Source organism: Hyla sarda, chromosome 5 (assembly GCF_029499605.1).
Source record: "Hyla sarda isolate aHylSar1 chromosome 5, aHylSar1.hap1, whole genome shotgun sequence".
Taxonomy (NCBI): domain Eukaryota; kingdom Metazoa; phylum Chordata; class Amphibia; order Anura; family Hylidae; genus Hyla; species Hyla sarda.
Window position 1 is genome coordinate 208,048,970 of NC_079193.1, and position 267,926 is coordinate 208,316,895.

At 42.4% G+C, this 267,926-nt stretch overlaps 1 protein-coding gene and 1 long non-coding RNA gene across 4 annotated transcripts; one reads left to right on the forward strand and one right to left on the reverse strand.

Moving 5' to 3' along the window:
- Positions 1-16,233: 16,233 nt before the first annotated feature.
- On the reverse strand, positions 16,234-229,832 carry BCL2 (BCL2 apoptosis regulator). 3 transcript variants are annotated; one of them, XM_056521002.1, is made up of 3 exons: positions 229,714-229,832; positions 228,008-229,013; positions 16,234-18,338 (listed from the first exon to the last, which is right to left on the reverse strand). In XM_056521002.1, the coding sequence occupies exons 2-3, from the start codon at positions 228,749-228,751 to the stop codon at positions 18,204-18,206; spliced, it is 879 nt and encodes a 292-aa protein (XP_056376977.1). In that variant the 5' UTR covers positions 228,752-229,013; positions 229,714-229,832; the 3' UTR covers positions 16,234-18,203. The 3 variants fall into 3 exon arrangements, with proteins under 3 accessions (XP_056376977.1, XP_056376976.1, XP_056376974.1); XM_056521001.1 differs by having other exon boundaries at positions 229,451-229,803; XM_056520999.1 differs by having other exon boundaries at positions 228,008-229,064; positions 229,451-229,803.
- Positions 23,387-34,780, forward strand: LOC130273735 (uncharacterized). Its single transcript, XR_008844107.1, has 3 exons — positions 23,387-23,458; positions 28,781-28,870; positions 34,549-34,780. It is a non-coding gene; the product is annotated as an uncharacterized LOC130273735 (long non-coding RNA).
- Positions 229,833-267,926: the final 38,094 nt, after the last annotated feature.

The following is a 267,926-nucleotide window of genomic DNA, read 5'->3' on the forward strand; positions in this document are numbered from 1 at the left end:
TAACGTGTCGTATAACACTGAATTTAGCACAGAGACAGAGTAACAGGTGAAAAATGGTAAAAAGGCACTAAAGTCCACACTAATATGACTTATTTCTGAACAGCAGCAGGACCCAACAGTGCAGCACCACCAAAAAAAAAATCCAGGGATTAAACCCTAAATTGCACTCTGTCACACAATTCTGAGCAGCAGAAGATTTGTGGAGAAAAAAAAACTCAATTGGGCTGAAAAATGAGGAGATAAGATGCTTCAGAAAGTTCAGGCAGCTTGGAGATCTGTATGAGGCAGCTGGCAGCTATCTGCCCCTCTCTGCTGCAATGCTCAACAACGTGAATAGGAGGTTTAGCAATCAATGATCCTTCTCAGTATAACAGCACAGCACTCTGCACTCCTGTCTTTCCCTAATGCTGATGTGACTAGCAGTTGCAGTGTAACGCTGTGGTATGAGCTATTCATTCACATACACACAGTCCCGTCCTCTCTATCTGAGTGCATAGATGAAATGAAGAGAGGCAAGATGGCCGCCGATTATATAGGGGCTGTGACATCACAGGGGTCAGTGAACACTGATAGGCTGCATCTCACATGTGGTTCTGGGTCAGCCCGCCTACCTTCATTCCCGCCGCTGTTTCCCGCCCTCCCATAATCCCCTGCCCCATGTACTCACATGTGGATCCGCCATCTTAGCTCTACAATAGCCTGGAGCGCTGTAAAATGGAGTTTAATGAAGCGATTCGTGCAATAGAATTGCGGCGATATTCGTATTCGTTGCAAATCAAATTTTTCATGAAATTCGTAACGAAGTCGGGTTCGTCAAGTTCGATTCGCTCATCTCTAATCATAATCAGTTAATTTGGTGTTCTGCTAGAACAGCCCGCCTGAGGCAAATTGTATTAGTAGAGTCTAGTGGTTGCAGTTTTTTTTTTTTTGTGGACATTTTTTGGAAAACTGCCACTGCAGTTTTTGAACCAAAGGCAGAAGTGTTCAAAGGAATGGGAAATGTAAAGGAAGGCCTTATCCTTCTCCTTCCTACTCTTTTGACTTTGGCTCAAAAACTGCAGTGGCAGTTTTCCCAAAAATCCCTGAAAAAAAACCTGTGTGGAAACCTAGCCTCTAAATGGCAGGCATGATGGCCTTCAAAAAGCATCCAGCTCTATGGTTACAGATTGTTAACCCGTGATTGCGTAGAAAGAGTAAGGAATGAGAACCTGAAAGGTACGGCAAGCTTCCCCTCCATTCTGCTGTGGTGCCACGGGGGTGCTAGGAATACTTTATTACTTGGTGACGTCAGGGCAATATTAGCCTATACGCAGTCCGAGGTTGGAGGCAGCTTCTCCTGGGCCAGACATGGGGAGCAAAGAAACACACCAACGTCAGGTTACAGATAAATGCCTTTTACTGAGCAGGGTGCAGATGGTAATACACACCAACAGTATCGTGCAGAGTAGAGATGGTGCAGTGTAATCCTTTGAGAGCCCTGTTGCCTTGCTGGGACTTATGGTGTTTTTCACCCAATTGATTAATACTGACTTGATACGAGACTGAAGATTCTTCTAGGTCGCTAGGGTTCTGAACAGGTCCTGTGAATTTCTCCGGCAGGGCTAACATTTTCTCTGTATAGGGGATCCCTTGAAGAATGGCTGGATGGGATTTGAGATTAGATTTTTCTGGACTTCCCTCAGAGCTTCTTCACACACAACTCACTCCTTTATCACACTTTACTCAGCTCTACACTATAAAAATACAAAAAGAACAAAAGGTAGTTTTAGCAAACCAGTATATTAAAAAGTATAAGGTTTATTGATATACATTAAAAACCACATGTATGTAAAGAGGAAACAAACATCAAAAAAGCGGCATCACCGGATATGATAAAAAGAGATCTTAGTATAGCAAATGGAGAGGTAGGTATATATATGAGGTAGAGAAATTGACACTTTTATAGCTAAAAGCACTTGTAAACAGTAAATACTGTGCAAAATTGCATACAATATAAAGTGCTATATGCTGTATGTCATAAGGGTACAAAAGACATTACAAATACAAGATAGGGGTTGCAAAAAACAAGATACCTACACACTACACAAGTGGTATAAATCCGGGATGACGCCACTCCAACGCGCGTTTTGGTTCGTGACCTTCTTCCGGGACGAAGGTCCCGTGCCTATCAAGTCCGCAGCCCACAGGACAGCTCTTGGTGCTGGGATACCACACAGCAATCTCTATTGATTGCTGCATGTGGAGGGTTAAACTGCCAGCATTAGACTAAAGTTGCAGGCTGTCAGATACAGCTGGTACCCATTGCAAAGTTCAATGATGCTGTAAAAAGGTGTATCAATAGTCAGTAATAGGTTAAAGCTCTAATTGATGCTACATCTATTCTACTGTATATGTATTACTTTGTATGCATTATATTGTGATTATATGCATAGGCCTGTTGCTTGTGTATTTGAAATGTCCCATATTAACACCTTATAACAGACATTTATGTTATTTAAAATATATCTTTATGTGTAACTCAAGTAATGCCCCAGATTTATCAGCCCAAAAGCCAAGCTGTCTGGTTTTGCTCATAACAGCCAATCACAGTTCGCCTAAAAACTGTACCTATCAAGAGGATCCACCCTGGTAGAATCCATGAAGCCTAATTCAATAATAGTGCTGTTTATAGCGATAACTAAGAATAGATATTGCTACAATAGTAATAGCTGTGCCAACCCTAGCTCATCGCCTACAAGGGTTGGACCATGTAATAGAGCCATAAATGACCATTTGGCATTTGCTTTCCTTATATCAAAAATGACTTAATTCTGTCTATTAGACTGTAGAAAGCATTTGTTTGTCTGTCTCCTGCATGGTTTCAATTGGTTGAACTTACTGTGTGGTCTTTTGTACTCCTCTTTGTCAGCCATGAATCAGAGTTTTATTTTTCATCTACTTTACGACTCCAGTCCTTATGTTTTCCCAATTTGTTTTTGCCTAGCATCTAATGAATATAAATAATAATTGTTGAGCACTATTAGCCTTACAGTATTTCTAAAACATAAGAATGTATTCACATCACTAAATAATCATCTTGCATTATCAGCCACATCAATTAATCATCCTTGGCATGAGCAGTACTAATCCTAAACAGTCTGTGAGGATGATCCATTGAGGTCCATTAGTGGTTACACAGCGTGTCCCATTAATTTGAATGGGAGTTATGGCTGAAGCAGCCACATTGACATTAATGGACCTTGATGAATCACATCCACGTTTCGCAAGCTTGAAACTTCCATCCATTCAACATAATGCTAAAAAGTCTCTGCCGAGCTAATGAACATTAACTTGCAAAAACAGTAAATATTACAGTTCCAAATATAGAAAAAAAAAGCATTTGCCCTTGAAATGCAGAGAATTGTGGAGTAATTTAAGGCTCGTGACGGCATGTGTTTGATGAGTTGGAGCCCAGGGACTCCTTTTCTTATTTAATTGGACCATTCAGTACAGAGTAAGCACAAACTTATCATGCTGGGCAGCTGTCTTTGCAGTCATAATGATGAGCTTCCTATAGTCACTACTGAATACCCATAAGCCCTCGCTTAGCCTTCCTCCTCTCTACAAGTCCAAACCTTGTCAAGTGATGATTTCATCTTCTGCATTTGTGAGGTAGAGAAAAAAATTGTCATTCGACAATGATTTGACATTTCCTCATGTACTTACTTTAATAAAGTGGAAAAGCTAAACAGCGACGTTGCAGTGATTGGTGTTAATGGAATGGCAATGCATTGAAAGCTTAATAAAAGCTTAAATAAAATGATCCTGACAGTTCATGTCAATACAAACCAACAAAACATTTTTTTTAAATCAACTGGTGCCAGAAAGTTAAACAGATTTGTAAATTACTTCTATTAAAAAAATCTTTATCCTTCCAGTACTTTTTAGCAGCTGTATGCTACAGAGGAAATTCTTTTCTTTTTGAATTTCTTTTTTGTCTTGTCCACAGTGCTCTCTGCTGACACCTGATGCTCGTATCAGGAACTGTCCAGAGCAGGAGAAAATCCTCATAGCAAACCTATGCTGCCCTGGACAGTTCCTGACACGGACAGAGGTGTCATCAGAGAGAACTGCGGACAAGATAAAAAAGAAATTCAAAAAGCAAATAATTTCCTCTGTAGCATACAAATGCTAATAAATACTGGAAGGATAAAGATTTTTAATAGAAGTAATTAACAAATCTGGTTAACTTTCTGGCACCAGTTCATTTAAAAAAAAAAAGAAAAAAGTTTTCCACCGGAGTACTCCTTTAAGTGTGAATATCAGTCATCTCTCTGAAGAATACATTACCATTAATCAAAGGACAGACTTCTGAAAGCAGATAGAAAGATTTCAACTCATTACTATTCATATAAAAAAAGAGAAAAACAGGCGTCCTGCACTCACCGTCCAAATGCTGATAATACGGCTCCCATCTCGGGCTGCTCAATCCGGCATGGTAGGCAAAGGTGGCGTGGCCTACCATGCCGGATTAAGCAGCCCGAGATGGGAGCCGTATTATCAGCATTTGGACAATGAGTGCAGGACGCCTGTTTTTCTCCTTTTTTATATACTTGTACTTACTGGGTTTCCCATTGTCCTAGCACCTCCGTCAGCTGAGTTGATCTGGTTAGTTGCCCGAGTGTCCGTATTATCCATCTGGAGGAGCTGTGTAGACAGATACCGGTGCCACTTTTTTATTCTCTTATTGTGTGTTTCATTACTATTTATATAAACCCTCATAGGTCGGGTCCCAAAAACAGGTACAGTGGGGGAGGAGGACGAATTTACCAATAATGTCAGATTAGCTGCTTGTGGTGTTTCAGACACACAACACTTAATTTAAAAATTTTTTATGTTAGTTCATGACCTTTAGTTAATTAGTCCCACCTGGTCGTACACCAAAATCTGTCCATACCAAGAACACATGCAATAAAAGGAGAGAAAAGGCGCTCCAATGTGGGTAACACAGGGTCCTGTCTGCAGCCTTCCAAAGGAACACAATAGATGTATACAGGGAACTCCAAGCACAGGTGGGAAGCTAGTGGCGCTGACCAGGACAATCAGTTCAGAGGAGCCAAAGTAAAATACAATTTGTTTCTTAGGACCAAGATGCAACGCATTTCGCTGCGCATGCGCAGCGAAATGCGTTGCATCTTGGTCCTAATAAACAAATTGTATTTTTACTTTGGCTGCTCTAAACTGCAACAAAAAACGTGGTCTCAAATGTCTGGAGGTGCTCAACCCCCAATGCGGTTGTGCATTTCTACTGGGGGAGCAGATCCTGCCCTTGTAGTCCATTGTTAGGGGCGATCCCCAGCATAAAAAATGCATACAATGGAGGATGCCTGCAGTGGACTACAAGTGCCACAATAGAATCCTACACCAGATGAAAGTTGTGGAAATGTGTAACAATTAGAATAATACAATACAGGAATTTAGGTGCACTACTGTGGTAGATGTATACAGTGTCATTGGCTATCCCTCAACACTGATGTTAAAATTGCGACATTCGCCAGTATATCTTTATATGAAGGACACACCAGAGCCCGCACACCAACGCCAAGGTTTCTCAAATGGCTCATCTAAACTGACTGTCCTGGTCAGCGCCACTAGATTCCCACCTGTGCTTGGAGTTACCCGTACACACCCGTTTACACATACCAAGAACAAGCAAACATTAAAAAGATGCTAATTTTTTACACAACTCCTTTATTAATGTACAGTGTGCTATAAAATACCATACAATTTTGGTTCTTTGTTGACTTAATACATGTGCCTGAAACTAGAACACATAGGTGGAAATGGCCACTTTTTGGGACTTGAAAATGGATTTAAAATGGCAATTCTAAAAAGTAGATTTTGATGTCTACAGCAAAACTGTGTGCATGAAAAGGAACCTGTCAGAAAAGTTATACCTCCACCAACCTGCAACAGTACCTGAATGATACACTGCCACTGTTCCCAAAGTTGTCCACAAATAAGTGTGTCACTTTGTTAAAAAAAAATGTATTCCCTGCTCGTGAGTCGTGACATATGCCCTATAAATGGGGAAGATGCTGGTGATAGAAGCCAAGATGTCTAAACCTTAATTCCCACAAGGTTTTTGCAAATAACTGGTACACTTTAAATCCTTTTTTGAGGGCTTTTCACCAGCACTAACAGTGTAGAGGAAAGACTTACAGTGTGTAATGCCGCTGGTTGAAAATCCCAATTCTCTCCTGCTGCTTCAGCCTTTGCTGCAGTTTCCGCTTTGTCCACTAGGGCCACTTGCGAGCACTGTCTGGAACTTAAAGGCCAATGTGCACTCCCTAGTAATTCCCTCTCCTATACCTACCAAGAACTCCCTATATAAAAGAAGCTCCACCTGTTCCCTTAAGCCTTAGCATTGTGTAGTTTACTGCACAGCTTAGGTCTCTGAAGTTTCTGCTGATGAAGTGTTCCTGACCATTGTCTACTGGACTATGCCCCTGCCTCATCCCATGGATCCTGTCTTAGTAACATAGTTCATAAGGTTGAAAAAAGACCAGAGTCCATCAAGTTCAACCTATAACCCTAATGAGTCCCTACTGAGTTGATCCAGAGGAAGGCAATAAACCCTCATACTAGAGGTAAAAATTCCTTCCCGACTCCAAATATGGCAGTCAGAATAAATTCCTGGATGAACGTTCTGTTCCTATAAATCTAGTGTACATAACCAGTGATGTTATTATTCTCCAAAAATGCACCCAGACGCCTTTTGAACTCTTTTACAGAGTTCACCATGACCAATTCCTCAGGCAGAGAATTCCACAGTCTCACTGCTCTTACAGTAAAGAACCCCTGTCTGTGCTGGTGTAGAAATCTTCTTTCCTCTAAACGTACAGGATGCCCCCTTGTTATAGATACAGTCCTAGGTATAAATAGATCATGGGAGGAATCTCTATACTGCCCCCTGGTATATTTATACATAGTTATTAGGTCGCCCCTAAGCCTTCTTTTTTCTAAACTAAATAACCCTAATTCTGCTAATCTCTCTGGGTACTGTAGTCCTCCCATTCCCCGTATTACTCTGGTTGCACGTCTTTGAATCCTCTCCAGCTTCACTATATCTTTCTTGTACACTGGTGCCCAGTACTGTACACAGTATTCCATGTGTGGTCTGACTAGTGATTTGTACAGTGGTAGAATTATTTCCTTGTCATGGGCATCTATGCCCCTATTGATGCACCCCATGATTTTATTTGCCTTGGCAGCAGCTGCCCGACACTGATCGCTACAGCTAAATTTACTATTAACTAAGACTCCTAAATCCTTTTCCATGTCAGTCGTCCCAAGTGTGCTCCCATTTAATACATAATCCCAGCCCGGATTTTTCTTCCCCATGTGCATTATCTTACTTTTATCAGTGTTGAACCTCATCTGCCACTTCCCAGCCCAAACCTCCAACCTATCCAGATCCATTTGTAACAGTGCGCTGTCCTCTATAGTGTTTACCGCTTTACAGAGTTTAGTATCATCTGCAAAGATTGCTACTTTACTATTCAACCCCTCTACAAGGTCATTAATAAATATATTAAATAGAACAGGACCCAAGACGGACCCCTTTGGTACCCCACTAGTAACAGTCACCCAATCAGAATAAGTACTATTAATAACCACCCTCTGTTTCCTATCATTGAGCCAGTTACTTACCCACTTGCACACATTCTCCCCCAGCCCCATCCTTCTTATGTTATGCACCAACCTTTTATGTGTCCCTGGTCCAGTCTGGAGCTCACCTCCTCATAAAAGCTGATCAGGTTAGTTTGACAGGACCGATCCCTCATGAAGCCATGCTGATCTGGGGTCATGCATTTATTTTTATTAAGATATTCCAGAATAGCATCTCTTAGAAAACCCTCAAACAATTTACATACAGCAGAGGTTAAACTAACAGATCTATAATTCCCGAAGTCACCTTTTGATCTCTTTTTAAATATTGGTACAACATTTGCCATGCGCCAGTCCTGGGGAACAGTCCCTGTTACTATAGAGTCCCTGAATATTAAATAGGGGTCTGTCTATCACATTACTTAATTCCTTTAGAACACGGGGGTGAATGTACCTTGTGATTTGTCTATTGTGATTTTTTGTAGGCGGCACTGTACTTCTTCCTGGGTTAGACAGGTGACCTGTACTGCAGAGTTTACCTTATCACACTGTATTTCACCTGGCATTTCACTTTCCTCAGTGAATACAGTGGAGAAGAATTTGTTTAATACAGTATATTTGCTTTTTCCTGATCCCCGTTTATAATTTCTTCCTCACAATTTTTTAAAGAAAGGGACCACACTTTCATTTTTGATCGTTTTGCTATTTATATAGTTAAAGAACATTTTGGGGTTAGTTTTACTCTCTTTGGCAATGAGTCTTTCTGTCTCTATTTTTGCGATTTTTATCTGTTTTTTTACATATTTTACTTTCTTCTCTATAGCTTTTTAATGCTTCCTCACTGCCGTCCTGTTTTAGTAGTTTAAATGCTTTATTTTTGTCATTTATTGTCCCCTTAACATTTTTATTCATCCATATTGGTTTTCTTTTATTTCTGACCCTTTCATTCCCATAAGGGAATCATACAGTGAGAATTTAAGATATTTTTAGAAGTCTCCCATTTAGTGTCAGTATTCTTGTTTTTGTGGACACTATCCCATTTTATATTGTCTTGTCTCTCCTGTGCTTTATATTGGACTGTCAACTACACCTCAGTCTCCCAGCAAGCTTGTCCCACCTAGTTGCACGTGTAGCCATCTTGTCTAGCTGTTCTCACAACTTCTGTTATTTCATTTGTTAAAAGGGTACTCCACTGCAAACATCTTATCCCCTATCTGAAGGATGAGGGATAAGATGTTAGATCGCGGGGGTCCCGCCGCTGGTGACCCCCGCAATCTCCGGCTCGGCACCCCATCATTCGGCACACAAAGCGAACTCCGCCCCATGATTGGCGATGCAGCCGTCACGCCCCCTCCATTCACTTCTATAGGAGGAGGCATGACGGTTACGTCAGAGCCATCATGGCTCCTCCCATTGACATGAATGGAGGGAGCATGGCAAGCTGCAAGTTTCCGCGTTCTTGACACTGCCGCTGACGGTGCGGAGGGGTCCTGCCTTTGGATAGGGGATAAGATGTTTGCGGCAGAGTACCCCTTTAAGTTCTGCTGTGTCTGAAGCCTTCTTTGTCTGTTTTCCCCATTCTACCTGGCTGATCAGCTGCCACTTGTGGCACAGTGGGTCCACACCCGTAGGGCATTACACAGTATTAACAAAACTTTCCTTAGGCTTTCATGCGATCTGCTGAAATAAAAATAAAAAAAGAAAGAAATGGCGCACTCAGAAATGTGATCAAACACAATTTTAATGAAATATTTCTCAATTGAAAACTGACAGTGTACTCAAAACAAAATCTACATATTGCTAACTTAAAGGTCGCAAAGCTTATAATGTCATACATTTTCATACAGCAAAATCTGGCTTTACAGTTAGGATGCAAACAAAAGCTACATTACACATACATTACAAAAATATATAAATATGTACACACACAAATAGAGATACAAGTGTTAATACAATGTTACAGTATGTTAAGTGACAACAATACATTATCCAATGACTACAGATCTGGTTACTTGAACCTGCATATTCCTTCCCCTGTAAAGTCTGACAGTTTTATTCCTTTCTTTAAGACTGTTCATGTAAGGCACACAACCTGATAAAGGCACTGGCTTCCAAAGGGGAGTGGGTTATTTATTTAGTTATTTCTCCACCTGCTCTTTAGTTTGCATTGCAAATGTTATCCTTTAATTGACTTACTAGAATCAGCATGGTTAAAATTAAATGTGATCTTGTTTCCCCCCCTGCAAACATACAGCCAGTTCTGGTGTCATGAACATATTAAACATGGGTACTGAATAACATAGGAGACAATGAAGCAGAAATGCAACTGGTGCAAGTGATGTTCCTGTGGAACAATGGTCTTGGCTATGTACACATGCTTACAAGGTAACTAAGATTTCTTCTGCACAGGCTCAAACATGTACAAGCTCTGGAGGGAAATCATCTGGTGTCATCCTGGCTCAGACATCATAATAATAATAATAATACTAATAGTAATATCATAGACGCATCAGAAAGATGAAATGTGAACAATAGGCAGCACTCAAATACTAGTTACACAGTCCAAGCTGTGTGATGAGTAAATGAAGTAAACAAATGCATCAACTCTTAAAATGCATATTAGCAAGATAAGTCCTAATCTTAAATTATAATATAGATATTTGAAGTACTGACCATTTTGTGTCCAGTATTCATATTCATATCATGCCAATGGTTATGCTGTAAATATGTAGTCAATAGGCATCCAATCTTTGGAAACCCCACCAATCCTTAAAGCAAGGGGCCTAGTCTACATACTGATGTAGCAGAGTTAACAGTCAGAGTCATTGGCCCAGATTTTTATGAAACTGTGTGAGAGAAAAATTCAAGTGATTTTACCACAGCAACCAATCACAGCTCAGCAAACAAGCTCTGGTAAAGTGAAAGCCGAGCTGTGATTGGTTGTTGTGGGAAAATTGTGGGAAAATCTCTTACACAGTTTGATAAACTGTGTTAACCACCAAATCTAATTGTTGAAGGAAGTCCAGCTAAATATTTTAAAATCTTGTCATGGAGGTGGTAAGTACAAAAAAAACTCTCTTTTTCTCGCTCCCGAGCCACTGCCGGTAGAACCGAGCTCTAGTCCCTGCTTTCCAACACTTCCGGATTTAGTGAAGAGATATCATACACCCGCACATCCAATCAGCAGTCACAGTGATGTTCTGCCTTACCTGCTGAATATGACATCACATTCCCGAACCAAGAGGTGGAGTGGATTTTTGTTATACTGGCATCGGCAGGAGCGCGAGGAAGGTAATATAGTGTTCTTTATTACCAGACTACCCATATAACTCAGCTACATCTGTACTTTGAGGAGCATGTCTTCACCAAAATGAATGGGAGACATAACAGCTTAGTGTGTTTACTTTATCTTTACTTTACCTTTATTTGCTTCAATGGCCAGTAAGTGTGTGCATGGCCACCCCTCTCTAAATATATCGCTCAACTGTAAGGGCTTAGTGGAGCTTCCAGCAGTTGAACCCCTGCCAAGGCTGACATGTTTATTGACATGCCTCAAAGTGTCCCTGTCAGTATATATAAAAAAAATTATTCAATGCTGATGAATGGACAGATGTCTGTCTTTAGCTTGTTGGTAGGTCATAAACTCAATGATGAACTTTTTTTTATTAACAACAGTGAAGGTTCACCTGGTGGGTTTCAGTCTATACTCTAAAGATTTATTTTCTAATATCTGGTCACAATTTACTGTATCTTGGAAAGTGTACTTGCTTATTTATTTCTGCTTCATTGTCTACAAAACAAAAAACATTCACACAATTTTACCATCTCCCAGATTGAGAGTCAATGTTGGATGTCTAGCCTATAGTAAGATTGGCAAGAGGTATAATGGCGATACATCGATGCCATGTTAGGCTACTGTACCTTTGTCAGTTTTAAAATAAAATTCACCATTATGTCTACTTGAAAGAATAGTTCAGACAGCAGGTAGTCTATGATGTACCAATGAAGCTGGACACTATGGCCCATTACACACTGTCATAATTCAAAGCTAGGAAAAGCAAGAGAATATTAAAACCAGTAAGTATGGATATAAGAAGTAAAATAAACCTTAAAATTATTGTATAATACATATATGAGAAATTACAAATCACCTACATTATTTTAAGAAATGCAACCTTCCCATGTGGCAAGGCTTATGACTGCACAGAAAACATTGTTCAGGCTTAACAGCACACCTAGATATCATTATCTCATTGTATAGTAAGGATGCTGAGAGTGTACGATCAGAGAATGTGCTTGTTGATTGATGGTAGATGTAGAGCGCCTGGCACTATTTTATGACACTTTGATCTTATTCAGTGTCAGACAGTTGCAAGAATCCACTTTCCTCATAAAAATTATAAAATGTTACTAGGGCAGCTTCTATATACTCAACATCTAACAGATGGATGTGTGCTCACTTATGCCCATCGTAGACTGAGTTTACTTGCATTAATTTATTCCAAAGTATGTGCATCTGCTCTATGTATGAACCATATATAAGCTGCCAGAAGCCCTTTTGTAATACTGCCTCTATGTTAATGATTATTTCAGAAGGTATTTTAAGGCAGCTGGCAAGATATTAAAATTGTAAGCAATAAGCATTGAGAATCTATTGGAGAATGACTCAATCGCTAGTCAGTCCTTTGACCGACTTTCACAGTGGACTCAACATTATAAGCAAATATTTCTAAATGTGCTTTATATTTTTGCATGTCTTCTGCATAAATGGCTTCAAATGAATTGCATGATGTTTTATTACATAAATATCTGCACATAATTTCACTAGCCCTTGTTGTCAGTATTTAGACCAAAAAACCCCATCTCTAGTGCCTTTTAGGGCATTTGAATCTAATACAAGTCGATCTCAGCTTTCGAGGTCCATTGAAATCCAATGATTTCAATAGGTGATGTGTAATGCTTAAATTGTTTCTTTAGCAGGTCATTCATAAACATGAGCCTTTCTATTGTAATTCCACTAGGTATATCATCAAATGTGTGTAAGGGGAACCTATGTGATCAGATGTTTACAGGAAGACCTGCTTTTGCAGAAGATGCTCACTGAGAAGCATTAACATTTACAATGTAATGACAGAAAATGAAGGTTTACAATGTATGTGTAGATATTGAGATAATGACCAGGATAATTCCTGAACAAGATGGCTACTGTGCATGTGTGACAACAAAGTCATATACTTCATATTAACCAATGTGAACAGCTTTACTGAGCTGCCCTCCAAAAATATACATCAATATAAATTCAAATTATATTGGCAGTTTAGCAGCACAGTTTAATAATTTTTAGCTACAGTATATAAAAATGTAACAAAATAAAGAATACTCTGATACTGAAACCACTGAAAGATAAATAACTCTCTTAAGTTAACAGACACTGATGTGAGCATGCCGCCAAGATTTCGGTCCCTCAAGAATGTCGTAAACAGGGGCTGTAGCCTCAGACAGGGAGTGCCAGCCAAGTGAGAGACGGTTTAAATTGTGTTCATGGTAAGGGTACACTGTAGCATCGGTAGAAGGAGAGAGAACTGAATTTTTCTGCACTAGTTGTTTATTGAAATTGCAACTTAAACTGGAGCTATATTTCAGAAGGACGACTATGCCACTTAATGTTGCTACATATACAAAAACAGGCCATTATGTGTGTATTTCTGCACAGTTCACCTTCACAAAATATGGAAATTTAAGTGTCTTATAATCCCCCCAAACCTAATTGAAAAAAATCTCCAACCTGAGATCTGGTAAGGGATAGTTAGTCTTATCTGTGCAAGTATGTAACAGACACGGGATAGTTGTTGGGTGAACAAACATTTGGTGAACAAACATTTGGTGAACAAACATGTTATCTGCAATACTACCTCCCATCTTCCCTCAATAATACCTAATCAATGTCAATAGACAGCTAGAAGAGGCAGTCCATAAATAAACTTTTTGTAGCCCTACGCCTTGCTAAAAGGGATGGAAAACTGTATTGTTTAATAAAATTGGGTTTAGATTGATGCTGACTTTAAAAGGAACCTTTCGTAAGTTTCTGCTGCCTGAAGCTCAGGTCATCAGGGCTGTCCCGTTGGCTTCTCCCTACCTTGTCAGTCTTGACTAAAAGATCTCTCCTTATACCCAAACATCTATCAAGAGTGGTGGGAGGGCAAATGCTTCCTGGGAGTGCCCCATGAATGTGAGACAGGTTTTCAAATTGCTTAAAAAATACTTAAAATGTCTTTTTATGGCACCTTGATGGGTTATGCAGCCAGCTTACCATGGAGCACAGCCTAGGTATACCTCAAAAGCATAACCTTCATCTAATCTAGGGAAGTGGAAGGAGACAAACTATAACAAAACAGCAAATAAAATAATATCCATGGTGGCACAATTGGGGGTAAGCACCAGTATGTGGGTTGTGGTTACATTTCAGGTACAAAGTCAGTTCCCTCAATATGTAAGTCCTGTAAATAACTACAATCAAAATGATTATTAACATTCCCTATCTTTTCTGTCTTCCTCTTAGCAGTAAAACTAAAATACATTGATCTGGACCAAAAGTATTTACACTTAATTTTCATACCTTCTTGACACACCATGTTCATTACAATATAGAAAATAAAATAACAAAAATTACAATAAAAACAAATGTAATACACTTAATGAACTGTCGGAACAATCAAAAGCAACATAAACGCTGAGATGTACACGGGTAGGAAGCAGCATTTCTTCTACACAGCTAAAACAAGGTCCATTACATTTCTAGTTTGCTATACTTACAATGCCAACACCATCACAACATTAGTACATGCTTGTTAGGGGCTGTGTGGTACATATAGTTATAGTGCTCTCTTCACTACTGCATGCCAACGTTTCCTGTCACTTAGAACCTTGGGAACATTGCATCTTTTGGCTACTACATAGTACAGAGATAGCATGCACAAACATTGAATCAACAGCCCCATTTTTACCTGTGGTTATTGTTAGTATAACATAAAGATACAACAAGGAAACTGTAAGTGGTGTTTGGTCATGCACATGTAAATCTGTGTTGACCTATTTTTTACATAACAGATCACGCCAATAGATCACACAAAATTTTCTTAGAATGAACCATTGGTGGCTAACATGTTCTCCATAGTACACATAAAAGAATACAATATAGGTAACCAGTACACACTCTCATAATCTGCTGGTTTACCCAGTATTAAGAGTAACATTACGGTAAATGAAATGTACACGGTCAACTAATCCAAGTACATGTTTCAGTTATTCATCCTTATTGCTTTGTTTTAATTTTTGGTTAATTCTCTCTTGCATGTGAATACATTCTATTCGTATAAGAGATGGAGTTAGGCTTAAAATATAGTAGTATCGTTCTTGTGAGTGCTAACATCATCTTGTTTGACTTCAGGATTCCATAAATGAAAGCTATTTAGACCCTACTACTAAGAAGGTCCTAGAACTAAAGACTTATAACAAAAATATGTTTCTTTTCTTAAAAAAATATATATGTTTACTAGTTTTGGAAATAAAAAATAGTATGCTTCAGAGTAAAATAAGTAAGGGCTTCTATTAGGACAAGACTCTAAAAAGGACATGATATTAGACTCAATTGTTGTCTCTAACTTTTAAGTGTCACCTCATAGAGACAACTATTGTCTGCATATCTGGTTTGTCCCATTGCACAATTGTTTCTCTACATGTTACAAATATGAGAACAGAAGAAAACACAGTACAGCAAATTTAACAACATTACATTTGGGTACAAAGTTTGCAGCAAACCAGAACAACCAATCAGCAGTAGCATTGACCTGTCTAGTGCAAGCCCGGCAAAAAACCCCACCAGGACTGTATTTGATTGATCGATATGGTGTCGTTTCACTTCTACATACAATGCTGTTAAATGAGCTATATTATTTTTTCATTAACATTTATTTCAGGCTTTGTTACGATCCAGTTCACTTTAATCCTTAGAAACCACATGAATACATACAGTCTGCTTTCAAGACTTGTACACCGTATGTGTACTGTGGAGCATAGAATTAAGTTATTTCAAGAAAACTAATCTTCAAGGCTTGCATGCACTGAGGTCTATTTGCAAATTGCAGAATACAAGCCTTTAAACCTACTGTACCGTAGTTTATAGGTAACATACAAATTGCACTATTAGACGTCTCATTTAAAGGGGCACTATCATGGCTACACCTTTCAAGATGAGGCTATCTTGTATGAGTAAGGTGTTGTCTATCTAGCTAATAAATGAGGGTTCTGAATGAATGTCCAGAGCCACACAGGCTTCTATGAAGGGACAAGAAACCTAGAAATAGTTAAGGAAAAATAAATTTACTAAGTAAAGTGGAAGGGATTGGTCAAAGTAGTGGAACTTGGTTGACTTGTGCCTTAAAGCCATCAAACGATTTTATCATTGGTTTGTGAGGGGACAAAATGCCTCATGTAAAACTTAACAAGCACTAGGAATAGACCAAGAATACGACTAACGTGTTGTCACTTTCATGCTGCCTAAACCACAAGTCATCAGGGTGCCTCACTAGAATTGATTAAAAGCTCTCTCCCTATATCAAAACAGGGAGAGATCTACCAAGGCTGGTGGGAAAGGGAAAACCTGCCAGGATTCATCTGATAACCTTGTTTCAGGCAGCATGAAAGTGTTGACAGGTTCCCTTTAGGAAAGAGGATTAGTAAAGTAATGATAAGTGATACATTTTTGGTTTATTTATTCAGTTACCCTTTATTGAAAGCACGGACATAACTGGTTCTAAAATGTGTCAAGCAAAGCAGCTGCATCTCACTTTCCTATATCTTTTGCCTCATATTTTCATTTTTCATCTAATGAATTTACATGTAAATATATGGAGATCTTTTGGTGCACTGTTTTATCGCTAATCCATTAGAAGTGAGATACTAAATAGTCCCATATAAGATGTTGAAGATGCATCTTGACAGTTAAATCACTATTTGTGCATTGATAATCAGTATAAAATTAGTAAGTGCTATAGTTTCTCATGAAAACCTCCTATACTAAGATCAGTCATTTAGATTGCTTTATGATAGTGCCCCTTTAATGCATAAGGTGCCATTACTGTATGTATAGCTAGCTAGCTAGTCTTAGACAGAACCATTACACCTGGATCTGCATTAGAAAGTATTGCATTTCAGTTGCAACATTCGGTTATTTAGCAACTTAGAACTTAAAGTAACAGCAGTTCTAAACAAGCAATTATAAAGTGGAAATTAGTCACTTTTATAGCATAATATGAGCTGACATGACATTTTTTACATGATAGTGAGTGAGCTAGGAAACCTTATCATTGTTTGGTTGCTAGATCAGATTTGCTTAGTCAAAATATAAGCTGGTCCCACATGCAGCATAGCATTCCTCACCCTTTCCCTTGAAGATGCATAATCTGTAACAGGGTCTCCAACACAATGTTTCTTTTATAGTACTGGCCTCCTAATATAGAAAAGAGAAACCAAATAGGCTCCCTCAGGCTCCAGAGCCGGGAGTAGCTGCACCCTCTACTATCCCTATAGCCCCTGCTGAGAGACAAGCAATAAGGTCATTGTCTATTTTTGCCACAAGCACAGGTAACCCGCAGGGTAGGAAGCATCTGTCAGGTGCTCAGCAGGAGGTGAGCTTTCACTCCTCCAGAAGACTGCGTCGACTACCAATTTATAATCATAAGCATATTGAGGACTATATCAAACCAACTGTGCCATATTTCTTACATGTGCTCAGCAAGACAATTGCATGCATGTACACTGAATAGTACATCTTTACCAAATTTAGGTTGTTGAATAAACCCAGTGACCTACAAAGTAATATTAATGTACTGTCTGTGCCCTGGATGATGCCAAATTTCTATTTACTCAATTATGATTCTTGAAGGAATGTTATTAAAAAATTGTGATTAACTAGGCACGTGGTGCTAAGAGATGACTAAGATGGCAGCATATTCTTTCTAGCGAACCAACCCAATACCAGAGAATACTAAATGACTTTAAAGACATGTCATTTCTTATTCACTCATCTCATCCATGACTGCCTTATTTTTTTTACTACTGAAAAAAATATAAATATAAAGAAGCTTGGAAGCCAAAATAAACATATATAGCTGAATAAAAATACTGGGAAGATCTTTAAAATAAGTTAAATATTCTAGTACAAGACACAATATAGTAATTTTAATGGTGGTAGATCAACCAATATTTAGGCAACCAAACAATACATGGAGGTGACAATGGGATCTTAGATGAGACAAAAAAAAAAAAAGCAAAGAAACATTCTAAGCGCTACATATCATGGTCAGGATGGTGAGGCATAGCTTGAAAACCCAAAGAACTTTAATAAATAAATCTTCTCTAGAAAGGAAACAACTTTAGAATAAAGAAATAAACCTCCTTTGGCAGTTAAAGCTGATATGACAGTTGGTCCATTAGCCATACAGATCAGTCCCTTTTTGTGGTGATCATATTCGATGAAATGCCTTCAAAGATGATCACTTGTTTCCCAGGTAGGCTCCTAAAGTGATGCAGGCTCCAATAACAGCAATACTTAGGATAGTTTTGATGGAGGGCCACATTGGGTCAAATGGAGGTCGAACACTGTTGCCGTATAGTTCAACAAAAGCCTCCTAAAAAATAAGCATACAGCAAAGAATTAATACAAAGAACCATATAAACTTATTCACAATCTGCATATATAATCAGCACATAAAAAGCAACAGAAGTGCTCAGCTGAACGGTGCGCCCCTTCGGTTGTGATATCTCTATGAATTTCTATGGGCCTATAAACAACTAACCGTGTCTACCAAAGAAAAACCAAACAATGAAAGTCACATCCGAGAGGGCCCAGCAATCAATTGCGCACTTTGTCCCTTCTTTCAGGGGCTGATAGGTTCTCCATACTGAGACCCCATTAATAAATCTTTTGGTCATAGGTATTTCAGAAAGTTCGATAAAAAGATCTTATTTCTGACATGAATGGCTTATCTATACCCTGTATTTTGTTGTACATTTTTTTGGATACCCCTGCATAATTGGTACCCTTCACCCTGCATATTTTGTACCTTTCACCCTGCATATTTTGTTCTCTTCAGAGCTAAAATCTTATGGTATTCTTTGATGGCCTAGTGTCTGCCTTCTGATATATGAAGCCTTTTAACCAGGCAGTTGTTGTACTGAATTATAGAAACTCACTGTAACTACCGTATATACTCGAGTATAAGCCGAGTTTTTCAGCACGATTTTTCGTGCTGAAAACACCCCCCTCAGCTTATACTCGAGTGAACTCTCCGCCATTCAATCCCTTCTCAGTGGTCTTCAACCTGCGGACCTCCAGATGTTGCAAAACTACAACTTCCAGCATGGCATGCTGGGAGTTGTAGTTTTGAAACATCTGGAGGTCCGCAGGTTGAAGACCACTGCGGCCTTCGTCATCATCTAGACCCCCCCCCCCCTTTAGTTTTCTACTCGACTCCGCTCGGTGAAAAGGAAGGGTGAGCTGGTCCGGGCCATCTATGCTGCTGGGACCGTCCGGTGGGGAGGGTTAGTCATTCCGGGCTGTTCATCTTTACCGGGGGGCCTCTTCTCTGCTCCGGGCCCAGCCCCGGACTAGTGATGTTGCCTTGAAGACGACGCGCAAGAAGGTCCCTGTGCGTCGTGGTCAAGGCAACGTCACTAGTCCGGGCCCGGAGCGGAAAAGAGGGCCCTCCCCGGGGAAGATGGACAGCCCGGAATGACTAACCCTCCCCACCGAACAGTCCCTGCAGCATAGATGGCCCGGACCAGCTCACCATTCCTTCCCACCGAGGGGAGGTGAGTAGAAAACTAAAGCGGGGGGGGGTTGTCTGGATGATGATGAAGGCCGCAGTGGTCCACACCCTGTGGGCCTCCAGATGTTTCAAAACTACAACTCCCAGCATGCTGGGAGTTGTAGTTTTGCAACATCTGGAGGTCCACAGGTTGAGGACCACTGGATTGACAGGCGGTGATGATGACGGGGGGGATGATGACAGAGGGATGATGACAGGCGGTGATGATGAAGGGGGGGTGTGGGATGATGACAGGGGGATGATGACAAGCGGTGATGATGAAGGGGGGGGATGATGACAGGCGGTGATGATGAAGGGGGGGATGATGACAGAGTAATGATGAAGGGGGGATGATGACAGGCAGTGATGATGAAGGGGGGATGATGAAGGGGGTCTGGATGATGACAGGGGGGGACGATGACATGAGGGGCTTATAGTCGAGGCTTATAGTCGAGTCAATAACTTTTCCTGGATTTTTGGGGTGAAATTATGGGCCTCGGCTTATATTCGGGTCAGCTTATACTCGAGTATATATGGTATTACAATAGATGATACCAATGAAAACCAGTAGAATTATAAATGCAGCTCTGGGCTAAAAAAAAAAAAAAAAATAAGTTAGTTTAGAAGAGATGGAAAAAAAAGGTCACAAGACACATTTTGCCATAAATAAGCAACAAATCCATAAAAGATATACATGTAACAATTCTACAGAAAGCACTCAAAAATATGAAACAATTGTGACCAGAGTTTTCACAACGTCATTCACACATACAGTGCTGTGCTGTACATTGTTGCAGATTTTTGGTGCAGATTACATTTTTTATGTAGAGAAATAAAATGTATACTTCATCTATCTGGGTACAAACAGTAGCTTGACATATCAAAGTGTCTCAAATGAAATTTTAATTTTTTATTTTTCACAGCAATCTCATTTAGTACAATCAATATAAAATCAATCAAACTGATTTAGTAGACTGCAAAGCAATCATCAATACGTATGTGTGGAGGAGTGATACTAAAGTCATCCTGGTCTAGTAGAACAATAAAACCCTGCATTTACTGCAGATTATTCAGATTTGTAGGTATGATCCAGCAATTGCACCTATAAATATTTTTACTGTTCAGTGCTCCCTCACACTTTAAGCCTTATGAGTTGCAAAAATGTAAGCTCTAAAAATGTTTCGGTTATCAAAACAAAGATGCTCAAAATATTACCACAAGTTTTAGATAACTCAACAATAAAGTCATAAGACTACCCTGGAAAATAAAATTAGCGTAAAACAAGGCAAGGTTGTCCCCTCACTAAAATGTACAACATATTTTTCCATATGATTTCATTTTATACAGTGGAAATTTTACTGACATATTTTAAATAAACCATTGCCACTATATATTAAGTACTTTAGGGTTCTGCCTCATCAGCCTGCAGTAAATCCTAACATATACCAGTAGGGGGCAGAATAAAACGGTCTCAGCTTCAAGGCAATGGTAAAAAGGCAACAAGTATGCTATATTTGTATACATAGTCAAAAATGTCAAAAACATAAATATTTATCATTCTAAAACTTTCTGTACTATCTTATATGAAATTATGTGGCACTTTACGTTTATTTTAATGGAATTTATTTAGTCAAACTGAATAAATCATCTTTTTTTCATGTTTTTCTCACCTCTCATTAAATGTAAAACAGAATACTAGATAGCATATAGGTATGAATGGATGCTATCCACCATCAAGGACACATGCTCCCTTTGTGACTTGAACACTGACAAAGTATGGAAATATATATATATATATATATATATATATATATATATATATATATATTACAGTCAATACTATAATTTACATCTTCTGTACCGTGTCTCAAAATGTCTACCAGAATGATTACAAATAACTTTCATACTTTTTGTGTAACCCATTATTTTAGGCAATAGTCTATATGTATTTCATTACAGACTCTACCTGATCATCCTTAAATAGTCACTTCTCTTTAAACACCACAGTTCTCAATTGGTTAATATTCAAAGATGGAATAATTTACAATAAATACAGGGGTGGGCAAGTCTTACTTAGGCTACATATGAAGAGCTGTACTTGACTTGTAGCACAATGCTCTAGGAGTCTGCTTTGATTCAGAACAAATAACTTGCTATATTTTATTCTATATACAGAAATGATAATTAACATGCATAAATATTAATCACTATAACATAAGGTCATATTAATATTATATATGTTGCTTAGGGAAACTAATTCAAAAGAAGAAGAAAACTCTTCTATAGTAATTAAGTGACTGAAGATCTATGATGACTATAGCCTGCAGCAGATTTCACACATATATATGTTAATAAATGCACTAATGCTACACAAAAATACATTACATTCTGTGTTAAAGGGGGTTGTATCATAGTGTGGTACAGGGACAATCAGCAGCAAACTGTTGCTTTTTCTGGGCCACAGTTTGCCAGCTATTTCACTTGCAGTGGCTATAGGGAGGTAACATGGCAGCTATTCAGATGGCAGCCATTCATCTGAATTGCTGTCTATGTAAAACAAAGACGTTTTATGTCCACAAAATATATGTGAAGCACAAAATATAAGTGAAACATAAAATATTTGCCATCATCAGAGTATCTTTCACTTGTCCCTCAAGTTATACAGCTCAACTATTCATAGTGGGTTGTATATGAAGAGTTGTGTTGTACCTATTATGGGAGAGCTGAAGATAACCGAATGGCTCTCTCCCATAGAGATATATGGAGGGGGCGTGGTGGCTCCCGCTTCGGGCGAGGGGTCGTGATGTGGGAAAGCTGGGGCTCCTTACAGACAATCGAGGGGGTGGGGGGGTGGATGACGGGGGTTTGAGCGCCCGGACCTCCCACAATCTTAAACTTTTCCCCTATTTTGCGGATGTTTTTCTGTACTGATCGGGAATGAGACTTCTCCTTAAAGGACTATTTGAGGCCCAAACCAGGACAAAGGGACACTCAGGAGGTACAGTGTTATACCTTTATTTGAACAGGGCTGAGCTGCAGTTTCAGATATAGTTCAAGAACAAAAGCTGTGCTTCTTCCAAACTCCCTTCTCTAATATTATATAGACCCTTTAGTTACTTGTTCTATTTGTAATCATTTTGTCTATAAAAGAAATAAGCAAATAGCAGTAGTAGGAAAGAGTTAGCACAGAATAGTTTACCTGATACTAAATAAGCTTAAAGGGGTATTCCAGGAAAAAACTTTTTTATATATATCAACTGGCTCCAGAAAGTTAAACAGATTTGTAAATTACTTCAATTAAAAAATCTTAATCCTTTCTGTACTTATGAGCTTCTGAAGTTAAGATTGTTCTTTTCTGTCTAAATCCACTCTGATGACACCTGTCTCGGGAAACGCCCGGTTTAGAAGAGGTTTGCTATGGGGATTTGCTTCTAAACTGGGCGTTTCCCGAGACAGAGAGGATTTAGACAGAAAAGAACAACCTTAAATTCAGAAGCTCATAAGTACTGAAAGGATTAAGATTTTTTAATAGAAGTAATTTACAAATCTGTTTAACTTTCTGGAGCCAGTTGATATATATATATATATATATATATATATATATATATATATATATATATATATAAGTTTTTTCCTGGAATACCCCTTTAAGTGGAGAGATGGTAAAAATGGGTGAAAAAAGGTCAAATGGAAAAATTAGGGAAAGACATGTTGCATAGATTTTGTAGGATGAATTAGTGCTAGAAATAAAATTTTAAGGGCTCAGGCTGGTTACAAACTAAAAAATAAGCAATACTTTCCGATCCCACACCACTTGACTGTGACAGTGACCTGCCTCAACTGGCTGAGTGGGCATTTCCTGTTTACATAGATGAAAGCAGCAAGAGCTGATTAGAAGGGATCTGGCACCAACAGGACAGTAGCAACAGGGAAGTAGGCAGGTTAGTATCACTCATTTTATTTCTTAACCAATCCTTCAGCTTTTTTTTTAACTTTTTTTTTTAGCATAACAGACAACCCTTTTAGGCTCTAAAAGGAAAGGTTTACTTTAGCTTGAATATGCCACATTTCATTTCAAATATTGATAGATGCTACTTTGCAACAGGGATATTGGCAAAGTCTCAGTTTTTTACCTGTTGCTGTGGATTAACTAAAATTATTTTAAATGTCGGGTCAGACATGTCAATAAAGAATTGTTTTATTTTTTTTTTTTTTTTTTAGAGGCAACCTGTCATTACTTTCAAGCTGCCTGAATCATGAGTCATTGGAGCAGTCCCCAGTGGCTTCTCGCTTCCCACCAGCCTTGATTGATAGATCTTGCTCTGTTTAGGTATAGAGAGAGATCTGTCAGTCAAGGTATTTTGTGCAGAATTAGTAATAAGGGTAACAAGTAAATAGGGACACTGCAGACTTTTGGCGTAGGTTTTACCCTTTGAGGTGCAAAGAGCGAAATCTGCTGCCAATCCACATGTAACACATGCAGAATCTGTATTCTCAATCTGATCATACCCTTATATTGGGCCTGAGCTTGGAACATATGAAACATTCCATCTTTCTAATATGCAGTTATGATTGAATTTGAGATGTAAAAACTAACAGTCATTCTTGCTTCGTCAATTATCAAATTGGTCTCTGAACACCTGGTTATTTTAATATACACATGAGAATTCTAAAATGTTGTTAAGAAGACTGAAATGGTACACAGGTTTTATATTTTACAAGGTGAACAAGGACTTTTCAAGGAAAGAACAGGAACTCCTATAAGAAACAGACCTTGCCTTTTAAAAGTTGTAGATATTGAAGAACCATTGTGCACACAGATGACTTAATCTATACAGTGTGCTCAACATATGGATTTCATTTAACATACCAACAAAGAGGAAAGGGCATACTAGAATGAGAAAATGTAACCGAAGGAAGAACTGCTGAAAGCCCAGAGTCTGCGAGAAGCAAGACACGAAATTTCAAGAAATTGTAACCACATCTATCATACCGACTCGTCTTCTTTCTCATTATTTTACCTTTACTGGAATTTCCAGATGATTCTAGAGCACTGCCAGTACACATTATTTTAACAATTCATTTAATTATATAAAAAATTCCTCATTTTCAGATTTTCTAATTTTCAAAGAACAAACATTGCTGAGCATGACATATAGTTTTTTTTTTTTTTTTTTTTTTAAAGATATATATTATTTAAAGGAAGAAATGGCAGATGTAAAATTGGATCCTTAGTCAGGCGCAGCGCAGTAGAAGAAGAGTCCGTAATGCAGGGGTTAACTTCATATGGTTAATGCAAAACACAATTGCAACGCGTTTCTTGCCCGTACAGGGCACTTCCTCAGGCATTGCCTGAGGAAGTGCCCTGGACGGGCAAGAAACGCGTTGCAATTGTGTTTTGAATAAACCATATGAAGTTAACCCCTGTATTACGGACTCTTCTTCTACTGCATTGCGCCGGTAATGGCATCAGTGCACATGACTGTGCAAAGTCCCTTTCCATACAAGTAACAGGCTTGGACTGCAGCCTACAGTGCCAGACTAGTCATGGGGATAAGTAGGCAATGGACATGCTTTTTCAGGGCTCACTTTTTGGGGTGCTATACTATTATTCCTACAACAAGGAAGCATTATTTGCAAGTTTTGCTAAATAATTTTTTTTATTCTAATCTAAAACCCTGTGTAGTAAGTACAGTGATCCCTCGACCTACGATGGCCCCGACATACGATAATTTCAACATGCGATGACCTCTCAGAGGCCATCTCATGTTGAAGGCAGCATCAACATACAATGCTTTTTTATGTCGGGGCCATCGCATAAACGGCTATCCGGCAGCGCAGACTGCTTCAGCTGCCGCCGGATAGTCGTTTACGGTGCCCCGTGAGCTCCGGTGATGGTCACTTACCTGTCCCCGGGGCTCCGGCGCGTCCTCTTCGGGATCCTCTGCATCGTCGGCGCTCTCCATCAACGTCATCACGTCGCTGCACACGCCGTCCCGTCATCCAATAGGAGCGGCGTGCGTAGCGATGTGATGGCGCGACGGAGAGCACGGTTGCTGTGGAAGAAGAGGCCTTGCCGGAGCATCGGGGACACCTCGGGGACGCGGCGACAGCGATGGACAGCGACATCCCGGGCAGCCGGTGACAGTCCGGAGCGGCGGGGACAGGTGAGTACAACTTTCTCTAACAGTTGTCTACAACCTGCTGACCATCAGATGTTGCAAAACTACAACACCCATGCTTGGTGTTGTAGTTTTGCAACATCTGGAGGTCCGCAGGTTGTAGACCACTGTCCTATACTTTCCATTGCACGGATCCCTCAACATACGATGGCTTCAACAAACGATGGTCTGGAACGGATTACCATCGTATGTTGAGGGACCACTGTATATCAGTGAACCCTCAGTCTAAGAGTCTGTATTATTCAAATACTTTCTTTTTTCTTTATGTTCCCACACTTTCTCGATGACACTTTAGAAATCTTATATAACACAAACAACAAAAGACTTTTTAATGCACTGATATGAGCAGCCATTCGATATGATCTGGTAGACCATTACTCTAAGAACACATTGTCAATGTGGCTATTAAGAAGAGTAGACTCTACTGTGTCTGACATCACATAGCAAAGCAATTTTAGGTCAAGTTTTTCTCCGAGTCATCAGTTTTGCAGCGGAGCTCTAACAGTGACCATTACTGACACATGAGATAAGTATGTGTCTGTGTTGAGGTTAGTGAGCAGATATGCAGTGAGGAATTCCCATTCAGTATGCAGAGACCTAGCAATGCTTCAGTCAGCACATTCATACCCATGAGGAAATCCTGTCCAGTGACAGAGGGGGAAGTAATGACTCTTCCTACCAGCTGTACTTCTCAGGTATTGAAAGGAAGTCCTAACTTCCTCATCGGAGCCCTGCCTTAACACCCACACAACTTTCACATGTGCAGGAAGACACATTTCCCCTTTTTTTTCTAATCAATGAAGCCCATTCTTCTCACTCGTTCTACACAAACTTTAACCACATCTACATGAGGTCGCCTAAGCTGAAAGCAATGTTGTGTGCATGCGGATGTAAACATACCTGCTTCTAAAGTCTAGTTTTAGTTTTACTCATTGGCGGTTGTGAAACTTTGCAAGAAAGTTGTATTAATATTTAGATTTACTACATGATGTTTCTATCATTGCAGGCACCTGTCAGGCTATTGTCACACTGTGTCAATCTGTGGTGCAGTATATGTTACCAAACTTATATAGTATAATATAACATTTTTTTTACTGTATTTTGCTTTATGAAATAGCGCTATTAAAGGGGTTATCCTTTAATAGCACTATTTGTGCTTGTCTTGGGGCTAAATGGCTATGTTGTGAGATTACAGTAAAGCTCAGGTTATCTTTTTGTGAACTGGCTATTTCCTGTTGGAGTTTGTTCCCTTAAACGACAAATCCTATTATTCTTTGTTTGTAAGTGTGAGGTCCCTTTTCTCCCTCCCACACATCAGCCATCCCACCCATTTGAAATTTATCACTAATGCCATAGACCGGTGTTTTCTGACCAGGGTGCCTGGAGCTGTTGCAAAACTACAATTCTTGCAGAATAATCTCCCTCCCTCCCAGTGGTCGCTCCACCCATTGAAACAAACACAAGCTCCCTAAACCTCTGACTAGTGATATAATGTCTTGGCTGCACTGCAACCTGGGAAAACATGAGACAACAGTAATATTGTATGCTGTTAAAAATTAACATTGGAGCAAAAGTCACAGAAGAATTGCGAGACCACCATGAAACACAGGTAGAGACACTATATTATGAACTACACTAACTTTACAGCCCTGTAGCATAGTCAAATAAAAAAAAATATCCCTTTAAGGGCAGCAAATTCATGTTTGTAGTGTTTACATATGTTAAAGTGTATCTGTCATCAACAAAAACTTTTTATATAATGTAGACAATACCATTATATGTATATTTGTAATATGCATTGGTTAAAAATTGTGTATATTTTTGGGTAAAAAAGTGCTGCCTCTGCAGCTATTGCCTGTGTGTCTCTATGATTAGTCCAAATACAGGAAGTGAGGGCAGGACAAGCAGGGATCTGTGCAGGCTTCTGGCTTGCCAATCATCCTCATGTGTGAGCCCATAGCATGTCCCAGAGCCTCACTGCACAGATCCCTGCTTGTCTTCACTGAACAGAGCCCTCCTTGTCCTCAGTGTACAGAGCCCTGCTTGTCCTCAGTGTACAGGTACACTTTAACCCCTTACCTTGGCATGCCTTCTGGTTTTTAAGGGGTACTCAAGGATTTTTTTTTTTTATTTGACTGTGCTACAGAGGTTGTAGCTTTTTTGACAAAAAGTAATCAGCAGCATTATAGTGGACTCACAACATAGCCATTAACCCCAAGAGGAGCATGGATCCTTCCTAAGCATGTCCATTACTGTCTGGCAGGTAAGTGCTAAAGTCTCCTTATGGTGAATAACCCCTGGCCAATCAATTTTTTTTTTCATTCTTCCATCGTCACCTACCAAGTGCCATCAAGTGAAATGGCGATTTGTTGTAGCAGGACATGTCATACTTTTTAGTGCCACTATTTTGGGGTTCATATACCTTTTTTCTGCAGGGGAAATGGAAAAATATGATTTTGCCAATCATTTTTGGCATATAAATTGAAAACTCACTATACGGTAAAAATAATATTAGAGTTTTATTCTGTGGGTCAGTGGAATAACAAAATACAGTGATTTAAAAAAAAATACATTTTATTTTCATGCCATTTTTAATTTTCTAAACTTAGTAGTTTCACAGGGTGACTTTGACCATCAGATCGCTGGTAAAGTACACTGCACTACTACTGTAATACAGTGTATTCTGCCTGACAGTATAAGGCCATGTGCTCTTTACAAGACCCCGGGCGGCCATGGAAACAGCATCAGCAATCAAGTCCCTGGGAAGTCAATGGGGTAAACAGTAGACAAAGCCTTTTAAAGAAACAGTCATAATTTGACAGCAGTGTATGAGGGGTTAATCTACCAGAAACAGAGGTTTCTCCACTCTTGGTAGTTACAGCGGGAGCATAATTATCATGCTGACAGCCGAACTCCCAAGAGCCATGTTTGGAAGACCCGTGTTGCCTTATTCTAGCCCTACCTTAAAAATGGGCTAGAATAAGTATCCTGAATGACCACTAAAAGGTGTATTGGTGGTTAGTAAGAGGTTAAAGAACAAGTTAACATAGGAATTGATCTCTGAATATTATATTTTTGTAGGTACAGTTGAAGCATGAACATAGGAACTACTCACTTAACTTTATCTGATCATCAGTGACAGTATGATAAGGGAAGAACAGGTGGCAGAAGGTCAAATAATGTTATATGTACATGGAACAATAAAGTACAAATAAGGACAATTTTTTTCTTTTTATGATTGATGCTGAAAAATCCAGACTCTGTCGACAAGTATTAACCTGGATAAAACTGACATTCTGAGACATTATTCCTGACTGCGAGGTCTAAGCTTCACTTTGGTGACATAATTTATGTTAGTCATTGTTCTTCTCAATATGCCAAACTATGGCAACTGTATCGTGAGAAGATGACTCAACCTCACCAAGATTGACTGCAAGGCTTTCACAAAAGACAATTAGATTTTGAAACGTGAAATGATCCTGTTCTAGACAACAGGTTACACAAACAGATACGCTAAGATTATCCTAGATACAATAGAAAGCCCCATAGCGATATTTGCCATAAATTCATCACTTAACGCTAGACAAAGAAAAGAAAAACTATAGGGTTGTAGCAGATTTTACAGATCGACATTCCTTATAAAACTTAGAATTATTTTCATGAGAGAAGCTGGGAGAATTAGTATTTTACAGTCATTACTATATGTGATCATTCTAAGGACTCTATTACACTGGACGATTATTATAATATGGCACTGGTATACTTTGGAAGTGCTGTGTTCAGGAACTGTATCTGGTGCTTTACAAAACAAGTCTCAATACCACCTGATTTCCCTATAAACATGTATACTTGTAAAGTTATAACATTTCAGTCCTTGACCGCCTCACCTCAGGTAACCCCATGGTAAAATGAAGGGAATGCAGAATTGGTTTTGCGTCACCTTTCCTTCTAAGTTTTTCGCTTCAGATGCAATCCTGGCTATGCTGCAAACCACAGCACACATGAGTGCCACGGTGTGAGAAACTAAGAAGGATTGGTTGGTGCTTCATCCTCTACATTCTAAGGATATCTTACAATTTACCATCAATTCATAAGATACAAAAAGTCATGTAGGACTAAAATGTTGGCGCTTACAAATATATATATATATATATATATATATATATATATATATATAGCTCCTTCTGCAACTTTGCCTAGTACTTTCTAGATGTCTCCCTGTCACTTACAAGGCATTAATTGACATAATTGCCTAACTGACATACCATAATTTACACTTAAATATACACAAACATCCAAACTGCCGACATTTTAATCAGCGGGGTCAGATGGATTGGGGGACAGGGCCATTTTGTCCCTGACCATACCCCCATAGCACTGGCATACTACAGATTTACTATTGATTAACACATTTATTGGATTTATAAAACTACAAAAAATGTATACATATATTTTATTTTTTCTCCACTGAAATCTTGCTCATAAACTGAAACCATACACAATCCAAACTCCATTACAGTCAATGACCCGCCAGGACCCATTGGTGTCTGTTGTGCAAGGAACCATCTGGCTCAGTGATTTCTGTCAAAAACTGTGAAAGAGCTTTGGGACGAAGCTTCAACCCAGATGTGAACCTAGCCTTAGTAGTGTGGTCAATCACACACAGCACTTGCTCCTTATTCCCATGCTATGACATAGTGAAAGTGCAATGGACTGAACAGACTGCACTGTGATGTGGGATGATTTACCGTACACAACTATAGATGGCATGGGGAAGGGGAAACAGCTTTGCAAAGGCTTAGGCTACTGCTATGTAAGCAGAAATGGAAGAAACAAAAGTAGTATCACAGCAAGGAAGGGGTTACTCTAAGCAACGAGTTGCTGATGATGATGATAAGAAGGATTATGGCAAGCCAAAGGGGGTGGGAGAGAGAAAATTACATTCAGGAGGCAGCACTTTGCCCTTGTTTTCCCTACTAAGGTATGTACAGTTTCCCAGAACATTATGGGTGGTCAGAGATAAGAGGGATGCCGTGATTTACCAATTTTGAAAAAAAAAAAAAAACTTGATGGATCATCTGTAAGATGAAGACAGGTTTAGAGATTGTATATGAACAGCCCAGGCTTACTCTCCCATGCTCTCGTACATAGCAGTATCTAAGCACTGCTGCCATTTCCTGTGTTCTGTCTTAGAAACAGACTGAGCCTAACTGGCAATGAACTGCTAAGAAGTAAGACACCTAATGGTCAAGATTTTGGAGATATTTTGGTTAATAAAGTGATTTATAAATATGTTAAAAATCACCCAAGCAATTTAATAAAGGGAACTTGTATTGAATGACTGTGCTTATTAAACAGTAACATAGTTTGTGTTACGATTCGGCTAGCTGGATGTGGATTCTCTGTGTCAGCGAGGGATTGGCGTGAACCGTGTCGGTGGACCGGTTCTAGGGTTGCTACTGGTTTTCACCAGAGACCGCCGCAAAGCGAGATGGTCTTGCTGCGGCGGTAGCAACCAGGTCGTATCCACCGGCAACGGCTCAACCTCACTGACTGCTGAGAAGGCGTGGGACAGAAGGACTAGGCAGAGGCAAGGTCAGACGTAGCAGAAGGTCGGGGCAGGCGGCAAGGTTCGTAGTCAATGATTATAGCAGGAGATCTGGAACACAGGCTTTGGACAACACTAAACGCTTTCACTGGCACAAGGCAACAAGGAAGTGCAGGGGAAGTGCAGGGGAAGTGAGGTAATATGGACAGGGAGCAGGTGGAAGCTAATTAGGCTTGATTGGGCCAGGCACCAATCATTGGTGCACTGGCCCTTTAAATCTTAGAGAGCTGGCGCGCGCGCGCCCTAAGGAGCGGAGCCACGCGCGCCAGGACATGACAGCCGGGGGCCGGGACAGGTGAGTGACTTGGTATGCGATTCGCGAGCGGGCGCGTCCCGCTATGCGAATCGCATCCCCGCCGGCAGTGTCAGTGCAGCGCTCCCGGTCAGCGGGTCTGACCGGGGCGCTGCAGAGAGAGGAACGCCGTGAGCGCTCCGGGGAGGAGCAGAGACCCGGAGCGCTCGGTGTAACAGTTTGTAAGGTCAAAAAAAGACAAGAGTACATCAAGTTCAACCTAAACCCCACTGCGTTGATCCAGAGAAAGGCGAAAAAAAAACACAAGTCCGATGCCAATTGCCCTGTGACACAGGAAAAACTCCTTCCCGATCCCAATATGGCAACCAGAATAAATCCCTGGATCAACATTCTATCCACATAAACCTTGAACTTGTTTATTGAGTCAGACATCACAGCATCATGTTGCAGAGAGTTCCATAGTTTCACTGCTCTTACAGTAAAGAATCTCTGTCTGTGATGATGGTGAAACCTTCTTTCTTCTAGATGTAGAGGATGCCCCCTTGTCATGGTTACCGGCCTAGATATAAGAAGATCACTAGAAAGATCTCTATACTGTCCATATCTCTGTACATTGTAAGCAGATTACCCCCAGACGACTTCTCTAAACTAAATAACCCCAAGCTTGATATCCTGTGTACTGTAATCCTCCCATACCAAATTACATAATTATCCTTGTCACCCTCCTCTGCATCCTCTCCAGTTCAGCCATGTCCTTTTTTATATACAGGTGACCAGAATTGGACGCAATACTCCATATGTGGTCAGACTAATGATTTATACAGAGGCAAAACTATGTCCTTATCATGAGCCTCTATCCCTCTCTTGATACACCCCATGACTTTGTTGACCTTGGCGGACGCTGCCTGGCACTGATTGCTAAAGTCGAGTTTACTGTCCACCAGTACCCTCAAGTCTTTTTTGGTAGAAGTTTGACCTAATGTCTTATTATTTAGCACATAATTGTACATTTTGTTTTTATGGCCCAAGTGCATAACCTTACATTTATCCACATTAAACTTAATTTGCCATGTCTGTGCCCAAGCCTCCAGCTTCCCCAGATCCCTCTGTAATATTATGTTATCATCCTCTGTGGTAATCACCCTACCCAGTTTGGTGTCATCTGCAAATATAGAAATTCTACTTTGTTCTACAAGTTCATTAATAAACATATTGAAAAGAAGTGGACCCAGTACTGACCCCTGTGGTACCCCACTTGTAACTGTCACCCAACCAGAGTAAGTTCTATTGATCCCTGTCCCCCCCCCCCCCCCCATACCCAACATCCTAATTTTATGTACTAGCCTTTTTTGTGGAACAGTATAAAACACCTTAGAAAAGTCCAGATATATGACATCCACATCCAGTACATAGTAACTAATCATTTAAAATAAGTCAGGTGACAGGTTCACTTATAAAAACTTTATTTAACATTTACAATCCAGTCATGATATACAAATTCAGGGAAACATAGAACATAGCATCATTTTAATATTGTGCCAGGCAGATGGTGACACAGTAGGGGATAAACGGCAGATCTTAAGTCATTTTCAGCACAATCCTTTTCTGTCAGAAAGGTTGATGCAACTACAACACATCATACAAGTGATGTATATTAATTTCTAGTTGTTTTGCATTATCAAATATTAAAGACATATTATTGTGTTACAAAAAATAAATGTAAATGGAAGTTGTCAATGAGTTCCTTATACAATATGTAGCCCCCTCTGCAGAAGTTTAATAAACAATTATTTTGGGGGTGTGATCTTTTCCTGCTTCTGTGGTCCAACATGTAATACTGCCACCCAGCTAATCACTGGTCGCAACAATGTCCCACCTCGGCATGTGATAGGCTACTCGGCTGTTTGGTGTATAGAACCCTGGCCTTCTTCCTGGTGCCCGGGCCTGATACATCACACTACAGCTCATCCTATCACTTGCCGAGACAGGACATCACTGCAGCTAGCGATTATATGAGTGACAATGTGACATGTTGGGACCCAGAAGAAGGCACTGGAGGACGGGAGAGCGATACCAGTCGCATTAGGGGAGTGGTGGGAGGCAAGTCAGGGTTTATTTCTGTAATTGTACCAGCTCGGGCATAATGGGAGCATAAGAAATTTTACTAGAGTACCCCTTTAACATTGGGGTACTAGTGCACTATTCTTGCTGTTAGATAGACATCATGACATAAATCTTGAAAACCCTGTTGTAAGTCAATGGGGTCGGTCAGGTGTCATTGGTATGTGTTGCATGATCGATGCAGCAGAACATTGTGGTTTCCTTTAACAATAAAAGACACACCGCTGATGTGAACATAGCCACAAATGCAATATTATCATTTAAGGCTCCAAAGTATGGCTGGTGTATGTGGCCCAATGGAGGACTTCTAAAGATCAGCAGCTCATTATATTACCAGAGAGGAGCTAAAACTATTTATGTTTTTTTCCCTTTTTTCATAGTGATCAGTTAAACTTCATCTGTGTTGTAATTTAGAGACCAGGAAAATGTGTCACCCACGAGACCAACCACTGATCTCATGACTATCAGTTGAAATGACCATTAAACCATCACTGGCTAGCAGTGGACAAATATAGATTTGGCATTGAAGGTATCCAGCTTTATCAAGAAAAGTGACACATAATAAATGAGACAATAATGGGCTGGGCCATATTTTTAGGATTACTGTTTGTAAAGGAAACACCGCCTAGATTTCACTGTAATTGGCTTCCTGTGCCTTAAGCCATGCTGCCTTGCCTGGAAAGTATTGCTTTTTAGTGCGGTTCTGCCCTACGGACACTAAAAAAAAAAATCATTGGGTGGTGTCCTTTATATAAATAGAAAATAGTAGCTGAAGACGACTAAACACATAAATCATATATGCAAACTATCAATGCAAAATGATCATAAGTAATAAGATGAATAATTATTTCTTGTTTTATATTAAAGAACTTGGGGATATGATAATCCAGACAGAAAACAGAGATGAATCCAGAAATAGATAAATGTTTATATGGCTGTCAGAAAATATTGTCCGCTGATCGTAACAATGACACATTACTAATGTGCTCTGTGTCATGAGGATTCTGAATGACAAAGAAAGTGAATACAAACCATGCAACACTACAGCTTGTTAAACAAAAGGAAAAAGCAAACAAGAAATCAAAATGCCTAAAGCAAAACCCAGACAAAAGAAGATCAAAGCTGCAAATGCATTGCTATAATCTGACCTTAATCTTTGCGTTATTTATATAAAATGAGGATAATTCTAATGAATTTCAGTTAAGAGCACAAATCCTGGCAAATCATTTATTTTAGAGCAAAAACCATTTAACTTTTTGTTTCTCGGGCACCAAGACAATGATGTATCATAGAGATTGTTTCCCCAGGTGCAAAACTCTTAGAGGCGCAACATTTTGTGTCCCGAAGAATAGAAAAAGAGTGGTCATACATACAATGTACACATTGCCACTCACTATTGTATAGAAGCAGGGAGTCTGACAGTAAACAGGAGACCCTGCTCCTATATGTACATTCCCTGAAGCACTATGTCAATACAGTGTGTTATGCACTGTAAGTACAGGAACAACTTATGCTGCAGGCCAGGCATGGTGACAGCATTTCATCACACATGGTGACAGCATTTTATCGTGCTCTGGATAAAGCAAAGAGCAGAGGAGGAAGGCCTGGCCTCAGTGCAGGAGCAGAGATAAGGTGACTGGCATTTTTAACATTTTTGGTGGGAGAAAAACTCTCTACCTATACCTGGGGGGGATTATCTCCCTACTAGGGGTTTCTACTTAATCGGAGGAATTTTCTAACCAAGGGGGGGAATCTGGGAACCTACCTACCTGCCCCCACCTCCACATCAGTCCACTTACCTACTCACTTATACTATGCAGGGAACTAAGGGAGGCCTTAAGGGGGTATTCCGGGCAAAAACATATTATCCCCTATTCAAATTTTGACTGATCATGAGGGGCCCACTGCTAAGACCCCCCCCCCCCCCCCCGCGATCTCCCTGCAGCACCCGCATTCTATGCGGGGACTGCGTCTCTATTTTCGTAAACCTACGGGTTTCCGGGACTGGGGACGTGATGTCACACCACGCACCCTCCATTCATGTCTATGGGAGGGGTGTGACTGCCGTCACACCCCCTCCAATAGACATGAATGGAGGGGGCGTGACGTCACGTCCCCAGTCCCGGAAACCTGGAGGTTTACGAAACTGGAGATTCAGGTGCTGCAGGGAGATCGCGGGGGGTCTCAGCAGCGGGCCCCTCGTGATCAGACATCTTATCCCCTATCCTTTGGATAGGGGATAAAATATTTTTGCCCGGAATACCCCTTTAATTGGGGCACTGAGGGTAAGGAAATGTAGGGATTGTGCTGGAAAAATGTGGAGTCTAAGATGTTTGTATGGAAGATTCTTTGGTCATGATGCAATTATTTTTTCCTTGTAAAGTGGCATTATTGGTGGCATTGGTCTGGGTATTGGTAGTGGTTTTTATTTCATAACAGTATGATTGTATTATGTAGTCACTGCAGTAGTAATATGTCAATCTGATGTGGAGGTATTATTTTATTTTGTTAACTCCCAACCCTTAAGAAAATCTTGCATCCGCTCCTGGTGAGCGACATTGCCGCTCTCTTACATTCACAGGCTGGTTTTAGGGGTCGGGGGGTGCGCACAATACTTAGCAGCCTTGCCATAGGTGCTGCTAACCCTCACTACGCCTCTGCACCAAGATGATGGAAATGCAGATACAAATTTTATTTCATTTTACAAGACAAGCAGCTAAACATTAATTTGGAAATGTTGAAACCAGACATTCGTGATATATAGAACACAAGCTGAAAGTCACAGAGAAGTCACTTCCAAATGAAACCTGCTGAAGGTGGCCTGGTAGCAAAACAAAGTGAGTATGTGTAGCTTGATCCGGTCAGCTGAGAAGCACAAGGTTTCAGTCATGCTCTGTCTGGCTTCATGAAACGTGTGACTGGCCTATTTTTGCTTTATAGTTAGTTTTTTTTTAACACTGGCATTATTATTTCTTATATCACAAGGTGCATTTATCCTTATTACTTGTGTTATTTTATTCTTAAATGAACAATTTCACTTGAAATTCTACCTCAGGCAAAGTTCAAGATCAAGTCATCTGTAGGATTTCCCAAGATCCTTTACTTAATAGGAATTTGTACATGCTGTATAACTGGACTGTGAATAACAAAAAAGTACAGATGCAGTGTCGTAGCTACGGTAATAGCAGCCGCAGCAGGGTGGCTTTATGCATATCTTCAGGAAACGGACACAGTGGAAAACTATGGTGAAGCAGGGAACGGACAGAAAGTAGTATTGACTCATCATAGTAATGAGGTTAGGTAGGTGTACATTTGTAAAAAAATTTATTTGTTTGTTTTTTATTTTTTTAGAGAAAAGAAAAAGGAGAACAATTTGAAGTGGGCACAAGGTGGTGGTGGTGGTGGGGGGGGGAGTTGTTACTGCATACAGGACATCATTACTTAGTATAGACATAAAGGGGGCATTATAAATGAGTGAGGACATAAAGGGGCACTAGTACTGTGTGGGACACAGTGGCTGAATGTATTGAAGTGGTCCACAAACAGAATCAATGTAGAATCCAATATAATGTAGCCAATTATGGCCACTTCAACACTTGGTGAGTGCAGCCAACTAAAAATGTTTGGTGCCCTTCCATCTATCCCTAAACACATGATGTCAGGGGAGAGAAGGGTCAGGAAGGTTGGACATTACCTGCTGCTCTGGCAGCGGCTTATCCCTCTTTTATCCATGGACAGCACATGAACGTCCAGCCTTCCAATCATTCAGCTGACAACTATTGAAGGCGTATGGCCACCTTATGTGCCGTATGAGCAATTTAGTAGCAGGTGGGGAGATGTTATCAGATCCTATCTGTAGGTAAAACTCATCCAATACTTCCCGAGAGACTGCTGTTTGTAGAGATAATTCCCCTCTGACTTGTCCCTTGCTTTATCTGGGTTGTTAGTCAACCACTGTTGTATTTGATCCATGATAACTGCTTTATGATATAACTAAGGATTGGGGATATACTTCCCACTTTCCAACAGTTCTTTGTTATATTCTATTAGCTACCAACATTTTTCTAGTAAATAACTGGATGCTTCATGTAATTCTTTCCATCAGTTCTAACTATACGACAGATAAAGAATCTCTAGACACAACTCAAAAGTGCCTTCATTTCTGGACATATAGCAATCCTGATCACAATCTTCTTATGCCTTGAACTTGTAAATCCTGTGCTTACTACAGTGATTTATTTATTTTTTTTACTTTTATTTTTACTGTACACCTGTTCTTAAGGTTTTATTGCTGGTTTTCTTGTTTCTTATTTTAACTTCTTCCTGACCAGGCACATTTCACATGTGCATAGACAATACTGGAAAGCTAGGACATTTATAGCCTATGAGCAGTCAACAAGTTGATAAGTGTATGGACAATCTAGTAACATTGAAGGTGCTCCATTGGGACACATTTTATGTTACTAGACTGTATATACACTTAACCACTTGCTGACTGCCCATAGGCTCTGCATCATAAGATCAGTGCAGATTGTTGGACTATTGCTGAACTACTCTTCATGTAAGTTTCAAAATCTATATATATATAAAACTCAATGTGTATGTATGTATGTATCTATGTATGTGTGTATGTTCCAGCATCACGTCCAAACCGCTAAAGATATTAACATGAAACTTGGCACACATGTTACTTATATGTGAACAACAAACATAGGATAGGTGATTTAACCCTTACTGACCCCCATTTGCCAGGGGCAGGGTTTTTGTTTAAACTCCCATACAAGTCTATGGGAAATATATGTTACTGCATAACTTCCAAACCCCTGGAGATATTTCGATAATACTTGGTTACATGTTACTCATATGTCCACTTAAAATATAGGATAGTTAATTTAACACTTAACTTCCCCCCATTTGTGAGGGTCGGGGTTTTTGTTTACAGTCCCATGCAAATCAATGGGAAATGTATGTTCCCACATAACTTCCGTACGGCTGGACATATTTCAATACCTGGTACACATATTACGGGTCGGGATAGGAGGTCGGGATAGGAGGTCAGCACAGGAGGTCGAGATAGGAGGTCGAGATAGGAGGACAGGATATGAGGACGGGAAAGGAGGACGGATAGGAGGTCGAGAGAGGAGGTCAGGATAGGAGGTCAGTATAGGAGGTCTGGAAAGGAGGTCGGGATATGAGGACAAGATAGGAGGACAGGATAGGAGATCGAGATAGGAGGTTGGGATAGGAGGTTGGGATAGGAGGTCGGGATAGGAGGTCGAGATAGGAGGATGGAATAGGAGGACGGGGATAAAAGGTCGGAATAGAAGGTCGAGATAGAAGGTCAGAATAGAAGGTCGAGATAGGAGGTCAAGATAGGAGGACAGGATAGGAGGTCGGGATAGGAGGTCGGGATAGGAGGTCGGGATAGGAGGTCGGGATAGGAGGTCGGGATAAGAGGTCGGGATAAGAGGTCGGGATAGGAGATCAGGATAGGAGGTCAGGATAGGAGGTCTAGATAGGAGGTCAAAATAGAAGGTCGAGATAGGAGGACGGGATATGAGGAAGGGATAGGAGGTCAGGATAGGAGGTCGGGATAGGAGTTCGGCATAGAAGGTCGGGATAGGAGGTCGAGATCGGAGGACGGGATATGAGGACGGGATAGGAGGACTGGATAGGCGGTCAGTATAGGAGGTAGAGATAGGAGGACGTGATACGAGGTCAAGATAGGAGGTCAGGATAGGAGGACGGGATAGGAGGTCGAGATAGGAGGTCGACATAGGAGGACGGGATAGGAGGTTGAGATAGGAGGTCTAGATAGAAGGTCGAGATAGGAGGGTGGGATAGGAATACAGGATAGGAGGAAGAGATAGGAGGATGGGATATGCGGACGGGATAGGAGGTCGGGATAGGAGGTTGGGGATAGGAGGACGGGATAGGAGGACAGGGATAGGAGGACGGGGATAGGAGGTCGGGATAGGAGGTCGGGATAGGAGGTCGGGATAGGAGGTCTAGATAGAAGGTCGAGATAGAAGGTCGAGATAGGAGGACGGGATAGGAATACGGGATAGGAGGACAAGATAGGAGGATGGGATATGAGGACGGGATATGAGGTCGGGATAGGAGGTTGGGGATAGGAGGTTGGGGATAGGAGGACGGGATAGGAGGACGGGGATAGGAGGTCGAGAGAGGAGATCGGGATAGGAGGTCGGGATAGGAGGTCGGGATATGGGGTTGGGATATGACAACAATATATGAGGACGGGATATGAAGTCAAAAGCTTCCTCCTTTGTTGATTTTCCTCCCCAACAAGGATTAGGAAGGAAAAACCAAACAACGCCGGGTACTCAGCTAGTACTTATTAAAAACCATTGAAATCTAAGTCATCTTTATGCGAAATACCCTACAATTTTGCTTCTGTAGAGTTTTTGTAACATTTTTACCTAACTGGTGGTGCTGCTTGCTGTGTTGGCTCTTTCTACTTTATGTCTTCCTTCTCTTAGATTAAACACAATGCAAAGCACCCATGACAATCTCTGCATGGAGTTAATCATACAAATCTTCAGGATCAATGTCTGTCTGCCCAAGGGAGAAGAGATCCCTAATGGGCTGTAGGAGAAATGAATGCAGAAATAAAGCTGTACTGTTAAATAAAAGTTAGTGAAGTCTGCTGCACACTGGGTACATAGATCTCACAACCTGCACAACAGAAAGGACTGTAAATAGGAGCAAATTGAAAACTGCATACAGTATAATGGGTCTGGTAATGAATGGAGGAATAAAGACTGCAGCCTAATATGTGACACTTTCTTTCAAGGTAGGCGTAAAGATCCTTTATTCATATCAAAGTTTTCCATAGCCATTACGACTGCCATTCATCATTCACCGTTACACTGTACTCTCTATCTTGAACTCACTTGTGCAATGACTGGTATAACAGAACAACTCCATATGTTATCCTTTACAAAGGAAACAGCTTGCAAAATTCATGTACTAACAATGACTATAAAGTACTTCTCATTCAGGGTAAGATTAGAAAATTCATTGATAAGTCCAGTTTACTTCCTAGAAACATCCAACTAATTCATCACATTTCTGGCAGGAACATTTAAGTCAGACAGTCAGAGAGTCTGAAGGTTAAGTAATAATTTTCTTGGTTAACCACCATGCATCCTGCATGATTTTTTTTTACACATGGAAATATGATACCCATAAAACACTTTACAACCTTATACGGAGTGAGTTCTAAGATTTTAAAGTACTGTGGAGTCAGGTGGGAAATTCGCTCTGTTAGTCCACTGCGTTGTCTCAAAAGTACACACAAAAATGCCCAGGCCACTGATTTTTGGCACCAGGGATAACAACAGTCACATACCTATTTGAGTACTTAAGAATGCATTGAATTACATGTATAAGCAACCTTTATGAATTTTTATGCAACTTTTCAAACCCAGTCTAAAGAAAAAAGATAGTAGGGGTAGGTATGCAAAAAAAAATAAAAAATAAAAATTAAAAGAAGTCATGCTTAAATCTGACAGTTACTCCTTAAAGGGGTACTCCGGCCCTGAGACATCTTATCTCCTATCCAAAGGATAGGGGATAAGATGTCTCACCGCGGGGGTCCCGCTGCTGGGGACCCCCGTAATCTTGTATTCGCCACCTACCTGTTTGAGCTGCACGCCGTGGTGCCAACTCACAAACAGCCAGGTGGCGACCACGGGGCCAGAGTATCATAATGTCATGAGATGTCTCAGGGCCGGAGTACCCCTTTAAGGTGTAACTTATGCAGCTGTCATGTGATAAAAATCTGTGTGTACCCCAGGTACATAAGAGGTGAAGGTAGGAGGTGAAGATGTAGCAGTTTCAAGGAGGCCCTGGTGCCTAAGGGGGCCCCAAGGCACATCTGCCCCATAAGAGACCAGTACTATAAATGGCCCATGGGGTCATGTTACTGATTTTGCATCAGGGCCCAGAAGCTACAAGTTATGTCTCTGCTGTCGCCCATATATACACCATACAGCAAGCAGCGAGGATCGTTCTAAGCAAAACACACACTGACAAATGTCTCAAGGGCACTGACCCTTGGCAAGACTGTGTTCTGCCAACATATCTGTGCATTACACAGAGAACCTATTGATTTCAATGAGGTATGAGTTTATTTTATTGTGAACTTTCTGTGGTGGGGGTCTTACCAGCGAGATACACATATTTTCAACATGGACAAATCTTTTAATTAGCTTGGGCTGTAAAAAAAATGCCTCTCTTGAGAAGATCTGAAGTTCTTAAGATGTGCTATACCCCTAATATACAGTAGTTGCTTATATCGGACTCTTGGCAGTCATTTTATTATCACTCCCGATGCTAAAGCTAACTGGTAATGCTGATGGCATTGCATAACTATTGTACAACATTAATCATTACTAATGTGAATACGGTTTATACTAGCATTCTGTTATATATTAACTCTTAATGTTGCATATAAATCTAAAGTCCCATCAATCTGCTATCGACAAACAATTCCCCATTTCTTTTAATGACTATAGTCACTATTAGGTGTAGCAGATTATAGATCAAAGACACTTCTGCATTGCTGTCACCTGACAGGAGGTGATCCAAGATAAGTTTTTGGCAATGAAATAGTGGTGCAATGTTCTCTCCATCCTTGTATGGTAGTGACATAATGTCCCGATGAGAATTTACTGACATGAATGTTTGTTTTCCTCTGCTAAGTTGTATTTGTTTTGTCTGCTATAAGAGAATTACATAATGATCTGGCTTGGTAAGAAAATACTTGTAGCTAAAGTGATCATATTTACTAAGATTCTGCCAGTTTATTTTAAAGAGACATAGGGGAGATTTATCAAAACCAGAGCAGAGGAAAAGTTGACCAATTGCCCCTAGAAACCAATCAGATCGCTTTAAAAATAAAAAAAGCCTCTGAGAAAAAAAAGAAGTGATCTGATTGGTTGATATGGGCAACTGATCAACTGTTCTTCAGGTTTTGATAAATGGCCTCCAGAGTCTTTAACAGGGTGGTCTGCATCTTTTAATGTTATAAAATAAAAAAGTAAAACGGTTAATTGTGCTGTTTCTTTTTTGTTAAATAAAGTTGTTTACACATGCAAAGCACAGAAATGAGAGTCCTGATGCTAGGATTCTGTAAAATTACTTGTAAACTTTTCTTAACTCCTTTTGCACACAGTTTCTTGAATACAACTTTAGATAATACAGCTTCAGTAGAATGTAGATTTGGTCACTGTCCCTTAAAATATTACTCTTAGCGTGTCACAATCATGTGTATATGAAAATGTCTTCTAAACATATATGCAGGAATTTAAGGTTCTGTAGCTCTTATGTTCTCAAGATTTTGGCAAAGACCAGGTCCTAACTATTTTGGACCGTGTTAAGGTCCACCCCTTATCCTGGGAGAGGAAAGTAAGACCAGGGACTTTCTCCTGCAATCTCTGACTAGGAGACAACATTGGCCTAAATAATCATTCAGCTGTACAATGAAATGCTATATTAACCCTCTGCACTGTGATTAAATTTAGTGGTAAGCAAGAAAATACTTTTACACGCTTATCCAGTACCTGAAATACACATTACATATCTAGCAAACCTTTAGCCACCCAACAGCTTTCTATTGAGTAGCATCTGGAACTGCTGCACTGGGGTACTACACATCCACTTGACCACTTCAGTAAATCACTGGAATCATTGTTTGAATGTCATACATGCTAGCATCACCGCTGAGAAGATTGGCTGTAACAGTCTGTGCATTTCACCAGGAAATAAACAAAGACTGCTGATGAGCATTGGACAACCAGCAGTGCATCTGTAAGGGTTTAACGTAAATGTGTCACCTGGATTTTATTTTACTGTATACTGATGGACGCATGGACTGCAGAGCATGCACATGCTGCATACTTAGCTCATGCTGCAGCTAACAAACATGGAATAAGAGTCTTTGTCACTAATTTTTGGCATCCTCAATCACTTTAAGTGCACAACCACTCTAATACAAAGCATAAACCTGGTATAAAGCATTGTTCAGTTAAAGGGGTACTCCGCCCCTAGACATATTATCCCCTATCCAAAGGATAGGGAATAAGATGTCTGATCACGGGGGTCTGGCTGCTGGAGACCCCCGCAATCTCGTCTGCAGCACCCCAGACATCCGGGGCACGGAGCGAAGTTCTCTCCATGCCGGATGACTGGCGATGCAGGGCGGAGGCTTGTGACGTCACAGTCACGCCCCCTCCCATAGACTTGCATTGAGGGGGAGTGGCCATCACGATCGGGCATGACTGTGACCTCCGGCACTGCACCCTGATGGTCTAAATGAACGCCGGGTGCAGCACAGAGATCGTGGGGGTCCCGAGCGGTGGGACGCCTGCAATCAGACATCTCATCCCCTCATCCTTTGTGAAGGGTATTACATCTCAGCCCCATTCACTTCAATGGTGCTGAGCTACAATACCACAGACAAATTGAGGACAAAAGTGGCGCTGTTCCTGGAAGAAATAAGATATGTTTTTCTAATCCGGGACAGCCCCTTTAATGTTTCTGCTCAAGTCAGTCTTCCTTGGAAAGCCACACAAAAATAAAGTCGGAAAAATATTATATACACATATACACATTTCTACTGAGGAAGGGGTCGGAGGTCCTTGTTTCCCAGTACCCCGAAACGCGTTTAGAAATCTGGCACTGTTCACACAGTTACCACCAGTGTCCATCTGCAAACATCTTGGCAACAGAGGAGTTAAATCTGTCCTACTCCGCCCTGCCTGGCTGCAACTTTACCATCTACTGCATCGCATAGCCTCATCTCTTGCTTCCACGTGGGACGCCAATCCCGGATCTTCCATTGCTCCCGGCGTACCACCATCGCCAGACCCGTTGTCGCATCCGAGCCGGCTGACACTCCTGCCGGAGTGCCAGACTAGTGCCATCTGTGCTAAGTCGGCCAGCGAACGAGGTCCCCAGCGCTGAAATTGCTGCATGCTTCTCCGCTATCGGGCTATCGGAGCTCACGGTACGCAACATCTATTTGCGCCCCCCTGCCAACGGGGCTGCTAAGGGAGACATACCAACTTGTGCCCCCCTCCATCTATTGGGGCACACTAGGAACACAAGGCTGCGACTCATCCATCACAATCCATCAAGCCAGAAGCAGTGGTGAGAGATACTCTGTATCATCCATTCATGAACTTTTTTTTTTTTTATGGACTTTATGTTACAATTATTTTGCCATAAACCCAAAAATCTATCCACACCTTTTGTGGATTTATTTTATTTTTGTTTTTTATCTGCAGATTTATGGACTTATTAGAATATTAATTTATTCACATATCTTTTTTATATTTTGGATATCTCACTAGGGCCCAGTGAGATTTTCATCAGATAGTGCCAGTGTAATGTGATATTTTGTTACTGTTTTACTTATTTATATATATTTTATATTCTGAATTAAAAAACTATTTCTGAGCAAATGCTGTTATATCTATCTTTGCCCACACCATTATGCACCATTGGTGAGGTCCTAGAGGCATAAGCTATAGGTTTCCATTATGGAACAATATTAGTCAGAAGACACCATGCTAAAAAATTCAAGAAAACCCAATAAAGTCAATGGTTTTTATCAGGCACCCTTTGTCTCTAGCATGTGAAGAATCTGCCAGAGCAACCATAAACCCAATGCAGGTGTAAACGCAGCCTAATAGTTTCCAGGCATTTATTTTGCTGTGTAGAATAATAATGAACTGGGGGAAAAAAGGGGAAAACATTGCATAATTGATAAGATAGGCCTTTATAAGAAAAGGGTAAATAAATAGAAATGGAAATTTGAAGCTGATAAAGAAACTAAAGAAGAGCACTAATGAGTAATGACTAAAAAAGATTATGATAATCCAACATTTCAATTTAATCTTCAACTGTCTTCAAAGTCATAGTATGATTAATTCCATTCAGTGCCTGTGCTGAACATCATTAGCAATAGGACCATGAGCAGCATGTAGGTCATGCTAAATACTCATTGTCGCCATAATAGATTTTCAAACAAAATATTTAACACAGGGCTATGAAGAAAAGAAGCTTTCAATTAAAAGAGGCCGGCTAGAATGAATATTAATCTGCTAGACATAACACTTAAAGGGGTCCAGGATTTTGTAATGGTTATTGCTTGATGCTCCCCACTATGAGCAGAGAGCAGCTGAAAAAAAAATTCTAGATATAGCAGACTTCAAGGGGTACTCCGCTACTCAGCGTTTAGAATAAACTGTTCCAAACGGCTGTCACGCCCCCTCCCATAGACTTGCATTGAGATGACACCATGAGGGGGTGGGGCAATGACATCACGAGCTCCCGATGCTAGGTCCAGCATTCCGAACAGTTTGTTCCAAACGCTGAGCAGTGGAGTACCCCTTTAATGCAAACATGGCCATCCATTCATTTTGAAGGCCAATCTGTAAAACAACATTTCCATAAAACAGGATGATCACTTGGTTGACACTATGTAGAAGATTATATAGATTAAAATAGAATCCCTCCTGACGCTTCTGTCATAGGGAAGAATGGGATCTGTTGGGATTGTGTGAACTACCTTCTGTGCACCTGGTACAATGAAGAGTTGTATCTTTTGAGGAGATACAATATTCGAAGCACTGTGACAATTATAAAGACATAAAGTGATATTAATCTTCAACAAGCAGGTGAATGTTTTAACAAAAGAACATGTTAACAAAAGTTAATGTGGTGAACAGATCAATACGAGTACTAATTGTTAAAAGGAGATGATCCTGCCCTCACCACAATCCACTGTTCACTGTGAAGGAAGCCGTCATAGAGGTATGGGAATTGCATGGGAACTCAGCGGCTACAACCGGTGGTTTCGCACAGTAATTGCACTTCTTCTGGCCTTTGGAGGCCGGAAGAAGTGCAATTACTGCACGAAACCACCGGTTGTAGCCTCTGAGCCCCCGTGCATTTCCCATACCTCCATGACGGCTTCCTTCACAGTGAACAGTGGATTGTGGTGAGTGCAGGATCATCTCGTTTTTACAATTTGTATCCAGTCTTGGATGTCTTGTGCATTTTTTCATTCCTAGCACCATCCTACCACTACTATTGTTATGGGATTTTGATTTTTTCTGGACTGTTATCTTACATGGTAGTCAATTTATATTAGGTGTATACTCCTTTTGTGGTGTCTCCAGCCTTTCTTTGCTTCCACTTAGATCAATGTGAGTGGATACTTCCATTGAATAATAAAAAAAATTAATGTTTTAATATATAGTTGCCAGTAATCTTTTTAGTAAATATATGAAGTATAATGGGGGCATTCTCTACATCTAAGAAGAGTCAAGTTAGTGATTCCAATATAGGGGGTGCAGAGATTGATCTGGAATCTTAGGGGGTCCAAATTTCCCATTGAGGAGACTAGTTATATGAAAGGTGTGTCATAGCTGGCGGTATGATTCATTGGGGTCTAGGAACTTCGAGTTACCCACACAATACATGAAAACTCTGTGACTTTTATTGTAAGGGTTTAGGTATTTTTTATTTTTTTTGTAAGAAAATACTAGTTAAAGCAGTTCTTAAAGAGTACCTGTCATCAAACCATATTTTCTAAACTAACTCAAATTATATTCCATAACACCCCTCCTGCCCTTAAAATTTTCTTTTCGAACTTTAAAAATCTCTGTATCATACCTTTCCCCTTGCCCACACTGTGTGAGCTCCCGGCAGGAGAAAGTGGGCGTTCCCCAGCAGGCACAATGTCATTGAAGCCTGTGAGCGCTGCGCCTCGCCATGCCCTGAACACACTTCCTGAGTTTGGTCTCCTGCCAGCTCGGGAGGAGACCAAACTAACTGTTTGACTTGTGGAAGGGAACAGAACAGAGCCAACTAATGGCCGATTATTTAATCACATTAAAAACAAATAAAGGTTGAGAATTTTTAACAGCAAGTAAATAGCAAAGTGTCTTATAATTACATAAGGAACAATATATTAAAAGTTTAGTTTGGTGACAGGTACTCTTTAACCAAAACTGCATTTTAATATAGATGCATGATTATTATGATAAAAGAAGCCCAATGAAAAGCAGCAAGTATGGACATCCTACTTATAATGAGAAAACAATAGGTTAGATGTGAATATCTTCCTGCAATGAGCGGATGCATAATGGTAATTATAGAGAATGGTAATAAGATGTGTTATAAGACTTCCTGACCAGAAGAGTACAGTGCTCTGAAGAATAAGCCTACAGGAGCTCCAGCACATGACTGTTCACTGTATTTTTATTTCTACGATTTTAGTCAAATTTTCTCTGTCACTCAGCATTCTGGAAATAGAACTTACTGGAGATATTATTACATAAACTGTACTTAGCATGTCATTACATTAAAGGCCATATTAGCTCAAGATAATAGGGATCAGTTGTAGCTTTGCATTGACTATTATTGAGTAATTGCTACAATTACCTCTAAAGAATGTATAGTAAAACACAGCTTTGTTTGGATTTCTTACTCTAGAATATAAGTGATTTATCATGATTTTCTGAAGATTGCCAGTTAGGAAAATTAGAGATAACCGAGGCAGATTACTAGGATAACATATCTTACCAGGAAAATAATGGCCGGTGCTACAGAAGAATTCACTGTAATGTTATCGTATCATCATTACCAAGATTGAAATGTAGTAGATGAAATGAGACACATTATCAGATGACTCACTTTCCCCAGCCATCATACTGAAGTCTATATAGGTTTGTTATGCATATCGACAAGCTGCTGCTTTCCTCTAACAGTAGTTTTCAATAGAATATAACACTTATCTCTCCTGAATCTGGGATTCCCAGAATCCTAGCAAGCGTCATCTGGCACCTGGGATTATTTGACGTACACTGAAGATCAATCACGTGCCCGTGTATTATGAATGCATTGTCACGCTTCCAGATATAAAAAATCGAAATGAGCTGTCCCCAAGCGAGAGGTCAGATAACTAGAAAACATTTCTGTGCGCACAGGAGAATTCAACGCATATAGACATCCTTATTATATAAATGCTACAGTCTAACTCTTTCTAGCCACAGAAAATTTTAGTTTTTTGCTAAGTTTACAGTACAGTGAACTACAACTACTACATCATAGCCTAACTTTTATTATTAATTTTTCCATCCCTAAAGCTATGTAAGGGTTCTTTTTACCCTTTTCAAATTTTTTAGAGAGAGGGACAGACAGCAGTGTGTTGCACAGAAAAGTTTTTTTACAGCAACGATTCACTTCCCAGTCACATCAACGTTCTATGGCAGAGAGGGACAGAGAGCAGTGTGTGTTGCACAGAAAAGCTTTTTTACAGCAGCGATTCACCACAAGCACAAATTCAACCTAGAAGCACTGATAGGGTAGGGAGTGAGATTGAGAGAGAAAGTGCAATTTTGGGTGTAGTACACAGCGACTGGGTGCTGCAGCACTAGTGTGTACAACAACTGAAAAGCTAATAGTAGCCAGCCAGTTTGGGTGAGCAGAGCACTAAAAGCATATTGTCATCTATTAAGTGTAACCTGTGCATACATCTAAGTCGTGTACCATTTTGTTCCTGTTAAAGTCTTAAGGGCCTAGTTACTGTAAAAGGCCAGCCAAAAGTATACACCTGCTGGTGTTTTAGACAAATACTGTTTTAAGCATACTGGAGCGCATTGTGCTCCCCTCATAAGTGCATACCACATATGTACATCTAAGTGGTGTACTATTTTGTTCCTGTTAAAGTCTTAAGGGCCTAGATACTGTGAAACGCCAGCCAAAAGTACACACCTGCTGGTGTTGTAGACATATACTGTTTTAAGTTTAGTGGAGCGTATTGTTCTCCCCTAATATACGCACTAAGTATGTCAGGCAGATAAGTGCCAAAATGTGCACAGAGGAGTGACAGAGGCCTAAATACATCAGGCAGAGGTCGCAGCAGACTAGGGACGAGTGGCAGCAGGAGTCGCAGTGAGAGGCCTGAGCTCCCGGTATCAGCTAGCGGTCATGTCTCGACCAGCAACCCATCTGCCATCATTAATTGGTTAACTCAATCATCCACTTCATTCCAAGTGACATCTGACACCCCCAGTCAACAGTCAGTGGGTTGTATAGCAATTATTTGTTTAAATTATATTAAATATTATTTAAAAATGTACAAGTCACATGCAGATTCCAGGCGTCGCTATTAGAATCACTGCTGCTGAGCGTCTGGATGTGACAGCAAGGTCAGGAGACCATATGGCATCACGATTAAAGAAATGAAAGATATTTTTTAATTCAATTTTAATTTCATTTAATTTTAATTTATTTAAAAAAAAAAAAAAAGAATTTTAATTTGAGGACCCATTGGAGGCAAGTCTGGTGCCAGCAGCCGCGTTTATTCCAGCTCCAAGTAGTGGAAGATTTTTAAGTAGAAGAAAATTACAAGTCTGGAAAAAAAAATTGGAAACCATCTGGTGGCAAAACATTAATCTCAGAGTTCCCCTCTCTTAGGTTTATGGAACTGACTGTTGCAAAAATATTACTACCTCTTTTTTGATAGCACTATTATCACAGATTTTAGTGTTTTTTGAAGTTAGCATTTTTTGCACTTTTTTGCACTGTTCTGTAATCAGGGCTTTAGCTCCTATGAGGCAAGTGAAGCGATTGCCTCAGGTGCGCTGTTGCAAGGGGGCACAAGGGGGGTCCAGCACACATTACACTGAGGCATTGATTCCCAACCAGGGTGCCAGGACATTCTGGTGGGAAATATGGTGCTAACATTTTAGATTTTTCTGAGTCACAGGTGTGCAGGCCAGTCGGGAGGACAGTCTGTGTGCAGTGCCGGGACAGGTGATGCTGCAGCTCCAATACACGTGTATCCTTCCTTTCCTGTGGAGCAGCTTAGGACTATGGATTTTCCCTAGTTCCTCAGTAGAATGATGTGGATGGAGGGAAGGAGCAGGGGCAGCGCTGTCAGGGGCCTACTCAGCTTAAGGTAGTGCACCACCACACTTATTTCACTCCTCTACACCTCTGTCACCCCTCGTAACCTCTCTGTAACCTCTGTTATCCCGTACACCCCTCTGTCATCCCTCTACACCCTTCTGTCACCCCTCTACACCCCTCTATCACCCCTGTACACTCCACGGCTACCCCCAAGGGGTTCCCCGAGCCAAAGGGGGGGGGGCACAATTTTCTATTCTCGCCTCAGGAGCAAAAAGAGCTAGCTACAGCTCTGTCTGTAATGCACATCATGTAACAATGTTTAGCACTTATCTGATCGCTGTTATAAGAGCCTTGTAGTAGCTTGGATATGAAGAGTACTGTAGAAGTGACACTAATATGAAGAAATATAAAGTGCTGATTTGACTCTATGTAAGGTTTGTGTTTATAATGTGAAAGTGTCCAAAAATTTTATCATGTTTCGTTCAGGCTTCAGTTTTTGATAACTTTTATAGTTTGTAGACTTTGTTATAAGATGTTTTATAATTTAGGAAAAGTGACTTGTACATTTAAATAATATTTAATATAATTTAAATAAATAATTGCTATACATAAAAGCCAGGTAAGAATTCCAGAATGGACTACATTCTCAAGGCATGAAGGACATTTCCAAAAGAATCTGCATGTCATACTGAATAACAGTATTATTTCACTAGCCCAGCACACTGTAACGACAAGGCAAAGTGTTCTACACCCATGTCGATCATCTGTACTTGATACCAATAATGAAATGACATATGGTGCCTGGCTTCAGGTTAAGTGTTTGATGCCAAGCTGTAGTGTGATAACCCTAGATCCAACTTCCCCTGATGTAACATTTCCTTTTTTCTCTCTCTGTTGACAAAGTAGTTATAGGAATAATTCAAGCTGGCCATACAGCAATGATGCAAGAAACCGTGAAATTCAGTTCATTTTTTTTCATTGCTATTAGCTAGCCATGTTTTCTTTTGCAAACAGATAAAAAAAATGTATATTCTTTTGGCTTTTGGAAATTATTGCATGTGATTTATACACTGAATAAAATAGCCATGTTGACCCTTTTATGTATTATGTTGTAGTCTGCCATAATTTCATCTTAAGTGAGCACACAAATAAGTGTCAAGACTTGCCCCAGATATTCAGGGCACCGCATTTTTCAGAATACCATAAGAATGAATTTACTTGTGGCAGATTAGTTGCAGAAATTCCTGCAACTGTCCTATTCATCAAAAATATTCCCATTCAGAAAATTGGAAATGTTTTTGAGTTGAGGTTTCTGCAACAAGTTTGCTTAGTGTGAACGCACCCTTATACAGTCAAACAGCCAGAAGATGCTGTATTCTTTGCCTGTCTGCTCCTCTGTGTGGATGACATCACTCAGGAGGTTGGGATAAAGCTCAGAGATAAGATCCAGCCAAGCCTCCTGAGGCAACAGAGGATCAGGGGTGGACATATCACCTGTGCAGCCGGTTCACAGCTGCACAGGGGCCCAGCGTGTGAGCAGACATGTGAGCAGCGGTGCTGTGCCTCCACTGCTCACTGTTCTAAAGTGGCCTCCGACACTTTAGACAGTAAATCTGCAGCCGGCCAAACCAGGTCTGACGAGGGACGTAGTGCAAGTGACGTACCTCCACAGAACCACGCAGGAGCCCGTCAGTGATATTACTCGTCAGAGAGGAGAGGAGAAGTGCTGCACAAGCCAGGTAAGTGTGTCGATGTGTGTGTCTCTGTGTGTGTATGTGTGTGTCAGTGTGTTGGGGGGGATGGGGCTATGTTACCTAATGTGAGGAAACTGCTACTTAATGTAGGGAATCTATGCTACCTAATGTGGGGAATCTACGCTACCTAATGTAGGGAAACTATGCTACCTAATGTGTGGAAACTATGCCATCTAATGTGGGGAATCTATGCTACCTAATGTGGGGAAACTATGCTACCTAATGTGGGGAAACTATGCTACCTAATGTGGGGAATCTATGCTACCTAATGTGGGGAATCTATGCTACCTAATGTGGGGAATATATGCTACCTAATGTGGGGAAACTATGCTACCTAATGTGGGGAATCTATGCTACCTAATGTGGGGAAACGGCTACCTAATGTGGGGAATATATGCTACCTAATGTGGGCAAACTATGCTATCTAATGTGAGGAAAATATGCTACCTAATGTAGGGAAACTATGCTACCTAATGTGGGTAAGCTATGCTACCTAATGTGGGTAAACTATGCTACCTAATGTGGGGATATTATGCTATCTAATGTGAGGAAACTTCTAGCTAATGTAGGGAATCTATGCTACCTAATGTGGGCAAACTATGCTATCTAATGTGGGGATACTATGCTACCTAATGTGGGGATACTATGCTATCTTATATGGGGAAACTGCTACCTAATGTAGGGAATCTATGCTACCTAATGTGGGGACACTGCAACCTAATGTGGGGAATCTATGCTAACTAATGTGGAAAAGCTATGCTACATAGTGTGGGGAAACTGCTACCTAATGTGGGGGAAACTATGCTACCTAATGTGGGGAAACTATGCTACCTAATGTGGGGAAACTATGCTACCTAATGTGGGGAAACTATGCTACCTAATGTGGGGGGAAACTATACTACCTAATGTGGGGAAACTATGCTACTTAATGTGGGGAATATATGCTACCTAATGTAGGGAAACTGCTGCCTAATGTGGGGAAACTATGCTACCTAATGTGGGGGAATCTATGCTACCTAATGTGGGGAAATTTCTACCTAATGTAGGGAATCTATGCTACCTTATGTGGGGACACTGCTACCTAATGTGGGGAATCTATGCTACCTAATGTGGGGAAATTGCTACCTAATGTGGGAAATCTATGCTACCTAATGTGGCCAAACTATGCTACCTAATGTGGGGAAACCTCTACCTAATGTGGGGAATCTATGCTACCTAATGTGGGGAAACTGCTACCTAATGTGGGGAATCTATGCTACCTAATGTGGGGAAACTTCTACCTAATGTGGGGAAACTATGCTTCCTAAGGTGGGCAAACTATGCTACCTAATATGGGGGGCCTGAATGAGCTACAGCATATGGGGGGCCTTAATTAATAATTAACAACTGATATTGGGGGGTCCTCCTGAGCAACTGATATGGGTGGGGGCCCCCCTGAGCAAGTGACATATGGGGGTCAACCTGAGTAAGTGACATATGAAGGGGGGTTCCTGAACAATTGACGTATGAGGGGGGCAGGCACATTCTTTGGCTGTCTGTGTCCACCCCTCATTTTCAAGAGAGAGAGAGAGAAAGAAAGAAAAAGGAAGGAAGGAGCCAGGAGCTGCTGAGACAATACCACACAATGCCATATTTCCCATCAGATGTTATTCAAGCAAAAAATGTTGAAGCCAGTACAATTTGTGATAACACTATATTAGTAACTTATATCTCTTGGGGTGATAGTTTTATTTAGATATCATTTTCTGATCTCAGAATACCCCTTTAACTTCTGGGATATGCGCATACTGGTGTAGAAGTACATATCGTGTAAGAAATGAACCTTCCAATCTGGTTTGTTGTCATGAGATTTGTAAGGTACTGGTACTATATCAAAACTGCATAGACATGAAACTGAAACTATAAGATGACACTGAAGTTTGAATCCAGTCAAATGTGCTTTCAACATATTGCTCAGTCGAGAGATTATCTCCTGTCAGAGCACTTACAGACCACAGTAATCTTTAATGTTTTTAATGGCCAGTGTTTTCAACCACTTTGGGATCATCAATATATTTTGTGAGCGGAAATGTTTAGACTTAAAGAGCATCTACATCCTTGGACACAGAGAATAATTTATAAGAGGAAATCTTTTGGCCTGTCTACAATGTATACAAACTTTACTTTTACAATGAAGGTCAAACAATCAATAAATGATTTTAATGTTGCATATGTTGCTACTCACACCCTTTCCACTGTTTACCTTATTTACACATACATTACAGTTTATTATTTCATACAAACAATGCTAACTGCATGTGACCACATTTATTGTTAAACATCATCAGTTGAAAATCTCCTCAGAGTTAAAGGGGTATTCTGGAGAACAAAAAATTCTAATAAACTAGTGCTGAAAGATTGTGCAGATTTGTAAATAACTTCAATAAAAAAAAATGTAAATCAACTGTTCTAGTACTTATCATCTGCTGTTGCTCCAGAAATCATGTAGTTCTTTTCTAAACAGTCAAGGTGCTCTCTGTTGCCACCTCTGTCCAAGTTGGGAACTGTCCAGAGTAGGAGTAAATTCTGAAAATAATATTTTCCTGCTCTGGACTGTTCCTGACATGGACAAAGGTGGAAGCAATCCATGTCAGATTGGAAAAAAAAATACATGATTTCCTTCAGGGCATACACCAATTGAAGAATTGGAAGACTTGATTTTTTTATGTTTTTTTTTTAAATAGAAAAATTTTCAAAAATGTATAACCAGTCGATATATATTCATTTAGGTACAGAGGAGCCTTGCTTTTTTGGTTATCATGAGCTTTCTAAATTGATAGACAGAGACGTATTTACTAATTTTGGCGTACATTGCCTCTACTGAACTGCGACAAAGTTTCAACTGTCAACACATTATGAATCTTGTAAAGTCAAAAACAGAAATGTGCAATTAATACTCACAAAATAATTGAATATATAATTATACCCCATGTAATGTCCATGATTATACTGGGAAATTACAATTACACTGGCAATTCATTTATAGAAATTATATACTGCAGAAACAGTTTTCTTTATTGCTTCTTTGTTAAAGGGGTATTCCAGGCCAAAACTTTTTTTTATATATCAACTGGCACCGGAAAGTTAAACAGATTTGTAAATTACTTCTATTAAAGGACAGCTGCAGCTTAATATACACTTATCCCCTATCTACAAGATAGGGGATAAGTGTTTGATCACGGGGGGTCAGACGGCTGGGACCCCCCACGATCTCCTGTACGGGGCCGCGGCTGTGCCATGGCTCTCCCGTGCAGGGGGCGTGCCTGCCGCAGCATGACGTTGCGGCCGGCACGCCTCCTCCATGCATCTCTATGGGAGAGGCGGGGAGGCAGCGTTCGTGCCTCCCCGGCTCCCCCATAGAACTGTATGGGAACGGGGAGGATACGGGACGTCACCGTCGCCTCTAGGTCGACGCTACGCGCCTTAGCGCTCACTATGAGCGCTAATGGCGGTGCCCCGTTAGGGAGATCTCGGGGGGTCCCAGCGGTCGGACGCCCTGCGACCCCCCCCCCCCCCCCCCCGCGATCATCTTGTAGATAGGGGATAAGTGTATATTGCGCTGCAGTTGTCCCTTAAAAAAATCTTATTCCTTCCAATAGTTATTAGCTTCTGAAGTTGAGTTGTTGTTTTCTGTCTAACTGCTCTCTGATGACTCACGTCCCAGGAGCTGTGCAGTTCCTATGGGGATATTCTCCCATCATGCACAGCTCCCGGGATGTGACATCATCATTGAGCAGTTAGACAAAACTTCAGAAGCTCATAACTATTGGAAGGATTAAGATTTTTTAATAGAAGTATTTTACAAATCTGTTTATCTTTCCGGAGCCAGTTGATATATAAAAAAAAAAAGGTTTTGCCTGGAATACCCCTTTAAACACTAGAATCACTCTATTAAATTACAGTATATGAAACAACGCAATAGATATAACCCGAACAGTCTTATGCCTCTTCTTCAGATAGGACAATATACTTGTGTGATAAATAGGTAAGGAGTACCCTAGATACCTTGCTTCTTTATGGATACATTTTGTAACTTACAAGTAAATAGCAGTAGTAAAACGTTGTAAAAAAAAGTATTTTTTTAACTTCCATAAATATATACACAAACAGAATCCAGTAGCTATTAAAGAAATTCTAAAAGATGAGGGACTTTCCAGTCAAACTCAACAAGTATTTTTTTAACTCTTTCTAGTTTCAAGATGACACCATAAAAAAAGCTGATTTACGAGAGAGAAAAAAATACAAAACAAATGAACAAAATGAATACACATCTAAAAGTCGGGGAATTTCTGCCACTAACTGATACAAAAGTTTGCATGTTAAGATATACTGTCAGCATTAGTGTAATTGTTAAACTGTAGCTAAATCTACTGTAGTTTAAAGTGATTATATGAATTTTTAAAGGGGTTGGCCACTTTTAAAACTTTTAATATGCTGTGAGTATGATGTATTTCTTACACATGCAGTGTCGTTCTGTCAAAAAGTCCGTCTACGCTCCCACCCGCACTTCTATCTCTGCCTGCAGCCAAATGCTTATTGTCCATACACGGCTGCCTATGGAGGAGCATGTGATGATTCATGTCACTCTGCCACCTCAACTGCGCCAAAGCTGCTTGCACGAGTGCACTGTTCTGCTATGAAGGAGGCCCAGTGACTTGTATCGTCAAATGCTCCTCCATAGGCAGCCATGTATGGACGATAAGCGTTTAGCTGCAGATAGGGACAACAGGCTAGGCGGGAGGAGAGCCATGCGATGTGACAGGACAGGCCGCATAGAAGCCTCGGAGTATATGTGAGTAATACATCATACTCACAGCAGGGTTATAGTAAAAGTATTACCTTTAACACTGTTTTTTTGTTTGTTTTTTTAGAAATTTTGCGACACAAACACCCAATTTTGCCGGAAACTGTGGATTGGTGTCATTACCAGTGTTCACAAATACATAAATACATCCAGATATGTGACATAATGTTTTAAATAATGATACTTATAAGTAAAAGGGAGTTGTATGGTCAAGGCAAGTTGAGCTCTAACTTTTATCACCTGATTTTACTGCAGAAAATAAATGCAATCCCTTCAGATTTCTGCCTTGGCTTTCCGACTGCCATGCCACATACTTGACCTGTGATCAGCGCCATTTATACTAAGCACAGCTTCTCTGTCACTTTCATTGTTTTACGGCACAGGTTACAAATCCATGTTTTGAATATATCCACACTAAATCTGTTTAAAAATCTGTCATGTGAACATGGACTAACAAGAATAAAGATAATAATACTAAATAAAAAAAAAGGCTGCCTGCTTTCTGGTAGTATCAGATTTAAAACCTTACATGTTGCAAACATGATTATGTGATTCCACGGAATGTCATTTCTATTTCCCTCTAAAAGTTAAAGATTAAAAAGATGTGAAGTGAAAAACAACATTCTGTGCCTTATTTAAAGGGGTACTCCGTCGCTAAGACATCTTATACCCTATCCAAAGGATAGGGGATAAGATGCCTGAGGCGAGGGTCCCACCACTGGGGACCCCCGTGATCTTGTACGCAGCACCCTGTTAGAATCAGTCCCCAGAGTGTGTTCACTCCGGGTCCGATTACTGGCGATCATGGGGATCGAGCAGTGTGATGTCATGGCTCCACTCCCGTGTGATGTCATGCTCCACCCCTCAATGCAAGCATATAGGAGGGGGTGTGACAGCTCCGGGGACTGATTCTAAAGGGGTGCTGCGTGCAAGATAACGGGGGTCCCCAGCAGCAGGACCCCCACGATCAGGCATCTTATCCCCTATCCTTTGGAGAGGGGATAAGATGTCTTAGCGACGGAGTACCCCTTTAAATAATTTAAATGTGACAAAACTTTTCTAAAGGGATTCTAAGAAACTAAGAGCTAATACAGATGGCAATTCTATATGACCAGACCCTGTAGAGTGACACACAGAGTGGTTACAGATCTTAAAAAAATGTAAATTGTGTGTTCCATTTATGGTGTTTGGTAGTTTGCGACACAAATTAAGAAAAATGCATCCGGACCAGGGATTTTAGTTTATTTATTAGTATTAATTGAGCACTCTCATTAAAACTGTTTGCTATTGCACTCCTTATGGTAAATAAAGAAAATCTTTCTAATAGACTTTGTTTAAAAAAAATTTAGTTTTCCATGTTTTATTTGCAGCTAAAAAAAGCTGCCACTAGGTGTCACCCTACTTGTCCAGAGCACATTTGCCCCCATCTCTTGCACAGACTTTGGACTACTGCTGGCCTGGCAGAAGTCCAAAAGCAGGAAATGCAGTCTGGAGTGCTGAGGGGGGGGGGGGGGGGTGTACAGCCTTAGCCAATCATAGCTCTTCTCACACGGAACTGCTCTGGGCTGTGCGTAGCAGAGTGAGGGAGGAAGTTCTCCCCTGTATGTCTTCAGATGATGTCACGCCTGCTGGGGAACGCCCCTTCCTGGTCTCTGAATCTGACTGAGCAGAAAATTCATTGAAATATCAAGGTAGAAAACAAAAAAAATAATAAAATAATAAAAAATGGTTGAGTGACCTGGGAGGATTAGAAAATTTAACAAAATCATGACAGGTACTCTTTAAGGTTATAATTATTATGGTTATTGTTATTTTTATTGTTTTTGTTATTATGAATATGGTTATTATTATTTTATTATGATAAAATAGTGTTTAGTTTACATGTGTGGGGTTGTTATTGAAGTGGTGTGTTTGGTGAGAGTGAGGCTGGACCAGGAAATACTTTGATGGACATTTATGGACTCATTTTTGTATATATTGTACAGGTGTATGTTGTTTGTATTATTATGGTGTTATTTATTATTATTGTAACGTTTTATATTTTAAATAAAAGAACTAAAGGTCAGTATTATGGACCGTTAGGATTTTTATGTGTTTTTTGGTGGTGCCCAGTGCTTACATAAAGGATGCTGGCCATACCTTCATTTATGTATAGTGTAGCTTTGGTTCAAACTTTTAACAACCTTTATTGCGGCCCTGAGTGTGAAATTGGACCACTCAGACCACAGCCCTTCTTTGCCTCTAGCGATTAAACACGGTATATACCAGTGCCATATTCCACTTCATTTACTCCGCAATCGGCAATGATGGCGTATGCACAGGATTTGAGCAATGGAAGCTTAGCTCTGTGTATCTGGGGCTGGGGGTGGGGCTTTAGAGCAGAGGCATTGCAGCCCAGGCCTGGCCATGCCTCTTTGACACTTAAAGGGGTACTCCTGTGCCCCAGCGTTTTGAACATTTTGTTCAGAACGCTTGTAAAGGACGGCCGGAATCGTGTTGTCACTGCCACAGCCCTCATGACATCACATCCCCTCCATTCATGTCTATGGGAGGGGCGTGTTGGCCATCACACCCTTCCCATAGACATGAATGGAGAGGGTGTGGTGTGACGTTACGAGGGGCGTGGGCATGTCGTCATGACCACTGCTGCTGGAACCCAGCATTTGTTTAGAACGCTGGGTGCTGCAAGAGGTCGCGGGTGACCTCAGCGACAGGCCCCCCGCGATGAGACATCTTATCCCTTATCCATTGGATAGGGGATTATATGTCTAGCAGCGGAGCGCCCCTTTAAGGGCTGCCATAAAATTAGTTTTATGTCAGATTAAAGCTACACTATCCATAAGTGAAGATATGACTTATTTCCTTTATCTAAGCACTGTAGGACAGTGTAGGCCATTTAGTGGCGGACTGACAGAGGCATTTTAAGGAATAAGTTTATGGCATCAACAGTGTTAATGCTGTATACAGTAGCTAATAAAAAAGATCCCAAACAATGACTCCTGTGTTACAATCGCTGTGTTACTGTCCAAGGAAACAAACAATTGTTACCACATTTGGAATTAAATTTAGCAACACTTGAGTGAAGCCATTCTATATTTAACTTTTAATTGGTAATGAATAAGGTGGTTTTATAAGGTCCTCTTTAACAGGGCGAAGAGGTCAACAAGAACAATCTTCTCCCCCTCCCCTCATCAAAACACAGAAAGTACAGAGGATATTTTGAGTCATATAACATTCATTTGCATGTGGTGAAATCCCTGCAAGAGTCCACATTTAGTCATCGAAAACTGGTCCCTTACTAATATGTGACATTCTGCTCAGCCGCAACAGCTTGCTTCTATAGGAAGCATCGTACGTGTGACCGTTATTCATCTTACCAATACATAATATTTAGTTTCTGGTATATGAGACATATTCAGAGTGAGCTGGCATATATGAAGCAGAATGTTTCCTTATAGCACATGACATCTGATATTCCATATCACTTTTTAGTACATGCATGATGTGTAATCCTGCCTGACCCTTTACATATGATGAGGAAATTCAGACTTCTTCATTGTAAATATTCATGAAGGAGAGTTTCGATTATATTATTTCTCTTTATTTGTTGATAAGGGTTAGGCTACATGAAATTATGTATGGAGCATTCCCTGGGAAAAGTGCTGCATTTAGCCTGTGTCCTAAGCCTTCTATTCCTGAGCAGAACCCCAATTTAAAAGAGTTCCCCTTATATTTAAGGGGCTGTTGTTATGGGACAGAGGGCAATTTATACATATACATAAACAGGCTTCTGTTAATTCATCCCATATTTATGACACAAATGTGTAAAAACTCAACAAATACTGCCAATATGGTCTCCAAACTCAGCATTTGGGGCAATTTTAATGCAGACTTAAAGGGGTACAAAGGACAAAGGATAGGGGATAAGATGTCTGACCACGGGGACCCCCGTGATCTCCCTGCTGCACCCGACATTTGTTTAGAGCATTGGGTGCATCGCCAGAGGCTTTTGACATCACGTCGTCCATGTCCCGCCACACCCCCTCAATGCAAGTCTATGGGAGGAGGTGTGACGTTACAAGCGGGGTGTGGACGTGACATCACAAGCCTCTGCGAAGTTTGCTCCGTGCACTAGATGTCTGGGGTGCCACAGCCGAGGGATCCCGCGGTCAGACATCTTATCCCCTATTCTTTGGATAGGGAATAAGATGTCTAAGGACGGAATACCCCTTTAAGAGGGAAACTGAGAAAGAACTGACACCTATTTATTCCAGCTGTATGTTTGATCTCCTTTTTAAACACCCCCAGGGTTATTTATTCCTCGTTTTCCGCGATTGTTATCATAAATGTGTCATACAGAAATACTGATCCAATCCATCCTTGTCCACATTATCTATTAATGTAATTTCTTATGCTCTTATTTCATACAATAAAATGTGTTTCCTTACTTCTCTAGCTCTTAAACTAAGCAGACATCTGAATGAGTGGCCTTTACTGGGTTACCTTCTGTCCTTGAATGGCCAGGCTGCTAAGTCTACTGTAATCTAATTGTTGGTGGATCAGATGTCATTAGATTGATGAAGGTTGAAGTAAAAATCTTATTTTCTTATAATTAACTTATCTGCATACAAAACCATGTGTATTGGATTTCAAAACAATGGCATACAATGTGCAATAATATATATGAATATTCAGAAACTTCTGTCACTGCCATTAAAAGTAACATGGGGATATCGCCGTCCTTTGCTATCAATGTTCTAATCCACACACAATGTATAATCACATTAGCCAAAATGCAGACATTTCTGAATGCTAAATAGGCAGCATCTAATACAAAATCTGCATGATCTTGGCTAAATTTGTTATAAAATATCATCACGTAAAGTTTTAAACAATGTGCCAACTATGCTTTTGTTAACCAAATGAATCATAAAAATTATGTATTGTGTGTGGGCCAAATATTAATAGTAGTTGCTTGCTTAAAGTTGACTTGCATGATCCTTCTGCCTTTACGCAGGCTCAATTACTTATACTGTAGGCAGCAGTTAACAGTTATACATTAGGGATGCATCATTCCCTCCCTCCGCCTCTCCCCCACCTCCCTGCTCTGTTAACGCTTCTACGGCACATGTACCGCTTCCTGGGTACACTCTCAAAGATGGCCACCGCTGTACTAAGGCCGTTTCCAGGTGTACCCAGGAAGTGGCGCAGTAGAAGCACTTACAGAGCGGGAAGGCGGGGAAGAGGCAGAGGGATCGAACAAATACTCATTAGCCAAGCCCTGAATGAACAGCGCTGACATCACAGTGCCTGAGGCTCAGCTCCTAACTCCACCCCTGCCATTTGTGTCTCATTAGTATACTTAGAAAAAAAGAAGATAAAGGCTGAACACAGGGATGGATCCGGGCATGGTAGGCATAATTTTAATCAGCGTCACCAGCACTACCAGCCAGTACCACTGGTAAGTGCAGGTGACTTTGAGTTTCCCTTTAACTTGCAGAGTTTTGGTTTGCACTTATATTATCTCAGTAAATTGATCTATAGTATTCAGCATGAGGGAACGGAGCCTATGGCTGGGACATTAAAGCTGGCCATACATTTCAGGTAGCTATTGGTTGGACGCTTGCTCGACTGACATCAAGGATATGTTCACACAGCAGAATTTCTGTGCAGAGTTCCACAAAAAAATTCCAATGGAATTCCATCAGGGAAAAGGGGCGTGTCTAAAAAAAACAACAACTACATTTTCTGAGGAAATCTACAAATGTACTTATGTTTCCCAAAAAACCCTACCGCTCAGCGCATGTGTAAAAAGAGCAAAATGTAAAGAAAATCACCAAATACAATAGTAAATACCATGGAAAAATACCTGTGAGAAACAAAAACCCACAAAAAAAAACAAAAAAAAACTGCACTCGACTCTTAGTAAAAGAGGCCTTCTCTTTAAATTTAGCAGAATTGTGGACAGAATCCAATTGAACTCAAAGGGGCTTTGAATTTCAACAGAATTCTGTGTTTTGAGCACATAAAAATTCCACCAAAATTCAGCCTTAATTCCGCCGGAATCTGCAATTCTGCAATTCCGGTCAGCTGGTGCAAACAGAGCCTTAACACCTTAACGACCACGGACGTAAATGTACGTCCTGGTGCGGCGGTAAGAATGCCTCTGTTTGTCTCCTGGCGTCTCCTGCTCTGGTCTCAGATCAAGCAGACCAGAGCAGAAGATCACTGATAATACTGATCAGTGCTATGCCCTTTGCATAGTACTGAACAGTATTAGAAATCAAATGATTTCTATAGATAGTCCCCTATGGGGACATAAAAAGTGTAAAAAAAAAAAAAAAAAAAAAGTTGAAAAATTTAAAAATAAAAAGGAAAAAAATAAGTGAAAAATCCCCGGAATTGACATCATGCTACAGGTAATGCCTCTTTATATAGACTACTCATATAAATGTGATAATAGATAAAATCATGTATAATGTATTTCAAACTGAAAATGTTTTTAATAACGATAAGAGAAGACTTATAGACTATACTTTTCGATATATAGACTATATAAAAACTATAAAAGGCCGAACCTGAAACTTCATAGAAAGGCTGAAAACTCGTTTCTTTCATTTAGACCTAATGCACCTGTGGCATCAAGCTCCGCTATCCAAAGTTCTATGTCTGTCTCCTCTTTCATTTATTTCAACCTTTTCTAGACCTGCAAATTTCATGCATTTAAAATCTCCTTCATGGGCCTCTTTTATATGTGTTATCAATCTGGGTACCCCTTTACCGGTTATAATCGATCGTACATGTTCTCGTATTCTTTCGAAAAGCCTTCGCTTATCGTTATTAAAAACATTTTCAGTTTGAAATACATTATCTAATAGAAGTCTATAGTAAAGAAGAATTCCCCAATTTACTCTACCTGCAATTGTGATCCACCCCAATGCTTCACACTGTAAGCTCTACCTGTCCTGATTGGTTGTCTATACCATCTATGTTTGAAAAGCAAAAAAAGAAGGATTCAAACTAATAAAAAACTAAAACAAATAAAAACAACAACCCATACCTAAAACAGCATATATATAAATGACTGTGAGGATGATAAGTCTCAGACTGCTTTAAAACATTTCTCTAATGATCATCTTTTCACCAGCGCTGTAGCCAGTAAGTGACTATATTGTTGCAGAATGTATCTGCGCACAAAGTGGAAAGCTTGGCTGATCATAACAAAGTATATGAACCGTTGTCTCATTATGGGATACATCATTATGTGAATATCTAGCCTGAATATGTCCATAGTTCAAAGGGATAGTGAGTATTTGAAGAGCTGAAATGCCACTTTTGGTCTTTGCTGTACATAGTAGCCCACCGCTGAGTCACTGAATGTCTCCGCAATATCTGTGGTTAGGGAGAATAATGTCCAGCTGCCGATATACACAGATAATTATTTGTCCATCATTACATTCAGTGGAGCAGCATGAGCGACTTTGAGAAGATGATCAACACAAAAAGTCAAGATTTACAACTCATGTAGGACTGTCTAAAGCAGAATAGCCCTATTATCACTTCAAGCACCATCAAAGCTTTGGCCTTAACATTATCTTAACATGGTAACATCAAAAATTCAGCCTGACATGTCTAATAATTATTGTCATACAATAAGACTGGGTGCAGTCACAAATACAGTATTATATATGGTGTGTGAGATAATGTTTTAAATATAATACATATATTCATTTTTAGTTCTTTTTTGTGCAGTCATTTCCAGTATATGTTTGGGAAGAACCTACAATGTTCATCCTGATCTTTGGGGTTCATAAATAAAATGATGGAAGGAAACATATAATGGATAGTGTTGGGCGCGAATATTCGCATTTCAAATTTTTATCGTGAATATCGCAAATTCACAAATTCGAAATTGCGAATATTTGATTGTATGGAAATATTTGTATATTCCTTCTTTTCACTTGTTGGCCAATTAGAATGATGCAAATATACTTTCAGAGGTTATCAACAACATCCCTAGCAACCAATAGTAAAGTTGCCCACCCCCTCACTGTTTTCTTCCTCCAATATGCAAATATTCACATATGCAAATATGCGAATATAACGAATACGCGAAATTCGCGAATATAGGATGAATGTTCCTCTATATATTCGTGAAATATCGTGAATTTGAATATGGGAAATGCCACTCATCACTAATAATGGAAAGACAAATATTTTTCCTTTCTGCTGTATCCATCTTTGTCTTTGCTTTAAAATACTGTATCAAAAACTGCATTGTCTGACTATGTGAAACCAGTGTCACGGCTGTGATTAGTAGCTGCTGCTTTAGGAAATACATTTGTTGGATTGAGAAAACAAAGCAAAGGCTAAACAAAACTTCCCATGTACTTCCTTTATATAAGGGAAAACATTGTTTATAAAATGTTGCCCCAATATCATTAAAGCACTGCATTGTGATAAATAATGTATTCTATATGTAGTATAGCCCTATAATGTATATATTAATCCTGTATTTTCAAAAGACTCTCTGAATCCTACCGTGCCTGTTTGGACCAGAAGAAAACAGAAAACTGTGATATAGATATCTGTTTGCCAGTGCCTATATACTGGAGAACTGGTGGTCAGTCAGTTTCTTAAAAAAAAACAAAAAAAAACCTGGGGCTCGTAATATTAATGGGACACAGAAACACACAGAGATGCTGCAGGTTGTCTCATCCAAGTGCTGTATTTACAGCGACCCTGTTTTTTTTACTGTTTTATACTATCCTCTATGCTGCTGCCAATACTGAGGGTTTGCTCTAAAGATATAGAGGAGCAGGATACTCTCTTCTGTGTGTGTTTAGTATATGAGAGACATCATAGCAGCTAGTCTGCATCAACTCTGGAGTTGAGCTCAGGAGAAAATAGAGCAAGCAGATAGAAAAACTATTCATAAATGCATAATACAAGCCATATAATAATGGGGATAGTGTTATTTCCCATATACAAAAACATGATCCCCTGAAACCAACACTATAGCACTTTCAGTGCTAACTCCCCGGCCAAAGCGGGCCGTGGCACAGCTGTGGCTGGTCTTGTATTGGCTTTGCCAGATGCAGGTAAAGCCACACACATACACAGTTGCCACACAATGTTGCCACAATATTGGCAATATCTTGTCCCCATTGGTTACCTCAGGCAAACGTGATCCACATGTGGCGATTCAAACATAGTCTCATTCCCAGCGGCACAGCCTGTTTCTTGCATGCAGCGAAGGAAGTGACAGCTGTGTCATCACACTCCCCAGAAGGGAGCTACCAGGAAAATATTAGGAAAAGTTTTGTTTTTACGGGACCCCTTTAAAGAGTCTAAATTGAGTGAAAGCTGCTATTTCGTCACTAAGGAAGAGAAAATCACTCTTCAATGTGAGAACACTGCCAAATAACTCCCCACACCCCAGCTTTCTAAGCTATAAACAAACATACTAATATATTATTTTAAACACTGGTTGTTACTCTTTACACCTCAATTATAGGTACAATAATAGTGTAATATTTATTTCGCAGAGACCGCAAATGACATTAACAGTATACTATATAACCCTTGGAAAAGAAATCTGCAAGCCCTTATTAGAAGTAGAAATCTTACCATTTCCACTAAGGGTTAGCAACAAAGCTTTCCGATCTCCAGAGTCTAATAGAGTCTCTAATACAAGACAAACATAAAATCCATGCTTAGTTATATCTTACCGCCACATTAATAGCCATGCAAATAAACAACTCCCCTAAACCAATTAAAAAAGTTAAACATAAAGTCTCGAAAGATTTAATTTTCAGGGGCCAAAAATACATTTTCGCACAATATTCTTGTTATGAATCCTGTTAGGAAGGTTGTACATGGCAGACAATTCAATTAACAACTGAAAATGAGATTTGTTTCTCGACAAGATGAAATTACAAAATTTATTTTAAGTTCCCAATGCTCTACCTAGCTATCTAGCTACCATCCATCTTTCTATCTATTATCTATCTATCTAAGTGGAAATAATCCTGGCAGCACTCCCATACGGTGCAAAAGAATAGGTTTTATTTACCCATGTGGAAACAACAACGTTTCAGCGGCATCACGCCACGGCGTGATGCCGCTGAAACGTTGTTGTTTCCACATGGGTAAATAAGACCCCTTCTTTGGCCCCTTATGGGAGTGCTGCCAGGATTATTTCCACTTGGATCTACTTTCACGGCCTGTGATTGGGACTGTGCTCTTTGCCTGCTTGCACCCTTGCTGTACTTTGGACTACGTTTGGTTGTGCTGTCTCTGCCTTCTCTATTTCTATCTATCTATCATTTAACTGTCATAGTTAAAGGGGTACTCTCGTGGTAAACTTTTTATTTTTTTTTTTTTTTTTATTAAACAGATTTGTAAATCACTTCTATTAAAAAATCTTAATCCTTCCAGTACTTTTTAGGGGCTGTATACTAAAGAGAAATCCAAAAAAAGAAATGCATTTCCTCTGATGTCATGACTACAGTGCTCTCTGCTGACCTCTGCTGTCCATTTTAGCAACTGTCCAGAGCAGCATATGTTTGCTATGGGGATTTTCTCCAGCTCTGGACAGTTCCTAAAATGGACAGCAGAGGTCAGCAGAGAGCACTGTGGTCAGGAAATCAGAGGAAATGCATTTCTTTTTTGGATTTCTCTTTAGTATACAGCCCCTAAAAAATACTGGAAGGATTGAGATTTTTTTTTTATAAAAGTGATTTACAAATCTGTTTAACTTTCTGTCCCCAGTTGATTTAAAAAAAAAATATTAAAAAAAAAAAAAAGGTTTCCACGGGAGTACCCCTTTAACACTATTCACACTTATCTCATTTAATAAAGATAACCTCTTTTTAGATAGAAATTATATTCTGATTTTTGGTGGTAAAAAGTCTAACATTTTTGCATGGGTAAAAAAGCCACAAATACAGTATGTTTGCAATATATTTTAATCTAGCATGGCATGGTTAGCGTTTTGCAGTGGTCAGGAATTTATCAACTTCGATGCAATTTTTTTGGCGCAACCTCATAACAGTGCAGGCCACATTAAGAGACTTGAGTTGCAAATAGGGGTTAAATGAACTTAATTTAAACAGAAAATTATAATTTCCACCCACAGTGTCAAATGGCCGGCAAATGGGTGGGCTTCTCAACCCCAATCTCTTTTAAGAGTGGTACAGTAAAGGTAACAGTCAGGACACAGGATGGCGCGCAACTACAACTTAGCTATACTCAGAGGATGTACTGTATGTGTTTTATCATTGGTAGTAATTACGGTATATAACTTTAGATTTATGTTTATACAGTGACACGATTCTTTTGTTTTCATTATATAGTGTTTTCAATATATACTGTACTTGGTGTTTACACATTGGAGGCATAAAAGCTTGGCAGTTGCAGAATTCAACATTTTCAACAAATGAAGGCAATGTTATGGCTCTGGGTACCATCACTCTGTGTAGAATCTCCATAGTGACAGCATTGTACTGCTATGTGCCACATTTAATCTTGTACCTAGTGAGCTCTACATTTGTATATTTGTCTAACCCTCTCTCCCATATAACTAACATTTAATATGACTTTTCTTCAAGCTGCTATACATTACTCCAGGATTCCCAAGCCACCTTTAAAGGGGGTACTCCGCCCCTAGACATCTTATCCCCTATCCAAAGGATAGGGGATAAGATGTCAGATCGCCCCGGGATCCCTGCTGCGGCACCGCGCTCTCATTACAGCACAGAGCGAGTTCGCTCTGCACGTAATGACGGGCAATACAGGGGCTGGAGCATCGTTACATCACTGCTCCGCCCCTCGTGACGTCGCGGCCCACCCCTTTCAATATAAGTCTATGGGAGGGAGCGTGGTGGTCGTCACGCCCCCTCCCATAGACTTGCATTAAGGGGACGGGCCGTGATGTCACGAGGGGCGGAGCCATGACGTCACGCTGCTCCATCCCCCATATCGCCCGAACTCGCTTTGTGCTGTAATGAGAGTGCGGTGCCGCAGCAGCGCTCCCCAGGGTCCACAGCAGCGGGACCGCGGCGATCTGACATCTTATCCCCTATCCTTTGGATTGGGGATAAGATGACTAGGGGCGGAGTACCCCTTTAAGGGTACATTCACACAGGCGGATTACCTGCAGAATTTCCGCAGCGGAAAATCCACAGCAGATTTTGCTAGCATTGACTTCAATGGGTCAGAAGGAAAATCTGCAAATCTGCCGCTATTTCAGATTTTCTGGTGACCCATTGAAGTCAATGATAGCAAAATCCACTGCAGATTTTACGCAGCAAATACACTGCAGAAATTCTGCAGGTAATCCACCAGTGTGAACGTACCCTTAAACATGGTGTGGGCTCACTGAATATCATACTGGGAAGGTTAAACTCTGTGATTTGGTTTTATGCCTTAAATGAGTAAAACATCCTTATTTTTACCCCTTACCTTTTCTACCCCCATTTTGTATTATTTTTCCTTGAACTTTATATTCTTTGCATAGCAACTGGTGCGCATTTGCAAATATTTTTTTTTAAGATTACTTAGCCACCTAAGCGTTAGCAACCTCTTTTTTTTTCTTTTGTCTAATGGGAATTAAAGTTTCACTATTATGGTCATTTCTATTCTTAAATGTATGACATTTAAAGGGGACCTGTGGCCTCTCCAAACCATTTTAGGAAATATTTTGAAATAACAAATTTGTATGAACTATTCTTATAGCTTTGTGTTGTGCCATTCCTCTGTCATTCGTATTTAATGTATGACTAAACATCCAACTGGGTGTTACTAGTTTGGGAGAGGTGGGGCCCTGAATTGTTTTTCCAATTGAAATAAACATATTTACTACAGAGAGCTCAGGATATAATGCATATATACATATCAATGCACAATAAAATGATAAAATGCACATGTATATATTAAAGTAATGGTCATGCTTTGTAACTTGATTACATATATATATATATATATATATATATATATATATATATATATATAATTTTATTTTAAATTTAAAATTAATTTAAATTTTTTTGACAGGGAACTCCACTTTCAATACTCCCATAGCATATTGTGAATACTAGCACCCTGAGTAGTAAAGTAGTAAAGTAATATCTAGAGATGAGCGAACTTACAGTAAATTCGATTCGTCACGAACTTCTCGGCTCGGCAGTTGATGACTTTTCCTGCATAAATTAGTTCAGCTTTCAGGTGCTCCGGTGGGCTGGAGAAGGTGGATACAGTCCTAGGAGACTCTTTCCTAGGAATGTATCCACTTTTTCCAGCCCACGGGAGAACCTGAAAGCTGAACTAATTTCAGGTTTAAATTAAGGATAAATCATCAACTGCCGAGCCGAGAAGTTCTTGACGAATCGAATTTACTGTAAGTTCGCTCATCTTTAGTAATATCACATGATGTCCATAGTTTAAACACCAGTGCATTTGTTTGTACCGTAGATTTTTTTTTTGCAGAAGTCATTGATTTTTCCGCATCTTTTGTAAAAAGTTGCTATTTTTCACACAATAGACCACATTTATGCACTAAGACACACCCAGTCTGACCACATACCGTATATACTCGAGTATAAGCCAAGTTTTTCAGCACGATTTTTTGTGCTGAAAACGCCCCGCTCGGCTTATACTCGAGTGAACTCTCCGCCTGTCAATCCCTTCTCAGTGGTCTTCAACCTGCGGACCTCCAGATGTTGCAAAACTACAACTCCCAGCATGCCTGGACAGCCATCGGCTGTGAATGAACGTCCCTGTGTGTCGTCGTCAAGGCAACGTCACTAGTCCGGGGCAGGCCCAGAGCGCGGAGAAGAGGGCCCACCGTTTAAAATAGACAGCCCGGAACGACTAACCCTCCCCACCGAACAGTCCCTGCAGCATAGATGGCCCGGACCAGCTCACCCTAACTTCCCACCCAGGGGAGGTGAGTAGAAAACTAAAGGGGGGGGGGGGGGGGGGTCTGGATGATGACGAAGGCCGCAGTGGTCTTCAACCTGCGGACCTCCAGAGGTTTCAAAGCTACAACTCCCAGCATGCCCGGACAGCCGATGGGCATGCTGGGAGTTATAGTTTTGCAACATCTGGAGGTCCGCAGGTTGAAGACCACTGATGAAGGAATTGACAGGCGGTGATGATGAAGGGGGGGATGATGATGGGGGTCTGGATGATTACATGGGGGGGGGGGGATGATGTATTTCCCACCCTAGGCTTATAGTCGAGTCAATAACTTTTCCTGGGTTTTTTAAGTGAAATTAGGGGCCTCGGCTTATATTCAGGTCGGCTTATACTCGAGTATATACGGTAATAAAAAGGGTGTACACCTTGCAATATCTCCAGTCATTACTATTACTGATGCTTCTGCCTACAATTCATGAAAGGCCGTGTGACCTTTTGATATATTAATCCCAGCCATGTGAAATACACCACAAGGAAAACGGGGTACAAAACATGTATATCACACACCATGATAAATGATCCCTTTTTATCATAAACACATTGGATAGAAATATCTCTGCAAATACAATATGAGGAAATAAAGCTTTACTTCTGTATTCAAGGCTTAACTATAAAGTACTTCTTTCCTCATTTCAGCAAACATTACTTGGAAAGAAAACAACACAATAGCTCTGAGGTAAATTTGAGAATATTAAATCAATATTTTCTTTAATAAAATTGCAGAATTCCAGTGATGTCAAGATGTGATGCTTCAGCTTAGCTATTATGAAATGAGGTACTGCTTCTTAGCAACCAGGCAATGAGCTTTTATTACTGTACCTACTGTATACATGGGGATGTAAAGATTACAGCAAACCTGCTATAGTCAATATGAGTCGACTTAGATCTCTTGTAACTTATGTGGCGTTACGTCACGTTTCCAGTCCCAAAAACGTCCGGAGACGCAGCTCTGCACATAATGCGGGTGCTGCAGGGAGATCGCGGGGGGCGGGGGGGGGTTCTCCAGTGGCCCCCCCCCCCCCCCGCCCCCGCGATCAGACATCTTATCACCTGTCCTTTGGATAGGGGATAGAATGTCTAAAGCCGGAATACCCCTTTAAGTTTGACAGAAGGTCTGGAGCCATGTTTAAGTCAAAAAGAGTAGACATGTGCAGAACCAAAAATGTTGTTTTTTTTCATTTTGTTCTTTTTCGTTTTTTTTTTAAATTTTGGGTTCTGTGAATATTCGGAATGCTGTGCATTCGTCATATTCGGTTTTCGGATGCATCCGCAAATTTTTTTTTCGTTTTCGGATGCATTCGTTAATAACATTGAATGCATTCGTTAATTCGGATCTTTCGTTATATCTGTAAAATTCGTTAAATTTAGCATTCATTACTCAACGAAATGCACATTAGTTTCACTTGCTGATCCTCTTTTGTAATAAATAGCAGGTGTTACCTTAGGATTCTGGTTGTTTTCACCTTTTTTTGCAGTTTTCTCTGTGTAGGAAGGCAAGTTTTCTTCAGGTAAACCCAATGAAAAAAATCTAATTCATTCCTTACATTCGGTTTACTGATAACGAATGCATTCGTTATTCGTTAACATGTATTATTCGTTATGCGTTACTTAACGAATGCATTTGTTAACTGTATATTCCTATTCGTATTCTTTTTCGGAAATATTCGTTTGTTTTTTTCCGTGCATTCGGATTGTAACGAACACCGAAAACAGGAAAATTCGTTAAGTTTAGTATTCGTTCCGAAACGAATTGCACATGTCTAAAAAAGAGAGGAGACAAAGATTGACTGTAAAGAAAGAAGAAATAATGGAATTTTTGACGCTGGTTTCTTCTACCATATTAGTTTTGGGCTAGGGATATGATACATCTGCAGTGTTGCTAATGTTAGTGCTACATTAGGCTAGGTGCATAAAGTCATAACATAGGGCTTGAATGGAAAATCTCTGGTTAGACGATTTATTCTTACCTAACTTCAGCAGACAGGCACAAAATATTAGTAGAATAGACCAATAACACCAGGTTTAACAAACTTTCCTTTAAGGGTATTTTAGAGTATCTTGCGTACTGCTTGTTGTTTTGGCTACAGACCACCTCTCCATACACTAAGGCTAAGTTTCTACTTGTTTTTTTGTCCTGCGTTTTTTGGTTTTAAAAAAATGCAAGAAAAAATGCCTGAAAAAAACGGCAGTGCAATTTCCTGCGTCTGGCGTTTTTTCTGGCGTTTTTTTATTTGTGTGGAAATTGCACCTTGGCAGTTATTTTTGGTACCCAAAATTTGTTGGGTACCAAAAAAAAAGGATTGAAGTAGTGATTGAAACATTTTTATTTAACGAAATTTACATATTTTATAACAACATTTTAATACATTTTTTATAAAGTGTGTGTTTCACTTTTTTCTCTATTTTTACATTTTTGTAGGTAGTACCAATACTCCCAGCATGGAAGAGACTGTTCCATGATGGGAGTAGTAGCACCTGTACTAATAGACATTTCGCCCCGGGTCTCAGTCCTGACACCCGATGCGATTGTCCATAATATAGCAGAGATGCAGAGCGGCTCTATACAGCACACTATACTCCGGCCAGTGATGTGAATAGAACATCACTCATTCATATTTTCCACCCAGAGTGGGGATTGGTCGGATGGTTGCAGCCAATCACAGCTCTGAGGGAAATATGAATAGGTGTATATATACGTCAAAGCAGGGGACCATAGAAGGGTGGCCGCCCGCATCTATACATTATACAGGAGGATCGCAACAGGCGATCTGTCAATTAGTACATGTACTACTACTCCCATCATGGAACAGTGTGTTCCATGCTGGGAGTAGTAGTACTACCTTAAAAAAATAAAGAAAAAAGTAAAAAACATACACACACCACATAAATTGATCCCTGCTTTAAAAATTAATAAAAATTTTGATATAAAAAATATACATTTTGGTAGATACCATTTTTTCCTTCACTACTGTATCTTTTTTTATTTATTTTTTAATGGTACCCTATGAAATTTTATTTAAAAAAGGTATCTCCATCACTTTTTTGGATCGCTAAAGTCCAAAAAAGAATAAAAACTGCAAAAACCCCAAGATAAAACCCACAGATGGTTTTTCTTGGTGTTTTTTCACTCCCATAGACTTCTATGGAAGAAAAACGCCCCGATTTTGACTAAAAAATCACAAGTGGCTCAACATGCTGCGATTTTGGCAAACCACCAAGGAGCTGAAAAACGCCAACTAAGAGTAAAAAAAAAAAAGCCAAAAGGATTAAAAAAAAAAATGCCGAAGTGAAAAACGCCAAGTGGAATAATATTTTTGCGATTTCTCATTGATTTACAGCTAAAATCTGGCCACAGCAGTTTTTGGCCGAAAAACCTCCATGCATCAGAATTGCCGTTTTTCTTGGCGTTTTCCCCTCCCAAAAAAAAAAAAACAAGTAGAAACTTAGCCTAAAGCAGTGGATGGGCTGCTGCTGACCTTTTGCACTCTCTCTGCACGAGTGGGAGAGGGAAGTTTTCTGCAGGGAACCTTTTGTAAACATTGTCACTGACACTTTAGCTCTTCCACTTGTGTGCAAGCTGTACTCTGTCAGTGAGTCATGCAAAGTGCTAGTAGCTTAGATGCAACCAGAAAATCTGAAGTGTCCCCTTCAGGGCAAGAAAGCCCTCTCTGAGAGAGAGGAGTCTGAGAAAAGCAGATGAGAAAATCCCTTTAAATAAGTTATGACCTGATGCAGCGATCAGGCCGGGATAGCTGCTGTTATCTAACAGAGACCCAACCCCCCTTTTTGGCAATCGTTGTGATTCGCCGGACAATTCTGACCAGCAAATCACGGCATTTCTGGCCCATAAGGTCTCTGGTGACCCAATGGCCAAGAAAATTAGGGTGATTGGTGCTGTCCGACACAGCACCAATCTCCCTTATGCAGCAGGAGTGAGGTGGCACTGGTGCCACCTCACGATCACTGAGATTGGTTGGCCCGGGACCGGCAAACCATTCACAACTCCTGCTGGAAGGCACCCATCCTGCCCCCGGAGCGGAGGGCAGAGCGGGTGCACGTCAGGATCGAGGGCACCTGTTGCAGAGGTGGCGGCTGCGGCCTCCAAGTCAGCGGCGGCGATAAGATCAGCGGTGGAGGCGGCCACACAATCAGTAGAGGAGGCGTGATCCTGGCTGGCGGTGGCAGCAGCAGGAGGTGAGGGCTATGTGCCTCCTGCTGTTGCATAACTACAACTCCCTGCATGCGTGGACAGCTGAAGGGAATGCTGGGAGTTATAGTTGTGTGCCTCCAGCTGTTGCATAACTACAACCCCCAGCATGCCCTTTGGCTGTCAGGGCATGCTGGGAGTTGTAGTTACACAACAGCTAAAACACATGGCGGTTTTACGGTAAGTTTCCTGCAGAGTTTGAGTTGCAGAAAATCTGCTGTGTGTACATACTGTAAAAACACAAAACACCACACTACACCTACACAAAATAAAAAAGTAAAAAAATTACATATAGACACACCCTTACACAGTCACTCCTCCCCCCCCCCCCCCCCAAAAATAAAAATGTCATGCACACACTGTTTCCTAAATGGAGCCTCCAGCTGTTGCAAAACCCAGCATCCACGGACAGCCATTGACTGTCCAGGCATGCTGGTAGTTGTAGTTTTGCAACAGCTGGAGGCACCCTTTTTAGGAAACACTGCTGTTGGGTATGCAATTCCCTCATTTGCCTCAAATGCACATGGAGCTCTCTCACTCCGGAGCCCTGTCGTATTTCAAGGCAACAGTTTAGTGTCACATAAGGGGTATTTCCGTATTAGGGAGAAATTGCATTACAAATTTTGGGGGGATTTTTCTTCTTTTACCATCCATGAAAAAGAAAAGTTGGGGGCTACACCAGCATGTTAGTGTAAAAAAAATTACATTTTCTACACTAACATTTTCTACACTAATTTTCACAAGAGGTAAAAGGAGAAAAAGACCCCCATAATTTGTAACCAAATTTCTTCCGAGTAAAGAAATACCCCATATGTGGACGTAAAGTGCTCTGCGGGTGCACAACAGAGTGCTCAAGAGTGAGAGCTCACCATGTACATTTGAGGCTCAAATTGGTGATTTGCACAGGGATGTCTGATAGTTGCAGCAGTTCTCACATAAACGCAAAAAAAAACACCCACGTGACTCTTATTTTGGAAATTACACCGCTCAAGGAATGTAACAAGGGGTGTCTTAACACACCACAGATGTCTGACAGATTTTTGGAACAGTTGTCCATGAAAATGAAAAATAAAATTGTTCATTTGCATAGCCCACTGTTCCAAAAATCTGTCAAATGCCAGTGGAGTTTAAATGCTCACTGCACCCCGTGTTACATTCCTTGAGGGGTGTCGTTTCCAAAATGGAGTCACATGTGGGGGGGGGGGTCCACTGTTCTGGCACCATGGGGGCTTTGTAAACGCACAAGGAAATTGTAAATGCCCAACCTCAATTCCAGCCAAATTCTCTCTCTAAAAGCCCAATATCGCACCTTCTCTTCTGAGCCCTGTAGTGTGCCCGCAGAGCACTTTACGTCCACGTCTATGTGGTATTTCTCTATTCCGAAAAAATAGGGTTGCACATTTTGGGGGCCTTTTCTCCTATTACCCATTGTGAAAATAAAAACATTTGGTGTAACATTAACATTTTAGTGAAAAAAATCTATTTTTTCATTTTCACGTTTAACTTTAACGTAAATTCATCAATCGCAACACACAATACCCCTTGATACGTTCCTTGAGGGGTGTAGTTTCCCAAATAGTGTGCAATGTAGGGGGTTTTATGCTGTTCTGGCACCATGGGGGCTTGAAAATTTTTTGCTCTTCTGAGCCCTGTAGTGACCTCACAGAGCACTTTACATCCACATATGGGGTATTTTTATACTCAGAAGAAATGGGGTTACATATTTTGGGGTGCTTTTTCTCCTATTATGCCTTCTGAAAATAAAAAAAAATTAGGGGTAACACCAGCATTTTAGTGAAAATTTTTTTTTTAATTTTAACGTCCAACTTAAAAAAAAAATTAAAATTTTGGGGTAGCACTAGCATTTTAGTGAAAAAAAAATCAAATTTTCATTTTTATGTCCAAATGTAACAAAACGTCGTCAAACACCTCTGGGGTGTTAAGGCTCACTGTACCCCTTGTTACGTTCATTGAGGAGTGTAGTTTTTCAAATAATGTGCTGTTCTGGCACCATGTGGGCTTCCTAAATGCAACAGGCCCCAAAAACTATTTCAGAAAAATTCTCTCTCCAAAAGCCTATTGTCGTGCCCTTCTGAGGCCTCTAGTGCGCTTGCAGAGCACTTTACGTCCACATATGAGGTATCGCCATACTCTAAAGAAATTGGGTTACATATTTTGGGGGTCCTTTTCTCCTTTTACTCCTTGTAAAAATGGAAAAAATGGGGCTACAAGAACATGTTGGTGTAAAAAAAAATTGAAATTTCGAGTTTTTTCCTCCATTTTGCTGATATTCCTGTGAAACACTTAAAGGGTTAACAAACTTTCTGAATGTCATTTTTAACACTTTGAGGGGTGCAGTTTCTATGATGGGGTCATTTATGGGGGACTTATTTTTTTTTTTACAGAAAGGCCCCTCAAATCCACTTCAAACTGAACTGTTTCCTGAAAAATTCAGATTTAAAATTTTTCGGGAAAACTATACTTTGGAGCCCTCAAATGCCTTCAAAAAGTAAAAACATGTACATTTTATGATGCAAACATAAAGTAGACATATTGTGTATGTGAATCAATATATTATTTATTTGACACAGTTCGTAGATAGCCAGCACGGCACTGCTTCCCTATTTGAGTGTAGAACAATGATGAAATGGCAGACTTGGACTAGGAATGCTGGAGGTGGTGCTCTGATTGACAATAGTACATGAAAACGTTTCAAAGAAGCAGGAAAATAATCGGCAACTCACCGCAACCAGCTGAATAAATCTTCTTTTATTTCATACTCACAAATATTTTACATGGGAAGAGGGTAGTGGGGGGACACAGGATGGCGACCAAGCTCCGATCGAGGAAGCACGATCACCGTGCGAAACGGAGCTTGGTCGCCATCCTGTGTCCTCCCACTACGTATGAAATAAAAGAAGATTTATTCAGCTGGTTGCGGTGAGTTGCCGATTATTTTCCTGCTTCTTTGAAACATATTATTTATTTGGCATGTCTATTTTCCTTACAAGTAGAGAGTTTCAAAGTAAAAAAAAAGGCAAAATTTTCCCCATATTTTTTTATTTTTCACTATCTTTAAGTAGAATATGTCACGAAAAAAACTGTCTAAGAATCAGAATGTTGAGTAAAAGCATTCTGGTGGAGAAATGATGGCATATGCTGGAAATAGAATTCTGATCCATGAAATACCCACTTCCCAACTTCCAGTATCTGATCTAATGTTGGTGGTTATACAGCCTGGTTGGTATACAGGTTTAGTACAGCTAGTATAACTTGTTTAGGCTGCATCTCTTTTTGGTGCACTTAAAAGTGAAAAAATGAAAGTAAATACATAAAATTTCCTCTAATGAAGACAAAGTTTGTATTCAAGTTCTTTACAGGAAGCTTGATAGAGAGTGATGACTTTAATCATTTTCAGCTTCAAATTTCTTAGAAAGTGGATATATATATGTGTATACCACAACCGGTATTCTCAGAGGCTGCACACAGGTTTACCAAACACAGTCAAAACACTCTCTTATCTTCACTATAAACCCTTAAATTCAATGGATTTTCTGAAACCCTACAACAAAATTAACTATCTTTATTTAAGGCACTAGAAATAGAAGCTTTGAGTGCAACTGTCAAATTTTAAAGTTATAGGCCCCCAAAAAATAATCTTTAAAAAATAAAAATCCCAATGTTGTTTTTGCACTTGCAGGCAACAAAACATTATGATTGTGATTCACGAAATCTGTATAATACCGAGACTATGTATTGCAGTTTATATGTGGTGTCCCAGCACCAAAGGCTGTCCTGGGACTTCAGACTGCTTCGGGCAGACCTGCAGCACCCGTGTTGGGTCCACTGAGGGACTTCTTATTGAATTAATTATGTTTCAGCACTTTACTAAAAGTTGATATATTTTTATAATTATTTTGTCATAATATTCTTATGTATGTTATCTGTGTTACTGTGCCTTTAAGCACAGAGAGAGCAGTGTAAACCCCATGTGACCCGGTCTGCCAATGGAAACCCCTAAATTCTAGCCCATATAGCAGTGTTTCTCAACCAGGGTGCCTCCAGATGTTGCAAAACTACAACTCCCAGCATGCCTGGATAGCCTTTGGCAGCCTTTTGCTGTCCAGGCATGCTGGAAGATGTAGTTTTGTAACATCTGGAGGCATCCTGGTTGGGAAACACTGCCATATAGTGTAGTGGGGGAGGAGTTGCCCCAGTCTAAAAACAGTAGTTCCTGAGCTCAAGTGTGGTAAAGGTGTGAGGTGTGTTGTGTGCTCTAAGGGAAGGCCCAGAACAAATCTAATGATAAGAATAAGAATAAAAGAACGGAGCACTGACTGGTTACTTGAAGTTAAGCATTCGTTATTTCTGCGGGTACATCATGCGCGGTGGAGCGGACAGCCAGGAGCATCTATGGGCAACGGTCTGTATCACGCGTTAGCGCTTCCTCAGGCCCTACGTCAGCACGTCCGTGAGTGTGCTTTAAAACCAGGGATATGTTGTCATGGAAACCAGACAACAAAAATGGGAAAACATACAGACAGGTAAGTGAAGGATTATGTGAACATTGGGATAGGGTATACATAAGGGAACAAAACAATACACGGTAGGTATTAAAAGCATAACCACGAGTGTGATCCAAGGAGAACAGTATCTATGTAAAATAGATTTAATAAAGACGCTCATTTCATTGTGGTCATTCAGACCCAATGGACCAGTAGCGTCTATACGTAAGATCCATCGTGACTCTTTCATTAAAAGAGATTTATGTCTGTCACTTATATTTGTTGAGGTTTCTACCCGTTCCAATACTGAAAATTTCATGGCTTTCAGGTCTCCATTGTGGGTATCAATCATGTGGGAAATAAATCTAGGTGAATTTCGCATCGTTTTCAATGACTGTAAGTGTTCACGTATCTGGTGAAACATAGGGCGTAAGGTTTTCCTCAGGCTGTCGCGGAATTCCTCGAGAGTACCGATCGATCCATTATGTTCTGTCAGTTCGTAACCAACTCTATTAAATTAGTTCTTACTAACAACATTTTTCAATACAACACGCAACAGTACAGGCAAGTAAATGGCACAACGTTGGGGACTCCCATCTCATGTGCATATGCAAATATTTTTTTAGCAATATTTGAATGCAACTACATGTTCACTACAACAAACCCCTTTGTCCGAAATATCAAACTCCTACTTAGATTTGTTGACGACATTTTAGTTGTCTAGAGTGGCACAAATAATGAGTTCCTGTCTTTTGTACGGTACCTTAATGACATCAACACAGTTAACATGTTATTCACCTCCCAGTTTGGAGGAAATTCCCTAGAGTTCTTGGATGTCAAGATAAAACTACATAACAACACAATTATTACCACAGGATTTAGAAAGTCCATTTCTAAGAATGCCCTCCTACAATACGAATCGTCACACCCCACACGTTTGAAACTAAGTATTCCATATAGTCAGATGGTCAGATTCAAGCATATTAATAATGATCCATCCATCCTACATGAACAGCTTGAAGAACTCAGTAATAGATTTTTGGATAGGGGGTTACCCCAAAAGAATAATAGAAGCAGCGTGCAAACACATTGACAAAGTACCAAGACACAAATTGTTGAGAAAAAAAAAATCAAAAACAAATTGACAGGTGCATTTTTACATTTAATAATACACCTATGAATCAACACATAAAAAGAGCCATACATAATAACTGGTACATGGTTCAGAGAGATGAATGAAGATCTGAAAATGATAGCTGACAAAAATACCTATTATCATATAAAAAAAAAAAAACTGGTACAACTGGATTACAGCCAGTAGACCAAAGGGGAATTATGTATGCGGAAAGTGTTCTTTCTGCACTTATAATTCCCAGGCGAAAGAATTGAACCTAGGGGGGGCTACAAAGTTCATGTAAAACTATTTATTACATGTAAGTCCAATTTTGTGGTGTACTGTCTAATGTGCAATTGTGGCCATTATTATGTGGGTAAAACCTTACGCCCTATGTTTCTCCGGATATGTGAACACTTACAGTCATTGAAAACCATGCGAGGTTCACCTAGATTTATTTCCCACATGACTAATGTCCACAATGGAGACACGAAAGGCATGACATTTTCAGCATTGGAACGGGTAGAACCCTCAACAAATATAAGTGACAGACATTAAATGTCTTTTAATGAAAGAGTCACGATGGATCTTACGTACAGACGCTACAGGTCCATTGGGTCTGAATGACAACAATGAAATGAGCATCTTTATTAAATCTATTTTACATAGATACTGTTCTCATTGGATCACACTCTTGGTTATGCTTTTAATACCTAACGTGTATTGTTTTGGTCGCTTATGTATACTGTGGCAGTGTGGCAAGGAAAGGGTGTATTTCCTTGGCTCACCCTGCAGAAGCTCTCACCTGCTTCTTAAGTAATGAAGCAGGAAGGAAGGGAGGTGTGTATATGAGATGGAGACTCAGTGTAATGGAGGCTCTTCCTAGGAGACAGCATGTGGGCTGTAGGGAAGAGATAGAGCCTGCTGAGGAGTACACAGCCCGAGCTATGAGGGGCTCAAAGAGAGTGACATTGTGAGTAGAAGGTTGCAGGGGACATATGTTTAACCGGCTGAGGGAAGCTCAGCGGTTGTTAGTCAGGACAAACTGATCTGTTTAGTCAGTGACCAGACGGTCTAGGATTTTGTTTTGTTCCTGCTTTTTGTTTGTTTCTTTCCCTGCAACCTGTCTAATAAAACTGGCAAGGTGCCAGATTTGCATGATAAGCGTTTGTTTGCTGGTTTATTGAGAAGAAACGCATCCTGTAGCGTGGTCCAGGACGATCCCAGAGCTAATCCCCAAGATGGATCGTCACAATACCCTATCTCAATGTTCACATAATCCTTCACTTACCTGTCTGAACGTTTTCACCTTTCTGTTGTCTGGTTTGTATGACAATATATCCCTTGTTTTAAAGCACACCCACGGATGTGCTGACGTAGGGCCTGAGGAAGCGCTAACGCGTGATACAGTACAGTCTGTTGCCTGAAGCTGCTCCTAGCAGTTCACTCCCCCGCACATGAAATAAAGAATGCTTCACTTTAAGTAATGGGTCAGTGTTCCATTCTTTTATTCTTCTTCATATCATTTGATGACTACTAGTTTACAGGTAGCACCACTTGTACCAACTACTACCTGGGTTTTCGGCACATAGGTACTCCATCTGCTGTATGTACTCCATCTGCTGTATAACAGAAAGGTGTAAAGTAACTGAATAGAGAGGTACTGGGACCCCTCTTTTTCTATGAGTGTCATGTACCAGATCAACTCTATTTTATCGGATCATTTTGCAAGAATTACCCGCACGGTGGAAGTTCATGCCCTGGTGGAGGAAGCTACAAGATCTTGACAGAACCCTAGCTACCAGGATCAATCTTCAATTCTCACAAGTCAGTATCAATTTATTGGGTGAAAGCACCACAAGTTCCAACAAGGCAACAGGGCTCCCAAGGGGTTACGCTGCATCCTCTCACTCTGCACCATACTGTCCGTGAAATACCATCTGCACCCTGGTCAGTAAAGACAATTATCCGTACCTTGATGTTGGTGTGTTCCTTTACTCCCCACGTCTGGCCCAGGAGAAGCTGTCTCCAACCTCGGACTGTGTATAGGATAATGGTGCCCTGGCGTCACGAAGTGATAAGGTATTTCCCAACACCACCCGTGGTACCACATATAGACATCTATCTTTAAAGGGAGACTGTCATCACTTTTATGTTGCTTGAATCATAAGTTATTATTGAGACAAATGATTACATGATTGTTGGAAGTTTGTGAGTCTGACACTTTAGTAGAACAAAGGGGCCATGGCGCTTTACTAAGCAGCGTGACCCCTCATGTATAGTGGAGATCTGCATATGTCCTGTTGATTTAAATGGATACAGAAATCTGCAATTTATAGGAAAGATGCAAAGTGCTCAATATACATAATGGGGCAGTTTTACAATGTGAAATGTGGCAGAATTATGGCACACCTTACACATTTTTTATGCTTAAGATACTTTTTTCCACTTGCTTGACAAGGGAGCATAGGTTATCAGGAATGTGACATTGTGTGCCAAAATTTTACATAAAGGAAGCTCATAGGTGGGATATATTTAAACAACAGTGTCTAAAGCTGAAGCAGATTTATTAAAGAGACTAGACAGTCTAAGAATGCTCTACATTTATCCCAGTGGCTCATGCTAAGTTTATATTGTCTATGTATTAGACAGGATTAGTAAATCTGCCCCAATGTTTACCACATATTCATTTTCTTTAATGCTGTGAAATAATACTGTGCAGAATTAAGTGCGTTTGCTCATTGTCTGCAGCTCACACGATAATCTTGATAACCCTGGCGAGTAAAACCCTGGTGTTTTTATTTTATTGTTGGCACAGTATGCCAGCATTGAAGTTGCTACCTGTACAACTTATGTAGCTAAATGTCTATACAATTTTCCACCTAACATAAAAAATTAATGATTTAATGAGTGATATTCCTTTGCAGAGAAGTGAAAGAACCTCACCGGCAATTTGCAGTTTGCCAAGATTTCCTATAGTCTTTTTGTACTTAGTTTACCTTTAAAGGAAAACTGTCAGATATTTTCTCCCGCATTATCCACAGTACTGGTGGATAGTGCGGGAGACGCTGATTAAAATGAGCCCTACCTTGCCCGGATCCACCTGGCTGTTCGCCTGCAATTGTAGTTTTAGTCTATGTGTATATCTTGCTGTAACTGGCACGGGCAGGGCTTCTGCAGGTTAACTGGCACTGACGTCAGCACCGCTTATGAATATTCATCCCCCCTCCCTCCAGTTAGGAGCGGCGAAGAGAGGGAGAGCTGGAGGGAGGGGGGATGAATATTCATAAGCGGCACTGCCGTCAGTGCAGAAGCCCCGCCCGTGCCAGTTACAGCAAGATATACACATAGACTAAAACTACAATTGCGGGTGAACGGCCGGGCAGATTCGGGCAAGGTAGGGCTCGTTTTAATCAGCGTCTCCCGCACTATCCACCAGTACTGTGGATAGTGCCTGAGAAAATATCTGACAGTTTTCCTTTAAACCCACTTCTACTACCTTCAAACCAGAGAAACCCTTTAAACCTCCTGTGGTAAACAAATGTTTTCAAAGCAACTGGTGGCAGAAAGTTAAACAGATTTGCAAATTACCACAGTGCTCTCTGCTGCCACCCTTTTCTGTGTCAGGAACTGTCCAGAGCAAGAGAGGCTTGCTATGGGGATTTGCTTCTATTCTGGACAGAGAGCACTGTGGTCAAACTGGAAAGAACTACACAACTTCCTCTGGAGCATACAGCAGCTGATAAGTACTAGAAGGATTAAGATTTTTAAATAGAAATAAATTACAAATCTAGTTACCTTTCTGGCACCAGTTGATTTGAAAACATTTGCTTTCCATCGGAGTCCCCCTTTAATTTTGCAGATCCTTACTTTTAAGATATGCAATTGGTAGATTGGTAAAGACAGATTACGTGTGGGGAAACTCTTGACATGTTTTGCATCATTTATTAAGATTTTGCAAGGTTTCAAATCTTGTGAAAACCTCATTATAAAATAAAGTCTCTGTTGGGTGAAGATTTGCATCCTGCATCCCAGTTTTCATAAATGTATCTTACATGTTCTGTGTGATTAAAGGGGAAATGTTAACTCTTCTGATATATCTGTATTTGTAAATACTTGCATTTCCCAAAAGCTAACAATTCTGGAACATCTTGTGCTTTTCCTCTATAATTCCACATGGAAATATCTGAATTCACCAGCAAATAGATGTTGGCACTACCCTGTTAGCACTTGGCTTGCTCTGTTTGGCTCGTGTTTTCAAGTGGTTGTGGCAATAAGTGTGGAGTTAAAAAGAGAAGTTGGTTTGTGCTAAGAGTGAATCTGTGGGCTTAGAGTTATTGCATTTACTGTATTTTTCGCCCTATAGGATGCATAAGACGCGCCTATTTTAAAGGTGCAAAATCTAGAGAAAAAAAAATTCTGCACCCAACAGTGATCTTCAACCTGCGGACCTCCAGATGTTGCAAAACTACAACTCCCAGCATGCCCGGACAGCCAACGGCTGTCCGGGCATGCTGGGAGTTGTAGTTTTGCAACATCTGGAGGTCCACAGGTTGAAGACCACTGGATAGGAGGTAGTACTCACCTGTCCCCACCGCTCCGCACCCGTCACCGGTGCCCTGGATGTCGCTCCATCGCTGTCGCCGCGTCCCCGTGGTGTCCCCGACGCTCCGGACGTCTTCTTCCCCGGGATCCACGCCCTCCGTCGCCGTCATCACGTCGCTACGCACGCCGCTCCTATTGGATGACGGGGCGGCGTGCGCGACGACGTGATGACGTCGAAGGAGAGCGCCGGCCATGCAGGGGATCCCGACACGGAGCAGACACCGAGGAGGCAGGTAAGGTCCCTCCCGGTGTTCTGTAAGTTGTTTGGGACGCCACGATTTCACTGCGGCTGTCCCGAACAGCCCGACTGAACAGCCGGGTTAGTGTTATTTTCGCTTCAGACGCGGCGGTCAGCTTTGATCGCCGGGTATGAAGGGTTAATACAGGGCATCACCGCGATCGGTGATGTCCTGTATTAGCCGCGGGTCCCAGGCGTTAATGGCCGCAGGTATTCGCCGTATAAGACGCACCAACTTCCCCCCCCCCCCAGTTTTGGGGAAGAAAAAGTGCGTCTTATATGGCGAAAAACACAGTAGTTTAAAATAACATTGGGTATGTGCAGTGTGCAATAACAGATAGCGCTACTTCTGACACAGGTCAAACATGTTTGGAGAGCTCATAAGGGACTAAATACAGGAATACTTAGGGGGTAATAGTATAAAAAGTGATAGCCAGCATGGGTTTACTAAACATAAAAGTTGTCAAACCAACCTTATTTGTTTTTATGAAGATGCCAGTAGAAGCCTTGACAGAGGGATGGCTGTGGATAAAGTGTTTTTTGAATTTTGCTAAATCGTTTGACACTGTCCCTCATAGATGTCAGATAGATTAATTAAGGTCTTTAGGTTTAGTCATTTTAATTTGCAAAAGAATTAAAAACTGGCTTAAAAGGGGCACTCCAGTGGAGAACAGGTGGAAAAGAAATGTTTTTAAATTAACTGGTTCCAGAAAGTTAAAAAGATTTGCAAATTATTTATATTAAAGAATCTTAATCCTTCCAGTACTTATCAGCTGCTGTATACTACAGAGAAAGTTGTTTAGTTCTTTCCAGTCTGACCACAGTGCTCTCTGCTGACACCTCTGTCCGTGTCAGGAACTTTCCAGAGTTGAAGCAAATCCCCATAGCAAACCTCTTCTGCTCTGGACAGTTCCTGACATGGACAGAAGTGTCAGCAGAGAGCACTGTGGTCAGACTAGAAAGAACTACATAACTTCCTCTGGAGCATACAGCATTTATTTATTTATTTATTTATTTATTTATAAAGTGCCTACAGATTCCGCAGCGCTTACAATTATGGGGTACAAATAAAGACAAGTATCAGACATAAAATTACAGAATAACTATTCAAACAAGAGGTGTGGGGATATATTGAGGATATGTTGAGGATATGTTGAGGATATGTTGAGGCCAATTAGAGACTGTTGTAGGCCTGTCTGAAGAGATGTGTTTTTAGGCCACATTTGAAACTATGGATGTTGTTGTTGAGTCTGCGGGATTGAGGGATAGCATTCCAGAGAACCGGTGCAGCACGAGTGAAGTCTTGGAGACAGGAGTGAGAAGTTCGGATTATAGAAGGTGTTAGTGTGAGGTCATTAGCAGATCGGAGAGAACGTGTAGGATGGTAGACGGAGATGAGAGAGGAGATGTAGGGAGGTGCAGCATTGTGGAGAGCTTTGTGTGTGAGACTGAGGATTTTGTACTGTATTCTGGACTGAATTGGTAACCAGTGTAGTGACTGGCACAGGAAGGAGGCGTCGGTGTAGCGGCTGGAGAGGAAGATGAATCTGGCTGCGGCATTAAGGATGGACTGGAGAGGAGAGAGTTTGGAGAAAGGAAGGCCTATTAGTAAAGAGTTACAGTAGTTGAGGCGGGAGTGAATCATAGCAATAATGAGAGTTTTAGCAGTTTCAGTAGTGAGAAACGGGCAGATTCTGGAAATGTTTTTGAGATGCAGGTGACAAGAACGTGAAAGAGACTGAATATGGGGAGTGAAAGACAGATCAGAGTCAAGTATAACTCCAAGACAGCGAGCCTGCTGCCCGGGAGTTATGGTAGTACCACATACCGAGATGGAAATGTCAGGGTTAGGTACAGTATCAGTTGATGGAGAAAAGACAAGAAGTTCTGTTTTAGAAAGATTTAGTTTCAGATAAGGGACATAAAGAGGACATGATGTCTGAGACGGCAGAGAGACAGTCACTGGTATTCTGTAGGAGTGCAGGGGTGATGTTGGCGGAGGAGGTATAGAGTTGGGTGTCATCAGCGTAGAGGTGGTACTGGAAACCAAATCTACTGATTGTTTTTCCAAAGGGGGATGTGTAGAGTGAAAAGAGTAGAGGACCCAGGACCGATCCCTGGGGAACCCCGACAGCAAGGGGAAGAGGAGAAGAAGTAGAGCCAGAAAATGAGACGCTAAAGAAGCGGCCAGAGAGATAGGAGGAAAACCAGGTGAGAGCAAAGTCCTTGAGACCGATGGAGCGGAGACTACAGAGGAGGAGTTGGTGATTCACAGTGTCAAAAGCCGCAGAGAGGTCCAAGAGAAATTGCCATTTGATTTGGCCGTCAGAAGATCGTTAGTGACTTTGGTTAGGGCCATTTCTGTGGAGTGAAGGGAGCGGAAACCAGACTGTAAGGGGTCAAGGAGAGAGTTCTCTGAGAGATAGCGGATAAGGCGGGAGAAGACCAAGCGTTCCAGGAGTTTAGAGATAAAGGGTAGATTTGAGACGGGTTGATAATTGGCTGCACAGGACGGGTCCAGAGATGGTTTTTTCAATAGTGGGGTTATAATAGAGTGTTTGAAGGAGGAGGGAAAGACCCCAGAAGAGAGGAAGAGGTTAAAGATTTTAGTTAGGTGACAGCTGATAGCAGGAGAGAGAGACTGGATGCGGTGTGAAGGCATGGGGTCACTAGAGCAGGTAGTGGGGCAGGCGGAGGAGAGGAGCCTGGAAACCTCATCCTCCGTTACAGGCTCAAAAACTGAGAGTGATGAAGAGGAGACGTGGCTGGGAATTGGATCAGAACTTTTAGGGGACTGGGAGAGGATTTCATCACGAATGTCATCGATTTTAGTTTTGAAGTATTTGGCCAGGTCTTCAGCACAGAGATCAGTGATTGGGGTCTGTACTTTAGGCCGAAGGAGAGAGTTGAACATGTCAAAAAGGCGTTTTGGGTTGTTAGACAGAGAGGAGATGAGAGAGGTAAAATATGTTTGTTTGGGGAGATGAAGAGCGGAGTAATAGGATTTAAGCGTGAATTTATAGTGCAGATAGTCTGAAGAAGTCTTAGTTTTCCTCCACAGACGTTCAGCACACCTAGAGCATCGCCTGAGAAAGCGGGTTGTTAGCGTGTGCCAGGGTTGCTGCCGTCTGTGTCGGGAGGTTCGTGTTTTAGAGGGTGCCATTTGATCCAGGGTAGACTTTAGGGTGTCATGGTAATGTTTGGCTGCTAGATTAGGGCAGGAGAGAGAAGAGATTGGTGATAGTGAAGATTGTAGAATGTCTATAAATTAACTAGTGTTTATGGCACAGCAGCTGATAAGTACTCGGATGATTAAGATTCTTTATTAGAAGTAATTTAAAAATCTGAAGAGGACAAAAAATGGTAGCAGTCCTGCTAGGCTAAGGATGTTTAAAATGACAGAAATAGAAAAAAGAAGATGCAAGAGAAAATGTCCAGTATTAAAATAACATTTATTAAAAATTAGAATTGTAATGTGAGGTCTTTAGCAGGGCCCTTGCTTCAGACAGGTCACAAAGTATAATAAAGCGTGCTAAAATTAATGGAAATATAGAATGAATGCTTATAAAACACATACACATTATTATATATATACATATAATAAAGATATTGAGCACCACTTGTGGTAATTCCCCTGTGGTAAAATAGGTTGGGACACAGAGTATTAAAGTCTGTGCACCGTAACTGGCGCAGTGTGCTGGTAGGTAATACACAGATATCCTGCCCGCAAATGAATATAAGGAGAGAATGAGTTTTTTGCATCAATGTCTTACTGGCACGGATTGCACCGTGCCGATGGAGTAGGTTAAATGCTGAACAATAAGTTCAGTAGCAGTGCCCGGTAGTGCTGGAAGCCCCCTATTTTCAGCATACTCTACCCTGTCGGCACAGGGCTGCTGTATTAGTGGTTTTGAGTGGGGGGGGGGGGGGGTAAAAAGTGGAGGACTCCAGTGCTGTAGTGCGCACCTGAATGACAATCAGTCTTACCACCCACCCCACTCAAAACCCCTCATACAGCAGGGTAGAGTGGGCTGAAAATAGGGGGCTTCCAGTGCTACTGGGTACTGCTACTGAACTTATTATAGTTCCGCATTTAACCTACTCCATCGGCATGGCACTGCCCGTCCCAGTAATATGCAATGCTAAGACATTGATGGAAAAAACTCATTATCTCCTATTATTCATTGCGGGCAGGCTATCTGTGTATTACCTACCATCACACTGCGCCACTTACGGTGCAGAAACTTTAATACTCCGTGTTCCAATCTATTTTCCCACAGGGGAATTGCCACAAGTGGTGGTCAATATCTTTATTATATATTTTATATGCATTTATTCTATATTATTTCCATTAATGTTAGAACGCTTTATTATACTTTGTGACCCGTCTGAAGCAAGGGCCCTGCTAAAGACCTCACAATGCAATTCTAATTGTTTAATAAATGTTATTTTAATACTGGACATTTCCTCTTGCATCTTCTTTTCTTCTATCTCATCTATTCTATCTATATCTATTCTAGCTATGTCATTTTAACCATCCTTAGCCTAGCAGGACTGCTACCATTTTTTGTCCACTTTAGCATTTGGCACATTGGATTATGTGCAATGCAGTATCCTCTGCTTAGGTATTTCTGTTTTATGTAGAGCTCCCACACTTTTTATAATTTAATTTAAATTTATTTTTACCTTTCTAGAACCAGTTGATCTGAGAACAGTTTTTTTTCCACCGGAGTACCCCTTTAAGAACTGTACCCAAAGAGTGATGGTCAATGATTTGTACTCTGGTCCCTATATGGGTGTACCCCAAGGCTTAGTACTGGCCGCACTTTTGTTTAACTTATTTATAAATAATTTAGAAGATGGGATTAACAGCGCTGTTTTTATTTTTGTAGATGACTCCAAGCTTTGTAGTACAGTCCAGTCTAAAGAGGATGCTCATAAGTTACAAAATGACTTGGATAGACTAAGTGCTTGGGCATCAAGTTGGCAAACGAGACTCAATTGGACAGATATAAATTTATGCATCGGGGTACAAAAATCATGTATGCAATACTAAATACTGTATCTCTTCGGCTAGGTTTCCGCAAAGGTTTTTTTCTGGCGTTTTTTAGAAAACTGCCACTGCAACTTTTGAGCCAAAGTCAGAAGTGGATCTATAAGGGAGGAGAAGTGTAAGTCCTTCCTTTATATTTCGCATGCCTCTTGAATATACTTTTCAAAAACTGCAGTGGCAGTTATCCAAAAAAAAAAAAAAAACACCTGAAAAAAAACTTGTAGATCATAGACTAGAGAACAGCATGTAATGTTAAGCAGCTGCTTCTAAGGCCAGCAGGATATTGTCATGTATCAGAAAAGGCATTGACTCGGGACAGGGACATATTACTACCACTTTATAAAGCACTGGTACAGGAATACGCTGTTCAGTTTTGGGCACCCGTTCGTAAAAGGGATGGCTTGTCTACCGGTTGTCATCTATGTGTATTTGGCCTGATCAAATCATATCTGTCTTTACATGAAAAAGTTTCAATGAGTAATGGTCCACTTTGGATACCCTCTGTGCATCAGACACCAAGCAAAAATCAACATCAAGAGTACAGTTCTGACGAGCCCTTAACATCCTCGCCGAAGATTTTTGATTATGTGAGATGGGTGATGTGAAGACGCATGAAGTGTAGAGTTTGCAGACTTTTTTTTTTACGATATTTGGTGGAAAGACCCCTTCCTAATCTGGATTCCCACCTAGGCTTTAGTATAGAAAGTTAAAGAGGTAGTTCAGAATTAAAATAAGTATCTCCTATCCGCAGGATGAGGGATAAGTTTCAGATTGCGGGGGGTTCGACCGCTGGGACCCCTGTGATCTCCTGCTCGGCACCTCGGCTCTCTGCATGAATGAAGTGTGTCGACCATGTGATCAACAAGCCCCCTTCATGCATCTCTATGGCCCCAGCTTCGTTACGTGGTCGACCCTCTTCATTCATAAGGAGAGCCGGGGTTCCAAGCGGGAGATCATGGGGGTCCCATCGGTCGGACCCCCACAATCTGACACTTAACCCCTATCCTTTTACAATTATACAATCAATAAGACTACTTTCCTGCACCTGGATCGTCGTTCTTACAAGTCATCTACAGGGTGCTCCTGTGACATGGAGCAGAGATATTAAAGGGTGAGCTACTTGATGCATTATACCAAGGATATAAGATGAATAAGCTGCATTTGTACTGTAGAGTACTTAAAAATCATATGATCGAAAAACAAGACGTTATTCAAGCTGTAACATTGATAACCACAAAACACGATTATCAGATCACACATGGAACATGTGTGGGCATTAATTATTACATTATCGGAATAGAACAAAAACTCCAAATGCCTACAGAAAAAAAAGAGTATTCTCACAAGTTTTTTCACTACATTAACGTTATAAAGTCCCACTACGAAAACCAGATAAAAACATTGGCTCATAGCCCGCAATAGTTTAAAAGGAATATAGATTCTTAGAAAAATTCAAGCTAGTGATTCTTAGCAAACCACAGATCATCTGTGTGAATTGGTTTCCTGGTACTTGTCTTCTACTGTATCTTATTTACATGGGGTATAGAAGAAAGTGTGTAGGATGTAACATTCAGTTTAACGGAGGTTTATGTTAAAATCCATTTGTTTTACAGGAAGAATAATAAAACACCCACATTATCACAAGAAACCAACTAAATTGGATCTTAGCTGAAATTAAAGAGAATGTATCACCTAGATTTCTGCAACTGATTAGAGCCAGATACTTAAACATGTTCTTTTTTTTCTAATCCATTACTATTTTTTATTTTATTTTTTTGTATACTATTATCCTACCTCAGATGTTGAAACAGAATTTAGAGATATGCTTTACAGCAGGCTTTAGGATATGGGCAACAATGGACAGGAGCTGTTCCATTCAGATAAATGGGGACTGGACGTGCTCGGTAAACTTTTCAGTGATTATTCTAAAGGAAAGGGGAGGCTGAGCTGTGAGCAATAGCTATTGTGTGTACCTCTGTTATCTATCTACCAGTGTTACCTTTCACTGTACTCTTATCTATGATGATAAAGATGGCACTGCTGGGAAATTATTTGTACAGAACACAAAGTCTCTGTTTAGTTTTAGGCCTAGTGGCCAAAATGGAAACTGCAAGAAGATTGGCATTTCCCCCTAAGGGTGCATTCCCACCTGGCGTATATGTAGCGTATTTCACACTGTGCAAAATTTGCGGCAGCAGCGGGTAATACGCTGCGTATTCCTCGCTCACTATACACACAGGGCTTTCCGGCGGCAGCCCTGTGTATGCAGTGAGTTTTGGAGGCGGAGCCGTGCTTCACAGTCATGCTGGCACACGGCCCGCCTCCAAATCTCACTACACGCATAGGGCTACTGCCGGAAAGCCCTGTGTGAATAGTGAGCGAGGAATACGCAGCGTATTTCCCACTGCTGCCGCAAATTTTGCACAGTGTGAAATACGCTGTGTATACACCAGGTGTGAACACGCCCTTAAACAAAAACTTACCACCAAGTCCTTGAAGTCATCACATTATCTATGTGCAACTGATATTGTAGTATATTTAGGCATGTATTGCCATCCTCTGTAAAAGTTGTAATGGTACCCATATTTTGTATAGAATTACATACAACTTAATAGAAACCCTAATGGCTTTGAGACCTCATTTTTTTTGCTTGATGATGCAGTCTCATCTGGCATGATATTGCATAGGACAAAAGATTAAATTGCAATTGAATGAGTTATCGCAGAGCATAAAACACATAGTATATGATAAATTCAGCTCTGTTACTCCTCTGTTCTGTTTGGGAAATGCACTTAAGCTGGAATCATACCTCCAGTTCTTGTTGCAGTTTTCAGAGCCTGAGACTGGGTTCACACACAGTATTTTAAGTCTATTTGAGTATCAAGTATCCATAATCAAGAGTGAAACTACACAGAAAAAACTATAATAAAAAGATTGGTCCCTTTTTCTGTGTTCTGGACCCACTCTTGGTTTGACTACAAATACTTACCAATAAACTATGGTGGGAAATTTACTAAGATCGTCATTTTATACACTGGTCTTAAAGTTTATTTGTCATTTAAGGTGACTTTTTAGGATAAGCTGCCCTGTGTGAGTACATGAATAGCAGCACTATTTTTGGCCATTATATTACTTCTATATGGTATTTTTCAGCAGATTTCTGTGCAGGCTTTATCTATAATTTGTAGTTCTCCCAGAGCTAGTGAGCGGAAGGCTCCCCCCCCTCCATAGACTTATATTGGCTTGTCTTGCAGACACAGGATAACGCTGGGTTGATTTTCAGTATAAAATACAGGGGAGAGGTAAGAAGTTTGATAACAGTAGGTAGAAGCATGTTTGTCTAATACAGTGTTTCTCAAGCGCGGTCCTCAGGACCCCAAAACAGGTCATGTTTTCTGGATTTCCTTAGCCTTTCACATGTGATATAATTATGATCAGTGCATCAGGCATCATCAATGTTATATCACCTGTGAAAGACTAAGGAAATCCCACCTGTTGGGGTGGGTTTTGAGGATCAAGCTTAAAGGGGTACTCCGCCCCTAGACATCTTATCCCCTATCCAAAGGATAGGAGATAAGATGTCTGATCACAGGGGGCCTGCCACTGGGGACCCCCACGATCTCTCCCACAGCACCCCCCACTCTTCAGCTGCACGGAGCGAGGATCGCTCTGTGGCAGATGACGGGCGATACAGGGGCGCCCCCTCCCATAGACTTCCATTAAGGGGGCATTGCATGACGTCACGATGGGGCGGAGCTGTGACATCACGATACTCTGTCCCCGGTATTGCCGTCATCAGACACGAAACGATCCTCGCTCCATGCAGCTGAAGAGCGGGGGTGCTGCAGGAGAGATCGCAGGGGTCCCCAGCAGCAGGCCCCCCCCCCCCCCCGCGATCAGATATCTTATCCCCTATCCTTTGGATAGTAGATAAGATGTCTAGGGGATAAGATGTCTAGGGGCGGAGTACCCGTTTAAGAAACACTGGTCTAATAAGATATATTACAACATTTCTTATATTTACTTGTACTGTTGATCTTTTGCAAAGTTTGTGAAATGACAGTGCCTATTTAAGTAAAATCCTACTGGCTTCTGCTCTGCATGAATTATTGAGATGTGCACTCCGGCACCGGAGCTACCGCCCTGTTCACCTACACGAGCTCTGAGCTGGCGTAGATTTCAACTGCAATTTACACTAGATTTCTAGCATAAATTGTAACCAATTTGGTGTCACATGAGGCCACGCCTCTTTCTCAGGTCCACTTTACAATATAATAAGCTCCACCCACTTGGTGACCATAGTGTAAAGTTGAAAAACTAAAAAACTAAACTACATGTGTGGTTTTAGCCTTTGGGTATGTTATGGGTCTAGTATTATAACAAAAGTAGTGGCCAGAAAAATTCTGGCAGTGTAGAAATATAATATGATTTGCTAGTTGTTTCAAAATCAAAATTTGATCCCATTGTTCCCCAGGGTTCTATGAGACCAGTAATAAGAAATACCATGGGGCGCATGTGATAAGTATGACACCGTGCTTCGCTTCCAGTTTTATTCATAACTTTATCTCAGTTTGAAACAATATGAGAACTGAGCCATAACCCAGTAAATTCTCTACATTCCCTCACGTATCACAATTCTTATTAAGAAAAGGACTGCTGTTCTGTAAATACTCCTTCAGCTTTATTCTGTACTGGGTGACACTGGTTTAGCAACAATAACACATGGAAACTGCATAACTGGCAACTACCTAACCTGATATTGTTTGCATAGATCAGTTTGCTCTAATCTCTGTTCTTGTATCACAACAATCGTTTCTTTGTAACAACACCCACAATTGACCTGAAAAGTGGTACAGGAAACATGATGTGGTAAAGTTAGTATACCACATCCAGTTTCACTTTAACAGCAATTCACAGGTTAACAGACAATGATGGTGCCTACACCCATACTAATTTGGAAACTTAAAGGAGCTATCCTGAGATTCCTACAGGGAAGGTAATTTGTGTTTGATTGTTGGGGGGTCCAACTGCTGCAACCCCCACCAATCATGACAATGGGGTCCTCTGAGTGAATACAATGGTGGATGTTTGGCCACAGCTCCATTCACTATTACGGGACTACTGAAGGCTTTGGAAGTCCCAAAGAGGCTAAATGGAATCAGCATGGAAAAAAAAAAAAAAAAAAAGGATATCCGGCTCCCAGTAAGATTAGATCCAAGGTTTATTAAATCATTTAAAATTCATAAGAAATGAACAAAAATAGAAGGAGTAAAATCAAACGAATGAAATGCACCAACGCGTTTCGACTTGTTCACAAGTCTTAGTCATGACTAAAACTTGTGAACAAGTCAAAATACGTTGGTGCATTTAATTCATTTGATTTTACTCCTATTTTTGTTCATTTCATATGGATTTTAGATTATTTAATAAACCTTGGATTTTATCCTACTGGGAGCCGGATATCCTCCCCCCCCCATGCTGATTGACCCACCTGTAGACACGGATCCAGAGTCTGTCCGCTTGCACCCAGGAGGAAGGTTGTGCTGGTGTCCGCTGGAAGCTAGAAGAAGTGGTGAGCTGATCTCTATGTTTTTTCCTTTCTGTTGTACTAAATGAAATGGCAGTGGCTCCATTCACCTGGAAGACAAGGGACCCCCCGCGATCTCCAGGCCGGCACTACGGTGTTACGATCATAGAAGCCTGGGGCTTCCATGATCGTGACCTCAAGCCACGCTCCCTCCATTCATGTCTATGGGATGGGGGCTTGAAGGCTAATGCGCAGACTTTTTTTTGGGGATATCTGCCACTGCAGTTTTTGAGCCAAAGTCCGAAGTGGATTCATAAGGGAGGAGAAGTATAAGTCCTTCCTTTATATGTCCTATTCCTTTAGAATATGTGGTGTCCTGGTACTGTATTTCATACTGTACCTTGTGTGCTGGGTCCCCAAAGTCAGAGTTCCTTGGTACCGTTGGGGTCCGCTTGCTGAGATAACCCCTAGTCACCTCTTTGTTCTTTAATTTTATGTGTTACATGTATATAATTAGTATAATGTATCCATTTATATAGTGTCTGCAGGACCTTGGGTCACATGACTAATGTTTCTACTGTAATAGTGTCTAAAGGATCTTCCAGGTCATGTGGATAGTCACATTCTACCATAATCCTTTGTGTAAAGGACTGAAAGCTGGGATGAACCAATCAGCTCAAGGCCAGCCCCTGCCCATATAAGGGAGCTGCCAGCCAATCCTCACTCTCTTGGGTTCCGGACTAGCAGAGAGAGGAGATCCGTGCGACTTACAAGACAAAACCAGGCCTGAAGCCTAATAATCTCCCAACTTACTAATCGTGAGTTACTAAATCAAATTCCCGATAAAGCTAGAGTGACTGCTGGACCTAAAACCAATCCCCTAAATGCAGCGGAACAGCATAAACCAATCTCCAGAGCTTAGACTCACAAGGTCCCAACCAACTGTCAGGATCCTCATAGACTGTACATATGTAAAGACTGTTCCTGTTTTACCTCTGCATAAAATCTGCAGTAAAGTTTCCTACAGTTTTCTGAATCTCCGGTTGTGGACAATCATTTATTCCTCCCTGTCGTTCTTGGGACGGGTGGCGATAGGACAAGTATGTATTGAGGAGCCCTCACCCTGGCGTCACGACAGTGAAGGGTTAAACCAGCACCCTTTCATCACTGCACAGCTACACCCCATATACCCTATACCCCCAAAAGCTTACCCCAAATACATTTCTGACTTTGGCTCAAATCTGCAGTGGCAGTATTCCAAAAACTGCCAGAAATAAAACCAAGTGGAAACCTAGCATTAGGTGTATGTTGTTATGTAGGGGTAAGCACATGGAAATGGGAAAGTCACAGAAATTCCTGCAACAAAATCTGCTGCATGTGAATCCACCTTTACAGAAACTGCCAAGCAGTTCCACAAGATAGGTGATATATGATAATGGTAGGAATATCCTTCAAGTAATACCCACTATTGGCAAGTAACAGGTTTACTCTGTCATAATAAATCCTATTAATACTGTATCTTCAGGATCTGCTTCATATCCTCACTATAAGTCACAGACAGTAGCTGTGCATGGGAATCTGACCTTACATGCCAGAGGTTTCCCTACACCACATATTTTTAATGTCACTCATCGGTCATAAGCAATGAGCAATGAAAGGGGATCTGTGAGCAGCCAGGTGTATCTGTTGTAATAATGAAGACAGGCATTGATCTACCTGTAATGCTTCCGAGAAACACCACTGTGCATAATTTATATTTTATATAAAAAAAAACAAAAAAAACACTGTTACTGTTTGCATTAATACTGTAATACCGAAAAATTCTCAATTCTAATGATTTCCCACATATGAATGTACATATAAAATTCACATGTTGAATGAAGGTTTTAAGAAAAAACAAGCTCAATGTCACGCAGCAGAAAATTTACGGCAGCAGCGGGAAATACGCTGCGTATTCCTTGCTAACTATACACACAGGGCTTTCCGGCGGCAGCCCTATGTGTGTAGTGACTGTGAGGCGCGGCTCCACCTCCAAAACTCACTGCACACATAGAGCTGCTGCCGGAAAGCCCTGTGTGTATAGTGAGCAAGGAATACGCAGCGTATTTCCTGCTGCTGCCATAAATTTTGCGCAGCGTGAAATACACTGCATATACGCCTGGTGGGAACGCACCCTTACTCCTCTGTTAACATGGTCTGGAGCATAGGATTATTTAAATGGGTACTATCAAATTCAAAAACTTTTATATGTTGTACATTTTAGCAAAACATTAACAATTCCAATATACTTCATAATAAAATGTTACCTTTTTTTTTTTTTTATAGAAATCATGGCAAAAGACCACCAGGGGTCCTTATATCATCCAGGACATAATCCTGATTAGCTGCAGCATCATCTTTCTCCCAATTTAAGCATAGGCTAGGACAAAATCCAGTAAGTGAGGGTGGGACTTGCACTCCTCTGTGCTCACTCCTGTCCTATCAGACTGCAGCATGAAAACAGAGAGAAGGGGGTTACACAGCAGCCTACAGTGATTGGTTGAAGAGACCCGGCACAGTAGACTCAGGGAGGAAGTAAATGCATGGTGAGTGAGGGCAAGCTCAGTGGTTGCCTCAAACATGCCCCTCTCTGAGCAGTGGATGTCAGAATGAGAGAGCAGCAGAACAGAGGGATTTGTGATCCAAATACAGAAGATAGTCACATAAAAGAGACATGTAAAGCATCTGCATGACCTAGTGAGTAACATACATAAGCAATATTTTTTCTGTGAAACGACAGGTAAGTTTAAGATACCGTGTAGGATGGGATGGCATGTGGGCCCATTGCCTAACAACCCATTTGGGTGAATGGGGACCAGAAGCATACCACCGGAAATGTTCTTAATTCTCACAGAGCCAACCAAAGATGACCACAGGCAAACACTATTTTGTAAAACTACCATATGGTACGATACATGTCATAAAAGCGCACCCTATGAAAGAAGACAGTTGCAAAAGATTAAAAAAAACAAAAACAAATGAAAAGATTTCTGCTGGCTATATTAACACATTTTAGGAAGTATTTCAATTTTAGGAAGAGTTTCAAATAGCACCAAAAATTGTAGAATTTGCAGAATATCAAATATACTATTTTTATTTATTTTATATTTATTTATAATTATTTTATTTACCTTTTAATTAATTTATTTATTTACTTATGTACATAATGGCCCTGATTTACTAAGAGTGTTGTGTAGGTTTTTTTGTGGGTTTTAATTCCCTACAATTTATTTTTCATGGTATTTACTATGGTTTCCCTACATTTTCTACTTTCCCTACATTTTGCTTTTTTTACACATGCTCTGATCTGTCTGGTTTTCCTCAGCTCAAATCCACCACATTTTATGCGGAAACCTTAGTAAATATGTTTTTTTTTTAGAAAATGTCGGGCACACGCCCCTGGTCTGTGGCCAAGCTCCCTTTTCTTGATGGCCACGCCCCTTTTTTGGGTTTTCTCAGTAAAGAGTTAGTCGGGGAGATTTATCAAAACCTGTCCAGAGGAAAAGTTGCTGAGTTGCCCATAGCAACCAATCAGATCGCTTCTTTCATTTCTCTGAGGCTTTGAAAAAAAATGAAAGAAGCAATCCGATTGGTTGCTATGGGCAACCCAGCAACTTTTTCTCTGGACAAGTTTTGATAAATCTCTCCCAATTTTTTATGAATCTCCCAAAATAGGTTCAGTATTGTTTAATTACTCAGTTTTTATTGTTAACTTCTGCTCATAAGTAAAGTTCTCCTGTCAGGGTATGTTCACATGTGCATAAGGGGAGCAAAATCTGCAGCAAAATCTGCACATGTGAACATACACTAAAAGGGTTTCCTAGAATCAAAACATATGTCTGCTTTCTTACGAAAAGTGTATTGCACCTGTCCATGGACTAGGTCCAGTATTGCAGCTTAGCTTTATTGAAGTAAATTAACCCAAGCTGCAATTCCACACTCAACCTGGGGAACACTGTGGTGCTGTTTTTGGAAGAAAAAAAGAATGTTTAAATGTGCCCAGCTTTATTATCATTTCCCTGTGTATATTAGGCCTTTACATATGATAATAATGTTTAATGTAGGAGAGGAGAATTATGTTACGACAGGTGATGGTCAGGTGTGGTATTTATATGCAAATACCCCAAAGTAAGAGATTTTACTACATTTATAAGGAGCAGGATGGGGCATGACCACTGGCAAATAATCCACATCACAAAAGATGTACAAACAATGCAGACAAAAGAAGGAACTTTCAGCAAACTGAATGGAATGGCTTCACAGAAAACAATAAAGACATGTGTTTTTTTTCCCTGGATGTATAAACCACTATGAAAAACCATTATGATTGCTTCAGGCCCTTTTAAAAGTGGTCTTTTTCTTTCTCTCTCTAATTTTTTTCCAACTTCTTCCCTGGCCCAATTCCTGAATGGCAGAGCTCCGAGTCTGAACAAACAGTGTGGGTGGTGACTGCTCTGTGGGGCCCCGGTAAAGGCTGCGATCACTTTCAGACTGTGTACATCTCTAGATCATTAGACGAGAAACTACATCTTGTATCGTACAAGTCACCGGGATGGGATATGCATCTGGGGATTTGGCCTTGTTTATGTGTTTCTAAAGAAACTTTCATTGCATCTCTTTGAGAAAGGCCTTCCTGTGAGATGTAGGGTGCGCTGGCCTCACAGACCGCTGTCAAATGATTAGAGGGAGGCCTGCAGCAAGAATGTCTGGAATGTAGTGGTGTAGGAATCAACAGTGTCACAAAGTGCAAGGATTACAACTAAACCAGCACACATCCAAAACAAAAACCAACCGCTAGTTCAGCCAGAATGTTTCCGCCGTCTAGCCATGGAGGGGTTAACCCCACCTCAATGAAAGGTGATCATTACAACCCACACACACTTCCCTTGAAAAATTCCAAAACACTTCTGGGAGCTTGCATGTGATTGTATGAGGTAACTATGTTTAAGGCTTATTTTGCAGCCGAATAGAGACATTTATTTTTAGGCACTTACATTTATTTTCTTCAGGTTAACCTTGTGGTGACTGGCAGCTGCCGTCAACATGCCTGCTTTTCAAGGTGATCATCAAGTCATACATGGTTTGCCCCTGGGCAGAAGGATGTTGATGCCGCGCCGCTGGTCATTCTTTGTAATATACTGTTATTTCTGTTTTTCTCAACCAACATTTATAGGAGAACTCCAACGAAAATTAACGTATCCACAGGATAGGAGATAAGTAGCTGATTGCAGTGGGTCCGACTGCTGGGACCCCCGCGATCTCCGGGTGGGTCCGACCGCTGGAACCCCCCAAGATCTCTGGGACGGGACCCCGGCTCTCTCAATGAGGAGCATGTGTCGTCTACCGGTAGACGGTTCGTGCTCCATTCATTTCTATGGGAGCGCCGATGATGCTGTACTCGGGTCTTTTCGATGCTCCCATTGAAATGAATGGAGCTCGTGCCGGCTGCAGCTTGCACACCTCACTGAGCGCCTGGTCCCGTCCCAGAGATCGTGGGGGGTCCCAGAGGTCGGATGCCCCCGTGATCAGCTAAGGTATAAGTTAAGGGGATAAGTTAATTTTCATCGGAGATCTCCTTTAAGACTGAGAACCATTACTACTTTCAATAATATGCTCAAACGCTTTTAAATTGAGAACATTCATCAAACAAGAAGTTGGCTTAAGAAATCAAAGCGCTTTTCCTTTTCTATATGTTCATGCATTTTATGTAGCGAACTGTAAAGTGATTAAAAAGATGTAGGGCTTGATATAGACCATTAATGTGTGCGTCACCGGAATGCTCTGTAATCTCCCGGCATCAGATCTGTGAGAGTCCATGGCCAGAACAGCAAAGACAGAGAAAATGTTGATAAAATTATAATGAAGAGCTTCCAAAGCATCTCCCCAGTGAAAGAGCAACATAGTTTAACACTCTCGAACCTAGCCAGCGCTCAGTTACTTTACTGAGAGTGCTGCCATTGGCATTTGCCCTACTGTCCTTATTTTACTTTATTACTAAGGATACAATATAAAAACACAGAGGCATTACTGGCACGCATAGATATTCAGCAAGACAACACAATTAGTCCAGTACTAGAAAGAACAAAACTAAAGCTCATAGGCATATAATCCTGGTGCCCTCAGACCTCTCCAAGGGGCAAACACAGTTACACATTTTCTCTGGATGGATGATATATCCCAATTATCCTACAAAATTGATAGCAACAGAACAAAACATTTTTTTTTTTTACTTAAAAAAAAGAACAGTCTTACCACCACTGCCACCTATAGGTATAGACCAGGCTTAATCATAAGCCAATCCCCCCCTCCCCCCCCCCCTTTTTTTTTTTTTTTTTTTTTTTTTTGGTGCATTAAAAGCTAAACATTTGTACAGATTTAATCCCAAAATATTACTTTGGTTAAAAATGCAATTGAAGGAACAAAAGACATAAAATAAGACCCAGCATCCTGGCCCTCTCTGCCTATATGATATTACGGGCCACCAGAATCTGGTTCCTAGGGACCTGCTGTCTGACTTTACAAAGTAATAAAGGAAATGTGTTCATAGTATCCAGACTGTCAGCTTCAGTATTTAGCTAGATTGGCACTTTGCAGACAGCAGAGAAAGAAGAAATGCAGGATGGCATTAGTGAAGCCATGACATAGCCAACTGTTAACTAGATAGGTCTAAAAATATATTATGACATCTTCCACTTTTTATTTGTAATACAGGGTGTCCTGCTCGCTGAAGGCCAAGAAAAATCGGATATAACTCTGAATCTAATGAAGACATTTTAATGAAAATTGGTCAAAGATACCTTAAGATTCAGAAACTTTGTATAACAAGTCATTAACCCAACTGCTGCCATCCACACAACAGCAGTCACTGCCAAGAGAGGCAGAACGGCTATTCTAGGTGGCCGGCCTGGCTGTCTCATTCATGCATCTATGCCACCCTGACAGCCAAGTTTTGCTTCAGTTATTGGACCATGCATGTCCTACAGCATTTCTGTTGTTTCCAATTCCCATACCAATTTCTTTACACACAACTTTGACTTGTGAAATTTCTTCACAAATTTAGTTTGCATTTTGTTTTCCAGTAGGTGTGCACAATAAACACATGCTCTTGCACAGTATAGTGAGACATGAGCAGCACAGGCACCTACGGATTAAATAACTGAAGTAAAAGATGCCTGTCGGGTTGGTATGGTGTGACGAGCGAGACAGCCAGGCTAGCCACCAAGAATAGCCATTGAAATATCATTAAAATGTTTTATTTAGTCTCTGAGGTATAGCCTATTTAGCTGGGCCTCTAGGGAGTAGGACACCCTGTAGTACAAGCTGGCTTGGTGTCCATTGTCAACTACCGGGAGTCCCATGGTTCAGACCCTTGACAGATTAGGAAGTGATGACATATTAAAGTAATATTGTAGCTGAGTACCCAGCGTTGCCTGTTTTTTCCTTTCTAATCCTTATGGGGGAGGAAGCTTTTGTCCTCATATCCCGTGCTCATATCCTGACCTCATATCTTGACCTCATATCCCATCATCATATCCAATACAATATGTCTACTTTATGTTTGCATCATGAAGTTGACATGTTTTCACTTTTGGAAGACATCAGAGGGCTTCAAAGATCAGCAGCAATTTTCCAATTTTGAACAAAATTTTCTAAATTGTTTAATCATTTCCTGCAGCCGCGGCCGGACTGCTAAACTTAAGCAGCCGGCGCTGCAGGGAATGATAAGTGACGTCCCTGACACCGTGCAGAGGAGCCGGCAGGAGACGTCACTTGTCATATTATCCACACAGCCCACAAGACCCGCCACATTACCTGAGCCTGCCGAGCGCGGCCAGGTAAGGAAATATGAAAAAGCAGAAGTGTCCGGGCCCGCCACTGGTCACTGTTTTAAAGTGGCCACGGCCGGGCTGCAGGGGGCTGTTGATCTGCTACAGAGCAGCCCGCAGGGGGCCCCCTGGGGGATGGGGGCCAAGGCAATTGCCTGGTTTGCCCCATCATAATGCCGGCCCTGAATACAATGCTCAGAAGAGAAGGAGCCACATTTGGCTTTTGGAAAGCAAATTTAGCTGAAATGGTTTTTGGGGGGCATGTCGCATTTAGGAAGCCCCTATGGTGCCATAACAGCAAAAATAAGCCCCACATGGCATACTATTTTGGAAGCAACAACCCTCAAGGCACATAACAAGGGGTACAGTGAGCCTTTATACTTCACAGGTGTTTGACAAATTTTCGCTAAAGTTGGACGTGAAAATGAAAAATTAGATTTTTTTTAACTAAAATGCTGTGTTACCCCAAATTTTTCATTTTCACAATGGGTAATAGGAGAAAAAGCCTCCCAAAATGTTAACCCCGTTTCTTCTGAGTATGGAAATACCACATATGTGGATGTAAAGTGCTCTGCGGGCGAACTAAAATGCTCAGAAGAGAAGGAGCGCCATCTATATATATGACAAGGCTGAGTGTTAAGCATTGCAGCGCTGGGGTTCTGGGGTCAAATCTGACCAACATCTGCATAGAGTTTGGATGTTCTCCCTATATTTATGTGGGTACTCTGCTTTACTCCCACACTCCAAAGACATGCTAATTGATTAATTTGGACTTCTGTGTTAGATATCACGGCCCTTTAAGATATACTGTGTGTCTTAAAAAAAAGTTGGTTTTGAAGTCATTTTTATTAAATTTTTTTTGCTTTGGTTTTGCATAATATTGCACGAGGGTTGATAAATTTGGCGCACTTAAGAAAAAAAAAACTGTTACTTCAGAAAACCACTTTGTATGATTCCTCCTCTACAATTTTTAATCCCGTTGCACAATAAAATTCTACTTTTTTTTTTTTTTAATGCTTTTCACAGCCAGTTCTCTAAGCCAGGTCTGGGCTGGTGAATATTTGTGACAAATTCAGAGCTTTGCAAGAAACCTCTTTTTGAAGAAGAATCACACTTCATAAGCATCAGCAGTGTGTACCAAAATTATTCTTAAAATCCCTTTAAAAAAAATATGTGCAACAAAGTCATCTCTGTGACTTTTCCACACCAAAAAGGCTCTAAATGTGGTAATAAATTCCCTTTCTATACACTCTATATACCAAACCATTTCTGACATAGACCAGTCAGAATAACGAAACAGTTCTTCATATACCCCCCCCTCCAAAAAAAAAAAAATGGCAGTCTGTTGTCAGATGTTGAGAATAAACTGCTAAAATGTGACATTTTTTGTTTTATTACGTATGTTTAAAGGGGTACTCTGGCGCTAAGACATCTTATATGATGCCGCTGGGGACCCCCGTGATCTTGCACACAGCACCCCGTTACAATCAGTCCCAAGAGCATGTTCACTCTGGGTCTGATTACTGGCGATCACGTGGCTGGAGCATCGTGACGTCACGGCCCCGCCCCCTTGTGACATCACGCTCCGCCCCCTCAATGCTCCGGGCCCGTGATCGCCAGTAATCAGACCCGGAGCGAACATGCTCTGGGGACTGATTGTAACGGGGTGCTGCGTGCAACATCACGGGGGACCCCCGCGATCAGGCATCTTATCCCCTATCCTTTGGAGTAGCCCTTTAAAGCAGGTGACTATGACTATGGACTATTGAAACAAGGTGTACTGTTAATCTGTACATATGATAAGTTTATTCTTATTACGTTGTATGTAAGTACATATAAATATTACCCCTTACTTCTGGGAAGTTGGTCAGTACATCAATTACTCATCATCACTTCCCATCAACTAGTAATTGTCACAATAGACTAAAACAATGATTTCATTGTCCATATAAAAATAACGTCGCTTATGCTGATCATAACTGCAGAGATGCATTTTCCAGCACTGGTGAGGCACTGATCAAAGGCAAGTAAAGAAAGGCTGTCCCTTTGAAGCACATGCTGGGTTTCTCCTCTAGCTAAAAAGTCAGCCAAGTATCTACAAGCTGACGGGAGAAGTTTAATTGCTTTAGAATGACAGTAAAAAGACTGATACTCCCTGCTAAAGGGGGATTCTCGCTGGCTGTAGAGTAGCTCAGCAAGTCTATAAGGCCATGTATATAGAAACTTTAAGAATCAAATCCTGTTAGCACTTAATAAATGATATCCTACTGCAGTGGTCTCCAACCTGCGGACCTCCAGATGTTGCAAAACTACAACTCCCAGCATGCACGGACAGCCAACGAATGTGCAGCGGGTCACATATGATTCGTTCAGCGGGCTGCAGCGGACAATTCATTCATTCCCTGATGTGGGGACTGCGGGGTGAGACTCTGACATTGCGCCCGTGGTGGGAATCATGATAGCGCTATGGCTGACATGTTACCAATTTCCCCGCCATGGGGACCGTGCGCCCGCGGGGGGAATCATGATAGTCGATTCCCCTAATTCCTCCCATGGGCACACGGTCCCCATGGTGGGAAGGGGTTACATGTCAGCCGCAGCGCTGATACAGGGTATTCAGTACATTGTGAGCCGGGCGCAGGGCTGATATCCATCCTCCCGCAACAATTCAATTAATATTCATTACGGGGGTGTGGAAAAGAGGCGAAACCATTGCAGGAGATGAAAAAACAGCAATGCCTGCAGCACTGACATCTTTTCCACAACAGTAAACAAACATGGCCGCAGGTGTGGACGACAATCAAAAGCAACCAGAAAAACTATTGAACTTCCTTCACAGAAAAGAGGTCAGTAAAAAACATGTTGTGGACAGATATATAACATGTGATTTACAAAAGTGCTAAACTCACTACAAGCACGCTAGAAAACCATAACACTGTGGTACTGGAGTACCCCTTTAAGTTTATTAGAAAGGATAGTGTTTTGCTAAGATGTACAACATTTTAAAAGTTTTTGTATCTGACATTTAAAGATCTTTTAAGCAAATTTCTAACCAAATTAAGGTTGACCTTTGATCAAGACATAAATGAATTTATAAGATTGAAGCTGATTGAAGATTGTAGCTGAGGTTTGTTAATTGAGTTTCTTTTACATTCCGAGATATTGACATTTTTCATTCTATTGTAGCAGTCATTATGCAAAAGTGACAACAGGAAGAGCAGCCATGCAGCTTTTTGTGGCAGTCACTAAGAGGCCTTATTCTGACCCATATGCCTTTTTAGCAAGGGGTTATACTAAGTTGCCATGGTTTTCCTGTGCTGGGTATTTCAGGAACTTAGCTGTCACATGTACCAGCGTGAAATCAATCAAAGAGCTGCCAGAAGGCATAGTCTACAACACCCCATTCCTCTCGAAAGATCTTCTAAGCTAATTTCTAACCAAATTAAGGTTCACCTCTGATTGGGATTTATAAGATTAACTTGTAGTCAAGGTTTGTTAATTGTTTTTCTTTTACATTCAGAAATATTGACATTTTCCACTCTATTGTAGTGGTCATTTTTGCAAAAGTGACAACCGGAAGTGCAACCATGTTGCTTGGTCATTTCTTAGCATGTTCTATCATAATATACAGTATCATAGGTCTTTGATGCAGTCACATATTCATGTATTGCTCAGGAGCTGCTATTTTATGCTGGGGTGAGGCTATTCCTGATTAGGATTCAGAAAGTCCATAAAAATGTCTTCTGCCATGTCCCATATTTTATCTCACATATCTGTAGTTCTGCTACAAGGAATCACATATAAATCTATATATATAAAACTCAATAATGTGTGTGTGTGTGTGTGTGTGTGTGTATGTGTGTGTGTGTATGTATCTATGTATGTGTGTGTGTATGTATCTATGTATGTATGTGTGTATGTTCCAGCATCACATCCAAATGACTAAAGATATTAACATGAAACTTGGCACACATGTTACTTATATGTCAACAACAAACATGAGGTAGGTGATTTAACCCTTACTCACCCCCATTTGCCCGGGGTGGGGTTTCTGTTTTAGTCCCATACAAGTCTATGGGAAATATATGTTACTGCATAACTTCCAAATGGCTAGAGATATTTTTATAATACATGGTCACATGTTACTTATATGTCCACTTAAAATATAGGATAGTTAATTTAACCCTTAACTACCCCCATTTGTAAGGGGTCGTGGTTTCTGTGTAAAGTCCAATGCAAATCTATTGGAAATGTATGTTCTTACATAACTTCCGTACGGCCAGAGATATTTCAATAATACCTGGTACACATATTACTCACATGTCAAATAAAAATATATGATAGTTAAATTAACCCTTACCTACACCCTTATATAAAAGATGGGTTTTTGCTTCAAGTTCCTTGCAAGTATATGGGACTTCCAGTACCTTAGTCCACAAGCTCCTTTCTGCATCTCCTGGTGAATGTGTCAATCCAGCGTGCAAGCCACACCACATTTCACAAAGACACGCCAACTGTTTAAGCCCCACCCCTTTTTTTAATACCCTTTTTGTGCATCGGTCACACCCAGTCCCACAAAGCCACGTCCCCTTCTATTTTCAGCTTACAATATCTTCATCACAAATCAGTCCCACCTGAGGACAGGATATGAGGATGGGACATAAGGACGGGATATGAGGACAGCATATGAGGTCTGGATATGAGATCGGGATATGAGGAGGGGGTATGAGGACAGCATATGAGGACAGGATATGAGGATGGGATATGAGGTCGGGATATGAGTTTGGTATATGAGGACGGGACATGAGGTCAAGACTTGAGGATGGGACAGGAGGATGGGAAAGGAGGTTGGGACAGGAGGTTGGGATAGGAGGTCGAGATATGGAGATGAGATATGACAACATTATATGAGGATGGGATATGGAGATGGGATATGACAACAATATATGAGGATGGGATATGGAGATGGGATATGACAACAATATATGAGGATGGGATATGAAGTCAAAAGCTTCCTCCTTTGTTGATTTTCCTCCCCAACAAGGATTAGGAAGGAAAACCAGGCAATGCCGGGTACTCAGCTAGTATTTATATGAAATATTCCCTTTGCATTTTAGTACTTCTCAATAATTAAGGGAACACTAAATCCAATCTGAACATTTCCATTACCACATATATATAAATGTTCCTGGAAGCTTTAAGTGGGTTCTACTGTCACTTAGGTGTTTAGTTTGTGTGATGTTCCTTTAAAGTGTACCTTTCACCAACAAAAAAAACTTTTGACGTGTCCTCCAGACATGTCCAAAGTTTAGATCTCAGTCTTTAGACCCTCTGCGATCGAGATTTATAAGTTGGGGAAGTGCACTCTATTGACTATAATAGAGCAAATGAATCAGAACAGGTGGTTGACCAGGCAGTGAAGCATACCGCCGTGCACTTCCCTGGCTTATAACTCATGATCGCAGAGGATCTCTAGCATGCAAAGGGAATATTTCTATTACTGTGTATATTGAGAAATTTGGTGCTCATGTATTTGCTACACACTGTATTTTTGTACATGCTAACCAGCTGCAAACCTACTTCAATTCAGAAGCTGTTATAGTCATATCCTATAACTCTAGTTTTTTTTTTTTTTTGGAGTCCTAAAAAATAAAATCTAATGTAGTAATAAGCTACAGAATCTTCCATCACCTGCTGAACAGGATGGGTGTTCTATGGAGCACATGCTGCTTTCAATGGAAATAGCTGTAATCAAATAATAGCACTCCATCAAGATATGTATTATCAGCAGCATGAATGAATTTCATTTTGCAGTTAGTGGATATTGGAAACGGATATGGTCACATCTCTAAGTTTTTTTTCTAGCCTAAGTATTTTAGTGAATGTGAGTAATCTAGTAATGTTATAAATTGGGAACGTCTATTAAGTTCATGATGGTCTGGGGCCAATCAATGATGTTAGGAATTGCTTTTTGCCTGGTTTGAAACGAGGTTAAATACACTGCTCAAAAAAATAAAGGGAACACTAAGATAACACATCCTAGATCTGAATGAATGAACTAATCATATGAAATACTTTCGTCTTTACATAGTTGAATGTGCTGACAACAAAATCACACAAAAATTATCAATGGAAATCAAATGTATCAACCCATGGAGGTCATGATATGGAGTCACACTCAAAATCAAAGTTGAAAACCACACTACAGGCTGATCCAACTTTGATGTAATGTCCTTAAAACAAGTCAAAATGAGGCTCAGTAGTGTGTGTGGCTTCCATGTGCCCGTATGACATCCCTACAATGCCTGGGCATGCTCCTGATGAGGTGGTGGATGGTCTCCTGAGGGATGTCCTCTCAGACCTGGACTAAAGCATCCGCCAACTCCTGGGCAGTCTGTGGTGCAATGTGGCGTTGGTGTATGGAGCGAGACATGATGTCCCTGATGTGCTGACCTATAATGATCTACCGGATATGTCTATAATATCCGCAACATTCAAAGACATGATTCTGCAAACTAATATTTCTTTAGCAACATTTATATAACTGTGTTATATTTGTTATGTATTGTTCCTTGACCACGTTGTTTTCTTTGGCCAATCTTTACTTTGTTGTAAATTTCTCAAAAAAATCCAATAAAAATGATTTAACCCCCCCCCCCCCCCCCCCCCAGATGGGCTCAATCGGATTCAGGTCTGGGGAATGGGCAGGCCAGTCCATAGCATCAATGCCTTCCTCTTGTAGGAACTGATGACACACTCCAGTCACATGAGGTCTAGCATTGTCTTTCATTAGGAGGAACCTAGGGCCAACCGCACCAGCATATGGTCTCACAAGGGGTCTGAGGATCTCATCTCGGTACCTAATGGCAGTCAGGCTACCTCTGGCAAGCACAAGGAGGGCTGTGCGGTCCTCCAAAGAAATGCCACCCCACACCATTACTGACCCACCGTCAAACCGGTCATGCTGGAGGATGTTGTAGGCAGCAGAACATTCTCCACTGCGTCTTCAGGCTCTGTCACGTCTGTCACATGTGCTCAGTGTGAACCAGCTTTCATCTGTGAAGAGCACAGGGCGCCAGTGGCAAATTTGCCAGTCTTGGTGTTCTCTGGCAAATGCCAAATGCCCTGCACGATGTTGGGCTGTAAGCACAACCCCTGCCTGTGTACATCGGGCCCTCACAACACCCTCATGGAGTCTGTTTCTGACTGTTTGAGTGGACACATGCACATTTGTGGCCTGCTGGTTGTCATTTTGCAGGGCTCTGGCAGTGTTCTTCCTTCTCCTCCTTGTACAAAGGCAGTGGTAGCGGTCCTGCTGCTGGGTTGTCTCCCTCCTATGGCCTCCTCCATGTCTCCTGATGAACTAGCCTGTCTCCTAGTAATGCCACACAGCTTGCATTGATTTGCCCTCCTGGATGAGCTGCACTGCCTGAGCCACTTGTGTGGGTTGTAGACTCCGTCTCATCCTACCACTAGAGTGAAAGCACTGCCAGCATTCAAAAGTGACCAAAACATCAACCAGGAAGCATAGGAATTGAGAAGTGGTCTGTGGTCCCCACTTGCAGAACCACTCCTTTATTGGGGGTGTCTTGCTAATTGCCTATAATTTCCACCTGTTGTCTGTTCCATTTGCACAACAGCATGTGAAATTGATTGTCAATCAGTGTTGCTTCCTGAGTGGACAGTGTGATTTCACAGAAGCGTGATTGGCTTGGAGTTACATTGTGTTGTTTCAGTGGTTTTATTTATTTATTTATTTTGGAGCAGTGTAGATAAAACCCTTAACAAGGCCAGAGGAAATGCAATACTAATGTTGCTATGTCAACAGACAGCAGACTGATAATGTCATGGACAAAATAAGTGGCTTTACTGTTCACTTGCAGCTAAAGTGACTTTAAAAAGCTGCTTAAAGCCATGTGTTTAACTGCCTTAAAGGTTACCTTAGAAAAGTGCATACAGTACAGTTACTGAATGCTCTTATCTAATACTATTTCCGGACTATAATTCACTTTATTAAGAAACGGTATATCTTGAATTTATGATGAAGTTTAAAGGGATATTCCAGTGAAAAACAATATTTTTCATATTAACTGGCTCCAGAAAGTTAAACAGATTTCTTAATTACTTATATTAAAATATCTCAATCCTACCAGTACTTTTTAGCTGAAGTTGAGTTGTTCTTTTCTGTCTGACCACAGTGCTCACTGCCGACACATCTATCTGTCTCAGGAACTGTAGGAGCAAATCCCCATAGAAAACCTCTCCTGCTCTGGACAGTTCCTGAGAAAGACAGAGGTGTCAGCAGAGAGCACTGTGGTCAGACAGAAAATAACAACTCACCTTCAGCAGCTGATAAGTACTGGTAGGATTAAGATTTTTTTAATAGAAGTAATTTACAAATCTGTTAAACTTTCTGGAGCCAGTTGATAAGAAAAAAAAAATTTTTCACCGGAATACCCCTTTGAAGAGAAAACCCCCTTGCCGATGCTTTCTTGTCTTGGAATACTTAAAGTAGTTCCCTAAATATCTGCATCAATGATTTAGTTTTAATATTTAAAGAAATCATTTTAGCCTGATCTGAGGCTAGGATTTTGAAAGGTATTAACATTTTGTCATTTTGTTTGTGTATAGGTATATTGGGGGGCATTTACTAAGGGGTTTAGTCAGTTTTTTCTGACTATTTTTGGCGCAAAATTGTCGCAATTGCGCCTACCCTATAAATTGTGCGACTTTCCCTAGCAAGAGCTAGAAAGTCAAAAAAAAAATTTCCCGCTTAATTTACGCAAATTTTCAGTTTTGACTTGCAGTGGTCAGGAATTTATTAACTGAGACAGTCGCAGTTGCGCAATAAACTGTCGCAACGGCCATAAAAATTGACTAAATTTACTCCAGCTCCAACATGGAGCAGGAAAAGCTACTGCCGCCCGGGCTCCGACATACTTTCTCCCCGCTACCCTCACTGCGCTACCGGGGCACTACAGTGATTTATATTCCCCCCTCTCACCTGCCAGCGCCACACAACTCCCATCTGTCTGCTGTTGCAAGACTACAAGTCCCAGCATGGCCTTACAGTGAGGACACGCTGGGAGTTGTAGTCTTGTAGCAGCGGGAGCTGAGCGGCGCGGGCGGGAGACAAGGGGGGGGGGGGTAGCGGGGAGGCCGTATGAGGAGCCCGGGCGGGAGACAAGGGGGGTAGCGGGGAGACCGTATGAGGAGCCCGGGCGGCTGCACTGTAATGTCAGCCCGGGCTCCTGCCCTGAGAGCCATAGGCTTTGGCTGTCAGGGCATGCTGGGTGTTGTAGTTTTGCAACAGCTGGAGGGCCACAGTTTGCAGACCACTGGTGTGTGGTCTGTAAACTGTAGTCCTCCAGCTGTTGCAAAACTAAACAGCTGAAGGGGACCGGCGAAGAGGTTCACTTACCCTTCCGAGGCTCCAGCGACGATCGCTGTCGGAGATCGTCGCGCGGCACTGTCGCGCGGCAGTGTCGCGCGGCAGTGTCGTGCAGCGCTGGATCCTATGGAAGCCGGTAAGTTGCGCAGGCTTCCCAACCAGGGTGCCTCCAGTTGTTGCAAGACTACAACTCCCAGCATGCCTGGACAGCCTTTGACTGTCCAGGCATGCTGGGGCTTGTAGTTTTGCAACATCTGGAGGCACCCTGGTTGGGAAACACTGTTTTAGGCCAGTGTTTCCCAGCCAGGTTGCCTCCAGATGTTGCAAAACTACAACTCCCAGCATGCCTAGACAGCCTTTGACTGTCCAGGCATGCTGGGACTTGTAGTTTTGCAACATCTGGAGGCACCCTGGTTGGGAAACACTGTTTTAGGCCAGTGTTTCCCAGCCAGGTTGCCTCCAGATGTTGCAAAACTACAACTCCCAGCATGCCTAGACAGCCTTTGACTGTCCAGGCATGCTGGGACTTGTAGTTTTGCAACATCTGGAGGCACCCTGGTTGGGAAACACTGTTTTAGGCCAGTGTTTCCCAGCCAGGTTGCCTCCATATGTTGCAAAACTACAACTCCCAGCATGCCGAGACAGCCTTTGACTGTCCAGGCATGCTGGGACTTGTAGTTTTGCAACATCTGGAGGCACCTTGGTTGGGAAACACTGTTTTATTCCAGTGTTTCCCAGCCAGGTTGCCTCCAGATGTTGCAAAACTACAACTCCCAGCATGCCTAGACAGCCTTTGACTGTCCAGGCATGCTGGGGCTTGTAGTTTTGCAACATCTGGAGGCACCCTGGTTGGGAAACACTGTTTTAGGCCAGTGTTTCCCAGCCAGGTTGCCTCCAGATGTTGCAAAACTACAACTCCCAGCATGCCTAGACAGCCTTTGACTGTCCAGGCATGCTGGGGCTTGTAGTTTTTCAACATCTGGAGGCACCCTGGTTGGGAAACACTGGCCTAAAACAGTGTTTCCCAACCAGGGTGCCTCCAGATGTTGGGAAACACTGGCCTAAAACAGTCACCCTGGTTGGGAAACACTGTTTTAGGCCAGTGTTTCCCAACCAGGGTGCCTCCAGATGTTGCAAGACTACAACTCCCAGCATGCCTGGACAGCCTTTGACTGTCCAGGCATGCTGGGGCTTGTAGTTTTGCAACATCTGGAGGCACCCTGGTTGGGAAACACTGTTTTAGGCCAGTGTTTCCCAGCCAGGTTGCCTCCAGATGTTGCAAAACTACAACTCCCAGCATGCCTAGACAGCCTTTGACTGTCCAGGCATGCTGGGGCTTGTAGTTTTGCAACATCTGGAGGCACCCTGGTTGGGAAACACTGGCCTAAAACAGTGTTTCCCAACCAGGGTGCCTCCAGATGTTGCAAAACTACAAGTCCCAGGTTGGGAAACACTGTGCCCGGCCTCCGCCCCACCTTACTGTAAGGGCATGCTGGGAGTTGTAGTCCTGCAGCTGGGGGCAGGGGACAAGCTTGTCACATTTATTATCACCTGCTCACACATCTCCTGCACCACACAACTACAACTCCCAGCATGTCCTTACTGTAAGGGCATGCTGGCAGTTGTAGTCGTGCGGGGCGGGAGATGTGTGAGCAGGTGATAATAAATGTACTAACCCATTTTTTTGTTTTCTTCTCATTTCAGATCCGTTTATCCTGTGGACTCCTTCGGATTCGGTGGACTACTTCGATGACCAGCGTTTTTCTTTGTTTGATTTTAATAAAATGGTTAACGAGGGCTTGTGGGGGAGTGTTTTTTGTAATAAAAATTTTTTAAAACCTGTTGTGTTTTTTTCTTACTTTACTAGACAGGCTTAGTAGTGGAAGCTGTCTTATAGACAGAGTCCATTACTAACCTGGGCTTAGCGCTAGCCACAAAAACAGCTAGTGCTAACCCCCTATTATTACCCCGGTACCCAACGCCACAGGGGTGCCGGGAAGAGCCGGTACCAACAGGCCTGGAGCGTCAAAAATGGCGCTCCTGGGCCTAGGCGGTAACAGGCTGGCGTTATTTAGGCTGGGGAGGGCCAGTAACAATGGTCCTCGCCCACCCTGGGAACGTCAGGCTGTTACTGTTTGGTTGGTATTTGGCTGAGAATGAAAATAGGGGGGACCCTATGCGTTTTTGTTTTTTTTAAATAAATAATTAAATATATTAAAAAAACGCATAGGGTCCCCCTATTTTTATTCTCAACCAAATACCAACCAAACAGTAACAGCCTGACGTTACCAGGGTGGGCGAGGACCATTGTTACTGGCCCTCCCCAACCTAAATAACGCCAGCCTGTTACCGCCTAGGCCCAGGAGCGCCATTTTTGATGCTCCGGGCCTGTTGGTACCGGCTCTTCCCGGCACCCCTGTGGTGTTGGGTACCGGGGTAATAATTGGCGGTTAGCGCTAGCTGTTTTTGTGGCTAACGCTAAGCCCGGCTTAGTAATGGACTCAGTCTATAAGACAGCTTCCACTACTAAGCCTGTCTAGTAAAGTAAAATAAAAATAAAACACAACAGGTTTTAAAAAAAATTTATTACAAAAAACACTCCCCCACAAGCCCTCGTTAACCATTTTATTAACATCAAGCAAAGAAAAACGCTGGTCATCGAAGTAGTCCACCGAATCCGAAGGAGTCCACAGGATACACAGATCTGTAGAAGAAGTAACCAAAAAAAAAAAAAGTGTAAGTACATTTAGGGAGAAAAAAACTGTGTTAAAAAAATGTAATAAACACACACACACACACACTAAACGCCGTTTACCACTTCTGAGCCATGACTACAATTTACAGTGATCCCTCAACTTACAATGGCCTCAACATACAATAGTTTCAACATACAATGGTCTTTTCTGGACCATCGTAAGTTGAAACCAGACTCAACATACAATGCTACAGACAGTCCAGATCAGTAAAACGTGTCAATGGCTGGAAGAACCAACCAATCAAAATGGGCATTCACTGGTAAAACCCCTGTATTACTGAAGTGTATGCACTGACTGGTATTACATGTTCTGTACACTTTACCTGTATCAGGGTTAGCTGCTCTTTTGGACACCAGGTGAGGGCAACTCCATTACTTGTTTTGGACATTGCCTGTACTGTACAGGACCCCTGAAGAAGCTCCTGTCCTCTACATAGACCAGTGTTTGCCAAGCAGGGTGGCCCCATTTTTTGCAAAACTACAACTCCCAGCATGCCCGGACAGCCTTTGGCTGTCCAGGCATGCTGGGAGTTATAGTTTTGCAACAGCTGGAGGCTCCCTGCTTGGGAAACACTGACATAGACAGTGATTTACAGCTCCCAGCAGATCTTTATTACTTTTATATGTAAGGATTTGCTTTATCTATATCAGTTATCTACTTATTTTTCTTTGTCACTTTTTCCTATTTTTGGATGACATTTTGGTGCCTTTAGAACCAATTACCCTGTTTCCATAGAGTTATGGTCTCAACATACAATGGTTTCAACTTACAATGGTTTTCCTGGAACCAATTAATATTGTAACTTGAGGGACCACTGTAGTTATTGAATTATTTAGATGTGGTGAAAAAGCTAAAAAAAACCTCAAAAACAAAAGATCCAGAAGGAAACCAGCAGCCAAACCTATTCAGACAGCAGGAAAAAGGAACAGACTATTTTTTCTACTACATGAAGTAAATTTCCCACTTTTGCCTATGTGTGCCAAATTTATTAATGCCGTGCAGCAATTTAGTAAATTTGTCGCACATAGTCAAAAATGAAGTAGAAAAAAACAGGGTAAAAAACAGACTACACAGTAAAAGATTAGTAAATGCCCCCCATTGTTTTTATTCAGTTTTTATTAAAAAACATTTCTTACCTTTTACTAGTTCCAATAAGGGGTCTTCACATCTTCAGTCTTCTGATCGCTCATATAATACACTGCACTTCTATTGTAATGCAGTGTATTATGCCTATTAGCATAACACTGACAGGCAGCTTACATAGCTGTGTATCTGGTATGGCTGCATGGCGGCACATACACTCCTTACATGCCACAGTCCGTATTTGACCACAACATGTAAGGGGGTTACACTACCCGGATTGGAGGTTTCTCTGGTACATGTGACAGCCAAACTCATGAGATATCCAGCACAGGAGAACCATGGCAACTTATTTTAACCCCTTGATAAAAAAAAAAAAAATAGGCACATGGGTCAGAATAAGGCCTCTTAGTGACTACTGTAAAAAGGAGAATTGGCAGTCACTAAGGGATGTAAGTGTACCTATTATTTTAACAGACATCTAACATATGACAAGTACCCTTAAATCAAGCATTGTAGATTTTTTTTGCGTAAAAAAGTTGCATGTACTTGCGCACGTGTGACTTTTCTATACATGCTGCGACTTTTTGATTTTTGCTTATTCCAAAGCACATTTCTGAAATCTGCTCACGTAATTATTATTCTTTTTTTACTTTGCAGTGGTCATGTATTTATCAAAGGCGATAGTCGCTATTTATGAAGAAAAAAAAGTTGCATCTCCATTTAAAAGTCACATATGTATTCCAGGTCCAACCTGGCTTACAGAAAGTGCATATGTCTGCAGAAAAGGAAATTAACACCCACTTTAACAACTGTTCTTCTTCTGCATCATGAAATAAAGTTACTACATTAATGTTAATGTTAATTATAGAAAAAAATAATTACGGTATATAATTAATAACTCTATTCATTTTAAGGATGAAAATACACACTGCACACTGTTAATTTTAGGACACATATATGCTGGTGTACCCACTAAATTTTAAAATTAATGTTGTGTTAAAATAGAATTAGGCACAAAATAATTGTGTAAGAATTTTTACAGACTACGTAAATAACCCATATGTGGCACAAAAATGTTTCCTTAAAAAAAAAAAAAAAAGAAACATCCATAGTAATACAGCTTCATGCACATTTTGGGGTGGGTACGTACCGATCGTTTTTTTTTTTTGTGTGACTTCACTATTGTTTATGTGCCTGTTGGTGCTGCACTGTCTTCCTTCCTGATGTAAAGTTTGGCCTCAGCGCAGCGACGCAAGACTCCGCCCACTAACCTCACAAAATGCAGGCTCAAAATTAAACAAAAAAGCCTCCAGAGTACAGATATTCATGGTGCAGAGTAGTATGTTTTTAATTTCTGAGGAGGGTGGATGGGTTGTTGCGGGATAGTTGGAGTACAGCTATTTAGTGCCAGGCAGGCCAGTCAGGGTGTCACCCGATGCGGTACGCCCCCCTCCCCGTCACTCTCTAGCAACACTACTGGTAATAAAGGGTAGATAAAGAACTTCGGCTATCAACATAAGGGAAAACTTTCCTGCTTTAAAAAATGCTTTTGTAAGTGGGTTTCCCAGGTTTTGCCTACGTGCAACTTATTTATCAAGGTTGTGCGACTATAAATAGGTTGCATGTAAGCAAAAGTAAGTTAAAAAAAATTGTCGAATAAAAGCCATACTTTTGAAAAGAATGATAGCAACATCACTTAAAAGGGCTGCTTTCCTCTATAGCTCCAGTTATAGCGGAAATGAGTAAGAAAAAAGTATGGAATATTAGTCTGTACTTTTTTGACCTTGTGGAGGCCATATTTCAAAAAGGTATAAAGTTACCTTAAAAAATATAATACAGTAAAATACAAAATAAGCATAATTTATAGCTAAAATGGCTTTGTGCCATTCATACACAAAGCCCTGCCCCTAAGGCACTGACCTTAACTAGGCCATGCCATATATCAAGCTACCTACTCACAAAGGTGGAAAAAATACTATTGTCATTTTAGTTTTTTTCTTTACCTTATTAAAAAAAATTGTTTGAATCTAAAAAAAAAAAAAAAACGACTTGCTATTTAGGTAAAAATAATGAAGACTTATTGACTTGCTTGCTATGAAAAAAAGACACAAAAATATTTTAATAAAATAAAAATGAAAAAGTTATGTATGGAATCATAAAAATGTTACATTAAGGTCATTAAGGTCCAGAATGCTTCCAGGGGGAAGGGGTTAAGTTTCATAATGATGTTTAGCATCAATGTTGTCATCAGCATGGCTGTCATACAGTGACCGTTAAACGGCCTTGACAGTACGTACTATATACACTGACCGTACATTTTTTCACCTCTGACTATATGTATATGATTAGATTATCTCTTAACAGCTCCCTCCTTGTAGACATATTTTGTGTGCCTTTCTAGATTCAGTAGAGGCCTTTTAGGGGTCTGTGCTACATGTAGATGACACAGAGATGAGTTTGTCATTTCACAGCTCATCATGACGCCTGTTATCTGGTATTATTCATAGGACTGAAGGAACTCAGTTTTTGTAAATTAAGCTGTAAACATATAAAACAGTATCTTGTAGGGTCAGATCTATTTGTCACATAGTGTTGTCACATCAATAATATATGAAATAAGTCAGCTACCTCACTTAACTCTCAATTTATGTGCAATGATCATGTCAGCCTTCAGGGAAAGGAGGGACAGCAAACAATAACTTTACTGTGAAAAATATAAGGAAAGGTGTTAGGTATTCAAAGCAAAACAATGTAAACTTGACAACAGCAGGTAGCCTACTCAAAAAGGCCAAGTTTGCTACAACCAATATTAAAGGTATGGAACCAGTTGTAAGCCCTCCTAAGGTCCAGTGAATGGGTTGTGCACTAGCACTCAGTTTAGTAGGTGAACATTCATATTACTATCTACTTTGGCCAACAAGTGGCGGCATACTGTGTAAATAAGTTAAAGGGTAGGGTCACACGAAGCGCAACTGCAGCGTATTTCACACTGTGGATACGCAGACGGCAGTCACAAGTGTGAGCTCCCTGCTGCGGCTGGGTAGCTCTGTGTGCCTGCTCATGACTGCCAGTGGGAAATCCGCCACTAGGAGCCGACACACACAGGGCTGCCTGGCTGCAGCAGGGAGCTCACTCTTGTGACTGCCAGCAGAGCATTTGCAGCGTGATATACGCTGCAGATGCACTCCTTGTGACCCTACCCAAAAGGTTTTGTTTTTTTTTCAAGCAAAAAAATTTTTTTTACATAAATGTGCCCAGGCTGTGTGATAACATAGAAAAAAATTCTACTAACCTCCTTCTCTCCCCATAGCCTCTGGTATCAAGATGCTGGATCTCCGGTGGAGTTCACTTCCCAGAGATGCAGACAGCACATCACATTGTGGCTCAGCCAATCACTGGCTGGGGCTGGGGAAATATGACATATTGTCTGCAGCACAAGGATGCAGAGTTCACCTGAGACTGGGCACTGTGGGAATGTTCAGGAAGTTGAGCGCAATGCCGTGCACTTTCCCGGCTTATAACTAGAGGGTCTCAGGAGTAAGACCTGGCGCAATCAAAACTTTCCTATCACTAAATAAACTATCTTAATCCAACTTAGGCTATGTTCCCTAACTACACCTAACCCCCCCCCTCCTCCCCCCTGCTTTTTTAAGAGCTTTAAAAAGCTTTGTATCTTACCTATGTCCTTGCTCACAGAGTACCGTAAGTTGCTGGCAGGACGATGTGGGCATACCCTATCAGGCGTGACGTCACGGAAGCCTGCTTGGGGGGAACTGCTTCCCTGGTTCCTGCTGGTGTCCGGAGCAGGGGAGAAGCAGCAGAGAAGCTGCTGGGAGAAGGATAGAACTTCTTCCATAGCTTTGTCACCTGTCTCCAGCCTGCTGGCCATGTCCGCCGCTACAGCAGAAGCGCCGGGAGCAGCGCTAAATAGCTGTTGTCCAAATGCAATGCAAGTCCAGTGCCCCGCTGAATTGTCTTACGCACCATACCAAATAAAGAAGATTCTGCACACCTTATGGTGAGTGCCACCTGGCTTCTTTTAATATACTGTGTACTGAACTGTATACCTTTTGGATGGTAGAGCACGGTGTGGCAGAGAGAGGATCTGTAGCTCCGGACACTGTGTTCAGCAGCGTAGGTGTGTGGCTAGGCTCTTGCAATGTATATCTGTGCCGCCTTTCTTTTTCTATGAATGTGGCTGCGGGCACAGGGCTTACTCCCGCCAGTCTGATTGAAAGGCAGCGAACAGCACTGTGCTGGTCATGTGTCCGGCTACAGTCAGATTTCGGGCTCATGCCAGGCCAGCAGCATGAGTCTGAAATCTAGCGGCCAGGACATGAAGGGAGACCCCTAGTGGTGGGTTTTCCCAAGGTAAAATAAACATAAAAATAAACTTATTTTTAAAAACATATATTTAGAAAGTTATTAGAAATAGCTTTCTCTTTAACATATAAAAACTTTGTTTAATGATAGGTACCCTTTAACATATCTGGGCAACATGTCAATCCGTTTTTTTTATTTTTTTAAAGTCAGTATTGATGACCAATAGAAAACCGCCAAGCGTACCAAGATGATGCAATATTAGCTAATATTAGCTATAAAAGCTAATATTAGCTATACAAGTCACAGCATCTGTTATTAGGCGAGTTTAGGGTGGGATCACACTGCGTTTACTAACTACGGGAACCAGATCCGGAACCAGAAACCGAGCACTCCCATATCCCAGAAACCGAGCACTCCCATATCCCAGCCGTACCCGGCCCCGTTCTCATTCATTTGAATGAGCTGACAGGAGTCACATAGTTACTCCGGTCGGCTCATTTTTGCCTCGTATCCGGTTTTCGGACCGGATTGAAACCGTGTAATGCCGCGCCCGGTTTTCACTCCCCCCTAGCCATATAAGGGTCCCGTAGTTAGTAAACGCAGTGTGAACACACCCTAAACTCGCCAAGCAACAGATACTGTGACTTTTATAGAATTTGGTGATGTAATATTAGCTAATATTGCATCATCTTGGTACGCTTGACGGTTTTCTATTGGTCACCAGTAGATAGATATGTAATCTATGGTGTAAGTTGCTTCATGCATTTTATAAACCTTACTTAATTAGTTGGTTGCTTATATCATGGAAACTAGAGCCAATATACTTTTCTTAATTTTCGTTTTTAGCACCCCAAAATTATGTAAGATCAGCTGTTTTCATGCTCACAATTTTTTACCTGTAGAACAGTGATTATTTGCCTATTACCTGTAGATGGAAAATGTAAAATGTCCATTGCATGAAAACTTGAGCCAACTAACAAATTTCATTATTATATTTGAATTCAACATGCGAAATTCATTAAAAAATGCCACATTTCATTTCTGAAACAAAAAAAAAATGTGAAAATTTGTAGAACAGTGTTATTAAAGCAACAGGAAAAACACTGAACTAGGAAATGCTGAAATAATTTGTGCTGCACCAATTAAAACGATTTATGCATGAGAAATCTTCTCTGTTATCTATTACATAAGCAAAACCCCAGGGCTCGAGCTGAGGAACTAGAACACTTATATAACCAGCATGAATATATTTTCATATTGGTAGATACTAAGTAAGAAATGTTAGCCACTGCTATGTCTTTTATTTGTAGATATTAAATATCATTAATTATAACAAAGATTACGAATATAATTCTAGTTTAAAGAAAAAAAAACTATGAAAACAGGTAGAGTGACACAGTAGATTTAAAGAAAAAGACAACATAGACTTCTAGTCTGCTTTTACAATTTTTCCATTTTTTTTTTTTTGCCTTACAATAGATTTATGTTTGTTTTAAGCATGTTTAATCCCTTTAAAGACTAGGGTAGTAAAAACCTAAGACTGTGTTCATATGTTGTAGCTAAGCATCATCCAATGAGGAGAATCTCCATGAGAATCAACCAATGTTAGCTGATACTGACGGAGGACATGCCTCTTCTCTAGATAATGCAGAGCTAACTTCCTATGTGATAGGGTGAGGCAGCCCTGGCTTTCAGTAAGGCTGTCCCACTCCCAGAGAAGTACCGTATTTTTCGCCGTATAAGACGCACTTTTTCTTCCCCAAAACTTGGGGGGAAAAGTCGGTGCGTCTTATACGGCGAATACACCCCTATCGCGGCGGTCCCTGTGGCCATCAACGGCCGGGACCCACGGCTAATACAGGATATCACCGATCGCGGTGATGCCCTGTATTAACCCTTCAGACGCGGCGATCAAAGCTGACCGCCGCGTCTGAAGGGAAAGTGACACTAACCCGGCTGTTCAGTCGGGCTGTTCGGGACCGCCGTGATTTCACCGCGGCGGTCTCGAACAGCCCGACTGAATAGCCGGGTTAGTGCTTACAGGACACCGGGAGGGACCTTACCTGCCTCCTCTGTGTCTTCTCCGTTCAGGGATCCCCTGTATGGCCTGTGCTCTCCTTCCTTGTCATCACGTCGTCGCGTACGTGCGTCGGCGTGCATAACGACGTGATGGCGGCGACGGAGGGCGAGGATACCCGGCCGGCAGCAGAGACGTTCCGGAGCGACTGGGACACGGCGACAGCGATGGAGCGACATCCAGGGCAGCGGTGACGGGTCCGGAGCGGGGGGACACGTGAGTATTACATCCTATGCAGTGGTCTTCAATCTGCGGACCTCCAGATGTTGCAAAACTACAACTCCCAGCATGCCCGGACAGCAAACGGCTGTCCGGGCATGCTGGGAGTTGTAGTTTTGCAACATCTGGAGGTCCGCAGGTTGAAGACCACTATTGGGTTCAAAATCTTTATTTTTTTAGATTTTGCACCTATAAATTGGGTGCGTCTTATACGCCGGTGCATCCTATAGGGCGAAAAATACGGTACTTCCCTCAGTTATCAGGTGGCTTTTGTAGTGTCACTATTACCATCTCATTGCACAAAAACTTAAATGATAAAATGAAATAAAATAATTTTTAAAATGTGGAAATGAAAAAAATTCTAATGTCTTTACCCCCTTAAGGACTCAGCCCATTTTGGCAATAACCCCTTAAGGACCAGGGTTTTTTCCGTTTTTGCACTTTCGTTTTTTCCTCCTTATATTTAAAAAATCATAACTCTTTCAATTTTGCACCTAAACGTCCATATGATGGCTTATTTTTTGTGCCACCAATTCTACTTTGTAATGACATCAGTCATTTTACCCAAAAATCTACGGCGAAACAGAAAAAAAAATAATTGTGAGACAAAATTGAAAAAAAAATACCATTTTGTAACTTTTGGGGGCTTCTGTTTCTACGCATTACATTTTTCGGTAGAAATGATACCTTCTCTTTATTCTGTCGACCCATACAATTAAAATGATACCCTACTTTTATAAGTTTGATTTTGTCGTACTTCGGAAAAAAAATAATAACTACATGCAGGAAAATGTATACGTTTAAAATTGTCATCTTCTGACCCCTATAACTTGTTTATTTTTCCGCATATGGGGTGGTATGAGGACTTTTTGCGCAATGATCTGAAGTTGGTACCATTTTTGTATTGATCGGACTTTTTGATCGCTTTTTATTCATTTTTTCATGATATAAAAAGTGCCCAAAAATACGCTATCTTGGACTTTTGACTTTTTTTGCGCATACGCCATTGACCGTGCGGTTTGATTAACGATATATTTTATAATTCTGACATTTCTGCACGCGGCGATACCACATATGTTTATTTTTATTTACACTGGATTTTTCTTAAATGGGAAAAGGGGGTGATTCAAACTTTTATTAGGGAAGAGGTAAAATGATCTTTATTCACTTTTTTTTCCACTTTTTTTTGCAGTGTTATAGTTCCCATAGGGACCTATAACACTGCACACACTGATCTTTTACATTGATCAGTGGTTTCTCATAGGAAACCAGTGATCGATGATTCTGCCGCTTGACTGCTCATGCCTGGATCTCAGGCACTGAGCAGTCATTCGGAGATCGGACACCAGGAGGCAAGGTAAGGGACCCACCTGCTGTGTCCCAGTTGTTCGGGATGCCGCGGCGATCCCGAACAGCCCCCTGAGCTAGCAGGCAACGTTTTAGTTTCACTTTAGACGTGGTGTTCAACTTTGAACACCGCGTCTAAAAGGGTTAATAGCGTGCGGCACTGCGTTCAGTGCCGCACGCTATTAGCCACAGGTCCAGGCCCGACCCGCCTTGGCCCCACGTTATAGAACGGGAGCGGACTCAGGACATACCGGTACATCCTTGGTTCTTAAGAGGTTAAAGGGGTACTCCGGTGGAAAACTTTTTTTTTTTTTTTTTTAAATCAACTGGTGACAGAAATTTAAACAGATTTGTAAATTCCTTCTATTAAAAAATCTTATTCCTTCCAGTACTTATTAGCTGCTGAATACTACAGAGGAAATTATTTTCTTTTTGGAACACAGAGCTCTCTGCTGACATCACCAACACCGTGCTCTTTGCTGACATCTCTGTCCATTTTAGGAACTGTCCAGAGCAGCATATGTTTGCTATGGGGATTTTCTCCTACTTTGGACAGTTCTTAAAATGGACAGCATATTTTATTTTTCCTTTTTCTTTTTTTCCTCATCACCTTTTTTTGCGTGACCAGTTGTCCGTTGTAATGCCATCACTCACTTAAAATGTATGGCGCAACCCAAAAAAATACTATTTGTGTGGGGAAATTAAAAAGCAAACCTCAATTTTGCAAATTTTGGAAGGTTTCGTTTTCATGCCGTACAATTTACGGTAAAAAGGACATGTGTTCTTTATTCTTTGGGTCAATATGATTAAAATGATACCCATGATTACATACTTCTCTATTACTGTTGCGCTTAAAAAAAATAGCAAACTTATTAACCAAATTAGTACGTTTAAAATCTTTCTATTTTGAAGATCTATAACTTTTTAATTTTTCCGTTCATGCAGCGGTGTGAGGGTTATTGTTTTACACCATGATCTGTACTTTTTATTGATACCATATTAGCATATATAAAACTTTTAATACATTTTTTATCAATTTTTTTGGGGGGGAATAAAATGTTATAAAAAAGCAGCAATTTTGGACTTTTTTTTTTTACATTCACGCCGTTAATTGTACGGGATCTATAACATTATATTTTAATAGTTCGGATATTTACGCATGCGTCGATACCAAATATTTATTATATTTTTTTTTACACTTTTTAGAGGTAAAATGGGGAAAATGGGATCATTTACATTTTTATTTGTGGAGGGGATTTTTCACATTTTCTTAACTTTTTTTACTTTTAATTTTACACTTTAATAATTCCCATAGGGGACTATTTATAGCAATCGTTCGATTGCTAATACTGTTCAGAGCTATGCATAGGGCATAGCACTGATCAGTGTTATCGGTCATCTTCTGCTCTGGTCTGCTCGATCTCAGACCAAAGCAGAAGACCCGTGGAAGGCAGAGGAGGCAGGTGAGGGGACCTCCGTCTGCCGTTCTGGATGATCGGATCTCCGCGGATCGGATCTGTATTGATCACTCATCTGAGGGGTTAATGGCAGACATCCAAGTGATCGCGGATGTCGGTCATTACCGGCGGGCCACTAGCTGCTATCAGCAGCCGGGACTTGCCACGCATGACCCGAGCATTGCTCCGATGCTCGCGGTCATGTATAGGACATGTACGTCCTGGTGCGTTAAGTACCACCTCACCAGGACATACATTTACGTCCTGTGTCGTTAAGTACCAAACTAGGCTATATCCTAAGGCTGCTCTTACATGCAGAGCTAGCGCTTGAGATTTGAGGCTTGACCTGGAATTGCCATTTTATATACTGGCAAGTCCAGCCTGTAATGATCAGTGAATAGCAAGCGCTAGTGGCCTCAGCTAGTGCTTGCGTTTAACTGCTGTTCCTAGACTTTAACTGTTTAAAGTGGAATGTCCAGACCTTGCTTACAATTATCAGGATCACAAGTGGTAGCCGAGGCTGATAGCACTATGTGTAAGATCATTCTCAAAGGGCTACTAGGAATAACGCCATTCATTCCATATTAGTACTTTATTTTTTGGTGATAATCTGTGTGTGGATAAAATCTATACATGTGCCCTTAGGTGTCTCAGCACCCAATGGATGCCTGCAAAAGAATTCAACAAGGTTGCTACCTATGCTATCCTGCCACCAAGAGACATTTATCAAAGATATCAGTCACATACTTGTTCAGTAATCTAATGCAGACTTTGCAGAAAGAGTAGAGAGACTTAGCATGACTTTGAATGAAGTTCTGCTACTTTTCTGTTTTGGAGCAGTCTCATAGTGTTGTCAAAACCACAGTGCGAAAACTGGAATTGCTTTTGTTAATTTCATCCAACAATGAGTTATTGACAAACTGATCCCAAGCCGCGAATCAACATGTATTTGTATATGCAGACAGTGCACATCATTGTTTAAAAGCCATCTCTGGATACAGAGCAGAGCCCAGCTCAAAGCACATCTTGTGTCAGAAGGGCAATTGTCAAGAATGTCATTGTTATGCCTCCATTATTTATGCTGCACCACTGATACTAAGATCTGCACAGTTAGAAGAAAAAATGGAGCAGGGACTGAAGAAACGGCGAATGATAGAGAGAGTCAAAGAACACCAAAAATAGAAGTAATATGCTGTATAGTGCAACAGAGTATCACATTTTACTGTAGAAATACTCCAAGCAGAACTGATACTCCAGGTTATAACTAGAGGAGGGTCTAAGGGCAATGGATGGCATAAAGTCCTCTCTTTGGTTTTCCTTGTGTCCCAGATATTTGTGGTATATACCTGTTTAGAGCTGTATTTGCTTCTAATAGGCCTGAGAGGGATTTGCAGAGACTGTCATTGCCTACATTGTCATGTACAGTAGGGCAAAAAAGTATTTAGTCAACCAATTGTGCAAGTTCTCCCACTTAAAAAGATGAGGCCTGTAATTTTCATCATAGGTATACCTCAACTTTGAGAGACATAATGAGAAAAAAACTCCATAAAATCACATTGTCTGATTTTTTAAGAATTTATTTGCAAATTATGGTGGAAAATAAGTATTTGGTCAATAACAAAAGATCCTCTCAATACTGTGTTATATACCCTTTGATGCAACTCAGCATTCCTTTTCCTCTAAACACGACGAGTTGAGTTTTTACCAAAAAGTTCTACTTTGGTTTCATCTGACCATATGACATTCTCCCAATCCTCTTCTTGATCATCTAAATGCACTTCAGACAGGCCCGGACATGTACTGGCTTAAGCAGGGGGACACGTCGGGCACTGCATAATCTGAGTCCTTGGCGGCGTAGTGTGTTACTAATGGAAGCCTTTGTTACTTTGGTTCCAGCTCTCTGCAGGTCATTCACTAGGTCCCCCTGTGTGGTTCTGGGATTTTTGCTCACCGTTTTTGTGATCATTTTGACACCACGGGGTGAGATCTTGCGTGAAGCCCCAGATCGAGGGAGATTATCAGTGGTCATGTATGTCTTCCATTTTCTAATAACTGCTCCCACAGTTTATTTCTTCACACCAAGCTGCTTGCCTATTGCAGATTCAATCTTCCCAGCCTGGTGCAGGTCAACTATTTTATTTCTGGTTTCCTTCGACAGATCTTTGGTCTTGGCCATAGTGGAGTTTGGGGTGTGGCTGTTTGAGGCTGTGGACAGGTGTCTTTTATACTGATAACAAGTTCAAACAGGTGCCATTAATACTGGTAACGAGTGGAGGACAGAGGATACTCTCAAAGAAGAAGTTACAGGTCTGTGAGAGCCAGAAATCTTGCTTGTTTGTAGGTGACCAAATATTAATTTTCCACCATAAATTGCTAATTCTTTAAAATCCAGACAATGGCCCTCATTTACTTTTCTAAACCCGACTTCTTTTGTCGGGTTTTTTTGGCGCATCTTTGTCTGCGACATGTCGCAGACATCGTGCGCCAGTCTGCGACACGATGCAACATTTTTTCCCGACGGACCCGATGTGGATTCTCCCAAACCCGAAAAAGGGGCGTAACCCGACATTTCTGAGCTTTCCCACGTATTTATAAAGGTTTCCAACCCTAATTTGTTGAATTGTTGTGGATTTTTTCCCGACAACTCAGAGGAGTTGGAAACCAAAACCTACAAAACCCAGTGCGACAAACAGGATGCGACATAATAATAAATATCATGGGAAAAATGCAGTCGAGTAAGAAAGCAAGATAGACTTGCAACCCGATTTTCTTAGTAAATGAGGGCCAATGTGATTTTATGGATTTGTTTTTCATTATGTCTCTCATAGTTGAGGTATACCTGTGATGAAAATTACAGGCCTCTCTCATCTTTTTAAGTGGGGGAACTTGCACAATTGGTGACTGACTACATACTTTTTTTTGCCCCTCTGTATTTACAATTTAGATTCTAGATTTATCTGTATATTTTTGAAGTATGGGAGGAAACAGGAGGATAGAACATACAAACAACATGTAGATGTTAGTCTTGGTCATATTCCATGTTGGACCCCAACTATGTAGAGCAACTGTTCTAACTATTCTGCTGGCGGCCAGAGGTGGCTGAGGTTCTACTAAAAGCAGGAACTGCAGAGTGAAAAAAAACATCAAAGTTGAGGCTTGAAATTTAGTTGTAACACCAACAAGAACGTTTTTTTAGTTCAATCTTTTTGAAGAGATTTCTAAGACAAACAAACTTTCCGGGGTGACAGATAGTAACTGACATGAAGATACAGAATAGATTATGCAAATACAGGAAACATTAATGTAATTGCTTATATTTGCAGAACACATTTATAAAGAAAACACAGTATATCCATACATCCACTGCCATAATGATGTTCTGTACAGTTTGAATGATACAGCATTAGTATATTAACGCCCATGGTGGGCTCCAGTTATGTGAAGCATGCTCAGGAGATGAGTACGCTTCATACCTGGTGGGTCCCTGTTGCTATCAGCAACCAGGACCCACGGCTAATACGGGGCATCGCCGATCGGGCTGATGTGCTGTATTAACCCTTTAGACGCCGTGATCAAAGTTGATTGCAAAGTCTAAAATAGGAGAAAACACTTGCTGGTTAGCTCAGCGGGCTGTTTGGGACCCCCGCGGTGAAATTGCGGCGTCCCAAACAGCTGAGAGGACAGCAGGAGGGTGCTTACCTTCCTCCTTGCTTTCCGATCGGTGTACTATTGCTCCAAGCCTGCCAAGCAGGCTGGAGCAATCGAGCACAGATAACACTGATCAATGCCATGCTATGGCATAGCATTCATCAGTATATGCAATCAAAGAATTGCATGTAATAGTCCCAGTGATGTGGAAATCCTATCGCTCGAGGCCCATGACATGTAGTTCTGGGTGCCGGGCAGGTACATTTTTCAAACATTTAGCCCTGTTTCGGGAAAGCAGGGCCGGACCGATTTGCCTTTATTTTTATAATGCCGGTGTGAGGTGCAGGAGCGGGCGCAGACTTGTATGTGATGCACTCCTGACTCGAGCCCGCTCCATACACGGTGGCCCCCAGCTAATTCCAGTAGCCGGGGGCTGCCACTAACAGCCCGGCTATTAACCCTTTAGATCGCCGCTGGCAACTTTGACAGCGGTGTCTAAGGGGACCTGTTGACCATCCCTGGTGGTCTAGTGGGGTGGATTGCCCCACCCCCCTTGCAGTGAAATCGCAGGGGGGGGGTGATCCACTGTGGAGGTAGCCAGAGGGCTTACCTCTCCTTCTATGGCTGCCCCCTTGGATCTGCATTTGTTTGAGCCTGCCTTGTCAGGCTCAACCAAATGAACACAGATCAATGGAGTTCAATGGAACTCCATTGATCTGTAGAAGGAATCTAATGATTCCTCCTAATAAAGTGTATTAAAAAAATTTTTTAATAAAAGTTTAAAAAAAAAACACCCATTAATCCCTTCCATATTAAGTTCATATCACCCCCCTTTTCCCATTTTCCATATAAAAAATATGTAAACATAATAAAAATAAACATATTTGGTATTGGCGCGTGCGTAATTGTCCGAACTGTTAAACAATAACATTATATATCCTGAACAGTCAATGGCGTTAATGTAAAAAAAACAAACACAGAATTGCGTTTTTTATGCTTATAACATCATATCCCAGAAAAAAAATTAAGGAAAAAGTGTTTAAAAAGTCAGATCAATACCAAAATGGTCCTGATACAAACAGCAGATTACGGCTCAAAAAATGAGCCCTCATACAGCCCAGTTTACAGAAAATAAAAATTTTATAGGGGTCAAGAATTTAAATGGCAAAAAAAAAAAATTTCCCCTCACAAATATTAAAAAATGTTTTTGTTTCAGAGCACAAGTTATGGAAAAATGAAAGTGCAGAAACTAATAATAATAACCTTATGTACGTACTATTTTGGTTGAAATTATTTTATTTTCATGAGGGACAAGTAGATTGTGTTCCATTTTAGTCCCATAGACAAGTAGATTTTTTTTTTTAAATTTCCACACCCCTGAGTCCTCTATGGGGACTAAAAAAAAAAATGTAAATAAAAATATAGTTGATAAATGGGATTTAACCCCTTCAGTAATAAAAGTTTGAATCACCCCCCTTTTCCTATTTAAAAAAAAAAATATGTAAACAAATATAAAAATAAACATATGTGGTATCACTGCATGCGTAAATGTCAGAACTATAAAAATATAGGGGGAGATTTATCAAAACCTGTCCTGAGGAAGAGTTGCCCATAGCAACCAATCAGATCGCTTCTTACATTTTTCAGAGGCCTTTTCAAAAATTAAACAAACGATCTGTAATGTTGCTATGGGCAACTCAGCAACTTTTCCTCTGGACAGGTTTTGATTAATCACCCCTAAAATGTTTATTAAACCGCACGGTCAATGGTGTACACATAAAAAAAAAAATTCAAAGTCCAAAATTGCATATTTTGGTACCCTAAACTATTTATAAAAAGCGATCAAAAAGTCCCATCAAAACAAAAATTATACTGATAAAAACTTCAGATCATTGTGCAAAAAATTAGCCCTCAAACATCCCTGTATATGCAAAAAAAAAAAAAAGTTATAGGGGTCAGAAGATGACAATTTTACACATACTAATTTTGGTGCATGTAGTTATGTTTTTTAAGTAGTAAAATAAAATAAAACCTATATAAATTAGGTATCCTTGGAACCGTATGGACCTACAGAATAAAGATATGGTGTAATTTTTACCAAAAAGTGCACTGCATAGAACCGGAAGCACCCAAAAATCACAAAATGGCGTGTTTTTTTAAATTTTTTAATTTTTCCCCACAAATATTTTTTTTCTGGTTTTGCCGTAAATTTTGTGGTAAAATCATTGATGTCATTACACATGACAATTGGTTGCACAAAAAACAAGCCCTCATATGGGTTTGCAGGTGCAAAATTGAAAGCGTTCTGAATTTTTAGTGGGTGAGGTGGAAAATACGAAAGTGCAAAAATGAAAAAAAAAACTGTGGTCCTTAAGGGGTTAAAGGGATGTAAAATATGCTAAAAGGATATTTCAGTTTTTTATAAATAATGCTTAGGCTAGGTTCACATTGCCGTTGAGATCCACTAAGGCCCCGTTCACACTACGGAATTCTCGCGGCTGAATTCCGCGAGCGGAGATTCAGCCTGGCAGCCGCCGCCGAGGGCACTGAGCCGTCACCATTGGCGACTATGGTCCGCTTGCGGATTCCGCACAAAGAATGAACACAAAGAACGCCGCTGAAATTCCGCAGTGTGAACGGGTCTCGCGGAGACCCGTTCACACTAATTTTAAAGTTCACACCGCAGAATTCCGCCCTCGGAATTCCGCCCGGAAATTCTGCAGCAATTCCGTAGTGTGGACGGGGCCTTAAGAAGGTTCCATCACTCAACCCACTGAAAGGACAGCAGTTGAGCAGAGAAAAAAATACTACACAATTGAATATTTTTCTTTGCTCAACTCCTCTATAATAGCGGACATCCGACGAACCTCATTCAAGTCAACTGGACCTGTTGGGATCCAGCGGTTTCCGCTGGGCAAATGGTCCATTGGGTTCTGAAGTTATGGACTTTACAAGGCATTCAAAAAAACATAAGAAATGCCTTGTAAAATCTGCAGTTGCAGATTTACAACTTCAAATCCACAGCGCATGTGATATCTGTGCATACACCCCTATAAGGGAATCTATCAGTTATGTATCATACTCAGAGCTACAGACATGAGTAGATTAAAAAAAAATAGAAATTTTAGCTTTTCAAAGTTAAAAAATCATCTTTTCTTTACAAGTTAAAGGATCATGAAAGCTGCGATAAACTGCATCAAGCACTTCTTCACCTTCCCCAACCTGTTCCTGCCCTGCATGATTGATGTACAAGGCTCTGTGCTAGAAGCCACTCTTTACATTAATCATGCAGGGAAAGGAGGGATGGGGGAGGGAGGAAGCCTGTATGCTGAAGCTTAGAACAGCCTCTATGGCACTTGAGCTTGTAAGAAAGACATCACTGTATAGCTCTGAAAATAGCCATCAGCTAGGAGACAGATATCATGTGCTTTATCTCCCTATCAGCTATCTGCCTATGTCTGCAGCACTGAAACATTATATAGAGCTGACAGATTCCCTAAATGAGGTTAGTATTTGAGTTAGTTTTCCTTATATGCAGTCTAAAGCTGTTAATTCAGAAGACAGAAAGAAGCATATCATATTTTTAATCACCAAAGCAACATGGCTATACATGTGTATTAGATGTATACACATAGAATAATTCAACAGAAGTAATTTACATAGCTACATATGTGTCAACCTTTTAAGATTAAAGCTGGGGATGAGCTAATCGAATCTGACAAATCCGAATTCGTACCGAATTTCAAGGAAATATTCGATTAGTAATGAATGTGAATATCGCCGCGATTCAATCGTGTGACTCGCTTCATTAAACTGCATTTATTGAGGTCCAGGTTCTAGAGGCCGGGCATCTAAAATGGTGGATCCACATGTGAGGACATGGGGCAAGGAATCCTGGAAGGTGGGAACAAGGGACGGCTGGATGACCAAGAATCACATGCACCATGCAGGCTATCAGCAGCCAGCCGCCCCTGTGATGTCACAGCCCTATATAATCGGCAGCCATCTTGCGGCCAGTCACATCAGCGTTCTATTACAGAGAGAGAGGGACACACAGCAGTGTGTGTTTCACAGAAAAGTATTTTTACAGCAATGATTCACCTCCCAGTCAGATCAGCATTCTATTAAGGAGAGAGAGAGGAACAGAGAGCAGTGTGTGTTGCACAGAAAAGCATTTTTACAGCAGCAATTCACCTCCCAGTCACATCAGCGTTCTATTGCAGAGAGGGACAGAGAGCAGTGTGTTGCAAAGAAAAGTTTTTTTACAGCAGCGATTCACCTCAAGCCCAAATCCAGCCTAGAAGCACTGGTAGGGAAGGGAGTGAGATTAAGAGAGAAAGTGCAATTTTGAGTGTAGTACACAGCGACTGTGTGCTGCAGTACTGGTGTGTACAACTGAAAAGCTGATAGTAGCCAGCCAGTTAGGGTGAGCAGAGCATTAAAAGCTTATTGTCCTCTATTAAGTGTAAACTGTGCGTACATCTAAGTGGCATACCATCAGGGCCGGCCTTAGCGGTGTGCAAGCTGTGTGGCCGCACAGGGCGCCATACCAACAGGGGCGCCGGGCGGCCGACACAGCTCGCACCAAGTATATATAATTTGTATTGCCCGAAGCCTGGGATTTAGCCCTGCTTCGTGCAAGCAGCGCTAAATGCCGGTGTAATGAAGAAAACTGTGCCCTGTAGTGGAATGTGACCCTCCCCACAGGGACACAGTTTTCTGCTTCGCAGGCCGCTCCCTCTCATTACATTCCCACTACCCTCCCTCAACTGTGTCCCTATGCGGAGGGTCACATTCCGCTTCAGGGCACAGTTTTCTTCATTACAACGGAAGGCTTCACTTACCCCGACCTCCTCCGCGTCTCCGGTTGGCTGGCGGCCCGAGTCTGAAGAGGGAAGTCGCACATGTGACGTACCTCCGCAGACCCGCACAGTGACGTCACTCGTCAGGGCGCCGCCGGAGAGAAGAGAAGCACAGCGCAGGTCAGGTAAGGTTGTCTATGTGTATGTGTGGGTGTCTGTGTGTGTGCATGTGTGGTTGTCTGTGTGTGTGTACACATGTGTGGTTGTCTGTCTGTGTGTGTGTGCATGTGTGGTTGCCTGTGTGTGTGTGAGTCGGTGGGGGGAGGGGGGGGAATGGGGGAACGACAATGCTACCGAATTTGGGGAACCTGCTACTACCTAATGTGGGGAACCTGCTTCTTCCTAATGTGGGGCTATACTGCACCTAATGTGGAGAACTATACTGCACCTAATGTGGGGAGCTATACTGCACCTAATGTGGGGAACTATACTGCACCTAATGATGGGAACTATACTGCACCTAATGTGGAGAACTATACTGCACCTAATTTGGGGAACATACTGCACCTAATGTGGGGAGCTATACTGCACCTAATGTGGGGAACCATATTGCACCTAATATGGGGAGCTATACTGCACCTAATGTTGGGAACTATACTGCACCTAATGTGGAGAACTATACTGCACCTAATGTGGGGAGCTATACTGCACCTAATGTGGGGAACTATACTGCACCTAATGTGGAGAACTATACTGCACCTAATGTGGAGAACTATACTGCACCTATTGTGGGGAGCTATACTGCACCTAATGTGGGGAGCTATACTGCACCTAATGTGGGGAGCTATACTGCACCTAATGTCGGGAGCTATACTGCACCTAATGTTGGGAACTATACTGCACCTAATGTGGGGAAGCTATACAGCACCTAATGTGGGGGAACTATACTGCACCTAATGTGGAGAACTATACTGCACCTAATGTGGGGAGCTATACTGCACCTAATGTGGGGAGCTATACTGCTCCTGATGTGGGGAGCTATACTGCACCTGATGTGGGGAGCTATACTGCCAACCTAATGTGGGGGAGCTATACTGCACCTAATGTGGGGAACTATACTGCACCTAATGTGGGGTACTATACTGCACCTAATGTGGGGAACTATACTGCACCTAATGTGGGGGAACATTATACTGCACCTAATGTGGGGGAGCTATACTGCACCTAATGTGGGGGACTATACCTCACCTAATGTGGGGAGCTATACTGCACCTAATGTGGGGAACTATACTGCACCTAATGTGGGGGAACTATACTGCACCTAATGTGGGGCAACTATACTGCACCTAATGTGGGGAACTATACTGCACCTAATGTGGCGAACTATACTGCACCTAATATGGGGAACTATACTGCACCGAATGTGGAGAACTATACTGCACCTAATGTGGGGGAACATACTGCACCTAATGTGGGGGAACTGTACTGCACCTAATGTGGAGGAACTATACTGCACCTAATGTGGAGAACTATACTGCACCTAATGTGGGGAACTATACTGCACCTAATGTGGGGGAACAATACTGCACCTAATGTGGGGAACTATACTGCACCTAATGTGGAGAACTATACTGCACCTAATGTGTGGAACTATACTGCACCTAATGTGAGGAACTATATGGCACCTAATGTGGGGGAACTATACTGCACCTAATGTGGGGAACTATACTGCACCTAATGTGGGGAACTATACTGCACCTAATGTGGGGAGCTATACTGCACCTAATATGGGGAACTATACTGCACCTACTGTGGGGAGCTATACTGCACCAAATGTGGGGGAACTATACTGCACCTAACGTGGGGAGCTATACTGCACCTGATTAAGGGGGACATGGGACTGATTTAAGGGGTCAGGGGAATGATAAAATATAAAAAAAAAATATTTGTTACAAAGATTTTTTTCCTCTTTGTGTATGTTTATGGGGTAATAGGGGGGGGGGGGGCGCCACAAGGTTAGCTCGCACTGGGTACCTGAACACCTAAGGCCGGCCCTGCATACCATTGTGTTCCTGTTAAAGTCTTAAGGGCCTAGATACTATGAACGGCCTGGCAAAAGTACACACCTGGTGTTGTAGACAAATACTGTTTTAAGCATACTGGAGTGCATTGTCCTCCCCTCATCAGTGCATGCCACATACGTACATCTAAGTGGTGTACCATTTTGTTCCGGTTAAAATTTTAAAGGCCTAGATACTGTGAAAGGCCAGGCAAAAGTACACAGCTGCTGGTGTTGTAGACAAATACTGTTTTAAGCGTGGTGGAGCACATTGTACTTCCCTCATACACGCAATAAGTATGTCAGGCAGAGAAGTGCCAGGACGTGCACAGAGGAGTGGCAGAGGCCTAAATTCATCTGGCAGAGGTTACAGCAGACTAGGGGCGAGTGGCAGCAGGAGTCGCAGTGAGAAGCCTGAGTAACCGGTATCAGCTCGCGGTCGTGTCTCGACCAGCAACCCATCTGCCTTCATCGATTGGTTAACATGGTCATCCACTTCATCACAAGTGACATCTGACACCCCCAGTCAACAGTCAGTGGGTTCCTCAGACACAACCCCCAGTTGGCATGGCCCAGGAGCAGTCCCTGTCCTCCCATTGCCCCTGTCCTATGCCCTACACCTTATTAAACCCTCGCTACCGGCACAAAATGGGGGCCTATTTTACACCCACTGAGAGGGAGGACAAACTGACCTACTAAAGGGACATCCTACATAGTCAGTTGGCCGATGCCTATCTGCGCCATCGTCCATCCTCTCGCAGGTTTGACTCGGGCGGGGGGGGGCTCTGCACTCACCTTCCACTGCCATGGCTGCTGGGGAGGGGTGGCAGGAGCAGTACCAGCTTCATCAGCAGCAGCCTACAGTCGCTGATGAGTAGCTTTCTTAACACGTATAAGGAGGCAACTCATCAGCAGCAGGTACACCTGGAGCAGGACCTGAACCAGCAGGTGGTGGCATACCTTGACATGACCATGCCAACACACCTTGAAGATCCGCTTAACTTCTGGGCAGCCAAATTTGTTTTGTGGCCGCAATTTGCAGAGTTTGGAAAAGCTGTCCTGTCTGGCCAGTAGTGTTCCATCAGAGCGGGTATTTAGTGCTTCTGTCACCTCCAGGCTGTGTCATTGAGCCAATATATGGTCTCCTCATGCTGCCGCCAACTCCAGGCTGTCATTCAGCCACTATATGGTCTCCTCATGCTGCCGCCAACTACAGGTTGTGTCATTCAGCCACTATATGGTCTCCTCATGCTTCCGCCACCTCCAGGCTGTGTCTCTGTACCGCCATTTGGTCTACTCATGCTGCTGGTACATTAAATATAACTTTTTAGGTTCATCTATTTGAAATCTTCAATTTAAATGTAAAAAAATATCTTTAATCTTTTCAATTGTGAGGCCCTATGGTCTCGTCAGGCTGTTGCCACCTCAAGGCTGGGTCATTCAGCCACTATTTGGTCTCCTCATGCTGCCGCCACCTCCATGCTGTGTCATTCAGCCACTATATGGTCTCCTCATACTGGTGCCACCTCCAGGCTCTGTCATTGTGCCGCTCTGCGAGATAGCGATGCCTCTAATCTGCATGTCATACTGAATTATTTCACTAACCCAGCACACACCCTATGTATGTTACAGCAAAGCAAAGTGTTCTACAACCCTATTGAGGCTCTCTTTAGTCCAGAAACAGACGTTTTTAATACAGATTCGCTGCAAATAAATTCGGACCGAACCAATTTTTTGGGGAAAATTCGGCGAATTGGACGAATCGAATTTTTCTAAAATTCTCTCATCTCTAATTAAAGCAACCGAGTTGGCAATGTACACATTTAATTAATTATCTAAAACAGACAATATGTTGTGGTCATGTGGTAGTTTTACAATTAGAGGAACTGTGGTCATAGTTGAGGATGTAAAATATGTCATGTAATTATGTAATCTCATCAGATTATAGATTAATTGTATTCTTATTCTGCATTACATAGACGTTTGTATCCCATTCTATTCAAATCCAGTCCAGAATACATAAAAACAGAGCCAACATTGCTTTATGCATAAAATATAGTTTCTCTCTGATGACGAGTGAATTGTCAATATCCAAGTATTTTAATGTGCTGTATTTACATGTACCGCTTAGTTTACACATACATTCATCTTCAAATCAGATGACATCCTGATAATTCATAAGCATATGCTGGATAGCTAGTTACATACATGGGTGGTTTGCCATGATGGGAGTAGTTATAAAGGCCCGCCTGCCCGGTAAAGTGCTCCTGCCTCCTTGTCTCTACACCCTCTTGTTTTTGTAACCTGTTACAGTCTATTATAGCATAAAGGTTTCTTTAATCAAGTCCTGCATGGTGAGTGCTCCGTACTACTTTCTACTATATACTATATGTATGCTGGACTATTACGAGTAGCACAATTGGATGCGGGTGTTCATCTCTGCAATTGACAGTTTACATCCCAGGGATTATAGTGTGAACGATGCCAGGTTCTTTCTCTTCATATACACATGTGATTTTGTGGTGGACGTGCTGCAGAAGTCACCTAATGCATTGCAAAGAATGAAATCAGCAATGAATATACACAGAAAGAATTGACATTATTTAACATCTGCATCACATGTCAATTTCTGTACCAAAGTTTTTATCTTAAAGGGGTACTCTGACCCTAAGACATCTTATCCCCTATTCAAAGGATAGGGGATCAGATGTCTGACCGCAGGGGTCCTGCCGCTGGGGACCACCACAATCTCTCATACAGCACCCACCTGTGTGAGTTGCACGCAGCGCTGGAGGCTCCGAGTCTGAAGCCTCACGACCATGGAGCTGGAGTATCGTGAAGTCACAACTCTGCTCCCGTGTGACATCACGCCCCGCCTCCTCAATGCAAGTCTATGGGAAGGGGCGTGACGGCCGTCATGCCCCCTCTCATAGACTTGCATTGAGGGGGCGGGGCATGATGTCACACGGGAGCAGAGTCGCGATGTCACGATACTTCAGCCTTGTGGTTGTGAGGCTTCAGACTCTTAGCTCCCAGCGCTGCGTGCAACTCACACAGGTGGGTGCTGCATGAGAGATTGCGGGGGTCCCAAGCGGCGGGACACTCGCAATCAGACATCTTATCCCCCATCCTTTTGATAGGGGATAAGATGTCTTAGGGCCAGAGTATCCCTTTAAATCTTATCCATCTGATTTGTACTGCATTTCACTAAAGCTTTTACCTTCAGAAAGCTGATCGTAAAATATAAAGTCCACATTTACATACCCCCCTCCTCCTTCCGTCCAGTTATCAGCTGATCTCCACCTAACTGTGATAACAGATGGTCACCGGGGGAACCTCTGACTGACTATACTTCCCCTGCAACAACCTCTCAAATGAATGGCTGATTATAAAATACATAGAATAGTTGGACTTTCTACAGCAGGAGCTTTTATTTCTTAGGGACTCTCCTGTATGACATTCATATACCCTATTCAAATATATTTCAATCCCCTTTAAATGGTTTTTGTACTATAAATCAGTAGTACAAGAGAATATAAAAAATATTTGAATATATCTTATTAGAAAAAATATGCCTCTTTCTCCTCATAAACTCTGAAAACCTGTAAAAGTCCATCACGACAGACCAGCTCTTTGAGAAATTATATGCTGCCTATAGAAGTTTATGGAGAACTGAAGAGAAGGAGTTATAGCTGCAGAGTCAGCCAGTAGCAGAAAGAAAGAGACACACACACACAGAGGCTCCAGAAAAATCTAGTCAGTGTTTTATATTACCACGGGTGATTTATTAACAGTTTAACTGCTTAGTACTGCTCTATAATGTCCTTCAGTTAAAGAGAGATGGTGTGAAAAACTGGTGAAAATTGCCATATACAAGTTTTATAATGGCCATTAGTTACTCCCCATGTACTTACTAGGCAGTCACCTAAAAACGTATGCTTTACTAATGATTTAGGCAAATATTTTATAATTGTCTTTTTACATCAAATAGTGACATCAATGGGTAAATCTATTAAGTTTTACTGGATAGTATGTGTGGATTACAACTAAATCTGGGTGCAGAAAAAGGGCTAGTGCACACAATCGTATTATGGCTCAGTAAAGCCTTTGATTTGTACTTAGAACTTCATGGATTCCTACTGCACATCTGTGTTGTCCAGACTTTAGTATTTTTTTTAAAATCTGATTGAATCTGACAATAAAAATTGTGTTGGGTTAAGGAGATATTCTCATTTTGCAACTGGGAGGAACAAGCCATGTGGCATATGTATAGGGCACACAGAGGAAGGGACAATTCAATAACTATCCTATTTTCAGCTACATGGAAATCACCCATGTTTCTAGTTTCATATCTATTTGGCAGCAACACAGACAAAAACTAGAGTCTGGGTAAAAAGGATAAAGGTTCAACTTAGTAAGACAGCATAGAATTTGCGCACAGACAACAGATACACAGTCTACTTTTAGCTCAGGTTTGTAATCTATTTAGAATTATCCCTGAGCTTGTGCTTTAAGAGCTTACAGAAAGTTATTGGCCATTTAATTTAATTAGAGAGAAAGTCTGGATCCAGTTACAGCAGCCGCCCTGTCTCCCACACAACAGCATCATTATTGGTTCTGCTAGTTTTCCAGCTGCTTATCCATTCTTTTACATCCCAATGATGAAACAGACAAGAAAGTGATGCACACAGAATAAACAGCTAACCATTGGCAAGTAGCCCTTGAAGCGGCACTATGTACCTTAACTGCTAATTGAAAGCATTGGATAAAACCTGGACTATTCTATTCCTTATTCTTTAAGACTTCATGGAGAACATTATAGAAGGGGGATTACTCAAACAGTAAAGTACAATGAACAAAGCCATATACTGGAAACCAGGGATATCCAGACTATTGTAACACGGTTAATAATATTTTCAGTCTTTAGGCCACTATTTACACCCAAGGACACTATTTACACGTGTCTCAGCATTACTGTAAGTTTGAAAACATAGCAAAAATAGAAAAAAACATGGGCACTCACCTTTACAACATAGCCTTTATTCTTCAATGTTAAAAAGCGCTCATAGACAGGAAAACAGAAACAACTCAGGTGGCCACTGGAGCCGGTAAAACACGCTTTCTCTTCCTGTTTATCGTGAAACAGTCTGTCGCTTGTTCAGCTCTGGTGGCAGCCACAGTTGTTTGTTTCCCTGTCCATGAGCGCTTTTTAACATGGAAGAAAAAAAGGCTATGTTTTTTCTATTTTTGCTATTATGGTGGAGTATGCTGGACTATGTACACGTGTAAGCACCTCCCATGCGTGTTCAGCAGCAAAAATGAATTTAATTTGACCCTTTGCATGGCCAGATCCCATTGACTTAATTGAGGTCCATCAGTTGAGCAGTATTATAGAAAGCAGAAAAAAAAATAGAAAATGCAGTATTTTTTTTCCTTTAAACTCCCATCTCTTAATTTCTTAAGAACGCAGCTCATTTTTACCTTAAGGACGCAGCCACTTTTTGCAAATCTGACCTGTGTCCCTTTATGCATTATTAACTCTGGGATGCTTTTACTTATCATTCTGATTCCAAGATTTTCCGTGACATATTCTACTCTATTCTATTCTACTCATTTCTTTGTGAAAAATTCAAAAATTTCTGGAAAATGTAGAAAATTTAGCATTTTTCAAACTTTGAAATTCTCTGCTTGTAAGGAAAATGGACACGCCAAAATATATATTGATTCACATATACAATATGTGTACTTTATGTTGGCCTCATAAAATAAAGATGTTTTTACTTTTTGAAGACATTAGAGGGCTTCAAAGTATAGCAGTATTTTCCACATTTTTATGAAAAATTTAAAATCTGAATTTTTCAGGGACCAGTTGTAATGTCCGTTTATCTGTATTTTTCTGCTTTGGCTCCTGTTCAGACATTATGTTTAAGTCTGAACAGTTTCTGTGTTTATTCTCCCTGGTTTGGGAAAAGTTAACTTCCAGCCCTTCAGCACTGGGAGGATATATAAGGACTCTTCAGGTGCTGCTCTAGGCTGGTAATTAGACCTGTTCTCTGACCAGTTTCTTTATGCACTTTTTGTCTATCTGAGCAAATGTCCTGAGTTTTAACCATGGTTTACTGTCCTGTTTGATATTAACCCCTTAAGGACAATGGACGTACTCCTACGCCCCCGTTTCCGAGTCCTTAAGGACCGAGGACGTAGGAGTACGTCCTGTCCATTCCCGGCCCCCCGCCGCTAGCCGGAGGGGAGCCGGTGCCCGATGCCTGCTGAAATCGTTCAGCAGGCATCGCGGCATATCGCCCAGGGGGGTCATTATGCCCCCCCATGTCGGCGCTGGACAATTCAGTCCAGTGATCTGCGGCGATCCCGGGTCAATCGGGTCTCCAGTGACCCGGTGACCCGGAATTACTGGCTGATCGGGGCCGTCAGAGATGGCCCCGAACAGCCAGAGCCAGCAGGGGTGAGGTGGCACTGGTGCCACCTCACGATCGCCCTGATTCGTCGGCCGGATTCCCGGCCGACCAATCAGGGCGCCTGCTGCGGGTGTCACTCCTGCACCCGCTCCGTCCCTCTTCCGGAGGACGTGAGCGGGTGCGGGACGTGCACCCCGGGTGCTGGGGACCCCGATCCTCGGCGTTAATGTTGGGATCGGGGCCCCAGGAGCAACGGCGGCGGCGGCGGGACAGTACTGTGCGGCGTCGATCAGCAGCAGCAGGAGGTGAGTGACAGCCTCCTGCTGTTGCTTAGCAACAGCTCCCAGCATGCAAAAAGGGCATGCTGGGAGCTGTAGTTATGCAACAGGAGCTATGCTGGGAGTTGTAGTGGTGCATCTGGTGGTTGCATAACTACAATTCCCAGCATGCCCGTTGGCTGTCGGTGACTGCTGAGAGTTGTAGTTTTGCAACAGCTGAAGGCACACTGAGTTAAGTAGCAAACCAGTGTGTCTCCAGCTGTTGCATAACTACAATCCCCAGAATCCCCAGCCAAAGTAGTATGCCTCCCGCTGTTGCATAACTACAACACCCAGCATGCCCTTCCGCTGTCCGTACATGCTGGGGGTTGTAGCTTTTGCAACAGCTGAAGGCACACTGGTTGCAAAACACTGAGTTTGTAACTCGGTGTTTCACAACCAGTGTGCCTCCAGCTGTTGCAAAACTACAACTCCCAGCATGCACTGATAGACCGTACATGCTGGGAGTTGTAGTTTTGCAACAGCTGGATGTTTCTCCCCCCCCCCCCCCCAATGTGAACGTACAGGGTACACTCACATGGGCGGAGGATTACAGTAAGTATCCGGCTGCAAGTTTGAGCTGCGGCAAATTTTCTGCTGCAGCTCAAACTGCCAGCGAGAAACTACTGTGAACCCCCCGCCCGTGCGACTCTACCCTAAAAACACTACACTACCACAAAATAAAATAAAAAGTAAAAAACACTTCATATACACATACCCCTACACAGCCCCCCTCCCCAATAAAAATGAAAAACGTCTGGTACGCCACTGTTTCCAAAACGGAGCCTCCAGCTGTTGCAAAACTACAACTCCCAGCATGCACTGATAGACCCTACATGCTGGGAGTTGTAGTTTTGCAACAGCTGGATGTTCCCCCCCTCCCCAATGTGAACGTACAGGGTACACTCACATGGGCGGAAGATTACAGTAAGTATCCGGCTGCAAGTTTGAGCTGCGGCAAATTTTCTGCCGCAGCTCAAACTGCCAGCGAGAAACTACTGTGAACCCCCCGCCCATGCGACTGTACCCTAAAAACACTACACTAACACAAAATAAAAAGTAAAAAACACTACATATACACAGCCCCCCTCCCCAATAAAAATGAAAAACGTCTGGTACGCCACTGTTTCCAAAACGGAGCCTCCAGCTGTTGCAAAACAACTACTCCCAGTATTACCAGACAGCCACTGACTGTCCAGGCATGCTGGGACTTTTACAACAGCTGGAGGCCCCCTGTTTGGGAATCACTGGCGTAGAATACCCCTATGTCCACCCTATGCAAGTCCCTAATTTAGGCCTCAAATGCGCATGGCGCTCTCACTTTGGAGCCCTGTCGTATTTCAAGGCAACAGTTTAGGGTCACATATAGGGTATCGTCGTACTCGGGAGAAATTGTGTTACAAATTTTGGGGGGTATTTTCTGCTATTACCCTTTTTAAAAATGTAAAATTTTTGGGAAACCAGCATTTTAGGTAAAAAAGTTTTTTTTTTTTTTACATATGCAAAAGTTGTGAATCACCTGTGGAGTATTAAGGTTCACATTACCCCTTGTTACGTTCCCCGAGGGGTCTAGTTTCCAAATTGGTATGCCATGTGTTTTTTTTTTGCTGTTCTGGCACCATAGGGGCTTCCTAAATGCGGCATGCCCCCAGAGCAAAATTTGCTTTCAAAAAGCCAAATGTGACTCCTTCTCTTCTGAGACCTGTAGTGCGCCAGCAGAGCAATTGTCATCCCCATATGGGGTGTTTTCTGAATCGGGAGAAATTGGGCTTCAAATTTTGGGGGGTATTTTCTGCTATTACCCTTTTTAAAAATGTAAAAATTTTGGGAAACCAATCATTTTAGGTAAAAAAAATTTTTTTTTTTTTTTACATATGCAAAAGTCGTGAAACACCTGTAGGGTATTAAGGTTCACTTTACCCCTTGTTACGTTCCCCGAGAGGTATTGTTTCCAAAATGGTATGCCATGTGTTTTTTTTTTGCTGTTCTGGCACCATAGGGGCTTCCTAAATGCGGCATGCCCCCAGAGCAAAATTTGCTTTCAAAAAGCCAAATGTGACTCCTTCTCTTCTGAGACCTGTAGTGCGCCAGCAGAGCAATTGTCATCCCCATATGGGGTGTTTTCTGAATCGGGAGAAATTGGGCTTCAAATTTTGGGGGGTATTTTCTGCTATTACCCTTTTTAAAAATGTAAAAATTTTGGGAAACCAATCATTTTAGGTAAAAAAATTTTTTTTTTTTTTTACATATGCAAAAGTCGTGAAACACCTGTAGGGTATTAAGGTTCACTTTACCCCTTGTTACGTTCCCCGAGAGGTATTGTTTCCAAAATGGTATGCCATGTGTTTTTTTTTTGCTGTTCTGGCACCATAGGGGCTTCCTAAATGCGGCATGCCCCCAGAGCAAAATTTGCTTTCAAAAAGCCAAATGTGACTCCTTCTCTTCTGAGACCTGTAGTGCACCAGCAGAGCACTTTTTACCCCCATATGGGGTGTTTTCTGAATCGGGAGAAATTGGGCTTCAAATTTTGGGGGGTATTTTCTGCTATTATCCTTTTTAAAATGTAAAATTTTTGGGAAAACAAGCATTTTAGATAAAATTTTTTTTTTTTTTACATATGCAAAAGTCGTGAATCACCTGTGGGGTATTAAGGTTCACTTTACCCCTTGTTACGTTCCCCGAGGGGTCTATTTTGTGAAAAATTTCCAAATTGCTGCTGAACTTTGAAGCCCTCTGGTGTCTTCCAAAAGTAAAAACTCATAAATTTTATGATGCAAACATAAAGCAGACATATTGTATATGTGAACCCAAAAATGTTTTATTTTGAATATCCATTTTCCTTACAAGCAGAGAGCTTCAAAGTTAGAAAAATGCAAAATTTTCATTTTTTTCATCAAATTTTGGGATTTTTCACCAAGAAAGGATGCAAGTTACCATAAAATTTTACCACTAAGTTAAAGTAGAATATGTCACGAAAAAACAATCTCAGAATCAGAATGATAACTAAAAGCATTCCAGAGTTATTAATGTTTAAAGTGACAGTGGTCAGAATTGCAAAAAACGCTCCGGTCCTTAAGGTGTAAAATGGCCTGGTCCTTAAGGGGTTAAGATTTTAGCTTGCCTTGTTCGAGTACTTTGTCAGGTTTTAGTATTCTTGTATTGTTCATTGTGCTTTGTGCTGCCAAGTTCGTGTTCACACTGTACATTTGTCATTCCTGTTTTGACCTTGTTTGATCTAGCATAGAATCATGTTCTGAGCTTTGTGCTAATCTGTCTATCTAGGAGTGAGTTAGTTTTGAGTCTGTGCCCGTGTTTCATTTATATTTATTTATGTTTCCTCCATGGCTAGTATACGGTCCACACTGTAGAGTAGCAAGGAGTCCATTTGGAGTTAGTATTATTGTCCCTGCATGATTGAAGTGGGGTTTCTAGTGTGTTTCTTGTTCTGTGTCCAGTGTGAACAGTGTTCTTGATTTCCTGACCTGTTAGTATGCTATATCCTGCCTTGTTTGTATTTATATATCTGTTTGCTAGTTATTGTATTTCCATTATGTTCTTGACTTGTTCCCTGACTTTGTACAGTTCCGTTTGTTTTGTTGACTTTGACATCCATGCACTTTAGCGCAAGGAAGGGATCGGCTCCAACTTGTCGATCCGTCAGTTAGGGCAGATGGGCAAGTAGGCAGGGAGAGTGGTCCTAGGGACAGCTTTAGGGCTAACTTTTCCCTGCCCCCCGTTGATTACACCAGTTCAGTTTGTGTTACGCCGAGCGCTCCGGGTCCCCGCTCCTCCCCGGAGCGCTCGCTTCTCTCTCGCTACCGCAGCGCTCCGGGCAGCTCCACTGACCCGGTGCGCTGCGATACCGTCTCCAGCCGGGACGCGATTCGCGATGCGGGTAGCGCCCGCTCGCGATGCGCACCCCGGCTCCCGTACCTGACTCGCTCTCCGTCTGTCCTGTCCCGGCGCGCGCGGCCCCGCTCCCTAGGGCGCGCGCGCGCCGGGTCTCTGCGATTTAAAGGGCCACTGCGCCGCTGATTGGCGCAGTGGTTCCAATTAGTGTGTTCACCTGTGCACTCCCTATTTATACTTCACTTCCCCTTCACTCCCTCGCCGGATCTTGTTACCATTGTGCCAGTGAAAGCGTTTCCTTGTGTGTTCCTAGCCTGTGTTCCAGACCTCCTGCCGTTGCCCCCGACTACGATCCTTGCTGCCTGCCCCGACCTTCTGCTACGTCCGACCTTGCTTCTGTCTACTCCCTTGTACCGCGCCTATCTTCAGCAGTCAGAGAGGTTGAGCCGTTGCTAGTGGATACGACCTGGTCACTACCGCCGCAGCAAGACCATCCCGCTTTGCGGCGGGCTCTGGTGAAAACCAGTAGTGACTTAGAACCGATCCACTAGCACGGTCCACGCCAATCCCTCTCTGGCACAGAGGATCCACTACCTGCCAGCCGGCATCGTGACAGTAGATCCGGCCATGGATCCCGCTGAAGTTCCTCTGCCAGTTGTCGCCGACCTCACCACGGTGGTCGCCCAGCAGTCACAACAGATAGCGCAACAAGGCCAACAGCTGTCTCAACTGACCGTGATGCTACAGCAGCTACTACCACAGCTTCAGCAATCATCTCCTCCGCCAGCTCCTGCACCTCCTCCGCAGCGAGTGGCCGCTTCTGGTCTACGACTATCCTTGCCGGATAAATTTGATGGGGACTCTAAATTCTGCCGTGGCTTTCTTTCCCAATGTTCCCTGCACTTGGAGATGATGTCGGACCAGTTTCCTACTGAAAGGTCTAAGGTGGCTTTCGTAGTCAGCCTTCTGTCTGGAAAAGCTCTGTCATGGGCCACACCGCTTTGGGACCGCAATGACCCCGTCACTGCCTCTATACACTCCTTCTTCTCGGAAATTCGAAGTGTCTTTGAGGAACCTGCCCGAGCCTCTTCTGCTGAGACTGCCCTGTTGAACCTGGTCCAGGGTAATTCTTCCGTTGGCGAGTACGCCGTACAATTCCGTACTCTTGCTTCAGAATTATCCTGGAATAATGAGGCCCTCTGCGCGACCTTTAAAAAAGGCCTATCCAGCAACATTAAAGATGTTCTGGCCGCACGAGAAATCCCTGCTAACCTACATGAACTCATCCATCTTGCCACTCGCATTGACATGCGTTTTTCCGAAAGGCGTCAGGAGCTCCGCCAGGATATGGACTTTGTTCGCACAAGGCGTTTTTTCTCCCCGGCTCCTCTCTCCTCTGGTCCCCTGCAATCCGTTCCTGTGCCTCCCGCCGTGGAGGCTATGCAGGTCGACCGGTCTCGCCTGACACCTCAAGAGAGGACACGACGCCGCATGGAGAATCTCTGCCTGTACTGTGCCAGTACCGAACACTTCCTGAAGGATTGTCCTATCCGTCCTCCCCGCCTGGAAAGACGTACGCTGACTCCGCACAAAGGTGAGACAGTCCTTGATGTCTACTCTGCTTCTCCACGTCTTACTGTGCCTGTGCGGATATCTGCCTCTGCCTTATCCTTCTCTACTATGGCCTTCTTGGATTCCGGATCTGCAGGAAATTTTATTTTGGCCTCTCTCGTCAACAGGTTCAACATCCCAGTGACCAGTCTCGCCAGACCCCTCTACATCAATTGTGTAAACAATGAAAGATTGGACTGTACCATACGTTTCCGCACGGAGCCCCTTCTAATGTGCATCGGACCTCATCACGAGAAGATTGAATTTTTGGTCCTCCCCAATTGCACTTCCGAAATCCTCCTTGGACTACCCTGGCTTCAACTCCATTCCCCAACCCTGGATTGGTCCACTGGGGAGATCAAGAGTTGGGGGCCCTCTTGTTTCAAGGACTGCCTAAAGCCGGTTCCCAGTACCCCTTGCCGTGACTCTGTGGTTCCCCCTGTAACCGGTCTCCCTAAGGCCTATATGGACTTTGCGGATGTTTTTTGCAAAAAACAAGCTGAGACTCTACCTCCTCACAGGCCTTATGATTGTCCTATTGACCTCCTCCCGGGCACTACTCCACCCCGGGGCAGAATCTATCCTCTGTCCGCCCCAGAGACTCTTGCTATGTCGGAGTACATCCAGGAAAATTTAAAAAAAGGCTTTATCCGTAAATCCTCCTCTCCTGCCGGAGCCGGATTTTTCTTTGTGTCCAAAAAAGATGGCTCTCTACGTCCTTGCATTGACTACCGCGGTCTTAATAAAATCACGGTAAAGAACCGCTACCCCCTACCCCTCATCTCTGAACTCTTTGATCGCCTCCAAGGTGCCCACATCTTTACTAAACTGGACTTAAGAGGTGCTTATAATCTCATCCGCATCAGAGAGGGGGATGAATGGAAAACGGCATTTAACACTAGAGATGGACACTTTGAGTATCTGGTCATGCCCTTTGGCCTGTGCAACGCCCCTGCCGTCTTCCAAGACTTTGTTAATGAAATTTTTCGTGATCTCTTATACTCCTGTGTTGTTGTATATCTGGACGATATCCTGATTTTTTCTGCCAATCTAGAAGAACACCGCCAGCATGTCCGTATGGTTCTTCAGAGACTTCGTGACAATCAACTTTATGCCAAGATAGAGAAATGTCTGTTTGAATGCCAATCTCTTCCTTTCCTAGGATACTTGGTCTCTGGCCAGGGACTACAAATGGATCCAGACAAACTCTCTGCCGTCTTAGATTGGCCACGCCCCTCCGGACTCCGTGCTATCCAACGTTTTTTGGGGTTCGCCAATTATTACAGGCAATTTATTCCACATTTTTCTACCGTTGTGGCCCCTATCGTGGCTTTAACCAAAAAGAATGCCAATCCCAAGTCTTGGCCTCCTCAAGCGGAAGACGCCTTTAAACGGCTCAAGTCTGCCTTTTCTTCGGCTCCCGTGCTCTCCAGACCTGACCCTTCTAAACCCTTCCTATTGGAGGTTGATGCCTCCTCTGTAGGAGCTGGAGCGGTCCTTCTACAAAAAAATTCTTCCGGGCATGCTGTTACTTGTGGTTTTTTTTCTAGGACCTTCTCTCCGGCGGAGAGAAACTACTCCATCGGGGATCGAGAGCTTCTAGCCATTAAATTAGCACTTGAGGAATGGAGGCATCTGCTGGAGGGATCAAGATTTCCAGTTATTATTTACACCGATCACAAGAACCTCTCCTATCTCCAGTCTGCCCAACGGCTGAATCCTCGCCAGGCCAGGTGGTCTCTGTTCTTTGCCCGATTTAATTTTGAAATTCACTTTCGGCCTGCCGATAAGAACATTAGGGCCGATGCTCTCTCTCGTTCCTCGGATGCCTCGGAAGTTGAACTCTCTCCGCAACACATCATTCCTCCTGACTGCCTGATTTCCACTTCTCCAGCCTCCATCAGGCAAACTCCTCCAGGAAAGACCTTCGTCTCTCCACGCCAACGCCTCGGAATCCTCAAATGGGGTCACTCCTCCCATCTCGCAGGTCATGTAGGCATCAAGAAATCTGTGCAACTCATCTCTCGCTTCTATTGGTGGCCGACTTTGGAGACGGATGTCGTGGACTTTGTGCGAGCCTGCACTGTCTGTGCCCGGGATAAGACTCCTCGCCAGAAGCCTGCTAGTTTTCTTCATCCTCTGCCTGTCCCCGAACAGCCTTGGTCTCTGATTGGTATGGATTTTATTACAGACCTACCCCCATCCCGTGGCAACACTGTTGTTTGGGTGGTCGTTGATCGATTCTCCAAGATGGCACATTTCATCCCTCTTCCTGGTCTTCCTTCAGCGCCTCAGTTGGCTAAACAATTTTTTGTACACATTTTTCGTCTTCACGGGTTGCCCACACAGATAGTCTCGGATAGAGGCGTCCAATTCGTGTCAAAATTCTGGAGGGCTCTCTGTAAACAACTCAAGATTAAATTAAACTTTTCTTCTGCATATCATCCTCAATCCAATGGACAAGTGGAAAGAATTAACCAGGTCTTGGGTGATTATTTACGACATTTTGTTTCCTCCCGCCAGGATGATTGGGCAGATCTTCTACCATGGGCCGAATTCTCGTATAACTTTAGAGTCTCTGAATCTTCCTCCAAATCCCCATTTTTCGTGGTGTACGGCCGTCACCCTCTTCCCCCCCTCCCTACTCCCTTGCCCTCTGGTTTGCCCGCTGTAGATGAAGTGACTCGTGATCTTTCCATCATATGGAAAGAGACCCAAGGTTCTCTTTTACAGGCTTCATCTCGCATGAAAAAGTTTGCCGATAAGAAAAGAAGAGCTCCCCCCATTTTTGCTCCCGGAGACAAGGTATGGCTCTCCGCTAAATATGTCCGCTTTCGTGTCCCCAGTTACAAACTGGGTCCACGCTATCTTGGTCCTTTCAAAGTCTTGTGCCAAATTAATCCTGTCTCTTACAAACTTCTTCTTCCTCCTTCTCTCCGTATTCCTAATGCCTTTCATGTCTCTCTTCTTAAACCACTCATCATCAACCGTTTCTCTCCCAAGTTAGTTTCTCCCACTCCTGTCTCCGGTTCTTCTGACGTCTTCTCGGTGAAAGAGATACTGGCCTCCAAGACGATCAGAGGAAAAAAGTTCTTTTTGGTGGATTGGGAGGGCTGTGGACCTGAAGAGAGATCCTGGGAACCTGAGGACAACATCCTAGACAAAAGTCTGCTCCTCAGGTTCTCAGGCTCTAAGAAGAGGGGGAGACCCAAGGGGGGGGGTACTGTTACGCCGAGCGCTCCGGGTCCCCGCTCCTCCCCGGAGCGCTCGCTTCTCTCTCGCTACCGCAGCGCTCCGGGCAGCTCCACTGACCCGGTGCGCTGCGATACCGTCTCCAGCCGGGACGCGATTCGCGATGCGGGTAGCGCCCGCTCGCGATGCGCACCCCGGCTCCCGTACCTGACTCGCTCTCCGTCTGTCCTGTCCCGGCGCGCGCGGCCCCGCTCCCTAGGGCGCGCGCGCGCCCGGTCTCTGCGATTTAAAGGGCCACTGCGCCGCTGATTGGCGCAGTGGTTCCAATTAGTGTGTTCACCTGTGCACTCCCTATTTATACTTCACTTCCCCTTCACTCCCTCGCCGGATCTTGTTGCCATTGTGCCAGTGAAAGCGTTTCCTTGTGTGTTCCTAGCCTGTGTTCCAGACCTCCTGCCGTTGCCCCCGACTACGATCCTTGCTGCCTGCCCCGACCTTCTGCTACGTCCGACCTTGCTTCTGTCTACTCCCTTGTACCGCGCCTATCTTCAGCAGTCAGAGAGGTTGAGCCGTTGCTAGTGGATACGACCTGGTCACTACCGCCGCAGCAAGACCATCCCGCTTTGCGGCGGGCTCTGGTGAAAACCAGTAGTGACTTAGAACCGATCCACTAGCACGGTCCACGCCAATCCCTCTCTGGCACAGAGGATCCACTACCTGCCAGCCGGCATCGTGACAGTAGATCCGGCCATGGATCCCGCTGAAGTTCCTCTGCCAGTTGTCGCCGACCTCACCACGGTGGTCGCCCAGCAGTCACAACAGATAGCGCAACAAGGCCAACAGCTGTCTCAACTGACCGTGATGCTACAGCAGCTACTACCACAGCTTCAGCAATCATCTCCTCCGCCAGCTCCTGCACCTCCTCCGCAGCGAGTGGCCGCTTCTGGTCTACGACTATCCTTGCCGGATAAATTTGATGGGGACTCTAAATTCTGCCGTGGCTTTCTTTCCCAATGTTCCCTGCACTTGGAGATGATGTCGGACCAGTTTCCTACTGAAAGGTCTAAGGTGGCTTTCGTAGTCAGCCTTCTGTCTGGAAAAGCTCTGTCATGGGCCACACCGCTTTGGGACCGCAATGACCCCGTCACTGCCTCTATACACTCCTTCTTCTCGGAAATTCGAAGTGTCTTTGAGGAACCTGCCCGAGCCTCTTCTGCTGAGACTGCCCTGTTGAACCTGGTCCAGGGTAATTCTTCCGTTGGCGAGTACGCCGTACAATTCCGTACTCTTGCTTCAGAATTATCCTGGAATAATGAGGCCCTCTGCGCGACCTTTAAAAAAGGCCTATCCAGCAACATTAAAGATGTTCTGGCCGCACGAGAAATCCCTGCTAACCTACATGAACTCATCCATCTTGCCACTCGCATTGACATGCGTTTTTCCGAAAGGCGTCAGGAGCTCCGCCAGGATATGGACTTTGTTCGCACAAGGCGTTTTTTCTCCCCGGCTCCTCTCTCCTCTGGTCCCCTGCAATCCGTTCCTGTGCCTCCCGCCGTGGAGGCTATGCAGGTCGACCGGTCTCGCCTGACACCTCAAGAGAGGACACGACGCCGCATGGAGAATCTCTGCCTGTACTGTGCCAGTACCGAACACTTCCTGAAGGATTGTCCTATCCGTCCTCCCCGCCTGGAAAGACGTACGCTGACTCCGCACAAAGGTGAGACAGTCCTTGATGTCTACTCTGCTTCTCCACGTCTTACTGTGCCTGTGCGGATATCTGCCTCTGCCTTATCCTTCTCTACTATGGCCTTCTTGGATTCCGGATCTGCAGGAAATTTTATTTTGGCCTCTCTCGTCAACAGGTTCAACATCCCAGTGACCAGTCTCGCCAGACCCCTCTACATCAATTGTGTAAACAATGAAAGATTGGACTGTACCATACGTTTCCGCACGGAGCCCCTTCTAATGTGCATCGGACCTCATCACGAGAAGATTGAATTTTTGGTCCTCCCCAATTGCACTTCCGAAATCCTCCTTGGACTACCCTGGCTTCAACTCCATTCCCCAACCCTGGATTGGTCCACTGGGGAGATCAAGAGTTGGGGGCCCTCTTGTTTCAAGGACTGCCTAAAGCCGGTTCCCAGTACCCCTTGCCGTGACTCTGTGGTTCCCCCTGTAACCGGTCTCCCTAAGGCCTATATGGACTTTGCGGATGTTTTTTGCAAAAAACAAGCTGAGACTCTACCTCCTCACAGGCCTTATGATTGTCCTATTGACCTCCTCCCGGGCACTACTCCACCCCGGGGCAGAATCTATCCTCTGTCCGCCCCAGAGACTCTTGCTATGTCGGAGTACATCCAGGAAAATTTAAAAAAAGGCTTTATCCGTAAATCCTCCTCTCCTGCCGGAGCCGGATTTTTCTTTGTGTCCAAAAAAGATGGCTCTCTACGTCCTTGCATTGACTACCGCGGTCTTAATAAAATCACGGTAAAGAACCGCTACCCCCTACCCCTCATCTCTGAACTCTTTGATCGCCTCCAAGGTGCCCACATCTTTACTAAACTGGACTTAAGAGGTGCTTATAATCTCATCCGCATCAGAGAGGGGGATGAATGGAAAACGGCATTTAACACTAGAGATGGACACTTTGAGTATCTGGTCATGCCCTTTGGCCTGTGCAACGCCCCTGCCGTCTTCCAAGACTTTGTTAATGAAATTTTTCGTGATCTCTTATACTCCTGTGTTGTTGTATATCTGGACGATATCCTGATTTTTTCTGCCAATCTAGAAGAACACCGCCAGCATGTCCGTATGGTTCTTCAGAGACTTCGTGACAATCAACTTTATGCCAAGATAGAGAAATGTCTGTTTGAATGCCAATCTCTTCCTTTCCTAGGATACTTGGTCTCTGGCCAGGGACTACAAATGGATCCAGACAAACTCTCTGCCGTCTTAGATTGGCCACGCCCCTCCGGACTCCGTGCTATCCAACGTTTTTTGGGGTTCGCCAATTATTACAGGCAATTTATTCCACATTTTTCTACCGTTGTGGCCCCTATCGTGGCTTTAACCAAAAAGAATGCCAATCCCAAGTCTTGGCCTCCTCAAGCGGAAGACGCCTTTAAACGGCTCAAGTCTGCCTTTTCTTCGGCTCCCGTGCTCTCCAGACCTGACCCTTCTAAACCCTTCCTATTGGAGGTTGATGCCTCCTCTGTAGGAGCTGGAGCGGTCCTTCTACAAAAAAATTCTTCCGGGCATGCTGTTACTTGTGGTTTTTTTTCTAGGACCTTCTCTCCGGCGGAGAGAAACTACTCCATCGGGGATCGAGAGCTTCTAGCCATTAAATTAGCACTTGAGGAATGGAGGCATCTGCTGGAGGGATCAAGATTTCCAGTTATTATTTACACCGATCACAAGAACCTCTCCTATCTCCAGTCTGCCCAACGGCTGAATCCTCGCCAGGCCAGGTGGTCTCTGTTCTTTGCCCGATTTAATTTTGAAATTCACTTTCGGCCTGCCGATAAGAACATTAGGGCCGATGCTCTCTCTCGTTCCTCGGATGCCTCGGAAGTTGAACTCTCTCCGCAACACATCATTCCTCCTGACTGCCTGATTTCCACTTCTCCAGCCTCCATCAGGCAAACTCCTCCAGGAAAGACCTTCGTCTCTCCACGCCAACGCCTCGGAATCCTCAAATGGGGTCACTCCTCCCATCTCGCAGGTCATGTAGGCATCAAGAAATCTGTGCAACTCATCTCTCGCTTCTATTGGTGGCCGACTTTGGAGACGGATGTCGTGGACTTTGTGCGAGCCTGCACTGTCTGTGCCCGGGATAAGACTCCTCGCCAGAAGCCTGCTAGTTTTCTTCATCCTCTGCCTGTCCCCGAACAGCCTTGGTCTCTGATTGGTATGGATTTTATTACAGACCTACCCCCATCCCGTGGCAACACTGTTGTTTGGGTGGTCGTTGATCGATTCTCCAAGATGGCACATTTCATCCCTCTTCCTGGTCTTCCTTCAGCGCCTCAGTTGGCTAAACAATTTTTTGTACACATTTTTCGTCTTCACGGGTTGCCCACACAGATAGTCTCGGATAGAGGCGTCCAATTCGTGTCAAAATTCTGGAGGGCTCTCTGTAAACAACTCAAGATTAAATTAAACTTTTCTTCTGCATATCATCCTCAATCCAATGGACAAGTGGAAAGAATTAACCAGGTCTTGGGTGATTATTTACGACATTTTGTTTCCTCCCGCCAGGATGATTGGGCAGATCTTCTACCATGGGCCGAATTCTCGTATAACTTTAGAGTCTCTGAATCTTCCTCCAAATCCCCATTTTTCGTGGTGTACGGCCGTCACCCTCTTCCCCCCCTCCCTACTCCCTTGCCCTCTGGTTTGCCCGCTGTAGATGAAGTGACTCGTGATCTTTCCATCATATGGAAAGAGACCCAAGGTTCTCTTTTACAGGCTTCATCTCGCATGAAAAAGTTTGCCGATAAGAAAAGAAGAGCTCCCCCCATTTTTGCTCCCGGAGACAAGGTATGGCTCTCCGCTAAATATGTCCGCTTTCGTGTCCCCAGTTACAAACTGGGTCCACGCTATCTTGGTCCTTTCAAAGTCTTGTGCCAAATTAATCCTGTCTCTTACAAACTTCTTCTTCCTCCTTCTCTCCGTATTCCTAATGCCTTTCATGTCTCTCTTCTTAAACCACTCATCATCAACCGTTTCTCTCCCAAGTTAGTTTCTCCCACTCCTGTCTCCGGTTCTTCTGACGTCTTCTCGGTGAAAGAGATACTGGCCTCCAAGACGATCAGAGGAAAAAAGTTCTTTTTGGTGGATTGGGAGGGCTGTGGACCTGAAGAGAGATCCTGGGAACCTGAGGACAACATCCTAGACAAAAGTCTGCTCCTCAGGTTCTCAGGCTCTAAGAAGAGGGGGAGACCCAAGGGGGGGGGTACTGTTACGCCGAGCGCTCCGGGTCCCCGCTCCTCCCCGGAGCGCTCGCTTCTCTCTCGCTACCGCAGCGCTCCGGGCAGCTCCACTGACCCGGTGCGCTGCGATACCGTCTCCAGCCGGGACGCGATTCGCGATGCGGGTAGCGCCCGCTCGCGATGCGCACCCCGGCTCCCGTACCTGACTCGCTCTCCGTCTGTCCTGTCCCGGCGCGCGCGGCCCCGCTCCCTAGGGCGCGCGCGCGCCCGGTCTCTGCGATTTAAAGGGCCACTGCGCCGCTGATTGGCGCAGTGGTTCCAATTAGTGTGTTCACCTGTGCACTCCCTATTTATACTTCACTTCCCCTTCACTCCCTCGCCGGATCTTGTTGCCATTGTGCCAGTGAAAGCGTTTCCTTGTGTGTTCCTAGCCTGTGTTCCAGACCTCCTGCCGTTGCCCCCGACTACGATCCTTGCTGCCTGCCCCGACCTTCTGCTACGTCCGACCTTGCTTCTGTCTACTCCCTTGTACCGCGCCTATCTTCAGCAGTCAGAGAGGTTGAGCCGTTGCTAGTGGATACGACCTGGTCACTACCGCCGCAGCAAGACCATCCCGCTTTGCGGCGGGCTCTGGTGAAAACCAGTAGTGACTTAGAACCGATCCACTAGCACGGTCCACGCCAATCCCTCTCTGGCACAGAGGATCCACTACCTGCCAGCCGGCATCGTGACAGTTTGAAGTAGATTTGAGGGGCCTTTCTGTAAGATATCCCCCATAAATGATCCCATTATAGAGACTGCACCCCTCAAAGTATTCAAAATGACATTCAGAATTTTTGTTAACCCTTGTTTTAAGGTGTTTCACAGGAATAGCAGCAAAATTAAGGAGAAAACTCAAAATCTCCATTTTTTATAATGTTCTTGTAGCTCCATTTTGTTAATTTTTACAAGGGGTAAAAGGAGAAAAAGCCCCCCAAAATTTGTAACCCAATTTATCTTTAAATAAAGTATGAGAACAGAGGGAGTATTCAGGGTTAGACGGTAACTTCAATTGGTATCTTTATTCTTCAGTGCGGTGCATATACTCCATGGAGCAGGACGCCAGAAGTCCGTGGACAGACAAGGTGAACAGCTGCTTTAGTGCCGAACAGGCAGCACTTTTTCTGACCAACCACTTCTGCTAACTGGGGACAGGTAAATACACCCACTTTCCCCATGTCACGGAAGAGGGCGTTACACTATCATTCATCAAAGTTGTAAGATAAAAACACAGTTGCAAAATCCATTTACAAGCCTTCAGCCGCAATTAAACAAAAGCATTCATCTCCAATCTGTCATTTAATCCTAGATTTCCTAGGGCATTTGTTTTAAGTATTCAAAAGCCTTCTTTCTTCGTATGTGTGTCCACGCCCGCCGCTGCCGCTGCCAAAAAAGTGCAGTGCTTTAGGGTCATTATTGTGTGCCTCCTTCACATGCTGCATTAGTCTAGGGGAGCCTTTACTGTTTTAAGGGAATTCATATGCTCCCGAAATATAATATTAACAGGCCGGGTAGTACATCCGATATAGAACCTTTGGCAGCTGCAGCGAATGGCATAGACCACATTTTTAGTCCGGCAACATACAAAGTCCCTACAACGAACCTCTACACCGCCTAGTGTAACAAATGTATTGGTGCAGCAAGTTACAGGTCCCACATCTGTGCATCCCTTTCAAGGTGCTTTTGTTGAGCCAACTTTTCTCTGACAAAGTATTGAAGCTGCTTCTAACCAGGGTATCTTTCAGATTTTTAAATGTTTTAAATGTTACTAGTGGGCGGCTGTAAAACCATTTTTTTCAGATCGGGGTCGTCCTGCAGTAAAAAACAGTTATTAGTTATGGCCTTGTTTATCTTTTGAGCTACTGGACTGTATGCAAAAGAAAAAGAGAAGCAATTTTTTGCTTTTTGATCTTTCATTTGACCATTCTTTCGGGACCTTTTATTTTTCAGTAATTCTGTGTGATCACAGCTGTAAGGCTTCGCAAAGGCCTCTTCCAGAATTTTATGCGGATAACCTCTCTGACTCAATCGGGACTGCAACTCCCTTGCCTGTACCACAAAATCCTCATCCCGACTGTTTATTCTCCTTAATCTCAGGAGCTGCCCATGAGGGACTGCCCTTTTAACATGTTCGGGGTAATAGCTCTCGTAGTGCAGGAGGGAGTTGCAGGCTGTCGGTTTACAATAACCTCTAGTGACGAACTCTCCTTGAGTCAAGTTAACATTAACATCGAGGAATTCAAGCTCCGAACCCCCAATCTTCCAGGTAAATTTAAGGTTTATGTCATTCTCATCGTTCAGGGCAGACACGAAGTCCACAAAAGTGGACTCCGTGCCTGTCCAAGCGATGAAAATGTCATCAACGAACCTATGATAACATGCAATGGAGCTATTAAACCTATTTTTTCCATAAGGATGAATTTCTTTTCTAGCATGGCTACATAAAGATTGGCAAGGGTACAGGCTACAGGTGTCCCCATAGCCACTCCCCCCACTTGAGTATACCAATCGCTGCCAAAATAGAAGGTGTTACAGGACAGAACCAACTTTAAGGAGTCACAGATGAAGTTGACATTACTTGGACTTTTCCTCGAGCACTCCAGGAGCTCCCTGATACTCTCTACCCCATTATCTTGCGGGATACTAGCATAGAGACTGTCAATATCTATGGAGACTAAGATACAGTGTTCGGGTACAGAGAGATCCTGGAGCGCTCAGAGAAACTCATTGGTGTCCTTTACCAAGGCAGGAATTTCTGACGGGAGAGGGTGGAGGAGCTAATCAATATATTGGGAGAGTGGCTCAGTGGGAGTCCCCACCTGGGAGACAATAGGTCTCCCGGGTGGGGACACCAACGTCTTGTGGACCTTAGGGAGGAAATACCACAATGCCTTTCTTGGATTTTTTAACAAGAGCCTTTCTGCAAGTTTTTTTGAGATTACGCCCTTCTCAAAGTAGGTTCTTAAATACGTTTGGACTTTATTTGTTGCTCCAACAAGAGGGTTACTGGTTATTCTCCAATGTCGTCCCTTCTGCCTAACCCCTTGCGGGCGGATTTCTCCTCCCTAGACAGGTTATCAGGATCCCTAGGGTGGCATAGGGCTTTAATCTCTTTCAGCACTCTTTTCTGGAACAAGTCCATGTTGCTACCCACTGCAAGTGGTGGGCAAAATGTGTACCGTGCTCCTCCTATAAATTCAGGTACCTCTATTATGGTAGTATCGCCACTGCTAGATCCTACATCTGTGTCATCTGGCAGGAGATCAATCAAAGCATCAAGGCAATCAAGTTCTGCCTGGGGAGCTTTGTTTAGAACACTGAAACCTAAGGGTCCGGTGCTTACTGGGATCTCTCCCTCTGCTCTATGCATGACTCTTTCTTCTTTATTGGCAAATCATTTTTTTTAAACTGTTCTCATTAAGGGGTTGAGCAAGGGAAGATCTGTATCAGTGGTTCCACTTACGAGTACTGCTGCTGTTGCTAATGAGCACATTGGAGAAGTCACAACGGGGATTACGGTAGTGCCAGAAAAAGAGTGACATTGGACTTTTAGAGAGAGAGAGAATTTTGCTGAAATGGTTTTTGGGGGGCATGTCGCATTTAGGAAGCCCCCATGGTGCCATGAACACACATGGCACACTATTTGAGAAACTACACCCCTCAAGGAAGATAACAAGGGGTACAGTGAGCCGTAACACCTTACAGGTGTTTGACGAACTCTCATTAAAGTTGGACATGAAAATTTAACTTTTGATTTTTTCCACTAAAATGCTGGTGGGTGTTACCCCATATTCACAAGGGGTAATAGGAGAAAAAGCCACCAAAATTTCTAACCCCATTTCTTCTGAGTATGGAAATACCCCACATGTGGACGTAAAGTGCTCTGTGTGCACCCTACAGGGCTCAAAAGAGAAGGAGCGCCATTGGGCTTTTGGAGAGAGCATTTTGCTGAATTATTTTTATTTTTTTGGGGGGGGGGGGGGGGGCATGTCGCATTTAGGAAGCCCCCATGCTGCAAGAACAGCTAAGTACACCCTTATGGCACACTATTTTGGAAACAACGCCCCTCAAGGAACATAACAAGGGGTATAGTGAGCCTTAACACCTCACAGGTGTCTGACAACCTGTGAGTTAAAAGGAGAAAAAGCCCCACAAAATTTGTAACCCAATTTCTCCCTAATATGGAAATACCCCATATGGGTTCCTTGAGGGGTGTAGTTTCCAAAATGGGGTCATATGAGTGTTTTTTTCTTCTGCTTTTATGTCAGAACCACTGTAAATCACCAATTTAGGCTTCAAATGTACATGGCGCTCTATTACTCCTGAGCCCTGTTGTGTACCCAGAGAGCACCTTATGTCCACATATGGGCTAATTCTGTACTTGGGAGACATTGCGGTACAAATTTTGGGGGTCTTTTTCTCTTTTTATGTCTTGTGAAAATATGGGGAGTGCAGGTAGTTATGTACATTCAGCTGTTGCATAACTACTACACCCATCATGCCTTTTGAAAGTGTGTCTCCAGCTATTATATAACTACAATTTCTAGCATGCATGGACAGCCGAAGGGCACGTTGGGAGTTGTAGTTATGAAACAGCTGGAGGCACACAACTATAACTCCCAGCATGCCCTTTGGCTGCCTGTGCATGCTGGGAGTTGTAGTTATGCAAGAGCTAGTGGCACTTTTTTTTCCACTACCTATAGCATAACTACAGATCCCAGCATGCATGGATAGCCAGAAGGCATGTGGGAAGCTGTAGCTATGTGCATTCAGCTGCTGCATAACTACAATGCCCAGCATGCCTTTTGACTGCCATAGCATTCTGGGAGTTGTAGTTATGCAAGAGCTAGTAGAAAAAAGTGCCACTAGCTCTTGCATAACTACAACTCCTAGCATGCACAGACAGCCAAAGGACATGCTGGGAGTTGTAGTTATGAAACAGCTGGAGGCATACAACTTCAACTGCCAGCATGCCGATACATGCTGGGAGTTGCACTTATGCAACAGCAGGAGGCAAACAGCCGTCAGCTCCTGCCAATGCCAGTGCCAGTGGAAATGATGGAGCCACTTCCAGAGGTACCCCAACCGGACCGACGTGCACCCACACTGCTCTCTGCTCTGGGGGCAGGACGGATGCCTCCTAGCAGGAGCCATGATTGATCAGCCAGTCCCAGCAGACCAATCACGGCGATCGTGAGATGGCACCAGTGCCACCTCAGTCTGGCTGCATGGGGGTGATTCGTGCTGTCTGAAGCAGCACCAATTACCCTAATTTTCCAGGCCATGGGGTCACCAGAGACCAATTGGCCCAGAAATGTTGTGATTCGCAGGTCAGAATTGACAAAGAATACAAGGACTTATATTTGGAAATGTTTTAATGATAAGTTCATATGTTGTAAATTTGTTTCCAGGACCCCCTGGGCGATATGCTGGGGTTGGTGCTGTTAGATAACAGCAGACATTCCGACCTGATCACCTGATCACTGCGTCTGGTGACACAGTGATCCCGGGACACCTCGCCATAAATGTACGGTGCTGTATGTTAAGGTAATCTTAGCAGCGCCGTACATTTACGGCGCATATCCTTAAAAGGTTATACAGATTGAGCGACGAAGCTCGCCTTACAGAAATTCCTGCAACTGTTTTAAACATCTGAATAGAGTTTGTAAATCACGCATCTTGCAGAATTAACCCTATTCAGATAAATGGAAACAAGTTTACAACATATCATTTAAATATTTCCAAATAATAAGTAAATAAGTCCTCGTATACTTTGTCAAATCGTTCAAAAATGCATTTACCGATAAATTTTAAATAAATTATTAGTAGTAATAAAATAGTAGTTTGGTAAACCGTTTGACGCATTGTAATGTGTATATACAGCCTTGTTCATGAATTACAAAATAAATGATAAAAGCTGCAGTCCTTTATTACTATTTAAAAATATAGATCTTTATTCCAGTTTAATTGGTTAATGTATTGAAAGAAATTCAGAATAAGCGATTATCACTAAACACATCCAGGTTTATATAGGTAATAAATTTATACTAGCGGGAATTACTTTCTTGAGTGGATTGAATAGTTTGGCAGATTATTCTATTTGTCCACATCGATCTGACAGGTTTTCTGTATAGTTTGCCTTTATTTTACTTATATTGTAGCTGTGGTTCCTTAGCAACACAGCTGAAAATATGAAAACACTGTCTGGAGTATACATATTTTACATTTATTGCTGAGACAAGTAGTCTGGACCACTTAAAGAATTTTCGAGAAATTACAGTATGAAAAAAACTAAAACTGTTCTTATTGTTGCTGTGAAATAAATGACCTAATACATTCATACATTGTATATAATGGTGTTTTTCCATATTTAACTGACATATTTTGGCTTCATAGTGTACTCCACGGGAAGAAAATTTGCCTAATAATGCCAAAACTTTACATTCATATATCACATGTGAAACACAAGGAGCATATTTTCTTTCATAAAACACACAGCAGTTTCTTATTTCATAGAATTAATTTTACAATGATATTAAATATAAGGCTTTGTAACAGTAATAATGCTAATATTTAATATAAACTATGTACATTACTTTTTATCACAAAATCTGTTGCCAGATCTTTGATTACAGTAATAAGTTAAGGGGTGGTCGAGTGAAAATAACTCATGACCTATCCACAGGAAAGGGGATAAGTGTCTGATCACGGGACTCCGACCGCTGGTATCCCCTGGATCTCTTGAATGGGACCCCAGTTCTCTGAAAGGAGCAAGTGCTACAGACAGCACGTGCTCTATTCATCCTTTATGGTAGCACCAAAGAGACCCGGGTGCTATTGCTGTCTTTGGGCATCTCCAGCACTCTCACAGAAATGAATGAAATGCGCGCTCTCCTCTCAGAAAGCTAGGGTTCAATTCAGGAGATTGCGGGGGATCCCAGCAATCACAGTCTCATGACCAGACTGTTACGCCGAGCGCTCCGGGTCCCCGTTCCTCCCCGGAGCGCTCGCCTCATCCTCGTTGCTGCAGCGCCCCGGTCAGATCTCCTGACCGGGTGCACTGCGGTACCGCCTCCAGCCGGCATGCGATTCGCGATGCGGGTGGCGCCCGCTCGCGATGCGCACCCCGGTCCCCGTACCTGACTCGCTCTCCGTCGGTACTGTCCCGGCGCGCGCGGCCCCGCTCCCTAGGGCGCGCGCGCGCCGGGTCTCTGCGATTTAAAGGGCCAGTGCACCTATGATGGTGCCTGGTCCAATCTTCCTAATTACCTTGATTAGCTTCCCCTGCACTCCCTTGCCGGATCTTGATGCCCTTGTGCCTAGTGAAAGCGTTCCCTTGTTTGTTCCTAGCCCGTGTTCCTGACCTCCTGCCGTTGCCCCTGACTACGATCCTTGCTGCCTGCCCCGACCTTCTGCTACGTCCGACCTTGCTTCTGCCTACTCCCTTGTACCGCGCCTATCTTCAGCAGTCAGAGAGGTTGAGCCGTTGCTAGTGGATACGACCTGGTCACTACCGCCGCAGCAAGACCATCCCGCTTTGCGGCGGGCTCTGGTGAAAACCAGTAGTGACTTAGAACCGGTCCACTAGCACGGTCTCGCCAATCCCTCTCTGGCACAGAGGATCCACCTCCTACCAGCCGGGATCGTGACAGTAGATCCGGCCATGGATCCCGCTGAAGTTCCTCTGCCAGTTGTCGCCGACCTCACCACGGTGATTGCCCAGCAAGCCCAACAGATTGCCCAGCAAGCCCAACGGATTGCCCAGCGAAATCACCAGCTGGCATACTTGACCACCGTGACACTGCAACTTCAGTCACAGATACAGCAGCTGCTGCCACAGACACAGCAGCTACAACAACCATCTCCTCCGCCGGCTCCTGCAACTCCTCCGCAGCAACCGGCCGCTCCTAACCCCTGCTTGTCCCTGCCGGACAAATTTGATGAGGACTCTGGACTCTGCCGTGGTCTCCTTTCTGGAAAGGCCTTGTCTGGGGCCACACCACTCTGGGACTGCAATGATCCTGCCACAGCCACAGTCCAGTCCTTCTTCGCTGAGGTCCGTGGTGTCTTCGAGGAGCCTGCCCGAGCTTCTTCTGCCGAGACTGCCCTGCTGAACCTGGCCCAGGGTGTTTCTTCCGTTGGCGAATACGCCATTCAGTTCCGTGCTCTTGCTTCCGAGTTGTCCTGGAATAGTGAGGCTCTCTGCGCGACCTTTAAAAAAGGCCTATCCAGCAACATTAAAGATGTTCTGGCCGCACGAGAAACTCCTGCTAACCTACATGAACTCATTCATCTTGCCACTCGCATTGACATGCGTTTTTCCGGATGGCGTCTGGAGCTCCACCTGGATATGGACTTTGTTCGCACAAGGCGTTTTTTCTCCCCGGCTCCTCTCTCCTCTGGTCCTCTGCAAACCGTTCCTGTGCCTCCCGCCGTGGAGGCTATGCAAGTTGACCGGTCTCGCTTGACACCTCAAGAGAGGTCACGACGCCGCATGGAGAATCTTTGCCTGTACTATGCCAGTACCGAACACTTCCTGAAGGATTGTCCTATCCGTCCTCCCCGCCTGGAAAGACGTACGCTGACTCCGCACAAAGGTGACACAGTTCTTGATGTCAACTCTGCTTCTCCACGCCTTACTGTGCCTGTGCGGATATCTGCCTCTGCCTTCTCCTTCTCTACTATGGCCTTCTTGGATTCCGGATCTGCAGGAAATTTTTTTTTGGCCTCTCTTATCAACAGGTTCAACGTCCCTGTGACCAGTCTCGCCAGACCCCTCTACAGCAATTGTGTTAACAATGAAAGTTTGGACTGTGCCGTGCGTTACCGCACGGAACCCCTCCTAATGTGCATCGGACCTCTTCACGAAAGAGTTGAGTTTTTGTTCCTCAGGTTCTTTGGACCCAAGAAGAGGGGGAGACCCAAGGGGGGGGGGTACTGTTACGCCGAGCGCTCCGGGTCCCCGTTCCTCCCCGGAGCGCTCGCCTCATCCTCGTTGCTGCAGCGCCCCGGTCAGATCTCCTGACCGGGTGCACTGCGGTACCGCCTCCAGCCGGGATGCGATTCGCGATGCGGGTGGCGCCCGCTCGAGATGCGCACCCCGGTCCCCGTACCTGACTCGCTCTCCGTCGGTCCTGTCCCGGCGCGCGCGGCCCCGCTCCCTAGGGCGCGCGCGCGCCGGGTCTCTGCGATTTAAAGGGCCAGTGCACCTATGATGGTGCCTGGTCCAATCTTCCTAATTACCTTGATTAGCTTCCCCTGCACTCCCTTGCCGGATCTTGATGCCCTTGTGCCTAGTGAAAGCGTTCCCTTGTTTGTTCCTAGCCCGTGTTCCTGACCTCCTGCCGTTGCCCCTGACTACGATCCTTGCTGCCTGCCCCGACCTTCTGCTACGTCCGACCTTGCTTCTGCCTACTCCCTTGTACCGCGCCTATCTTCAGCAGTCAGAGAGGTTGAGCCGTTGCTAGTGGATACGACCTGGTCACTACCGCCGCAGCAAGACCATCCCGCTTTGCGGCGGGCTCTGGTGAAAACCAGTAGTGACTTAGAACCGGTCCACTAGCACGGTCTCGCCAATCCCTCTCTGGCACAGAGGATCCACCTCCTACCAGCCGGGATCGTGACACAGACACTTATCCCCTATCCTGTAGATAGGGCATACGTTATTTTTCACTGGACCATCACTTTAAATGTAACTGGCCTGTACAATATGATGACCAAAGTGAGTAAGAAACATAAAAAATGTGAGTAAATACAGCATACAATTATAGAAAAGATTTATCAAAACCTGTCTACAGGAAAAGTTGCTGAGTTGCCCAAAGCAACCAATCAGATTGCTTCTTTTATTTCTGAAAAGGCCTCTGAAAAATGAAAGGAGCGATCTGATTGGTTGCTATGAGTAACTCAGCAGCTTATCCTCTGGACTGGGTTTGCTATATCTGCCCCATGGATCTCACTAGGGTATGGCATCATTATGAAATCGACGTACACCAATGATGAGAATGGCAAGGTCACGTTGCCTGCTCTGTGGAGTGTGGTTGCCATGCACCTATTGCATTTACTAGACACAGTGTAACCTTATTGCGTGCTCTGCAGTTCAATTTTCTGTGTGGACTTTGCACTGAAAACTTCAGACAATTTACAGTACAATGTATGTTTTTGATGGCATTTTTATACCACATGTAGCAAAAATAGAATCAGCGTGGAATACAGGCCTGCTGAGGGTCTTAAATTCCACGCAATGACAATTCTGCCATAGGCGTGTTGGTAATTTCACCCTTTCCTATGCATAGATTCATCAAAGCGCTGCAAATGGTACAAGCCATACTGAAAATCTGTAGGCACATAATGAAGTCCTCCAGATCTGCGATAACAGGACACCTATTATAATCTGTCTTGAAGGGTGTAATGGAAGATCAGTAAATGGACAGTACACTGCAAGACTTTAGTACTGCAGTGTATTGTTCAAGCGACTGCAAGTCCCCTTGTAGGTATGTGGGTGGGAGAGGACAAGAACTGCATTTAAAAGATAAGGGGGGAAAAAGTTTTTAAAACATTTTCCTGGTAATCATATAAAAAAAAAATAAACATGATTGGTATTGCCACTAAGTTTAAACTATTAAAATATCACAAATTCACCCTTCACATTGTAAATGAAAAAAAAAACGCTGCATATTTTAACACAGGGCCGTGGGGCCAACATTGGGACCCTGGCCACACTTCACCTTCTGCCGATTCTGGTACCAGAATGTAAGTTACTTCTATTTAAAAATGGTAATCCTCCCAGTGCTTATCAGCTACTGTATAATACATAGGAAGTTGTATTTTCCTTCTGGAGTTCTTTTCAGTCGGACCACAGTGCTCTCTGCTGACACATTTGTCCGCATTAGAAACTGTCCAGAGCAGGAGAGGTTTGCTATGGGGATTTGCTTGTACTCTGGACAATTCCTGACATAGACAGAGGTGTCAGCAGAGAGCACTGTGGTCAGGCTGAAAAGCAGCTGATAAGTACTGGAAGGTTTAAGATTTTTATATAGAAGTCATTTTTAAGACGAGTAACACTTTCCTTGAAAAGGTGGAAGGGAACAACGTATTGTCCATTGTAGCAGGTAAGGGTAAAAAAAATTCCTCTGTAGGACCCTACTCTCGCCCTTCCCTTCTTGGCAAGTGTAACTCTCGCAATATTAATTCCCTTCTTGGCAAGTGTTACTTGCCATAAAAAGGGCAGCCCCACACAGGAAACTCTCCCTATTTCCACCTAAAAACCCTGGGAAATGGCAATGTTTGTAGGGGGAAATAGGGAGAGGTTCCTGTGTGGGGCCGCCCTTTTTATGGCAAGTAACACTTGCAAAGAAGGGAATTAATATTGCGAGAGTAGGGCCTTACAGGGGAAGTTTTTACCCCCACCGGTTACAACCATACATTGTTCCCTTCCACCTTTTAGAGGTCTTTGCATCACATCAATACTTGGTGGTGTAGGTGGCACATGGTGTTTTTGCACACCTTTCCCTTTGTTTGATATCAAAAAAATGTTGGATAGATATATTTTATCCTAAGAAAACTTAAGTTTTAGCTAATGCTAAATTCATGCCTGATTCATCTTCACAAAGGTCAGTCTCTCCACATTTTTCGTGGACAGACAAGTTCTCCTTGGGGTTACTATGGCCCCAGCCACACTAAACACCCGCTCTGATGGCAGACTACTGGCCAGGCAGGACAGCTTTTACAGGGAAAACTCTGCTAGTTGCGGCCACAAATCAAGTTTGGCTGCCCAGAAGTCCAGCGGATCTTCAAGGTGTGTTGACATGGTCATGTCAAGGTATGCCACCACCTGCTGGTTCAGGTCCTGCTCCAGGTGTACCTGCTGCTAATGAGTTGCTTCACTATGCGGGTGAAGAAAGCTACTCATCAGTGACTGTAGACTCAGGCTGCTGCTGATGGAGCTGGTACTGCTCCTGCCACCCCACCCCTCCCCTCCCCTCCCCAGCAGCCATGGCAGTGGAAGGTGAGCACAGAGGGCCCCCTGAGTCAGACCTGTGAGAGAATGGATGATGGCACAGAATGGCATTGGACAACTGAATACGTAGGATGTCTCTGTAGTAGGTCAGTTTGTCCTCCCTCTCAGTGGGTGTAAAAAAGGCCCCTATTTTGTGCCAGTAGCGAGGGTCCAATAAGGTGGAGAGCCAGAAGTCATCCCGCTGCCGAATGGTGACAATTTGGCGGTCACTACGCAAGAGAATGAGCATGCATCATGTCATTTGTGCAAGTGACACGGAGGGACTCCCTGACTCCATCTCCACTGCATACTTTCACGGTGTGTCTGGGTCTTCTATCTTGCTTTCCTCATTTTCCTCTAGCTGCTCCTGCTCCTCCTCTCCTGTCACATGACTAGAAAAACCATCCATCTCGCAAAACCTAAACAGTGCTCCACTGTGCCCCTCCTCTTCCTCCAGTTCAGCCCCCACAGGGCTCATGTGGCCGTGAGATGTAAGCGCCACATCTCCAGTGCCCTGACCAGCCATCGTTTCCAACATGTGTTGTAGTAAATTAAGCAGTAGAATGACATTGTTCATCCCATAATCCTGGCAACTGACTAATAATGTGGCTTCCTCAATGGGCCTGAGCAAACGTATGTCACGTATGAGCTGCCACTGGTGACATTGAAGTTACACAGGGGAGACCCACTATAAGCTTGGATCATCAAGAAATCGGTGATGGATTTCTCTGTTCGTATAGTCGGTCTAACATATGGAGGGTGGAATTCCAACGTGTGGAACGTCGCAAATCAGACTATGTTGGGGGATACTGTTCTGCCACTGCAGCTCCAGGAGGGTGTGCTTTGCTGAAGTGCATGCAAAGTTTCCTTCCCATTGTTAGGATGTCCTGCAGATGGGAGGAACACTTAAGGAACCCCTTGACAACCAAATTGAACACGAGTCCCATGTAGGGCACATGGCTCAGGCTTCCTTGTCGCAGCACAGACAAGATGTTCTTCACATTGTCAGTCATCATGGTTCCCATTTACAGTTTTCATGGAGTAAGCCATGATTCCATTTCTTGATGAATTACTTTTAGCCTACTTTTAGTTCCTCCCCTGTGTGACTCCATTCAACAAGGCAAACCATGTGAAGAACAGTGTGACACCGCCGTGCCCTGCACACATGGTATACTGGAGAGGCACTGAGACTTGTCCATGCAGTTAAGGCTGAGTACATGGTGGAGGATGAGGAGGCGGAGTCGCACACTGTCACAGGACCAACGACCTGAGAGCGTGAAGGCGGAAGCCTTGTGACCTATTCAAGTTGCTGTTGTGGCTGTGCAGAAACCGTACTTACAGCTCCACACATCGGCGCAGCCATGTACTTTGGTACACACCAACAGGCTCAAGGACTGGCCCACCTTATGTTCTACAAAATTGTGCACGGTTGGTACTGCCATCTTCACAAAGAAATGACGGCTTGGCACTCTCCCCCTTGGCTTTGCACAAGCCATCAGTTCTCTGAAAGATGCAGCATCCACCACTTTAAAAGGAAGGGACTGCAGCATCAGCAACTTACACAGGAGCACATTCAGCTTCTGCTCCATTGGATGACTGGGTGCATACTGTTGTCTCTTGGACATGGCTTGACCGATGGATTGCTGGCGGAATGACTGACTTGAAGTAGGGGGAGCAGGAGCATGGATGGACATGTGGATCCAGCATTTTAGATTTGGAGTTTAATTAAGCGATTTGCGCGATTGAATCGCGGTGATATTTCGTTGTGAATCAAATTTTTCCTGAAATTCATAACGAATTCGGATTCATCAGATTCGATTTGCTCGTCCCTAGTTGCCAATAAAAACAAACATTTCTACTGCCAAAAAAAAAAAAACACAAGCTATTCATGATGACTAGTTTTAAAGGGGAACTCTGGTAAATATGTTCTTATCCCCTATCCACAGTATCACGAAGGGTCCCAGCTCTCAAACCCCCCAACCTCTCCTGCTCGGCACCACTGCTCTACTAATGCCCTGATTACTGTTGATCACTGCACAAAGCTGTGACCGACACGTCCACTCCATGTATCTCTATGGGAAAGCTGAAGATACAGAAGCATCTCCAGCATGTTTCTCCAGCTCTTTCATAGAGATACATGGAGGGGGGAGTGTTGACCATTGTGCAGTGGTCAACAGTAATCCATGGACGAAGCGGAGGTCACTCCGTGCATGTGGATAGGGGAAAAGAATGTATGTACCGGAGTTCCCCTTTAAAACCATAACACAAGTACAGGTTTACATTTCTTGGTAAGACTTTGGAAGAACATTTTAGTCAACAGCTACATAATTTGTAATGCAATATGCAACCCAAACTGTGAATAAGTACCCCAATCCATGTCCAGGACAATCCAGAGACATTTGTGGTATCAACATTGCAAACCGTTGGGTTCCTGGAATTATACTGCCATTCCGCATAGTCTTCTATGTCCTTTATGCTTTCAAAAAACAACTGTGACACCAGAGATGGAAACATGCGTCATGTGCAATAAGAGATAGAAACATGCGTCATGTGCAATAAGAGATAGAAACATGCGTCATGTGCAATAAGCATGACGCTAAAGACTAAGTGGCTAAAACAATAGGTTTATATGAATAGAAGGAAATTTAAAATAGTTAAAACACACAACGATCATAAAGACTGTCTAAAAATATGTGTACTGGAGCAGATCCTCTTTTTAGCTCACTGAACCATGTACCTGCATTCTTAAGTTTCTTACAGCACAACAAGAGCCTCAACAATGCAAACATCAATATTCCTTTTCCAGGTTTGTGATACACTATAGCATCTCTCTGCCGCCTATTAAAGCCTGGTAACCTGCCAATTCTCAGCAAAAGCTTCACAAACCAAATAGGTGGTTTCATACATTTCCCATTATAAAAACCGTACCGTGGAAATTTAATGTGCCTTGTGAATGTGTGTCCTTTACCCCATCCTCTTTCTACTCAAGTTACATACCAATGTAATATATATATTAAACTATTTACTACTAGAAGACTCTAGAAGACTACAATTCCCTTTAAGATGGTTATTTAGCAAATAAGAACATCATCGTCTTCAGAAATCAAAAGGACTCTGGTGTCCTTGTTTTCTTTAAAGCTACTGATTGCATCTTTTATGCATCAATTAAAATCCTTATTATTGGCCAAACATGACCCCATGTATACAGGGGATGTTCGGTTGACAATGACAAAGTGAAGGTCTGCATTAACAATCCAGCGATCGTTTGCAGGGCCTGGCCACACAATTGATTAAACCTTGGCAAGACCCTGTAAGCGAGTGCCGATCTTCGATATCAGGACTCCATATCATGCCCCCCGTTCGCCTGTTTACAAGGGCTTTAACCTGTACAATGTATAAACAAGTAATGGAGTGTTCATCCTTAATGAGTACCTGTTATGATCTTGTTAAATTATATAATCTTCCCAGTTGACTGCCCCTATCATGATAAACCACTCACTGCCTTTATTTTTATTATTTGTTAGTTTTCTACCTTGATATTGCTCTGTATTTTCTGCTCAGTCTCAGTCAGATTCATAGACTGGGAAGAGGCGTTCCCCAGCAGGCATGACATCATCTGAAGCCATACAGGGGAGAACTTCCTCCCTCACTCTGCTACACACAGCCCAGATCAGTTCAGTGTGAGATGAGCTATGATTGGCTAAGGCTACACACACCCCTCTCAGCCAGGCCAACAATTGTCCAAAGTCTGTGCAAGAGATAGGGGGAAAATGTGCTCTGGACACCTAGTGGCAGGTTTTTTTAAACAGAAATAAAATATATAAATGACAGTGCCACTTTATAGGGGTACTCCATTGGAAAAAAACATTTTTATTAATCAACTGGTGCCAGAAAGTTAAACAGATTTGTATATTACTTCTATTTAAAAATCTTAATCCTTCCAGTACTTATCAGCTGCTGTATGCTCCACAGGAAGTTCTTTACTTTTTGAATTTCCTTTCTGTCTGACCACAGTGCTCTCTGCTGACATCTCTGTCCATTTTAGGAACTGTCCAGAGTAGGAGCAAATCCCCATAGCAAACCTATCCTGCTCTGGACAGTTCCTAAAATGGACAGAGGTGTCAGCAGAGAGCACTGTGGTCAGACAGAAAGGAAATTCAAAATGAAAAGAACTTCCTGTGGAGCATACAGTAGCTGATAAGCACTGGAAGGATTAAGATTTTTAAATAGAAGTCATTTAAAAATCTGTTTAACTTTTTGGCACCAGTTGATTTAGAAAAAGATGTTTTTCAGTGGAGTACCCCTTTAACCCTCTTCTGCTGAATATATTTAGGTTACTATTTCAAGCGGCATTTTTTCTTTTGAAGTAATTGTCTATCCTGAATGACTGTTGCCAAACTAATATATAGGATGACATGAACTAATCTGCAATAAGTAAAAGCATATTATTAAATTGTTGCTATTCATTCACTCAAGCTCCTAGTCTTTTTTCACACCTACTTCTTGCTTAAACCTTTTTTGCGTAGTAAACTCCCTCAAAAACTGCACGTTTTTTGTCCTCCATGATGCAATCTTTTTTTGTGATTTCTTTAAGTTCATGTGGTCTTTTTTTTGGGGGGGGGGGGGAGGGGGGTTCAGTTCATTACAAGTCATGTACTTCATGGATTTCTATTGAAAAATGCACTGCAACCATCCACAGATAAATTGGTTGCCTAATATAAAGTATTATCAGAAGCATTTCCACCAGTGAGCAGGGACACTAGTGATACCATCAAACATCACATCATTACCCTGTAAGACTATGTTTCCAGTTTTTTCTTGTCAAGTGTTATTTTCACTGAAGAAAATGCCAGAAAAAAATGCCGTTTGGCCCCGTTTGGCTTTTTTCTAAATTTGTTGGGTATCAAAAAAAAAAAAAAGGATGCAGTAGGGATGGGAAAAAATTTATTTTACAAAATTTGTATTTTTATAACAACATTTTTATTAATTTTTAATAAAGTGTGTGTGTGTTTCACTTTTTTTTTCTCAATTTTTAAATTTTTTTAGGTAGTACTACTACTCCCAGCATGGAACAGACTGTTCCATTATGGGAGTAGTAGTACTTGTACTAATGGACAGATCACAGCAGGTATCACTCCTGACACCAGATGCGATCGTCCAATCTATTGCAGAGATGTGGAGTGGCTCCGTACAGCGCTCACATCTCTGCTCTGTACTAGAATAGAAATTCACCTCACTCATTCATATTTTCTGCCCAGAGTGGGGATTGGCCGGATGGTTGCACCCAATCACAGCTCTCAGAGGGAAATATGAATGAGCAATGTTCTATTCATATCACTGGCTGGCCGGAGTATAGTGCAGAGATGCGAGCGCAGGAGAAAGCCGCTCCACATCTCTGCAATAGATAGGATGATCTGCAGGTACTACTACTCCCAACATGGAGAACACTCTGCTCCATGCCAGGAGCTGTAGTATCTGCATTAATAGACAGATCGCAGCGAGTGTAAATTCTGACACCTGTTGCTATCTGTCTATTAATGCAGGTACTACAGCTCCCAGCATGGAGCAGAGTGTGCTCCATCTTGGGAGCAGTAGTACCTGCAGTTAAGGAAAGATCACAGCAGTTGTCACTCCTGACAGCCGCTGTGATCCTCCTGTATAATGTATAGATGCGGCCGGACGCTCTTCTATGGTCCCCTGCACTGACATATATACAACTATTCATATTTCCCACAGAGAGTTGTGATTGGCTGGAACCATCTGGCCAATCACAGCTCTCTGAGGGAAATATGAAGAGGTGTATATATACGGCAGTGCAGAGGACCATAAAAGAGCGGCCGACTGCATCTATAAATTATACAGGAGGATCACAACGGACCCGGGTGATCTGTCAATTAGTACAGGTACTACTACTCCCATCATGAAACAGTGTTTTCCATGCTGGGAGTGGTAGTACCATCTAAAAAATAAAAAGTAAAAAAACACACACACTACATTTTTATTATTGTCGGCTACATTTTTAGTACCCTGCCCACACACATAAATTGATCCCTGTTTAAAAATTAATAAAAATTTTGTTATAAAAAAGATTAATTTCGTTAAATACTATTTTTTCCATCACTACTGTATCTTTTTTATTATTATTTTTTTAATGGTACCCTACGAAATTTTATTAAAAAAGGTATCTCCATCACTTTTCTGGATCGCTAAAGTACAAAAAAGAATAAAAACCGCCTGCAAAAACGCCAAAGTTAAAACCCATTTTTCTTGGTATTTTTTTTACTCCCAAAGTCTTCTATAGGAGAAAAAGGCCACGATTTCAGGGAGAAAAACGCCATAGGCTCAACATGCTGAAATTTAGCAAAACCGCCAAGGAGCTGAAAAAATTTGAAAAAACGCCAAAAGGATTAAAACAAGCCAAAATGAAAAACGCAAAGTGGAAAAAGAATTTAGCGATTTCTCATTGATTTACAGCTAACATCTGGCCACAGCATTTTTTGGCCGAAAACAGAAGTCCCAGCGTTTGGACCCCTTGCGATCAGACACTTATCCCCTATCCTGCGGTTAGGGGATAAGTGTCTATGGCTGGAGAACTCCTTTAAAGATGAGTCACCTGTATACAGGTTGAAATCAGAATATAGCTACTAGCATCTAGCAGTGGTATATTTTAAAGAAACACTCCAGATTTTGGGGAGGGGGGGGGGTGCCCATATAATATACAATCAACATCACTAGTCCTACAGTGCCATCTGTTTCATTCCAGCATAGCTGGATCCATTTGTTTCTTTACTGTACCTGGGTCATGTGAACAGAATTCAGACCACCAGAAAATTGCACGCCTCCTGAAGATTTATCAAAACATGTATAGAGGAAAAGTTGACCAGTTGCCCATAGCAATGAATTAGGTGGCTTCTTTCATTTTCTTCTTTCAAAAGCCTATCTAAAAATGAGAGAAGAAATCTGATTGGTTGCTCTGTGTCCCAGGAAGTAATCTGTCCTGGATCAGCTGACTTCTAGTAAAATACAAAACAACATAATCACCTGTGAAATTCCACTTGACAACTTCCAAATCAGTATATGTGAAAATCCATGCCTGCCACTTCAGCTAAATAGATAAGCACTAGTCATATAGAACATCTACATTATTCTCTCATAATTGGCTATCCTGGACTATATGCGTAAAAATATAAAATAAAAAGGCCATTCTTAGGATAGGCCAATCTGAATCAGACTAGTGAAGGTCTGACTCCAGCTATTTGAGGGGGCTGTGGTACTTGTACAATGGATGCAGGCTCCTCAATGTTTACAAAATTTCAGGCTGTTTTCTACATGCAAATACTGTACAAATGTGTAGCAGTGGTGCAAAGAATTACAATGTTATCCCAATACCTTGCCCACTTATAAATTACTTATAAATTACTAATGGCCAATCCCAATAACAGGACATCAATTTTAAAATGTTAGATAACCCTTTGAATGAAAGAGCTATTTCATCTCATCTTGTCTACAAAACTCCTTTACTTAGCGGAAAGGCACATGCGCTTCTGAGACAATGTTTAGCTATAATTTTAATATTAAAATTATAAAGTAGAATCCAAGGCCTGACAATATTTGTATTTGCACATTGATCTGCTGATCTCTACTTTTATGCCATGTGAGAAATAATACAAGCATTTACGGTCATATAGTAAATAAACGATAAAGAAAAAGGATGATAAAGAGCATGCAGAGAGGGGGCTTCACTATAGGGGTATCTTTTCCCTGCTCCAGCACCTTGCCTGTGGTGGCAGCCAAAGTCCTTATCATCAGTTACTTAGCGCCCCGACACTCATGCCCTCCTTTCCAAGCTAGATCTTACTGTAGAAGGCAGTACTACCCTTCTTGTTGGTCATGGCTTTTGTCTTGTCACGCCTTCCATCCCACCCTTACATTAGTCTTGGTGGCCTATTTGAAGAGCTTTTTTTACTGCTAAATTAGAGTACCTCCCTTCTTGGCTCTTTTCTTGTGTTGTATTGCTATTACTACTGATCCTGATCTGAGCCTTTATTAAAATTATGATCTGGTACTTGTAGAGCTACTCCTGGTCCGAGTCCAGGCTGGGACTACCTACACCCCTGAAGAGCCCATTGGATACTACATCTGGTACCTGTAGTGCAGCTGCTGGGTAACTCCTAACTTCACTCCTATCTCATCATTTGGCTTGTTATATTATATTTACTTTCCTTATGACAGACCTCTGCTCCCATGCTGAACAAGCCACAGCTCTGACAGTGCTACCACAATCAATCCTTCACTATTCTAGGTAAACAGTTATAGGTGCACTCCACCCCTAGACATCTTATCTCCTATCCAAAGGATAGGGGATAAGATTTCTGTTCGCGGGGGTCCCACCGCTGGGGACCCCCGCAATCTCGGCTGCGGCGCCCCAGACATCCAGTGCATGGAGCAAACTTTGCTCCATGCCAGATGACTGGCGATGCATGGTGGAGGCTCATGACGTCATGGTCACGCCACGCTCGTGATGCCACAGCTACGACCCCTCAATGAAAGTCTATGGGAGGGGGCGTGATGTCCGTCACACCCCCTCCCATAGACTTTCATTGAGGGGGCGTGGCCATGACATCATGAGCGGGGTGTGACCGTGACATCAGGAGCATCCGGCGCTGCACCTGATGCTCTAAATGAGCAACTCTAAACAAGGGACCTCCGCAATCAGACATCTTATCCCCTATCCTTTGCCTAGGGGATAAGATGTCTAGGGGTGGAGTACCCCTTTAAAACCAGAGGACCTTAGAGTCTACATTCTGGTACATGACTTAATAAGTTGCCAACACTTGTACTAAAGACAAGGTTTAAAGAAAAGTTTCTATAGCCTCATTGTAAAATGGTTCTTATTCTTCATAGATTTGGCAATACTCATTCGGCAAAATGGGTCGCTAATGAATATGTACAATAGAAACCTCTGGATCTTGGTAGTTGAGGACACATTAGCACTGGAATAGTTAATAACAGAGCATGGTCAGAGCGCTCCTGTGATTGTTCTACCAGCACTGACTATGGCAATTATAACAAGAATGAAGTAGAAAACATATCGCACTTGCAATCTCTGAGGATTACTGGAATGATCAAAGCGTTTTTCACCCGGCTCATGTGAAATGCAGTTTGGAAATGTGAGCTGGGATATTGGCACGTGCTTTTCAGCAATGATTCAGAGATGCATCATCACTACATTTAGCGATCTGACCTAAATGCGGCATGTTACTTACACAAAAATGACACGGAGGTCTCAGAATCTGTAATCGGAATTCACCAGGTTTAGATGTTGATGTTTCATTGCATCACCTCCAATCTCCTAAACACATGCCTCTTTTGGGAATGAGTGTACTCAGCATCATCTACCGATATCAGGTTGTATCATGACAGAAGAATAAGTGCATATGGAAATTACTAGAGGAGTCGACAGCACCGCGGCCTACAAACAGCGTTTATTTTCATACATCACTCAGCAAATAGACCATGTAGCCGCAAAAACAAGAAGCCAAACTCCATTCTGTACATACATTTAATCACTTTCTAAAATGATATTAAGGAATTTACTTTTTTTTCTCTTTGAATAAATCAATTGGCTCAAGTGCCTCAAGCAGCCATTCACACATTAGAAAGCTGTCAGCCAAACATTCATTCAGCTGACAGCTATTTCCTCTGACCTCCCCAGAAACATACATGCTCGGCCAAGCCTTGTTTATTCAAAAGGAAAAAAAAGTTCAACAAGTCTTGTGCCTTGAGTTGTGCCCTCCATACACAATAGTGGGTTTCATGGCCGCCAGTGGTGACCATATTCCCAAACCATGATCTATACATAGACAAAAGAACAGGAATGTCTGGATCTTGATGTTAGGTCACCAGACTGTTTTCTTGCTGGTCAACATCTTGACATGAATCATTCCTTACTATAGTTAACAAATTGTAAAAAATAATGTCTACTACAAACAGAAGAGATTTGCATTGCCACCTAGTGGTCATAATTGATGACCCTTTATTTTTCCTCTATTTGTTGATTTGGGGTCTATTCACACGTACAGTATTCTGCGCAGATTTGATGCGTAGGATTTGAAGCTGTGTTCAGTTTACATTGAAATCTGCAGCAGAAAATCCTGCGCATCAAATCTGCGCAGAATGCTGTACGTGTGAATAGACCATTAACATACAAATGGATTTTACAGGAAGGGGAAAAAAATCAAAGGGGTTAGGATGTCTAAAATGAAGGATACTCACCTGCCTTATCTCACGTCACTACTATTACAATGGTACTCAAGACCCCTCTGCTCACTCACTACCTCCTGTGACATGCAGCTAATGCCCACTCACTGCTGTGGCCATTGAGAGGGCTTTTCCTGCATATCAGCATGTGACAGGAATTAGTGAGCAGCGGAGTCCTGGGCAGATGAATATCCATCCATGGGTATTTAAGACACCCTGACTCCTTTGAATTTTTTTGCCCTCCTGGTAAACCCCCTTTAAGTTTTAATATAGGTAAACTATCCAACCCACTACAAATGAGATCAATTAGAAATCATAAGATGAGCTTAGGCTGTTTTGATATAGAAGGTGAGCAGGCCAAAAACAAAAGACTAAAGCCGAAAAGAGCAGGGTGTGTAAAAAGCATACTTCTGCTTCCTCATTGGATTAATCCATTTAGAATGGAGTGGATTAGAAGAATATTGTTGGTAAAATTATCCTTAAATTATACAAATACTGTCTAGTTCAGGACCCACTGGAAAACATTATTTTTTTTTAAATCAACTGGTGCCAGAAAGTAAAACAGATTTGTAAATTACTTTTTTAAAAAAATCTTAATCCTTCCAGTACTTATCAGATGCTGTATGATCCACAGAAAGTTCTTTTTTTCATTTTATTTTTTATTTTCTTTCTGCCTTACCACAGTGCTCTCTGCTGACACCTCTCTGCTGTCCATTTTAGGAATTATCCAGAGTAGGAGCAAATGCCCATAGAAAACCTATCCTGCTCTGGACAGTTCCTGAAATGGACAGAGGTGTCAGCAGAGACCACTGTGGTCAGATAGAAAGTAAATTCAAAAAGAAAAGAACTTCCTGTGGATCAAAACAGCAGCTGATAAGTACTGGAAGGATTCATATTTTTTTATAGAAGTCATTTACAAATCTGTTTAACTTTCTTGCACCAGTTAATTTAAAAAAAGAGGTTTTCCAGTGGAGTACCCCTTTAAAGGGCAGCAGGTCTATGCTGAAACAGTATGAATGGGGACCAAAATAAATTAAATGATTACATAGATAGAACTAACAATGCTATATGGTGGTAACACAAGAAATGTTTCCCATCATGTAGAATCTCTACCAATATAGGAAAGTCATTTCCATCACATTAATCACACACGCTCTCAAATAGGATTCCATTATATAACAATAGGACATATTCACCTTAATGTTTTGTTCACTGACCTCAGCCCTTGCTTTGGCCTCATCAGTAGATTACGTATTCACCAAAAACTGCTTTTACAAGTCCAAGACTCAGCCCAGATTAAAGGGGTTATCCACCATAAGGTGAATTTAGTACGTACCTGGCAGACAGTAATGGACATGCTTAGGAAGGATCTGCGCTTGTCTTCTGGCTAAATGGCTATGTCATGAGATTACCATAACACTGTGGCTAGCTTTTTGTGAACTTGTATTTCCTGTTTGACTTTTCTTTTTTTGAGCACAAATCCCACAATTTAATTTTCCTCCTTCCCACACATCAGCCACCCCACCCATTGAAACATAAATGGGCTGCATCAATCAAAAGACCTGTGGTTTTCAATCAGGGTGCCTAAAGCTGTTGCATTAGTTGCAGATTGATCCCTCCACCCATTGAAGCTGACAGGTTCCCTGTCATCAGCTGACTAGTGAGTCAGGTCTCGGCCGCATTGCAAGCTGGGGAAAAAACTGTCAACAGTCATTTGGTATGCAGATAAAAATAAATATTGGAGTGAAAATCACAGAAGAATTGTGAGAAAACCGTCACACACAGGTACAGAAACTATATTATGAACTACACTAACTTTACAGCCCCTGTAGCTTAGTCAAATAAAAAAAATTCCTGGAATACCCCTTTAATATAAAGTATGAAGTTAAAAACATTAAGCTAGGAGAATTGGGAGGTGCATCATAGATACAGCTTTGGGGAACTAAATCTTAGCTGCCTAGTAACTGGATATACTGGTGGTTTAGTGTCCAAAAATGGTGACAGGTTCCTTAAAGCGTACATGTCATATTAAAAAAATTATAATATGTTACTCTCTATCTTATCCTGGTCATGTACATGTAATTTTTGTGTCTAGCACCTATATTTCTCTCACAAATACGTTCTATCTGTTGCTCAATTGCTTTGACATTCTGTACTTTGGAGGGAGCGTGTCCTCACTCTGCATGACTCATCTGAATCTCTGAGTGCTGCGTCTCTTCATCTAATCACTGCAGGCTGCTCTGCAAGCCCCTCCTCTCTGCTGCAATCTGATAGGACAGGAGTGAGCACAGAGGAGTGATACTCCTACCCTCACTGGATTTTGTCCCTGCCTGTGCTTTAGCTTCGGCAAAGATGATGCTGCAGCAATACAGGATTATATTTTGGATGGTGTGGGGTATTTTTTTATAAGCCATGATTTCTTTAAAAAGGAAATACAATTTTATATTATTAGAAAGATTAATGTTTTGCCAAGATGTGCAACATATAAAAAGTGTTGGAATCTGACATTGTCCATAAAAGCAACATCTCATATGAAGTGTTTATTAATCCAGCCTCTTCGGTAGCTCACAGCCTTATAAGAAATCCAGTTGGTATAAAAGGATAGGCTGAGAGTCAACATATGAGAAACAAGAGAGTACATATAAAAGAGCACTGTAATCTACACCTCTTGATTTATATGTGGGTTTATGTGTGAATATATGCACATACTGTCATTTTTAGAATGACCTTTTCTCCAGATGTAAAACAGATGACAGGATACTTAGATAAAAGTGTAAACATATCACAATAGCATCTACCTGTTAAAAGCTGGAAAGCTGCATCAACATTATGGCCCAAGACAGAAGTCTCCATAGCTGATGCTGCAGTTTTCTGACTGTAAATTGTAAGCAATGATAGTAAGTAAACTGAAGTAAGCTATTTCATGTCTCTATATTCACATTTTGTATTTGTTACAAAGAAAACTAACATGAAAGAATGTTGTAAATGTGTCCTGCATGCAGAGACATCAACATTACACATTCTCAGACAATGGAGTCAGTGACACTTATGGTAAGTGTGGTCCATAGCAGCAGTGTGTTCACCCATTATCAACTAATGCAGAAGAATTCTAAATCTGTCCTTCCAGTATTATACCGTATTTTTCGCCCTATAGGACGCACCGGCATATAAGACGCACACAATTTTAAAGGTGCAAAATCTAGAAAAAAAAGATTCTGAACCCAACAGTGATCTTCAACCTGCGGACCTCCGGATGTTGTAAAATTACAACTCCCAGCATGCCCGGACAGCCGTTGGCTGTCCGGGCATGCTGGGAGTTGTAGTTTTGCAACATCTGGAGGTCCGCAGGTTGAAGACCACTGGTATAGGAGGTAGTACTCATGTGTCCCCGCTGCTCCGGACCCGTCACCGCTCGTCACCGCTGCCCTGGATGTCGCTCCATCGCTGTCGCCGCCTCCCCGTGGTGTCCCCTATGCTCCGGACGTCTTCTTCCCCGGGATCCACGCTCTCTGTTGCCTTCATCATGTCGCCGCCATCACGTCGCTACGCACGCCGCTCCTATTGGATGACGGGACGGCGTGCGCGACGACGTGATGACGTCGAAGGAGAGCGCCGGCCATGCAGGGGATCCCGGCACGGAGCAGACACCGAGGAGGCAGGTAAGGTCCCTCCCGGTGTCCTGTAAGCTGTTTGGGAGGCCGCGATTTCACTGCGGCGGTCCCGAACAGCCCGACTGAGCAGCCAGGTTAGTGTCACTTTCCCTTCAGACGCGGCGGTCAGCTTTGATCGCCGCATCTGAAGGGTTAATACAGGGCATCACCGCGATCGGTGTTGTCCTGTATTAGCCGTGGGTCCCGGCCGTTGATGGCCGCAGGGACCGCCGCGATAGGTGTGTATTCGCCGTATAAGACGCACCAACTTTTTCCCCCCCGGTATGTATCAAGTGCCATTCATTGGCTCTGGCCTTCCTATTTGTTTGTTTGCCATACAATTTCTACATCGAACAGTGTCAATATTTACCATTCTAACAATTAGCCGGCAATTGATCCATCCTAGAGTTTCTTTAACCACACATTTTGCTATTTATATTGCTAAATAAAATTCACCTAAACTAAAAAGGAAGCAACATTCCATTTAAAACTGTATTAAATAATAGCAACTCTAAAAGAAGAAAGTTTTACACTCCAAGCTCACTGCATGTTTCTTTTGGAGTTGCTATGCAGATGCCCAGAATCAGGGTTATGTCTGCATGCGCAGGAGAACATATGATGGGAAGGAGGGTGAGCTGGACTTTGTTGTACTATACAGTTTACCAAAGAATGTTGATACAGGTTTTTGATGAATTGGCCTGTGTTGGCCTTGAATGAATGTTGGGACTTTTAGCAAGGTAGAAATGTATTACGTGAAGACGATGTTTGTGAAATTAAAGACCAAAATTAGCCATATTGATAATAAAATTGCTTATATCATAAAATAACTGGAATAAAGATAAACACACATTTAGTCATAGGACATGCTGTCTGAATAAAATACAATTTTACTTGTAAAAAGTGTATATTGGGGCAGCAACAATCCACCATACCAAAGAATGCTGGCACATGTTATTGATGAATTCTCCTGTCCTGGATTAACATTGGGACCATTAGTCAAAGTGATGTCCCAAGGACTAAAATATGAAAACGCTCACCCGCAATTTATTAACAAATATTATAATTGTAAAACCTAACACAATCTGTAATTTGCCCAATTAATAGATTTTAGTCATGTATTGCATTCTTGTTAATGTCCAATAGTCGGCTCCGTTCATTACAACTGAAGCTATTTACTAATAAAAGGGGTTAAATTCTGCATTCAGCACAGACTGATGTTACCTATCCCCTTAAGGACTCAGCCCATTTTGGCCTTAAGGACTCAGACAATTTCATTTTTACGTTTTCATTTTTTCCTCCTCGCCTTCTAAAAATCATAACTCTTTTATATTTTCATCCACAGACTAGTATGAGGGCTTGTTTTTTGCGCGACCAGTTGTCCTTTGTAATGACATCACTCATTATATCATAAAATGTATGGAGCAACCAAAAAACACTATTTTTGTGGGGAAATTAAAACGAAAAACGCAATTTTGCTAATTTTGGAAGGTTTCGTTTTCACGCCGTACAATTTATGGTAAAAATGACATTTGTTCTTTATTCTGAGGGTCAATACGATTAAAATGATACCCATTATTACATACTTTTATATTATTGTTGCGCTTAAAAAAAATCACAAACTTTTTAACCAAATTAGTACGTTTATAATCCCTTTATTTTGATGACCTCTAACTTTTTTATTTTTCCGTATAAGCGGCGGTATGGGGGCTCATTTTTTGCGCCATGATCTGTACTTTTTTTTGATACCACATTTGCATATAAAAACTTTTAATACATTTTTTATAATTTTTTTTTAATAAAATGTATTAAAAAAGTAGGAATTTTGGACTTTTTTTTTTTTTCGTTCACGCCGTTCACCATACGGGATCATTAACATTTTATTTTAATAGTTCGGACATTTACGCACGCGGCGATACCAAATATGTCTATAAAAATGTTTTTTACGCTTTTTGGGGGTAAAATAGGAAAAAATGGACGTTTTACTTTTTTATTGGGGGAGGGGATTTTTCACTTTTTTTTTACTTTTACTTTTACATTTTTTTACATTTTTTTTTACACTTGAATAGTCCCCATAGGGGACTATTCATAGCAATACCATGATTGCTAATACTGATCTGTTCTATGTATAGGACATAGAACAGATCAGTATTATCGGTCATCTTCTGCTCTGGTCTGCTCGATCACAGACCAGAGCAGGAGACGCCGTGAGCCGAACGGAGGAAGGAGAGGGGACCTCCGTGCGGCGTTATGAATGATCGGATCCACGCAGCAGCGCTGCGGGCGATCCGATCATTCATTCAAATCGCGCACTGCCGCAGATGCCGGGATCTGTATTGATCCCGGCACCTGAGGGGTTAATGGCAGACGCCCGCGAGATCGCGGGCGTTGGCCATTGCCGGCGGGTCCCTGGCTGCGATCAGCAGCCGGGATCAGCCGCGCATGACACGGGCATCGCTCCGATGCCCGCGGTTATGCACAGGACGTAAATGTACGTCCTGGTGCGTTAAGTACCACCTCACCAGGACGTACATTTACCTCCTGCGTGCTTAAGGGGCTATATAGACAAACAATGAAGTTCACATCACTGCTGTGTCCAGCAATTGGTTACCACAGTCACATGTCTATACTTGGAAAGGTAGATGTAACACCAACAGTACAGAATTTAATAGAATAATACAAGAAAAAATTATGTTTTAATTATTCATGAACAATCAATGGGTTTGACTAAGGCTATATTCACACACTTTACAATCAAAAGAAAAATGGCCGTAAAATAGATTTATAAGGGTGCGTTCACACGCTAGTAACTAGCAGCGGATTTTCCGCTGCGGGCAACCCGCTGCGAGTTATGCTACCATTCATTTGAATGGGTCCACGGACAGTCCGCAAATCTGACACTATTGCGGACATTCTGTGGACCCATTTAAATCAATGGTAGCATAACTCACAGCGGGTTTCCCGCAGCGGAAAATCCGCTGCTAGTTACTAGCGTGTGAACGCACTCTAAAGCGGCTGTTTTCTTTAAATCCAATAATTTTTTATAAATCTAATAATTTTTGTTTACATATGATAAAACAGATGCAGCAGCTGTTGTATCTAGCTAAAACGTTTATAACTATTCACCTATTTAAAGTTTAGTTCCTATTGAAGTCTATGGAAAGGAGTCAGTCAGTGCACACATTAGGGGAGATTTATCAAATCCTGTGCAGAAGAAAAGTTACCCAGTTGCCCATGGCAACCAATCAGATCGCTTCTTTCATTTTTGAGATGCCTTGTTAAGAATATAAGAAGTAAGCTGACTGGTTGCTATGGGCAACTGGGCAACTTTGCCTCTGCACAGGTTTTGATAAATCTCCCCCATTGTTTTAAAAAACATCCATCCATCATTCCAATGTTTGAATTGTAGAAGAAAAAAAGGACTTTCCACAGCACTGGTCCTCTGGTGCAAACAGGAGCTAAGACATCTGGTATTATTCTTAAAGGGGTACTCTGCTGCCCTGCTTCGGAAGCTCCGCTCCCCAGCATCTAGAAGTTTCTTGTTCCGAACGCTGCATGCGGGCTTCCGTGTTCAGGGCCGCCTGTCATGATGTCATGCCCGCCCCCTCATGACATCACGCCCGCCCCCTCATGACATCACGCCCACCCCCTCATGACGCCACGCCCGCCCCCTCAATGATAGTCTATGGGAAGGGGGCACGACGGCCGTCGCGCCCCCTTCCCATAGACTTTCGTTGACGGGGCGGGCGTGACGTCACAAGGGGCGGCCCTGAACACGGAAGCCCGCACGCAGCGTTCGGAACAAGAAACTTCCGGACTCTGGGTAGCGGAGTTTCCAAAGCAGGGCAGCAGAGTACCCCTTTAAAGATGAGTTTATATAGCACAAACAATGCCTTTTTGTCCGTAACTGACTCTTTGTCAGGCTAGTGTATTCTGATGAAGAGTCTGTTACGGACTAGAAACGTGTTGTTTGTGCTAAATAGATTCATCTTTAAGAATAATACCAGATGTCTTAGCTCCTGTTTGCACTAGAGGACCAGCGCTGTGAAAAGTCCACCGGATGACCTACATCTAAAGCAGGTCCCATTGTGATAATAGAGGTCTTCATAGGTGCTGTGCTCTGAGCGCAACACAACTAGGTAGGTGCAATTCTATGCAACAAACAAGTGAGTGATCCAGCTCACCTTCCCTGATGTACGGTGCTCGGACCGGTGCCCGGCAAGGCATCCAATATTGAAAAAAGAAAGTACGGAGGGTCCAGCACTTCGTTGCAAGCAGCTTTATTGAAGATACATCACACCATAAAAACGACAGTCAGACAGACATGTTTCGAGCGCAAGCGCTCTTCCTCGGTGACCGAGGTCACCGAGGAAGAGCGCTTGCGCTCAAAACATGTCTGACTGACTGTCGTTTTTATGGTGTGATGTATCTTCAATAAAGCTGCTTGCAACGAAGTGCTGGACCCTCCGTACTTTCTTTCTTCAGGTGCAATTCTATGCACTTATGTTATACACAAATCTGAACGTACTTCACTAGGGGCGCATTTTCTCTCTAGGGGCGCATTTTCCCAGTGATAATTCCAATGTTGGAATTACAGCCATTTTTATACAATGTGTGCACTAACTGAGTCTTTTCCATAGACTTTAATAGGAAGTAAACTTTAAATAGATGAAAAGTTGTAAATGTTTTAGCTAGATTCAACAGCTGCTGCATCTGTTTTATCATATGTAAACAGTCAGTGGTACCATTCAAACAAATGAGATTTTTTTCTGATTAAAAACTCTGTACTTTTTCCATAACAAAGGAAGTCGAAGGGGACGTAACATGTTGGACAAAGATTATATATTATACCAGAACTGGTTAACTATTGTAAATATTAGGATTATTTTATACAGCATTCATACAGTAAAAACCAAAAAGAATAAAAATTATGACTCATCCATAAGCAAATATCTTGTATTTTACTGCGCGTCTAAACAAATTTACAGTCTAGACTTGCTACTTTATTTTAAGCAGTCGCAACTGAAAGTAATTTTATATTGAAACAGTGTTGATCAGTAAAATATGCTCTACTTCTGTATTACTGTCAATTCTGACAATTGGAAATGTGTGCCTCACTTGAAATTTTGAGGTTTCCCAGAACCCGCACCTTCTCCAAATTGTCTTAAAGATTAGGGGATAAGATGTCTGATCACGGGGTCCCACTGTTGGGGCCTCCACGATCTCCCGCAGCACCCGGCAGTCTAAACAAACATTGGGTTCCTGCAGCAGTGGTTGTGATGTCACGGTCCCGCCTCCCTGATGACATCATGACCACGCCTCCTCCATTCAGGCCATGTCGGCCGAATAAAATGTTCAGAACACTGGAGTGCCGGACTACCCCTTTAAGGCTAAGTGTACAACCTATAAAGTACATGCACTTATGAAATCTTTTTTTTCTGTGATCCAGAACACCTCATAAATAAGGGGTCTTCTCAGCTTCTCAATGCAGAAAGACATACCATAACATTTCTCCCTGCACAGTGACACATCAGGCCACAGCAGAGAACTGCACTATTTGAAGGGGTACTTTGGTGGGAAACTTTTTTTTTTTTAAATGAACTGGTGCCAGAAAGTTAAACAGATTTGTAAATTACTTCTATTAAAAAATATGCATCCTTTTAGTACTTTTTAGCAGCTGTATGCTACAGAGAAAGTTCTTTTCTTTTTTAATTTCTTTTTTGTGTTGTCCACAGTGCTCTCGGCTGACACCTCTGTTCATGTCAGGCACTGTCCAGAGCAGCATAGGTTTGCTATGGGGATTTTCTTCTGCTCTGGACAGTTCCTGAATACGGGCATCAGGTGTCAGCAGAGAGCACTGTGGACAGCACAAAAAAGAAATTAAAAAAATAAAGATTTTCCTCTGTACCATACAGCTGCTAAAAAATACTGAAAGGATTAAGATTTTTTAATAGAAGTAATTTACAAATCTGTTTAACTTTCTGGCACCAGTTAATTAAAAAAAAAAAAAAGTTTCCCACAGGAGTACCCCTTTAAGTGAATAGGTCTCTTAATCCTCATCTAAGTCAAAGGGATGTGCTCCAGTTCTCTATTAGGCTAGGCTCATACTGAGGAATCTTTGGCCAGAAAAATTCCCCCTAGAAGGCAATGTCTTCCGCACAGATTCCGCTGGTGGCCCCGTTGCTGAAATTCCATAGTGTGCACTGTGCAGCATAATGTCATTGCACCAGAATTTAGGGTAGGGTCATTTGCACTATGTAAAGGTTATTTAAATTTGTATGGGAGGTATGTTACCCCAGAATAATGTTTATAATTGTTATATATTGTTATTTATATTTTGGATTTATTATTTATAAGAGAGAATTAGAGATGTTATATTTTGTTACTGGTTTGATAATAAAATGTTGGTCCGCTGTGGCCTTTGCACCCTACTAAGGAATCTGTGTTTCTTGGGGGGCTATAAAGTACCTCTACTTTCCCCTAGTCATGTACACTTTTCTGTCTCCTGTCATAGATAGTTGATAAAAAGGTTTGCAACAGCAGGATCTTCCATTACTGAAGCACCACTATGGAAAGGATGCCCTAAAAGGTCAAACAATTGGTCTTGGCATGATATACTGTACATGTTAGATTTTTGTATAATATACATGGGACCTCCAGGCTCTGGCGAAAATATTCCATTACAGTGCTATGATCATTTTTCCTATTTTTACATGAAAACATTTATCTGCTAGAGTATTCTATGTAATACAGGAATTACAAGGCTGGGTCAGACAGTGGGGGAGATTCTCAAATTATTTTGCGCCAAACAAAATCATTTTTGCGCCAAAATTTTGCAGCAAAAAGTATCAACCACATTTTCAAAGAGCTTTGTGACGCGGTTTACACTGTTCACGTCAGTTTTGTAAAAGTGGGCGTGTCCACGTATATTGTCTGCTTTACATGATATTTTCAAAGGGGTGAGAGTCCAGTTTACATCAAAAGTTTCAAACCAGCTTTTTGATGTGTGTAGAAATCACAGAAATAGTTGAAGTTTTATTTTTATTTATTTATTTTTGGGGGGAAAAGGTGTTGTTTAAGTAATTATTAAAAAAAGAAATAATTATTATGGAAAAATGTTATAATATATATATATATATATATATATATATATATATATATATATATATATAACATTTTTCAATAATAATTATTTATATATATATATATATATATATATATATATATATATATAAATAATTATTATCGAAAAATTTTATTAAAAAAATAAATAAATATACATATATATATATATATATATATATATACAGAAATGTTTAATTTATACAGTTATCGCAGTTATACAGTTATCGCTTGTCTGGGCACTAGTATGGAATGGAATATTTCATGAGATGTTTCAGCCAGAATTTTCTGGGATGTAAAATTTGGCGCCAAACTCGGCAATTTTGGTGCAAAAAAAAATCCAATACGGCTGCAACACAAAAATGTTGTCGCAAAGAAAAAGTGGCGCAAAAATTAATTTTCACATGTTTTCATATTTTCAGAGCAGCACAAGAGACCTTTGAAAACGTGAATTGAAAAATAAAAGGTGTGAATAATATCGCTGGAACAGAAATTACAGCAGTTTTTGAGAATCTCCACCAGTGTCTTCATAGTCATGTAGGTCCCAACTGCACTACCATTAAAAGTGTGAATAGCATAACAGTTACTAGTAAGTTGTTCAGAAACACGCAATACCAACAAGCTACTGAAAACCAAATTCACATTTAGTTGCATTAAGAGATACAATAAAGTTATAAAATGTCCTAGGAATAAAGCATAAACTGAATGTGAAAAATATAGCTGGATAGAATCCTAAATTTTAAAGGGATATTCCAGTATTTTTTTATTTTATTTGACTATGCTTCGGGGGCTGTAAAGTTAGTGTAGTTCATAATATAGTGTCTGTACCTGTGTGTGTGACGGTTTTCTCACAATTCTTCTGTGATTTTCACCCCAATATTTATTTTTAACAGCATACAAAATGACTGTTGTCTCGGATTTTTCCCAGATTGCAATGCGGCCAAGACCGGACTCATTAGTCAGCTGATGACAGGGAGCCTGTCTGCTTCAGTGGGTGGAGGGATCGCTTGGTGGGAGAGAGATCAATCTGCAACTAGTGCAACAGCTGTAGGCACCCTGAGTGAAAACCACAGGTCTTTTGAATGGATGCAGCTCATTTATGTTTCAATGGGTGGGGTGGATGATGTGTGGGAGGGAGGAAAATGAAATTGTGGGATTTGTAGTCAAAAAAAGAAAAGTCAAACATGAAATACCAGTTCACAAAAAGCTAGCCACAGTCTTATGGTAATCTCACAGCATAGCCATTTAGCCCCAAGACAAGCGCAGATCCTTCCTAAGCATGTCCATTACTGTCTGCCAGGTACGTACTAAAATCCCCTTATGGTGGATAACCCCTTTAAATGTTGGGTAAATTCTGTTCCTAAACTCCTCAAGTGTAACTTCTGCACATTGCACAGTTGCATTCTATTATTGGAGTCTTGATGAATATCTTCTAAATGGACCAAATACACATGAACACATCAAAAATGTATGGGTGCTTGGAGTCAGTGAAAATGACGTGATGGGAGTATACAACATGTCAAGTATAAACCTCTTTGATCTAGAAACTTCATGGTAGTTCAGAAGATTATACTATATATAGAACTCCTGTTTATGATATACAGGTACATAAAAAATATCTGTAACAAATAAGCAAAAATATTGCCAAAGTAATATTAAATAAAGTCAAAATAATTCCAGTGCTTTTACACGGGGTCAAAGGCATGAGCTATAATTACTTGTGCAGTGCTGCGGAATAAGTGACGCTTTATAAATAAATAATAACATGGAAATGCATGTGAGGAAAGCGGAGTATTCGTGTGTTTTCCATTTTACTTTGTCCATGTTCAGTATGGTGAACTGCTAAGAGTGTTTCTCAATTATCCTCTGCAAAAAAAAAAGGCAAGTATGGGTAAAAAGGAAGCAAGTGTGTAGGCTGCTATGGGCTACCTAGTATTTAGTTACAGCTTTGGAGCCAGAACAACAGATGTGTAGTCACTGTACCTTTATTTAGTGCTTTTGTGCAGCTTTACTGAATATAGCAACCTTTAGGTACTTCCTTAGCATGTGTATGTGAAATTACTTAGCATGTTGAGGTGAGAGCCGGGCATCGTACAGGAGATCGCTGGGGAGTCCCGGCGGTCAGACCTCCTGCGATCAGACACTTATTTCCTATCCTTTGGATAGGAGATAGTTTTTATGAAGTACTGATATAGATTTTATGCTCTTGTAACTATCTTACTCCTGGCCAAATCAGGATACAGAATTTATATACCGAAGTATACCAAAGTAAATCAAACGGAGCCATTGTCAGTTTCAAATGCTTCTGTGCTTTATTAGGCGGTCCACTGGGTTATATAACCTCTGTTCTCAGCATAAGTTCCCACCCTCACTAGTGGGATGTCCTAGCATATAGGGAGTGAACAAATAGCAGAGAGTAGAATGGGGGATGGGCAATGTCCTCATGACCAGCAACTTCCCCTATACGATGGTGGGGGAGAGATAGGAGAGAGCAGATGGGGGAGGGGTGAGCAAGAAACAATGAAGCATGGAGTCCCCATCCCAAATGGGTATTTTACATATACAGTATATAAAATTTATATATACACACATATACATCCATCACAGTACTAAAAGGGGTACTCCGGCCATAGACATCTTATTCCCCTCCATTCATGTCTATGGGAGGGGGCGTGTAGGCCATCACGCCCCCTCCCATAGACATAAATGGAGGGGGATAAGGAGACTATGGCCGGAATACCCACGCCGAGGTGGCATGGCGTGACGTCACACCTCCATTCCCGAAACACAGAGTTTCCGAGACTGAAGCAGTAGCCCAGCGTAAAATATGGATGCTGCACAGAAATCGTGTAGGACCCCCCCCCCTGCTGGGACCCCCCGCATTCTCTGTGCCCCAGCCGCATTCTATTTGGATAGGGGATAAGATATCTATGGCCGGAATACCCTTTTAATGATTTTTCTTGAATAGGCCTCTAAAACATGAGAGATGGAAACTGATTGGTTGCAATGGACAACTAGTGTGTTTCGTCACACCACTTTTGATAACTTCGCCCATTAAGTGACCCCCCCCCCCCCACTCCCCCCCAAAAAAATGTTAGTGTAAACCTAGGCTGAGAATATTGCATAACCCTGCCTGTCTGCAGTTCCAGGTGCCTGCTATAATGCATGAAACAGACAGGAAAACTAACAATGTCTTGTTCTCATCCTGCAATCATTTTTATCTTTAGGAAACTGGTGATATTTTAAGCAGATCCTATGCCAAATCATCGGGTGATCTATTTCCTTGCAGGTGAGTAGCTCTGCATTCATTACACAGATAGAAATAGTCCTGGATGTCAGATCATCTGATGGAATTTTTTACTCCATTAGAAGCTGAAAATGAACAAGCGGAAAGGTATTAACTTTCCAGGCAACTATATCTGGACTATGTTTTGGAGCACTAGAATCATCGGAGCAAAACCTTACGTATTGTGTTTCTCTATACACCTCTTCTTTCCCTTCACAACAAATCAAGTGCTTGACTTAATGTCCTTCTGGTGTGAAAGTCATATCCATGGTAACATGGCAGCATTCCATGCAGGCCGTATGGCTTAGTGGAGCAGCTTGTACATTCAATCCTTTAGCATCTTCCAGGTGTCCCCACTATACTATGAGGAAAGGCACCATACATCATGTGGTTATGTAACTCTATTACCTGCTTGCTCTGGAGCGTGTTGCTGCAATGGTCAAAGAGACAAGTCATATATATATATATATATATATATATATATATATATAAGTCCAAAGAAGGGAAGCAGCACTCCAGTTCAAAATAGAAAATTGGTGTCTTTTTTATTCACCCATGAGGTTAAGTGCAACGTTTCAGCCTCACCATGCTTGAGAAAGGCCTCGTACTTCAGCAAGGTCCCCTCACCTTGCTCTGGCCATCTCCTGGGGTCTTCTGCTCTGGTCTGCTCGATCGCAGACCAGAGCAGAAGATGACCGATAATGCTGATCTGTACTATGTCCTATGTCATCTAGCTTGGAGGCTGGAGGTCCCCTCGCCTTGCTCTGGCCGTCTCCTGGGGTCTTCTGCTCTGGTCTGCGATCGAGCAGACCAGAGCAGAAGATGACCGATAATGCTGATCAGTACTATGTCCTCGATTGCTAGCACTGAACCATATTAGCAATCGAGTGATTGCTATAAATAGTCCCCTATGGGGACTATTAAAGTGTAAAAATAAAAGTATCACAAGTAAAAAAATAAAAGTCAAAAAAATTTGAAAAAACCCCTCCCCCAATAAAAACGTAAATTGTCCCATTTTCCCTATTTCACCCCCAAAAAGTGTAAAAAAAATATTGTATATACATATTTGGTATCGATGCGTGCGTAAATATCCCAACTATTAAAATAAAATGCTAATGATACCGTACGGTGAACGGTGTGAACGTAAAAAAAAAGTCCAACATTTAATTCCCCAAAAAATGTATTAAAAAAGTATTAAAAGTTTTAAATAAGCAAATATGGTATCAATAAAAAGTACAGATCACAGTGTAAAAAATGAGCCCTCATACCACTGCTTATACGGAAAATGAAAAAGTTATAGGTCTTCAAAATAGGGGGATTTTAAACGTACTAATTTGGTTAAACTGTTTGCAATTTTTTTTAGCGCAACAGTAATAGAAAAGTATATTTTCATGGGTATCATTTTAATCGTATTGACCCAAAGAATAAAGAAAACATGTAATTTTTACTGTAAATTGTACGGCGTAAAAACATAACCTTCCAAAATTTAAAAAATTGCGGATTTCTTTTTAATTTCCCCACACAAATAGTATTTTTTTGGTTGCGCCATACATTTTATGGTTAGTGAGTGATGGCATTACAACAGAAAACTGGTTGCGCAAAAAACAAGCCCTCATACTAGTCTGTGGATGTCATGATTTTTTGAAGGCGAGGAAGAAAAAAGAAAAACGTAAAAATTGTCTGCATCCTTAAGGCCCAAATGGGCTTCGTCCTTAAGGGGTTAAAGCAACTTTGGCAGCCTACAGCTTTCAATCTTCTTGGGTATGGATTTGGGTTTGTTAGTTCTTTTTTTTCATTCTTCTCTGCAGATCCTCTCAGGCTCTGTTAGGCTGGTTGGGGTCAATTGGTGGAAGCCATTTTCAGGACTTTACTGAGGTGTTCAATTAGCTTGGCCAGTCATGATCTTGTTTAGAAGTAAATCTTCTTCCCATTCTAAAGGGCACTCTGGGATCAGGTTTTCATTAATAATATTTCTTAAATTTTCTTCATTTAGCTTTCCCTTCACCCTGACCAGTCTTCCTGTCCAGGCTACTGAAAAACACCCCACAGCATGATGAGGCCTCCACACCATGCTTCACTGTAGGTATGGTAATGAGCAGATGACCAGCAGTGCCTGGGCTCCTTCAGATATGATGCTTAGAATTAAAGGGGTTATCCAGCATAAGGTGATTTTAGTATGTACCTGGCAGGCAGTAATGGACATGCTTAGGAAGGGTCTGCACTTGTCTTGGGTCTAAATGGCTATGTTGTGAGATTACCATAATACTGTGGCTAGCTTTTTGTGAACTGGTATTTCCTCTTTGATTTTTCTTTTTTTGACTACAAATCCCATAATTCCATTTTCCTCCCTCCACACATCAGCCACCCCACCCATTGAAATATAAATGAGCTGCATCCATTCAAAAGACCTATGGTTTTCGATCAGGGGGACTACAGCTGTTGCATTAGTTGCAGATTGATCTCTCTCCCACCAAGCGATCCCTCCACCCACTGAAGCAGACAGGCTCCCTGTCATCAGCTGACTAGTGAGTGAGGTCTCAAACTTATTGCAACCTAGGAAAAATCTGAGACAACAGTCATTTTGTACGCTGTTAAAAATAAATATTGGGGTTAAAATCACATAAGAATTGTGAGAAAACCGTCACACACAGGTACAGACACTATATTATAAACTACAGTAACTTTACAGCCCCTGTAGCATAGTCAAATAAAAATCCTGCAATACCCCTTTAAAGAAAAAAAATTCAATCTTGATTTCATTAGACCAAAGAATCTTGTTTCCCTTCTGCTTTTTTGCTAAAGGTAGACTTTCATATGTCTTTTAGCTGTGGAGAGGCTTTACAAATGCTCTTTAAATGGCCTTTTATCCTAAATGCCATAACCCAGTAGAGTAGCATTAAGCTGGTCATGATGTATACAGTAAATGAAGGCTTCTTCTAAGGATATACTTCATCTCTTCAGCCTATAACTACACAGTTTCACATTACTAAAGTCTGTTAAACCTAATTTAGCAAATTTTTTCTGTCTCCAGGTAGATGATAAAAACAAGTCAGCGATACTTCTAACATATTGAAAAACATTCCTTTGGGCAATATTCAGTTTATATGGTAGAGACACAGTATAACATTATCGAGTAAAAAGATATTTAGCACTACAAGGTGTCTGTTAAATCGATCCAAAGATGGGCATAATAAATTTCATCCTCCCCATTGTGCACAGGCCAAATGATAAAACACCTCATCACCAGGAGCCCTGGTGTATAAGGGGCCTCAAGGCCCATCTGCCCCATAAGAGAATGAAAGACCAGTATTTTAAATGATTTTGCATCGGGGCCCAGAAGGTTCAAGTTATGCCTCTGCTCATCACTTGCCAGCCTCACTGGCCTATCACACTTGACAGACACTACCTGCCCTAAGCTTACCTTAGCTCCTCAGGGGAAATAAGACACTAGTCAAAACTCAACTTTAGAAAGTGTATGGACAGCTTAAAGGGGTATTCCGAGCAAAAACATTTTATCCCCTATCCAAAGGATAGGGGATAAGATGTCTGATCGCAGGGGGCCCACCCATAGACATGAAACCTGGAGGTTTCCGAAACTGGAGACACAGCTCCCGCATAGAATGTTAGTGCTGCAAGGAGATCACGAGGGGTCCCAGCGGCAGGGCCCCCCGCGATCAGACATCTTATCCCCTATCCTTTGGATAGGGGATAAAATGTTTTTGCCCAGAATACCCCTTTAAGTTACATGTTACAAGAGCTCCCTTGTGGCTTCAACCATATATTCTTGGAATTATTTCTATGATTTGTTGTAGGTCTGCAGAATAAATTAGAAACTTACTTTTGTTTATACACTTTATAGTCAAAACTACCGTACGTTAAAAATCCTCTGAACAACCCTACCACTTTTGTTTATACATAGCAAAGAGGTAATACCTTGATAATGCACATGGGTGAGTGTGATTTAAACAATGGAGGCTCAGTCCATATTCAAACACGTATATAAGAGAGAGAGAAATCACAACGCAATTTTTGCATTTAGAAAAACTTGTTTAGTAGCAGCCATCCGGCTAAAATTTCAAAAGTTACAAACAATAGTCACCCCAAGTGCTCACTGATCTCCGCGACAGTCCATAAGAGCTCCATTCAATCTTTACCCTTTCTCTGGCATGTGGCGTTCAGAGGACCTTCCTTCCTCTCACGAAGGAGAACCGCTGAAAACCACTTTTGTTTGACTGATACTGCCAGGACATGATAACATAGCTGATTTATCTGTTTGAAAAGTCCATTGTGGAATCCAACGTAGATTCCCACTGAAGCTTATGGAATGTGAAATCTACACTGGTTTTATGCAAATTCCTACAAGAAATCTGTGTGAAAAATAATTGGTGTGAACATGGCCACATAGCATAACATGTTTGCCACAAGTCAGTTTGTGAAATTCTTGATCTCCACCAGTCGACTGTAAGTGGTATTATAGTAAAGTCAAAACATCTAGGAGTTAAGCAACTTAACTATAAAGTGGTTGACCTAGCAAAATCACAAAATTGGGCTATCGAATGCTGAAGCATGTGACAAGAAGAATTCACTGCTGCATCACTTACTAGAGTTTAAAGCGTTACTGTCATTTAAATAAACTGTTGACTTGTCATACAGACATGTCAAAAGTTTAGATCAGACCAGGTCTCAGGGGTTTTCATCATTAGAACAGGTCAGCACAAAATTTTGCCAGAAAACCCCTGTAATGGTTAAGCTTTAAATTACATATCTTGATTCGGAATCTCATTCAGGGTGATTCAGATATGTATTGACTCTTTTGTGGCCATGTATCTCTTTGGCTCCTACCCAAATATTTAATTATACAACAGATGATAAAACAGTCTACTACAAATTTGTTCAGAAAGAACGATAAAATATTTGATATCTAACAGATGGAGATCACATCCCAATCAAAGAAAAGGAAATTATATATTTACACAGTCCATGGCACAGGATACTCCATGATGGCTGACCATGCTGGTAGAATGGTGATAAGTAAGGCTCCCATATGTCACAGTTTTTGCAAAGATCACAAATTAGCCTGCACATGAAAAAATGATTACATGAAAACATTCACTGCTTGATACCTATGTCATCATACATTGTCCAACTGTGTTTGCATGGATTTCCTCCTACACTCCAAAAAACATCCTTAGGCTACTTTTACACTGCAGTACACCGGCCATTTTAAAATGACGGGAGTATAGCGGGAGAAAAATTAGTGCATGTAGCGTCTTTTTCTCCTGCTATACTCCTCTAAAATAATGGACCCCATTATAATCAATGGGATCTGTCAGGACCCAGCAGTGCCCATTGTGACCTGTCTCGATAACGGCCATTAAGAGACAGGAAGAAAAAAAGAGCCTAATAGACTTGTTACAGGCAGGTCACAACGGCAGTGTGAAAGTAGCCTTAGTTAATTTAGAATTTAGTTGTGAACTCCCAAAGTGAAAAAGGACCCGAGTAATGACAATTTCTATATAGTGCTGGTGCTACATAAATATATGTGAATTTTCCCGACTATTTCAGCTCCTATTCTAAAGAAGTTGTTGTGTTGCTGAGTGTCAAAAGGTTTGTTTTCTAAATAAAATGTGTACTAGGTACTGGAGAGTTTTGGAAATGTACTTTGTGCATACACTAAGGTCATGTGAAGTGTCAAGGGTTAAGATTTCTTGCATGCACTGTACACAGGTAAAGGGTGCTTTGGTCACATGCTAATCCTAGCCAACAACTGCAGAAGTTGTTCCTGGTCTATACTCTCTATCGCAGGAGAAAACATGTTAGAACTAATTTGCCTGTAGGCTTAACCTGTGCCACATGCGTATCTCCTAGCTCTGCTATTGTAGACATACCAACACCTAGGCCACATGTCCTAAACTAACGTACATACCATCTTGTCTACAATCAAGTTATTGTTCCCACTCCTGTTCCATCTACGATGTGGGGATATTATTCTACAAGGTTCCTATTTCTGAGCAGGAGAACTTTATCTTTGTTTGAGAGGAGAATACTAAACAAGAGCTTTTCTAAATTACATAATCTTACCAAAGCAACTGCACCAGAAGTCTGAGTAATATTTTACATGTTGTTTTACAAAATCTAGAGGTCTCATTCCTGCAATCTGCACATGAGAAAAGCTTCATTGACAAAAGGTTGTGGTTGGATTCACAGGGAACACTGGGTTAGAGAAACCATCCTGCCACTTGCCATATACATTAAGGACTATTGCACCCAGCACAACCTCCTTCATCATCCCCCATATCCTACCACATTTAAATGAATGAATGAATTATTTATTATTTATAAATATATTCATTAATTTAGTTATTTTTATACTGTGTTATATTCATGTTATAGACTTATGATGTAAATGGAGTTGCTGAGGGGATAAAAACAGTTCACCTTTAAGCATATTTATTTTGTAAAAAAAAAGTTTACAGTAAAGTCTATTCGTCACGAACTTCTCGGCTCGGTGGTTGCTGACTTTTCCTGCATAAATTAGTTCAGCTTTCCGGTGCTCCGGTGGGCTGGAAAAGGTGAATACAGTCTTAGGAAAGAGTCTCCTAGGACTGTATCCACCTTTCCAGCCCACGGGAGCACCTGAAAGCTGAACTAATTTATGCAGGAAAAGTCATCAACTGCCGAGCCGAGAAGTTCGTGACAAATTGAATTTACTGTAAGTTCGCTCATCTCTAATACTGACCCACAGAATACAGATAACATGTCAGTACTGTAAAGTGCACAGCGTAAAAAAAAATGAAAGCCATACATCTTATGGTGAAATAATAGGTTGCACTACAAAGTAAAATAGGTCACGCATAAAAAACAAGCCCTTGTGTGGCTGAAGTTATGGAGTTATGGTTCTTAGGAGGAAAGAACGAAAATGCAAAAATGAATATTAGCTGCGTCTTCAAGTCCCCAACAGGCTGGGTCATTAAGGGGTTAATTCTCCTACAATATGGAGAAAAGTTGGATTACAGCAGACTGGAAGACTTTTTACAGTGCAAGGCAGTAAACTTCAAGTGCCCTTTGCCCATTTCTGGCACATACAATAGTGTTTCTTGTAAATGGTTGTAAATACCCTACATACAGTATACACAATGCTCTTTCTTTTTATTAAAGTGTACCTGTCGTTAACTAAAACTTTTGATATAATGTAGATATTACTATTATATGTATTTTTGGAATATACATTTATTTAAAAAAATATATATTTTTGGGTGGAAAAATGCTGTCCCTGCAGTTATTGCCTTTGTGCCTCTATGAGAAGTCCAAATACAGGATATAAGGGCAGGACAAGCGGAGCCCTGCGCAGGCTCCTCGCTTGTCAATCATCCTGATGTGTGAGCCATGAGCATGTCATAGAGCACAGAGCAGTGCTTGTCCTCAGTGAACAGATTCCTGCTTGTCCACCCTCACTTCCTGTATTTGGACTCCTCACAGAGACACACAGGCAATAGCTGTAGGGACAAAAATATACACATTTTTTAAACCAATGTATATTACAAATATACATATAATAGTATTATCTACATTACATAAAAAGATGTTGTTAACGACAGGTACACTTTAAGTGTTCATGTATAAAACTGAATACAAAACAATGCAACAAGAAGAGTAGTAAGGCAAGCAAATACAAAGTATTGTGTCAAAATCATTTTACACCACAACAATGCCATATATTTGCCAACCTGAGTGGATAACCCCCCCCCCCCCCCCTTCCCCCACACAGTCTACTTGATGCTTTTGTAATGGTTGCAGTGTTTAGGTGGTTAGCACCAGGTAGACACTAGTTAGGAACTAAAACAATTTTCAATTGCTTCTATTAGGAAAATTCAGCATCCGCTTGTTGGATCTAACATTTTAGGAATGATGTTTGCATTGTGTAGTCCTAAATAATCCATACAAAACAGAAACGCAGAATGAACAGTGTGTTCTAGGTGTCCCCAGTTGCACTCCTTGGCTAAGTCAGCAGAAAGGAAAGCGTGTTGCAGTAATAACCAAAGCATCCTCCAACTGGAGAGGTTCATGAACCACAGCTGGTGATTTTCTACTACTTCTTGTATAGCAGCCTCTTTTTGTTACATTGAAGCTGTACAATCAAGTAAACATATAGCTATAATGAAGTAATACAGATGTTGGGAAGATGTTATTTGACATAAGAATAATCTAGTGTATATGCATGCATAAGAGAGATAACTTACACCAATAAGAGTCCCATAACATAGGATTTCATCATAGATTACTTTAAACATATACTATAAAGTCCAATGACTTTTAGATTTTAGATACATTTTGCGTAAATTAAAGGGGACATGGAATCAGACAAACTGCAATAGAAAAAAGGGAGTAACAGATGCCTTAAAGGGGTACTCCGGCGCTAAGATATCTTATCCCCTATCCAAAGGATAGGGGATAAGATGCCTGATCGCGAGGGTCCCGCCGCTGGGGACCCCCGTGATCTTGTGTGCAGCACCCCGTTACAATCAGTCCCCTGAGCATGTTCGCTCCAGGTCTGATTACTGGCGATCACGGGGCCGGAGCATTGTGATGTCACGGCCCCTCCCCCGTGTGACATCATGCTCCGCCCCCTCAATGCAAGCCTATGGGAGGGGGTGTGAAGCCTTATAAGATTTTCCTCTACTATAGCAGTGTTTCCCAACCAGGGTGCCTCCAGCTGTTACAAAACTACAACTTCCGGCATGTCCAGATAGCAAATTTCATTAATGTGCTGCATCTGTGAATGAGTATGCTGTGGCAGCCACCATGTCCCCTCCCATAAACTTGCATTGAAGGGGGGGCGGCGTGACATCACGAGGGGAGCGGTGTGACATCACGAGGGGCACGGCAGTGATGTCACGACCCCCCCAGCCTGCCACACTGGGGCAGTGGAGTACCCCTTTAATAACAAAGTGGCACCATCGTTCTACCTTTGCATGTTGTAAGGTAGTAATTCCAATCTGATGCTAAAAAGTTTCTATCACTGTGAAGGTGCAAGAACAGACAGGGGTATAAAAGATCTAAGGATGACTTATATGGGGGAGGTCTACTGGAGAGACTGGAGATAGACCCTCAGTGTTTGAAGAGACAATGGTTTAATAAGTATGGCATTGAATTAATAATAAGGAATCTGTCAGATGTGGTTCAAAAATAGCTGTTAGGACAAGAAGACAAAGTACCCTTTATCTATCTGTCTGTGCTTCCATGATATAGAAAAATGATTTTATTATCTTGTGCCATTAGTCAAAGAGGCATTCCAAAGCCTTTGAAGTGCTGAATTGCTTCCCCTTTCCCTCCCTTTCCCTGCTTGACTGACAGTCAGGGCTCAGTTTCCAATGCTGAGCTCTGTTTTCTAACCTCATTCCTGCACTATGCATACAAATTGTATGCAGGTACAAGATTTGAAAACAGGACTCGGCTTCCAGTTGACTGTCAATCAAGCAGGGATAGGGATAGAAGGGAGATGGAAGAGGTGTTATTGATTGGCGGAGAGGGTACTTGTTGGAACCAGGAAGTAGTGGTGATAAGCAGGGACCAAGAGGGTCAGTGCTGAAGCTGCAGAAGCTCAGGGTAGGTGAGTTAATGCTTTAGAACATCCCTTTAACATACCATAAATGACAGGTAGTTACACTCAGGTATTTCCATACCACACCTAAAGGTAACCCCCGACACTTTAGGTCTGAAATCCTGAATTCATTCCTGCAGTAAATGACCTTTAGGTTATTCACGTGACTGCATATTACTGATTTGCGAATTGGTGCAGAGTATAATTTAAAGGTAAATTTGTCAAATCTCTAATACAGTTTAAAAAAAAAATTCTAATCCTCATTGGTAACATGACTTTTCTCTAATACAAGGTGGTATACAACGCAATAGTCAGTCAGTTCAGCATTTTATTGGTCATTAGCATGGTAACCAGTTTCATTAACATGCTGGTTTTCTGAACCAGTAAACCTTATCACAGGTGATTTCATTTAATTATCATTACATTTAATTTGCTAAACTTTTTTTTTATAAAGTCTTTTACAAAGGGAACATTTAAGAGGGTAGTGACTTCTCTTCCTAGCTCAATAGAGAATGCATAATAGAGGAAAAAATAAGGGTCTAATACAAGCACTGCTGAAGGTAGGCATAAATCATTTCCAAACCAACACGGTTGGACAGAACATAAAAATATATTCAAGGTAAGAAACGCGTGGACCTGAGTAAGGCTCGAGCAGGCGCTGAAACACGTTATCCATTTCTTACCTTGAATACATTTTTATGCTCTGTGCAACCGTGATAGCTTGGAAATTCTTTATGCCTACCTAACAGCAGCGCTCTTATAAGACCCTTATTTTTTCTCTATTTTGCATTCTCTATTGTTTATCTGCACACTAGGGTAAGCAGAAAAGGGCCTTGAGCTGCATACTGCATACGAAAAACCTTATATTTATTTTTGAGCTGGGTCCAAGAAATAGTCCAACCCAATAAGGTCAGTACAGCACCATTGGTGTGGTGGCAGGTCAATATAGCTCGCAGTATTACACCAGGGACGGCCCCTGTGTTTTTCTTCTTTTTTTTCCTTTCTCCCTTCACAGTTTGAGGATTTCACATATTATCTACCTCTTTGTAAAACTGTTAAAAAAAGCAGGAAACACTAAATTGTGGATTTGTCCAAATCATCTTGTTGCAAACACAGATGTAAACAATAAAGATTTATGGTAAAAAAAAAATAATCTTAATTGCTCTCTGTAGTTATTTTTTTTTTTCACTAACCTATTGCAATTCCTGCCAAAACACAATGAAATTAGCTTCTCATCTAATGGTTAACTGACATTTAACAAATGCCAGATACAAGTGTATGTCAGTGTAATTTAACAAATAATATCTGTGCCATGTGTTTACAAGAATATTGTGCTGATCCATGTGATGCGTGTAGGCCATCCAACATGACCTCGTCTACCCAGACATAAAACTTAGCTTCTGAAGTTACCATATAAAGCCTAACTATAGTCAATATCCGGACACTCATATATTAGAGCATATTTTCTCTTCCAAGAATGCCTAATGGAGTGTTAATGGGTTTTGCACTTGGGTCTCATTGGCACTCCCATTGGGAATGAATGAAGCGCATACCGACCCCAGCATGTGCTTCTCTCAGAGAGCCCGTTCAGGAGATCGTGGGGTGCCCCATCAGTCAGACCCCCCCATGATCTAATACTGATCACCTATCCATTGGATAGGGGATATGTTACTTTTTGCTGAGGTACCCCGTCAATCATCCAGGTGCTCACCCTTGACATAAAGGGATCAAGTTGGTAATAAAAATCTTTTTTTTAAAGGCTCATGTCAGACACAAAAAGAATATGGGTTTAAAATGAATTTAACAGAAATATGAGCACTCTAAATATGAAATATGGGCACTCTCATTACAGTTTATTCTACAGCGGAGGTATTAAAGCAGCTCATGAGCCCTAATACAGAAATAATAAACTCACAATTTTGTGAGTAACTCCGCACTATTGTTTAGTTGTGCTGCTATCAGGGCTGGGGGGGGGGGGGTGGATTTAAACTCTAATGTATTATTGAATTACCAATCCTTGATTTTAAATATTTCTTATCAATTCTAATAGGAAATTGTACCTGTGTTATACATACCTTTGACTTCTTCCAATGGCCTACTGATCAAACACACACACAAAAACATTTACTTGGCTATGTATTTGTCCTGCCCTCAGGGGAACGACATAAGTCCTTACATGCTATCATTTTATTTTTAGAGTTTGAAAACTACAATGTGGAACATTTCAAAGGGGTTGTGGGGGTTTTGGATCCTAAATTTGTAGGTCATATTCTTGCAAAGTTAAAGAAGGGAAAGTGGATGGGCATCCATTTATTTTAGTGAACACCTATGCAAATGGCAAATCTACACCAAGACTAGAAGGTTGTAACATGTGATGGAAACAGCTCTGTCTATAGAGGTGTAAAAGCAGCTCTTGTTCCCATGCCGCAGTCCAAATGAATGTATTCAGAAACCCATGCACGATAAACATCTGCCAGGCTACAACTTGTGCCTCTCAATGTGTCTCTCAGTGAGGAAACTGTCGTAGTACTGGATGTCTGGAATCATTTTTAGACAATGTGGTATGTCTGTACTAATTGGTTGTTCTTAATCTGGATTGTTTTAGGGGATAAGACATAGTAGAGCAGAGGCAATAGTTTGCTTTTTAGTCAAATTTAGTGTTTTAATCACGTTTTTTCCTATATATTTTGTACAGATGACAAAAGAAGGAATGACAGAGCTTCCCAAAGGAGAGGAGAGCAAATTCTAGGGAAGAGAAAAGAAGAAATCTAGAGGAAATTTGTGTTAAAAAGGATTCCTCCACCTCAAAATGTGATTGTATATTGTGGTTCCCAGGGGTCATATGACCTTTTCAGATTCTAAGAATTAGTGCCGAGTCTACTTATAAGTTTTTTCAGCATGGCGGCTCCTCTTGCAAACAAACTGTGCATGAAACCTCAGCCTGACCATTTCTCTTGATCACCTTTTGAGATGTTTTTACATCTTAATTAGAGTCACCTGTGGTAAATTTAGCTGATTGGACAGGATTTGGAAAAATGCACCCCTGTCTATACATGGTCTCACAGATGATAATGTATAATAGAGGAAAAATCTAGCCATGAGAGGGAAAAGGTGCCTGTAGAGCTCAGCGATAGGATTGTGTTGAGGCACAGACCTGGAAAAGGGTACAAAAAATTCTGCTGCACTAAACGTTCACAAAAGCACAGTGACCCCCATAATTCTGAAATGGAACTAAGATTCTTCCTAGAACTAGCCACCCCACCAAAATAAGTAATCAGGGGAGAAGGGCATTGTTAAGAGAGATAACCAGGACCCTAATGGTCAATCGGACAAAGCTCTATAGATTCTGGGTGCAGGTGGGAGAAACTTCATGAAGGTCAACCATCACTGGGGCTTATGGCAGAGTGGCAAAATTAAGCCTCTCCTCTCTAAAAGACACATGAAGGCCTAACTGAAGTTTGCAAAAACGGACTTTAACCCCTTAAGGACCAAGACAATTAGGTCTGTATTGGGGATATAATACATATACATTGGGGATGTCTGACTTTATCAGAGAATAACTCAGAGAATAACGTTTTGCCAATCACGATAATTCTGACATTGTTTTTTTTGCCACAAGTTATCCTTCATGTACATAATAAAAGTAAGCCCATATCATTTGTAGTTTTTTTTTTACAATGCAAAAAAATCATGAAATTAAAAATAAATAAAGATTTTTTGCTATTATAACACTAATAGGTTGCATATATTTATACTTACTGACCAAATAGTTTATAAAACTTATACTTTCAGATGTCTACTATATTTTGAAAGCATTTCTTTATTTTTTTATTACCATTTCAAATTAATCAGAAGCCTAACAATTTTACTTGAAATATTCCAAATTTAGAAAATTTGAAAAGTACATCTTTTTTTATGTGATATGCAATGTTTGCAGAAATTTGAAGGTGGTAGAACATAGGAACCCGCCCTCCCGCCCCCCCCCCCCCCCATTGACCCCATTTTAAAAACTAGACCCCTCAAGGTATTCGCTAGGGGGTACAGTGAGTATTTTAACACCATAGTTTTGTGGCAGGAATTATTACAAATTCAAAATTTAAAATTTTTTCACAAATGCATCATTTGTGGGACATATTTTTTGTACATCGCTTCTGATATTGAAAGAAATGTTATTGAGATTCTCGGCCCGTGTTTGGAAATACCCCCTCTTAGGCCATATTTGGTTGCATGGCCACATGGTGGGACCCAAAAGGAGAGGAGCACCATTTGGCTTTCAGGATATCCTTATACAAATTATAGGCCGCACTTCATCTTGCAAAGCATTCTAGCTGTCAGAACAATACTGCACCCCCAGAAGTGACCCCATTTTTGAAACGACACCCCCTAAAGTATTCACCTAGGGCAAAAGTGGGTACGTTGAGCCCTTACTGTGTGGCTAGAATGAATTCAAAGACAGTGGAAAAAAATAGCAATTAGCTTTTTTTTCCACAAATACTTTATTTTTGGGACATCATTTTGGTAAGTCGCTTTTGAAATGGAGAAAATACACCCCATATTTTATCACCCTGTTCTGGGCAGTAGGGGTACTGGGCTGGGCAGTACCACTACTTAGACCATATCAGTTTGCCTGACCGCCTGGTAGGACCAAGAAGGAGAGGAGCCCCCCTTGGCTTTCAGGGCATCATTATATGAATAATAGACCGCACCCCATGCCTGCAAAGGATCGCAGCTGTCAGAACAATATCGCACCCCTACAAGTGTATTGGCTGGACCAGGGACCGCTCTGATCGGTCCTTGGTTGGCTAGCAGTGACGCGCGGCTGTCTGTGACAGTTAAAGTTCCCAATGGATATATCCATCATGTTGTGGGAATAATTTAAAAACAAATCTTGAAAAAACTGGTTTATTTTGTTGGAAAGGGGAGGGGGGGTGGCCGATAGTCCCTATTCATCCTGCATTTCTGCAGTATAGGTGTCCGCTGTCATGTCAAAAAAGCATGCCAATGTATACTGTAGCAGTCTCATTCAGAAATGAATGGAGCAGCTACAGTATACGTCAGCATCAGCTTTTTTCACTTGATGCTGACAGATACCTCTAACATACTGCTGAAACGCAGTATGAACGGGATGCAGTGTAAGGTCACATAGAGCACATCCGTAGCATATTTCACACACCGGATGCCCCTGGCAGTCACAAAGACAAGATCACTGCTGCGGCTGGGTAGCTCAGTGTGTCCATTCATGACTTCCGGCGGGAAATCCACCGCTATGAGTAGACACACAAAACTACCCAGCCGCAGCAGGGAGCTCCTTATTGTGACTGATGCCACCACGATCCTACACATTATGCATTTTTAATTATATTTATTTAATACATTTATTTTTATTTTATTTTTTTACACTTTTTTTTACACTTTTATTTCAAAAAACATTTTTTTTAATGCTTTGGAATACTTAGTATTCCAAAGCATTGCAATTATATGAGTCCCTGCCGCGAGAACCATGGAAGTGTATACTCATCCAGATGCGGGAACATGCATCCCCCCTGGACGTGTATACACGTCCATGGTTGTTAACGTGTTAAAAAACAAAACTGTGAGAAACAAGATTCTCTGGTCTCATAAAACCAAGATTGAACTTTCTGGCCCCAACTGAAAGTGTCATATCTGGAGGAAACAAGGCATTGTTCAAAACCTGCTCAGTATCATCCCTACAGTGAAGCATGGGGGCAGCAGCATCATGCTGTGTAGGTTGTTTTTCAGCATCTGGGACACGTAGACTGGTCAGGGTTGAGGTAAAGCTGAAAGAAGCAAAGTACCCAAATATTCTTAATGAAAACCTGATCCAGAGTGCCCATGACCTCAAATTGGGCGAAGATAGCATAGGATTGGCTTAGGGACCACTCTGTGAATGTCCTTGAGTGGCCAAGCCAGATCCCTGCTTGAACCCAGTCGAGCATCTCTGGAGAGATCTGAAAAGTAACTGTCACCAAACTAGACTTTTAATATATTGTTCCTTATGTAATTATAAGACACTTTGCTATTTACTTTCTGTTAAAATTCTCAGCCTATATATGTTTTTAATGTGATTGGAAAAAATGGCCACTAGGTGGCTATGTTCTGTTCTCTGCACAAGTCAAACAGTTAGTTTGGTCTTCTCCCGGCCTGGCAGGGGACCAAACTCAGGAAGAGGGGCCTGGCAACGCACAGCTCTTGCCGGCTTCAGTGACGCCGCGCCAGCTGGAGAATGCCCACTTTCTCTTGCCGAAAACTCACACAGAGGGCAGGAGAGGTGTTAGGAGTAGTTAAGGAATATAAGGATAGGGATAAGTGTTAGATCGCGGGGGGTCCGACCACTGGGGCCACCAGCGATCTCCCAAACAGAGCCCCAGCTCCCGGCATAGAACAGGCATTTTCGACCACTGTCAGAGCCGGAGATTGCTGAAAGCAGCGCTCCTCCATGCAGTTCTATGGCAGAGCAGGAGTGCTGCTTTTGGCAATCTCCGGCTCTGCCATAGAACTGCATGGAGGGGGCGTGTCGGCCGCAGCTTCATGCTGTGGTCGAAAATGCTCATTTCATGCAGGGAGCTGGGGCTCCATTCGGGAGATCGCGGGGGTGCCCAGTGGTCGGACTCCCCGCGATCTAACACTTATCCCCTATCCTTATGATAGGGGATAAGTTGTACATCCTGGAGTTATCCTTTAAGTAATAACACTAAAATTTAATTTACGATAGGGTCCATTTAAGATTAAAAAAATAATAATCTGCCTTGCTGGTTTGAAAAATAGACATGAAAAACAAATTGTTATGTAGTTATTAACAAACATTCTAATAAGAGAAACTTTAGTAAATATTTACACTTCCTTCTTTGTCTTAATTTTCACTACAAGACAAATGAATTATTGGAAGAGTGTGTAGTCTGATGTAATCATTCATAAAATCATGTGCTTGTACTGGAAATAAACCACTTCCTGTACTATGAGGACCTCAGAGAAGTCATATGTGAGCAAAGCTCTTAGTTATGTCAGTAGAATTGAAGAATGTTTTATAATACCCAGAAGAGTGCCCTTGCCTTTAAACATTGTGAATAAATATAATAAAGCCAAACACTGATGAAACAACACTATAGTATTTATCAAGGATAATATACTGTATACCCATAATATGTTATAAACAGTACTATATCGTATACTGTCCCAGCTGTTCCAAAACATATTTACTGACAACTAAAACTCACTGGCATGTGGTAGAATAAAGAGAAGGCAGAACATAGAGTGAAGATGCACATTAGCTACCATAGTTTCCCCACATTAGGTAGCATAGTTTCCCCACATTAGGTGGCATAATTTCCCCACATTAGGTAGCATAGTTTCCCCACATTAAGTAGCATAGATTCCCAACATTAGGTAACATAGATTCCCCACACTAGGTAGCATAGTTTCCCCACATTAGGTAGCATAGATTCCCCACATTAGGTAGCATAGATTCCCCACATTAGGTAGCATAGTTTCCCCACACTAGGTAGTATAGTTTCCCCACATTAGGTAGCATAGTCTCCCCACATTAGGTAGCATAGATTCCCCACATTAGGTAGCATTGTTTCCCCACATTAGGTAGCATAGTTTCCCCACATTAGGAAGCATAGTTTCCCCACATTAGGTAGTATACCCCTCCCCCCCCCCTGACACAGAGACACACACAAACAAAGGTACACACACAGGCACACTCACCTGGCCTGCGCAGCGCTTAATTTCTCCGGCGGTGGCCCGACGAGTGACGTCAATGACGTCCACCTGCGCAGATCTGCAGAGGAACTTCACTTGCGCCACGTCCCTCGTCAGACCCGGCCTGGCCAGCCGCAGGCTCACTGTCTTAAAGGGGTACTCTGGTCCTAAGACATCTTATCCCATATCCAAAGGATAGGGGATAAGAGGTATGATCGCTAGGGTCCCGCTGCTGGGGCCCCCCGCTATCTCGCATGCAGCACCCACCCCTTTGTATAGGGGATAAGATGTCTTATGGCTGTAGTACCCCTTTAAAAAGGCCGCTGCGCCCGACCATGAACATAGGTGGCACAAAAAAAAAAAGGGGGGGGCAGCAATGTGCTGCCCCTGAAAATTTCCGCCTGGGACCAATGGTCCCACGGGGTCCCATGGTAGGGCTGGCCCTAAATGGTGCAGAGGGGCTGGGAAACACACTGTAGGACACATTATTTGATCATTTGTCAGAGTAGTGAAGCACAACGCTGATATGACAATACACATGTTTTAAATAAATTGTACTCTGGCGGTAAGCTTTTTTTTACACATTTTCCCCCAGCATCGGAAGACGAGCTCAGCTGCGACCAGGGCTGGGTTCTGCAACCTGGGCAAGTTTGTTTGTGCAGAACAACTATAATAGTGGCAGTGTTGGATCACCTGCATGTGCGACACCGATGGCACCCAACAGGCTTCAGGTTTCTGTCATGCTATCTGGCATTTTAATGGGCAAAAAAATGCAGTATGCTACTTTTTTTTTGGCCAGGCTTTTCCCTGAATCTCTGATTAAGAACCCTGATGGAACATCGAACGCAAATGTGAACAAAGCCTTAGCCTTATATACCACTCTTTCTATATTTTCTTCATTGGTTTATACACAGTAAATAAGATACAAGGTACAACATGTAAAGAGAAAAAGAGAAGGTCATACAGCAGCCAGCAAAATAGTATCTGATAAGGAAAGAGAGTTATAACATGTAGTAATAATATGGAGCCTTTGGAGACCTTTTGGACTTTTTAGTAAATATTAGTAATATTTAATAAATTAAATATATTAGATTTTTTTAGAAAAATATTTCCTATAAAATAATAGTACTGGGGAATATTTTCATCTCCGTGTTGTGTCATTCCTGTTATTTCATTCATCCAGTTCTTAATTTAATCATACACTTTTCTGGAAGGAATTAATGGTATAGCGCAATTTAGTTCTAAGACAAAACGAGCTGACCAGTACTCTTTAGAGGGTTGTCCCATCCTTATATCCACATGGAATAACTTGTTATGGTGGCACTGCCCCTTTAATGGGGTTGATAAAGCGGCAGTGATGTCCTGCCATGGCCATTGATTTGCTGAGCTGCAGTATGACACATTGGGTCATGAAGAGGATCGCACCCGCAGACCGGAGCAGTACACGGAGACACTGCGGTAGCACTGAAGGGGAGTAGTGCTTTACTTTTTTATGTAACACACTATGGGGGAGATTTATCAATACCTGTGCAGCGCTAAAATTTCCCAGTGTTACCCATAGCAACCGATCAGATTGCTTCTTTCATTTTATAGAGGCCTTGTTATGAAAAAAGAAATCTGATAGTCTATGGGATTTTTACATTCTCCGTTTTAACCTGTTATAGCCCGCTATTAATAACGAATGTTATTTTGTGACGGAAGATAGTAACGGGAGAAATAGTGCATGCACTATTTCTTCCGTTCATTCTCCCGTCACAAAATAACATTTATTATTAATAATCGGCTATAACAGGTTAAAACGGATAATGTAAAAATCCCATAGACTATAATGGGATTTTCTAATGGCCGTATGGGATTTTGCCACTGCTGTTTAATGGCCAATTTTCACGGTTTTCATAACGGAACATCAAACGGAATTTTAAAACGGATGAATTTTATAGTGTGAAAGCAGCCAAACAAAAGATAGTCAATGGCTTTCTACAAGGTTAGAAAGACACTGCTAAACAGGTGCTCACAGTGAGCATGGAAATAAGCATTGAAAGGGGCAAATTTATCAAAATTGTTTCCCTTGGCAACCTGTCAACATATTCCTTGTTGTGTAATATAGGTCAAATGAATAATTGTTTCGCTTGGTCTTTGGTGGACATTCTACTCATTTCTGTATTTTAGTGAGTGATTTTCCTAGAATTTTATAAAGCCACTATTACCTAAAAAAAAAACAGCTAAACACCCATTTCATGAACACACTGACCTACCAAAAAGTGTATTTCTTAGTTGCTGACCTGGTCGAAACTTTCCCAGCTCTACAAAGTGGAAAGAATTAGGGATTAATGCATAGCAAAACCTTGGGATGACCTCAAAAGACCTTAAACTGCCCACAACCACTACACATAGTATTTTATGTATAAATAGCACATCTCATGCTGAGCCCCAGCTTTTAATCAAGTTATCTCACAGTCATTGTACAAAGCATACCAGGAATATATTCAACCATCCAGCAGACAGATCTACATATTCAGATTTCTGCACATGAATTTAGCTTCAGATCTGACCATCTGTTCAGTGTATCATGTACAACACTTCTAGGAAACCTACAAACCCTTGCAGTAATTGTTTTTATTTTATAATGTATTGCCACCATGTTATTATTTTGTAATGCAAACTACAAAGTATTTATTTTTTATTTAGATTATGTTAAGAAATGGGTTTCCAGCTTGCTCGTACATATTTGTATCAATTCTTCAGTTTCCTAGCTTATCTGCTCTTTAAGGAAATTTCCTGAAACTTAAAGGGGTAAATTACTTCTATTTAAAAATCTTAATCCTTCCATTACTTATCAGCTGCTGTGTGATCCACAGGAAGTTCTTTTCTTTTTGAATTTCTTTTCTGTCTGTCCGTTCTCTGCTGTCACCTCTGTCCATGTCAGGAACTGTCCAGAGTAGGAACAAATCCCCATAAAAACCTATCCTGCTCTGGACAATTCCTGACATGGATAGAGGTATCAGCAGAGAGCACTGTGGTCAGACGGAAAAGAAATTCAAAAAGAAAAGAACTTCCTCTGAAGCATACAGCAGCTGATAAGTACTGATAGGGTTAAGATTTTTTTAATAGAAGTAATTTACAAATCTGTTTAACTTTCTGGCACCAATTGATTAAAAAAAAATTGTTTTCCACTGGAGTACCCCTTTAATAATGATGACCTTTTAAAATAGGATAAGCCAATAATATTAGATAAGTGGGGCCCAACTCTTGGCATCCCTAAATGTCAGCTGAATTAGGATGTTGCAGAATTTAGATATGCCCTTGCGACATTATTAGCACAGCTTCATATATTGTTGAGGCTGTGCTGTGTACCACACATAGCTCAGTCCCATTCACTTAAAGTGTACCTGTCATTTGCAGATCATTTTTATATGATGTAGATAATAACATTATATTTATATTTGTAATATACATTGGTTAAAAAAAATTATTATTTTTAAGTGAAAAAAACATTGGCTTGTCCCTGCAGCTGTGTCTCTGTGAAAAGACAAAATGCAGGAAGTGTGGGTGGAAGGACAAGCAGGACTCTGTACACTGAGGACAAGCAGGGCTCTGTACACTGAGGACAAGCAGGGCTCTGTACACTGAGGACAAGCAGGGCTCTGTGCACTTAGGACAAGCAGGGCTCTGTGCACTGAGGACAAGCAGGGCTCTGTGCACTGAGGACACTGAGGACAAGCAGGGGCTCTGTACAATGAGGACAAGCAGGGCCCTGTGCACTGAGGACAAGCAGGGGCTCTGTACACTGAGGACAAGCAGGGCTCTGTACAATGAGGATAAGCAGGGCTCTGTACACTGAGGACAAGCAAGTCTCTGTGCACTGAGAACAAGCAGGGCTCTGTACACTGAGGACAAGCAGGGCTATGTACACTGAGGACAAGCAGGGCTCTGTACACTGAGGACAAGCAGGGCTCTGTACACTGAGGACAAGCAGGACTCTGTACACTGAGGATAAGCAGGGCTCTGTGCACTGAGGGTAAGCAGGGCTCTGTGCATTGAGGACAAGCAGGGCTCTGTGCACTGAGGACAAGCAGGGCTCTGTACAGTAAGAACAAGCAGGGGATCTGTATACTGGGAACAAACAGGGCTCTATGCACTGAGGACAAGCAGGGCTCTGTACACCTAGATCAAGCAGGGCTCTGTGCACTGAGAACAAGCAGGGCTCTGTACACTGAGGACAAGCAGGGCTCTGTACACCTAGGACAAGCAGGGCTCTGTGCACTGAGGGTAAGCAGGGCTCTGTGCAGTGAGGACAAGCAGGGATCTGTGCAGTAAGGACAAGCAGGGCTCTGTGTAGTGAGGACAAGCAGGTCTTTGTGCACTGAGGACAAGCAGGCTTCTGTACACTGAGGACAAGCAGGGCTCTGTACACCGAGGACAAGCAGGGCTCTGTACACTGAGGACAAGCAGGGCTCGGTGCAGTGAGGACAAGCAGGGCTCTGTGCACTGAGTACAAGCAGGGCTCTGTGCACTGAGGACAAGCATGGTTCTGTGCAGTGAGGACAAGCAGGTCTTTGTGCACTGAGGACAAGCAGGGTTCTGTACACTGAGGACAAGCAGGGCTCTGTACACTAAGGACAAACAGGGCTCTGTGCACTGAGGACAAGCATGGCTATGTGCACTGAGGACAAGCAGGGCTCTGTACACTGATGACCAGCAGGGCTCTGTACTCTGAGGACAAGCAGGGCTCTGTACACTGAGGACAAGCAGGGCTCATTACACTGAGGACAAGCAGGGCTCTGTCCACTGAGGACAAGCAGGGCTCATTACACTGAGGACAAGCAGGGCTCTGTCCACTGAGGACAAGCAGGGATCTGTGCACTGAGGACAAGCAAGGCTCTGAACACTGTTGACAAGCAGGGATCTGTGCACTGAGGGCAAGCAGGACTCTGTACACTGAGGACAAGCAGGTCTCTGTACGCTGAGGACAGGCAGGGATCTGTACACTGAGGACAAGCAGGGATCTGTACACTGAGGACAAGCAGGGATCTGTGCACTGAGGGCAAGCATGACTCTGTACACTGAGGACAAGCAGGGATCTGTATGCTGAGGACAAGCAGGGATCTGTACACTGAGGACAAGCAGGGATCTGTGCGCTGAGGACAAGCAGGGCTCTGTACACTGAGGACAAGCAGGGATCTGTACACTGAGGACAAGCAGGGCTCTGTGCACTGAGGACAAGCATGGCTCTGTGCACTGAGGACAAGCAGGGCTCTGTGCAGTAAGGACAAGCAGGGCTCTGTACACTGAGGACAAGCAGGGTTCTGTACACTGAGGACAAGCAGGGCTATGTACACTGAGGACAAACAGGGCACTGTACACTGAGGACAAGCAGGGTTCTGTACACTGAGGACAAGCAGGGCTCTGTACACTGAGGACAAGCAGGGCTCTGTGCACTGAGGACAAGCAGGGCTCTGTACACTGAGGACAAGCAGGGCTCTGTACACTGAGGACAAGCAGGGCTCTGTGCACTGAGGACAAGCAGGGCTCTGTACACTGAGGACAAGCAGGGATCTGTACACTGAGGACAAGCAGGGCTCTGTGCACTGAGGACAAGCAGGGCTCTGTGCAGTAAGGACAAGCAGGGCTCTGTGCAGTGAGGTTCTGTGATGCCCCTGGCTCACACATCAGGATGATTGACAAACCAGGAGCCTGCACAGAGCCTTACTTATCCCGCCCATACTTTCTGTATTTGGTCTCCTCATAGAGACACACAGGCAAGAGCCACAAGGACAGCATTTTTTTTAACCCAAAAATATACAAACTATTTAACCAATGTATATTAAAAAATACATATATTGTTATGATCTACATTATTTAAATGTTTTTGCATACGACAGGTACACTTTAAATTGTAAAATGCTACACAGCCCTTTCATACAGCTGATCGGTAGTAGTGCAGCAACAGTACCTCACCAAGTCTGATGTCCCATCAATTATGGCTCAGAAATGTGGGTATCTTCAATTCATTAAAATGGAGAGTAACTACATGCACAGCTATCTCTCTGCAAGGTACGGTATAGCATGCATCCAGTTCTTGGCATTAGAGGAGGTACTAGTTGTCAGTGTGACCTCTGCTGCAGACATCTATGCTGTACCAAAATAATATACCATAAGTGTATATGGATAAACATCTCTGTGATCAGCACAATTTACGGACCATTTCATATTAGAATCGTATTGCAAGTAGATTTAGCAATGTATGTAAATCATATTATAGGGGTATTCCGGGCAAAAACATTTTATCCCCTATCCAAAGGATAAGGGATAAGATGTCTGATCGTGGGGGGCCCGCCGCTGGGACCCCTGCGATCTCCCTACAGCACCCACATTCTATGAGGGAGCTGCGCCTCCAGTTTCGGAAACCTCCAGGTTTCCAGGACTGGGGACGTGATGTCATGCCACACCCCCTCCATTGGCCGTCCCGCCCCCTCCCATAGATATGAATGGAGGGGGCGTGGCGTGTTGTCACGTCCCCAGTCCCTGAAACACGGGGGTTTCCGAAACTAGAGACGCAACTCCTGCATAGAATGCGGGTGCTACAGGGAGATCGCGGAGGTCCCAACGGCGGGCCCCCTGCGATCAAACATCTTATGCCCTATCCTTTGGATAGGGGACAAAATGTTTTTGCCCGGAATACCCCTTTAAGTAATTTAGTAATGTTTTCACATGTTAATGTTTCAAAAGGTATAGCATCACCAAAAAAATAACATCAATTTAAAGTTTCTTATATATTGCAGATCTCTAGATATCGCTACTGTGCACATTGTACTTGTTATCAGGCAGTAATCATCAGTATATTATGGAAATGTGGCTTTTTGGTGCTGTGAATTTTATAGAAAGGCTTATAAAAAAAAAAAAAACACTAGGGGCCCCAATACCATCAAGAACATAATCCTGTCCAGCAGCATTATTTTTGTCCCAGCTGAAGCACAGGCTGGGACAAAGTCCAGAACGTGAGGGTGGGACTAGCACTCCTCTGTGCTCACTCCTGTCCTATCAGACTGCAGCATGAAAACAAAGAGAAGGGGGTTACAGAGCAGCCTGCAATGATTGGATGAAGAGACCCAGAACAGCAGACTCAGGGAGATAGCGAATGCATGGTGAGTGAGGGTGGACCCAGTGCTTGCCTTGCACACACCCCTTCCTGATAAGTGGATTTTAGAATGAGTGAGCAGCAGAACGGAGTGATTTGTAAGCCAAATACAGAAGCTAGACACACATAAAAGACATGTAAAACATATTCATGATGATGCATAGTGAGTAACATATATAAGCATTATGTTTTATACGATATGACAGGTACACTTTAAGGATCGCACCTCTCAGCCAACACAATTGTTACATTTCATGGGTTATTTTTATTGTTTTGCTTTTAAAAAGTAGCTGTTTTTAGCTTTCCTAACACAGGAATATCAGTCTAAACAACTCACCGTTATCTAGTACTGCAGCTTTTGTATGCAAAGGATGTGATGCCATAGAAGAATATTTTGCTGTCCTATTTTGTCTCTTTGTGTTAAACAGTTAGATTGTTATGGCTAAATCCACCTAACAGGACCGCCATCTTTGCGTGTCTGACAGCCAAGAGATTATAGCTCATCATCTGATCTTGGGAAATAATTGGGGTCAGCCCTCTCTTTGTAATTTCCCAAATAGTTTTCATCAAGTGTTTAGACTACAAAGCGTAAAAATAAATAAATCAATAATAAAAAAAGATACACAGTACTAAAAAGACAGAAGCGATGCTGAATAACCAAAGCTATAAAACCTAGCGAAAAGCACCGTTTCTAGGGACACCCCAAAGAGCGTGCCGTCCCATCAATGTGCAGATGACAGATTAGCTAATGAAGGTGTATGACGGTTTGGCCTGAAGGGAAAGAAAAAACACAACAATAACCAATTCCACCTGTCATAGATGAGAGATGCCAGGAAAACGTGTGATCTGCGTGATGGCTGAATGTTCCCTGTTTATTGAGCCTACATGTATTTATCTGTGGACGTTCTGTGTGTGCCAACTCTCCGCAATACACTGTTTATTATCATTTCTTGGTTTTAATGGCTATTTCTGGAAAAAGAAGACGAAGAAGAAGATAAAATAGCTTTATTTATGACCCATGAGAAAAATAACGTGTATACCAGGACTTTCTAAACCTATCCTCCGCCTGTGGATGTCACTATTGATGAGATGTCTCAATGAGTGCTTAACCCCTTTAAGACTAGAATATTTGGGGGTTTTATTTGAAGTTTTTAGTTTTTTATATTGTTGCATTCTAAGAGCCATAGCGTTATTTCATCTGTCAATGTAGGCTGGTGTTTCCCAACCAGTGTGCCTTCAGCTGTTGCACAACTACAACTCCCAGCATGCCCGGACAGCCAAAGGCTGTCCGGGCATGCTGGGAGTTGTAGTTTTGCAACAGCTGGAGGTACACTGGTTGGGAAACACTGATGTAGGCATTTGAGCACTTTATTTTCCTAAAGGGGTTATCCAGGAATAGAAAAATACAGCTAATTTCTTTCAAAAACAGCTCCATGTCTGTCTCCAGGTTGGGTGTGGTTTTACAACTTGGCTCCATTCACTTCAATGGAACTGAGCTGCAGAACCACACCCAACCTGGAGACAGACGGGGAGCGTTTTTTTTTTTTTTTTTTTTAAGAAAGTAGCTCTGTTTTTCTCTTCCTGGATAACCCCTTTAAGTTTTCTTTTTTAAGCCAAAGGCTGTCTGGGCATGCTGGCAGTTGTAGTTTTGCAACAGCTGGAGGTACACTGGTTGGGAAACACTGATGTAGGCATTTGAGCACTTTATTTTCCTAAAGGGGTTATCCAGGAATAGAAAAATACAGCTAATTTCTTTCTAAAACAGCTCCATGTCTGTCTCCAGGTTGAGTGTGGTTTTACAACTTGGCTCCATTCACTTCAATGGAACTGAGCTGCAGAACCACACCCAACCTGGAGACAGACGGAGAGCGTTTTTTTTTTTTAAAGAAAGTAGCTCTGTTTTTCTCTTCCTGGATAACCCCTTTAAGTTTTCTTTTTCAAGCCAAAGGCTGTCCGGGCATGCTGGGAGTTGTAGTTTTGCAACAGCTGGAGGCACACTGGTTGGGAAACACTGATGTAGGCATTTGAGCACTTTATTTTCTTAAAGGGGTTATCCAGGAATAGAAAAATACAGCTAATTTCTTTCAAAAACAGCTCCATGTCTGTCTCCAGGTTGGGTGTGGTTTTACAACTTGGCTCCATTCACTTCAATGGAACTGAGCTGCAGAACCACACCCAACCTGGAGACAGACAGAGAGGGTTTTTTTGTTTTTTTTTTAAAGAAAGTAGCTCTGTTTTTCTCTTCCTGGATAACCCCTTTAAGTTTTCTTTTTCAATGGCATCATTTTGGGATACATATTGATTAACCTTTCTTAAAGGAATACTGTAGTGGAATATATCTTATCCTCTATCCAAAGGATAGGGGATAGGTTATAAATCACGGGGGATCTGACCACTGGGGCCCCCCACGATCTCCTGTATGTGGCCACGGCAGTCTGCAGGAGATCGCGGGGGTCCGCCCCCTTCGTATAGGGGATAAGTTATATTCCACTACAGTACTCCTTTAAACTATTTTTTGGAGGGAAGGGGGGGGGCAGAAAAATTTATAATGTAATGATAGTTTTTTGCATTGCAAATGTATGCATTTACTGTGTTACCCTTTCATTTACATCTATGCCAAATACTTCTACTGATTTTGGTCACATCACCTCCCAGTAAAAAAAAGGAATAAAAAGTGATTAAAGTCATATATGCGCAAAAGTACTGATAAAAATACTAATAATGATACTGATACTGGTAAAAACTAAAGATCACGGTGCAAAATATGATAAAAAATTATAGGGGTCAGAAAGCAACTATGAACATACTTATTGGCCCTCATTTACTATTGCAAACCCGACATGTTTTGTCGGGTTATGCGCCAGATTCTGTCGCATTGTGCCATATTCTGTATCATTGCGGCAAAAATTCTGTCTGCTCCAGATTTTGCACCAGAATTGAAAAAAAAAAACAGAAGGGGGCGTGGTCTTCAAAAAGGGGCGTGTTCCTGACATTTTCACAAAAACCCAACATATTTACTAAGGTTTCCACATAAAATGTGGTGGATTTCAGCTGAGGAAAACCCTACAGATCAGAACATGTGTAAAAAAAAGCAAAATGTAGGGAAAGTAGAAAATGTAGGGAAACCTTAGTAAATACCGTGAAAAATAAATTGTAGGGAATTAAACTCACAAAGAAACCTACACAACACTCTTAGTACGGTAAATAAGGGCCATAGTGTTTAAAACTAGACCCCCCACAAATAATATCTTTTTGGTTGCACCCTAAGTGGAAAAAGAAATAAAAGGGAAAAAGGAAAAAAAAAAATACAAAAATGGATATTGGTTGTGTCCTCAAGGCCAAAATGGCTGTGTCCTCAAGGGGTTAACATATAGATAGATATCTAATAAATGTTTTTAGCATTTAAACTTTATAAACTTGGCTAAATGAAAGATACAGTAAATGTAAAAGCGTTCATACGTGCAATGTTACAGCACCTTTATTGCCTCCTTTTGTATAGATTACAAAAAATGATGATTAGCACAAAAGTGAATTTTTTTTTTTACTTTGTTATGCCATTAAACTGGTGTAAACTGAACAGCAAAAAATCCACACTTTGTAATTTTCCAAGATAAGACCATGTTCATGAACCCTAAAAACATGGACGGATTTAATTTAGAGACTTTTATTTTTTTGGGCAATTTTTCCAGCTTGTTTTGCCTAAATATCCACCACTGGACTAGCTGACTAGCTGTAAGGCTACGTTCACACAATGGAATTTCCACGTGGAATTCCGCAGAGAGTCTTATTGATTTAAATGGGACTCTGCTGTGCTGCTGTTCACATGGCAGAATTTCCACATCAGACACATCTGGTGCTGAAATTCTAATTCTGATGTCCGCAGAAAGAATAGAAATGTCTATAATTTCTGGGAACTCCACACAGAAATGTATTGCCATCTATGAGACGGCGCATATCTGAGTGGTCCTAGCACCGGCATGTTCAGCCCGCACTCCGCTGAGACATTCCCCCGTGTGAACATAGCCTAACAGAGACTCATATAAATGTTTAATGATACGTAGTTCAGATTCAATCTGGCGATCGCATAACTTTGACTATTCACCACTACAGCACGACCTTCTTGCTTAGATGGTATTATTAGATTTCGGAGAAGTATTTCTGATCAGTGAATTGACTGGTTAATAAGATTTATTGCAGCACAGCTTGTCCTTATTAACATCCCACTGATCTGACTAGAATAGGAAAGCAACATTTCAGGCTTGTTCTAATGCACATTATTGGAAAGAGGAGGAAGCAATTCGGCAATTGTCTACAATATTTTGACGTTCAGAAAGGCAAGCTGTTCCCTTGTGGGAGAAGGGGATCAATGAGAGGGTTTTCTTTGCTAACAGGATAAATATCTGTAATGAGAAAAGGACATAGCATTTATTGTGGCCTATAGCTCTGAAAAAAAGACCAGTAAGTAGAAAAGGGACCTAAAACAAACTGGTAAAGACAGTTTTCCATTGCAATGATCCCTGATACTGCTGGATCTCTATATTCCTAATGGCAAGTATTTGTATTCTGCCTCTAAGCCCCAAGTGGAGGAAGACCACTAGTCCGAAAAGCTGGAGAGCCTATTATCAAGGGGGATTCTTTATAGTATTGGGAGAAAGTAACTGTCTAGTATAGGGGTTGTTGTCTCTCTGCCAGTGTATTTCTTTAAAGGGGTAGTCCGGTAAAAAAAAAAAAAAATTTCATATCAACTGGCTCCAGAAAGTTAAACAGATTTGTTAATTACTTCTATTAAAAAAGCTTAATCCTACCAGTACTTATCAGCTGCTGAAGTTGAGTTGTTCTTTTCTGTCTGACACCTCTGTCTGTCTCAGGAACTGTCCAGAGCAGAAAAGGTTTGCTATGGGGATTTGTCCCTACCCTGGACAGTTCCTGAGACAGACAGAGGTGTCAGCAGATAGCACTGTTGTCAGACAGAAAATAACAACTCACCTTCAGCAGCTGATAAGTACTGGTAGGATTAAGATTTTTTAATAGAAGTAATTTAAAATATGTTTAACTTTCTGGAGCCAGTTGATATGAAAAAAATAGTTTTTCACTGGAATACCCCTTTAAATATATTAAGATTTCCATCATCAGTAGTGAGATACTACTCAAAGATGGACAACATATCATGAGCTAGGTATACCAGGAGCCAACCTGATTTATTAGTGGCCACCAATTCATGTAGAAGCATCATAGACGTGAATAGAAAGCTACCCAAAAAAGTATGCACCTACTAAAATTGCCATGTGGTTTAGTGGTCTGTTTCCTGGGATTGGATATTATCTAGTCAAATATATTTCTATAGAATGTATGTATCTGTATGAAGAAGCTAATATATACATTTTGAAAAAGGAATACGACCACTGGTAAAAGTCTCGAGAGATAGGTGTAGATTGGGAACCTCCACCTATAACACAGTGGGTAAGAGGTAGTTTACAGCCAAGCTCCACCACATCAACAACAGATGATCTTTATCAGATGGATTATCAGACAAAACTAACTCTTAAAGGGATACTCCACTGCCTCACGAATGCTGACTGAAGGTGCCGAGGCTCGTGATGTCACACCACGCCCCCTCAATGCAAGTCTACGGGAGGGGGCATGACGGCAGTCATGCCCCCTCCCATAGACTTGTAGTGAGGGGGCGTAACATGTATGAGGGGGCGTGACAAAATGTTCTGAATGCTGAGGCAGTGGAGTACCCCTTTAAGAAACGTAACATTTCAGCATCAGACTACTACACATCTACATTCTTCACCAAGCTGAAAAACATTACCAGTCATACATCATAGATATGTGGCTTTTAGCAATAAAAAAAAAAAAATCAATACGCCATGAAACAAAATAAAAGCTGCCACATCCAGGTGGAGACCTATGCCAAAACAAGACAGCTTTGTATTGGTGGCATTTTTTGACATCTCTATTAACTTTAATGGGTCTGCAACACATCCACTGGAGAATCCTCTGCAGATTATGTACATGTGGATGTACCCTTATACTTACACAAAGAAAATCTAAATGGAACCTGTCACTAGTGTCATACAGCACAAACTATGGGCAGCACGACACGCTGATAGGCTACTCTATCACAGTGATCTATGATTAAATCTGAATGGCTGTGCTGTTTAAAGGGGTACTCCGGTGGGAAAAATAATTCTTATCAACTGGTGCCAGAAAGTTATACAGATGTGTAAATGACTTCTATTTAAAATTCTTAATCCTTCCAGTACTTGTCAGCTGCTGTACATTACAGAGGAAGTTCTTTTATTTTTGAATTTCTTTTCTGTCTGACCACAGTGCTCTCTTCTGACACCTCAGTCCGTATCAGGAAGTGTCCAGAGTAGGAGCAAACTCCCATAGCAAACCTCCTCTGCAATGGACAGTTCCTGATACGGACAGAGGTGTCAGCAGAGAGCACTGTGGACAGACTGAAAAGAAATTCAAAAATAAAAGAACTTTCTATATAGTATACAGCAGCTGATAAGTACTGGAAGGATTAAGATTTTTAAATAGAAGTAATATACAAATCTGTTAAACTTTCTGGAACCAGTAGATTGTAAAATATTTATTGTCCATCGGAGTACCCCTTTAAGAATAACATGGTTCTAAGTAATCCGGGCAGTCTACCGGCCCTGAGTGACACGACTCTCCCTATTTTTTTTTTATAGGAAGAGACCTCCAGGCTCCACGCTCCCATGTTCAGGATGCCGCTGCTGCTGGCCCTTATCCCCTATCCTTTTGATAGGGGATAAGATGTTTTGCATCGGAGTACCTCTTTAAAAAAGCTGATTGATTTTTCTACATTAACTCTACAGCGTTGTAGCAAGATGATTTCAGGGCTATCACTGCTTTTATTGTGCCCCTGAGAGTCCCCTCCATGGTATTCAAGTATTTCTCATTCTCTCAAATTCAGGAGTGTGTGTGTGGGGGGGAGGGGGACCAGAGTTCAGCTATATGCCAGCAGTAATTAAACCAAGATTTCTATTCTGTTACTTCTCTGGCCAATCACAGGACAGCATCCACCCATCTTTGCTATGCCATGACATAGTGCTGGAGAAAGTGCACTGGACATAACAGGCTGGCACTGTACTGGGAGATGATTTACTCACTGATTTTGCAAGATGCTAGGTGAGCCAAAAGGGAAACAGCAACCACACCACAGCAAACAGAGGTTATGCTGATAAGGACAATGACAAGCTTCCATGGGCATTCTCATTAAAAAATTTTTTTTGCTATTGCACTCCTTATGGTAAATAAAAAAAATCTTACTAATGTGCTTTGTTTAAAAAAATGAATTTTTTTATGTTTTATTTTTATTTTTTTTTAAAAAGCTGCCACTAGGTGTTTCCCTACTTGTCTAGAGCACTTTTCCTCCATCTCTTGCACAGACTTTGGACTCCTGCTGGCCTGGCAGAAGTCCAAAATCAGGAAATGCTGTCTGGAGTGCTGAGGGGTGTGTGTGCAGACTTATCCAACCAAGCATAGTTCTATCACACACTAAACTGCTGTGGGCAAAGTAAAGGAGAAAGTTCTCCCCTGTATGGCTTCAGATGATGTCACACCTGCTGGGGTACGCCCCTTCTCAGTCTGTGAATCTGACTGAGACTGAGCAGAAAATACAGTGCAATATCAAGTTAGAAAACTAAAAAAAGAATAAAAATAAAGGCAGGGGGTGGTTTATAATGATGGGGGAATGAACTGTGAGGATTATAAAATTTAAGAAGATCATGATAGGTACTCTTTAAGAGAGGGAGAGGGGATTTTATTCAGGAGGCAGCACTGTGTAGATGGTAAGAACACTAGTATTTTCTGAAGGGATAGTTAAACTTTATGGTGGTCAAAGATAAGAAGGGGGTCTTAATTTACCCTTCAGGCACTGTGCAGACCCTCAGGAGCACAACATGGACCTCCCTGGGGAGCAGATGGGCTCATGATGCATGCACACAAGGCATGCTTCTCCTGTGCATAACACTGTCTATCTATGTATCTATCTATCCATTTCTTTTGCTTTGCCCTGGTCCCTCTAATGCTAGAACTAGAATTCCCTTAATAAATAGCAGTGGGCAGCAGTTAGCAGGGAAGTTAGAAACATAGTGGCCACAACCTCCTGGAGTATTAAGTCATTTTTGTTTAATGAAGAGATTTTATAAATATGTAAGAAATCACATGGCCTACTACTGGAGTGAAACTAGAGAGAGCATTCAAACTAGACAGTATAAGAATGTGCCACATTTATTGCAGTGGCTCAAAATGTCCTACATTTGGTAAAAAATCTTTGGCATTGTCTAACTTTTTCTGCCAACTTAATTCTGGCTTAAAATCTATACCTAAATTTCTAATACATGCATCCTTCGAATAAAGGCATGCCTTTCCCTTTAAGCCACACCCCTACACAAATAGCAGAGAGTGCATAATACATGTAATAAATATGTTTTATGTCAAAATGCCCCATATTGATATTAAAAACACAAATTAATAAATATTTGCCCCAATGTTATTTGTCAGTTTTTTTGTTTTGTTTTTAATAAAATGCAAAAAATAAATAAATATTGCAATAGTGAAATGTAAAAATCAAAACAAATAATTCTCAGTTTGTTCCCTTTTTCTTCACTTTTGTTGTATTCATTGAGGGGAGGGGAAGGGCCAAGGGATTTTTCTCAATAGTAGCATTCAGGCATGTTCCTAGGTTTGTCTACAGTACTTGAAAAATACTTGACAAAAATATGTGTATTACCAAAAAAAAAAAAAAAAGGAGTAATGTGTGTGTAGTCTAAACAAAAAAAGTTGATTTGGCCAATTTTAATATTAAGTTGCACTTTTTTTGTGACAAAATACCGTGAAAGAGCCATGAGGTAGCAGAAACGTTTGTAGCATGCCAAACATTACATAAAAGCATAGTGAGGTCTGCATCCTTAATACATTTGGCACACTCTGCTTCAGCATCTCTGTCGTTCTTACCACTCTGTCCATCACTGCGATGGCAATATACTTTACAAATCATTATACCCATCTACAACGCATATATTGTTCACTCTGCATTAACCTGTATGGTCAAAGATGCAAACTACAGAGCTGCTGTATTTTAGGGTTAAAAAAAACTATGTACTTACGGGTGTTGTATATGAACACCTAACATAAGGTGCCGCGTTCACGAGAGGAAAATACTTGTAGCACCACTCATACTAAAACTCCCCAGTAAGATGAATTAAAAACAGCTATAAAATCTGTGCTTCTTCTAGCCATCCTGGAGAATATTTTTCCAAATCCTATTTTTATTTAGCATAATATTTATTCAAGCAATATAAACAGTAAAAATATACTATGCACACCGTAGAGACAAACAAAAAGTGTAACATACCCATCCTCCCTGTTCTTGGATCCAGTTCTGTAGATGTCTATTCAGGTATTCGGTCATCCATCCGGCAATGGAATCCACCAAAGGTGACATCTCACGATTCACACTCTCTACACACATTACTCCTCCAAACTCAAAGAAAGCCACAATTCTGCCCCAATTCACCCCATCATGAAACAGCTCCTCCACCACCGCAGCAAAGCGCAGACGAACTGTGGATGGGGTCAGGTGGAGGAGCCCTGAGATATGTCTGAAGTCTTGTTGGTACAAATTGGAGAACTCATCTCCTGCACGACTCAGTGTCTGGAATAAGGCAGGGGGGACAGGTTGTAAAGGGGCATCTTCAGCATTATCTTCATCAAGTGGTTGACCGGCATCTTCATCAACATTTCCTTCTCTCTGGGCAACATCCAAATCTGCCTGGGGTGAAGGGATGGGGGATGCAGCAGATGTAGATCTTCTGGGAGCAGCAGGTGCATTGTCTAGAAGTGGTACTGGAAAATGACTTGGAGATTCATTATCCGAAGAGGAAGCAGCAGGCAAATCTGAAGCAAGATGTTGTCCACCTGGTACAGCAGGCACCTCTTCATTATTAGTAAAATTATTGTTAGCAGCAGAAGTAGCTGGGAGGCCAGAAGATATCTGTCTCCCTTCTTCCCATTCATAGCCCCTCTGTGACAGCTTATAATGGATGTATTTTACTACGATCTCCCGATGGTCATAGCCTTCTCTTCTACGATGAGCCATTTTACCCAATGATGGAAACCAGCGGTTAAAAGGAAATCTTAGTAGAAAAATATAATAAGATTATAATCCTACCCAGGTCTCAGAAACCGTCTGCAAGTGTTAGACTTTAGTTGTGAGTGCTGGGTCTCGGAGATGCTCTTTCATTCTTCAAGCTCTGGATCCTCCCTCCTCTTCCTTCCAGTGGAGCTCTGTACATTTACTGTAATTTCCCTCCTATAGGTGTTTTCATTGTCAGATTACAGGGGACATTCCCTTCTTCACGCTGCAATACAGATACATGTGGGTTTCCCGTGTGTAATACAAAACTTTGCAACTATTAAAAAAAAGAATAGAATGAGTAGAGATGTAGTAGAACTCCCTACACTCCCCCTTACATACGCATAGATCTAAATGCCAAAGGTATCGAAATTGGCAATGTAAGAGCAGAGCAGGATATCCCAGCCGCTAGACGTAATGTAGAAGCAAGACCCCTTATGACATCTGTTGGCTATATATCTCTGACACTTTGATGAAAAATGCCTTTGCACTGTTTATAAACGTCACATTACATTTATAAAAATTTCCAAAAATGATCACCTCCAGGGATGCGTTACTGCTCCGTTATCATGTATATATGTACATACAGATACATACATGACCCTGGATAGGATAACAGCCCTGTACATCGAGCACCCACAGTGAATTATGTAATATACTCACTGGCTTCCCCAAATAAGGCTGTGATGATGTCGGAGTTCCCCGTTCATTTGAATCCATGTAACAACTTCCAGGGACCTTGAGGCTCCATCCACTCACATCCTCAGGGGCAGCTAAACGCATCAGTGAATGTCACATAAGCATCACTATGGAGGCCACCCACACAAGGCTGCACCAAGTGCACTACTACTGCTAGTGGAATCCCCGCACACATAGGCTGCAGCAGCTAGAACCTCTGCTTGGTATCCACTGCAGGATGCACTCACTCAGTCTGCTGTGTGTCATTCAGTCTGTGTTGTGCTTCCTGCCGTCATGTTGACTCCCAGAATGTTGCTGGAGGCGGGACGCAGCTCTCTGTATTCTGTGCAGTATGTGAGGAGCTAGCTGGGCGGACTGGATGTGATTTCCTTCTGTGTCATGTGCATGCTGTCAATGACTGCCCTCTAGTGCACAAAGGGGGGGAAGTTATTGTGGGTCTAAATCAAGTTATTATTATAATGTTTTTTTAACCAAGTTATTTTAACCCCTTTGCCAGTATGTATGTCGTGTGTACTTCATATACACACACACACACATATATATATATATATATATATATATATATATATATATATATATATATAGTATTACAAGATACTGCAACATTTTTTTTATTTGCATCTATATATATATATATATATATATATATATATATATATATATATATATATAGTAAATTTGAGTAGCCGTATTAGTCCAGTGATGCAGATGCAAATCATAAAATGTTGCAGTATCTTGTAATACCTTTTTTATTGGACTAACAGCATTTTGTAGAGAAGCTTTCGGGATTCCTCCCTTTATCAAGTCCAAAGCAAATCTAAGCTCAGGTTACATCTCACAAATATGCAGGGGTTAACCCCTCGAGGGGTCTGACCGCTGGGCCCCGGCAGCCCGCGGGAAGGGGGGCGTGTCGACCACTGCACGAAGCGGCAGCTGACATGCCCCCTCAATACAACTCTATGGCAAAGCCGGAGTGCTGCCTTCGGCCATCTCCGACTCTGCCATAGTGCTGTACTGAGGGGGCATGTCGGCCGCCGCTTCATACCATGGTCAACACGCGCTCTCTGGCCAGCGAGCCGGGGCCCTGTACAGGAGATTTCGGGGGCCCCAGTAGTCGCACCCCTCGTGATCTGAAACTTATCCCCTTAGGAAAGGGGATACGTTTTTCAAGACTGGACTACTCCTTTAATGGTACCAGTTTTGTTTCAATGTGACTTTTTGATCTTTTTTTTTAATTTTTATTAAATAAGGGAGTTGCAGTTAGTTACTAACTAGAACTCCCAGCATGCCCGGGTACAGCCTGTGGCCCAGCAGCTGCCCCGAACAAAAACTACAACTCCCAGTATGTTGGACTATATAGTAGTTAATAGTATAGGTCAGAGTTTCCCAACCAGGGGTGCCTCCAGCTGTTGCAAAAGTACAACTCCCAGCATGTTGGACTATATAGTAGTATATAGTATAGGACAGTGTTTTTTCTAAACAGAGGTGCTCCAGCTGTTGCAAAACTACAACTCCCAGCATGCCTGGACTGCCGTTGGCTGATCGGGCATGCTGGGAGTTGTAGTTTTGCAACAGCTGGAGGCAATCTGGTTGGGAAACACTGGTACAGGTTATGGTGCAACATTCTGGGAGTTGGAGGATTGGTTGGATAAATACCGACCATTGCATTGCCGGTATTTTTAATATAAAAATACCGACAGGGTGGCCAAAATACCGGTAAAATACTAGCCACGTAGCAACCCTACTACAAAAGCATAAACGCAATAGGCTTCATATAGAGCACATTTAGCAAAAGGGCTAAAGTTAAAAAGTCACAAAAGTGTTGCACAAATTGCTGGTTTGTACATAAAAAGAGTAAATACAGTGATAAGTGTAAGGGTCACGGCAGGTGGTGGATCCCCTGGGCCTGCGTGGATGATGACGTGAGCTGTGCCAGGGAGTGGAGTCTAAGGTGCTGCTGGTTTTCACCAGAGCCCTCCGCAAAGCGGAATGGTCTTGCTGTGGCAGGCGGCACCCAGGTCGCTACCCCTGGCACGACTCGTCCACACAGGTTGCTGGGATGAAGCGTAGTACAGAAAGATAAAGACAAGACGTGGTCAGGATAGCTGAAGGTAAGGGCAGGCAGCACAGTAGCAGGGTCAGGTCACGGAACAAGGATCACGAACACGGATAAACAGGAACACAAGAACACAGAATGCTTTCATTACGGCACTAGGGCAACAAAGATCTGGCACAAGGCAGGGGGAGATGCACACACTTATAGGGAAAGAACAGGTGTAGACACTAATATGGGCGTACTGGTCCTTTAAATGTAAGAGCTCAGGCGCGCGCACCCTAGGAGGTTGGGGCACGTGCACCAAGACTGAGAACATGGAAGACCAGGGAGGTGAGTGATGGGCTGGAATGCACATGCGGGCATGTCCTGCAATGCGAATCCCAGCCCCGCCGGCAGCGGGGACATGAGAGGAGAGCGCTCATAGCCAGCGTGTCTGGACGGAGTGCTGAAGTTACAGTACCCCCCCCCCTTTTGGTCTCCCCCTCTTCTTGGAATTTAGAAGGTTCCGGAGTACAGGAAGGTGGCAGGTCGGTAAAAAAGTTCTTTGCATTATGAGACCAAGGGGTTTCTGGAATGGTCAAAGGCTGTAAGAGTCCTGCAGGTTTCTGTAGAAGAGTTTTGTCCTGGGCACAGGTAATGCAGGAACGAACAAAATCTGTGACATCGCATTCAAGGTGCGGCCACCAGTAATGCCGGGACATAAGTTGAATAGTCTTCTGTTTTTCAGGGTGAACAGGCAGCAAAGAAGAATGTCCCCAATTCAAGACTTTATGTCTCAGTTTAGCAGGTACAAAAGATTTTCCAGGTGGAACTTGCTGAAGATAGGCAGGAGCTAAAGGAATCAATCGCTCAGGAGGAATATGATGCCTTGGCGTGGAGTCCAAACCTGCGACATGGGAGGACCTGGAAAGAGGGTCGGCTCTGAAGTTTTTGTTAGCAGGCCTAGGAGGAGACGAAGAAAGAGTTTTAGACTGGATTGGCACAAGACAATGAATTTGGCAAAACTGTCCCCAACATGTGATTTCACCAGATTTCCAGTCTAGTTGAGCAGAATGATGTTGAAGCCACGGAAGACCAAGAAGAAGCTCCTTAGTACAATGTGGTAGCACATAGAACTCAAATATCCTACTTGCAGGATGAGAGGTTCAGTGCGGTATAGTACCTTACAGTTCAGATTTTGTCCATTAACAGAGGAAATGTGCAAGGGCTTGGCAAGAAGAGTCACTGGAAGACGAAGTTTCTGGAACAGGGAGGCACCAAGGAAGTCACCAGCGGAAACAGAGTCCAAAAATGCAGAAGCATTGAAAGACGTCTTGTCAGCAGAAAAGACCTGAACTGGGATGGTCAAACGAGGAGAGGTAATATTCACATCTAGGAACGCCACACTTACTTGTCCAAGATGCTAGCGTTCTCCCAGACGCGGAGGGGGTATAGAACAGTCTTTGAGAAAGTGCTCCGGACTGGCACAATATAGGCACAAATTCTCATTGCGTCGACGGGATCTTTCCTGATGCCTTGGGCAAAAGCGATCCACCTGCATAGCCTCTTCAGCAGGAGCAAAGAGGATGGAAGAGGTGGAGGTTGAAACACAGGAGCCAATCAGGGTAATCGCCATGTTCGGGCCGGTTCTCTTTCCAAATTAAGTTTTTCCTGCCTCTCTGCAAAACGCACATCGATACGGGTGGTTAAATGGATAAGTTCACTCAGGTTAGTCGGAGGATCTCGAGCAGAGAGAGCATCCTTGATTCTACTGGAGAGTTCATTTTTAAAGGTGGCACACAAGGCTTCATCGTTCCAAGCCAGTTCAGAAGCTAGTGTGCGGAATTGAACAGCGTAGTCGCCCACAAAGGAGTTACCTTGACAAAGAGTCAGAAGAGTCGTCTCAGCAGAGGAGGCTCACACGGGTTCTTCAAATACTAATTCTGCAAGGAAGGCCAGCAGGTTCAGGCACACCAGATGATTATGATCCCAGAGAGGAGTAGCCCAGGCTAAAGCTTTTCCAGACAGTAGACTGACCACAAACACCACTTTAGCACGCTCCATCGGGAACTGATTCGCCATGAGTTCTAGATGCATAGAACACTGTGTCACAAAGCCTCTACACAGCTTGGCATCTCCGTCAAACTTTGTGGGCAAGGATAAGCAGAGCTTGGACCTGGAAGAAACAGCTGACACAGGAGACTCAGGCACAGGTTGCTGCTGCTGCTGTTGCTGTTGTTGCTGCTGAGCGGCAAGTAGCTGTTGCACTATAGCAGAAAGTGGATTCCGTTGTTGCGCTTAATGAGCTAACTGCTGCGACTGTTGAGCCACGAAGGTGGAGAGATCCAAAACATCTGGCAGAGGCACCCCAGTGGGATCCATGGCCGGATCTTACTGTAAGGGTCACGGCAGTTGGTGGATCCCCTGGGCCTGTGTGGATGATGAAGTGAGCCGTGCCAGGGAGCGGAGTCTAAGGTGCTGCTGGTTTTCACCAGAGCCCGCCGCAAAGCTGGAGGGTTTTGCTGCGACAGGCGGCACCCAGGTCACTACCCCTGGCACGACTCGTCCACACAGGTTGCTGGGATGAAGCGTAGTTCAGAAGGATAAAGACAAGACGTGGTCAGGATAGCTGAAGGTCAGGGCAGGTGGCACAGTAGCAGGGTCAGGTCATGGAACAAGGATCAGGTGCATGGATAAACAGGAACACAGAATGCTTTCACTAGGGCACTAGGGCAACAAAGATCTGGCACAAGGCAGGGGGCGGTGCACACACTTATAGGGAAGGAAAAGGTGTAGACACTAATTAGGGTGTACTGGTCCTTTAACCCCTTAATGACGCAGGGTATTTTCCATTTTTGCATTTACATTTTTTCCTCATCACCTTCTAATAATCATAATGCTTTCAATTTTGCACCAACAAATCCATATTATGGCTTATTTTTTGCACCACCAATTCTACTTTGTTAGTCATTTTACCCAAAAATCCATGGCGAAAAGGAAAAAAATAATCATTGTGCAACAAAATTTAAGAAAAAATGCTTCCATTTCTACGCAGTGCATTTTCCAGTAAAAATGACACCTTCTCTTTATTCTGTAGGTCCATACGGTTAAAATTACACCCTACTTACTACATACAGGAAAATGTATACGTTTAAACATGTCCTCTTCTGACCCCTATAACTTTTTTATTTTTCCGCATATGGGGATGTATGAGGGCTAATTTTTTGAAGTTTTTATCGGTATCCTTTTTGTTTTGATTGGATTTTTTTATTGCTTTTTATTCACTTTTTTATGGTATAAAAAGTGACCAAATATACGCTATTTTGGACTTTGAATTTTTTTTTACATGTACACCATAGACCATGCGGTTTAATTAATGATATATTTTTATAGTTTGGACATTTACGCACACGGCGATACCACATATGTTTATTTTTATTTACACTGTTTTTTCTTTTCTTGGGAAAAGGGGAGTGATTCTGACTTTTATTATGGAAGGGGTTAAATGGTCTTTCTTAACACTTTATTTATTTATAGCCCCCATAGGGGGCTATAACACTGCACACACTGATCTTCTACACGGATCACTGCATGGCAATAGCTGGGCATTGATCAGTGTTATCGCCGCTCGACTGCCTCTGCCTGGATCTCAGGCATGGAGCAGTCATTCGGCGATCGGACAACGAGGAGGCAGGTAGGGACCCTCCAGCTGTCCTGTAAGCTGTTTGGGATACCGAGATTTCATTGCGGCGGTCCTGATCAGCTCCACTGAGTTAACCGGCAAAGTTTACTTTCACTTTAGATGCGGCGATCAACTTTGATCGCCACGTCTGAAGGGTTAATATTGGGCATCACTGCGATCGGTGATGTCCAGTATTAGCCGCGGGTCCCGGCCGTTGATGGGAAGGGGTTAAATGTAAGAGCTCCGGTGGGGCTGAGAACACGGAAGATCAGGGAGGTGAGTGACGGGCTGGAACTTGCACGCAGGCGCATCCCGCGATGCGAATCCCAGCCGCGCTGGCAGCAGGGACATGAGAGGAGAGCGCTCACGGCCAGAGCGCTGACATTACAATAAGCTTCCCCCTATGTCTTCTCTGCAGTCTTGTTTCATTACAACTGGAGATGAACATGCACTCCTTTTATGATATGAATAATCAACTGGTGTTTTCTAAAGGGATAAATGAAGTTGGGTCATAAATGTCACACTCCCAGCATAGAGAGGCATACCCAACATCAAGTATAACCTGACCCAAAGTGGTTCTACATAGTAAAAGTGGGCAAATGGGTGCATTTTGCCTGTTGGTACCCATTTATTGACCTCAGAAGGGTGAAGGGCTGAGTTGGCCCTGTCAGGATTCAAACCTGTGGTTTGATCAGGCTCTGTAGAGTGGTAAAGGAATTTACCACTGAGCTATCAACATACAATGCAGCTCTCTTAAAACATGGGCCCTGTTACTTGTCCTCAGTTTATCGGTATACTCACACATGGAGGATGCACGTCAGATCTGTTGCACAATTTTCTAATTAGGTTTCATAGGAAAGTCAAAATCCACAACAAATCTCAAGCAATTCTGCACCGTATGTGCATTGTGTGAACATACTTTAAGTAGGTTCTGCGGGGAACAAAATGTGTGCCTTATCCACAGTATAGGGGATGTGTCTGATTGCAGGGGGGTCCACTGGTACCCGCCACCCATCTCCATACAAGAGGCCCTGCATTTGTGCTGAACTTATCATTCAGCAGCTTCCCATTCAGCAGCTACTCCCCTGAGCGCTCCGGCCCCACCTTCAAAGTCGTTGATTGGCTTAGTTGGCTGTCACTTCTACGTGTCTCTAAAGGTGGGGACTGAAGCTCTCAGGGGAGAAGCTGCTGAATTGTATGTTTAGTGTGAGAGACGATCCCCGTAAGGAGTCCCAGAAGTTGAACCCCCCCCTGCATTCAGACACTTAAAAATAAAATAAAAAGCCACCATGCTCACCTGCCACAGTTCCCTGCAGCTGCTGTTTCTATGGCTCCTGGCCCCAAACAAAATAATGGGCAACACTTAAAGCGCAACTGTTATGAAGTTTAAGGGGCATATAACCTAGTAGGTGTGTGTGTGTACTGTGTGTTTAATATGTATTCCCAATTACTTTTACCTTTTTTTATTGCTGCTTTTATTAGCACATGAAACACTTTTCTGTGTAGTCACCAACAGTCGGATAGAGATGACTACTAACAACTAGATGAAATAGGACAGTCATGTGTTAGATAATTATGTAAAAGAATATTAAGTATAACCCTGATGGAAAGGGGAGGTAAGGAATAACAGTATGGCATGTAAAGACTGATGAGATATAGTTAGAGGTCATGGGGCAATATAGTGAGAAAGCAAATCAGCAAGATATATATAAAAAATGTATAAACCAAAGAGAAGACACACTATGGATCACCCAGAGTGCCAGTTAAAGCACCACAAATGCTTACAGGATTGGGGTAAGGGTAATAGATAGTATGGAGCATTGGACATGACAGTCTAAAGGAAGAAGAACTAAAAAGGGGTTTTCACTTATTGTTGGGACATTATATCACATGTGTTTTGCAGTGTCTGCAGCTGAAGGTAACTGTACTATATACACGGAACATCTTTGCTCTATTAGTTAGTAGAGATGTTCCACAGTGTCCCCCAGCGACAGCATATTAACAACGTACAGTTGTTGTAGTAGGAGAAAAACCAGGTTTGCTGAGGCGTGCACTGCTATCATATATGTTATGTGGCAAAATAATAAAGGTTAGGTTTATTGTTACACAGATGATGAGTTTCGAGAGCCACCTGCTCTCTTTTTCAAGTCTCGAAAAAACTTGAAAAAGAGAGCAGGTGGCTCTCGAAACGCGTCATCTGTGTAACAAAAAACCTAACTTTTATTATTTTACCACGGTGTCTGCGGTTTTAACATATACCATAGTGCTGGCGCCTCAGCAAACCCGTTTTTTTCTCCTACTACGAAGCTCTTCTTTGCCAACTCTGTGATCAAGATGGGTCCAGGTTGCCACGCTTCAACATTAATACATGTGCATACATAGGTTGAGCTCTAAGCCCAACACAACCAGGTACGTGGGCATGCATGTGTGAAAACTACATCCCTGTTGCCTAGGATAACGGCACAAGGCAGTGCCACCCACCACTGTCTGTTTTTTCTATTTACATAATCAGCATATTAACAACAGCGTACAGTGGGGAGAACAAGTGTAATGTCCGTTTATTTGTTTTTGTATTTTTCTGTTTAGGTGTGTATTCACACACTAGTTTGTTCAGAGCAGTTTGCTATTTTATCTGGATAGGAAATAGTTAATGCTTTAAATGAATAACAACTCGGGTGTGGTTATTCAACCAGAGTTCTCCTGCATTCTGGGGCTGGTTATTTAGTTTAATGCCACTATGTCTGTTTGTGCAATATTCAATATCTGGGTTTTTAGCCATAGTTATATAGCATGCTCCTTGTATTTTAGTCTGTGTTACATTAGTGGGTTTTAGGATTATGTTTGTTCGTTCTGCTCTTTCTGTGTTCACACTGTGTCTGAGTCTTGCTTGTACCCTGTGCTCTGTATGTTATATTGCTGTTTGGTATTCTGGAGTCTATTCAGACTCATCCGGTTCTAGTCTGGTGTTTCATGTATTATATTTCCGTTTCCTACTGGGTCAGCATTTTGTCCACATGGTGGAATGTGTCCGCTGGCCAGTAGCCTATTTGGCTTTATTATTATTTTGTGGAGTGGGGTGTCCAGTGTGTTTGTCATGTGTCCCAGTGTGAACAGTGTCTTATGTTTCCTTATCAGTTTGCCTGTTTATATTCTGCCCTGTTAGTATTTGTATCTTGTTTGGTATATCTGGTTGTCTAGTAGTTTTCCGTTTCTGGCCTGTGACCGACTATGTATATTATTGTTACAGTGAGCGCTCCGGTCCCCTCCTCCATACCGGAGTGCTCGCTGCCCCTGCCCCTGTCTGCTGTATCCCAGTGCATCCCGGTCATACACACTGACTGGGAGCGCAGGGTTTACTCCATCATGGATGCGGTTAGCCTAGCGGCTGATCCCCACACTCGCGCCACATCCCGTAGCTTCTCACCTGCAGCCCCGTCCTCCTGTACTGCCTCTGTCTCCCGGCGCGCGCCGGCTTCATGAAATTTAAAGGGCCAGTGCACCATTGATTGGTGCCTGGCCCTCACTGTTCATATAAATGTCTCCTGCCCCTTCCTGCCCTCACCGGATCTTTAGTGCCTTGTGCCTAGTGAAAGTGTTCCTATTGTTCTACATTGCCCTTGCCTGTTGCCGACCCGTTGCCCGTGACTACCGCTTGTGAACCCGTACTGCCTGCCCTGACCTGTTGCCTGACTATCGCCTGTGAACCTGTGCCGCCTGCCCTGGCTTTCTTGCGGCTTCTATTCCAAGACCTTCACTCTCGCCGAGAGAAATTATTCTATTGGTCATAGGGAACTATTGGCCATAAAATTGTCACTCGAGGAGTGGAGGCATCTTCTTGAGGGCTCCATCCGCCCTGTGAGTATTTTCACGGACCACAAGAACCTTGCCTATCTCCAATCCGCACAAAGGCTGAATCCACGTCAGGCTCGCTGGTCCTTGTTCTTTGCTCACTTTAATTTTGTGATTCATTTTCGTCCAGCAAGCAAGAACATCAGGGCTGATGTCCTTTCCCGCTCTTCCGATGTGCTGGGCGACGAGATAACTCCTCAGCATATAATTCCGCCTGAGCGCCTAATTGCCGCTGCTCCAGTGGAACTGCGCTCTCTTCCTCCAGGCAAGTCCTATGTGCCTCCACGTCTAGGTCTACGAGTCCTCAAGTGGGGCCATGTCTCCTTATTCGCCGGTCATCCTGGGGTACAGAAGACTCTTCAGCTCATCTCTCAAAGATACTGGTGGCCTACTATGGAGAAAGATGTCTCGGATTACGTCCAAGCTTGCATGATCTGTGCTCGGGACAAGTCGCCTCGCCAGAAGCCAGCTGGTCTCCTCTTACCCCTCCCTATTCCTGAGGCCCCGTGGTCTCACATCGCCAAGGACTTTGTTACCGATCTCCCTTCCTCCCATGGAAGGACGGTCATTTGGGTCGTAGTAGATCGCTTCTCGAAGATGGCCCACTTTGTACCTCTGCCTGGTCTTCCGTCTGCACCAGTGTTAGCCAAACAGTTTTTCCAACATATTTTCCGCCTCCACGGTCTTCCCAAGCACATTGTCTCAGACCGTGGGGTACAATTTGTCTCCAAATTTTAGAGGGCTCTATGTGGTCAGCTCGGGGTCAAGTTGGACTTCTCATCTTCCCACCACCCTCAGTTCAATGGCCAGGTGGAACGGTTGAATCAAATTTTGTGAGACTATCTACCCCACTTCGTGTCCTCATGCCACAGTGACTGGTCTGATCTCCTTCCCTGGGCAGAATTTTCTTATAATTGCAAACACTCCTCTGCTTCTAACAAGTCTCCATTCTTTTTAGTTTTTGGTCGCCATCCTCTTCCACCCCTGCCCCTGTCTTCCTCTTCTCCCGTACCTGCTGTTGACAACCTTGTCCGGGATTTCTCTTCTATCTGGCGAGAGACCTGCACGGCTCTCCTCAAAGCCTCTGCCCGCATGAAGTCTCAGGCAGACAAGAAACGTAGAGCTTCTCCAGAGTTTTTTTTCCTGGTGACAAAGTGTGGCTCTCCTCCAAATATATCCGTTTCAGGGTCCCAAGCTACAAGTTGGGTCCCCGCTACTTGAGACCCTATAAAATCAAGAAGCGAATCAATCCCGTATCTTATCAACTCCATCTTCCGTCTTCCCTCAGGATTCCCAATTCTTTCCATGTCTCCCTCCTAAAACCTGCCATCTTTAATCGCTTCTCCCCCAAGGTCTCTACTCCTAACCCTGTGACCGGCACTAAGGATGTGTTCTCTGTCAAAGAGATTTTGGCATCCAAGCTCATCCGGGGGAGAAGATTTTTTCTGGTCGACTGGGAGGGCTGCGGTCCTGAGGAGTGATCTTGGGAGCCTGAGGAGAACATCTTGGACCGCAGCCTCATCCTCAGTTTCCTTGGTACCAAAAGGAGGGGGAGACCAAAGGGGGGGTACTGTTACAGTGAACGCTCCGGTCCCCTCCTCTGTACCGGAGCGCTCGCTGCCCCTGTCTGCTGTATCCCGGCGCGTCCCGGTCAGACACGCTGACCGGGAGCGCAGGGTTTATGCCATCAGGGATGCGGTTAGCATGGCGGCTGTTCCCCGCACTCGCGCCGCATCCCGTAGCTTCTCACCTGCAGCCCCCTGCTCCTGCACTGCCTCTGTCTCCCAGCACGCGCGGCCCCACTCCTTAGGGCTCGCGCGCGCTGGCTTGATGAAATTTAAAGGGCCAGCGCACCATTGATTGATGCCTGGCCCTCACTGTTCATATAAATGTCTCCTGCCCCTTCTTTCCCTTGCGGGATCTTTAGTGCCTTGTGCCTAGTGAAAGCGTTCCTATTGTTCTGCATTGCCCTTGCCTGTTGCCGACCCGTTGCCCGTGACTACCGCTTGTGAACCTGTACTGCCTGCCCTGACTTGTTGCCTGACTATCGTCTGTGAACCTGTGCCGCCTACCCTGACCTTTGCTACGTCCGACTATGCTTCTGCCTACTCCTCCTGTACTGCGTCTGTCTCAGCTACCAGAGGGGTTGAGTCGCTATTGGGTGGAACGACCTGGGGGCTACCTGCCACAGCAAGACCATCCCGCTTTGCGGCGGGCCCTGGTGAAGACCAGCAGTCCCTTAGACTCCATTCCCCTGGTACGGCCCACGTCATCGCCCCTCTGGTTCAGTGGATCCACCTCCTGTTACCTGACCGGTAAGTTACAATTATGTGTTTTTACGCCACTGCACTTTAGCGCAGGAAGGGATCAGCACCCAGTTGTCGATCCATCGTTTAGGATGGATGGGCAAGCAGGCAGGGAGAGTCTTTTTAGGGTCAGTTAGGGCTCACTCTCCCTGTCCCCCAGTCAGTAATGACAACAAGTATTCATTTTGCAGGTTTTCCTACTTAAAAAGTATATAATTTGTCTTTAACTTTTATCATAGGTACTCTTCAACTGTAAGATACAGAATCTAAAACTAAAATCCAGAAAATCCCATTGCACGATTTGTGAAAACATTTTCATTTTATTTCATGATACAAGTATTTGATACATCAGAAAAGCAAAACGTATTATTTGGTACAGAAATCTTTGTTTGCAATTACAATGATCAAACGTTTCCTGTAGTTCTTGGCCAGTTTTGCACACACTGCAGCAGTGATTCCAGTTCACTCCCCCATGCAGACCTTCTCCAGATTCTTCTTGTGGTCCCAGCTCTTTTCAGGTCATTGACCAGGTCCTGCTGTGTAGTTCTGGGCTGATCCCTCACCTTCCTTATGATGATTGATGCCCCACAAGGTGAGATCTTGCATGGAGCCCCAGACCGAAGGGAGATTGACCGTGATCTTGAACTTCTTCCATTTTCTAATAATTGCCCCAACAGTTTTTGCCTTCTCCCCAAACTGCTTGCCTATTGTCCTGTAGCCCATCCCAGCCTTGTGCAGGTCTGAAATTTTACCCCTGATGTCCTTATACAGCTCTCTGGTCTTGGCCATTGTGGAGAGGCTAGATTCTGTTTGATTGAGTGTGTGGAAAGGTGTCTTTTATACAGGTAACAAGTTCAAACAGGTACAAATACAATTGCTCTTCTACCAACATATTCGTTATATCTCGCCACACCTGTAAATATACATTGCAAAACAATTTGATAAACTTTGGGCAGTTGCAAGCGCTGTCTTAAAAAAATGGTGCAAATTTCTCCCATAATGTATATAAAATGAATAATAAAATTCTTGCTTACAGTAATATTTCATACAACACAATAAGCCATATCAAATGAAGACTGATCATGAATGAGGACACATTATCTTCTCCTATAGTGACAATAATTAGTGTGTTCTACTACATGTGACATTCCCGAGGGAACACAACAACTTCATTAATAGTATTTGCACTATTTAGTTTCATACCTAGCACCTGTTACTGCCATCTGTGGTGCTGTACGTATTTTCATTCAAAGCTGCAAGCTTGTAAAGGGGTATTCCCATTATGTCATGAGTAGGCCTATAACTGACACTATATTATCAGTGGGGGGGGAGTCTGACCTCTTGGCAACCCCCAAAACAAATCAAAAAACAAAAAGTGCCTCTCACGACATTGTAAACCCTGTAAATAACCCTAATAAACATTAACCTTTAATATGTTCCTAAAAAAGAGATGTACATAGTTAAAATTACTAATGTTTATTCACAGTAAATAGTTCTTGCAGTATGCAGAGTGATTTATAGTCTGCTCCGCTACTGATGTGCCGCACCAGAATAGTAAGTTGTATTGTGACCATTCATTTTTTGTCCTCTACACCCCACAATCATAAAGTAATGGCATACGGCATGCCCTCAGTGATAGGGCATCACTTTATAAAATAGGAAAATCCCTTAATATTTTGTGTGTTGATAAGGCAAACTATTACAATAGTAAGGAAGGTTGGTTGTCTCAGATAAATAGGTCAATCTGAAACAAATCGGTCATACCTGAACAGCCCCTGATAATTCCTAAATTTTGGAGGACTGAGCAAGTACAGTGACCCCCCGACCTACGATGGCCCCGACATATGATGAAATCGACATACGATGGCCTCTCAGAGGCCATCGCATGTTGATGTCAGCATCGACATACAATGCTTTTTTATGTCGGGGCCATCGCATTAAGTGCTATCCGGCAGCGCCAAATGCTTAAGCTGCTGCCAGATAGCAGCTTAATGTTCCCCGTGTGGTGCGGTAAGTATTACTTACCCCTCCACGATGTTCCGGGGTGCCCTCCGGGTCCAGCGCTGGTCTTCCGGTGTCTTCTCGGCCCTCTCCGATGACGTCAATACGCTGCTGCGCACATCATCCAATAGGAAATGCGTATGCAGCGTCGTAATGACGTCGCTACGCAGGCCCAGTAAGGCCTTGTGGAAGACAGAAGAGGACCGGAGAAGACAGAAGAGGACCGGAGAAGACAGCGGAGGACCGGAGAAGACAGAAGAGGACCGGAGATGACAGCGGAGGACCAGAGAAGACAGCGGAGAGCCCAGCGGAGGTCGGGGTCACCATCGGGAGCGGCGGGGACAGGTGAGTACAGCTTCCTATACTTTACATTGCACGAATCCCTCAACATACGATGGATTCGACAAAGGATGGCTCGTTTGGAACGAATTACCATCGTATGTTGAGGGACCACTGTATATTAATGATAGTTTGATAGGGATTATTCAGGGATAGAAACACAAGAGTTATCCAGGGACAGAAACTTAGAGCTAATTTTTTTCAAAAACAGCACCACCCATGTATTACAACTTGGCTTCATTAACCTTAATGGAACTGAGCTGCAATACCACACACAACCTGAGAACAGAGGTAGTGCTGTTTTGGGAAGAAATTAGTTTTGGACATCTATCCCTGCATAACTTCTTTACAGATCATGACACCAGTCAAATTCAAGGTATATGGTTGAATGATAACATATAGCAATGTAAACAATGGTCCTCTGTGAATTAGGTTAGGTCTACAATAGCAATCCGTGACTGTGCGACATAAAATTGTACCTGTTGATGACAACTACATTCATCAAAAGTACAACGTAGCATTGGGTTCTTATGTTATAAGGCCTCAATGCACTGGGCTGCCCTGGTCAGAAACCTTACTGTGTCAGTTTACGGACTAGTTCTACATAGTGTTGCTCGCGAATATTCGCAATTCGAATATTATTCGCGAATATCGCATATTCGCAAATTCGCGAATTTCGCGAATATAGCGCTATATATTCGTAATTACGAATATTCGTTTATTTTTATTTTTTTTTCACAGCACACATCACAGTGATCACCCCTCTCTGCTTCCAGCTTGTGTGGTGTAAAGAAGGCTCTAATACCACTGTGTGAGACTGCCGAACGAAAATTCGCATATGCCAAAATTTGCATATGTTAATTTTCGCATATGCTAATTTTCGCGTATGGTAATTTTGTATATGATAATTTTCGCATATGCGAAAATAAAACGAGAATATTACGAATATGCCAATATTAGCGAATATATGACGAATATTCGACCATATATTCGCGAATATTCGCAAATTCGAATATGGCCTATGCCGCTCAACACTAGTTCTACATGGGATACTTCTCAATGTAGGACATAACAGCCAGAACAGGTTATCAGAAGGTGGTTGCTCATAACAGCTATCTTAGTTACCATTTCCAGTTAATTTTTATAAAGCCTGAATCATCTATTCCAGACATAATAAATCAGACTGCACAAAATTTAGAGGCCATTTTCTCCTTTCCCCTTGTTCCTTGCTGCCTATATAAGGCATGTAAATTCATCACTACATTTGGGACAGATATTTGCCAGCACTGTCTATAAAAAAAAATAGGAACTACACAGCTATAGTTGTATGACCTATGCTTCTTTCAGAATTTTTTTTTGTCAATAAAGGTAGGACGGTAACGGCACTGTTTACCTCCTGCAAGTGTGCATACCTGGTAACTCTGTTCAAGTTGCGATCACTGCTGCTCTAATGGGGGTGCATACCAAAGTCCAACATAAGTGCATATGTGCAGACTAATCGAAAAGAAGATATGAAAGTTGCACTCACCCTTATGCGGCAATCTTCTTTATTTATACAAGGTGCAGATTATAAATGGTGTGGCAGGGGGACATAGGTCAGATGGGAGCAATACCTCGCGGCAATAGTGTGGTGTCGGGTAAGGATAATGTGCAATTAACCCCTTAGGGACTATTTTCACTTTGAGGACTCAGCAAATTTTTGTTTTTGCATTTTCGCTTTTTCCTCCTTCCTTTCTAAAAATCATAACGCTTTCAATTTTGCACCTACAGACCCATATAAGGGCTTGTTTTTTGCGTCACCAATTGTACTTTGCAGTGACATCACTTGTTTTATAATATAACCTGTGGCAAAACAAAAAAAAAATATTTGTGGGGTGAAATAAAAAAAAGAAAAAAAAATTTTTTAACTTTTGGGGGCTCCCGTTTATATGCAGTGCAATATTTGGTAAAAATGACACCTTATCTTTATTCTGTAGGTCCATACGGTTATTATGCCATGCCCAGAATTAGCCATGGGTCCTGGCTGCCCGTAGCACTGGGTTTAAACTGGCTCCGGAAAGTTAAACAGATTTGTAAATTACTTCTATTAAAAAATCTTAATTTTCCAATAGTTATTAGCTTCTGAAGTTGAGTTTGTGTTTTCTGTCTAACTGCTTTTTGATGACTCACGGGACGTGACATCATCATTGAGCAGTTAGACAGAAAACTTCAGAAGCTAATAACTATTGGAAGGATTAAGATTTTTTAAGAGAAGTAATTTACAAATCTGTTTAACTTTCCGGAGCCAGGTGATATATATATAAAAAGTTTTGGCCTGGAATACCCCTTTAACCCGTTCTCTTCTGGTGAGAACGGTTTAAACCCGGTAAACGGAACCAGGGCGTACAGGTACACCCTGAATCCTTAAGGATCGGGGATGCAGGGTGTATGCATACGCCCTGTGTCCCCAAGAGGTTAACCTTTTTGTGACGCTAGGGCATGGTTAACCTATACATTACCCGAGGTTGAGCAAGCTTCTCCTGGGCCAGGCACGGGGCAATAAGTACTCCGACGCAAGGTTACGGAAAAACTGACTTCACTGAGGTAGGATAGATGATAAAAATCTGTTACAGCTCAGATTGGTATAAAGAGAGGGGACTTATAGTTGATTGTGCTGTGTATGACTGAATTGCTGAATGGCAACCCACGCTTGACTTTATTGACTGTATGACTGACTTGACTTGACTAACTTGAATCCCCAAGATTTAAGAGCTAACGGCTAGGCTTGACATTCACCTGGGTACTGGGGTTATTCTTTAGCAGATGCATGGTTGCAGGATTAGACTTGAGGCCTTCTCAGAACACCTCACAGACTTCTCCAAACTGTACCTCAGCTAGCACAAGACTACTCTGACCTCTAAACTCCTACCACACTATATAAGGGGCAGACTTGGTCATCCCTATTTGGCAGATAAGTCACATGGTTCACCTCATGCAGACTCCCCTTACAATGAGGTCTCCAAGAACAGGGATTAAAGCAACAGGTATAAAATAAAGGACAATGCATTAACCATAGTATAACTGTAGTAGATATAGAGTCCTGAGTAGTGTCGGCCCAAGACTGTCACTGTAGGCAACATCTGCCACACAGGGCTATATACATGTATGCTATATTCTGTACTGGGTCACCACAAACTCCCCCTCTAAAGATAAACCGTCCTTAGCGTAACATCTTGGAGGGTGGATGTTGTTGAAATGGCCTAATGGGCTCAGGTAGAACAAACAAAAATAGTTCCTGGGGCATTAGTTAAAACATTCATCTCAGGGGTGTAAACAGTTGTAAGAGTTCATGTGGCATTTTATACGAATGTCCTTACAGACTCCAGATGAACATAACTAAGTCATTTGTAGTAGAGGAAAGTAATGGGTCATTGGTACCTTTGTAATAACACTTAAACCTTATCCTACTCACACTGACATTTCAGGCTTATGCACATTTTAATTACTGACATAGAAACATAGATTCTTTGAGAATACTGATAGTATATCTGTAATACTGATAACAGTGACTTCCACTTACAGTGCTATTTAAGCTTACCAGGTGCTCTCTCTGGCCACTGGCCGTGCACAGTGGTCGGGACAAATAGTTAACACTGACAAGACCAATTTTTGGGTTGTATGGACTGAAGTATAAATATACTGACTGGAGATAACAGTCCTGACTTGAGACATTTTAGTGTTGTACAATAACTCACTATCTATACATAATATGCATTATATATATTTCTGACTGTACATAAGACTGATACTATGCAATACTATGATAAGTATAGACATTTTATTACTGACTTGAAACATATACATTTGTTCTATGTACATTTACTTTGTGTTGTTTACTCTCTGTATCTAGCAGGTAATTGCCCTGAGCAGACCGTGGAGCTCTGCGCAACTGAAAGAAAGACATTAGACACTTTATAAGTCTACATAAACATTTCTATATGCATTTATTATAGTTGTAGCCCATTAGTACCCCCACCATCAACACCATCCTAAACACATTTTTTTTATTTTGCCCATATAAATTTATGTCGGCATACAACATCCTAAATAGATATATTTTTTTAAGTAGGCACACTTCTGCACCATTTTTGATATTTTACCCTGTGATTTAATGTAGTATTTTATGAAAGTTCTAGGTACTGTAAGTCTTAAGAAGTTAATGGCCTTAGCCAGGTACATACGCTTAAGATTTTGGTTACTGCAAAAGCTCTTGGCAAGTCGCCAGGCACAGTTTCTTCAACGTTGCAAACTGAAAAATAGGAAAAACAAAACAGCACACCATTCATTTTACGTTAGTGAAATGACATTATTGGTGAAGAAAGGCGCTTTTTGCCATAAAGGACTCAATTGCCCTCATTTACTATTGCAAACCCGACGTGTTTTGTCGGGTTGTGTGCGCAAGATTCTGTCGCATTGCGCCAGAAATTCTGTTTGTGCCAGATTTTGCGCCACATTTTGCGCCAGAATTGGAAAGTGGAAAATGAAGGGAAACCTTAGTAAATACCGTGGAAAATAAATTGTAGGGAATTAGAACCCACAAAGAAACCTACAATCCACTCTTAGTAAATGAGGGCCAATGTGTGGGGAACTGCCAAGCCCAGCCTCAACGATCTCCATTCTTTCTGGGCTGGGACATGTAGCAGGGTCCCCTTGCTTGAACTCCCTCTAAGGCAGTGGTTCTCAGCCTTTTTTGCCTGAGTACCCCTTGACCGCCCATTCCCAAAAAATTGTACCCCCATATTAGAGACATTTTGTAATGATTATAGTATAATTCATATGCTTTACTTTCCTCTATAACAGGCCCCCCTGTTCCTCTCGATATCTCCCCAGTCCAACGATTTACAGGTGATGTCTTCTCTAACTGCAGTTGTTTACTTTTCTTCACTATCTGGCCTAGACCGCCATTAAGATTTCTCCCATACAAGACTTCTGCACAGAACCAGCCAAACATACATTTTAGGCTCCTTTCTGCAGTACAATACCCACCTATTTACCAACTCCCCATGTTTATTGTCACACAGTAATAGTACCCGCTTTGCATCCCCATAAAGTTGTTAGACCCCCAAATATAGCTGTAGGCCCCGAAACTGCACCCATATATAGTTGTAGGCCGCCATACTGTCCCGCTTTGCTGCTCCACTGCTCCCCTGGTCTAGGGACCTATTGCTATGGCTCCTAGCAGTAGGTCATCCGGTCTGCAGGGGCAGTGAGGCAACAAAGCTGATGGTAGTTACTGCCCACAGCAGCCCAGTGCCCACGCTTACCCTTTGCTGTCCTCCTGCTCCGCTCCTCGGTGCAGTGATGTCAGCCTACCATTCATTTCAAAGTCGTCCAGACCAGTAACCAGTGGCTGTGGCTGCCATTACTGATCTTTTTTTCAAGTACCCCCTGGGGAACTGCTAAGTACCCCTTGGGGTACTTGTACCCCAGGTTGAGAACAACTGCTCTAAGGTGTTGACCTCTGTGTTCCAAGACACCTGGGACAACTTGGAATGAGAGATGGTGGGGCTGACGGTCACCACCATCTGAATGGACACAGCTTGTGCGGGGGACGCTGATCAGTTTGATGCTTACTGTGTCCGGATCCGCCCGGCCGTTCCGACAATATCTTCGTTTTTCCCTATATGCTAATGATGTGCTAACTGGCACAGGCGGCATTAACTGCCACTCTGACGTCACCGCCGCCGTCTGCAGCGCCGCCGAGCTCATCAATATTCCTCCCCTTCCTCCACCTCTCCCTCTTCTCCCCGCTCTGAAATGAAGAGGTGCAAGATGAACCTTGGAAGCTTATCAGCTTGCTGGGACTTATAGTTGATTGTAATGTGTATGACTGACTTGCTGTATGGCAACTCACGCTTGACTTCAGTGACTGTATGATTGACTTCACTTGACTAACTTGAATCCCTGAGACTTAAAGGGGCACTCCGCCCCAAGACATCTTATCCCCTATCCAAAGGATAAGGGATAATATGTCTAATCGCGGGGGTCTCGCCGCTGATCGTGGGGGTTCCCAGCGGCAGGACCCCCGCGATCAGACATCTTATCCCCTATCCTTTGGATAGGAGATAAGATGTCTAGGGGCAGAGTACCCCTTTAAGAGCTTATCGCTAGGTTGTTAAATTTTATAATCCTCCCAGATCACTGCCCCGATCATGATAAACCACCCCCTGCCTTTATTTTTAGGATTTTTTAGTTTTCTACCTTGATATTGCTCTGTATTTTCTGCTCTGTCTCATTATTTATTTACTGCAATAGCAAAAATTTGCTGTAATGAGAGCGGCCATTTAAGTTCATTAACCCCTTGCCACAAATGGACGTTCATTAACGTCCATTTGCGGCTCCCGAGGTATGACTCGCACTCAGCAGGTGAGCACGCATCATATAGGCAACCAGGACCCACGGCTAATGCCGGACATCGCCGATTGGGCTGATGTCTGGCATTAACCCTTTAGACATAGCGATCAAACTTGATCGCCGCGTCTAAAACTAAAGTAAACATTGCATGTTAGCTCAGTGGTGCTATTCGGGGCCGCTGCGGTGAAATCGCGGCATCCCAAACAGCTTGCAGGATGCGAGGGGGATCCCTACCTGCCTCCTCGCTGTCCCATCGCCGAATGACTGCTCCGTGCCTGAGATTTAGGCAGGAGCAGTGGAACGGCGTTAACACTAATCAATGCCATGCTATTGCATGGCAGTGATTAGTGTAGGAAATAAGTGTGTGCAATGTTATAGTCCCCTATGGGGGCTATAACATTGCAAAAAAAAGGGGAAAATAAAGTGTTAATAAATGTGATTTAACCCCTTCCCTAAGAAAAGTTAGAATCACCCCCCTTTTCCCATTTAAAATAAAAATATGTGGCTTCGCCGCATGCGTAACTGTCCGAACTCTAAAAATATATAATTAATTAAATAACATGGTCAATGGCATACACATGCGTATTTTGGTCACTTTTTATACCATAAAAAAATGAATAAAAAGTTATCAAAACAAAAATGATAAAAACTTCAGATCATGGTGCAAAAAATAAGCCCTCATACCGCCCCTTATACAGAAAAATAAAAAAGTTATAGGGGTCAGAAAAGGACATTTTTCAACGTATTCATTTTGGTGCATGTAGTTATCATTTATTTTGTAGTAAAATAAAAGTAAACCTATATAAATTGGATATCCTTGCGACCGTATGGACCTACTGAATAAATATAAGGTGCAATTTTTACCGAAAACTGCACTGCGTAGAAATGGAAGCAGCGAAAAATTACAGAATGGCTTTTTTTTTTTTTTGCCCCACAAATAATATTTTTTCTGGTTTCGCCTTAGATTTTGTGGTGAAATTATTAATGGTATTACAAAGTAAAATTGTTGGCGCAAAGAACAAGCCCTCATATGGATTTTTAGGTGGAAAATTGAAAATGTTATGATTTTTAGAAGGTGAGGAGGAAAAAACAAAAGTGCGAAAAATGAAAAATCGCCAAAGAGGGAAGGGGTTAAGACCAATCGGACCTAAAGCATTAGTTCTTGCTATATACCTCGCCTCACATTGGTGTAGTTGTTTATGCCGATCACGTTCATTCTCAGGTATCTCTGCTCGCTCCAAGCCTGCAAACTTCAATGTCTCATACCCCGTACGCCTCTACAAGGTGAGTGATCAGCCAGGGAGCTTCAACTCCCGTCCTCATGGATCTGAATTGCTCCTATATCAGCACATACAGTCATCTGATCATCTTACTAATATAGTGCAGCTTCTACTATATTGGTAAGACGATCAGACAATTTTAGTGCAAGCACAGGAATGGATTAAGAAGTTATAAACCATATAAAGAAAAAATTGTAAAATTGCCTTTCTTTTGAATCCATTCTGGAGTTTGGAAAATGGCATAAAAATTGTGGCCGACCCTCTGTGGTGAATGCATGTTGAAGGGTCCATTACATGCTTAGCAACGTCTTTTGTGAAGTATGAACTTTTTCAATGATTTGTGTTTCCCTTTGTACAAGAAAAGTAAGGTCACACAGTTTTTTTTCCCACACCCATTCCTTCTGTCTACATACATAGCAACCTCTAGGCATGCTTATTAAGAATGTGTTTCATGATGAGTGAACTCATCTAGGAGGCATCATACATAGTCCTATGTATAAAGGGTTATTCCCATCTTGTAGAGTGAGGCGCATCCCTAGAATATACCATCACTTTCTGTGGGTACCCCCCTGATCTAGAGAACGAAGTAGCCACAACAATGCTTTGCTGCTATGTCCCTTTATAAGATATTCAATGCATTACTGTACAAGTTATCTCTTCTTCAGGAGAGGTCATTATTGGGGCGGGGCTTCCTGAGGGGTGACATGCTTCCCAGTGTAGGCTTTACCTCAGAATTCTTGCATAGGTACTAAATGTCATACAGTATATCATACAGTTCCAGAAAATGCCAAATACTGACACGGCCATTGGGATAATGGTGAATGTATTTTCTGTCTTGACTGTATTTCCTTTTCATTGTATACCTTGTTGATAAAGGTCTGGTGACAGATGTGCTATTATTAGTTTATTTATGAAGAATTTACTGAGTTATTAGATTTACGAATTATGCCATGTGAATTATTGGGGAAATACAGGATTTTGCTGAAGCGTTTTGATGTTAATTTTCTTTGGATGAAAAAAATTTTTTGGCTTCTTATGCCCAAATAAACTTGAAAAATGCAAACTGGAGTGGCGTTATCTATCCACTCAAATTTTTTGCCTTACCGGCCTTTAAAGGGAACCTGTCAGGAGATTTTATCCTGATATAACTGTTATAGCCTGTGTTACGCCTAGCGCTCCGGGTCCCCGCTCCTCCCCGGAGCGCTCACGGCGTCTTTCTCCCTGCAGCTCCCCGGTCAGTCCCGCTGACCGGGAGCGCTGCTCTGTCATGGCCGTTGGGGATGCGATTCGCACAGCGGGACGCGCCCGCTCGCGAGTCGCATCCCAGGTCACTTACCCGTTCCCGTCCCCTGCTGTCATGTGCTGGCGCGCGCGGCTCCGCTCTCTAGGGCGCGCGCGCGCCAGCTCCCTGAGACTTAAAGGGCCAGTGCACCAATGATTGGTGCCTGGCCCAATTAGCTTAATTGGCTTCCACCTGCTCCCTGGCTATATCTGGTCTCCTCCCTTGCACTCCCTTGCCGGATCTTGTTGCCCTTGTGCCTAGTGAAAGCGTTTTTGTGTGTCTAAAGCCTGTGTACCAGAACTTCTGCTATCCACTCTGACTACGAACCTTGCCGCCTGCCCCCGACCTTCTGCTACGTCCGACCTTGCTTCTGTCTACTCCCTTGTACCGCGCCTATCTTCAGCAGCCAGAGAGGTTGAGCCGTTGCTAGTGGATACGACCTGGTCACTACCGCCGCAGCAAGACCATCCCGCTTTGCGGCGGGCTCTGGTGAAAACCAGTAGTGACTTAGAACCGATCCACTAGCACGGTCCACGCCAATCCCTCTCTGGCACAGAGGATCCACTACCTGCCAGCCGGCATCGTGACAGTAGATCCGGCCATGGATCCCGCTGAGGTTCCCCTGCCAGTTGTCTCTGACCTCCCTACGCTGGTCGCCCAGCAAGCCCGTCAGATCGCCCAACAAGATCACCAGCTGTCGTACTTGACCACCATGACACAGCAACTCCAGTCACAACTACAGCAAGTTCAGTCACAGCTACAGCAGCAACAACCATCTCCTCCGCCAGCTCCTGCACCCCTTCCGCAGCGAGTGGCCACTCCTAGCCTCCGCCTGTCCTTGCCGGACAAATTTAATGGGGACTCTAAGTTTTGCCGTGGCTTTCTTTCGCAATGTTCCCTGCACTTGGAGATGATGTCGGACCAGTTTCCTACTGAAAGGTCTAAGGTGGCTTTCGTAGTCAGCCTTCTGTCTGGAAAAGCCCTGTCATGGGCCACACCGCTCTGGGACCGCAATGACCCCGTCACTGCCTCTGTACACTCCTTCTTCTCGGAAATTCGAAGTGTCTTTGAGGAACCTGCCCGAGCCTCTTCTGCTGAGACTGCCCTGCTGAACCTGGTCCAGGGTAATTCCTCCGTTGGCGAGTACGCCATACAATTCCGTACTCTTGCTTCTGAACTATCCTGGAATAATGAGGCTCTCTGCGCGACTTTTAAAAAAGGCCTATCCAGCAACATTAAAGATGTTCTGGCCGCACGAGAGACTCCTGCTAACCTGCATGAACTCATTCACCTAGCCACTCGCATTGACATGCGTTTTTCTGAGAGGCATCAAGAGCTCCGCCAGGAAAAAGACTTAGATCTCTGGACACCTCTCCCACAGTCTCCATTGCAATCTGCGCCTAGGCCTCCCGCCGAGGAGGCCATGCAAGTGGATCGGTCTCGCCTGACCATGGAAGAGAGGAATCGCCGTAAGGAAGAGAATCTTTGTCTGTACTGTGCCAGTACCGAACATTTTTTGGTGGATTGTCCTGTCCGTCCTCCACGTCTGGGAAACGCACGCTCACACCCAGCTCTCGTGGGTGTGGCGTCTCTTGATGCTAAGTCGGCTTCTCCACGTCTCACGGTGCCTGTACGGGTTTCTACTTCAGCCAGCTCTTCCCTCTCAGCCGTGGCCTGCCTGGACTCTGGTGCTTCTGGGAATTTTATTCGGGAGTCCTTGGTGAATAAATTCCGCATTCTGGTGACCCGTCTGTTCAAGCCACTCCACATTTCCGCGGTCAACGGAGCCAGGTTGGATTGCACCGTGCGTTACCGCACGGTGCCCCTCCTAATGTGCATCGGACCTCATCACGAGAAAGTTGAATTTTTGGTCCTCCCCAATTGCACTTCCGAAATTCTCCTTGGACTACTCTGGCTTCAACACCATTCCCCAACCCTGGATTGGTCCACTGGGGAGATCAAGTTGGGGTCCCTCTTGTTCCAAGGACTGCCTTCAACCGGTTCCCAGTACTCCCTGCCGTGACCCTGTGGTTCCTCCTGTATCCGGTCCCCCTAAGGTCGTTAAGGACTCTGCCTGCCACAGGAAATGCCTCTCCCCCCCTCCCAGTCCCATCAGGCAAGCCTCTGTGTCCCCTCATGGCTCCCGTCCTTGTGTCTTCCTGCCCCGTGCCAAGCTTCACCCTCTGCCCTCCCTCCCCATTCCTACTCCTGCTGTACTGCCTGCCATTGAGGAAACCATCCATTCCTTCCCGGTGTCCTCATCCCAGGGGAGGCAGTCACCGGACAAAAAAAAGGGGAGACCTAAGGGGGGGGGGGTACTGTTACGCCTAGCGCTCCGGGTCCCCGCTCCTCCCCGGAGCGCTCACGGCGTCTTTCTCCCTGCAGCTCCCCGGTCAGTCCCGCTGACCGGGAGCGCTGCTCTGTCATGGCCGTTGGGGATGCGATTCGCACAGCGGGACGCGCCCGCTCGCGAGTCGCATCCCAGGTCACTTACCCGTTCCCGTCCCCTGCTGTCATGTGCTGGCGCGCGCGGCTCCGCTCTCTAGGGCGCGCGCGCCAGCTCCCTGAGACTTAAAGGGCCAGTGCACCAATGATTGGTGCCTGGCCCAATTAGCTTAATTGGCTTCCACCTGCTCCCTGGCTATATCTGGTCTCCTCCCTTGCACTCCCTTGCCGGATCTTGTTGCCCTTGTGCCTAGTGAAAGCGTTTTTGTGTGTCTAAAGCCTGTGTACCAGAACTTCTGCTATCCACTCTGACTACGATCCTTGCCGCCTGCCCCCGACCTTCTGCTACGTCCGACCTTGCTTCTGTCTACTCCCTTGTACCGCGCCTATCTTCAGCAGCCAGAGAGGTTGAGCCGTTGCTAGTGGATACGACCTGGTCACTACCGCCGCAGCAAGACCATCCCGCTTTGCGGCGGGCTCTGGTGAAAACCAGTAGTGACTTAGAACCGATCCACTAGCACGGTCCACGCCAATCCCTCTCTGGCACAGAGGATCCACTACCTGCCAGCCGGCATCGTGACAGCCTGCTGTAGAGTGTAAAATCAGTTTTCTTACCTCGTCCCAATGACCTGGATTGCATACTCCATAATGCCAAAAATAATTTAAAAAAATGTCCCATGCCATATGTTAATGACCCCCAAGTAGTCCCCAGTGCATGTTGCATCTTCAGGTAGTCAACGCTATTCTGGGCTGTGGTTTTGGAAAAATGAAGTCTGTTACTATCTGCGTAGCTTGTGATAGAGGTGGAAATAGACTTGGGATAAAATATTCAATGCTTTATTAGAAATTCTTAAAACACTATGATCAACATCAGTGGACAGACAGAGGTGAACAAGAAGGATAGCGGCATCTACTTTGCATGAGGTCACATGCTTTGTCAAGCACATATCTGTGGTGTATTCACTCCTACTCAAGCTTGATTGACAGCCCAAGCTGCTCCCATGTCACTGCTCTGCTTCCTCTGAATACTGAAATCCTGCGCAGGCCCTGAAGCTGCTTCTGGGCAGCGCAGGAATTAAATGTGCAGAGGGAGCAGAGAGATGATGTCAGAGAGGCCTGGGCTGTCAATCACGCTTGAGTAGGTGGTAATACAGCCCAGAGCTACTTGAAGTTGCAGCATGCCCAGGGACTACTTGGGATTCATTAACATATAGCACGGGACATTTAAAGGGGTTGTGCGCTGCCCTGCAGTTCGGAGCTCCGCTCACAGCATCCGGAAGTTCATTACTCCGAACGCTGTGTGCGGGCTTTCGTGTTCCCGGCCGCCGGGCGTGACGTCTCGTCTGCCCCCTCAACGAAAGTCTAAGGGAAGGGGGCGCGACCGCTGTCACGCCCCCTTCCCATAGACTTTGGTAGAGGCGGCGGGCGTGACATCACGAGGGGGTGGGCGAGACGTCACAAAGGGGTCGGGCGTGACGTCACGCCTGGCGGCCACGAACACGGAAGCCCGCACACAGCGTTCGGAGTAATGAACTTCCGGATGCTGTGAGCGGAGCTCCGAACTGCAGGGCAGCACACAAACCCTTTAAGGCTAGGTTCACACCACGGAATTTCCAGACAGAGAAAATTCAACCGGAGATTCTGAATGTTGCCAGCGCCTATTGAATCACTCGGCACTAGGTTACGCAGACTCATTCTTTTGGTGGCAGAATTTTAGCGATGAACTATCTGCCATTAAAATTCTGCAGTGAAAGAGACAAAAGAGGTGACACTAACCAAGCAGGTACTCTTTATTCACACGACGGTGACAGGATACAGGCTACAGACGGGGGAGCTGTAGCGGAGGATAGGGCTGCCGGAACAAGTTGTTTTGTGCCGCTTACACACTTACTTCCTTTGCTGCAAAATTCCATTGCCAGCAGTATGAATCTAGCCTAAGGGTATGTTTACATGTAAATAATCCAAGTGGAACTTCTGCAGCAGATTGTGTTTGTGTGCATATTCCCTAAATATTTGCATTGCTTTATAACCTAAGTCCACTAGCATTCCACACACATTATTTTCTTATTAAATGAATTTTCTCTCTGTTTAGAAAAACAATGAATTTTATGACATACTCTATAAAAATAACCCATCTGATAACTATTAGCTCTTAAACTCACAAAGAGAAAATGTACATTCATCTTATATTTGGGGTAAAATAGACAGAAACTAACAGATGTTTAGTTTTAACTACAGAAACCTTTCTTAAATGGGGCAGTCCCTGGGAATTATGGACACTTGGCAACTGTCATAAGACATAGGGTGCTTGCATTCATCGCAGAACATTCCATCAATCTTAGTTCAGCATTCATTAAAGAAAATAATAAGGATACAGTTTAAGACTGAACGCCATGCACAGATATGTGACTTGCTGTGTGGGTATACACAGGATCAGTGTACATAATGTATCCAGCTCATATGAATGAGTGGTAATTCCCACAGAGCCCCCAGCAATGGATTTTATGGAGGAGGAGGAGGATGGGGAAGAGTTATGACCTGCGATGACTGCCTGATTTTAGTGCTCCTGGCAGACAGGATAACCGTATAAACTGACAGAATGTTCAGTGCCTCTCACACATCCTGATATAAACAAAGAAAGACAAGCATGGGTGGCTGATCGCTTTACATGTGGGTAGTGTCAAATCATGTTGTGATAGAATCCGGCAACAAAGCTACCCACTCAGCATGTGTCTTTGAAGGAGGAATCACATGCTAACAATTCTTACACTACCCACTCTTCCCTTCAGCCTTCAAGGTTATTCCAGAGCAAGCAACAATCCTTTACAGTGGCAGCAAGAAGGCATAAAACAAGTGGGCACTATGCACACGCTCAACTGGAAGTTTTGTTGCTTTCTGATTTCAAGTTTAGCCACATTTTAAAGAATAAGGGGATGAATAAATATACAGTACTTTGTTTTAAACTTGCACTATCTTGGTGCAGGAATTAACCCCTTAAGGACCGGAGGTTTTTCCGTTTTTGCATTTTCGTTTTTTGCTCCTTGCCTTTAAAAAATCATAACTCTTTCAAATTTACACCTAAAAATCCATATGATGGCTTATTTTTTGCGCCACCAATTCTACTTTGTAATAACGTCAGTCATTTTGCCCAAAAATCTATGGTGAAGCGGGAAAAAAAATCATTGTGCGACAAAATTGAAAAAAAACGCTGTTTTGTAACTTTTGGGGGCTTCCGTTTCTACGTAGTACATTTTTCGGTAAAAATGACACCTGATATGTATTCTGTAGGTCCATACGATTAAAATGATACCCTACTTATATAGGTTTGATTTTGTCGGACTTCTGGAAAAAATCATAACTACATGCAGGAAAATTAATACGTTTAAAATTGTCATCTTCTGACCCCTATAACTTTTTTATTTTTCCGTGTATGGGGCGGTGTGAGCGCTCATTTTTTGCGCCGTGATCTGAAGTTTTTAACGGTACCATTTTTGTATTGATAGGACTTATTGATCACTTTTTATTCATTTTTAAATGATATAAAAAGTGACCAAAAATGCACTATTTTGGACTTTGGAATTTTTTTGCGCGCACGCCATTGACCGAGCGGTTTAATTAATGATATATTTTTATAATTCGGACATTTCCGCACGCGGTGATACCACATATGTTTATTTTTATCTTTATTTACACTGTGTTTTTTTTATTATTGGAAAAGGGGGGTGATTCAAACTTTTAATAGGGGAGGAGTTAAATGATCTTTATTCACTTTTTTTTTTCACTTTTTTTTTGCAGTGTTATAGGTCCCATAGGGACCTATAACACTGCACACACTGATCTTCTATGTTGATCACTGGTTTCTCATAGGAAACCAGTGATCGACGAATCTGCCGGATGACTGCTCATGCCTGGATCTCAGGCACTGAGCAGTCATTCGGCGATCGGACAGCGAGGAGGCAGGAAGGGGCCCTCCCGCTGTCCTGTCAGCTGTTCGGGATGCCGTGATTAGCCGCGGCTATCCCGAACAGCCCGACTGAGCTAGCCGGGAACTTTCACTTTCACTTTTAGCCGCGCGGCTCAGCTTTGAGCGCGCGGCTAAAGGGTTAATAGCGCGCGGCGCCGCGATCGGCGCTGCGCGCTATTAGAGGCGGGTCCCGGCTTCACTATGACGCCGGGCCCGCCATGATATGATGCGGGGTTACTGTGTAACCCCGCGTTATATCAGAAGAGCAGGACCAAGGACGTACCGGTACGTCCTTGGTCCTTAAGGGGTTAAAGGGGTTATCCAGGAAAAAAACTTTTTTTTATATATATATATATATATATATCAACTGGCTCCAGAAAGTTAAACAGATTTGTAAATTACTTCTATTAAAAAATCTTAACCCTTTCAGTACTTATGAGCTTCTGAAGTTTAGGTTGTTCTTTTCTGTCTAAGTAATCTCTGATGACACGTGTCTCGGGAACCGCCCAGTTTAGAAGAGGTTTGCTATGGGAATTTGCTTCTAAACTGGGCGTTTCCCGAGACACGTGTCATCAGAGATTAGACAGAAAAGAACAACCTTAACTTCAGAAGCTCATAAGTACTGAAAGGGTTAAGATTTTTTAATAGAAGTAATTTACAAATCGGTTTAACTTTCTGGAACCAGTTGATATATATATAAAAAAAAAAAAGTTTTTTCCTGGAATACCCCTTTAACATTTTGTAATAAGCAAGATGTTTGTTGTGATCTCAGATTTTAGGCATTATATACAAAGGATTTGGGGAATATTCATTGTTGTTCAGTATTAATGTGACCAGAGGAGAAGAGGGTGTGTATCATCACTGCAAAACTTAAAAATTGCTACAGCTCTGATGTGACAGTCAGGCAAAATACACATTGATATAATTACTCTGTTTCTGTTTTCTTTTCTTCTTCATATTATCCAGACCCCAGGAAATCTTCTAGCTACACATTTCCTCTGCAGAGGCTGACAGCCGGCAGCAGATCTTCATCCTCTGTAGGAGGACAATAATCATTATAACCCCGCCATACACTGTGCCCCCTAAATATAACCCTGTCAGACATCAGGCCCCCTTAACGACCTTGGACGTAAATGTACGTCCTGGTTTGGCAGGACTTCCTGCACCAGGACGTACATTTACGCCATGTGTATGGCCGCAAGCATCGGAACGGTGTTCGCGTCATACACGGCAGGTTCCGGCTGCTAGTAGCAGTCGGGGACCCACCCGTAATGGCCGACATCCGCGATCGTGCGGATGTCCGCCATTAACCCCTCAGATGCCGTGATCAATACAGATCACGGCATCTGTGGCAGTGCGGTACTTTGAATGGATGATCTGATCGCCGGCAGCGCTGCCGCGCCGATCCAATCAACCAGCATGGCGGCCGGAGGTCCCCTTACCTGGCTCTGGCAGTCTCTCGGGGTCTTCTGCTCTGGTCTGCGATCGAGCAGACCAGAGCAGAAGATCACCGATGATACTGAGCAGTGCTGTGTCCTATTCATAGCACTGAACAGTATTAGCAATCAAAGGATTGCTATAGATAGTCCCCTATGGAGACATAAAAAGTGTAACATAAAAGTTGAAAAATGTAAAAATAAAAAAAAAGGGAAAAATCCCCTCCCCCAATAAAGATGAAAATTGTCAGTTTTTCCCATTTTACCTCCAAAAAGCGTAAAATAGTTTTTTTTAATAAACATATTTGGTATCGCCGTGTGCGTAAATGTCCTTACTATCAAAAAATAATGTTAGTTATCCCGTACGGTGAATAGCATAAACGTAAAAAAAAGTCCAAAAATGCATTTTTTTGTCACAAAAAAAATGTATAAAAAAGGATCTAAAAGTTTTATATATGCAAATGTGGTATCGATAAAAAGTACAGATGACCACCCTATATATGGAAAAAGGAAAAAGTTATAGGTGGTCAAAATAGGGCGATTTTAGATTACTGATTTTGTACAAAAAGTTTTAGATTTTTATTAAGCGGTACAAAAATATAAAAGTATATAGCCATGGATATCATTTTAATCGTATTGACCCACAGAATAAAGAACACATGTCATTTTTACTGTAAAGTGTATAGTGTGAAAACAAAACCCTCCAAAATGCGCAAAACTGTGGTTTTCATTTAAATTTCCTCCCTAAAAAAATATTTTGGGGTTCACCGTACATTTTATGGTAAAATGTACAATTGGTCATGCAAAAAACAAGCCCTTATATGGGTCTGTAGATGGAAATATAAAGGAAAAAACAAAAATGCTAAAATAAAATTGGCCTGGTCCTTAAGGTGTAAATTGGGCTTGGTCCTTAAGGGGTTAAGATTATTTCACCACACAGTAAATGGTGGAATCCCACCTCTGTACTGTGTTCCCCCAGTACTTCAAGTCCCCCCAGACTCATCTTTCCCCTCCTCTTTTAGACTCCTAGGGGCTTGTCTACACTGCAGACATTCAGCCTGCAGAATGTCAACTTGCAGCAGGTGCCACCATTTCATTCTTTGAATGGATGTCCATTCTGCTGGTAGAATTCTGCTGTGGCAATTCTGCATTGTGCACAGAGCAGCAGAATTCCATTATCAACAATGGAATGCAAGTGGATTTCCACAGCTGAATGTCTGCAGTTTGCACAAGCCCACTGTCCCCCCTCCAGACCCAGATTGATGGGCTGCAGCAGTGTTATACATGGGTGAATCATGATAGTAGAAGTCACGGAGGAGGTTAAATATCTCCTGAAATTAAAATTTTGCCATGTGCAAGGTGCAGCAGAATCCCATTAAAAACAATGGGACTCAGCTGCACTGAAATTTCAAAATGGAGTTTTTCATCAAGATTTCAAATCGAAATACCACTGTGTGAATGAGGCCTAAGTTTCGGATTGATAGATAAATAGGAAAGGATCCCAGCACTTGGTCCAATTCTGAAAAACTTTTATTGAAGTAAATAAAACACCAGAGGCACAGGTGTACAGCAAAGAAGCTAGATATGGAAATGGTTGTTAGTCCTTAATCATAAAGAAGGATGTGACCAAGATGTACCCCATGGCACAGGTGGGTGAGTAGGTGTTTTTTTTTTTTGTTTATCATCTTGGCACAAAGAGGGGACATATCTGGAAACTGTGGTGATGGAGCTACCTGTTGTTTTAACCCATAACATGTAACCTGTGTGGTTTCTGCTTATGAGTTCAGATATGTTTTTGACCTGAAAAAGGCTCCTGAAAGTTTGTCTCTACAAAATACTATTAGTCCAATAAAAAAAGGTATGACAAGATTCTTCATCAGTCTATAATTGTCCAGCAAAAGAAACAACCTGTGTATGGTGTCAAAGAGTATAATAAAGCAACTTACAAATATAATGTTATAAGCCAAATGGCACAATATCTGAATGGGGTGTTTGGGGTTGTTTCTGCAAGTCTCATTTAGATGACCCTAAATTTACTATACATTTCTGATCTACTGGTGGTCCATAAGCTGAGCCTCTCTTGTGCAGCCAGCCATCTACCAGTGCTTTTAATAGTAACCACATCCTCAGGACACTGCAATGATCTTTCATTCTGGCCACTCAATGTCTGTCAGTAATGCGCAATTTTTTTACCCTCTAATGTCACATGCCTTCCAGTGACTTAACCAATGGCATTTACAGAAGAAAGGTGCATTTTATGGCTGCATTTGTCCCTTAGGTTATGTCACATACATTTCTGATGTCCTAAAGACTTACATTTAACTCATCAGGCCACAAAAGCTTTTTTTACTTTATTGCAGATCTCTCGCATAGTTGGCAAGAAGTGAGATGACGTTCTTTCCATCACCAGTAGCCCTTTGCCTCTATGTAGCCTCACTTCCTGGCAGGCTCTACAGATACCAGGATAAAGTGCAATTAGAAAAATGACACGAACATTTTTTATATCTATTTCATAACATTTGTTGAACAAAAAGTACATTAAAATCATTTCATATGGTGAAGAATAACATTATCCAATATTACACACATGTAAAACTTACATTTATTCTTAAACTTAATTCTTGTGCCAACTACAAAAGCTTTATATACTTTTGCTAGCTGGATAGATAAATAGTTCACATTATTTTGGAGGAATTTTGACCCACTCTTGCTTTAAAGTGTACATCCACTATTATAACTATTTCTTTACTCTGTCTAAGGGATAAAAAGATGAAAACTAATATATGCACAATAGCTCTCCTCTGGAAGGAACAGTGTTTGGTTCTACCTACAGGAGGCATCTTTCCTTCACTCTGGAAGAGAACCAACGTGCATTATATTACCTGGTGGAGTATTGTACTGTTGGATGCCCTGGAACACGAACTCAGAGACTCTGTACCCAGGAACTGCAGATTAGGTGCTTTACGGTCTGTTCCCTGGGACCCACGACGTGGAGGCCATCCAGGAGGCCTGGCGCCTTATGTTTTAAGGGCGCTGTGTGTCTTGCCAGGAACTGCCTTGTGATAAACAGGGAGAACATGTCCCTCTGGGACTGTCGCAGGTTCATCCGGAGTCTGCTGAAAGACTATTCCATCATGGACAGCCCGGCCGTCGATGAAGAAGAGAAGTGAAGACCCCTCTCCTTCCCCCATGTCCCCCTGAAGATATAGCCCAGTAGTTTGGCCCTGTGATCCGCCCACTCCCCCACCCCGATCACAGATTGTATTGATTGTTTGACTTCTTGTGCTTTTCTCTTATAGGATTGAGCGGAGTGTTAGAGTAGCACGCCGTGCGATGTATAGCTTAGGGAACCTTCGCTGTGTATCGTACTGTCATGCTTTGTGTGATTGTAATTTATTGTATCACTTGTATTGTACGACCTATAATTCTCTACACACTGAATTGGCAGCCTCAAGAAGACATATTACCCATTTACTCCCACAAGGCCTATCTTCTAGTCAACCTACACCCTGCTTCATAATAATGTGGAAATAAACACGTACAGAGGAAAGTCTGCCTTGTCTAGTCAGGTTTCAAAACTTCTAAAATTAGCATATCATCAGTAATTTTCCATTTTACTATGTTTATTTTAAAATAATCCTGAAATCTTTCAGTTTTTAGTCTGGACACTAAGCCTAAAAATAAGATGACACTTCTGTACAGAAAATATTTCAGCAGACAAAGTTGTGACTGTCAAGATTACAATGTAAATGTGACTAATATATATAGATCAGATAGAGTCAGGGTCATTCACAAGAGGTGATTGTCATAGATCCCCTCCTCATCCTCCTTTTACAAGGACTTCTGCACAGTAGCTTCGGCGAAAAGGGACATCGAACCTGGAACCTCGCAGGTACCTTTTGGTCTGGAGGCAAAGGGTAAGGTTTGTTGGGGGCATCTCTCCTGTAGGAGAAGGGCTTGCAATAGACCGTATCCTTTGTGCACTTTTTTTTTTTTTAGTGCAACACGTTTTGCACTTTTTCCTTTCACTTTCCCTAACGTTCCTAACTTTCTATAACTCCTGTTAACAGCAGAACAGAAGCTCAGGGTATATAGATGCCCCCATACTGAGGTGGCTCTAGAGTTTGTTAAAACTCGAACATGAGACTCCCCCCCCCTTCCCAGTCAGTGAATGTATGCAAGCATTCATATAGTTTATGCATTGCCCCTTACTAGGGGAGCAAGCAGAATTAATACCTCCCCCTGGGATGACCTATCACTTCTGCAGTGACTAAATAATAATAATCATACTGTTATGACAAACCATTATATCCAGCCCAATATCATAAACAACACATCTATACATGAACAAATAATTTGCCACACCATGACCACTACATATTGACTGAATAATACCACCATTCTAATAATAAAAAATAAAAAAACTCTACATACATCAGTATCCCCCCCCCCAATGACTACAAGACACCCTCAAGCATGAGGCCATGGGCAACCGCCTAATGGTTGAGCCACCTCTGCTCCCATAATAAAGTACAGAAAAATGTATAAGAATTTACAGTGTTAAAATTGATACAGATTTTAGTGAAAAAAGGTTTCTGTAGCTGGCTAAATCAGTTGTCAGATTACTTTTAAAGAGATGGCACATTTGTTTTTCTGAAGAACATCTACTTTGCATGGCACATTGCATGGCTTTTTGGTTACATATGCAGACTTCACTCCCTTTAAAAGGAAAAACATCCCTTTAGCCACCATGAAATGTGAACAAAAAAGAAACAAACAGGCAATAGCCCTGTTCAACCTCTTCAGGATGCAGGACGTATGCATACGCCCTGCATCCTAAGTCCTTAAGGGCGTACAGGTATGCCCGTGGGAATTCCGGTCCCCGCCGCTAGCCGTCAGGGACCGGGATGCCTGTTGAAGTCATTCAGCAGGCATCCCGGCACATCGCCGAGGTGAGACCCCCCCCAATGTCAGCAATCTGCGACGATTCTGGGTCATACGGGTCTCCGGTGACCCGGAAAATAAGGGGGATCGGGGGTGTCTTAGGGATAGGAGTAAGGTGGCAGGGCTGCCACCCCTGCTATTGGTTGGTCAGAAGTGATAGCAGATCGAGGCGGGGGGGGGGGGGGGTTTAAAGTTTAGTTCCCCCATTCTGCCCACCCCCAGTAGTCAGGGCAGAACGGGGGAACTGTAGTGTGACCAGCGGCGGTGGTGGAGGAGGTCCCTTACCTGCGGCGATTGGCGGTGATCCTCTCCCTGGTGTGGCGATGACTACAGAAGCTGGTGAATTGCCTAGCAACATCTGGAGGGCTACAGTTTGGAGACCACTATACAGTGGTCTCTAAACTATAGCCCTCCAGCTGTTGCAAATCTAAAACTACCAGCATGTACTAACAGACCGTGCATGCTGGGAGTTGTACTTTTGCAACAGCTGGAGGCACACTGGTTGGAAAACGTTCAGTTAGGTTGTTACCTAACTCAATCTTTTCCAACCAGTGTGCCTCCAGCTATTGCAAAACTACAACTCCCAGCATGTACTGTTGGCCGAAGGGCATGCTGGGAGATGTAGTTATAAAACACCTGGAGGTACCCAGCTACCACTCCCAGCATGCCGAGACAGCCGATTGCTGTTTGTGCATGCTGGGAGTTGTAGTTTTGCAAGATTTAGAGGGCCACGGTTTAGAAACCACCACGTCCAGATGTTCCAAAAGTACAACTCCCAGCATGCCCAGACAGCTGTTTGGGCATGCTGGGATTTGTAGTTTTGTACTCCATTGTATGTTGAGACAATAACTCTATGAAAACCTGGTAATGTGTTCTAAAGCCACTAAAAGATCATCCAAAAATAGGAAAAAGTGAGGATTAGGCTAAGTTTCCACTTGTTTTTTTTTTTCTGGCAGTTTTTGGAAAACTACCACTGCAGTCTTTGAGCCAAAGTTAGAAGTGGATCCATAAAGGAGGAGAAGTATAAGTCCTTCCTTCATATGTCCTATTCCTTATGAATACATTTCTGGCTTTGGCTCAAAAACTGCAGTGGCAGATATCCAAAAACTGCCAGAAAAAAACCAAGTGGAAACTTAGCCTTAAAGGGCTTGCATTGAGGGGGTGGAGCATGAAGTCACACGGGGGCGGGGCCGTGACAATGCTCCGGCCCCCGTGATCACCAGTAATCAGACCCGGAGCGAACATGCTTCGGGGACTGATTATAACGGGGTGCTGCGTGCAAGATCACGGGGATCCCCAGCGGCAGGACCCCCGCGATCAGGCATCTTATCCCCTATCCTTTGGATAGGGGATAAGATGTCTTAGCGCCGGAGTACCCCTTTAAAGACAAATAAGTAGATAACTAATATAGATAACACAAGTCCTTATAATAAAAGTAAGAAAGATCTGCTGGGAGCTGTAAATCACTGTCTATGTAGAGGACAGGAGCTTCTTCAGGGTCCTGTACAGTACACACAGTGTCCCAAAAAAAAAAACAGAGCAGCGATCTCTGGCAAAGGTAAAGAGTAGTACAGAACATATAGTACGACCCTGTACTGTAGGGCGCCCTACCAGACAGCCAGTCAGTGCATGCGCTTCAGTAAGGCTAGGTTTCTACTTGTTTTTGTTTGTTTTTTTTTACACCCAAAAAAAAAAAAAACACCAGCAAAAATGGCTGAAAAACTGTCTCAGGTTTTTCTTGCATTTTGGCAGATTTCCCTGGTGTGTGAAAACAGCCAAATTTGTCCCCTGTGGCAGTTTTTTCACAGTCTTCAGGTACCACTCTGTGGGTTGGATGCGGAGCGCCTGGTCCACAGAGAGTAAGGAGATGAGGAGTGATGTATAGCATCACTACTCACCTCCCCCGGCCCTATAGTATACAGGGGGGCATAGTGTACCAGTGTATACTATACAGGAGCCGGGAATCCCATCACCAGATAGACAGGACTCCCTGCTCCTATAGCCCCTTTGGGCAGTATACAGCTATCTATAAGATAGCTGTATACAGTGTATACCAAAGACAAGATCCCCTTAACCTCCCTCGTTCCTGTCCCTGCCGGGGCTGTGTAGGTCTGCCCCCTAGTGATATGGCATTTTGCAGTTCCCTATTGACTTGCAGCTAACATCTGGCCACATCGTTTTTTCACAAAAAAAAAACCGCCATGCAGCAGAATGGGCTTTTTTTTTTTTTTGGCAAACATGCCAATAAAAAGTGGAAACAGGTATTTTACCAGTGAATGCCCATGCTGATTGGTCAGTTCTTCCAGGCATTGACATGTTTCACAGATCTGGACTATCTGTAGTATTGTATGTGGAGTCTGGTTTCAAGTTACACAGGTCCAGAAAAGACCATTGTATGTTGAAACTATTGTATGTTGAGGGACCACTGTATATTGGTAAATAAATAGTAACCAGAGATGTCAATGTAAACAGTGTGCAACTTTG

Coding starts and splice junctions, on each gene's coding strand:
- BCL2 (XM_056521002.1), bottom strand. CDS start 228,751: ATGGCTCATCGTAGAAGAGAAGGCTATGACCATCGGGAGATCGTAGTA. Junction 18,339..228,007: donor TCCAAGAACAGGGAGGATGG/GTATGTTACACT, acceptor CTTATTTTTTAG/GAGGCTTTTGTTGAACTATA.